This window comes from Carcharodon carcharias, chromosome 14 (assembly GCF_017639515.1).
Source record: "Carcharodon carcharias isolate sCarCar2 chromosome 14, sCarCar2.pri, whole genome shotgun sequence".
In the NCBI taxonomy this organism is placed as follows: Eukaryota; Metazoa; Chordata; class Chondrichthyes; order Lamniformes; family Lamnidae; genus Carcharodon; species Carcharodon carcharias.
The window spans coordinates 44,738,592-44,986,107 of NC_054480.1; the positions used below are offsets into that span (position 1 = coordinate 44,738,592).

Sequence of the window (247,516 nt, forward strand, 5' to 3'; positions counted from 1 at the left end):
CTCTGAGGCTGGAGACTAAGTAGCACTTATCTCCTTGTCACAGTAATTTTACAGTAATTTAAATTGCTCTGTATTGAGCCCAAAGAATTTTTAACTTTCCACTTCCTGTACAGGAATAGCCAGATAATGAGCAGATTTTTCAAGCTTTTTGAAAATAAGATTATATAGGCCGGAATTTTACAGCTGTCACGGCAGGGCTCTGTCTACTCCCAAATAAGTTCTTATCTTTCCCGGAACTCCATGTTTGAATCCCTCCAATTAGGTTTCTGCCCCTGTCATATTACCGAAACAGCCCTTGTGAAAGTCACAAATGTTGTCTGTGTGACTGTGACAAAGGTAAAATGTCCCTTCTCATCCTTCTCGACCTGTCTGCAGCTTTTGATGTGGCTGATGTTACTATCCTCCTCCAATGCTCTCTACTCTCATCCATGCATGGGATTTCCGTCAATGTTCCATATTTATCTCTTGAACGATAGGCAGAGAATCACTTGCAATGGTTTCTTTTCCTGCTCCTCCACTCTTATCTCTGGTTTCCCCCAAGAATCTCTTCTTAGCTCCCTTCTATTTCTCACCTTTATGCTGCCACTCAGTGACATCATCTGAAGGCACAGTGTTAGTTTTCACATTTACACTGATGATGCCCAACCTTACCTTACCACCACCTCTCTGGATTCCTGCACTGTTGCTAAATTGTTAGACTGCTTATATGACATCCAGTACTGGATGAGCAGAAATTTCCTTCAGTTAAATATTTGATGACAGAGCCATTGTTTCTGGTCTCCACTCCAAATTCCATTCCCTAGCTACTGACTCCATCCCTCTCCCTGACAACAGTCTGAGATTAAGCCAGCCTGTGCACAATCTTGCTCTCATATTTAACCCCAAGATGAGCTTCCAACCTTATTTTCATGCCATCGTTAGCACTGTTGATTTCCATCTTTGTAACTTTGTATGACTTTATCGCTTCTCAGCTCACCTGTTACTGAAACCCTCATTCATGCCTTTGTTACCCAAGACTTGACTGTTCCATGCAATCCTGGTTAATCGTCCACATTCTACCCTACCTAAACTTGAGGTCTTCCATAACTCTGCTGCCTCTGTCAAGCAATGTCTCAATTCTAAAATTCTCATTCTTGTTTTCAAATCCTCATTCCTCCCTTTTTTTTTGTTATCTCCTCCAGTTCCACAACCTTCCAAGATGTCTGAATTCATCCTGGCCTCTTGTTTATCCCAGATTTTAACTGATTTAACAGATTTTCCACCTTTGCTGCTAGGGCCCTAACCTCTGGAATACCCTTCCTACATCTCTCCACCTCTTTACCTTTCTTTCCGACACTCCTAAAAATCTACCTTTTTGATCAAGCTTTTGTCATCTCACCTCATATCTCCTTATGTGGCTGCGTGTCATATTTTGTTTATAAGGTTCCTGTGAAGTTCCTAGGGATGTTTTATTACATTAAAGGCGCGATATAGATAGAATTTGTTCTTTCTATTAGAAGCGGGTCTATCTACATTCTTAGAAAATTTCCAGTGCTAACGGAACATAAATTATACGTGCTTTTGGAATTGGATTCAACCAATATAACCAACCTGTTAGAGGAATGTCATCATTTTTATTGACATAGAAGCGCAACTTTTTGACTTGAGTCGTTTGCCCCACACAAAGATGGCGTTATTCAGCGCCGGTTCTACGATCAAAAATTAAACGTTGCAACTACAATAATTATCATCACTTACTGCTCTTCATCACAATCAAACACAAGTCAAAGCACACTCACGCACTAATTGTAACCATGGGAAATTTTAATAATGGTGTTGGAATTAATTCAGGATCACGCCTGGTTCTTGTTTTCCTTGTGTTATTTACATGAAACAGTGAGGTAACTTCCGAGCAATGACAGCTTGACGGGCCAGCTCGAGTCGAGAATCGAAACTCTAAGCTCGTTTCCTGTATCTTCGCTTATATGCAGCCAAGACTACGGCTGAAGGACCAGTCTACTTCACACTGCAGATCTAGCTGTAGAAAAATGTATTGTTTAATTTTAAAGGGAATGGTTCAGCCTCTGATTCCTCATGAAGTTTAAAGAGCAGACCGAGGTAAGTGACTGAACGGCACTGTTTGTGTTTGATTGAGGCTTTCCTTGCCATAAGAAAAACAGGAAGTTTACACTGTTACTGCGCTTTGTCTATCAGGTTAAGAAAAGCCTTATGACTTTTACCTGAAATGATCGTGGTGTATTTAAACCTTACATTAAAAAAATGTAGCTAGCTGAGATTGGTGTTGTATCCGGCAACATAGACAATGGATGTTTCCAGTATTGTGTGCTATTAACGTGACGATTGACACAAGTTCGTGTTTAGAAAGGTTTGGAAATCACATGAAAATCGAATCGTTCGTCATTTAGTTGTGCAAACTGAGCCGAGGGAAACTTGATCAGAAACAAAGTCATTTTCCACGAACTATTGCAAGTCACACAGCCACACTTCCGACAACCTTTCCGGCTTTACGTTAACATGTGACTAATATCAGTGACATTTTTACTTGAGGCTAATGTGACAAAAAAAAAACTCACGTAGGCGATCCATTTCCTATTTGTAGGATGGTTGATGTACAGTCTAAGATATTGAGCAAGGACTGATGACATCAGGTAACGATACACCTTACCAAAACCAGTGCAACTCGAAAATAACATTACCAGTGAGTAAAAATAGAATAATGATTAGCGGTTTGTTACTCATGGGAAATGAACTGTTCAGCTTGTTTATGGGGTTGTACACGTCAACTTAGTCAACAAGCTATCGTGGGGTAGCAACCTCCCTTTAACGTTTCTTTGCCTCGTAACAGAATGCTTATTCTGAATAATTATTTGTGTGTGTGTTGATTTATACATAAGCATAGGAACAAGAGTATATGCCATTCAGCCTTTAAACCCGTTCCGCCATTCAATTAGACCATGGCTGATCTACTTCATCTGCATCCTTCTTTGCTCTGTATTCTTTGATACCCTTAACTAAAGAAGTGCTATCAATCTTAGCCTTGAAAGTTTTAATGCAGCCAGCATCCATAATCTTTTGGGGGAGTGAGTTTCCAATACTGTCTTTATGAAGAACAGCTTCCTGATTACTATCCTGAATGCCTGGTTCCAATTTTGATTGTTCTGGATTCTACCACCAAAGAAAATGTTTTTTCTGTATCTGCCTTACTGAATCTCCTCCCAGTTAAATGCCCTGATGTGATCATCCATCAACCTTCTACGCTGAAGGGAGTATAAGCCAAATTTATGCAACCTGTCCTCATGGTTTTTTAAAATTTCTGTTTATTAAGTTTTCACAACAATCATAATGAGTAACTGCACAGAAATAGCTTACAGTACAGCAATAATTTAATACACTTACATCTGGAAGAGAAAGAGAAAGAAAAGGGAAAGGAAAAGAGAAATAGGAGGAAGAAGATGTAAAAGGAAAGGAAAAAAGATGAAGAAAAAACCCTCCCCAGCAACCCCCCCCTCCAAATAAAAAAGAAAATCAACAATAATCATAGGTCAGATATAGTTTCATCGGATATAATACCTCATTGGGATCAGTTATGTGAAAGTAGAGAGCTATAGTTCCTCAAAATAATCAAAGGTTGCCAAGCTACATAAAATCCATCAATGGAGCCTCTTATAGTGTACTTTATTTTCTCAAATTTAAGATTCTGCATTAGATCACATATCCAATTAGTAAAAGAAGGCAGGGCAGTCTGTTTCTAATTTAATAGAATAATACATCTAGCCAATAATATTGAAAAGGCGAGGGCATCAGTCTGAATTTTTGTAAGAGGGATGCCATTTGGTTCCATTCCAAACACTGCTATAATAGGAGAAGATTCAATGTTGCTACTAATAATATGTGAGCATGATGTAAATCTTTTTTTGTCCAAAACAAAGACAATTTAGGACACAGCCAGTACATATGAATTAGAGAGGCTAGGGCAGTATGGTATTTATCACAGGTTGGATCAAAATTTGAATAATCTTAGATCATTTCACTTTGGATAGATGGATACGATATAAGATTTTAAATTGTAGCAAGCATGTCCTGCACTGCGGGTGAGGAACATACATGAGAGAGTTATTTTCTGATAAATCTGAGTCAAACTCTTGCTCCCAAAGAGATTTTAAGTTAGAAAGTGAAGGGCAGTGTAGTGAAAATTTTAGAGAATACAATTTGGAAATGAACCCCCTGACAAAAGGATTTAATTCTAACCTAATATCTATCAGTGATTTAGGGGCAATAAAGGAAACTGAGCGATTTTGTTTTGCATGCAAAATCTCTAATTTGTAAATAACAAGAAAAGTGTATGTGGGCAGATCGTATTTCTGAGAGAGAGTCAAAAGAAGCAAAAATATTACCAATGTATAAGTTAGCAAGGGTTTTGGTGCCCCACGTGTGCCAGACTTGAAAGGCAGAATCTCCTAATGAAGGCAAAAATAAATGATTTGCATCAATAGGGCTGTATAAAGAGAGAGATTGTATTCCAAAGTGTGTTCTGAACTGAGTCCAAATCTTAAGCGACAGTCTAGCAATAAGGTTTGAAGAAAGGTGACTGGTTGAGAAAGAAATGGAGGAGCACAACAGAGCAGTCAAGAGATGTGGATTGACAGGAGGCTGCCTCCAATTGCACCCGCACTAAACTAGCCAAGTCTGAATGAAGCCAAAAAGAAACATTATGGATATTAGCAGACCAATAATAAAACTGAAAATTTGGCAGTGCCAAACCACCTAAATGTTTGGGTCTTTGTAGAAAAACTTTACGAATTCTGGGTGTTTTCTTATTCTAAATAAAGGAAGAAATTAAGTGGCCTATTGCAACAAAAAATGCTTGGGGATAAAAAATGGAATGCACTAAAAATAAGTATAGAAATTTTGGCAAAATTTACAGAGTTTAATTGACCATCTAAAGAAAAAGGTCAGCTTGACCAACGTGCTAAGACCTGTTTTGTACTTTCCAACAAAATGTTAAAGTTTTAGTTAGGCTTTAGCTAGTATTTTGGCATCCACATTTAAAAGGGAAATAGGCTGGTATGAACTGCAATGCAGAGGATCCTTATCCACCTTTAAAACAATAGACAAGGATGCATTGTGCAGATTAGGAGGGAGTGTTTTAGAGAGAAAGCATTCTGAAAACAGAGACAAGAATAATGGAGAAAGTTATGATAAGAATTTTTAATAAAATGCCATTGTAAATCCATCGGACCCTGGTGCCTTTTACTTTGCATGGATTTAATTGCCTTTAGTATTTCATCTTGGGAAAAAGGTACTTCTAACACATTCATAGAGTCAGGCATACGAGATGGGATGTCAATATTATCAAAAAAAAATGGTGGAATAAACCAGGATCTGAAAAGGAGTCCGAGGTATAAAGAGTGGAATAAAAAAGTTTGAATTGATCATTGGTCTCCTGATAATGGTGGTGGTTGACCCTGTTGGAGTGGTGATTTCAGTAGTAAGTTGAGAGGAAGCAGACTGATGAAGTTGGTGAGCCAGGAGCCTACCAATTCTTTCATCATGCCCATAAAATGTACCACATGATCTAAGTATAAGCTTTTCCGTTCGTCTAGTAGAAAGAAGATAAAATGCGGTCTGTGGAGCCAGACACTGCTTGTATAATACTGGGGTAGGGGCAGTAGCGTACTGCTGGTTCACTAAGAGAATTTGGTCAATCAGTTGGGACAATTTTGAGGTATTGCATTTGTTAAGTTGAGCAATATATGAAATTGTTTGTCCACGTAGGTAAGCATGTAGCAGTAGCAAAGGAAATATCTGGAGTAGTTTTAAGTTCCATAACAGTATCTATTTGCGAGGAAATGAATTTAGTAAAATCCAGGTCCACCAGAAGAAGCAAATCAAGACACCATGATGGATGAGAAACAGGTTGGTCATGGAATTGTATTGCTAAAACTAAGGGGGCATAATCAGAGATCACAAAACTATTGTATGCAGAAGATTGAATAAATGGGGGCAGCCTCTTGTCAAGGAAAAAATAGTCAATATTCGAGTAAGTGTGATGAACAGGAGAGGAAAAGGAGTATTGTCTTGCTGATGGGTATAGAAAATGCCATGATTCTACCAATCCTTGTGTATCCAGAAAAAAAACTTATGGCTGAGGCTGATTTTGATATTGGAACAGATTTTGTGGGTGAGCAATCTAAATTTGGGTTAAGAACACAGTTAAAGTCTCCTCCAAGAAGTAAGTGATACAAGTCTAAATCAGGTATAGAAAGTAAGAAATTTGAAATGAAATGTTGGGTGCATAGGATCAAAGGACAATTAAAAAGTCTGCCTTGTACTATAACATAGCGGCCATTAGGATCAACTATAAACTGAGAGTGAGCAAAGGGAATGCGTTTACGGATTAGAATTGCCATACCTTTCGCTTTGCTATGAAAATTAGAATGAAACACCTGCCCAACTCAACCCTTCCACATTCAAAAATGGTCAGATGTATGTAGGTCCTGCAGGAAGGCAATGGCCACTTTCAAATTATGTAAATGAGAGAGAACTTTATTTCTTTTAACTGGGTGATTTTGACCTTTCACGTTCCAGGTGATAAAATGGATTGGACAACCACCCTGTGAGGCCTTAATATTAGTGGACATTATGGTAATAAAAGTGTATCAAAGCATATGACCCCCATAGGTTAACCATTGCAAATAAAGGATTAAATATTTTTGAACCAGAGTTTATCCACCTAAAGGATGTTGAAAACTAACCAAATGGAAAGTATATATGTATATTTGGAAAAGAACAAGCAAAAGAGAAAATGGAAGAAACAAGGAAGAAAAAATAGAGGAAAAAAGGAAGAAGGAAAGAAAAGCTTAAATCACCTCCGCAAACGAGGTGAATGCTACCCCTCACAGCTCATGTGCTATTTATACCTATCTTACCAGTGTGTCTTGAAAAGACAACACATATTAAAGCAATATACAACCAAATATCCCTAACAAAAGTATTGTAAAGCTCACCATACGCTAAACAAGATGCAGAGTCTGTTCAGAAGCAACAGTTTTGTAATACAGTACTCAACAAGCGAGGTAGAGTACAAAGAGAGACTCAACTCTCAAAGAATTCAATTGCGGTAAAATGTAAACACCCATAGGGTTTATGTAAAACTTGCTGCGATTAGTGTAGTTTGGACATAAGATACAAAGAGATTGGTATAACCAGCAAAAGTAATTGTATAACTGAACTATCACATAGAGTTACCTAATTAAGCATTGAGTACTGTTTTGTCCTGGTTGAAGTCACGATATGACTTCCTTAAATTTTGAGTATCCTTAAATTTTGTCTTCGACTGTGATTCTCCAGGTCATCCACCTTCGTCAGCAATTTAGTATTTTGGGCTTCCAGCTGAGTCCAGCGTATCTCCAGAGTCACAATCTGTCACTCAAGCCAGTAGCTGATTCTTCAACATCTCGCAACCTTTGATTGAAGGAGATGATGGCAGCTTGTATAGTAGCTACAGAGGAATGCAGTTCCAAACAGAGTCCAGCAAATTCAGTGAGAATAGTGCTCTGTAAGTCAGCAAGTATGCTGACAGAATTAAATTCAATGTGGGAAACCACCATGTTGTTACCAGCTGTAATATCAGACACCGCAGTTGATAAAGCACCAGGCCTGGTTTCATTCAGATTGCGTTTGTCTCTGGATTCAGACATTTTAAGTATACGTTGAGCATCAGAGTACCCTAAAATGCTGACAGTCAAAAAGCTGAATCTTTTATCCGATTATCAGTAATTTTTATATGGATTAATTACAGAAATCGTGGAGCTGTCTTTGGTCATGTCTTACTCCATTCCTGTCATGTGATGGCCTCATAATTGAACCCTTTAACATATTATAATTCTAGTGAATCTGCACTGTACTCCTTCCTACCATTATATCTTTCCTGAGTCTCGGTGCTCAAAACAAAGTACAGTACTCCAGTTTGGGGTCTGATGAAAGCTTTGTAAACTGAAGCATTATATTCTCACCTTCGAATTCCAATCCCCTTGTGATAAAGGTCAGCATTCCATTAGTTGTCTTGATTACTATTTGTATGTTCCCACATGCTTTTAGAGATGCGTACAAGGAAAAGTGGAAAGAAAGGAAAAGATAGGTGGAAAGTAAGTTGTAAAGAGGACATAAGGAGTCTGCAAAGGGATATAAACAGGTTAAGTGAGTGGGAAGAGTTTGGCAGATGGAGTGTAATGTGGGAAAATGTGAACTTGTCCACTTTGGCAAGAAGCATAGAAAAGCAACATATTATTTAAATGGAGAGAGATTTCAAAACTCTGATGTACAGAGTGATCTGGGTGCCCTGGTGCATGAATCACAAAAAGTTAGTATGCAGGTACAGCAAGTGATTAGGGAAGTGAATGGGGTGTTGTCATTTATTGCAAGGGAAATGGAGTAGAAAAGTAGGGATGTTTTGCAGCAGTTGTACAGGGCATTGGTGAGACCTGTATATAGTTTTGGTCTCCTTATTTAAGAAAGGATATAAATGCATTAGATGCAGTTCGGAGAAGGTTCACTAGACTGATACCTGGCATGGGGGCTTATCTTATGGGAAAAGCTTGGACAGGCTGGGCCTGTATCCACCAGAGTTTTGAAGATTGAGAGGTGAACTTATTGAAACATATAAGATCCTGATGGGACTTGACAAGGTGGATCTGGAAGGATGTTTTCACTTGTGGGAGAGACTAGAACTAGGGGACACAGTTTAAAAATGAGAGTCTCCCATTTAAGATGGAGATGAGGAAAAATATTTTCTCTCAGAGGGTCATGAGTCTTTAAAATTCCCTTCCCCAGAGAGCCGTGGAGGCAGAGCTATTAAATATTTTTAAGGCTGAGGTAGATAGCTTCTTCATTAACAAGGGAGTCAAAAGTTATTGAGCACTGGGGGGAATGTAGACTAGAGGCTACATTCAGATCAGCCATGATCTTAGTAAATGGTGGAGCAGGCTTGAGGATCCAAATGGCCAACTCCTGCTCCTAATTTGTTTGTTCCTAATTCATACATTGACAACTAATTCAATTTGCTCGTCCACAGTGCCACCATTAAGAAAATATTCCAATTTCTTTTCCTTACAAAGTCCTCATACATCTCTACATTGAATTCTGTCAGCCATAGTTTTGCCCACTCACTTTTTTGTGGTGTCCCTATATACCTTTTTGCTCTCATCTGCATAATTTACTTACCTCCTAATTTAATATTATTTACAACTTAGATATGCAACACTCTTTCTTCACCAAAAATATTATATCTGGTAAAAGTTGAAACCCAGTACTGATCTTTGGAGAATACCACTTATCATACCTTGCCAATCAGAGAACAAACCCTCTATTCATTCTCCATGTCTGCCACTTCCAAAATCAATTACTGACCCATGGCATAAGATTACCTCCAATTTCATGCACTCTTATATTCATACAGGCAATATCCCAAGACATTCCGCTATCCACCAAAATGACCTCTTTAAATAATCCATCAAGAATAGCCAGACATGGCCTAAGCTTCACACAACCACACCAATTATCTTTAATCAACTAATATTTGTCCAAGTGCTCAACCGTGTGGTTTCTGATGATAGTTTCTAGTAATTTCCCCATAATTAATGTTAAACTAACAGGCCTGTAGGTACCACACTTCTTCCTCCCTTCTTAAATAATGGAGTGGTATTTGCAATTTTCTAACCTAAAAGCACAATTTCTAACTATAGAACCTTTGGAAGCTTATGATCAATGCTGTACGATTTTTCTCCTAATTCTTTTAATACCCTAAGATTGGAATTGTCAGCTCCTGGCAACTTACCTGTCTTAAGTCCTATTATTTTCTCCATTACCATTCTCTTACTTATATTAAATCTACTAAGTGCACCCCCTCCCCCTCATTTGATTTACTTCTGGTTCCTGTGTACCACTGGTATTTTGTCCTCTTCCTCCCATATGAACATGAATACAAATTATTAATTTAATGAGTCTGCCATTTCCTTATTGTCCATTAGTCTCATCTTAATGAGTTACATTCTTCTTTATCACTCTTTTTCTCTTATATTTATAAAAAAAACTTCTGCAATTAGCTTGTAAGATTTTTTTAGTATTCCTTTTTGCTCCTATTATTGCTTTCTTTGTATCCCTCTGTTGCTTTTGATAGATTTCCCAGTCTATTGGGTTTCCACTTTTCCTTGCATTTGTGCTGGTCTTTTTTAGTTTGATTTTGTCATATCTCTTATTTGTTGACAGTGGTTGTTTGACAATACAAGTATTGCATATATGTTTCTGTATTTTGTAGGAGAGTAGAATTTCAGGCCTTGAACACTGTCCATATAATATTCTGTGAATTGAAACACTCCTGCCCAGTCTGTTCTAACATTAAAAAGTAATTATTGTGGTACTGAGTTCTGCATATAGAACAGTACAGCACAGAAGAAGTTTGTTTTAGCTCTTTTGAAGAGCAATCTAGTTAATCCCACTTCCCAGCTCTTTCACCATATCCTGGTATTTTTTTCCCCTCTTTCAGGTATTTATCCAATTCCCTTTTGGAAGCTACTATTGAATCTGTTTCCACCACCCTATCAGACAGTGCTTTTCAAATCCTAATCACTTAGTGTGTGTAAAAAAAAAAGATTTTTCCTCATGTCAACTCTGGTTTTTGTGTCAATTACGTTCTGTCTGTGCAATCTTGTTTTTGATCCTGCAGCAATTAGAGGCTGTTTTTCTTTATTTACTATATCTAAACCCTTCATGATTTTGTAGACACCTTTATCAAACTTCCTCTTAGCCTCTCTTTTCTAAGGAGAATAACCCCACATTACTCACAAAACTTAATCTCTCATCCCTTGAACTATTCTAGTCAATCTCTTCTGTACCCTCTGCAATGCTTTCACATCCTTCCTAAAGTGTGCTGTCCAGGACTGGACTCAATACTCCAACTGGGGCCAGACTAATGTTTTATCTAGGCTTTTGTACTCTCTGTATTTATAAATTTCTGGATTGCATCTGTTATTTTAACTGCCATGTTAACCTGTCCTTCCATCTTCACCAATTTATGCACAAATATTCCCAGGTCTCTCTGTTCTTGCACCCACTTTAAAATGGTACCATTTAGCCTGCATTGTCCCTGCTCATTTGGCCTACAAAAATGTGTCACCTCACACTTCTCTAATTTTGTGTTGCGTCTGGGGAGCATTCTACCTTAGAGTAAAATACTACTGGTTGTAGCTGTGTTACTGGTAATAGGAATATTGTGAATGGAATATTACATAAGAAGTAGATATTGGGATATATCTTGACTGTGTGCACTAGTGTAAAATGAGTGATAGTAAACTGCTTGCCTTCCATCTCTCCCAAGAAGTTGAGGGAAGTATAAAGCAGGAGAGATGTATAATGGGCTGCTGACTCATTATCACATGTTTCGCACTATCGCACAGATCTGTCTTGATTAGCTTTTCATTTACCATATGGGCACTAAAAAAAGTAATAGCTTCTATGTATTATAAATATTTCATCTAATTCAGGTTACATAATTAATATATAGAATATTAGCTTAGAGGGAATGATAATAAACTGTTAACTAAATTAGATCAAATTATTTATAGATTAAATCTAGGTAGTTGTGAATGATTGCAAGATTTATAGTCAAAGATTCAGCTAATATTATAATATTATATGTGTTCCATTAAACTTTAGCTGAATTCTTGAAGTTTATTTCCAGATTGAAATTGATGTGTTATTTTGAACATTGCTTATTTCTCTGAATGTTTTTTTTTAATGGTCGTTCAACAACATGGCCTGAAGGTCTGATCACATGACTTTTCCCATGTTAGTTGGGGGTCACCACAATGTTTGTTGATCATCTTCATTTAAAAAAAATGGTGTTTTTTTTTTTACTGCCAGATGCCCTTCAGTTGCTAGTTCTCCTCATTTATCTGGTCTGGGGACTGACACCATTACACTCTGTAGCTAGGTTATTTCATGATTAACAAGTCCTGGAGTGGGATTTGAACCTAGGGCCTCCAGCTTAGAGGTAGGAGAGCTACCCACTGAGCCACTCTCAGTCAGTGCTGCACATTTGCTACATTTAAATTCTCTATAGCATGCATTATACACAATTGAAGTGACAATGTAGTTGTGAATTTGACAAGATATTTTAGTTTTATTTTTGTATGAAGTGGTTGAGTTAAATATTCACACAAGATTGATGATACAGTTGTGAGTGTAAGACCAATGTATCCAGTGTAGGGGTGTATAACTTTTGGAGCAATAGGCCAGTTCCTTGTGACACATTCATTATTGGATTATGCATGATGAAATCACTTTTGAGTAAGATTTAATTATGATGATTCAACCCTTTGTCCAACATCCATGTCAACATTGAATTTCTTCAAACCCATTTACATTCCTTTGAATTCCAGCCCCTCCTTTTCTACCTCTGTCTTTCACTCTTTGTTTCTTCACTTCAACCGAGTTCTGACTCTTTTATTTTTAATCTCTTCCTTTATTTCTGCCTCTTTGTCCTTCACTTCTACCTCCCTCATCTTTCATTTCTGCCCCCTCTTCCACACCATCTCTTTCTATTCATTTAAACTTTCTTCTTTCTCTTCTGTTTAAAAGCCTTTCTAATATCTATCTGTAAAGTGTATGTTGGATGAGGCAGGAGCTTGGGGGATTATGGGGGTTGTGGGTGAGTGAAGCAGTAGTCAGTGCACCAGGCAGGCTTTGAGGCCCTCCCTGCCAGCCTGTGTGCAGCAGCAGCTGCAAGCCATCCTGTTAAGCGGTTCCACCCTTTCCCAAAATGGTAGCCTGGCTGCAAAGGCCTTTTTCCTATTTTAAATTTAAAAAGGTTGGTGAGAGCTCTCCTCCATTTTGAAATACCCTTTACCTCACATATCTGCCATGACATCTTGCAGCTGCTTTGAAGCTGGAAGGCCTCTGTCTGGCTGACCAGCTTCGAGACCTCACCTGCCATCCTTACGTGGATGGTGAGTTCTGGGGAAAATCACATTGAGTGATTTTATTTCCCACACAAGTGTGGACTTCTGACTCTCATTTGTACCTGATGGTTGGGTTCAGAAGCCCACAGGGAACATCCTGCCCCATCTCTTTAGTGGGTGAAGGAGAGAGAGAAATAGACAAGGAAGAAAAGGAGAGGGAAGAAAAGCTAAGCTGCTCACTTTGTATAAATTAATGGTAGTTAGTCATACTCAGTTTTAGGATGTTTTTGGCTGCAGAACTATCAATCAAAATGGAATGTCCCCCAGAAACCTGCCTCATTCGCCAACTTCACAAGCCAGATATACTAAGCTGGTAAACTTGATCCTCTGTCTGTTGAAACAGAATGCATAACTAATAACAGGCAGGGTCTTAAAAAATTCTTTTTAAGCATTTTCAGTCACTGTAAAACAGCTTTTGTAAAGAATTTTGCCCTACAAAAGATCATATAATCTAGTAACGAGGTATGTAAATCAACTATTGAACAATGCTGGTTTATGTCTGAAAGCAAATAAGAACTGATGATTTTTATACTTGGTCTCAAGTTTGTCTCTTGATTTATGACACGGTGGAGTTGGCATGCCTGTGTGCAGCATTTGGTAGTGGGACCAAATGAAGAACAAGTAGCAGTTCTATAAATATCCAATAAGTTAACACTGCTGCAGAAAGTGCCAGCCCACTTTAAGCACTGTCCAAGGATCAAAGCTGAGTCTTCCAGTCCTTTATGGCTTGCTACAAGTTACTACGCATATTCCCCAGGCCATTGGATAAGCTTAGACTAGTGCGATAATGTGATCAGCGACGGGAACAGACCTTTTCTGAAATACCACAAAATATATTGTTTAAACAAAAAGATCTTTCATGTCAGCTGATGAGTAAAACATTGCTTACACCAGACACCATTGGCTGGATTTTTAGATCTTGCCAGGGCTAGAAACAGAGTTGGGTGAGTGTGGAATTTTATGCTGCTGGCTACTCGATGGTTCCTGGCTCCATCCTGGCCCTGGGCTTTTGTCCCAGAGGTGGGATTGGTGGGCGGGGAAGAGGAAGGGAAGGGGTAGCGCAACAGGAGCAGGTGACCTGAATAATACTCTTCGTCCATTTGAGAAAGAATGGAATTAGAACATTTAAAAACTACTACAAATACAAGTGTTGTTTAGAAAAGGAGTCCAAGGAAAATTAACGTGCGCCAGGAGTCAAAGAACTTCAGAGTTTGAAGAGATAAAACATTTTGAAGCTTTTTTGTTCAAAAAAACAAAAATAAACCACAATTAATACTGTATTGAAGTCTCAGGTAGACAAGACTCATCTTCCGGAGACAGTGGGGGGCATTTTAGCTGCCTAAGGCAGCCACACAGTGCCAGATTGAGGTCGGAGCAGGTGGCAGCTCTCCAGGCAGCCTTAAGTCTCTACCAGCTTGTCTGGTGCAGTGGCAGCTGAAGGCCACCGAGTAGAGGCACTTCCCCTAACACTGGTGGCCAAGGTGCAAAGGCCATTTACTAAATTTAAATTTGAAAAAGTTGGAGAGCAGCTGCCTCCATTTTGAGGTGCTTTCTATCTTACCTACCATGGCATCCTGCCGGGCCTCTGATTGGCCTACCAACTTTGAGCGCCCACCCAATGAATGACAAGCCTGCCCTTTAGTCATTAATTGGCCGCTCTGGGGAAAATCACAATGAGTGACTATTCCCCACACAATGCAGACTTCTGACCTACATTTGAGCCTGATGGTGGGATTCAGAACCCTATAGCAACAATTCTGCCCATACCCATGGACTCTAGATCCTGTATTATGGTAATAATGTTTTCTTTCATAGAGGTATTACACTTCTGATGTATACACACTGTTTAAAAAGGCGCATTGACATCAATTTTGGGTAACAATTGTTTCCCTCATATCAATACAGGAGTTCAATTGTGATTTTGAGCCTAATTGGAGGAACCATCTAAGTAGTTAATCAGGTTCAACACGCTGCTCAGATCCCAGGATAAATCAAGCTTTTTTTCATGATGAGGGGTCAGGGGTTATGTGCATACCATGTCGAAAAGGGTTCATCAGGTCAGGCAGGAGGTTTGAAGAAAATCTGAATGGAGTGAATCCAAGCTTTGATTTCAAGGGTGTTGAACTTTGACCAAGGTACCAGGTACAGCTTTTTTATGGAGCCTATTTTGATAACAATAGTTTCTAACATGATGAGAACCCTCAACTGATTCTTTCAGTGGTGCCTTTTCACTTCAGTCATAATGAACTTAGGCTCAAAACATGCAAATAGAATTTGTAAAAGTTATGTAATGATTATTTTCTTTAATGAGGGTCCTGTGTATTTCATGGGACCGAATTTACAATTATGCAGTCTCACTGGAGAAATTTACCAACTGGCCGTATATACCAAGAAATGACAGATGTGTTGTCCATAGGAACGTAAGGGCGTAAGCTCAAAAGAAATAGGAGCAGAAGTAGGCCATTCGGCCCCTCAAGCCTACTCCGCTGGTTGATCCGGCCTTAACTCCACTTTTCTGCCTGCCGCTCTCCCCATAACCCTTGTCAATCAAAGCTCTGTTTAAGTGAGCCTTGAATATATTCAATGATGCAGCCTCATTGGGGAAGCGAATTCCAAACACTAATGATGCTCTGAGAGAAGAAATTCCTTCTCATTTCTGTCTTGAATGGGAGACTTATTTTTTACCTGAAATCCCTAGTTCTAGATTCCACCATGAGAGCAAACATCCTCTCAGCATCCACCCTGTCAAGTCCCCTCAGAATCTTATATGTTTTCAATGAGATCATCTCTCATTCTTCTAAACTCCAACCTGCCCAACCTTTCTTAATAAGACAAACTCATTATCACACGAAGCAGCTTGGTGAACCTTCTCTGAACTGCTTCCTATGCAAGTATGTCCCCCTTCAAGTAAAGAGACCAAAACTGTGCAGAGGTGTGGTTTTACCAATGCTTTGTATAGTTGTAGGAAGACTTCTGCAATGTATTAGATGGGAAATCATAAACAATGTGCCCCACAGTTTCCTAAGACATATGACTGGCTGACAAGAGGCCACAGTTGTACTGTGCATTGTAAAATCAGACCTTGTGTTTGTTCTTTCAATATAAATATTAAATTCAATTAGCATCCTCCCTAAGATGGGGTAGAATTTTACGGCCCTGTTTTGGCGCAGACGGGGCTGTAAAATGTGGCGAGCCATTGTGAACGCCATTGACTCCAGCGGGAACGTAAAATCCCGCTGTTGTAAAATTCTGCCTATGGTTAAGTACCATACACAAATAATGTTTATATGAGTGATTATGTAATAAGAAGTCAAATTCATGATTTTTGTTTTTTCACACATTTCATATACGTGGTTCAGTAAGGATAACAGAACATCTGTTATTACTGTTATCTATGTATTCTAGTGGAATACTATTATAACTAATTTTATGCAGCTGTCAGTTGCAAATATCTTTTTGTTATTATTAACAGCCTTGGTCTTCCAATTTTAAAACTGTTACAATACCAATACCTGTAGAGACCAATAATCTTTTAAAAAGATGAAAAAGAAAGGAACCCCCACAAGACAACGGAGAGAAAACTGCTGGATCTTTTTCAAAATTTTACGGTAACAAACCAACTAAAATCAACTTAATTAAAACATAAATTAACAGGCGAAGCATATTTTAAATACAAAGGTAAATTTAGCTTTAAATAGTTGATACAACAAAGATGCACCTCACATAGTTACAAGCATTCACTTTACTTCCTGCACAAATGTACAGCACATGCAATCTCACAGTCTTTCCAACTTGGCCTTCATTCTGTAGGACTGCTCACTTCCCATTCAATAGTTTTGGTGCTTGAGTCGCATTCACTAGCAGCGATGTTCCATCTGAAGTCCTCGGACATGGTTATCACTGACAAGGCGCAGGTCTACAAACTTCTCTCTCTCTCTTTCTCGGGTCATGATGGCACAGAATCCCCAGAGACTCCCTTCTCCACCCCTTTAAATGGTCTGGTAGGCTCTGGCAACACCGAGACAGCAGCGAGGGATCTGTCCAATCCACAATCCCTTGCTGTTCCTGTCTCCTGCTCTCTGTTCTTTTCAACCGTATTATGCACACAGTAACACAGGTTGGGATTTTCCCCTTAGTTCACTAATCATGGTGGTGGGTGTGAAAATCGTCATTTTATCTGCTGGCCGCAATGGCAGGTTTTTGTGCCGTATTGTCCGTTTCTCACCTTATTAAATATGCATGCATGGGAAACACACTGGATTGCATGCCCATCCCACCATGAGCTCACTAGCTCACTACTTCCTCACTCTGGGCACCATATTTAAAGTGCAGCTGCGCACTGCATTACCAATGTCTGCAGCCCATGACTGCTCCTTTGAAGACAAAGCTCTGAAAGTCAAGAAGATTTAGTGACACCTCACCAGAATGCCTTTTGGACACAGTCAAGACACACCGCAATATCCTGTATCCACGCTCTGACCGTAGGAGGACCAGCAAGCTCGCCAATTCAGCTTAGGAGATGATGGCAATAGTGGTCAGTAACCATCGCATCACCCATAATTCACACACTCACAAGCCCATCACACATTCACTGATATCTCATTCACTGCCAGTTCAAGGGACATCACCACTCACTCTCTGACACACACCCTCACATCTCCATCTGGCCTCATCTCCTCTGGAGATCGCATCCTCATCACGTCCATGGCACCCTTCATCATCCACAATCCCAGGCATCCTTATCATTTGGCCTGGCGTGCGTCTTGCTCACATCTCTCCATCGGTATTTATGCAGGACAAGATCGCATACAATTGCAGGGAGAGGTCCCAAACCCTGAGGTGGAGTGCTGGAACTTAAGGTCCTTTCTCAGTTCAAAAACTGAATGATTGAGCTGGCTGGAGAGGATGTGAACCGTGCCTGTGGTGATGGAGAGGTCAGTGGCAAACACCCACATGAGAATCCTGCACCAGCTCAACCCTCAGACAACCATACTTGTCGTGCATTGTCCTGTTTTAGAGTCACCTGCCATGCACTAATTATCTCTGCTTTCTTTCATGGGAACGTCAGCCAAGTGCCAGATGGCCTCAACCAGACAGGCAATTGACTCAAGCCCCGATGACACGTCGTGAGGATCCTGAGGACACCACAGCAGAAGATCTGTCACAGCGCTCACCCACACCCTCCATCAGCGCAGAGACATACACCATGGTGGGACCTACTTCTAAAGCAGAGTCGGGATCACAATCTGGTGAGCACAGCACACAATCTGGTCCACAGCAGGTGGAGGCACAGACACCTGAAGTTTCCAGCACTTGAAGGACTGCTGGAGGCCAGGATTCTGCTGAGTCCGAGTCAGAAGATGAGCCTCTGGACTTGGTCCTTAATCAGTTGGTGGAGCTGTAGCAACAATCATGGGAACATCAGGAGAGGATGTCAGCTGCATTCCTCAGATTGTAACGGATGATGGAGGAGTCCATCTGCGTTCAATCTGAGGTGATAGCGCCGACATGCCAATACACCGTGGTCAACACTGGCAGGATGGTGGCCGCTGCGGAGACGTTGGTCCAGGACATCGGTCTTGCACTGGTGCGGGGGCTGCACTCCATCGCTCTAGCCATTGGTGGCATCCATGAGTTGCCTGTGAGAGGGGGACAGGGCACCTCACTCTTACTCCAGCTGCCTCTTCTCCTCAAGGAGTCAGTCAGGGGCCCTCAAGTACCCATAGGGAGGAGGGCCAGCAGATGGACACCCTGGGGCTATCCACCCCGGTGACTCCAGGAGTGTCCAGCTGACCCCAATCCCCTCTTCCTGTGACCCCATCACCTCCAGCTCAACAGGCTGAGGAGGGTACACCTGCCCTAGAGCAGGGCACCCAGAGCAGGCTGGGGCCCTCCAGGCTTCCAGAGGATGCCTGCCAAAGTCATCACAGACAACAGGGTATAGCAGTCAGCAGGCTGCCTCCACCTCTGCTGTGGATGCCATGGATGCACCCAGATGTAACAGTAAGGTTAGGAAAGTTAAAAAATTTAGGAGCACAGCAGTGGCATGGGTGTTCACAACATGTATAGAATGTTCACAAATGTAAATAGAATCACACCCATTTCACATTTCCTCTTGTGTGTGCCTCCTTTTTATGATGAGCTGTGTTGCTGTCATCACGTGTGATACCATGGTGCCTCCCCCCACTTATCACAGATGTTGCTATCATGGGTCTCTCATCCATGTAGTGTTCCTCCATATCATCACATTGTGTGCCTCTTTCTCAGATCATTTTTGACATCAGTGATACCTTGATGTTAATGTTAAGTGTGCTTGTGGAAGGAACCTCATTCACATGCTTTGCAGGATCATGTTTATTCTTGGCTGTAAGATTGAGGCAGAAGTGTTCTCCTATCTCATCTGCATTCTTGAAAGGTGAAGATGTAGTGTACAAAGAGAGATGTGTTTATGCATGGAGAAGGGTCATCGTTTGTGCAACTCCATGGCCTGAATTTTCATCTTGGCACGCATGAGCGTGAAATAGTGCGCGATGAAGGCGGGCGAGTACCCTGATATCATCGCGCGATATTTTGGTTGGCAGCGCATAGGAGTCCGCAGCGCACCTGCTGACAATTAAGAGGCTGTTAAGCCCATTAATAAATTAATTGAAGTGAATTTTTCCCTGCCTGTCCAACCTTACGATTGGCGGGCGAGTCAATAGGCCAAACGGCCTTTCAATTTTTTAGGAAACCTCATCCACAGGCAGGATGAGGTTTCCAATGTTAATTAAAAATAAAATAAAAGTTTTCAGAACTCATTTTCAACATATCTCTGCTCATGTGACAGAGTCTCATGAGGGGGCATGTTTTCTTTTTTTCTTAAAACTTTATTTTTAATGTGGAAAATCTTCAGCTCCCCAAAGCAGCTCTGTGCCTTAAGGGAGCTTCCTGTGAACGCACACGTGCATGCGATGACTTCCGCACTTGCCCTCCTCCCCACCCCCCTCCACCCTCCACAAGCAGCACTGAGCATTTCAGCACACGATTCTCACTAGCTGGCCGTTAATTGGCCAGCCAGTGTGAAATGGTGGTCGAGCCCTGATCGTGGGCAGCGGAACATTGCGCAGCTGCTCTTGGGCCCCCTGCCATGGCTGCCCAATGAGGAGAAAATCCTCTCCCATGTGCTCTCTGTCATCTGACAGGGTTTTCAAGCTATGAGCCCATACTCAGAGCTTATGTACGTTCCTGTCTGCCAACTGTGTTTCCAACTTTCCTAGTATACATCAGCTACGCCCACCAATAAGTGGGAGTACCTTGCCACCTCAAGCTGAAGCTCTGCCCCTCTCAGCCATATTATTGCCCTGGCATTCGAACCTACAACCTTGATCGATTCTCAACCTGTAATTGTCAGCATTGCGGCCTCAAGGCTTTCGTCATGATGTTGGGTTGCAGCGCTGTCGAACCCGTCACCTAAGCACTCGCTGAGACTTGTGATGCTAATTGCAAATGGTGCCTTTTGGTGGTCAACAGAGCCTTTGAAAATGCTCAGGCAGTACACATCATTACTTTAGACAATGTTGTGAAGGAGCAATGGGAGAGGAGCGAGGATGTACTGAAGCTGAAGTCTACACTTCATTCGCAATAACTCAGCACCTTAAGGGCCTCATGGTGTCTGAGCATTTTGGAGGTCGCAAAGGCCAAGGCTGGCCATGAGAGCACAATGTATGTCTTAAAGAGGAGGTATATTAATGTCTGGCATGCAAGCGGTTGAATGTCATCATCTTCAGGTGCTCCACATGCATGGTAAGGTGAGGATAAAAGCAGGCCAGCATCCCTAACTTGAGAGCGCCAGATGTTAATGTAATAGAGAAGAAGGGTGACACAAATGGTTGAGTTATATTTGATTAGATGCACACCCGTGGAATGTCCTCGGCTGCCTCGGCCCAAGTGCCACCTATCAGTTTTGCCATCAAGGTTACACAGAATGTGTGGTCCCGTTGCTGGAGATGGATCTCCTTGAGGAGCTTCATCAGATTGAAGGCACACAACTACAAGCTCACTGAGGACAGTGGAACAGCTCCTAGGTCTTGAATGCTGTCATTGTGGGATGCTGGAGATACGCTTGAAGAGGCAGCATTTTTTGACATTTGATGCTGGTAATCTCCCTTCATCTCAGGAAGGACACATACTCCCGATGCTTCATCATCCTTCAAAGGATCAGGACAATGTCAGCCTGATGTGTAACTATTCACTCTCCTATTGAAGTGCATGGTTGAAATGAGAGTGCTAATGTTGGCTCGTGATTGAGGGCACTTGTCTAAAAGGGTACTCACTGCAACTCATCATACTCGTCATGGAATCTGGTGGCTATGAGGGCTTCACGCGCATGCCTGCCTCATCTGTCCAGTGCAATGGCCTCTTCCCCTGAAGACTTGGCTTCCTCTAACTCAACACCGTCATCCCCTTCAATGTACTCTCATCGGAGGAGACATGCAAATCCTCCATGTCAGCATCTGGCAAGTCCTTGCCCCCTTTGCAGTATCAGGTTATACAAACTGCTTTTACGACAGTGGTAAACGATTTTTTCTGATCTCGTGATATGTTCATATCCTGCCTGACATGATGCTCACCATAGGCGGGGCCAGAAAATCCCACCCATGATCTCTGCTCTATTCTCAGAGGCCTGCTTCAGTACCAGGATCTGTTCAAAGACTGCCAAATAAAAAACAGTTCAATTCAGAGAGAACCTTGCTTGTTTCCATGTCATATGAATTCTCAGTGAGTTCTGAACTGCCAAACAGAAAACACAGGCTCACCCAACCTCACTGCCATTAGCTTTCAATTTATCTTTGCTTCGTAGCTGTTCACCCCCATTGAAATCCCGGGTCACGTGGGCATTTTGGGGAACCTAATGATGTCATAATCAGGAAACCAATTAACCCTCTTTCAGAATACTCCCTAGCCCACGTTGGACTTAAAGGGACGTCACACAAAAAGAAAATACATGCTTTCCAAAACACATAGGTTATCACAAAACAATGTGTGAGTATTTTATCCACCTTACAGTTTCTATGTAGCCTAATAGTAAAACAAATGTAGAACAAAATCTTTTCACTTTAACCTTTATCTTATCAATTTTATTCATATCACTCTGTTATATATTTATGATTGCATTTTTTACTTATTTATCAACTTATTTAACAAACTCGTGGTTAAGTTAGTAAACTCAGAGAAAGCACATTGATGTTTGAGAAATGGGTATGAAAACTGCACCCATTTTCACTCTCCAACAAAGAATAAAATTGGATGAAGTATGAACAGGGGCTGACCCAACCGCACCTCTTTCCTATTTAGTAGATTAGGTTATAATTTGACTTTTCTCATTTTGAGTTAGAGGGTTGAGTTATTGAATATAAATATAAAAGCAATATTGTTTATTGTGAGGGGAATTGAATACAAATGCAGGCAGCTCACCACCACCTCAAGGACAACTCGAGGGTGGGCAATAAATGCTGGCCCAGCCAGCAAAGCCCACATCCCATGAATGAATAAAAAAATTCAGGGCATTAGTGAGACCACACCTGGAGTACTATGCACAGTATTCGTATCCTTATTTAAGGAGGAATGTAAATGCATTGAAAGCAGTTCAGAAGAGGCCTTTTGGACTAATACCTAGAATGGGTGGTTTGTCTTATGAGGAAAGGTTGGACAGGCTAGGCTTAAATCCGCTGGAGTTCATCGCCCCTTGACATTCAATGGTATTACCATCATTGATTCCCCCACTATCAACAAACATCCTGGGGGTTATCATTGACCAGAAACTGAACTGGACTAGCCATATATATACTATGGCTACAAGAGCAGGTCAGAGGCTAGGAATCCTGCAATGAGCAACTCACCTCCTGACTCCCCAAAGCCTGTCTACCATCTACAAGACACAAGTCAGGAGTGTGACGGAACACTTGCCTGGATGAGTGCAGCTCCCACAACACTGAAGAAGCTTGACACCATCCAGGACAAATCAGCCTGCTTGATTGGCATCACATCCACAAACATTCACTCCCTCCATCACCAATGCACAGTGGCAGCAGTGTGTAGTACTGGCAAGATATACTGCAGGAATTCATCAAAGCTTCTTAGACAGCACCTTCCAAACCCATGACAATACCATCTAGATGGACAAGGGCAGTAGATAGATGGGAAAACCACCACTTGGAAGTTCCTTTCCAAGTCACTCACCACCCTGACTTGGAAATATATCGCCATTCCTTCACTGTCATTGAGGCAAAATCCTGGAACACCTTTCCTAGTAGCACTGTGGGTATACCTAAAGCACATTGACTGCAGCAATTCAAGAAAGCAGCTCATCACCACCTTCTCAAGGGCAACTAGGGATGGGCAATAAATGCTGGCCCAGCGAATGAAGCCCACATCCCGTGAATGAATAAAAAACATGCAGGGCATTGGTGAGACCACATCTGGAATACTGTGTACAGTATTGGTCTCCTTATTTAAGGAGGAATGTTAATGCGTTGAAAGCAGTTCCGAGAAGGTTTACTAGACTAATACCTAGAATGGGTGGTTTTTCTGAAAATGAAAGGTTGAATAAGCTAGGCTTGTATATGCTGGAGTTCAGAAGAATAAGAGATGACTTGAATGAAGCATATAAGAAGTGGCTTTGACAGGGTCGATGTGGAGAGGATGTTTCCTTTTGTGAGATAATCTAGAACTAGGGGTCATTCTTTAAAAATAAGGAGTTGCCCATTTAAAACAGCAATGAGAAGAATTTTTTTCTCTCAGAGGGAACTCTCTTCCTTAAGGTGGTGGGTGGGTGGAAGCAGAGTCTTTGAATATTTTTAAGAAAGAGGTAGATGGATTCTTGATAAGCAAGGGGGTGAAAGGTTACCAGGGGTAGGCAGGAATGTGGACTTGAGGTCACAATTAAATCAGCCATTAAACCGGGAGCAGGCTTGAGGGGCCGAGTGGACACATCTTGAGTGTCATGGTGCGCTGCACATGAATGCAAAATGGATGGAATGTTTTCCAGGGCTAGGAATTAAAATTTCACCTGTGATGACAATAGCCAGAATAAATGGACACTCATATTTATCTCTCAGGCTGGCTTCTCACAGGTACAGGGTGAACACATGTGGCAATCTGCGCATCACTGCAGCAGTCAGGAATTTTTGTAAACCTCAAAATTCATGCTGGTCTGTGCAGTCATGGTGTCATGGTGCATTCATACTGAGACATTTAAACGTCACAGATTTGTTCCAGGAAGCACTCTTAAGGGCTGACTCTTGGGAGATAAGGAATAATCTCTTCAAACTTTGCTCAAATCACCTGTGGGGAACCCCATCAATGAGACAAGGAGCATTACAGCAAGAGCCATGTGACCACCAGGCCAACGCATTGGAGTGCTGAGGTGTGCCTATTGTGGTTCTTCGGTACTCACCATTGAGGATTTCCAGAATAATTGCAGAGTAGAGAGGGTTGCAGGTGAAGGGAGATGAAGGGTCTCATCATTCATCTTTCAATGAGAAGATCGTGGAGGAGGAGAGCAATGAGAGTAGGACACCCATTGCCAGATCAGCTGCTTATATTGCTGACTGAGATGCCCTTATATCACAAAGGTTCACCTAATTTTGACTTGCACCTCAAAACATAACAAATTAGATTCTGCTCTCTGCTCCCACAACCAGGAATGCCCTCCCCATGCACTAAACAGCTCTTCAACCACTCATCCAACCCAATGTACACTCAACTGATGGGTCTTTTCATGCACTGACATTCTTCATGGAACAACGGAAAGGGTGAGTTAGCCCTCAGGATGCAATAATGAACAAGCCCTGGAATTGAAACTAATCAATAGATTTTATGTGGCATTATAAAAAAAAGGAAACTTAACAGGACTACATTTTGTCAGCCATGTGCATACCCTTGGTAATTTAAAATTTATTAAATTGCAGCTTCTTCCTGCTTTTACGTGGTGCATTCTGTGTGGCTACAGAAGAGGTAGAGGGTGGCTGCTCACATCCATGCCCTAATTGCTGAGATGCTCTCAGCCTATGCTGTCTGGGTTCTGAAGACCCTAGGGGTGACGCCAAAGGCAGCTCCATCAGCACCTACACAGGAGCAGACTTGATCATTGGGAAATGAGCTAGTGTGTCAGATTCTTGCTGAGAAGGGAGTGGGGGCCAATGGGTGAGAAGTGGGAGCATTTTGAGTAAAGTTCCCACTTAGAAGTCTCCTTTCATCATCATCTGCTTTGTGGAGCTGCACTACATCATTCTTACCACTGTGCTCCAGCCCAGCTTGGTGGAAATCAGTAATGCATTGTAAGGCCATGGATATGATATTTGGCATCCTCTTTAAGGCGGCAGATATCTCCTGCACAGCCATGTCATGGCCTGCATGGACTCATTTGAGAGCCATGCTTAAAGCTCCATGGAGATGACTACCACCTCCAGGGCAGAGATTCTTGCAATTCCCGTGTCACAAATCCACAAGCATGCAAGTTCGACTCTTCCATCCTCTCTGCTTTTGTGGAGAGTTTATATGGCATGTTGATCAGTACTTGGCTAAGTTGATGATGCAACTTTATCATTCTCCTTCTCAATATGTTTGTGATGGAACAGAACTTGCAGAGAATTGTGTTCTCTGATATTTTCTCTCCACAGTTGTTCCTGTCACTGATGTCTACTCAGTTGTGAGGTGTGAATCACTATGTGAAAACCCAACTACCTATCTACATGGACCCACTGAAGTGAGTGTATCTGTGCTGGTGGGGTTGTACCTCTTCTGATGATGCACCCTCAGAAGGAATGAGGCCCTCTGAAGAATCATCCACATGGATGTCCTGTGACAATTGCTGCATCTGTGAAGAGAAAAGAAAGGGATATGCTTTAGTCACAACAAAGTCAGAATCTTGGCAATCACCATATTCAGTCTTCTTGTTGATTGGTCCTTGAGAAATTAAGTCAGCATATGTGTGTCAGAGGTACTTGTAATTTTATCACCATACATCTGCTAGATCTCTGTATCCCCATCTCTCAATGGGAGTCATGCAATTGTGCCACTTAACTGCAAGGCCAGCTCCTCTGCATCTGTTAAGTGTACTATTTGTGGTGGGCCACCTTCAAACCTCTCAGTCCCCCTTGTGTTTTGCAATCTCTGCATGAGGCAAAAAAAGGACAGATCAGAGAGTGAGTGTTGGTGAGATATTCACCCAGATGGATGACTATGAGACACATGCATCACATTACACAGGATGGATAAATGGGCAGGTGGCAAAGTGCATTAAAAGTGAAGGCTGGGTGCAGCTGAAGGTTGAGCAGGCATGAGGATTGATGGTATGGAGAATGCTTGCACAAATCGTGGCTAGGAGCTTAAATCAATGGATATAGGCGAATTAGGAAGTTCACTCGCTTTTCCTGACTTGGTTAGGACAGCAAATCACTTTCTACATTGAATCCAAAACCAGGGCATGGTGTTCTTACTGCTCACCTCCTTGGCTACCTCCAACCACCCTTTCTTGGTGAGAGCTTAGGTTTCATTCTCCCATATTGATGAAAAGTCTGTTCTTCTTGCTCCTGATTGCACCAGAAGTAATTCCAGTGATGTATCATTGAATCTGGGTGCAGCCCTCACTCTATCTGTATTATCCATTATGACCACCTCCAGTTTACATTTCTGGACTGTCCCTTTAAATGATCATGTGGTTACACATCACACCTGCTGCACAGCTTGGAACCATGAAGCCCAAAAGCCAAAATTAACTGCTTCATTGAATTGCAATGGCGGATTCCATACTGCTGAGGTGACATCCGGGGTTTGGCCGGCAGTTTCACCCCTCCGACTTGAAAGCTGCCTTCAGATTAATACAGGGGGGTGTTGGATTTTCCTCTGGGCTTGGGAAAACACAACCTGCTCACTTATGCACCTTCTGAAATGCAAATCCAACCCATGTGTGACTTTGTCCGGGACTTTGTCTTTTCACGTAGGGTTTGGGTTTGCAGAACATTTTGCGAGTTTGTGAAGAGTGTGGCTGTGGAGGTGGGCTGGTTAGATTCAGTTCTCCAACACAACAGCCCAGCTTCCAACATTGTTTGAAGGCCCCATAAACCTCACCTCCTCAGCCCCCCTCCCGTGCCACCTCCATGCCCCTTCGCTCCTTCACCCAATCCACGTACTCCTTGTTTCGTCCATAACCACTCACCCAGTAAACACTATGTACAGTCCTTAGGAGTTATGAAATAGCAAAGGGAATCATTTTAAAATAATTGGAAAAATAAAAAAACTCTAATAATGTAATAAAGCCTGAATTCAAACACACTATTATTGATACTGGGAAAAAAAACCAATTCCAATTCAAAAAAAAATCCTTTAAGTGAACAACCAAGGAACTACATCAAAGGCAGATGGTCAGGAAACTACAAGACAGTTAGCTTAATATCTGTAGTAGGGAAAATGTAAGAAGCTATTATTAAAGATGTTATAGCAGGGCACTTAGATAAATTGAGGGTAATCAGACAGAGTCAACATGGTTTTGTGAGACAGAAATCATGATTAACCAATTTATTGGAGTTCTTTGAAGAAGTAACATGTGTTGTGGATAAAGGGGAACTAGTGGATGTACTGTACTTAGATTTCTAGACATTTGGTAAGGTGCCACATCAAAGGTTATTGCAGAAAATAAAAGATCATGTGTAGGGGGTAACATCGTATGTTTGTTTGTTCAAATGTATATTCTAGGCGCTCAAAAGTTTTAATCATGCTTGAATCAATAGATCACCTGCTGAGCTGTAGCCATTATCAGATTTTGAAACACAGCCAAGCTTTCATAATGGCTACAGCTGTCATAACAAACCTTCCAGCTACAATGCCTGAAACTGACAGAACATAAGTGGTGTGTGGTGAGAAAGGCAGAGGAATATTGTTTTTACAGCAAAAAAAAACTAACTTCAGCATTTCACATCCCGATTTGCACCTCTATTGGGAGAAAAAATCTGGTCCAGAGTCTCTAAGTCTGTGATTCAGACATTAATTCTTGATAATTCTTCCAGGAACCAACTGATGCTAATGATTTAAGAAGCTGAGAATTTTTAATTAACTGAGCAAAAAAGTGCTCCTAATAATTACTGTTGCAATAAATCATTCAATGAGAAACTTAATTGTTGCCTGATGCCTCTGGATACATTGCTTGGCCATTGAAATTAACCAAAAATTGATTAATATAAGGTTCTATTATCCACTGTTGTAGAAGAGAGAGATTACTAAGAAAGTACGTAACTGTAGTGCAATATAGTGAAGTAAAACCTATTTCTAATAATCTCAGTTAAAGTGAAACACTTCAGGTTTGGTTTTGTAACTTAAGATCAAAGTTGAGTGTTAATTGACTCGAGGCATAAAGCAAACTCTGACTTCTTCAGAGTGAAGCCAGAAAAGTTGTAACTCCTGGGCCTCATCTACATAATGACCCATTGAAGAAAACCTTTTCTAGGCCTGCTTTTTTGTTTAACCAGCCAGACCAGAATGTAATGAAACATTGTCATTTGAGGACCTGTTAGAACATGCCAGTTTAAATCCTTTTATTGGTCCTCTTTTGTTTTACTGCATTTTTATTACTGGTACCAACTCATATAGCTGACACATAAATATTATGTATATTATCTGTCAATATTATCAACAAATTATTGTGTGTGTAATTTCATACCAATTCAGTTATTGATAGCATATTTAAAGAGAATACTGAATACGTTAAATCTTTACAAAAGCAAAATACTGCAGTTGCTGGAAATCTGAAATAAAAACAGAGAACGCTGGAAATGCTCAGCAGATCAGGCAACATCTGTGGGGAGAGAAACAGAATTAATCTTTCATCAGAACTGATCTTCCATCTGTTTAGAACTGACCTTTCATCTGTTCTAGTGTAGGTAGATTCAAAGAAGAGAAAAAGATAAAATACTGCTAAAAACGAATGGCAGACAAGTTTGAATGTTTCAGTGTAGCCCACCAAACAAATGAAATCTATTACTGTAATAATGTTTTAAATTATTAACCTTAAAGAGATCAAAGGTTATAGAGCTGCAATTATCGCTAATTCAGTATATAAGGAATTGTGAAATATGCTACATCAACAATAAGAAATGAAAATCCCAGAGTGTAAACATGCATAGAAAAAATAAGAAATAATATGTCTAATATGTGTATATGTATATGTATATATATAGTAACTTTGTATTAATTTATGATGATGTACCCACCAACCTCCCACCCTCAGTTCTTTGATTTTAGCTTGTAATATCCTGCCTCTAATATTGTATCAGGACACACATTCTTACATCTCCTGACTGCATAGATTAATAAAATGTACAGCAAGAAGTATAGAAACTTTGATGGCTATGTTAGCATCTTTGTACTATATAAAAGCACACTACTTTGTCACTCTGTCAAATAGTATGAAAAAAAACCTCTATTCAAAACGCTTCAGTTTGTGAATGTATTCCTGTATTGAAAGAAATGTTAATATGCTTTGAATAATTTAATATATTCAGTAAGATTTAAAGAAAAGCAGAAATAGGCAATCTAATGAATCAGTATGGAGTGGTCGGTCTTGATTGATATAGAGTAGAAACAGCAATCATGGCTTCCATATTTATTGGTGGAAAGGGTTAGCAGACTCATCAGAGCTCTTAGTTTAGCTAATTGTTTTTACAGTACTAAATAACAATGATTAAAACTGCGATCAAGACAAATAAGTTGTGTTTTAGTAAAAATTGATATGGATGATGAATAGCTGGTTCTTTAAAGATAAGGACTACAAAATTCAAGATGCAGAATTCTTGTTTTTTGGGATCTATTCTTGGCAGTTTCCAGACATGTGTGCACTGATAGACATTTGGACCACAACATGACTTGGAAAATGCAGTTCTGAAGAAGTCATATTCAACGCGAAACGTTAACTGTTTCATTCTTCACAGATACTGCCAGACCTACTGGGCTGGATTTTACCATCGGCGAGTGGGGACGGGGCCTGCTTGCCGATGCGTAAAATGATGCGCGGTGACATTGGGCAGAATCCCCACGCCCCATTTAATTTTCAGGAAGGTGGGAGCGCTGCAAAATCAGCTGCGCACCCGCCAACCTGTCAATGGCCAATTGAGGCCATTGACAGAGCAATTAAAGTAATTAGTGCACCTGCCCGTCCAACCTTAAGGTTGCCGGGCAGGCCAGGAGCCCTGGCGGGAACTAGAAAAAGAAAGAAACCTCATCCATGGGTGGGATGAGGTTTCATGTAGGGTTTTAAAAATTTTAAGAACCTTTTTTGGAAATTATGAACATGTCCCAACTCATGTGACATTGTCACATGAGGGGACATGTTAGGGAAATTTTATTTTTCTATTTTGAGCCTTTTCACATTCTGAGCCGATCTCCCTGAGACTGCACTTAGCCTCAGAGAGATGAGTGCGCTTTTTCACACGCATGCGCAAAAGAGCGCACTCTCGATTTTAGGTATCAGCCCTGCCCGCACAGGGAGCGCATAGCGCTTCCCTGCGGACGTCAAGCTGGGCAGGCCTTAATTAGCTCACCCACGTAAAATGGTGCTGTGCCTCCGATTGTGGGCACCGATCGGAAGTGAGCCCACACGCGCCCGCCCATCAGCTTCTCCCCCAATGGGGGGAAAATTCAGCCCACTGAGTATTTCCAATATTTCTATCTTCATATTAGAAAAGTGGGCTTAGTTGTGTTTTGGGGTCTGTTTTTATCATGTTAGTCAGATTCATGAGCTTGAACTCTATCCCTTTGTTTGTGTACAAAGGAGTGCAAATACAAATATTTAAACACTCATGTTCTGAAACAGAAGCTGACGCGCTCTACTTGCCAACCTCAGGTACATTGCGTGCATTCCAGACTCTACTCTGGCATGAGCTTCAATCATCCAGAGAATTTTGTAACATAGCGGTTGAAAATGGTCTTCAGCAGTTGAGTGAAATGGGTGATAGTAAATCAATGGTTTACTTCTGATTTTCTTTTCCATAAATATGTAATAAATCATTGTTAGAGATTCTTTAAAATTTTAAAATGTAATCTTTTTCTTACTTTTTCTTTCTGCTTCTTTATTTCTCTCTCTTAATCCAATCTTTTTTTCCCCTCTATCTCTTTTTCCTGTAGCTAATTCGCCCTATTCCCTCCTCTGTAATTGCTCTGACTTTCTCAATCCTTAAATCTCATTTGTTAGGGCGATAGGCTGTTGATTTGAATGTCCCTGATGCCTGCTTGCCTTCTTTGTTTCATTAACAGCTCACACTTGCAGCAACAAAAGAAAAAAAATAAGCTGAAAGGTGAGCGGAAAAGTCTAACTGCATGCCATGAGGTACCTTGTGCCAACAGAATCTAGGCTATTGTTTTCCTCTGACTGTACCCAAAACTTTATACAAAAAAATCATATAATACTTTGTACAAAAAGACTTTCCAGTTGCAAATAAAAATGTGATTAGAGATATGACAAAGAGCACCAGAAGTGAGGTTGGTTGGCCAACTCACAAGTAATAGTTGTGTGTCTAATAGCTTACTTAAGTGCCTTGGCTGGTAAGGTACTGAGCCGCACTATCAGGAAGGTGCAAACTTTACATCCATGCTGAATTACTTGGTGGCTGTTAAACTGCTATTATTTATGAGAATTTCCTTGGGCTGTGCACCCTGGTATCCCTCTCTAATATTCTCTCCTGGTTCTGTCGTTTTGCTAGTGCTTTTGGGAGGGCTTTAAACTTACTCGGCCGGTGTGGGAGCCAGGAGAGAATATTAGAGAGGAATATAGAATCTTCAGGGGAGACAGGGGAGGGGATCAAAGAGGAGGAGACATTGCATTATTAGTCAGTTACTGCAGTAAGGAGAGATGATATCTTGGAGGGGGGCATCAAATGAAGCTTTGTGGGTAGAGCTTAGGAATAAAAAAGGGGCAGCCACATTGTTAGGTGTTTATTATGGACCCCCAGATAGTCAGCGGGAAATTGAGGATCAAATATGTGCACAATTTGCAGAGTTGTGTAAAAACAATAATAATACAATAAGTCATGCCTAACAAATTTGATTGAATTTTTTGAGGAGGTGACCAGGTGTGTAGATGAGGGTAATGCACTTGATGTAGTTTATATGGATTTCAGCAAAGCCTTTGACAAGGTCCCACATGGCAGACTTATAAAGAAGGCAAAGGCACATGGGATACAGGGTAATTTGATAAGGTGGATTCAAAATTGGCTTAGTTGTAGGAGGCAGAAGGTGATGACAGAGGGATGCTTTAGTGATTGGAAGTCAGTGTCCAGTGGCGTACCACAGGGATCTATGCTGGGTCCCCTATTATTTATCATTTATATAAATGACATAGATGACTATGTGGGGGTTAGGATTAGTAAGTTTGCGGATGACACAAAGATTGGCCGGGTGGTTAACAGTGAGGTTGAGTGTCGTGGACTATAGAAAGATATAGATGGGATGGTCAAATGGGCAGATAAGTGGCAGATGGAATTTAACCTTGAAAAGTGTGAGGTGATACACTTTGGAAGGAGTAATTTGACAAGGAAGTAGTCAGTGAATGGCATGACACAAGGAAGTTCTGAGGAACAAAGGGACCTTGGCATGTGTGTCCATAGATCTCTGAAGGCGGAGAGTCATGTCAGTGAGGTGGTGAAAGAGGCATATGGGACACTTGCCTTTATCAATCGAGGCATAGATTACAAAACTAGGGAGGTCATGTTGGAGTTATATAGAACCTTGATGAGGACACTGCTGTAGTACTGTGTGCAGTTCTGGTCGCCACATTATAGGAAGGATGTGATTGCACTGGAGGGGGTGCAGAGGAGATTCACCAGGATGTTGCCTGGGATGAAACATTTAAGTTATGATGAGTGGTTGGATAGACTTGGGTTGTTTTCGTTGGAGCAGGGAAGACTGAGGGAGTGACCTGATTGAGGTGTATAAGATTATGAGGGGCATGGACAGGGTGGATAGGGAGCAGCTGTTCCCCTTAGTTGAAGGGTCAGTCACAAGGGGACAAAAGTTCAAGGTGAGAGGCAGGAGGTTTAGGGGGGATGTGAGGAAAGACTTTTTTACCCAGAGGGTAGTGACGGTCTGGAATGCACAGCCTGGGAGGGTGGTGGAGGCGGGTTGCCTCACATCCTTTAAAAAGTACCTGGATGAGCGCGTCATAACATTCAAGGCTATGGGCCAAGTGCTGGTAAATGGGATTAGGTCAGTTGTTTCTCACGTACGGTGCAGACTCGATGGGTCGAAGGGCCTCTTCTGCACTGTATGATTCTGTGATTCTGTGAATACCAGGATGCACAAAATACTGGGAGAGACAGATAGCACTAGTATAGAGAATAGTAAGTTAATAGGTGGAGTCAGAGTAAGGGAGAAAGTAATGAAGTCTAAATCCGGGTTACTGTGCATGAATGTGAATGCACGGAGTATAGTAAATAAGCCTGGGGAGTTACAAGTGCAGATTGCCATGTAGAATTATGATGTTGTGGCGATAACAGAGACCTGACTCAAAGAAGGCAGGACTGGGTGTTAAATGTTCTTGGGTACAAGGTGCTCAGAAAAGATAGGAAAGCAAGAAAAGGACGAGGGGTGGAGGTATTGGTTAAGGAGAGCATTGCAGTGCTGGAGAAAGAGGATTCCAAGAGGGGTCAAGGACAGAATCAATTTGGCTAGAGCTAAGGAACAAAGATTACATTACTCGGTGTAACCTATAGACTCCCAACTAACGGGAAGGATGTGGAGGAACAAATCTGCAAGGAAATTACAGAGAGATGCAAACTTTATAGAGTAGTTATAAAAGGCTACTTTATTTATCCAAACGTAGACAGGGACAGTGATAGTGTAAAGGGCGGAGAGGGACAAGAGTTCCTAGATTGTGTTCAGGAGAATTTTCTACAGTTGTATGGGCAGAATTTTCTGCCTGCCAGGTGGGCGGGCCCAACCCAATCTCCAGCAGGCAGGGAGACGATCCCCACCAGAGAAGCGGGTCCTGCCGCCATTTTATGTGGGCGGGCCAATAAGTCCCGCCCAGCGTGGCATCTGGCGGGAAGCGCTATGTGCTTCCTGTGTGGGTGCAGGGGGATTCCCCAAATGCAAGAGTGTGCTCTTTCGCTAATGCGCACAAAAGATCGCACATCTCCCTGAGGCTAAGTGCTGCCTCAGGAAGATCGCTTACACTTTTAAGAAGATTAAAAATAGAAAAAGAAATTCCCTAACATGTCCCCCTCATGTGACAATGTCACATGAGATGGGACATGTTCATAAATTACAGTAAAGCTTTTAAAAACTTCTTAGAACCTTACATGAAACCTCATCCCGCTGGTGGATGAGGTTACATGTTTTTTCTATTGCCCGCCGGGGCTCCTAGCCTGCCCGCCAACCTTAAGGTTGGACGGGCAGGTCCTTTAATTGTTTAAATGATCCTGTCAATGGCCTCAATTAGCCATTGACAGGTTGGCGGGCGCACAGCTGATTTTGTGCCCCCACCTTCCTGAAAATTTAAGTGGTGCGGGCTGATTTCGGGAGTTCTGCCTGACATCATCCTGTGTCATTTTAAATGTTGGTGAGCGGGCCCCACCCCCTGCTCGCCGACAGCAAAATTCTGCGCTGTGTGTCCAGTCTAACAAGAAAGGATGCATTGTTGAACCTGTATGTTGGAAATGAGGTGAGCCAAGTAGATCAAGTGTCAGTGAGGGAGCATTTATGAGGCAGTGGTCATTTTATTGTACGTTTTAAGATAACAGTACAAAAACACAATGTGCAATCCAGAATAAGAATAATTAACCAGGGGACAGCGAGCTTCAATGGGGCAAGAACAGAGCTGGGGCCAGATAGACTGGAACCAAAGGTTGTCAGGAAAAACTGTAGCTGAACAATGGGCTACCTTCAAAGAAGAAATGGTTTGGGTACAGTCAAGGTGGATTCTCTCAAAAGGGAAAGGTAAAGCAAACAAATCCAGAGCTCCCTTGGATGAAAAAGGAGATAGAAATTCATATAAAGAAGAAAAATTGTGCATATGACAGGTGTAAGGTAGAAAATACAATTGAGAACCAAGCGGAATACAAAGTTCAGAGTGGGTTGAAAAAGCATATTAGAGAAGGGAAGAGGGATTATGAGGAAAGACTGACAGCCAACATAAAGGGGAATCCCAAAGTCTTCTGTAGGCACATAAATAGTAAAAGGGTGGTAAGTGGAGGAGTAGGGCTGATGAGGGATCAAAAAGGGGATTTAAACATTGAGGCAGGAGCATGGCTGAGGTGTTAAAATGAATACTTTGCATCTGTCTTTACCAAGGAACCAGATGCTACCAAGGCCATGGCGACAGAGGAGGAATCTCTGTCACTAAAAGGCTTCAAAATTGGTCAGGAGGAAGTGTTGGATAAGCTGTCGGTACTTAAAGCTGACAAGGCACCAGGGCCAGTTGAGATGCATCTAAGGATATTGAAGGAAGTAAGAGTGGAAATTGCAGGGGCACTGGCCGTAATCTTTCAGTCTTCCCTAGTCTCAGGGAAGGTGCCAGAGGATTGGAAAATTGCAAACATTACGCCCTTGTTCAAAAAAGGTTGTAAGGATAAGCCCAGCAATTACAGACCAGTCAATTTAACTTCATTGGTGGAGAAGCTTCTAGAAACAATTATGCGGGATAGATTAGTAGTCACGTAGAAAAATATGTGTCGACAAGGAAGAGCCAACATGGATTTCTTAAGGGGAAATTGTGTTTAACTAACTTGCTGGAGTTTTTTGAAGAGGTAACAGAGAGGGTTGATGAGGAAAATGGTGTTGATGTGGTGTACATGGACTTTCAAAAGTCATTCGATAAAGTGCCACACAACAGACTTGTGAGAAAAGTTATAGCAGATGGAATAAAAGGGACAGTAGCAACGTGGATCCAAAATTGGCTGAATAATAGGAAGCAGAGAGTAATGGTCAATGGATATTTTTTGGGCTGAAGGAAGATTTGTAGTGGAGTTCCCCAGGGTTCGGTATTGGGACCTTTACTTCTCCTGATAGATATTAATGATCTAGACCTTGGTGTGCAGTGGACAATTTCAAAGTTTGCAGGTGATATGAAACTTGGAAACACTGTAAATTGTGAGAAGGACAGAGCCAAAAGGACACAGACAAGTTGGTGGAGCGGGCAGGTAGGTGGCAGATGAAGTTCAATGCAGAGAAGTATGAGGTGATGCATTTTGGTAGGAAGAACATGGAGAGACAATATGAAGTAAGGGGTACAATTCTTAAGGGGTTGCAGGAGCAGAGGGACCTGAGTGTATAGATCATTGAAAGTGGCAGGACAGGTGAAGAGAGCAGTTACTAAGCTATACAGTATCTTGGGTTTTATTAATAGGGGCATAGAGTCCAAGAGCAAGAAGGCTATGCTGAACTTATATAAGACACTAGTTAGACCTCAACTGGAGTATTGTGTACGGTTCTGGGCACCACACTATAGGAAGGATGGAAATGCATTGGAGAGATTGCAGAAGAGGTTTACAAGAATGGTTCCAGGCTTGAGGAACTTTAGTTATGAAGATAGATTGAAGAGATTGGGACTGTTCTCCCTGGAGAGGAGAAGGCTAAGAGGATATTTGATAGAGGTATTCAAAATCATGAGGGGGCTACACATAGGGAGAAACTGATCCTGCTCATAAAACAATCGAAATTGAGAGGACACAGATTTAAAGTGATTTGCAAAAGAAACAAATGTGATGTGAGAAAAAACTTCTTCACACAATGAGTAATTTGAGTCTGGAATGCACTGCTTGTATGTGTGGCAGAGGCAAGTTCAGTTGAGGCATTCAAGAGGACATTAGATGATTATTTGAATAGAAACATGCGCAAGGATACTGCCTTTTGCAGGAGAATGGCACTATATCAAAATGCTCATTTGGAGAGCCGGTGCAGACATGATGGGCTAAATGGCCTCCTTCTGTGCTGTACCAATTCTGATATTCTGTGAGGCATTCATCCGTGGAGCTGCCACAGAATAGATCTACAGCCTTGTAGCCTGTGGCTGATACAGAGGCCAACAGAAGTAAGGCATTGGAGGGCATACTGGGGGAAGAGAAGGCAGCTCTTCCTCCATTGAGTGACCTCTGGACCCTTATTGCTGCTTCATCTGATCTACAGTTAACTTCCCCAGAACAGCCCTGGGAAGTTATATGAGCACAGGTGGATGGGGGAAATCCACCAGTGACCTGGGCTCCACCACCCTCTGTTATTTTTAATTTTGAATGGGATCACAGAGTAGAATCCTGCTCCGAATGTAATCATGGAGATCTACAATTCTGCTCATAGCATATCCTATTTCTAACATTTAGTAGGCTTTCAACTAAAGTTTGATACCATCAATGTCGTTTGGATTTTGTACCAATATAACTATGCTTTTTGAATTTTTACTCACATTTCTTTACAGAAATATTATAAAAATAAATTTTTGTTTTTTGTTATTATTGCAGGGCTGGTAAATACCTCTTTTATAACTCAGGGACAGAATCTTGACTACTGAACAGGCCATTGGAAACCAGACAGCACAGAATTCCTTTAATAACATAGCCTTCCTGAGGGAGAATGAAAGGAGTGGAAGATCTGTTCAAAGTGCTTGATTTACAGCTGATTTGCTCACAGTGTTTTGAGAAGAAGAATGAGAGCACCATCGTCCTTAAAAATGTGAACCACAAATGCCAGCATCACCATCTTGTTGCTAGGAAGCAACAGAACAGATATGACAGCTGGAAATTCATTCGCAGACGACCAACTTTCATTAATCCTGCACGATATGAAGTATGTTGGTTCTACAGGGAAGGCTCAGGCTGCAGGAAGCAGCAGAATCGCTGCACCTTTGCCTGGAGTGAAGAAGAAGCCTTTGTGTGGAACTATGAAAGAAACAATCACATTGAACGAAACAAACTAAAGAAGTTGGTGGCAGAAAGAGCAAACAATGGGAGACCATGTTCAGGCACAGCCAATGAAAAACAACAAAGTGTTGAGGAAGAAATTGTTAATGAATTTGAAGGACAATTTGTTGAATTATGTGCAATATGCTTCTACAGTGTACCTCAGCAGATAGCCCATCAAAACATTAATGGCTTTTGTACATTCTCAGCACACCATGGATGGAGTCCATTGTTGGTGCATATCCTTGAAAATAACAATGGTATGAAACAATGCAATGAAATTAGACCAGCCACATCCCCAGAGAAGCTGCAATACTGCAAACATGTACTTCAGGGGGCATTATGTCATCATGATTATAATTACTGCAATTTTGCCCATAGCGCAGTTGAACTGATGGTATGGAAATCAGAGCTACAGCGGGGTTTGAAGCGTCCTACCTTGCTTCAAGTATCCCAGCAACAAAACTGGAATGGACAACCAGGAACAGAAAGGCTGGAAGAAAGAAGTGTTCAGTTCTATTGTAGAGTCTGCCTGGTAATCTTTTCTTCTCAGGATAGGTTTGAGAATCATTGTACAACCGTAGAACATACTCAGATGGCCTTGGAAGATACTACAGTTGTGTGGAAGCACCGAAACCCACCTCTTAAAGTCAAAAAATATCAGTTATGTTCAAGGTAAATGAAATTTTGGATGTTTACAAAAATAATCCAGAGAGAATGAATAATAATTTTAGAGGACAATATTCATTCCATCTGGAATGTTGCTAGTAATTCATCCTCTTCAGAAAGAGCTATGTAATATTGCAAAAAGCCCTGGAATTGGAAATGATACAAAAAATGAGCCTGAAAATCCATGGGGCCTCACAACAGCGTCCCAATGAACTTTCAACAATGGATTGGCAGAATCCCTTAGGAAATGAAAGAGACCTGGCACACTAGGTCCTTGCTTTTTATAGGAGAATTGTCTGCCCCAAAATCGGAAAATGTCTTTTGGAGTCAAGGGCAGGGCACTCTGCATTCAGGGTTCCCACCTGCTTAGCTCATTTAGAACCCATGAACCTTTGGAGGCTGGTATATGGAGTGAGTCAAGGCTGACCTTTGCATAGGTGCAAGTTGGTCCCATTGATGAGGTTGAGGCTACGGAAGCAGCTCAAATCTCTGAAGAAAGGGAGCACTTTTTTCATGGTTGGAATGGTGGGTCTAAGTGACCCCTCTCCCATTGGCTGGTGAGTGTCAGATGTTCCTGCCTCATGACCTTATAAAGTCTGGCAAGATCACTTAGATTTGGATGTAACTGCATGTTGTGAAGAAGTTTGGGGCCTTGTGACATTACGTTAGTAACCACAATGTGATCAATGTGAATTGATAGCTCTAATGTCCATTTTAAAACACAGTGCTCATTCCTGGTGTACTAATATTTGCAACAACAATTTACATTTATATGATAGCTTTAAAGTACAGTCCCTTAAAGATTCCTGATTTTTTTAATGTTTTGTTTCTTATAAATCTTTGCTAACTAACAGCTACCTTCAATTCAGAGGCTGAGAAAGCACTGTCCACAAATTTCTTCCTGACCATAACATTGTTCTTTCCTCTCTACTGAGGCGGAATGCTCCATTTCCGTAAAACCATAAGACCATAAAACGTAGGTGCAGAAGTAGGCCATTCGGTCCATCAAGTCTGCTCCACCATTCAATGAGATCATGGCTGATCTAATAATCCTCAACTCCACTTTCCTGCCTTTTCCCCATAATCCTTGATTCCCTTACTGATTAAAAATCCGTCTATCTCAGCCTTGAATGTACCTAACAACCCAGCTTCTACAGCCCACTACGGTAAAGAATCCCACAGATTGACTACCCTCTGAGAGAAAAAATTCTTCCTCATCTCTGTTTTAAATGGGCACCCCTTACTCTGAGATTATGCCCTCTGGTCCTAGACTCTCCCACAAGGGGAAACAATCTCTCAGCATCTACCCTGTCAAACCCTCTAAGAATGTAAGAATGTTATATGATTCAATAAGATTGCCTCTCATTCTTCTAAATTCCAACGAGTACAGGTGCAACCTACTCAATCTCTCCTCATAAGAAAATCCCTCCAAATCCAGGATCAACCTAGTGAACCTGCTCTGGACTGCCTCCAATGCCTGTATATCTTTCTTTAGGTAAGGGGACCAAAGTTGTTCACAGTATTCTAGGTGTGGTCTAACTAGGGCCGTGCATGGTTTTAACAAGACCTCCCTATTTTTATACTCCATTCCCCTTGAAATAAAGGCCAACACTCCATTTGCCTTCCCTATTACCTGCTGAACTTGTATGTTAGCTTTTTGTGATTCATGCACAAGGACTCCCAAATCCCTCTGTGCTGCAGCTTTCTGCAGTCTTTCTCTATTTAAATAATATTCAGCTCCTCTATTCTACCAGCCAAGGTGCATAACCTCACATTTTCCCACGTTGTATTCCATCTGCCAAGTTTTTGCCCACTCACTTAACCTGTCTATATCCCTCTGTGGACTCCTTGGGCAGCATTTTCCTGTTGGTGAGTGGGGACGGGGTTGGCTTGCCAAAGCGTAAAATGACGTGCATTGATGTTGGGCATGCGTCCTGACATCACCGCGCGTCATTTAGATTCTCAGTTCGGCGGGCCTATTAAGGCCTGTTTAAAATTTATTAACTCAATTTAATGAGCTGCCCGTCCAAGCTTAAGGTTGGTGGGCAGGTGAAGAGCCCAGGCGGCCTTCACATTTTTCATGAAACCTCATCTACGGGTGGGATGAAGTTTCATGAACTGTTTTAAAATCTAATAAAAATTTATACATTTATTCTTTGACATCTCCTAGCTCATGTGATAGTGCCACATGAGGGGACATATTTTAAAAGTTTAAAAATCCTTTATTTCAAAGTTTAAGACTGAAACAAATCTCCCTGAGGCACCTCCGTGCCTCAGGGAGATCTTTGCGCTCTCTCACATGCATATATGAAAGAGCGCAGGGAATCACTCAGGGAATTCCCCCTCCCCTCCCCACCCACACAGGAAGTGCACAGCGCTTCCGGGTGCATGTCACGATAGGCGGGCTTTAATTGGCCTGCCCACGTAAAATGGCGGCACGGCCCCAATCGAGGGAACCGATCGGGTTCGTGCCCGCCCCCCCGTCCGCCCCCGCACAACCGCCCCAACAGTGGGATATTTCTGGCCCTTTTGTCACCCTCACCACTTGCTTTCCTACCTATTTTTGTGTCATCTGCAAACTTGGCAATGGTACTTTCACGTCCCTCGTCTAAGTCATTAATCCTTGAGATGCTCTAGTTCCTGAGCACATCAAGCAATGGGATTAAACACAGTTGTTGCTGACAGTAACTTTAACCTTTCTCTCTGCACTTCCAGCATTCCTTGATCAACAGGGTGAACGAGCGAGCTGTTGTTAGGCAGTGAGCAGCATGTTTCTTTATCGGTTATGACTATCAAAAAGAGACTATATTCTCATTTTCCCTTGCTGGGATTGGAAGGAAACTCACTAGTTCTCAGAATCTCAAGCTGACAGCTTCACTCAAAACCACCTGAGCAACGCAATGTGATACCAAGTTATTTTATTTGCAGGCAGTCGAAGCGTCATAGCTAACAAAACATTGCCCATGTCTGAGGAAATCTAAAACCCAGTAATTTGAATATGAAGCCAGTACTGATTTTGCTTGTGTACTCAACTAGCAATGCAAGAACAGTCTCTTCCTCCTTGGAATTTTCTCTGCCTTTGCATGATTTATAGAGTATATATGTTTGCTGCTTTATTTTAAAGGATAGACATCTGTGAATTTGGCGAGAACTGCGTATATGCTCACTCTCATGAAGAACTTGAAGAGTGGTTAATGCGGTCAGAGGTTGCTCAGGAACTGAGGAAATCAGCGAAGAAACAAGGGCTAATATCCTATCGGGACAGATTACTGGAGGAATACAGGAAGTGTGGAAATGAAGTATTGATTGTAAGATGTTTTCTTTCCTCAATGGTCACTTGTGTCTTTTGCCAGTGATATTGCCTCATCGTTATTCATTATTCAAAATATATTTAATATATGCCTATTATTGCAAATGCTTTAATATTATTTATTGATTTGCAGATGTCAGAAGAAATTGATGATATTGCTATTTCATGTGATTGTGCCTTAAGAGTAACCCATTACAGGAGAAGATCTAAACTAAAATGGAACTTCCATATACAATCACAGGTAGACAATCACTTCTTTCTCAAGTATTGTATCACGTAGATATGAGATCAAATATTCCCACACACTGTCACAACTAGACATTGAGAGATGCAACAATTTTATAGGACACATTCATTGCATAGAACTACTGTGACCCAATTTTGTTTTCATCAATTGCAATAAGTAATTAAATGTTCTGGTAAGTGAATGGGACAGCGACCACATATAATGTTCAATAATCATTCTTAATTTGTTTGTAAACATAACTGTGATAATACTTCGTAATTCATTAACAAGCCAACTTAGATCTTTACCTTTATTGTGGGGAACCATTGTTCAAAGCATTTTAAGTTTGGAAAAATGGAATGGCTGTAATTACACCAGTTTGAATTTTTCCATTTCCCACACTATTTCTAGGTTATCTAGGAATAAATTGATACCAGTTTATTACAAACAATACAATCAGCATGCGCATATTTGAAAGTGTGCATTTATGTCTATACATATATAAACTCCCAGTTAAAACTTAGATTAGAAGTGTCTCATCCAGTAGTAGGGCTTTACAATTCACCTTAGTTTAGTGTGACTATGGGCTGAATTTTCTGACTGATGGGCGGGTGGTGGAGCCCACACGTCAGCACTTAAAATGTTGCGCGCTGACATCGCACGAGCATCCCGATCTCAGTGCTTGGCATCGCGATATTTAGGTGGGCGGGTGCGCTCTGCAGTGCGACGCGTGTCCACCATTAATTAAAGGCCTTGTTAAGGCCCTTAACTCGGCAATTGAAGCCGATTTTGAGGAGCCCGTGCAAACTTTGGCTTGGCGCACGGGCCCAACGGGCAGGCGGGTAACTGATTTTTTAACAAACCTCATCCATCGGCAGGTTGAGGTTTCATGTCAGTTTTTAAAAAGTTTATTAAAGTTTTTGTGCACTTTATTAACATGTCCCATCTCGTGTGACATTGTCACATGAGGGGGACATGTTAATGATTTTTTTATTGTTCTATTTTTAAAGTTTGAAAACCTTTCAGTGATCCCCCTGAGGCACCACTTAGCCTCAGGGAGATGTGCACTCTTTCATGCGCATGTGTGAAAGATCGCACTCCCGCATTTGGGGAATCCCCCCCACCCGCACAGGAAACGCATAGCGCTTCCTGGCGGACGTCACGCTGGGCGGGCCTTAATTAGAAAGGAAAGTTTGATAGAGTGAAAATCTATGGGCAGGACTTGCCCCACAGATTTCAGGACCCTGGCACGCGGCTTAACTGGGGATCAGAAGCCTTCACTATACGGGGAATGGTCACTCATCCGCAATATTCCCCGAATTGGACAGTTAGAGGCCAGAGGGCAGGCTCGCTGCCCAATTAATGGCGGGCAGGTTCTCAAAGCTGGAGGGCCAACAGGAGGTATAGATCAGAAGCAGCAGCAGGTAAGTGAGGGAGAGGGAACCCCAAGATGGAGGCACCCTCTATCTAACTCAAATTTAAAGCAATAAAAGCCCTCAGCAGTCGGGCCACCATTGTGAGGTGGTAGGGGAACCTGTCCACATGGGGGCCTGCTGCTGCATCTGAAGCTAGGCATTTAGGAGGGCCTCTAAGTCTGCCAGGAACACTGCCCACCCTCTGTGGCCTCCTGCTGGGAGGCCGCCTCCAGCAGCTGTGTTGTTTCCTCATTCCTCCACGGAGCTGGAAGCTGGCCGGAAAATTCCAGTTGGCCTCCAATAATAGGCCTTCAGTTAGATGAATTAGCTGCTTGCTGCTTGAGGGCAGGTAGCTCTGCTGACCCCCATCCCAACTCCGGGAAAATGGGGGCAGGATAGAGCTAGGGAACCAGCAAGCTTGTCAGCGGTGCGAAATTCTGTGCCTGCCTGCTGCGTGCGCCAGCCCCCATTGGCTCCTAATAATTCAGTCCTGTATTATTAAGTTGCTCTTGTACTGATTGCTATTCTACAAATAGTAGCCCTGAAATTACTCCAGTGTTCCATCAGAAATCCAGCCGTGCTAGATTTCTCCCATTTTTGGGTGTTTCTTCCATGCCTTGTGAAGGCAGGGCCAATGTTTCCCTGTCGCAAACGATGGCAAGGGGGGACTGAGCTAGTAGCAGGAACTTCTATTTCCAATGGCAGGAATTCCCAATGCTAGGAGTTCCTGCTCCTTAACCTCAGTTGGGATTTGGCTCATCCCCACATTTCCAAGCATGTACTTCGTTGACCTACTTGGCTGCCCCAGCCCCCATCATTGTCAATGCACCCTCCATGATCTCTGACACTACCCAACCCCATTGATGCCAACTGCTACCCTTCCAACCATCAGTAACTCCCACTGTAATTGTATCCTGTCCCCCAGCACCGCGATCCCCAGTCTGTCAACTTCATGGTTGCTTAACTTCCCAATTGCATTCCTCACCCCTTTTAATCACTTAACTGAAGGCTACAGCTGGCTTTCAGTGGAATGATCTTCATTTGCTCTTTGCTTGCAAGCTGTCTGGAGAAGCCTATTAAGTGTCTGCAGCTCGCAATATGGTTCAATAATAACATGGCTGGCAGCCTAATATTTGCTGCACCTCATGCACATTCATTTAGATGCAGGGGTCACTCTGTGGGCCTGCTCCTCATATGCTCAAAAATGAGTGCATCTGAATTTGTAACAGGGACAGTGGCATTCCACAGGGACCAGTGTTGGGAAATTGCTTTTCACAATCTTTATAAAAATTGTTTGAGAAACTTTGCAAATTTGAAGATGATGTAAAGATTTCTTTTAGCATTTGGAGAAATAATGGCAGCATTCGGCTCCAAATGTGATGGAGAAATGGGCCTCCGTCTGTCAGATATCCTTTAATGTAGTGCTATGCATGGGGATTGGGCTCACACTAAGCAAACAAAAACCATTAAATATTCCCAACTAAAAGCTGTTGAGCAGGAACAAGATCTAGATGTTCCAGTGCAGAGATTTATCACATGTTACAATCCCAGCTGAGGTTACCCCTGGACAAGCCTGATCCCAGAGTGAAACCCAGCTTGACAGATCCTAACTTCTTTTTGTTTATTTAGATGCATGGAGAGTAGCTACTGAACAAGGCCGCAGGAGTCAGTTGATGAACTTATAGCAAAAGAATAAAATATTGATTCAACAAGAAAAGATGAACTATATTACAATACTTCTTCACCCGCACCTATACCTTTACAGATATATACAGATTTGTAACACAAGTTACAAAAGCTATATTATCCTTAACGTTCACAGAAAATACACAGTCCATGTAAACCAATTGGCACCCTATGGTCAGGCACACCACATTCTGAAACCAAGTGACAGATGCCACCTTAACCAGATGCTATTGATCTCTCCTCAAATCTCCCTAGACACCTGCCACACCATGAGCCAACCAGTTTCACTGAACTTTCACACAAGGGTTTCCATTCGCCACTCTCAAAGAACTCACTTTGGAATCTTCTCCCAAACCCATGCTTTATCGACCGTCAACAGTACACCACTGTTTCACATGCCCATAGCAAAGAGTTACAGACCTTCAGCCATCTCTCTGGAACTTCTGGCCTCTTGCAAGTTGTTCTCACTTTAAATCTGCTTTCTGCAGCTTTTGTCTCTTTAAGTCTGAAGCTTGGAGCCTTTCTCTCTGCCCCTCATTCTTAACTTCATTCACAGACCTTTTCTAGGTTCTTGTCTTTCCTTTGACAAGAAGGTCATCTTGTTCCACTTCCCTGGATTTTTGGGGTTTTTCTTTAGCTTGGGACTAGCTATCTGTCCCTTCCAGTTTGCTTGCCTGGCAGCTATCTTCAAAACCAGCTGAATTCCAACAGCTTCCAAAACAAATTGCTGTTTCTAGCTTTTCTGTGTGTGTGTCTGTGAGAGGCACCTGCCTCTCTGGACCTCTGTTGCTAGGCAACCGCCCAATTATTCTACTCTTGTTTGTTAACTGAAGTCGTAAAACTCCAATTAGAAATGCAAGCGCCTTTTTAAAAGTGAAACTAAAATTCCATTTGACCTTTCTTAAGACACAGATACAGAAATACAAATCAAACTTAAACTTTAAAGCTAAAATTCATTCCTAACACCCACAAATACCAAATAACTTACTTAAACTATCTCTATTTCCTAACAAATGTGCTTGTCAAGTACTCTGAAGAAGAGACATACAGACGCAAAACATTAACTCTGTTTCTCGCGCCACAGATGCTGCTAGACCTGCTGAGTTTTTCCAGCATTTTCTGTTTCTTTTTCAGATTTCTAGCATCTGCAGTATTTTGCTTTTATCAAGTGCTGTTGGTATAGCAAAAGCTAATAGAGTATTAGAATGTATTACTGCCAGGATGATCCAATGTAAAGCAAAAAACACAATACTATCCTTTTAAAAGATCTTTGTTAAGCTTCAGCTACAAAACTGTATCCAGCTTTGGTCCCCTACCTGATGGATGCAGAGGCTCTGGAAAAGACTCAAATGAAAATCATTAGTTGGACACACATCTTGAAGGCTGTTAGCTATCACACTAAGCTTAGAGAGCTGGGTGTTTTTAACTTGAGAAAAATACATTTTGGGGAGATTTGAATGAGATTTTTAAAATAATGAAGGGGTGAGACTATGTCCTTGTCAGTAGATGAACTGAGTTAGCTAGCTGAGGGAGAACCAAGAGATGAATGTCTAAATTATGAACATATAACTAGATTAAAAATTAAGAAGTTTTTCTTTTCACAGAGGGTTATGAACCTTTACAAGTTGTTAGCCCATGGAAAGTAAAAAGAATCTAATGTCTCACTCTGATTCTGAAATAATAACTAAGCCAGACGCATTTTAATGATATTCAAAATGACCTTTCATAATGCATCATGAGATTTATTATATTTCTAACATGATAACAATGGGAAGTACAATAAATTACAATGGGCTCAATTTTCAGGCCCAGCAACATTGAGACAGAAGGCAGATGGAGGCTGAAAGTTATGAGGTCGGCTGGTGTGCTGACTTTCTGATCCTGTTCCAACAGCCGCTCATTTTAGCCGATGCAGGTTCAGGGCCGGGGCCATCATCTCTTATGAGGCGGACAGGCAATTAGGCTCATAAATCAGTGGGGTTTCCAGTCAGCCTCCAGTTTCCTGATGGGATGGGGAGCAGTTTAACTGCCTGGAGGTGGGCATCTGCAGCAGGGTAGGTTGCCAGCATTTTAGACAAGTCTAAAGTCCTCCCTGCCTGGATTGGGATACAACCAAAGACTACACTGAAGAGGAGCTCCACACCCCTTCCCTCCCACAGTTGTGACCTGGCTGCTTTTTGTATTTTTTTAAATATATTTTTAAAAAAGTGTCTGAGAGTGCACTTTCTTATTGAAGCACCCTCACAGTTACTTATGTTTTACTGCAGCTGGGTGTTCCTCTGACGCTGGAGGGCCTCTGACAGGTCCTGAAGCTTTGGGAGCCTGCCCATCATCCTTAATTGAAAGGGGAACCTATCTCCATGCCCTAGTCCAAATTCTATCAAATGGCTATTTCCCAAGGGTGCAGGCTTAGGACCTGGAAACAATCCTGGCTTTTGTTTCCTGCCCCCAAGTCAAAATTCAACCCTATAGTTGGAAGAAGTTTCAGAATTAATCATCTCCCTAAATTATGAACATAAACTGAATTGCTGAAGAAATGCTGTTGCAGCTTTCTGTCTTATACTTATTGGGACAAATGCAAGAATGCCAAATTTCAAAAGGAGCAACCATATATACTGCATGAAAAAAGGGTGTTGATTGGGTGACAGGTCAATTCTGATTGGTTGAGGTGTTGCCATGGAAAATGTACCAGGGAATTATTTTCCCCCAAAGCTTTTGTTCAATTTGAAAAAAGACGCAATACCTGAACATGTTCTTTTTGTCTGCAGAGGGCAGGTCCCTGCTTATGAATATATGTGGCTTCTAGCAAGTGTAAGTGAGCTGCATTACGAGCCTGATTGATAATCTTAAATTGGTTGTTACAGCAATACTGAGGTCTATAGTCTAGATTAGAGTCAACTTGTCAACCAAGTGCTCACCTTTTTCTAATGCAGTTTAAATTGTTGCTCCTTTTGAAATTTGGCATTCTTGCATCTGTCTTGTTGAATGCAAGATGAAAAGCTTCATCAGCATGTCTTTTTTTTTTGCATTGCTCAAATTCTGTACTACGAAGTGACTATTTATAAACTGAATTCTTTAGATGACCTGTAAGAAGTTGAAGCATTAGATTATTTTACTGTAATCAAAATCAAACTTGGATCCCTTCACTGCTAAAATATGATACAACTAATGAAAAATAATATCCAATACATATTGAATTAGAACCAAGATTGTAAGTTCTTCGGAAAAGCTTTTTTTAGTAATGATACCCTTTGGACTGTCACAAACACTGTTAGTACTATTTGCATTGCAAACATAGGTGAGGCCACAGGCTAAAGTCTGAAACATTGTGAAGTTCATTTAATAAAATATCTTGATAATGCAGCACATTAATACAGGTTCATGCAAAACTAAACAGACAAGCAAAATAAAGTAGAGTAAAAGAACAAAAAGAAAAGTGTATTCTTGTGCCCACTCTGGTTAATTCAAGGTAAAGAAGGAGGAGATCATTATCATCAAAAGAGTGGAGTTTTCACTTTGAGTATTTGAATTCCTGCTCAAGCTAATTTGCATATTGTGAATGCAAAGCAATAGGGTAGTGTTTTAGAATGTAATTTGATTAATACAGTTGAAAATGGGTTTATCACAAAAAAGATGCATTTTTAATTACAGTGCTAAGCTACCACCAGTGAGTAACCCAATTTTAAATGACTGAAAATGACTTCATAATTACGGCTTCATTTGCTAGTTATATTGAGGTACAGTAGTCAGTTTCTTCATCATACTTTTAAAAAATTACATTTAAGCTCTTTATGCACACTCCACTAATAGTGTCCTAGTGCCCAAAGCACCAGCTTATTTTTTAGAACCTCTGTAAGACCTGCAAACAAGTGCAATCAGTGGAACTCCCAATGATAATTAATTCATCTGAGGGAGTGTCCAATTTTGTGAAAGGGTGGGACTTCTAGTATTTTTTTAAACCAGCACTACAGATCACAGAAACACGATTCCAACTGAACATAATTTGTGCTTGAAATTCTGTAATCTTTTTCGCTGGTCATGTCAATTTTGGCCAGATTGTGCTGGAAAAAATGGTGCAACCAAGAGGAAACTGCCCAGTATTTCTAGGTGAATAACACTTTACTTCCTACTCCATTTAGGGACAAGTCATTGGGGGGCAATTTCCATTTTAGAACAATTTGTTACTGAGTTTCCAACAGACAGTTTTGTAGGTGCATCCAGTTTTTCTCTCTGGAATTCCTTCCCTAAGTTTCTTTGTCTTTCTACCACTCTTTCCTCCTTTAAAACTGTCACTAAAACCTATCTCTTTGACTACATTGATCATCTACCTGAGTATCTCCTTATGTGGCTCGCTGTCAAATTTTATTTGGTAATGTTCCTGTGAAGCACTTTGGGACATTTTATTATGTTAAAGGTGCTATAGTTAAGGGATATGGTAGCATAGTATTTATGCTGTGAACTAGTAATCCAGCAGCCTGGACTAATGATTTGGAAATATGAGTTTAAACCCCACCTTGGCAGCTTGGGAATTTAAATTAAATAAATCTGGAATAAAAAAACTAATATCAGTAATGGTTGCCATGAAACTAAAGGAGACTCATACAACCTTTTAGGGAATGAAATCTGCCTTCTTTATCCGATGTGGCCTAAACGTGACTCCTGGCTCATAGCAATGTGGTTGACTCAGGTTGGCAGTTGACAAGAAATGGTATTTAATTCAACGGGAGGCAAGATGAAAGTTGATTGAGGGAAAATCATGCTTCCTGACAACAAATGGCAAGAACTTATTCTTACTACATTAGCATGTCATGCATGTTCATTAAAACACAACTTCACCAGATAAAATTGTACCTTTGTCATTTAAAAAAAAAATCATTCATGAGATGTGGGTGTCACTGGCTAGGCCAGCATTTATTTCCCATCCCTAATGCCCTACTTTAAAGGACATTTTAAGAGTCAACCATATTGCTGTGGGTTTGGAATCACATGTAGCCCAGACCAGGTAAAAATAGCTGATTTCCTTCCCTAAAGAACATTAATGAACCAGATGGGTTTTTACAACAATTGACAATGGTTTCTTGGTTATCATCAGACTTTTAATTCCAAACTTTTTTCGAATTCAAATTTTACCATCTGCCATGGTGAGATTCAAACTCAGGTCCCCAGAGCATTACCCTTGGTCACTAAAATACCAGCCCAGTGACAATACCACCATCTCCCCCTATGTCTACTTGAATGAGAAACACATGCCTCTAGATTCGTGACTGGTTAATGGTGGAGTGCAGCAGTGAGGTATTCTTCCTGGTGAATTTGGACTGAGTAGGATCTGCTTTTCTTGTATGGGGAGCTTTGTAAAACTAGGGGAGAGGAAGCATTGATGCATTGAGATTTTGTGGTGGCTGTGAAAAGGGAAAGGGACATGGAAGGCTGACCATGGGAAGTGGCAGCCCTACAAAGGCTCGTGGGGGACAGTGAGAGGAAGCTAGACTACATAGGGAAAGTCAATGTCTACAGACGGGAGGTCAAGCATGATTGTGGGGTTCAGGGGTTATAGAGGGCAGGTCAATGGTGAGGTCCTGCGGGTCAAGGGTAACAGAGGACATGGCAAGTATGTTAGAAGGAGGGTTGAGGATGACAGATGACAGGTCGAGGGTAACAGGGGACAGTTCCAGTGTGCTGGGGTGCTGACTGATGGTGTTGGGTAAAAGATCTAGAATGAATGATAGCTGGTAAAGGGTGATGGGGTGGGCCAAGGGTTACCTAAGGCCAGGCAAGGATGATGGAGTGATGTGCCAGACAGGCATGTGACACTTTCATTGCATCCAGATTCCAGGCTGATTGATGCTGTTGGATGGCAGGGAGTGGATGTCAGTTTGCTGTTGTTTAAACATGGCACCTGGATCTCCGACCAGTTAGGTAATGGCGGGGCCAGCAACTTCCTGCCCATACCTCCTGCAGGACTAACTGGGATCTCACCTATGTGCATATCTAATAGCCTGGCCAGAGTCCGCGGTCTCATCATCAAGCCTCGACATGAGAAGAAGATTCTGCCCTTGGTTTCTCTTTCAGCCTGACTTGCTGAGTATTTCCAGCATTTTCTCTCTTTGTCTCAAATTTCCAGCACCCACTGTATTTTGCTTTTTTTGTTACTATTATTTGGTATTCATTTGTTTATTTAGGCCAGGATTTTACCCTCGGTGATTTTGGGGCGGAATGATATCGGGAGGAATCCCGACGTCATCCCGGTCCCTTTAAATTTTTAGGAAGGCGGGCAGAGAGCGAAATCAGCTGACCACCCGCCGACCTGTCAATGGCCAATTAAAGCCATTGACAGGCTGGTTAAGATAATTAAAGACCTACCCGTCCAACCTTAAGGCTGGCGGGCAGGCCAGGAGCTCCAGCGGGCTCCAGATTATCATGAAACTTCATCCACTGGCGGGATTTCACGTCCGTTTTTAAAAAATGTAATAAATTTGATGTGTTTATTATTAACATGTCCTATCTCGTGTGACATTGTCACATGAGGGGGACATATTAATAATTTTAAAATTTTTCAATTTTTAGAGTTTACTTACCTCTCACGAATCTCCCTGAGACAACACTTTGCCTCAGGGAGCAGTGCACGAAAGAGCGCACTTTGACAGTTGAGGATTCCCTCCCCTTGGAAAAGGAAGTGCATAGCGGGCCCCGTTTCGGTGGTGGGGGTTGGCTGTCCACCCGCTGCCGAGCTGGTGGGGCCCGCACACCATCCAAGGGCAAAATTCTGCCCTTAAAGTTTCAACTTAAAAATTTCATTCATTATACATAAATTAAGATTTTTAAAAATAAACTGGAATTTATCAATCCTCCCACTCATTTTAAAGTGTGAGGATTTTCCTTTTCTGTTCCAATAAGGCATTTACCAAGCAAAGGGACAGCCTACTCCCATGCATCTGCCAGTGTTGCCTATAGTCTCGTTGCCAGGAGATAAATAGGAGTATTTCAATATAAACTTGGCGTTTCAAACCAAGGCATACCAATATAGTTTTTATCGGACACCTTCACAATTAAGTTCTACGTGGTCTATACAGAACTTTAGTCAGAATCTGGAAAACTTGTAAGTTGCCAATAAAGGCTGTGATTACTTTGAAAACATGTCATCTGCTTTGCTTTAAATTTTCTACAATATAAATATTGGGTGTTTCTTTCAAAGGTTTCGCCCCAATTTCCTGCCATCCTATCCTGAAGGTTTTGTCTCATGCTGCTGTATGGTTCCATGGGCATTGATTGTCCTCCAGTATTTTATCCAACTTGCCTTGCTTGAGGTAGCAATCTGATTATCAGTGTTGGCAGGCTGTGTAACTGAGAAAGGAATCACAGCCAAGCCAGACTCTGTTCTTACCTGATGTCTATGTGCAGGCATTTCCTAGCAGACGTTGTTGGATAGCAATCAGAAGCAGCATCATAGCTGAATTCCCCTCTATAGTCCTGAGGCACTGAGATCAGATAGAGTGCTACTCACCATATATTCGATCCGGGGCTTGCCAGACCTATGTCGTGCAGTTCTGAAATGGCCAATACACTTGAATGTGGAATTATAAGGGAACACATACTGGTTATCTTTATACAATATAAATAAGAGGTCTTGAAAATGGCATTACACTCTTGGTCTCATACTACAGATGGAAAATTCAATTTTGGCAATGGCATAAAACGGGGAACAGTGGATTGGCTGCTCATTAGACTTCCCTCTCAGTTTTCCTTTTTATTCAAATTGAAAGTCCTCCCCCTGTATTATAACAAAGAATGAGGCTCCAGCTTTGAATTCCAATGTAACCCACTAGTTGTACTGTGATCGTTCAAAATTGGACCATGAAGGGGCGTGATCACACACACACACACACACACACATGGCTAATATGGCTTTTCAATGTACAAAATGTTAATTGATTTCAATGTCTAAAGTGGACTTTATGCCACTACTGAAGCTGAACAGCTCTGTCCCTTAGGGCTGAATTTTGTGCTGGGGATGGGGTCCCAAAATCCCAACCTAAAAGTCAGTGATGAGCTGCCTGCACTTGGCTAGCTCGCCCTGCAGACATTTAACTGCTGTCGGGCCTTTAATTGGCTTAAGGTGGGACTTCCACTCCCAAGAGGAAGTCCTGCCTCAGAGAGCTGTTAGCCAATCAGATGGCCTAGGAGTGCCACCAGGAGCGGTATCCACTGCTGGGACTGCAATAGTCCCCAAGGAAGGCATTCAGTGATGGACTCTAGACTGTGAGTTGAGTCCAGGTCTTATTGGGGTCAGGCTGGCATGTTTGGACAAGGGGAGTGGGTGCAGGGTGACAAGTTGGGGGTGGGGGGGGGCACAATGCTGGGGGGGTTTATACCTTGTCAGAGGGATCTCTGATGGGGACAAGGAGCCTGACCAGGAGGCACTCCCTCCCCAGCCTGTCCACCAGATTCGCAGCTCTGGCTGGGCTCCAGGAGAGCTGCCCTGCTGCAGGTAAAATCCCAGAGTTGGCAGGAAGAGGCCTTTAAATGGCCATTAATTGGCCAAATGGGCCTCAATTGGCCCACATGCAAGTGAGGAGCTCGACACATTCCCTGTCATGGGTAAAATATCCATGGGGGTGGGGACAAGGAGGGTGGGCAGATGATGGGGATGACATTGCTGGCATGGCACCCAGTTTTATGCACCCTCCAGCCTGCCATCCCCCTCTGAGGGGAATGTAAAATTCGGGCTTTAATTTTATGATTATAGGCTTTCTTTGTTTTCAATGTTCCTCTGCCTTTTAAACATTTGTATTTTTTGCTGTAATTTATAATTATCAAGATGAAGACTTTGGAATTATGAATGTCAGTGCTGGAAACTAGAAAACTTCTATCATTCATTATTAGCATTGAATACTCCCAAGTCAAGTATAGCACAGATAAATGCAGGATAGAGTTCCCCTTTCTTTGGCCCAGCAAGATGCCTTAATCCTAACCTCAAAGCTCTAAGATACAAGTGGAGGATTTTACATTTCACAAACCAATCCTTCTTTTGATCTCTCTGAATGAGGCTGCTAACTTTAATTGAACTATGGCAGCCCTGGCTGAATGATTAGAAATATTGCTCAACAGGCTGTTTGGTTTGTACCAATATATTGGAAGATATTTTGAAGCTCTTACCTCCGAATTGAATGAAGAATATCACTGATGTTATTTTATTGTTGTGTGTGCAGAAATCATTGTTGAATGTTGCACTGCTAAAGAGAGAACCTGGTGCAACGTTCTGGCTGGAAGGAAAAGACATACCACATAATTGTTTTCATGCTGAAGGCATCAAATTCCGATTATCAAAAACTTCCTATAATGTTGGGGTCTCATTCGAAGCTATGAACTTTGGAATTTATGACCAGTGGGTTGTTTTTGATTTTGGAAGCCGACCTCTACTTGTCAGGAAGATTTACGTCAGTGAAATGAATGTTTTCCAACCACCTGTAAACCCAAGCAGTGATTTCCAATTTGCCAATCTGGAGAGGTGGCACAGTGGCAATCGGAGGATAGTGCCTTCCATGGAGAAAACCGAACATGAGCTTCTGGTGTTGCAGAAGTACAAGACACCTGCTTTAGCATTGGAATATAAAGTCAAGGACATGGCAAAAATCCCTATAACACCTGCCAATTACAGAGAAAAAATGCACCATTTCCTGTACCAAGAGGAGCAAGCTGAAGAAGATGTTGTTTCAAGGTATAGTATCTGACAAGAAAGTTGTCCAGACAGTATACAGCAAAAAGTCTTATTCAGGCCCTAAATCAGTAGAGTCAGAATGAGACAATTTGGATCTAAATAGAAGAAAATGTTAGCATTTTCCTGAAAAGGCTTCCTCTATAATGCTAATAGTGTCCAATTTATCAACCCCTAAAATACCTCCCAGGTCACAAATCTTATCTGTTAGACTTTTGCATTAATGCAAGCGCAACATTTTACCTTTGCCATTTACTTTATTGACAGTTTTATTCAGTTCATCTCTCACCATCAGAATTAGATTTATTAATTCATGATTTGTGTTTTAGCTGGTACACCTTAAGCTTTACTCCAATTGGTATAGATGTTCCCTTACACATGCCCCACATCTTTAAATACTCCTCCTCCATTCTATTTATCCTGCCAGCAAGCATCTCTAACTTACATTTGTTTAGATGGAGCCTGTCTGACCAGTATAAGCTTCCCCGTTCTAAAAGCTGTTTTGTTGTTTGAGGAACTGAAATCTTGATTGCCTAGATAACAGGCTGGTCTGCCTATAATTCCCCATGTCTCTCCTCACTAGCACATAACACAGGCACTTATTACAGTAAATGGAGTGTTTCACTTCCCAGACATAGGAAACTGCGAGTTTCAAATTTCCTCAGGAGTTCAATTGACCTCTCACTTTAACTGATGGACGACTTTTAGTAAAAGCCACTAGAAAATGGCAGGGACACAGTTGCTCTGTTTATCTACTGTTTTCCATAATTTTCTGGCCTGGCATGTAAGGGGCAGAAATGTTACTTGCTCCTAACAAGGCAATTAACCTCAGTGGGCCAAAATGAGGGATAGAGACTCTCTGAACCAGAAGAACAACTTTTTCAGGCTCATTCAGGACCCAGCGTAGTATGGTGAGTAGATAAAGCTTTGATGGGATGTTATTGGGCCCCACTGATGGGTTCAGGCTAAGTAAGCAGCCTAGACCCTCGATGCGTTAACAGATTTATTTATAAAGAAAGGTTGTGTATTGCTAAAAAAAGAGACATGCTGTTAAAACTTTTCATCTTGCGCTCATCAGGACTGTTGCAAAAATACCAAACTTCAAAAGGAACAACAATTTGTACTGTACGAAAAACAAGGTGCTGATTGGTTGACTAGTGGACTCTGATTGGTCAAGGAATTGCCATGGAGAATGCACCAGGGAACAGTTACCCCAAAGCTTTTGTTTAAATTCAGAAAAGGCAAGGCGACTCTGATTGGTCAAGATGCACTATGGGGAATCCACCAAGGAACAGTGTCCCCCAAGCTTTGTTTCATTGAAAAGGTGCAATGTCTGGACAAATTCCTTTTGCCTGCAGAGGTCTGGGCCCTGTGTATGAATATATGTAGCTTCTAGCATGTGTAATTGAGCCACATTGCGAGTCCAACTGATAATCTTAAATTGGTTGTTACTGTAATTTTTAGCACACTTGGGATTGTTCAGTAAGTGCTGCCCAATCATGGAATCACATCTAATGTTGGGCACTATGTTCTGAGCTCTGCAAGTATGGGTTGGTTGAGTATGGACAGTACTTTGCCCGTTGCAAACAGCTGAACTGACGTGCTGTTTGATACAATCCACCAGTAGTTGGGATGATGGTCCAATCAGAGTCCACTTGCTAACCACTCAGCACCCTGTTTCTCATGCAGTATAAACTATTGCTCCCTTTGAAATTTGGTATTCTTGAATCTGTCCTGATTAGTGCAAGATGAAAAAGTTTTGATGACGTCTTTTTTTTCAGCAAAATGGTTTCATTCAAAAATAGTTGTTTGGAGGCATGGCAGGAGGAGGAGAGAGAAGGGCCTGGACATCACCCCTTCTAGTGTGGCAGGTGTCAGAAGTTTCAGCTGAGCCAGAATTGCACCAATTATGCCTGCAGCAATCACTGCCCCTCCTTCTCTACTGATCATTACCCTTCCCTCTAATGATCACTAAACCCTCCCTCTCAATTGCTTGCTCCATGCACAGTGAGCCCCGCCCCAACCCATTTCTTCCCTTTGTCTCCCAGGATCTACCCGAAGCCACTGCTGTTGATGCAGTGGTCCAAAGTTGATGTCCTCTTCTCTGGTGAGCTCCCTGGAAATTCCCAGCAGGCACCTGCAGTTCATGGGCTTAGTTTAAGTGAATCCTACATTATCATTTCCTGCACCCGTTTCACACCGGCCTGTGGCATAAACCAATTTCCAGGGCATAATTTTTTTCAATGCGCATCTGTGCACATAGTTATAAGAAGATAATCAGAAAACAATAGAGTCTTGTGTGTTAAACATATTAAACCTAATTGTCAAATTTCTCCTTGATAGGCTCAGTCTACAGGTGACAATTTCTATCACAGACAAATTGGAAGATATGTTTGAAGGGTTGATCATTGCGCAACATGGAGAGCTCTTTGGTGTTTTTCCACCCCCTCTTGCTTTGACTGATACAAATGAAAGCTTCCTGTTCAAGAGAGCAGTTAGTACGGTGCTGTTAGCACCAAATCCTTCCCCAAACAATGTAGTTTATGAGGCTGCCATTCTTCATGAGGCTACCACTGAAAATCAAATTGCTCTGAAGCTGTCACCACGTTGCCACGCTGCTCTTGCTTTCCACAAAGGAAGCCATCACAGCGTAGAGATTCAATTCCAATTGGACCGGCTTCCATTTTGCTTCAAGCACCAAGCTGTGGATCTGCTTCCAAATGAGCAAATTATTTTCCCAGACATCACCATGTGTTCCATTCCTCAGTTTACCGCTCCTATTCTAACTGGAAACCAAAAGCAACGTGCTGCTGTTGCCTTTATTGCTGGAAAAACTTATGGGGAAAAATCAGCCCCCCCTCTTCTAATTTATGGTCCTTTTGGAACTGGAAAAACCTTTACCTTGGCAACAGCAGCTATGGAAATAGCAACGAAACCAAGCTGCAGATTGCTCCTATGCACTGACACTAACAGGTGAGTAGTATGTTATTCTCTGTTTGCGACAGGACAAGATGGGAATGCTTTCATTAATGAAACATTTGACAACAGCACATAACATTTCTGAATTAACACCAAGCTCAAGATTATTGGTATTTACAAAGTCTCAGCTGGTGATATTTCACACTGTGAAAGTAACAATACATCATCAAATACCTTTAATCATCGCTTTGATTAAAAACACAGCCTAAAGGTCCATACAATCTCTTTCATTTCATATTGTCCTTATTGAGATTCTGGATAAACAGCTGAGAATTAGAATACCTCGAGTTCCAATGACAGAGTCTACACCAGCTATTTTCTTTTGAGTCTCTGTATATATTCTCGATGGTGGGAGAGATAGAGAATTGCAAACTGCCCACTGTTGCTGTTTATATTTGATACTTGACATCAATATTTTTCATGTGAAAGCTCTTTTAGAACAGACACCCACTTATTGGGTCTCATTTATTAGATAAGGCAATAACCAAAATGATTAAATTGAATTAGAGTTTCCAAAACTATTTTTGTAACAGAGGTGGATATTTTCTCATTTTCAATAGGAAACTAGTGTTTGCTACAGGAATGCTTTAAACAGGCCAAGTGATATTAAAAGAAGAGACTGAGCTGAGGATCTAACAGGGTTCTATAATTAAAATAACTCTGGAATGGCCACCAAGGGGTAAATTTCCTTTGTTATTGTGCTTGACATCAAGCATCAGCAGACTTCAGCACAAAGAGAAAAATCAGGCAAGGGGAATCACATAACCATAATGGAGTCACCCCAATTTTCCATTCTTTAATTGAACTAGAATAATGGGCTGGGATTTTCCAGTCCTGCCAGCAGCAGGCATCGTTGCAGGCAGGATGGGAAAAGTTGGAGAGTGGCCAGAAGTCAATTGACTAACAGTTAGGAAGCAAAAACTAGCATATCAAGGCAATAGCTGAAAGACAGTGATAGTGCACGTGTATCTCACTTTGTAATATTTAGGGTTACAGAATAGTTCTGTAAGTATAGCTCAATTTTAAATCCTTCTGAGTCCAGCATAGATAATAAGTGATTTTTGAATGATCTCTGGTTTTGCACAGTAAGATGGTTTATATGTGGAGACTCTAATTTATTAGGGCATTGCTCACAAACAGTAAGCAAAGTATTTTTGATAGTGGGTTCTAAATATGAAAAGATACTCATTAAACATAATGGGCTGGATTTAACCCTACTGTCATAGTGGGCCCTGAAGTCATTGGGGTTCTGGCCCGGGTCTGTGGTGGTTGGCTGAACCTAATTACGTAGTGGCTGGCCAATTAGTGTGGGTGACACGGGCTTGCCACCTGATCATGTGGGCAGCCTGCATCACCTGAATGCCATGCAGGATCTGGCACCTGCAGTCAGCCCTGTATTAGTGTTGGAAATACTCTTGCAGGCTTTTTACGAAAGCGCTGCAGTTTAAATCTCCTGCATCTGAGCTCCTCTTGCTCCAGCACAAAAAGATGGCCCAAAGTCCAGGGAGAAGATACCATTGTCACACAAGGTCATTCAGTAGCACCGACAGGTTTAAGCAAGGTCTGAGATGTCACAGTCCAACTAGTGCATTGCCCCACAGTTTAGCAAAGGCTTGCTGAGTGTTATCCTGCCCTTGTGCCCCCTGCCACTGATGATGGGTGGCCTGCATAGGTTGATGTGCAGCATGGTGCTCATCATATTGCATATCCCCTCCAGCATTTGAGGATGAAGAAGGACAGGATGGATAATTCCCATGCTGCCACTATCTCTCCCTTTCTTTGATGGCAACCTACAAAATGTCCACCCCTTAAGGACTCAGATATGTTCTGCCAGTCTAAGGCATGACCCCTCTACATTTCATTGTGCACAGCCCCTTTAAATTTCAGACCCCATGCTTCTGGGTTCTAAATTTCTAACCTGAGGCTCACTCCTCAGTGTGTCAGCTCAGCGAGTCTTTACACAGGAGAAACATCTCCAAGATCAATCCAATGTGACTCAGTGTCCTTGAAGTCCAAAGGACACACACTGTGAGTCAAGAAAGTCACATGTAAGCTGCCAGCTTTCAATGGGCAGGTTACTGAAGGCACAAGAGACACATGTGAGTTTCACTAAATTGTGGGGGTGGGGGTGGGATGGTGCAGGATTAAATTGTGTCAAATTGCATTGAAATTATATGCAAGTGGGCAATTAAGCAAATCATTGAGCTTTCCGTTGCTAATGGGCAAGTTTCCCATTTTATTACCTTCCTGCTAAAGACTTAATCGCTCACAGCTTTCCCGCCGCCTGGAGCTTGACGCGCAGCCTTCTACACAATTCTCCATGCCTGCCCACATTTCGCCCAGTCCAGCGGGCTCCACAAAATCTGGCCCAATGTAATTTTAAACTGTTGTCAGCTGACATATTTTGAGTCTCTGTGTTCCTATTGGGTAAAATAATGGGAATTCATGTGGAGCAATAACATTTATTTGTAGAATGGGCTGAGGGAAAAGCCACTCAATGTCATATCACAAACAGTTGAGAACTTGTTGAGCATAAAGGGCTGGAATTGATTATCCATTTCATAAAACTCTAGTAATTTTAAACCGGTGTTCACAGCTAATTATTAAATGGAAATACAACTTTAACCGCGGAGTATGAAACCATGTGCTTCAATTGTTTTTCAGATCCTTATACCAACATAAATCATAGCAGCTGTTCTCACTGTATTTACATCAGTACATCCCATTGTGAAGTGGATATGAAAACTTTTAAAACCATTTTAATATCCCAAATAAGTTGTTTAGATCTAATTTTTGAGCTTGTTGTTGTTTGCCTTGTCATTTCAGTGCTGCAGACTTATATGTCAAGGACTATTTTCATCACCATGTCTGTTCTGGACATCATGAAGGAAGACCCCTGCGAATGAAATATGTGAAGCAAAACCCCATTCATACTGATGTCATCACAAAACAATACTGTTTAATTTACAACAATTCATTTATTGCACCTGACATAAGTACCTTGGAATCATACCGCATAGTGATCACCACTTGCATGGAGGCAAAATTGTTTTCTGAACTCAAATTGCCCCCTGGCTTTTTCACACATATCCTGATTGATGAAGCAGCTCAGATGTTGGAATGTGATGCACTGATTCCACTGGCCCTAGCCAGCAATAAAACACGAATTGTCCTTGCAGGAGATCACATGCAAGTAACACCTAAGCTTTTCTCCATTGAAAGCAGTGAGATGGCAGACTACACCTTGCTCAATCGCCTGTTCCAATATTATCAGAAGAAACGACATGACAAGGCAATTAAAAGTCGCCTAATCTTCACTGAAAACTATAGATCAGTGAAACAGATCATTGACTTTGTATCAAAGCATTTTTATGTGGGAAAGGCCGATGCCATTCAAGCAAGTGGAAACATCCTCCGTCATCCTCAGTTCTACCCTCTAATGTTTTGCCATGTTCAAGGGAGCAGCAGTTTCAACTCTTCCAAGTTATCCTGGTATAATCAGATCGAAATTTTCCAAGTTGTTGAAAAGGTGGTATCTGTCCTAAATAACTGGCCCATGGAGTGGGGAACACTGGATCCAAGCTCAATATGTGTTGTGTCTTCTGAAGCGTTTCAGGTAATACAGCTTAGAGTATATACTGAAGCCATTGAACTACTTGAAAAGGAATAAGGTTGCTTTGAAAGGAGAGTTTTAAGAATAGAATTAAGTTCCTGAAATAGCTAGGAATAGCCTATGGCTGCAATTATGCCTTTGTGGGGCCAAGAATTTTGAACAGAACCAACTTACTTGAGGATTACTGTCAGAGAGATGAATGGCAGGTGCTGTTCATTCTCCACTGACCACAAAATCTGAGCCAATGTTCCTGGCTAGGGAAATGTTGCACAGCATTATACAAAATGATTCTGAGCAAGTGAACTCAAGTAATAATGGTAAAAATGTTTCACTAGCATAAATGATTGAAGCTGAATTTTGCAAGCATCAAAGGAAGGGAGTTAATGCTGGAATTGAACTTCTCTTCACTTTTACTAGAGTGACAATAAATACTCTTGGATGAAGTATAGCATAAATTGTTGACAGACTGAAGTAATGATTAATGTATCCCCAAATGTTTCTGAGCCCTACACTGAGAAGTGGGCATCCTCTGTTTTTTCAGTGCCCAACCACAGAGGACCCTATGGCCTGATTCCCAATTTTGTGCAAATTAGTGCCAGTTCCGCACCTACTAAGGTGAGACAGTTCACTTTGAACCAAAGGAGAAGAGACTCCCAAGACCTAGAAACATAAAGCCAGTGTGAATTCAGTGTGCGATTTAGTCGTAACTACAACAATTTCTTTATCATTTGAAAAACCAACTTAATACAAACACAAGCACCATCACATAATTATGGTTATTTCGCCAGACTACATGGCCCCTTTAAACGCTGTATGTAAAAATGCTTTTCCTAAATTCTCACAGAACCCAAGAATCCCAAGAACCCAGGATCTTGACAAATATGCAAATGTTCTATCTGTTGTAGTTTAGCAGAAAGCAATTCAGAGAGGGCCTACTGTCCAAGGCAGAAATAAAGGCCAGAGCTAGATCTTTATCAGTTTTCATGTGTTCATGTTGTGTAAACGTTTCTTTGTTGTTGTCTGATGCAGCAATTTCAGGCCCCAAGTCTAACTGTGTCAAGTTCAGAGCTATTCCAAATGTGCCTGTGTTGTTTCCTTAGGATGACGACAATCAATTTGTGCAGCTCTTTGTTTGCTGAAAGCCTAAGTTTCAGTTCATTTAGTTTTGATTTACATTGCAAAACAGTCCTCTTATTGTAACGCCCTTTGAGTCACATGAAAAGATTATCCTTCAGTGAGGAAATTGCCAAGTCTTTTAACTCAGTTTTTGTACTATAGTTGGTTATTACCAGGAATGGTTTCATTTTATTTTATTTTCTATGTAGAATATATTTTTCCTGCTCAGCAAAGTGATGGATATGTTTGAGGGATGGCTCCCTCTTGCCTTTTAGTGCCCTGATCTATTGGGTGTTAGATGGGCGATGTGGTGTTAGCACCCACCTGACCATTAGTTTGCAGTTTTCATAGTGGAGTGAAGTGCTGGCCTATTAGAGCTGGAATTGGAAACACACCAGAGGAGAAGAGGAAATTTGCATGTGAGGGGCTGGAATTCACAAGAGTCATGAAAGACTCTGGAGACCTTTTAAAAAATTGTGGGCAGGACCTGGAAGCAGAAGTCCCATCCCCATTTCCAGTTAGTAAAGGAAAGGGGGTGGGGTGTGAATCACACATGCGTGAGACACAAATCTGCTGAGCCATTTGAAAATAGTTCTGAGATTAAACAGATTCAATTTTTCCTTGCTCCAAGTGCCTTAACCTGTAGTGTGGGGTCATAAGCTTGCAGAAGAGACCTCATAAAAGGTGTGTATTTCTTGTGCAGAGCTCTGCAAACTAATATTTTAAATACTGAAGCACGTCAAGTCTCCCATTTGGCTGCCCAAAACAAAGAATAATCCTGGGAGACCACACAGATCTGCCCTTCCCCTTTCACAACCCCATGTGGTTTTCCACTAACCTCTATCACAAAAAATTAATATGCAGGTAAAGCAAGTTACCGAGAAGGCTAATGGAATGCTATCCTTTATTACAAGAGGAATTGAACATAAAAGTAAGAATTTTATACTTCAGCTTTACAGGGCATTTGGTGAGACCACGTCTTGAATACTGTGTGCAGTTTTGGTCTCCTTATTTAAGGACAGCTGTAAATGCATTGGAGGCTGTTCAGAGGAGGTTTACTAGATTGATACCTGGGATGAGCGGGTTGTCTTATGAGGATAGGTTGGACAGGCTGGGCTTGTTTCCACTGCAGTGTGGAAGAGTGAGGTGACTTGATTGAAGTATATAAGATCCTGAATGGTATTGACAAGGTGAAGTCTCCATCAGAAGAAATAGTTGCTCTCTATTCATCCTACAAAATCCTTACAACATTTTAAACACTTTGATTAAACTTAACTGAAGGGAATATAAGCCAGGTTAATGCAGCTTCCTCTTATAATTTTACCCCCTAAGGCCCAGTATCATTCTGGTAAATCTGCTCTCCACTACCTCCAAGCCCAATACATCATTTCTGAGGTGTGCTGCCCAATATTGATCCATCAAGGGGCGCGGATGTCACAGGCCATTCCAACATTTGTTGTCCATCTATCAGTGCATTTGAGGAAGTTGTAAAGATCGGACATCTTGAGAAGATGCAATCATATGAATATATGAACATAATGAACATTTGAAATAGGAGCAGAGGTAGGCCATTCAAGCCTGCTCTGCCATTTAATAAGATCCTGGCTGATTTGTTTGTGTTTCAAGTTCCACATGGATTTTTCCTCTTGTGGGTGAGTCCAGAACTTGGGAACCCTGTTTTAAAATTAGGGGTTGCCCTTAAGGGACAGTGATGAGGAGAGTTTTTTTCTCTCAGAGTATTTTGTGACTTTGGAACTCTCTGCCTCAGAATGCGGTGGAGGCGGGGTCATTGAATATTTTTAAGGTTGAGGGAGGTAAATAGATTCTTGTTAGGCAAGGCAATCAAAGATTATCAGGGGTAGCTGGGAAGGTGGAACTCGAAACACAAACAGATCAGTCAGGATCTTATTGAATGGTGGAGTTGGCTCGAGCGGCTGAATGGCCTACTTCTGCTCCTATTTTGTATGTTCATATGACTGCACCTTCTGGAGATGTCTGATCATTACAACTTCCTCAAACATACCTATGGATGGACAACAATTGTTGGAATGGCTTACTCCATCCGCATCTCTTGGTGGACTAATATTGGGCAGCGATCCTCCGAATCGATATATTGGAGAGCAGATTTACCAGAACGATACCGGGTCTTAGAGGATTAAATTATGAGGGAAGGTTGCATTAACCTGGCTTATATTCCCTTCAGTTAAGTTTAAGTGAGATTAAAATATTATAAGCATTTTATAGGGTAGACAAAGAGCAACTATTTATTCTGACGGGGGACTCGAGAACAAGAGAACAAAATCTTGAAATTAGAACTAGGCTATTCAGGACCAAAATCTGAATGTACGTTTCACAAAGAGTAGTAAAAATTTGGAACTCTCACCCCCAAAAGGCTGTGGATGCTGGGACGATTAGCGTTTTCAAGACTCACATGTATAGACTTTTGTTAGCTAAGTGTATCAAAGAATATGAAGCAAGGCAAGGAAATGGAAGTGGGGTGCAATTTAGCCATGATATAATTGAATAGCAGAGCAGGTCCAAGGGGCTGAATGGACCATTCCTGTTTTGTTGCTATGTTCTCTACTTTCATTGCTGCCCAGATGTTTACTTCCACACATATCGAAGATATACTGAAAGGCATCCCTATAGCAGAGGCATAGTTGAAGCCAGCATGGATGAGGCTGCAGTATTCTGAGCAGCACACATCTGGGCTGTCCAATCCCTGTTTCTCGGATGATAGTACATATGTCAGAAGGAGCTGGAAGCCACCACAGCAGTAGATGTGGTCAAAGCAGTTGCAGGAACATTTGATGACACAGTACAAGGAGGGAGAGGGCTATTTTAATTTCAAGAGGTTCCCGGAGATATTAAATAGCCACTCTTTTTCTGCAGCTGGGGGAGAATTTAAAGGTACTGAAGTGCTGAAGGTGCAAGTACTGCTAAGTACTCAGTGGATATTGTACCCACCCAGAGCTTGCTGAATAACTGCAAATGTATTTCATCAGGAATTTTATCTGACTGAGGGACAGTATTCTTGCTTTGCTCTTGACTATGGGATAGCCTCTATTTCCTCTACCTGCTCCAATGTTGAGCCTCTCTGGATGAGACAGTTGTGTGACATGTGCAGTTAGTGATAATCCTACACACCCTGATGAGTCTGTATTTTAAGATGCTTGAAATCTGATCGCTGGTCTTGAACAATAACTTTCTGGTATTGAAGCCGAAGTACTGACCACTGAATCAATCTGACAGTGTATTGAAAGGTAACTGATTATAACGCTGAGAAATGTAAATATATGTGTAGTCAGTCTTTGAAATAGTGTAGCAAGGGAGGTTGTTGAGGCACGTAGCTCAGACCTCAAGGTCAAGTTTGACAATTACTTGGTACAGCTTCAAGGATGGAAGGAAGGCAGACAAGATGTCCCTTGCTCTCTGGGGAATGTCATTCTCTGCCGTAAAGGGTCAGGAAGAAATCACAAAAATTAATACCACTAAGTTTTGGCTCTTTTGCATTATTTCAAGATCTCTGAAGGGAGAGTGTAGGAAAATTTGTGTAGTGATTGAAGGTAAAGCCATTTTCTATTACCTATCAGGGCTCACATGATTGTTCTTGTAGACTCAGATGAATGAGCCCTAAGCACGTGTAATCTGGAGGGTGTGCATGGCTTTCCTAGTGGAGGACCTGGTTCCAGCATGTAGCTTCTGAAAAGCTCTCTGTAATAAAGTTATCTGTTTCAAGTAGAAACAGTTATTTTTGGTATGTCAACTCATTACATTTGGTGACGAGGGTAAAATAGCGCTGACGCTGCACCTTGCCTTGTGAATGTGAGTTCATCAGATCTTAAGAAAAAAAAGAAAAGTATACCCATCAGTCATCCACTCTTTGGCAGAATTGACCCTTATGATGCATCTATGGAAGACTGGAGCCAGTATGTAGAGCGCCTTGGTTTTTATCTTGTGTCGAATAAAATTATCGTGGAGGAAAAGCAGAAAGCAATCCTTTTGCGTGTATGCGGTAGCAAGACATACAATCTCATCCACAATCTGATGGCCCTGAATGTGCCTAATTCTAATCTTTTAACGAATTAGTATACCTCGTGAAGACGCATTTTCAGCCGGAGCCATCCGTAATAATGCAGAGGTTTCAGTTTAACTCCAGAGTAAGGGCCCTGGGAGCGTGCAAAGTTGAAGTAGTTGAGTGAGCACTCCGACTTCGGAGACACACTCAACGATATGGTATGGGGCTGATTAGTTTGCGGGGTTCATGATGACACCATTCAGTGCTGTTTACTCACAGAAGTCAACATCGATTTGAAGCGCGGCCATGGAGATAACGCTAGCCATGGTAAGTGCTGTGAGAGATTTGCAGGCTTTACAGAATGTGCAAATGGCACCTTGCTTCAGGCGGGGCAGGAACCTACCACCAGGCGTGACACGAAAACCAGAGTCACAGCAGTGAAGTGAACCACAGTCTCTGCTGCTTGACAAAAGAAAAGGCCCAGTGGAAGCATTTCAGCAGTGACTCTGAAGTTAAGCTGTTATAGATGTGGGGCTAACCACGTACCGGACACCTGCAGATTCAAGGAGGCAGAATGCCATTTCTGCCATGAAAAAGGTCATGTAATAAAGCAATGCAGGATGAAATGGAAACAGCCCATAAAGCAGCAGACCAAAGTGATTGAACTGAATAATATAACAGAACCTGAAGCTACCGATATAGATATCTATTCCCAGTCCAATGTCAAAGCAGTAAAAACTGAACGTATAACCGTCACAATTCAAGTGAATGGGAAGCCACTAATAATAGATTTAGATATGGGACCCTCAAACACAGTGGTGGGAGAGCACACATTTAAATACCTAAATGAAGGTACCCAGCCACTGAATCTGGAGCGAACCACGGCTCAATTGAAAACATACACTGGAGAATCCACACCGGTAAAGGGCACCGCCACAGTACCTGTGTCCTATAGGCAACAGACAGTCCAGCTTCCAGTGATCATAGTGACAGGTGAAGGACCTGGTCTTCTGGGCCGAGACTGGTAACAAAAAATTAAGCTCAACTGGTCTGAAATATTTCATTCGAGAACAGGAGGAGTTCCTGAACTGCTAAGGAAATATGACAATGTTTTTCATGGCAAATTAGGAAAATTAAAAGGCTTGCAAGCAAAAAGATATATAGATTCTCAGGTGATGCCCCATTTCTTTAAGGCCCGACCTGTGCCTTATGCCCTAAAAGAGAAGGTGGATGCAGAATTGTACTGGTTAGAAAAGCCAGACATCATCCAACCAGTTCAATTTTCGGAATGTGCAGGGCCCATAGTCCCAGTGGTGAAATCTGATCAAACTACATGCATTTATGGGGATGATAAATTGACTGTGAACAAGGCAGCTATACTAGATAAATATCCTATCCTGAGGATAGGCGACTTGTATGCAAAGCGAGCTAGAGGCAAATCCTATACCAAACTGGACATAAGCCATGCATATCAACAGTTAGAGCTGGATAGCACGTCTTTTTAAAAAAATATTTATGGCATGTGGGCTTTGCTGGCTGGCCAGCATTTATTGCACATCCCTAGTTGCCCTTGTGAAGTGGTGCTGCCTTCTTGAACTGCTGCTGTCCATGTTGTGTAGGTACACCCACAGTGCTGTTAGGAAGGGAGTTCTAGGGTTTTGACCCAGCAACAATTAAGGAACAGTGATATATTTCCAAGTTAAGATTGTGACCGACTTGGAGGGGAACTTCCAGGTGATGGTGTTCCCATGTGTCTGCTGCCCTTGTCCTTCTAGATGGTAGTGGTCATGGGTTGGAAGGTGCTGTCGAAGGAGCCTTGTTGAGTTCCTGCAGTGCACCTTGCAGATGGTACACACTGCTGCTACTGTGCATTGGTGGGTGGAGGGAGTGAATGTTTGTGGATGTGGTGCCAATCAAGTGGGCTGCTTTGTCCTGGCTGGTGTCAAACTTCTTGAGTGTTGTGGAAGCTGCACTCATCCAGGCAGAGAGTATGTAACCATCACCACGCACAAGGGTCTGTAACAATATATGCACCTACCCTTTGGAGTATCATCTGTATGTGCAATCTTTCCAATGGAGAATCTTTTGCAAGGAGTTCCCTGAGTGGTAGTATACCTAGGTGATGTTCTGATCACCTAGATTCTTAGAAGCTGGTGTATGATTAAAGAAAGAGAAATGTACATTCCAAGTGCCAGAAGTTTCTTACCTGGATCACCGAGTGGATGCCATGGGGTTGCGTCCGGTAGAAGAGAAAGTTAGCGCCATCAGAGAGGTGCCCTCTCCAACCAGTATAACTGAACACAAAGATTTTTTGGGACATGATCAATTATTATAGCCACTTCTTGCCAAACTTGTCAACAGTGTTAACACTAGTTGTTAACTAGTTGTTAAAAAAGCACCATCGTTGGTCATGGAATTCACAGTAAGAAGAAGCCTTTGTGAAAGTTAAGAAGCTTTACAGCCATCATATCTGCTAGTACATTGCAACTATCAAAATAATGAATATTAACCTGTGATGCATCTCCTTATGGTGTGGGAGCTGTGTTATCACTCAGGATGGAAGATGGTCCCGAAAAGCCAATTGGCTATATCTCCAGAACCCTCTCTCCAGCCGAGAAGGGTTATTTTCAACTTGAAAAGGAAAGTTTATCGGTGGTATTTGGAGTGAAGAAATTCCACCAGTATCTGTATGGATGACATTTCATAGTGTCAGACCATAAATCATTAATGGATTTATTCAGTGAGAATAAAGCCATTCCGCCAATAGCCTCAGCAAGAATTCAATGTTGGGCTTTGATATTATCTGCGTATGAGTATACCTTCATGCACCATCCTGGCTTGAATGTTATGAATGTGGATGCATGTAGGCATCTACTGTTACCAGATAGCATTGTATATGCTCCACTACCACAAGAACTTGTGATTGTACTGAATTTCTTGGACGCTTCACCTATGTGTGCAAAGCAAATAAGAAATTGGATGAACAGAGATCTAATTTTGTTGAAAGTCCAAGACCTTGTAATGCAAAGGTGGTTGAATTCACCAGTGTCTGAAGAGATGAGACTATTCAATGCCCAAAAAACAGAGTTAAGTTGTCAAGGTGGAATCTTGTTGTGGGGATCGAGAGTTGTCGTCCCTTCGCCAGGAAGAAAACCACTCATGACAGAGCTTCACAGTGCGTATTCAGGCATATTGAAGATGAAAATGCTTGTGCGAAGCTATGTCTGGTGGGCAGGCATTGACAGTGACATTGAAAGCATGGTCAAGCTCTGTATCCAGTGCCAGAAACAACAGAGCTTGCCTGATTCAGCTCCACTGCATCTGTGGGAGTGGCCTGGTCGACCATGGGTTAGACTACATATTGATTATGTAGGACCATTCTTAGGTACCATGTTTTTATTGATTGTAGATGCACATTCTAAATGGGTGGATGTGTATGTAGTTAGATCATCGACATCGGGTACAACTATTGAAAAGATGCACAATATTTTAATATATATGGCCTACTGGAAGTCATTGTTTTGGATAACAGAACAGGCTTTACTACTACAGAATTTCAGAGATTCATGAGTTTAAATGGAATCAAACATATTAAAACTGCACTGTTTCAGTGCTGTTTTAATATCATCCTTTAATTACCCATCAAATGGCTTAATTGAAAGAGCTGTTCAAACTTTCAAGTCTGGAATGAAGAGGTTATCCAAAGGTACTCTAAAAACTTGACTTTCCTGTTTTCTTCTCAATTATTGTATGCCTCATTCAACTACGGGTTCAACACTGTATGATTATTGTTGAAATGTTGCCTATGTACAAGGTTAAATCTGGTGTTTCCGAACTTAGTGGGGAAGGTAGTGAAGAATCAGAGTAATCAAAAATTGAATCACGATATAGCAAAGCTTGAAGATTTACTGTAGGAGATACAGGTTTTGTACGGAATTTTGGAACTGGGCCTCGTTGGGTTCCTGATACAATTGTCTCAGAAACTGGTCCCTTGTCCTTCCAGATGGAAGTGGAAGATCAAATTGTTCGAAAACATGTGGATCATCTTAGGAGTAGAGAGACATTCCAACAACCAACTATTCTGCTTGTGATTAACATCGAACCATTAATCCCTAAGGTGACAGATCAACCTAGAATAGACATACCCAATGCCTGTGTAGGGTTGCCTAACCCTGAACTGCCACTTTATAATGATGTACCTGATGCTGCAGCTCCTGATCATGTTGATTCAGTGGAAGAACCTCAAGTGGTAGAGTTACACTGCTCTAACTGAATAAGACTTAATCTTTAATAACCTGACTTGTATATGTGCATATGTTGTGGATTAAAATGTTCTTTGTAAATAGGAAATGTAAAAAAACTAAAGGGAGAGGAAATGTAGTGATTGAAGGTATAGCCTTTTCTTGCTGCCTATCAGGGGTCACGTGATTGTTCTTGTAGACTCTGACAAATGAACCCTAAGTGCAGGTAATCTGGGGAGCATAGTTTTCTAGTGGAGGACCTGGTTCAAGCATACAGTTTCTGAAGTGCTCTCTGTAATAAAGTTATCTGTTTCATATAGAAACCTGTCTGGTACGTCAAGCCATTGCAATTTGTCTTTCCAGTGCTGAGATTTTGTATGGGTGGAATCGTTCCAGATTTGCGCTAAGTGAGGTAGTGGGCGGAAAAAAGACCATTTTTCCTACCGGCCATAGTGGTGACTTTGCACACCATATCGTCCTAATCCTCCCTCGTCAATCATGCATTGCTGGGAAACATGCCGTTTCAATAGCAGGCGGGTTCTCATTCACCCACTATGCCATCACCTCGCTGCTTCATCATGCTAGGCGCCGTATTTAAAGTGCAGCCATGCACGCACCTCTCAGTGCTTCCAGACCAGGAGGGCAGCAGTGAAGACATGGCCCAAAAGCCAAGAAGAGTGCAGTCTCTCAATTCAGTGATGCACCCCGGGACACCTTCTAGACACCGTTGGAGTCTGCCGCAATATCCACTACCCCAACTCTGGCCGCAGGAGGCCCATCAGTGTGACCACTCCGCTTGGGAGGAGGTGACAGAGGTGGTCAGTACCAATGCTGCACAGAAGAGATCATTCATCCAGTGCAGAAAGATGATGAATGACCTCATCTATGCAGTCAGGGTAAGGCAACCATCTCATTAATCTAAACTCATACACTCATAATCCCACCACACGTCCGCTGGCATCTCACTCACTGCGAGCTCAAGGGTCATTGCCACTCACCCTCTCACAAGCAACCTCACATCTCTATTTGGCCTCGTCTCCTGTGGAGACTGCCTCCTCAGCCCTCACCCTCTTGAGGCCACTTGCACAGATCAACATATGTCCCCACACACACACCCTGGGATACCCCCATTCCCAGGTAATACTCTAGCCCTGAAGCCTCTTTCTTTGCCTGAGATCACTTTACCTCCTTCCCCAAGTGAGCTCTTGCCCTACAGCTGTTGAAAAGCCACCCCCGCCTTACAGCTGGTCTCATAAGTAGAGACCTGCCCGTGAGTCCTCCTAAAAGTGATGTGCAGCTGCCTGGGAAGCCTGGCACTGATGACCGCAAGTGCTGCCTGAAGCAAGGTAGGCAAACAACTCTCAAAGTCCCGAGCGAAGGTGCATGTTGCTTATGTACAGTTGTGAAACACATTGGCATGCAATCATGCCAACATGCTTGGGTGATCCAGCGCGTGGAGGTGATTCCAGCGGGCTGGCCTTATAATGATATGAAGGTTTATTACAAAGAGGTTCCCGATATCTGACAGCAGGAAACACGGCCCGCCGTTGACGGGCTGAGCGGATGATCGCAAACTGGTTTCACAACATCATGAAACCGATTTTTGGCCTTCTTGCCATATTGTCCGCTCATGCTGCCAAACGTACCCGATGCCAGCGGGCACGGATAATTCTGTCCTATATTTGAGAATACTTAAAGATTCACACACTATGGCAATCAATCCTTTATTATTTAAAATGCTAGTGACTACATTCAAATTGTTGCAGTTCATATAAAATTGATTGAGAGATTATATGTTATATGTTGTGAGGAATGTTTATTTTTGGTCCAACTGCTATCCCTCACAATATACAGAGACTTATAATACAGGCAGATGAATTCAAACCATCAAAGCCTGTTAATCTAAGTCAGACAGACTAATGAGCAAACAAATATTGCATTGCAATGTATCATTCAGGGCACAGTTTCAAACTGGTAGAGGATAAATTTAGAACTGATGTCAGGAAGTTTATTGTACAAGGTGACTAAAATCTGGCTTTTGGTATAGGGTAGGTGAAGTCATTCGAGAAACTGTTGGGTTATGTGACGTAAAATACAGGCTTAGTTTAACAAAGATAATTGGGACTCCCTCCTTACTTGTCTCTATCTTGATGTGTTGATTGACGGGGCCAGGAAACTATCTGTAAAATCGCCCCTAGTTGTATCTAAAAGATCAATAGTGAGCAGTGAGTTGCTGCTCTGTTTCCCCCCCTCCAAGTAGACATGACCTTAGTTTCACAACATATACATAGATTGCCTGAAATTGGGAACTCGCCAGTAGTAATTGAGAAGGTGAAGTTGTACCCTTCATTCTGCAAATTCAAATTTTCATTTCATAAGGACTTCAACTTTCTTTCAGCCAAAAAATAAAATTTCATTAATTTGTGCATTTAGTTTAATAATCACGTGTAAACTTATTTTATCCAGGTTCAGTGCTTGAGGCACGAACTCAGGAAATATGGACACTCATCAGTAACTGTAGAGAATGTTTTCAATATTCAAGGTAGGTGCATGTGTAGCTTGTTGAACTATAAAAGAGCTTTAAATTCATTTTTCATATAGGTACTGCATTTGAGGGTTGAGAAACCACCTCCTGTTGAGAAACCACACCACTTATACTGTGAGGCTGTTTTACCAACAGGGAAAGAAAAACAGTGTTGTTCTGAAATGAGTTGTAAGCTATTTTAACAATTATAGAAATCTGTGAGTATGCACGCACGCAGTATTTTTGTCCCTTTTTAAGTTCATTTGCGATTCAGAATGCATGTAAGTAAAACACTCACATTTAAGAAATCCCCTTTTGACGATACTTTAAGGTAAAAATTAATCACAAGGTATGATATCAGTCACTAGAAATTCAGGGGTTGGAGCCAAATTCTACACTAGTTAGAATTCTACATTTAAAATATTCTCCAACAGCACTTTCCAAACGTGTGACCTCTACCATTTAGAAGAATAATGGCATCAGGTGTATGGGAACACCACCACCTACAAATTCCCCTCCAAGCCACACAAACCATTCTGACCTGGAACTATATCACTATTCCTACACTATCCCTGGATCAAAATCCTAGAATTCCCTTCCTAAAGCACTGTGGGTGTACCTACACCACAGGGACTGTAGTGGTTCAAGAAGGTGGTCACCACCACCTTCCCAAGGGTAATTAGGGATGGACAATAAGTGCTGGCCTAGCCAGTGATGCCCACATCCTGTGAAAGTATATCAAAAAAAGTATTTTAAATTTCCAAAACTTATACATTTATTAATCAGGAAAAATGGTCAGTTGTGAGATTCTGCAGCAGAACATTACAGATGTTAGCCATGGAAACAAAAGGAAGCAGAACATTGTGGCGATATATGTGCAGAACCTACATGACCCAGATTTTGCTCTCAGCGGCAAAGGAACAGCTTTGGCCATTTCCTTTATATACAGTTGCTTAGAGACTTTTGTGGGCATGTCAGCAGAGGCCTCCAGCAATCTGATATGTGTTTCACCGTAGCAACCTCTATATGGGGTCTGTGGATAGGGCATGTAACAGTGAAGCTCTTCAGCCAATTAGATCCAAGTATCCTCACTGAACCATGCAGAGTCTAAACAAGTAAGTAAATACAGGAAATATAAATCATACTTAATTTTTAAAAATTCTTTCACAGGATGTGGGTGTCGCTGGCAAGGCCAGCGTTTGTTGCCCATCCCTAATTGCTCTTGAACTGAATAGCTTACTAGGCATCTTCAGAGGGCAGTTAAGACTCAACCGCATTGCTCTAGGTCTGGAGTCACATGTATGCCAGGCCAGGTAAGGCTGGGAGATTTCCTTCCCTAAAGGTTATTAGTGAACCAGATAGGTTTTTGTGACAACTGAAGATAATTTTATGGGCCTGAATTTCATGCTCCCCCTGCCGGCGGGTTTTTAGGTGGGGGAAGCATGAAATTGAAGGAACAGGATTCCCGCCCGCCCTGACCTATCAGCGATTGCCCGCTGGGACGGACAAGGCTTCAGATGGGGAAACTGCTCTTGCCCCAATTACGGCCCTTATGTGGCCAATTAATTGGCCACTTAAGGGCCGTTTCCGGCCCAGCCTCAATTTTTAGGCTGATGGGAGGATTTACTTGGCGTGGGGGAAGCCCAAAAAAGAACAGGCTTGGGTCTCAGGCAGGAAGGTGAGACATGGGGGGGCAGCTCCATCAGAAGCCCCCTTCCGACTGCAGGCCCCCCACCCTTAAGGTCCAGTGACCGTTGGACCTCCCACCCCCCTCTGAACTCTCCCCCCACATCACGATTACCTGCTCTGTGCCCCTCCCCAAGCCTTCCTTGCCCTCCCCGCCCTGGGACCCTTGAAACTTACCTGGGTCTTTGGTCCCAGGGCTTAGACTCAGGCATGTTGGCGCACTTCCTCTTCAGTCCATTGCAGCTCTTGTTGCTGCAGGGACTGGAGAGCTACCAGCCAATTGGATTGGTTGACAGCCCTCTAAGGCGGGACTTCCTCTCGAGTGACGGACAGAAGTCCTGGCTGCAGTCAGCTAATGCTCATTCGAGCGTGAAATGGCTCGGAGACAAATCTTTGGATGGCAGGACCCTGCCATCTGAAAAATTGAAGCCATGGTCACTGTTATTGAAACCAGCTTTATATGCCAGATTTATTAACTGAATTCAAATTCCACCAACTGCCATGGTGCAACCTATGCCCCCAGAGCATTAGGAAGGCCCTCTGGAGTACTTGTCCAGCAACATTGCCACTAAGACACCATCTACCCATATACAGGGAGCAAAATAAACATTGCAAAATGTAGATGGGTTAAGGGGGAGAGATAAAAGAGAGGCAGGATTTTTTTTAAATCTGAAAAATTATTTTTCTCCTGAGAGAATGGGCAGAATCTTATGGAGGTAATGTGGGTCTCGGCCATCAGCTGGAGAGCTGGCGAGACCCCTCATCACCTCTTTTTGAGGAGGCTCGCTGTAACTTGATTCTTGACAGAGGCCTTTGGGTGAAATTTCTGACATCTTTCTGAGTCTTACAAAGATACTTAATAGCAGTGTGTGTCAATACACTGCCAATAGCAGAAGGCGTCACTGCTTTAGAAAATAAGTATTTGAATATTTTGATTACTTACATTTACAGGAATGATAGCTTCACATGGGGTAACCTTTTTTGTTCTTTCTCTCACTAGGAAAGCAATTCAGAGTGATTATCATTTCTACGGTGCATACTTGTAAAAGCAGCATTTCTTCAAAGAGTGCTGGTTTGGAGTTTTTCAATCAATCTAGGGTTTTGAACACAGCCATGACACGTGCCCAATCTCTTGTGATAGTTGTTGGCGACGCGGTGGCTCTTTGCTCTGTTGGAAAATGCAGCAAAATTTGGAAGAAGTATATTCAGGAGTCTATTGACAATCGAGGCATTTACCCAGAGGAACTCACAATGCAACAGATTAAACAGGCCATTGTTGACACGGAGACCTGGACTTCCAAAGAGGAAGATGAAAGTGATAATGATTCCTATTATTCAGACAAAGATGTTGATCCAATACTACAAGAACTTTTAGATGAGAGCAAGAATGTGACATTAACAGTGACGGAGGAAGGATTGATTGACATTTTTGAAGGCGAGGAAACAGAATCAGAGAATAAGAATAATGAAGTTCTAGCAATACCCACCCAGCCCTTGCAGAAGAAGAAAAATGCGCAGTACACGGATTATCCTATATATGTCCTGAAGACATTGCTATTAACTCAGCCTACAAAGTACAAACGATGTGAGATAGTCATGGAAAAATTTTACAAAGGCTATGCCATCACCCTGGATGAACCTCAGTCTGTACACATTAAGATAGAAGGTCGAGTTAACTGTGGACAATCATTCCCTGGTGACCAAGTTTTAGTTGAAATTCTGCCCCCGAGCTCAGGCCTAGGTGATAATTCTGGTATATGTGGAAAGGTTGTTGGAGTGCTGAAGGCAGGTGATTTGCCAAGAATCTTTGTCTGCACAGTTGATGAATATGATTCGCATGTAATGGTTCCTGTCAACAATTGTGTTACAAAAATCTACACGCCGCCAGCAGATAAAAAATCTCGCAACAAAATCCCCATTCGCAAACGTAAAAAAGAAAAATTTGTGACAACAAGAACTATATGTCTTACCGAAGAAATAAAGAGGAATTATTTCTTTGTTGTTGAACTACTATGCTGGCGTAGCTGTTTTTACCTTCCATTGGGAATTGTAACAAAAGTACTCCCTGCAGCAGTAACAATGGATCAAGGAATGGAAATACTGAACTTGGAGTATCATGTTCATGACAGCTATCCAAAAGAAGTTATCAAAGAGATAGCAGAACACAGCCAGAAATCTAGGAAAACTTTGGGTGGAAATCGAAGGGACTGCCGGAAGTATTTCACGTTCACCGTGGATCCCTTGAATTCCAAAGATCTTGATGATGCTATTAGTGTGAGAGAGTTGGATGAAAATTATGAAATAGGGGTTCACATCACAGATGTAACGAGCTTTGTGCCAAAGGGAAGTTCCTTAGATGATGAAGCACGGAAGCGTGGAGTTACTTATTATCCACCTGACAGAGAGCCAATTCACATGCTACCGCCAAAACTCAGTCAAGAAATTTGCAGCCTGCTGCCAGGAAAAGAATGCAATGTCATCTCTCTGTTTGTTGTAGTACAAAAGCATACAGACAAAGTGGTTAAAGCAAACTTTTCACTTTCTGTTATTAAGTCAGACAGAAGACTTTCCTATGATGAAGCAGAGGATATCATCAAGAATTTTAGCGGAAGTGAATTGAGATTTGGCACTTTGGAAGATTCAATTGCTGTAGCTTTTCACTTTTCCAGAATTCACAGAAAATGTCGACTTCAAGATGATTGCTATTATGAACAGCCTGATGAAAACAGGCACCCAGGAAACAGGCAATCCCATCAGATGATTGAAGAACTCATGATAATGATGAATAGCTTTGTTGCTGAATTCTTGACTAATAAGAATGAAACAATGAGTGTGACACCATTGAGATGCCAGGGTTCTCCTGCACATCAGGACATGGCCAATCTAGAAAGTAAGCATAGAAATTTGATTTGCCTTTCCATTCATCTCTCTCATCACATTGGCATCATGCCAAATTTTCAAACTCCAACTTGTGAGGGATTCCAGATCTTGTCATCTTTGTGGAACAGCCTGATAATAGCAGCCAAGGATAATGACATTCATAAGTTGACAGATTTCATTACAACAGATGATATACACCCAAGTCTTGCACCAGTAACATTAGAACTGAGAAAACTTATGCACAAATCATTCTTTGTTTGTTCTAACTCAACACCTGGGTCGAAGCAAGGGCATTACTCTCTGCAACTTGAATCCTATACCTGGGCCACTTCACCCATTCGCCGATACCTGGACATTATTATCCAGCGTCTCCTCGTCACAGTCCTATGCAAGGAACACCTTCCATACAGCAAACAGGAAATTGTAAAATTATGTACTTATTTCAACGGAAAGAATAGGAAGGCCTCAAGTTATGAAAAAAAAGCTCAGAACCTTCACTTGGCAACACAGCTTAGAAGTCAAGTGATCCAAAAGCTGGCATTCGCTGTTGATGTTGAACCACAAACCAGGTACTTCAAGGTTATGTTCCCTTTGAACAATGACACCCTATCTGAGTTCCACCATATAAATTACAGAACTCTGCAGTTGGTGGATCAACCTGCATATGATCAGAAGAAAAAATCAATGAAATTAATTTGGAGGAAAAGAATCTACTGCTTGCAAACACCAAGAAATTCTATTCTTCCACCTGAGCCATTCTGCAACTCACATGTCTATACCATTAGTGCAAATACTTGGCAGCAATTTGTGAAAGCAGTCAAATCAGAAGAATTTCCCAAGGTGGCTGCCCTGCTCCTAGAGGAGAGCCAAGGTGCTAAATCTAGTGGCAAGCAAGGGTACTTTGGAAAGATAGAAGTAAGCAAATGCCAACATTCTTCAGTTTCACATTATGTACATGTTTCCCTGGAGGTTAAAAATGGTGATGCATTGCAGTTGCAGCTGACCACAGATATAAAGAATGGTTTCTTGGTGCCAGCTGTGCAGTTGTTGAGTATAACTCCAATGTTTGAGATTTGCATTGAACATGCAGAAAATCCCATTACATGCTTCTCAGCGTACGCTTCAAGGTCACCCCGAAAGGTCTATAATGATGCAAAGGAATACCAAATTACCTGGGGACCACTGTGTGCAATGGAATCTGCATCGACTGCTGTATGTGAGAATGAAGTTATAGTCATCTATGATGTTAAGATAACTTGGACGAAGGATGAAACACGAGGCAGGAAGCTGTATGGCTCATTTTCTATTCCCAAAGAATTTTGTAAAAATTGGCACATTGAAAGTGTCCTGACCAATTGCTATCTGTGTATCCGGTGTAGAGGCTTAAAACAGAAAGTAGAAAACAATCTGACCAAAAATGATGAGCCTCTTTATGAAAGTTTTAAGGCCCTTCACATATCAAAAAATTCCTCAGAGCTGAATATTGACCCTGATAGTTACATCTGGGTGGCACATGCTGTGACTGAAGAGTTTCAAAATGATGGTCCAAAATCCGATAGAGAAACCAACCTCAAGACAAACTTTTCTGTGCACAAAATGTCCATGGACACTATCCCAAATGAGATATTCCAGAAGGATACAATGTTTGCTGTGGAGATAATTCCCAAACTACTTCCTGATATGTAAGTACTATAGCTGGACAACTATAATTAAAGGTTTTGTGTCCAATTTTGTAGTAGCTTGTAAGACTGAAAAGTTTGGATTCCTAACCCACTAGGATTTGGCTTCAAAAGTTACGAAGTTATCATATATACCTCTGTAAACGGTGAATTTTTGAATCCAACTTTTTAGGAAAATGTTAAGGGTCAGCTTTTACACAAGTAATATTTTTGAAGGGTTTACATGTGTGCTTGATTTGGAGTTTGTGATCTGGAGCCATGTCTTTACTCTTATCTAGCTAGTCCATAATCTCAGCACCCAATTAACAGCAGTATTTTATAACACAGACGGGTATTTGACACAATGAATTTAAAGTTTCTGCTTCATACATTCCAGTATTTTTAGATTGAAGCTTTTTATAATGAATTTCCATACTGATCTTTTGTTTTTTGCTTTTGACTTTTGTTATCATTAATAGTGGTATATTTTGTTATTTGCTTGTTTATGACTACCTAAACAACAATGGCATCTGCCTCTCTACTTTTCAACTTTGTCTCGCACAGCAGGCACATTGGGCTGGATTTTCCCTTTGTGATGGAAATCAGGAGTCCTGCCGTTTCCCAACATCGTGATCCTGCCTCTGGAGTGGCTGTGCATGATCACTCTATTTTCACCCCGCAGGGTTGGGGCCACCATCTCCCGAAACAGGACTGAGGTGGAAATAAAGCGGGACGGTTGCTGAGATGTGTGGCATTGAAAGCCCACCTCTGTTCGCTGGGACCAGCCCAGTTCAGTAGATAAATGTGAAGCCCTCTAACCCTCAGTCCCACTACTCCATTCACAAGCCCATGCCCCCCTCAAACCCCATGCCCCCTCATACTCCCATACCCAGTCACCTTATATACACTATGCACAGAACTTTTCAGTCCTATCATAACGTTGGGAAGTCTTTGAGATCTCATAAAACAGATAAAGTCAAGATAAACTCATTCAAAAACTGCACAAAAAAGAAACATAATCCTATTAGAACCTCATAACAGTCAAGATAAACAACAGTCTTCAAAACTACTTCAAAAAAGCATAATTCTATCATAAAACTGTCAGAATAAACAAACTCTCAGTCCCCTTGACCGCTGTATCAACAACCCTTGCTGAGCTGAATCCATTAATGGAGTTTGTAGCTTAGCCAAGCATGCGTAATGAGATTCTTTTGAATGACTGGGCTGAATTTTACATGACCTTGTTGGGTGTGGAAAGGTGGGGGGCGGGATTGGGAGCCCACCCACCATATTTAAATGAATAATCAAGGGCCAATTAGGCTTGTTATCAAGCCAATTGACCCGGATAATATACTGTCCTCGCCATAAAACATTTGGCGTTGGAAGCTGGGTGGGAGTGAGCAGCCCGATATTTTACCTGTTTAAAGGGTGGGAAGGAAGGGTGAAGGTTGCTTTTTGGTGGTTGCACTTTGCTGACTGTGGGGTGGATCTCCTTAGGTTGAACCTCCCCTTCTTTCCTACCTGCTCCCTCCCTTAAACCCACCTCCTCCCCCACTGTCCCTCTCCCTAACCTGACCAAACCCCCCTGGCCCAAGACACAGGACTTAGCTGCTTTGGGGATCCATGGGCCTTGATCTTCTTCTTCTGCAGTCCTGATGGTACCCTCTGATGGTTTCCTGGCACTTCTGGGACTGATGAAGCTGCTGGCCAATCTGGTGGGACTTCCAATGAGTGTCGTGCATCCCACTCAGCCCTTGTTAGTCCACCCCTCAGCATTTTATGGCTGCGGGGTGAGTCAGTGTGATGCATGTCAGCTCCATGCCAACATTGTTTCCAGGGGGCTGGCATGCTGTCTGCCTCCACTGCACTTCCCTCTCCTCCCACCATATTATCTGTCAAAAGGCTCCCAACCCCAAATCCCCCATGGTTCATGGCACCACTGAGCTGGTGTGATCCACATTGCCTTCAGAAGCTGGCCTGACTCCAGCAAAATTAAGGGTTGTCTAAAATGTCCACTCCCGCAATGGTGCGGACAAGGTTGGGAGTGTTGCATGTGGACTTCTGACACGTCCTTCTAAAAATTGCTGGTGATTGGAATGGGGGGGATTTCCGATTGCAGGACCCACTCACCTTTTTCCACCAGCCCAATGCAGGTTTGCCCCAGGTCAGAACAGGAAAACCTGGCCTATTGTATCACTGTACCACCTTGTACCTTTATATTTGAATGGTACTTCAAAAGGTATGACTTCACTGTATGAAAATCTTGTATACAAATGTTTACTTCCTGGGGAGCGCTCACAATTTCTGTATCCTAACATGGTTTGGCATGTCCTAAATTTCACAGATATGGATGTTTTACTTTTGGGATATTAGTTCTTCATTGCAATTGTGGCTCATGAGACTTGGCCATCAACTCAGAACCCAGCGCAACTACAATAAGACACATGGGTGAGCTAGGAGAATACTTTAGTGGACACTTAGAGCACTCAATGTTTGAACTGCTCAAGGCTTTTGAAAAATTAGAATAGAAAGAGTTAGCAGAATTATTCTTATGTGCTTCTGCTGCAAAATTAAAGGGCAAAGGGCTTATTATTGAATTGTTTGACTGTGAGCAACAAACCACTGTATATGAGGAGGAGAACAAAGTGCAGGAGGTTAGGAGCTCTAGTGTTCTGGTTCGTCTGATGAACCCATTAAAAAGAATGATTTCAAGATGTACAGTTGTGAAGTGCTCAGTGTTTATTTGTGTAATAGTGCATGAAATGAATATGGTCAACTTGAAGTGATGCAAGCCATTTTGGTTACTTTGAAGTGATAGATATGGTGGTTGTCTGCAGGTTATTTTTGCAAGCCTCTTGGGATTCCAATGGAGTGCTGATTATACAATTGAACCCACAGACCCCACATCTATATAAGGAATGTCCTAAGCTAGATTTGGTATTGGACCTCTATATTTTCTATAGGTTTACCTCCCACTTAGGAAATCGTGTGACTTGATATGTCACTGAGGTTAGCATAATATTTTGTACTGCTGTTTCATGGCCTTGCTGGAAAAGTCCTCTTGAGAGCCACTGATTTGGTCAACGACATCAATTTACATTTATATAGTGCCTTTGATGTTATTAAACATCCCAAGGTGTTTCGCAGAAGGGTTAACAACAAAATTTTACACCCAGCAACATGAGATATTAAGACAGGTGATCAAAGTTTAGTCAAAGAGAGAGGCTTTAAGGAACATCTTATAGGAGGAGAGAGGAGGAAAGATCTAGGGAGGAAATGCCAGAGCTTGAGGCCTAGGCAGCTGAAGACTCGTTATCAATGATAGAATGATTAAAGTTGGGGATGCACAAGAGGACAAAATTGGAGGACTGCAGGTACTTTGAGGAGTTAAAGGTCAAGCATTAACTGTTGAAGTACAGCAAGGTATTGTGGTTGCATTTATTCTCTTATTGGTTGCTAATGTATCATACAGCGATAATGTAATCCCTAGTAGAATCCCAGAGAGCTAATCCCTAATTGTGTTACAGTGAACATTCATAAGATGTTCCTATTGTGTTTTCTATTGCAGTCATTGATATCTCAGTGCAGTGCCAAGCAGCCAGTGGCAGAATTCAGTTCTAATGCCTGCTACTTTTAATGGCAACATCAACATCAATAATGGCAGAAATCATAGTCTAGGACTGTGAGAGTCCAACTTCCAGCATATAACAGACAGAATTTTATGCTAGTGGGATTTTTTGGTCCTGCCGAAATCAATGGACTTTTGAATGACTCACCCCATTTTACGGCCCTGCCCCCGCTGTGATGGGGCTGCATGCTCATGCACCATTCCCTGTTTAAAAGTTGATTTTGTTGATTTGAATCCTAAAGCAATGCTGCAGGTTTAGTAGATATAATGAATTCCTACCTATCAGCTTGCCTAATTTTGTTGTTATTAGAACTCTCTTCTCACTTAGAAGAGAAAATATAGAGGTAATGAAATTCTCTTCATCAGACTCATGGTCAATGCTAGACTCACCAATCCTTATAACTTCTATTTGAATTTTCCAGACGCAAAGAAGTTGCTGTTCAGAACCTGGCCAACTGTTCGCTACTGGCTCAGAGCATAGCACTGGGTCAACACATACCTCCCAGACGTAAGAACAACTTACAAACTTTATTATATATACTAGGATATGTTCAATGGTTCTGTAAAAAGTTTAAAGACACATTTGTTTTAGAGCCATATTAACTCTTTTATAGCACTACAGACATTTCTTCACCCAAATAACCATTAGCATTGTAAGGAATAAATGCAGAATATTTCAGAAATATGCGAAGCACCTGCCTACTCCAACACACTGAAAGGATACTGTGTGTTTGTTGTAGGAGTCACAGTTTCCTGAACTTTATCCTTTAGTGTTAGTTGATATTATATGGTCACAGTGAAATTATCCTTGGGTTAATATCCTAGTGGGTTAGCTGGGATCAGCTAATGTTGACCAAGTTGGGTTTGCACAGTCACTGAGAGGTCACTGCATGCAGTGGTTTAACTAGAAAATTAGGTGCTCCTCAGTCATGAGGAGAATATTGTTGTATTGTTCATATCTCTGCCACGTTCCCTTTAGCCTTCCTGTGTAAGGGACAGATCAAGTTGTTCATTTTTAAAAATTGTATCATTTTTGGGGGTCCCAGCCACTTGCTTGGAATGCCCAGGTTGTCAGGTCAGGGTTTTTCATCTCACTGAGTGTACTAGCCTCTCGTTATATACTTCTATAGGGAGTAACTGTTCTTGTCCTAACTCTGATATTATTTGCCTTTTAAGAGGCAAGTGGAGGTTCTGCCCCTTACAAAGCAAACAGAAAACCCAAGAAATGGCAGAGACCTAGGAAACAACCGGCTCTTTGCTATTTTCTGGTCATAGCTGCTGGTTTCCTGTCACAATTGTAATGGGAGTCAGCTAGAACTCTGCTTGATTTTTGGGGCTATCATCTTGAACAATCTTCAAATATCTAGAGCAGCATTTATCATCATTAAACTATAACTTTTCTTATCATTAAATATCATGTGGAAATATGGCTGTTTTAGTGTTCTTATGGTTCTGGAGCCTAATGGAGTTGTGGTCCTTTAAATATTTTACATATTTCATTATTTATGTCATACTTGTAATTAGTTTGTGATTGATATGTATCTGCTTTTTCTGATTCACTTCATGACCATGGCCTTGAAAGTTCACTTACTGTGTGCTGAGGATTGCCCAATGGCGAACCCCTGCTCCTAAATCTGCCAAAGTACCTGGGGCCAAAAGGAGTTCACATTGGTGCACTTTGATCACACATCAAAAGTTTGGGAGATCTCTGGGAAATGCAACTTTGAGCAGGCACTGGCGGGCCACCAGCACAGAACAAAATTTTACAAAAGAGCAGATTACAAGGAGTTACTAGAAATATTTCCTAGTGGTCCTTGTTGAGACCCTGGCTTGGCCTCCCAGTTGGGCCCCGTGTTTGTCAAGCTGAGTGCCACTTTACCTGATTCAACCTGGTGTATTGGTTGCTAGGCAGGCCCCAAGCCAAATCTAAAGGGATTCTTGCTCTGGGAATGCCTTCCCCATCTTATTAAGGGGGTCTGTTTGGAGCAGATGAACTAAAAAGACCCCTGGGGAAATGTTGTGCAGAGGCCAGAACTAACCAAAATTGCAGCCTCTCCATCAGGCTCCTGAGTATATTAACACACTGGAACTGCATCTCTAGGAATTTGGTTTCAACTCATTCCATCAATCTGTTGTCACATACTTGTTAATTTAACTCAGCCAGTGCTTTGAGACTGGACTCTAAAAATTCATAAATTAATGTTTTCTGCATATATATCAAATTTCTTTGTTTGCTAATTTAAACAGTTTAACATTCCATTACATTAGCAGAATGCTAAACTGTTTAAATGAGCAGACTGGGCAATTCCTAACATTTGTGTAATTATTGAAGAAAGCAGTTTCGAGGCATGTGTTCTAAGTGGGTGAGATTTCACTTGCTATGATAAAGCTTATTTTGGGAATGAATGAGTTAACTAAATTCAGGGGCCGAATTTTGTGGGGCTGACGGGGTCTCGCCCACTGGCTGGAGAACCGGCAGGGTTCCCCTGTCAAGTTGCAGGGGGAGGCCTGATGGAATCAAGTGCCCTTTAGGCAGTTAAGTGGCCCCATTGAACCTTCCCTGCGATTGAGATCAGTGGTGGCGGAAGTCCTGCAAGCCCACCAGAGCTGACAGCTACTCATTGCTGCTAATGCCAGCAGGAGGTGTGCCTGCTGGTGACACTGCACCTACTGGAGGCCCCAGAATGTCGTGGGATTCCAGACCAAAGGTGATTGAGGGCGGGATTGAGATCGAGTAGTGGGGGTCACTGGCAAGATCAGATGGATGGCTTTCAGTCTCTGATCTCCCTCTGACTTATCTTACACATTATGCCTGACCAACTGATGCAACTGTTTCTTTTTTGGATGTGACAAGATTTTGGGAATGAACCTCCTTCTTCATGCCAATGTCTTGACAGTCCTATTTACATAGAGAAACTTCCAGAATATACTGAGAAATATTAGTAATGTATATTATTCTCTTTTGGGTGCATTTCTAGGCATTTATTATTCCCCCTCTTATATTTTTACCTTTATTAATATTTCTTCCCTCGGCATTGATTAACACAAGACATTTTTAAACAGATATTCCAGTGTCACAATCAGCTATATTGAACCAGAGCAGCTATAACATTTCTGGATTCAGAGCCCTCAATATGAGTCAAGTAATAGCGGTTCGTCAAGCTCTTGAAAGCCCTTTCTCTCTTATTCAAGGTCCACCAGGTAAGAGGAAACCAAGCACATGAATGAAAAACGTAAATATACAAATAATTTGGGAAACAAAAGTCAATTATCATTGTATATTATTGGCATTGTTTAATCACTGAGATTACTTAAAATGACTTTGAGATTGTAATGCAGAAGCAATTTGGTCTGCCCAACTATTGCTTTTTTTTGTGTTTACCCTCAACACAAATGGTAGTCCTAAGCTTATCTGCCTGTCCAGTTAGGTTATACAGATATTAATTGTGTAGACAAATTCCCAAGGATAAAATAATTGTACACTTAACATTTGAGAATAAAAGGTTGGGTAATGTAGCAAAGATGTCTGTGGATTAAGGGTGTAAAGGGAGAAGAATCAGAGGGAAAATTCAAAAAGAAAGAAATATGGAAAAACATATGTGGGGCAGGAGAGTGAAATCAGCATAGCATGTGATTGTTCGCTGTTGATGCATTAGAGGGTGACTTAATATTTACTTAGCAGTGGTATAAACTGCATTGCATTCTGCACAAACAAGATCTATCATATTATTGTAGTTTATTGTGTATTTTGAAGAAACTATTTTTTTCTCCTAAACAACAATCTTTTTGCCTTACCCAAGATAGAACTGAGGTGTATAACTGCAGTATTCTAAATGACCAGTGCTCAACCCTGAATACACACTCTTGATCTTCATTCTGTTGTGTTAAAGGTTGAACAGTGCATAATTGATCAGTCCATTGTTTATTCATGAAGTACATTCACACTAGTAATCCTATTTTGTAGGAACAGGAAAAACGATCGTTGGAGTTCACATTGTATATTGGTTCCATCAAATGAATCAAGATCATAACAGTCACAACTATCCTTCTGAAAGGAATGACCAAAATAAAAGATGTATACTTTACTGTGGACCTTCCAACAAGTCTGTCAATGTTGTTGCTGGTAATGTTTCAGTTAAACCATAACTTTCATCACTTAAATTCTCTCATGTTTATTTTCTCAGTCACTGACTCAGGTGGCTGAATTTTACAGGGACAACAGAAGTTGTGCTGCAGGGTGAAAAGTGAGAGGCAAGCCCATTTCAGCCAGTGGTTGGGGAGATATATTCCTGGAGGTGGCCAATTTAGTGGTCACCTCCAGGGTGACCGTCCAATTAAGGATGGTGGCCTGCTCCCAAGAACTGCTGGCCCAACCAGAGGACTGGCCACTCAGCAGCCTCAGCAATGCCATTGCTAGCAATGGCCATTTCTGAGGCTGCAACTGCAGGGACAACGTACCCTCGAAGAGAGGTAAGTGGAGTTGGGGGTTACCGGGACCAGATATGCAGACTCCAGCGATTGGTGGAGGGGGTGGATTCACAGTGCACAGGCAATGCTGTTGCCATGGGTGTGGTCATTGCAGCCAGGGAGTGTGGTTCCTCCCATGGGCAGCCTCCTCATGTGACAGTGACCCAACCACCATCCCCTGAAGCTGGAAAAATGCCCTCAGAGGAGGGATGGCCCTTGTTTAGCCACTTAAGTGGTCCAGTTGGGCTCTGGGAAGTTGGCTGACCTGACAACATATCTGGCACTGGGCAAAATAGCATAGCACAGGAAAATGTTGGGAAAACCCAGCATCACCCCTTGGTACCTAACCTCAGCCTGTTACCAAAGGCCTGGTAAAATTCTGGCCAGAATCTCTCATTGACTTGCACACACTCACCATTTGACTGAGACTGACTAAGACATTCAATTGTGACTTACTCGCATACATTCTGAACACATCACTGACTAAATCACTGATGCTTTTGCACGTGAGTGCATACACACAGGAACGACCAGACTACCTTAGTATTTCATGAGATCTATGTCAGAAACTACCAAAATTATATGAAAAGTAGTAATACATTGGCCCAGAACTTCTGATTTCCGGGGGTCATATCCTGGAGTTACCCCAGAAGATTCGCTGCAGAACACCCCCACCAGAAGTATCCATGCAAGGACTGCATGGGAATTGCCTGGGAAGTTTAAACTCCTGATAAGCAATTACTCTGCACTGGGAACCATCTGATACTCTTGATTTAAATCTTAGCAAAATAGTTACCTAGGAGAAGTTAGAAGGATTAAAACAACTTGTAACCCCTGGGTAACTATGATACTGAATACCCTGAACCATCCCACTGAACCCCTGACTACACTCCCGAACTACTCCCCACTACCCTCCCGACCCCCGACGACCTTCCCAACTGTCCCGCATCCCCCCGACTATCCCCCAACTACACCCCCATCCCCCGACTACCATCTCAGCCACCTGACCACCCTCCAACTATCCTCCTGACCACCCAAGAATCCCCCACCACCTAGCTACCTCCCCGACAATGCCCAGACTACCCCCAACACCCCTACTAGCCCCCCAACCCCAACCACTCTCCAACTAAGCCCCCACCCCCATGACTACCCTCCTGATCTCCCCTGCCCACCCCCCGACTAACCCCAACTCCCAACCATCCCTCCCACCCCGCACCCTCCCGACTAGCCTCTCGAGTCCCCAACCAAACCCCGAATACCTCCCACCTCCGACTACTGCCCCCACCCTGACTACCTGCATCCACCCCCCCCCACAAACGCTGACTAACCCCACCCACTAACTGCCCATCCTACCCGTACCACACTCCCCCATCCTACTCAGTTAGTTTATACATTTTTCACTGGCTTCTCAAAGTTGCACTTAAACACAGGGACCTTTAAACCTATTGACAGAAGAGACTTGGGAAGCAGATAACGCTGCACATTTCTCACCAGGCAGAATTCTGGGCGAGAAATGCGCAGCTCCCGACCTAGGTAAGTGAAAAGGAGCGGAGCGGCAATCTGACAGGGTTTGGCACTGCTCGGACGCTCTGGCTCATTACTGTCAAACACGCAGCCACCCGACTCAAAGTTAAAAGTGCTACTAACTGTGGCAAGCTGACAGTTTATACTAATTTACAGTAAATTGCGAGCAATTTGGTGGTACAAATATTGCCCAATAGGAACAGGGCTGAGATTGGGTAAACTCATTTCACAATGGGCTCACATAGAATATTCATTTGGTTGTATCATGATGAGTCAAGATGAGCAGTGTCTTGAATGTGCTTATAAAGATCTATTTTTCAGTGAGATGGACATGGTAAATACTTATACCTGTTCTTTGTAGAGTACCTGCTGAAGCTGCGACCATATTTGAAACCACTCCGTGTTTACAGTGAGCAGATGGAGATGATGGATTTTCCGTATCCTGGGAGTAACTTGGTGACCTCTAAGAAGTCTGTCAGGGAAGGAAAACCGAAACCTAACCTTAGGTAGATATTTCTCTTGCAAGTATGGTAGCACTTAATTAGAAATTGCTTTCATTGCTTGGTGGTCTTTTGCACAGTTACAGAATGGGACATTATTTATAGAGATGTGACTTATACATTATAATCCAAATTTTCATGGACATCTTTAAATTATCGAGTTAGCACATTGACCAGCCATTGACCCTGTCTCAAATCACCGGGGCAGGCCAATTACAAAGTCTGATTGAGTTGTCCACACATAGCAGTGCAACAGAGGTACCCCGATCAATGAAATACCATGTCAAAGTAGCAGTTCACCACTTTTCTTGAATTGTAATTTGTGGCGGTTCCTATATTAGGTTGGAGCCCTGATCCATTTACTTTCCACTCAAAATTGCAACCTCTCTGCCAGGATCATAGAATCATAGAATGACACAACAAAGGGGGAGGTCATTCAGCGCATCGTGTTTGTACTGGATCTTTGAAAGAGCTAACCAATGTGACCTCCTTAATTATCCCTTTACCATGTAGCTGTTCTATCTGGCTTAATTTTTCCAGTGCACTGTTCTTTAAAATTTTCTTACACACCGTGTTATTGATCGCAGAACAAGGACTGTGCAGTGCCTTTAAGGCTACTTCCAAATATTGGAACAAACCAACTCAAGCAGTTCAAATTAATCCAGGACTTGAAAACAGCATTTAAAGTTAACTCTAGTATTAACAAATGGCTCCTTCCTGATTTATGGCATCCTCAGACCTGTCTTTTCAAGCTTTGTGATTTTCTGAACTAATTCTTGCATCTAGGCTTTTCTATTAAAGGATTATTTTGTTGACTTAAGCTCTCATGCAGGTACAAAACAGGAGAAAGCATTATGAATCAAGTACATTTCATGGCAAGGAATAATCTTCGGTTGAAGTTAAAAGTGTTAATTGACTGTAGTGTATTTTTTGTTGCAGGTCAATAACGCTACATTACAAAATCCGAGAACCATCGAATCCCTTTGCCAATCAAATAACAACATATGATGCACGCATTCAAAGTGGGACAGTAATGGCAGAAACTGAAATAGAGACGTAAGTTAGAAAAAATGATATATTTTCTACGAAGATTTTTTAAATTTACTGAATAACTTCTACAGGTATCTCCTGCTTGCTTTAAAGTAACATTCTGTAAACCCTATGATATAGGATTTCAACTTTCTAGATTGAAGAGTGGAATCTTCAAGAAAGTAATCTCTGGGTCCCTCTTGGTGCCACATGCTGGATGAGAAAGATTAGCATTCTCAATGTCAGAATGAAAGAATGGTGCAGAAGGCAGGACTTTACATCCCTGGGGTCACTTTTGGGGCCAGAGAAGGCTATACAGATAGAATGGCCTTTATATAAACTGATGAGGTATCTACGTCCTTGAAGAAAGGGTAATTAAGGTAGTGGGGAAGGATTTAAGAGGGAATTTTCCCAGGCAAAGGGAGGTGGATTTGCATGGGTGCAGGGAATTAAATCCCCTGAAATTGATGTCACTAGAACATTGGCAAGACAGGCCTGGAACCTAGGCTTATTTTAAATAAAGAATGGTGAAACGAATTGCATTTAATTCTGCTATATGAATTGTTTTGCTGCAATACTTTCCATTAGTGTTTCCTTGTTTATATGTTCATGATGTGTGCCAGGAATGTCAACCAAGGTGGTGTAAGTGTTGGTCCACCAGCAGCTTGTGAATCTGGCAGTCTTTCAGATCTAAAGTAGTTTAAAATAAACAGAAAATTTTAAACTAAGTTTCAAATTAATTTACAATAAACTACTGCTATTAAAAGATGGTTAAAAGTTGTAATTTAATTACTTTTGACTAGGGAGCTGCAAGTCACTTGTCCTGCTTCAGTCAATAGGATAAGATTTGGAAAGTTCGAGACCCAGGGTGACATGTGGGTTCTGAGTTGGATGATGCTGTTTCTTCTTTATCTCTTCAGTAAAGCGCAGGTTTAATTTATCTTTTCTGTTTGCCGAAGCCTTTTGTATCATTAGACTACTAAAACAATCATTAATATATGATTTAAAAAGGGCATGTCATTTTTCTCATTTTTGGCTAAACAAGCATGCAACGAGAGTTGACGTAATGTGTGATAAAGCTTAGCATTGTCCTAATCTAAGGCCCTATCTCCATCCACGTTGTGCACCAAGAATGTGCAGCTCAGTCTGTAATTGCATTGAGCGTTTTACAAAGCATGTGCCTGACTGCTGATGTGATTTTCTACCCACTACAATGTGATTTCTTCATTATTAATTACCAGCAAGGAGAGATTTCCCAGTGGCATTGAAACACCATTTTGTAAACTGTAAGGTGCAGGCACCATTCTGACAACAGAAATTTGGATTTTGGTGCCTTAAAGATGGTACAAGTACAATCAAAAGTTTCAGATTATTACAAAAGAGATTGAGACTTTTTGGTCGGTGCTTTATCTCTTTAGTTTAGGACTTAGGTCAATTGGTGCACACTGGCTGTGGTATGCCTCCCCCCGGCAGATTCGATGAGCCGTGTAAATCTCCATTCGGTTTGGTGGGACCAGGCAGGAGGGGCCGTAAAATCCTGGTCACTTTTTTAGTGAGTTTCTCAACTGTGGGCATTGATGTTTGTTATTTGGTTCTGATGGCAGAAGTCTTTTCTTTGGCTGTAAAAGTTGCTGCTACCTAAAATTTTGAAAACAACACTTAGGAGTGAATTTCCATAAGATTCTCCCACTCTTCTGTTTTTCCAGAGTTTCCATGTGTCTACTGCTGAAGTAATGGCAGATGATCAGGAGAGCCCCATAATACTAAGCTGTAAAGTTTGTATGTTGGTCTAACTGTTGCCATAATTTCCTAGATACAAGAAATTGCTCACCAAAGCACGAGGCCATGAACTTAAATGTCATGATATCATCCTTTGCACATGTGCCACTTCTTCTGGCCCTTTACTAAAAAAATTGAATGTGCAGCAAGTATTGGTGGATGAGAGTGCCATGTGTACTGAACCAGAATTGTTAATCCCTATTGTTGCACATAAACATGCAGCTCAGGTAAGTGGATGATTTTGCTCTAAAATATCTTTAGAAATAGACTTCAAACCATCAATTTTAATTTCTCTCACTTGATTTTTTTTTAAACTAGAAGAATGAAATAGTGTGCTGATTCATGTCAGTATTGTTTCTGTGAGCCAGGACTGATCTTTCCAGATTTCTCTTCCTGAGGGGAATGCTTTTGACGAAGTAGCTAAAGTGGTAGAAAGGAAACTGTCAAAAATTTCGGTTCCTTCCTCAAAGAATGCAAATAGGTTAATTAGACATGACCTACCTTTTATAAATCCATATTGGCTCTCACCAATCGGCTTACATTCCTTCATCCACCTGCCTTTTACTCTTTTTCCCTCAGTTCCTATTAGGATATTTGAATCCCACCCATTGACACCCCGCCCACCCATGTCCCCACACCCCCCAACCCACCGCCCCTAACCCTAACGCCCCCCAACACACCATTGAAGAATCTCCTCTGGAGTTACAGAAATGATTATCTACTGCCTGTTGAATCTCATATAACAACTACATTTCTACATTTGCTTGCACCCACCTTCTGCCCTTGCTATGCAACCAGGTATCCCATGGTGCTGTGGTTTTAGTTCTAACTGCACTCCTCTGAAGTGTCAACATCTTCTCTGGTATTCAACACTGAATGCCAAACTCTCAGGAGATTGCTGCACTCCCTGCCTGCTCCTCTTAGTCTGCTTGGCAGTCATTAATGCCCTCACATCTAGAACTCTCTGCAGCTGCATGGTGACCACCTCCTCAGGGTATCTTTCTGGTGAAACCAGTTAAACCAAATCAACAAAATGAGGACAAATCAAGCACAGCCCCTAATTCAGGTCAGCTGTAAAACTAAAGACAAAATTTAAAGGAAACTTACAACTTCAAATCAAAATGTGATTAAAGGGGTCAACAAAACACCCCAGTCCCCGCGGTACCCACCGGGCACGGAACTCCTCAGTCCTCAAAATGCTCTGAGATTATGGGCTGGATTTAATCAGCCCTTCAGGCACTTAAATGGCTACTGCTAGGCCTTCCCCAGGATTCAGGACCCCAGCAGCAAAAGGCTCCCATTTAATCCCTGAGCCACCACTGAATTGTGGTGGGCTCAGGGATAATGGGAGTCAATTAGCTCATTAATGAGGCCAATTGACATTCTACTCCTGGCAGCTGGAAATCTCCTATCTGCCCCTTCCACCCTCTGACCTAATCAGGGAGGTTTTGCTGCTGCCAGAAGTCTGATACAAGGCCTCTCCCATGACTAAGCCATTGTGCTGGATTTAAAGTTCAGCTTCTGAGATCAAGCTTGAGCAGCAGTGGCACTTGCAGCATATGTAGTTTTCCAAGACACTCAAAGTTTTCTGAAGCTCCTATAGGATGTGTATCTGATGATGGCCAGCAGCTGCCCTGCCATAATAGCTGACAGTTATTTCAATTTTTTTTTAGCTTTGAGGGTCCTTAACTGTTTAGGCAGCACTAGAACCTTAATCACTAAAAAACACAATTAAAAAAAGCAGTCACTGTAGACACCAACCAACAAGCAAAATATCACAAAAACATTAACCATAAACTAAATACTGATTTGTAACTTACATGTGCTGCTCCATATTCTCTGTTGATTGATATTACCTTTTTGAGTTTTTCCCTCTGTACCTGCTGTTTTGGCTCTCCTGGTAGATGCTGCAACACTTTGGAAGGAATACTTGGAAGGAACACAGTGTTAATTTACCAGGGGTCAAGTTACAAGGAGATATTATGCAAACTAGGGTTGTATCCCCTAGATTTGAAAAGATTAAGTGGTCTCTTGATCAAAATGTTTAAGATGTTAAAGGGACCAGATAGGATAGATAGAGAAAAGCTAGCTTCACTGATGGAGAATCTATAAGGTGACATTGTCTGAAGTGAGAGCCTTGTTTTCAAGAGTGAAGTTAGAAAATACTTTTACACACAAAAGGTAACAGAAGTTTAGAACTTTCTTCAGCAAATGGCAATTGATGTGGCTTCAACTGTTAATTTTAAATCTGAGATTAATAGTTTCTGTTAAGCAAAGGTATATGGAGTTAGGCCTCAGATCAGCCATCATCTCATTGAGTGGCAGACAGGCTCATGTACCCTTGTACCGATGTTCCTATTCCTATGTATTATCCACTTCTTCTACTGTGAAGATTGATACAAAATAATTTTAAAAGCCTGTCATGTCCTTACTTTCTTGTGCAATATTACCCCTGTCTGTTTTTAAACAAATCATATGGCATTACCCTTTTCCTTCTAAAGATTAGAAGAAAAAAGGTAGTCAACTGTTTAAAAAAATTGTATTAACCTTGATATCCCTCACAAGTTTATTGAAAGGGCTCAGTGAAGTGATTTGGTCTACTGTATAGGTTCTGGACTAGGTCAGGTTAAGTTTCTACAAATTAATAGTATTTTATGCTAACATGGTATACAATTTACTTTTGTTTATTCAGAAAACACATTCAAATTTGGATGGTTGTAATTCTATGTAAATCACAGGTGAAGAAGAGGAAATAATTAAAATCTTTATTATGGGCAAACGTTCTGCTTTGCAATTAATTTGAATGACCAGGAGAATTGGTGGTACAAAGTCTAGGCCTTTCTGGTAACTGAAGATATGGAATAGATTTTCCGGCCCATGTGCCATATGTGTATTGGATCACTGTTTTGCAATGCATAAAAGAAAATCAGACAGGAAGTGTTTCACAACTGTAATGCTTGTGCAATAAGCTACTTTCACTATGGAAGAAATCAAAGTCTGCTTGAGTTTGATTTCTTTAATTTGATACTATTTGCGTATAAAACAATGCTTTTTCCTTCAGATTGTTCTTCTGGGAGACCATATGCAACTCCGTCCCATTATAAGCAATGAGTCCTGCAGGCGTCTTGGCATGGAGAAATCACTATTTGAGCGCTATGTTCAACGAGCATCGATGCTTGATGTGCAGTATCGGATGGTAAGTATGAGCTGTCCAGATGCTGGTGGTGTTGGAGATGAGAATCACTTAGTATTGAATATAATCTGTTATGATCTCCAAGGAGACCAATAACATAAAAGAACCAAACTTCACAAATGACCACAATGGAAGAAACCAATGGACATGATTTTACTTTTAAAATATTTTACTGCAACAATCAAACCAAAATCAACATAAATTAAACATGAATTAACAGGGAAATTATATTCGATTGAAACTATAAATTACATTTTAAATAGGCCATATAACAACGAAGGATCTCACAGTTTTCTCTGCTAGTCCCTTCAGCATGTATGACATCAATCTTAGCCTCGGAGTCGCACAAAACCCTGTTCTTCCCAGGTAGAGTTTCAGGTATTTTATTTATGCAGGAATTAGACCTGAAGTCCTAAGCAGCCTTACCACCTCAGGGGTCCAATGTCAAAGGGCACATCTTTCTGAATCCTTCACAGTGTTGCTTCTGGAATCAGCATTTTTGGTCTCCTTCTACAGCTGTGCCATGACTTTCTACCTTAGTTGTCTTAAACTCACACTTTCATAGCCACTGTACTGTTCTCTTCCTGCTGGAAAACTAACCACAGGCTGAAATTTGACCTCTCAGCCTGGTGTTTGTTTTTTCCTGTTTCCAAGAAGTCTGACATCATAACCAGGGATTTCAATTTACAAATCCCTCCCAAAATCTTGGAACTTGGTTTCTCTTTCAGTTAGAAACTGCCTCAAAAAGATGCAGGCTTTGAAACCATGATCAGTGCAGACAACAGCTTGCAAGCTATGGATTTCATCACAAATTAATCTTTAACTGAAAAATTGAGCAATTGTATGAAAAAAAAAGCATTGAAATATTGTGGGGTAATTTTAACATTTATCTTAAACCAGATGTTAGCAAACTGGCAACTCATTTTGCATCTTGCTTGATTTCTCTTCCAGAATGGAAAAGTTGCCCGGAGACTTAATTTCTCAATTTCTGCAGTTTTCAATTTTACCCTGTTCATCTGAGCAGGCAGCAAGGGGACATACCTGAAACAAGTGGGGCGCTTTTCAAGGTGTGGCAATTGGTTGTCAAAGGCTAGAATTAATTATGCCCACCACAGCATCCATACCACCACCCCCACCCCCACCCCACACACTCACCATCACCATCACCCCATTGTCCTGAGGAGATTGCAGTGGATCTTCTTGAATCGCTGCAGTACTTATGGTGAAGCGCTTCTGCAGTGTTGTAAGGCAGGAAATTCCAGAATTTGCCCCAGCAATGAAAAAAGGAATGATGATCTATGTTCAAATCAAATGGCATGTGACTTGGTGTGATGGTGTTCTCATTTACTGGCTGCACTTGCCCTTCTGGATGGTGGAGCTTTGGGAGGTGCTGCCGAAGCAGTCTTGGCAATTTGCTTCAGTGCATCCTGTTGAAGGTTCTCACTGCAGACATTGTGCATGAGCGCTGATGAGTAGATGTTTAGGCTATTGGATGTGAGGCCATTCTAGTTGGCTACTTTGTTCTGCATGGTATCAGTGGACCTGATTTTGACTTTGTGCAAGTGAATGGGTTTTGAGCGAGTTAAAATTTGACTTATGAAATCTGGTAGAATGATAGTACTGAGGAATAGAACCCTATGTCCACAATAGCACTGCCAGATAAAGTAAATTCCTTTCTGCATCTCCAATGCATGTTAAAATATTGGATTAATATCCTGGGGACTTTTCTCAATTATTAATTGACCTCTTGCAGCATCCCACATTGGGGGTCAAGAGTAAATACAGCATTGCTGAAAAAAGAGACTTGCTGTTAAAAATTTTCATCTTGCACTCATCAGGACAGATTCACAAGAATACCAATTGTAAAGGAAACAACAGTTTATACTGCATGAGCAGAGAGTACTGATTGATTGACAAATGGTCTCTGATTGGTCAAGGCATTACCCTGGGGAATGACTCAGGGAATGGCTGTCACCTAAGCTTTTGTTTAGTTGAAAAAGGTGCAATGCATGGGCATGCTCCCTTAGTCTGCAAAGAACAGGACCCTGTATGTGAATATATGTAGTTCCTAGCATGCATAAGTGAGGCACACTGCAAACCCAACTAGTAATCTTAAATTGATTGTCAGTGTAATTCTTAGCACAATCAGGATTGATTAGCAAGTGTTGTCCAATCACGGAATCACATCTAATATTGGACACTATGTTTTGAGTTTTGTAAACACAGGCTGGTTGTGTGCAGTTAGTACTTTGCCTGCTGCAAACAGCTGAAGGGCTGTACTGCTTGATATGATTCGCCAGTCTTTGGGATGTACGGCCTATGTACCTGGCATCACACTGGCACTGAAATTCATATACCACGCTACTCATTTAATACTCAAATTCTGAATAATTTTATACTGAATATTCTGTGCTTGGAAAATTTGCCCATGGGTATTTGCCTCAGGTAAATTTTCTTCAACTAAGAATTATAATGAAAGGTTTGGGGTGCGTACAAAACAGGTAATTGCTAGTGAGAGGAATTTTGTGAAGGGTAGTGTTTATATTGTGTGTCTGAAGAATTGCCCTTTTGATTCTGTATTTTCTGGGTGTGAACTTCTGTATAAATATGCATAGTTTTTCATTACTTGTAAAAATACCAAAATTGTAGTTTATTATTTAATTTTTAGCATCAAGAAATTTGCGAGTTTCCCTCTGAAAGGTTTTATGAAGGGAAACTGAGAACTGATCCTATGATTGCACGACGTCCTATAAGTGTCTTCTGCCACCGTGGAAAGAAGAATTGCCCAATAATCTTTGGACACGTGCTGGGAAATGAAATTAGTTTGATGGTTTCGACTGAAGAGGGAAATGAGAATTCCAGAGCAAACAAGATGGAGGCTGAAAAAACCGTGAGTTGTAAATCATAATTATATTGTAAAGAGAATCCAATAGAAAACATGGATCTGAATTCTTTGCTCATCTGGTGTGCGCGATTGATGGGCCCGGAAGCGGATGGGAAACAGGCCCCTGACCATGATTGGCCCCCCAACCGCGATTTTACGCTGGCTGGCCAATTAACGGCCAGTCAGCGTGAAACGCGTGCTGAGAAAGGCTCAGCACCTCCGGTGGGAGTGGGAAGAGGGCGGATGCCAACGTCACTGCGGATGCTGGTGAGCACTTCCACTGAGCTCCCTGAAGACAGAGAGCTGTCTCAAGGAGCTGCAGACCTCCACAGAATAAATGAAATAACAAAAATGCTGCAAAATATGTCAATGCAGCACAATCAAGCATCTGAAAGCAGACCTCATAAAAAAAGTCCCCAGATATCTCTTTTTATGTTATTTCCTCATGGCGATTTCATCCTGCCCTAGATTGAGGTTTGAGCAAAAATGTAAAGACTGCTTGTCCGATAGGTCTGTCTGCCAACCATAAAGTGGAAGGGACACGAAAAATCGCTTTCAATTGCCTCCTTAATTGGCTTAATTTCCTGTTTCATTGTTGGAGGGCATGCTTCCGGCTGCTGTGCGCACCCGCTGACCTGAAGATTTGTGCTATTTCACGGCCTTTCAGATCGGGCACGTGCCTGCCCACAAGGTGTGAAATTCTGCCTGCGGGGAGTTAAGAGGCTTAGCCTGAAAACCCACAAGAAATTTTATTTAGTTTTGTCCATTGGTTAAATATTATTCACATTCCTGTTTTCCATTTGAATTTTGTTTGTACTACAGCTATAAATACATTTTTTATTTATAATAAAATATTAATATAAGCATAAAATGACTGTTTAACATCTTTCTTTAAGATATGTAATCTGCTTTTTACTAAGGATAACTTTGTTTCACAGATTCTTAACCTATAGTTAAAGTGGTCTTAAACACTTTGTAATTCCTTTATGGTTTGACGGTGTAAGTGGCTTTGTATACTGCAAAACGACTTTTGGTTCAGAACCAACCACTGTTCTGAACAAACATCTAGTTTCACAATTTATCAACAAATTCCCAGATCTTGGGACATTGTCCCACTTGTTTTCTTAAACATTAGGCCGTCTAGCCCTCATTCCCTACATCCCTTCATTCCCCCAATCATGTCCCATGCCAATTAATGCCAACCCATGCCTCCGCACACCCCCATAGCCCCTTATAGCCCCCATGCCAAAATAGTACCAACTCATGACCTTCCACCCATCCCCATGGCCCCTTTTAGCCCCGATGCAAACTTAGTGCTGACCCATATGCCCCACCAACCATTATTTACTCTTACACCCTCCATGCTAGTGGACCCTGTTTCCAACCTGAGCAGACCTCAGGAATCATGCTGAGATGAAATAAAATGAAGTTATAAGTATCCATTACAGACTTCACTATATGAAAAAACTCTCATTCATGAAAGCCCATTCAATATATTTTGATATCTTCAAGTACTTAATCCACGTTTGTATTCCTAACCCCAAATCAAAGACAGCTAATCCTTCAATAACCATTTGGAGCTGCCAGTCAAACTGAATTTACAGCCCCTTTTGTGATTATGATAGTTGTGGAAAGCAATCAAGCATTAATAATGTTATAATGATAATACTTAGGGCTATGTCAACAAACAGCATTGAAACTGCTAGAACAGATTTTTTTTTCTACCTTCACGGACACAGGCAGGCAGTCTTTTTCATTTTTTAAAGGACTGGCCATTTAAATAATTTGACAACTTGACAATTCTACAAAACTTATCCGTCCGCCATGAGCATCTACAACTTCTGTAAAGATTTGTAATACCCATACTGTGGGATAAGGCCCTTGTTCCAGTGAAAGAGGTATCTGTCTGAACTCAGTACTGAGTTCAAATGACCTTGCTAAGTTCTGGTTTCCCATGTATGGGAGTCACACAATTTCCATCCCCCCAAACCGCCTTCCCACCCCCTCACTCCCTCCCCCACCCCCCCACCACCACCACCACCACCCCCCCCCCCCCCCCCCCCCCCCCCCTCCCCCCAGCCAAAATGGTTGCTATCAGGTATGGGAGCAGAACTTGCAGATCTGAGTCCATCCGCTATTTCGGATACTCAGCGAAAATCCAGTCCAGAGACTTTGGTGCTGGATGTTGGACTGGAAAAGTCATTAAAAACAAGATAGGAAGTGTGAAGGCACAAAGATATTTTAACACAAGGGTGAGGATATTAAAGTTGAGGTATTGGGCAAGTACAGACATGAAATTTTATGAAGAATAGGAAAGGTGCTGCAGAAGTTTGGATGAACTGAAGATTATGGGAGACCAAATTTTGAGAGCTGGGCCAAGACAGCAGTGGAATAATTGTTTCTGGCATTGATATTACATTATCCAGTGACCTAACTAGAGAAACAAGAAAATTAGTCAACAGAAAATGCATATCTTGTAATTTAGGGGTATTGTAGCCTTTGCTTTGAGGATTATCAGTTCCTGGGCAATTTACTGTCCTTGAAAAAATGCAGCTGAATAAATCCAGGATTTTGAGACTTTGGAAGTGATTGCTTTTACAAAGGCAGCAGATGTTTTATTGGTAGCATTGTATACTTTATTCAAAAAAGTATAAGACATTTGTGTACTGTTATGTTGGCTGAATTCCATTTCAGTCTATGTGTGTTAGCTGTGGCTCAGTTGGTAGCACACTGACCTCTTAAGTCATACGGTTCTGGGTTCAAGTCCTGCTCTAGGACTTGGGTACAAAAGCTAAGGCTGATGCTCCAGTGCAGTATTGAGGGAGTGAGGTACTGTCTTTCAGATGAGATGTTAAACCAAAGTCCCATCTGCCTGCCCAGGTGTTGTTAAAGAGGTGAGCCCTTTTCAGTGGTGGGGTCATGGTCCAGGGAGAGGTAGGAGGAAGTGTCTATGAGTTGATGCTCAGCCTCCGTGAGGTAGAGGTCAGTGTGCCAAAATGCTGATGCTGCCAGACCTGCTGAGTTTTTCAGGTAATTCTGTTTTTGTGTTGTTAAAGATCCCATCTCATGGTATGATTTCGAAGAGGAGCAAGGGAGATGTCCTGACCAATATTTATCCTTGATCAACATTACAAAAGACAGATTATCTGGTCATTATCGCATTGCTGTTTGTGGGGCACAAGTTAGTTACTGTGTTTTGTACATTACAGCAGTGACTATGCTTCAAAAAGTACTTCATTGTCTGTAAAACACATTGAGACACCCAGTAGTTGTGCAAAGTACTATGTAAATGCAAGCCTTTCTGTTTTTTTTTTCAGTTTTCTCTTTGCTGTTCAATGGTTCTTGTGTCTGTGAGGACACTGCTTTGCTCAGACATGTTATAAAGTTTTATCATCTAGCACTTCCCAGGATGCAGCCTTCTATTCCTTTGTTGTAATTTTCAACTCTGCTAACATCAGCACCTGTTAATTGTAACAGCTGGACCCTAAAAGTAAAAATATAATTGTTGTTCCAGGGTTGTATGCATATTGCAGGGTACCTGCACCAGCAACAGCATTTTTAATATCGTAAAAAAACCATCACAGATTTTTTTTTCTCTGCCCTGGATACATTTTTGTTGAATCCTCTGATAATGCCTAGCATTCCTAATTCCTATCCAATGTCCAAGATTGAATCCAAACAGTCACCAGATGAATGCAGAATTGCAAATCCTAACCATTTGCTGGGATGGGCTCATTGAGAACTGAAATACACATTGCCTGTTGATGAAAATACAATTCACACTCATAATATCAGGGTTTTTGGGAACAAACCTGTGAAAATTAGCTACGAGCTTTATTTATGAACAAATATGGAGAAATGTGGATATTACCATCACCTAATAGTCCTATAAAGAATTGGTCCTTATATTGAGGGTGATGTTTGCTCCTTCAGTTACCATGAGCAATACTTGCCATGATTAAAGGCACATACTTAATAATAGGGTTGGATCTGGTAAAGAGCATGTGACTTGTGTTAAGCAAATCTATGATTTGAAAGTTACATATTCATGTGTTCACTGTCTCTGTTTTTCTACCTGATGTATAGGTGAATATTGTTAAGCAGCTAACCTTTGTCAAAATCAAACCAGGGGAGATTGCGGTTTTGACACCCTACAATGCACAGGTGTTAGAGATAAACAAGCTGCTCAACGCACATGGAATAACAGGAGTAACTGTGTGTACCATCATAAAAAGTCAAGGTACTGGTATATGCAAACTACACCTCCATATAGGTGGATGGCAATTATGTTAGTCACTGTGGGGGAATTTTAACCTGCCAGGGTGGGTCTCTGTGTGTGGTAGGTTAAAAAAGATGGATGGATGCATTTTCAAATTGCATTGGCTCGAGGAGTGCTGTGCAGGAGAACACCTTTCCTGTCCTGATCAGATCACTGAACTTCTTTCAGCACTGTCTCCAGGAGCAAGGCACCATACTCCTTGGCTTACCTTGGCCACTTCCAGCCACGTCTGCTTATTCACTGGGAACAGAATTTCCCTGTGGGCCCTTACAGCCTGAAGCGTGATGTCCAGGGATGCATCTGAGAACCTTGCTGCAGCCATCTCTTGTTGAGAGCCTGTGGGAGAGAAATTAATTTGCGCTATACTGCTTTTAGCTACCCTACATGAACTATATTGAATACCTGGGGGTATGCTTTAGTGATATCCCCACATGGGCCTCTCAGGTGGTGGTGCACATTGCTGCCTGCTCTGGGGAATCAATGTAAGTCTGTCTGAGTGCTAAGCAGTGCTAGCAAACCAATTTCTTCTCCCACTTGTCAAGTGGCTGGCTCGAGATGTTTGTAGAATACCTCTATTCTGACCCTTACAGGCTTCCTTAAATGGTGCAGCTTCGACAGTTATTTTTGGTTCATCATCATGCCTGCCTACTGTAATTGATTGAGAATCCTGGAAATCAGTTACCAATGCTAAATGCTTAGTTAAAAAGCCACTGACAAATATGCAGCTCAAACTTCTAGATTCCGGACACACTGCCAGCCTTCCTGCTGCAAGTGGATCAGAAGGTTAAAATACAACCCTGTGATTTCCTCTCCATGAAGAAGGTGACATGACTGAAATATTTCTAACCTTAGTTTTTAAACTTCCTTCGTGTGCCCTGGAATACACTAGTGTGGTACATCATCAGGCTTTCATGACGCAGCATTTTTGTACACCATTTTCCATCTACAGACTTAATGATTCCCCTTTCCCTCCTGAAGCTCTTCAAGCCACTACAGCACAAATTAGATATTGTAAACCATGAGTAAACCATACAGCTGCTTGAGCCTGTTCTGCCATTCAATTAGATTCTGGCTGTTCTCTACTTAAACTTCATTTGCCCTTCTTCGACTCATATCCCTTAATACTAATCAAAACCTCAGCTGGGAAAAATTTCAATTGACCCAGCATCCATAGCCTTTGGGGGAAAGAGTTCCAGATTTCAAAGCCCCTTTTGTTGTTTTATCCAAGCCAAGAACAGTCCTGATAAGAATCTCTGTCTCCTCCCACTTCTGAACATTTTGAACAACCTTACTCCAGAGAAGTTTGAAAAGCTATGCCGTGAGTTACTGTTGGCATAGACTCTAAAATGGCCCCTAAAGCAACCTTTTACTGATGGTAGATAATCAAGTTGTCTATCAATAATAAATGGACAATGATTTAATTGACAGCACTGCCTCTGGCTACCAAGGTCACCATGTTCCTTAAGTTTTATGAGATCATTGCAGGCTGCAGCAGGTGACATCAGTGACAATTCACCCCTTGTTGTGTAAAACTGTGGCAGCAAGGTGACTGAGGCTCTCTATGCCAGAAGAAACACATACATCACTTTCCCATAGACAGCTAGAACAAAGCAGGAGGAGAGGGCACTAAACTTTGACTAGATTGTCGACTTCCCGTGCCAGAGACTGGTATTGCTTAAAAGCTTCCTGTCACCAGCCAGGAACCTTTCTCAATATCAATGGATATCACTTCCTCTATATTGAGCTTGGTTGCAACCACAAGCAGTGGTGTATCATGTAAACTTGTAACCGCTTTCCTGACATTAGTCATGATTCATTTATCCTGCACCTAACCGCTTTCCTGACATTAGTCATGATTCATTTATCCTGCACCAGTCCTCTGTGTTGCCTTTATACCAACTAGATGGTGAGGTCACAGGCTGGATACTTGGCAAGGGATAACCCCTTTGAATAAGGCTCGTGACTCCTGTCAAGGACCTGCGTACGAGCCCAGAGCATATCTACAATGATAGCCATTCCACCACCAGAAACATAATTGAGCAGAATATTGATGTGCTGTTTGTGGCTGTGCTTCCAGATTTGTGACCATTTGCTGTAGGCTGCAGAGCTTTACTATACTGAGGGACTAGCCCCTCCCACCAGGGCAGCAAGAAGTGGAAGAGAAGGAGGAAAGGCAGCACGAAGAGGAAAAGAGCTAGAGCAGCAACAAGCCCCACTTCCCCTAGCTGTCAGAGCTCTCAAGGGAGCAACTCATTCAAAAGAGCTTCAGCTGAACCACAGCTCCCATCCACAATATGATATCAGTCCTCAGTCCTTATTGCCATCATCCTCACTACTTTCCTTCAGTTCAGCATCATAGGTTTGGGCCTCAACAGGCTACATATATGAATGACTCCGCCAAATCCAGAAAACAAATCTTACTTCAAAGACTCACTTCAGATCTGAAGCTATTTGATGTAATTAAGACTCTCTCATGTCCCAAGTATCTGTCTTGTCTGCTCCTTCAAGATTTATCCTCAGTGGCTGCACCTGGGAGGTGGAAAGCTGCTGGGCTTTTAAAAAGGATACTTCAGATGACCATGGCAGGAGACCTTCAACAGCTCTGGGCCTTGGGGGCCCGGCTATAGACTGCAGCATCTTGACATGTTACAGTCTAGCCCAGCTGGCTGCTTGACACTGACAGGAGCACAAGCAGAGTGGGTGCTGAGGAGTAGGCATGCTGTCATATGAACATACAAATATACGAATTAGAAGCAGGAGTAGGCCATTCAGTCCCTCAAGCCTGCTCCACCATTCAATAAGATCATGGCTGATCTGATCCTGGCCCCAACTCCACATTCCCACCTACTCCTGATAACCTTTGACTCCCTTGATAATCCTATCTATTGTGAAAGGACAAGTTGTGCCACACCATGGCACAAAGGCCACTGTTCTGTGTCGTCTGCACTTCAGAATTCCTACAGCCTTGCTTGATAACAGAGTGCTGGAGTGACATGATGCTCTGGCAGCCCTATCAATGGTGACCCCCAAAGTCAAGATGACAACTGCCTGGTTCTCCATGGCAGCAGATTGAGCAGTTATGGAAGCTGCCAGTGCTGTTGTCAGAGGCTTCATCCTGTTGGGCTCCACGCTCATGCTTATGGAACTGACCATTCACTCCGTGTTCAACTGAATGGTCTCCATGCTCTGGATGAAGGCTCAACTCAAGTTGGAGGTGGATTTTTCCATGCTCTTAGCCATTATATGCAAGCTCACTCACAATTTACCCAGTGCACCTAGCATTTCCCAGTGTAAACCTATCAGTCTTCTTTGGCAGCTCTGGCCCTGGTCCTTGAGATGATGTTCTCAGCCATCTCTTCACACTTGCAATGGAGGTGTTGCCTCGAGGGCTTTCTGTCTGCATTTCTGCCTTTCTATTTCGTATTAATCACTTGTTGAAGCAAAGTGAGCTTATAGCTGTATGGTTTTCAGAGTACTAAATTTTGAACAAAAATATTTGAAATGCAGGGAAAATGGATATGGGAAAGTGGCAGAAAAAAAAGGAGTAGGAATTGAATAGAAAACCTGAAGTTGAGTGGCAGTTCCATCACTACTTAAGTGAAAGGATACTTCAAAAAATAACAGCGTTCATGCGGTTTGATTATTTCTGATGATATGTTGAAGTTTTGATTCAGAATGTTGGCAATAAAGCAAATCCAGCTGAACCACACATACAGTGTGATTCAGCAAGATGTACATATGAGAAGGTGATGACTGTTTTTCTCATTTTCTTATAGGAAGTGAGTGGCGTTATGTCATTGTTTCTGCGGTCCGTTCCCTTCAAAAAAGAGAAATTGATAAGCAGCCTTCAAAAGCCTGGCTGAAGAAACATCTGGGTTTCATTACTGATCCAAACCAAGTGAATGTTGCACTCACAAGAGCACAAGAAGGCCTTTGTATCTTGGGTGAGCAGAATCTCATATCGCAAAGATTGTCTTTTCTATTTTAGCCCTTTCCACCTGAAAAATCTGTTGATGGTGATGACTGAGTCTCAAACAAATGCAGGAATTCTAGCCAAATTTATTCATTATTCAGAGCAACATTTTGCCAGGAGCTTTGTGTTACCACAAACAGGTAATACAGGCCTGTTGGTAAGGAGGAAGCTGCTATAAACTGTCATTAAGACAGATTAACTGAGTGAGCACTTGAACAAATATGAGCTAATCAGAGAGAGCCATCATGGCTTTGATAAAGCAAAGTAATTTCTGACTAATCTAAATACATGTTGTGAGAAGGGGTGTAACAATGTAACTTGCTTTATGTACTGGATATCAGATTCTCTGCTTATGTCCTCATATGGCTTCTCCAATCTTCGAAAGGGCAGACAGATTAATAAGACAATTTAAGACAAAGCCATCTAGGAGTTTTTAAGTTGTTATATGTTAAAGCTAGTATGTGAAAGTTGTAGTAACTACCACCTAATTTCAAATTAACTTCAGTGTATATTAATAAATGAGAAAAACCATATCAGCCAAGGCCTGTTTTTATTTTACTTTTTCACGGGATGTGGGTGTCGCTGGCTAGGCCAGCATTCTTTTTTTTGCCCATTTCTAATTGTCCTTGAGAAGGTGGTGTTGAGCTGCTTTCTTGAAGCGCTGCAGTCCATGTGGTGTAGAAACACTCAAGAGTGCTGTTAGGAAGGGATTCCATGATTTTGATTCCTTGACAGTGAAGGATCAGCTATATATTTCCAAGTCAGGATGGTGTGTGGGTTGGAAGGCACCTTCCAGGTGGTGGTGCTCCCATGCATCTGCTGCCCTTGCCCTTCTGGGTGGTAGAGGTCATGGGTTTGGAAGATGCTTCAAAGGAGCCTTGGTGAGTTGCTGCAGTGCACCTTGCAGATGGTATGCACTGCTGTCACTGTGTGTTGGTGGTGGAAGGAATGGATGTTGAAGATGGTGGATGGGATGCCAATCATTGCGGGCTACTTTGTCCTGGGTGGTGTTGAGCTTCTTGAGTATTGTTGGAACTGCACTCATCCAGGTAAGTGCAGAGTATTCTATCACACCCCTGACTTGTGCCTTGTTGAGTGGGGAGTCAGGAGGTTAGTTACTCTCTATTGAATACCCTTTAACCTGCTCTTGTAGCCACAGTATTTATATGGCTAGTCCAGTTAAGTTTCTGGCCAATGGTAACCCCCAGGATGTTGATAGTGGGGGATTCAGTGATGCCATTGAATGTCAAGGGAAGATGGTTGGATTCTCTCTTGTTGGAGATGGTCATTATCTGGCACTTGTGTGGTGTGAATTTTACTTTCCACTTGTCAGCCCAAACCTAAATGTTGTCCAGGTTTTGCTGTATATAGGCATGGGCTGCTTCAGTATCGAGGAGTAGCGACTGGTGATGAACATTGTACCACCATCAGTGAGCATCCCACTTCTGACCTTATGACGGAGGGAAGGTCATTGATGAAGCAGCTGGGGATGGTTGGGCCTAGGACACTACCCTGAGGAACTCCTGCAGTGATGTCCTGGAGCTGCAATGATTGACCTCCAACAGCCCACAAACCCACAACCATCTTCTTTTGTGCTAAGTATGACTCAAAAACCAGTGGAGAGTTTTCCCCCTGATTCCCATTGACTCCAGTTTTGCTAATGCTCCTAGATGCCGCCCTTGGTCAAACGTTGTCTTGATGTCAAGGGTAATCACTCTCACCTCACCTCTTGATTTCAGCTCTTTTGTCCATGGGCATAATCATCCCAAATTTGCACTAAGTGCAGTAGTGGGCGGGTAAAATGACGTTTTACCTGCTGGCCGCGATAGTGAGTTTTTATGCTATATCATCCCAAACCCGCCACATTATTTATGCATTCCCAGGAAACACACTGTTTCCATGTCACACAGTCTCATTCGCCTGCCATCACCTTGCCTCTTCACCCAGCCGTGCGCACTCATCTCAGTGCTTCCAGCCCACAACTCCTGCAGGGAAGATGTCCAAAATGTCCATGAAAGGCAAAAGGACTGCAGCCCCCCCCGGTTTAATGACTCGTCACTGGAATGCCATTTGGACGCCGTGGAGGCCTGCCATGATGTCCCTGACCCCTGTTCTGGCTGCAGGACCAATAACTGCATCACCAATCCAGCATGGCAGGCGGTGGCAGTGGTGGTCAGTGCAAATGCTGCACAGAAGAGGTTGGCTATCGAATGCAGATAGAGGATGAATGATCTCATCCATGCAGCCAGGGTAAGGCAATGATCTCATCACTCTAAACTCACACACTCAAGCCCATCACACATTCACTGGTATCTCACTCACTGCCAGCTCAAAAGACATCATCACCCATTCCCACACACATACTGTCACATGTCCATCTGGCCTCATCTCCTCTGGTGACTGCCTCCTCAGTCCTCACCATCTTGAAGCTGCTTGTCTAGATCAACATGTGCCCCCAAACACATCCTGGGTTGCCCTCCTTCCTCTGTACAGCCCTCGTCCTGCAGTCTCTTCCTTTGCCTGAGGCCACTTCTCCCTCTTCCCCAAGCAAGCCCTAGCCCTGCAGCCATTGAAAAGCCACCCAGATATGGCTGATCTGGTAGGTAGAGACCTGCCCGTGAGCCCCCCTAAAAGCAATGTGGTGCTGTCTGTGAAGCCTGGTGCTGATGACTGTGAGTGCTGACCAAAGCAAGGTAGGCAAACAAACACTGAAGTGCAGCCCCCCAAGTGCACGTCGCTTATGTGCTGTGAAACACATCGGCATGTTTTCCTGCCAATGTTGGTGGACGATCTAGCAGGTGTGGGGGGTTGATTCCAGTGGGCTGGCCTAATAATGATATGCTGATGTATTACAATAAGGTTCCCAATGTCCGATGGCAGGAATCGCGACCCACCATCGATGGGCTGAGTGGACGATCGCACACTGGTTTCATGCTGTCATGAAATCGATTACACCATATTGTCCACTTACACCACTGAACATGGCCGACGCCAGCGGGCACGGATTATCCCGGCCCATATTTGGACTAAGGCTGAATCATCCGCTCCCGTTGGTGGTGGGTGTCATGGTGGGCAGGGGGTTAGGAGGTTTCAGTGGGCAATGGCGTGAAATCACAGTGGGATCATCTGATGGTGTCCATCATGGTGGACCACGAATCCCGCCGACATGAACCCTATTTGCTTCCTGCTAATTGGATGCAAAGTAAGGCCCAATTGGAATTGTATTCCCATGCCCAATTTACCATTATGCCAGCGAAAAATACGTCTGCCCAGAACACATCTGGACAAGCATGACGTGCAAAAGTCGGGACTTCCCTTCAGGTCCTTGGTCAGATTGTGGACATCCGAGGAGAAGAAGATGCTGGAACTCTACAACTACTGGGCCCTGGAGAAGCACATGCATCACATGCTGGGTGGATCCTTGTGTGCATGGCTTCACCGTAAAGCAGCCCTTGGGAGGTGGGAGGTCTCCACGCAGCTTTGACTTCGCTGAGGCCTCAGATCTATACAGACTTCACCATGGGCTGGACCTTTAGGCAGGCGAGTGGTGGGGGGTGGCGGGGGGTGGTGTTGTTTGGGGCCTGTACCTGCGCATAAAATGATGCAGGATGATGTCAGGCGAAACTCCCGACGTCACTTCAATTTTCAGGTTGGCGGGGGCACAGCCGAATCAGATGTGCGCCCGTTGACCCGTCAACAGCCAACTGAGGCTTTTGACAGAGTAATTTAGCTAATTAATGGACCTGTCCATCCAACCTTAAGGTTGGGAGCCCTGGCGGGCATTAGAAAAAACATGAAACCTCATCCACGGGCGGGATAAGGTTTCATGAGGGTTTTTACATTTTTCATAAAGGTTTGACTGAAAGTGATGGGCATGTCCCAACTCATGTGACAGTGTCACATGAGGGGACATGTCAAGGAAATTTTGTATTTGTGTCTGTAACCTTTTTAAATTTGGAGTCGATCTCCCTGAGGCAGCATTTAGTCTCAGAGAGATCAGTGTGGTCTTTCGCTCGCAAGAACCTGCTCCTGTATTTCCCCCCCGACAGGGGGAGAATTCTTCCCCATGGGCTCACGCCATCTCCTATGATCTTCATTGGTGCTTTGGGCCTGCTTTGGAACTTCACGGGCTTCACCATGGGTTGGTACGGATGAAAGGGTGGGTGGGGGCTGGGAGAGGAAGGTCTAAGTGTGAGTGGGAGAGGAAGGTGTATCGGTGGTGGGCTTGTGAGGTTGGAATGGGAGGGACAAAAGTGTTAGGGGAGAGTGAAGTTGGAAAGGGGGAATCAAAGGTGTCAGGAGGTTACGGTTAGGAGGGGGATCGAGGGTGTCCGGGAGGAGGGAGTACGGGGGAGGAGGGAGTATGGGGGGGAGGAGGGTGTAAGAAGAGAGAATGCTGCATGTGGGGAGGTAAGTGTAAGGGGCTGGAAGGCATATGGGATAGAGTTTGGAGGGGGGAAGATGTACAAGGGAGGAGGGAGTTTGGAGGGGGGATAGCGTATGGGGGAGGAGGGAGTTTGGAGAGAGGAATGTGTACGGGCGGAGGAGGGAGTAAGGGTGGGGGAAGGAGTAAGATGCAGGACGGATTAAGGGTGGAGGAAGGAGTAATGGGGGTGGGGTGGTGGAATGTCCGGTTGAACATGCAAGGGAGGGATCCTTGAAGTCAGTGGCTGCTTCCTGGGGAGTGAACTCAGGATGCGTGTAGTAGGATCACATAGTGAGTATGAGAGGAGCTAGAGGGAGCCTGTAGGATGTGAGGGTGAGGGTGCGTCAGTACCAGTGGAAGCGGAGATGAGGGTGGTTGGATGGGGAGGTGGGGACACTGAAGTAAACACAAACCCTGGGGGATGGGAAGGAGGATGTCGGGAAGATCAATGTGGGTGGGGTTGGGATTTTCAGGGAGGTAGCGAATGTGCATGTTCACCTGGACATCCTGGAATGACAGGGATTCAGGCTGTGTGGTAACGGTGGGGAGGTCGAAGGTGATACTGGGGGGTGGGGTCGACTGATTGGAGAAAGGGCTTGGATGCCTGGGGGGTGGGGGAAAGGATGGCTCAGCTTAGAGAAACTTGACTACGATCATTTTTTCAAATTGAAAGTGAGTGGAGCCTCGTGTTGGACAGGCGTAAGTGCTGCATGGGAGTGTGGTCAGTGGGTGGGCGGAGATGAAGGTCAGTTCAGATGGACAACTGAAAGGGAACCCCAGCTGGCAGCATTGAAAATGTTCGGGACGTTGAGCTGAGTGTGATGGATGAAGGCTCTGCACGGGTGGGAGGATGCTTGCATGAGGCTCCAAAAGGCCCTGTCACCCATACACACACACTTCCCCTTCCAGAATCATTCGTGATCCGGCTGCCTGCAGTTGAACTGCTAGTGGGGGGGTGGATGCAGGGGGAGGACTCACGAAGCCTGTCAATGAAGCTGAAAGACAACATTACACATTATTCAGTGAAAGTGAAAATATTTTCAGATTATAAAGTGATAAAATGTGTTCACCCATGCAATTTCTTAATTTCTTAACTTTTCTAGGCCTACCACTTCTTCTTTGTGCCACTCTGACATCTGCAGCGGGGTGGAGACAGCCTGTGTAATGGTTGGCCCTGTTACCTCTGATGATTTTGATGTGTGTCCTCTGAAGACCCAAGGCCTTGAGAGCATTGGCTTGCTTTGGCTGTCCTCCTGTGGGCCACCTGCTCCCTCTGTGGTGACAGAGGACAAGGTTGCAGGGGTAATAGGCAGTGGGAGCGGGCAGTCTCTGAGGTTCCTGGGTGGATGACCCAGCTGCTGCTCCGCCTCCCTTTGGATGCCTGAGAGCCCCGGCCTGACTCCTTGAGGGGAAGGAGCACCTGGAGGGACATTAAGGTGTCTCTTTCGCTCTCACGTTACCACTCCAGGAACTCACCCATGGTTACTGCGATGGAGTGCAGGTCTGCATGCATTTCTGTGTTCTGCTGGACCAGGGTCTCCATGGCATCTGCCATCCTTCCGATGGAGACCTCCATGCACGTACATGTGGGCACCACTTCATCAGAGAGCACACGGACGCACTCCTTTGACTCACGTGCGACTCTGTTGAGGGCTTCCAACTGCTCTGCATGATGTCCCGCTGCCTTCTGCTGACTCTTCACAATGAGTTGGATAGCCAAATCCAGAGGCTCATCATCTGACCTTGACCTCACAGATGCCTCTTCCCCAGAAGTCCTCTGGGTGCTGTGGAGCTCAGCTGCTCCTGCTGCGGACACATGTCCATGTGGTGACCACCAGATTGCAAACCTGAGCCTGCTCTAGAACTGAGTTCCACCAAGGTGTGTGTGTCTGTGCTGGTGGAGGGTGTGGGTAAGCCCTGTGATGTGTTTTCCAGGCTGCTTATTTCCAGCTCTTCAGCAGAGGAGGTATCCTCTTGCTAGAGGTGGATGGAGCTGAGGGACTGGCTGGCTGAGGGTGTCGGTCCCTAGGCATAGCTCCCTGTGAACCTAAGTATAGATAATTAGTGCATGGCTGCAGAGTCAAAAACAGAAGAGAGAGCACTCACAGTTGCGTTGAGAGAGGGATGATGTGGTGCAGGATCCTCATGTGGGTGTTCACCACCGTTGCCACAGTCATGGTCCATGTCCTCATCAGTCAAAGCAAAGTGAGTGAGGGGCCTAATGTGGGCTATTCGAACCCGGTCTGTGATCTCTCCCTGCTGTTGTGAACCAGCTTCTCCTGCATGCAAACAGATGAAGGAATGTGAGCAGGACACATGGCACTGCGTGGAATGTTCGTGTGGTGAGTGGAGCCATGGACAGGATGGGGACGCGAACTCCAGAGGGTATGAGCCTGATGGAGATGTGAGGGTGTATATGAGAATTAATGGTGTTGCATCTTGAGGTGAAATCCCTGTGGATGTGTGATAGTTTAGATTTGGGAGTTTGTGTTGAGGGCTGCTGTCACCTCTGCTTTTCAGGCCATCTGTCATCTGGAGCAGTCCTGGTCTGAAGACCTGAAGTAAGCTGCACTCTGGTGCACTTTAAATATGGTGCCCATAGTGAGGAAGCATTGAGGTCGTGATGTGGCGGGCAAATCCAAGCCCGCCCACCAGTGATCCGGCATGTTTCCCGTGAATGCATTATTAGTGAGGTGGGAAGCGCCGGGAAGGGGATGATGAGGTATGAAATTCTACAGTTGTGGCTGGCAGGTAAAACCTCTTTATTTCACGCCCACTACCGCATTTAGTACAAATCTGGAATGATTCCGCCTTAAGCCTATAATCAGGTCAGGAGCTGAGTGAAAAACAAAAAACTGCGGATGCTGGAAATCCAAAACAAAAACAGAATTACCTGGAAAAACTCAGCAGGTCTGGCAGCATCGGCAGAGAAGAAAAAAGGTGACGGAGCTGAGTGACCCTGGTAGAACCCAAACTGAGTGTCCGTGGTTGGTTTTCTTATTAAGGGGTCATTGGCCTGGGCCATATCTCCCTTACTACAGAACTTACCAACTGACCTTGAAGCCTTTCAGGGTGGGAAGTTTAGCAGTTTGACACCTGGCTCTTTTCCTGTCTGGGATGACCAGTAAAACTGCCAAATAAACCAGTTACCGTCTTCCAGCTTTTTGCGTACGAGTTTCTACTGGAAGTGTTTGACATGGAATATAAAACTTTCATCAACACTGAGTCAAAATCCTGAAATTCCCTTACTAATACTGTTCTGGAAACACCATCACCAAAAGGACCCCAACAATTTAAGATGACCCACAGCATTTCTTAGAGCAACAAGGGCTGGGTAATTCACACAGTCTTGCCAGTGTAATTCACACCCCATGCACTCTAAATAATTATTACCGTATTTACCTGTGGTGTGCCAGGCTTACAAGTTTCTAAGAACTTATGGAAAAGGAAGATGCAAAGGAACATAAAACATTTCACCCGGAAATCAGGCATTATTTATTCTTAACTAATGTATTTGTGTATAATGCAGTGGAAACTCTACACTCCTTCCTGGAGAGATTTTGTTTCAATGGAAAGTTGTCACTTTAATTGTAAAGAACCAATGCTAACACACTAGTCTGGTTTCTACCCTTCCATGGTGATGCACTGTGAAGGAGTGAGAAATAGGGAGGGTGGGAAATAGATTTCTAGATCTGACAAAATGCAAATACTTCCTGGAATACAATGCAGGCACATTTATGACACAAATCAAATAAAATTTAGCTCAGTCAACATCTGATTTCAGAAACAAAAACAGAATTACCTGGAAAAACTCAGCAGGTCTGGCAGCATTGGCGGAGAAGAAAAGAGTTGACGTTTCGAGTCCTCATGACCCTTCGACAGAACTTGAGTTCGAGTCCAAGAAAGAGTTGAAATATAAGCTGGTTTAAGGTGTGTGTGTGGGGGGCGGAGAGATAGAGAGACAGAGAGGTGGAGGGGGGTGGGGTGGGGGGGGTCGGTGTGGTTGATGCTGCCAGACCTGCTGAGTTTTTCCAGGTAATTCTGTTTTTGTTTTGGATTTCCAGCATCCGCAGTTTTTTTTGTTTTTATATCTGATTTCAGAAACCCAACAGGCCCATTCATCAGGTGCTTACTGCCATCTAAAGGCGGAACCAGATTCTGCACAATTAATGTGATTTGCAGGAAGCCTCCTGACATCTGTTTGAAGCAATGTGGTTGATGGTACAACCTGAGTCTGAGCACTGTTACACATGGGCAGTATGAAGTGCCTAAGTGGTGAGTCCTAACTTGTATCTAAATGCAAGTACACCTGTCTGGCATTTCTTCCTTGATCTTCCTCCTTCTCCTCCAGCAAGAATTGGAACCTACCTGACAATGTGGAAAATTGCCCAGATACTTGCTGTTCACAAAGAGCAGGATGAATCCAATCCAGCAAATTACTGCCCCATCAGTCTACTTTCAATCATCAGCAAAGTGATGAAAGCTGCCATCAACAATTCTGTCAAGCAGCACTTACTCAGAAATAACCTGCAAAGCGATGTTAAATTTGGGTTCCGCCAGGACCATTCGGCTCCTGACCTCATTACAGCCTTGGCCCAAACATGGACAAGTTTGACAAATGGGCCTAAGGCCACCACCTTTGGACTTGAAAAGTGCCCAGACTACCTCATATTACCTGTGGAGGGTACGGCATCTCAAAAATTTTGAGCAACAGGTGAAATTAGCGGTTTCACGCAGCTACTATGCAGTAGGAACACGATATTTTTTATTGTCAAGCCAAAAAGATGTTCTGCCTACCACACAAATGAGTAACGTGGTATATGAATTTCAGTGCCAGTGCAATGCTAGGTATGTAGGCTGTGCAGGCTGTACATCCCAATGCATGGCAGATAGTGTCAAACAGCACATCCCCTCAGTTGTTTGCAAAAGGCAGGGTACTGACAGTACTCAGTCAGCCCGTGCTTTCAAAACTCAGAACATAAAGCCTGATGAGTCCAAGACAAAAAGCTTTGATAACATGTCTTTTTTTTTTAGCAATGCACAAAATAATTGTCCTAAAATTGCCCCATGACAAGTTCCTCTCTCTGCTGCTTTGATGCAACCAGCACTGGTTTCTCTTCCTGTATCTGTGCCATGACCTCTGGAATACCCCAAGCACATATCCTTGGCCCTCCCCTCTTTTCCATTTACCTGCATCCTCTTAGGGATATCAACTGCAGACGTGGGTCAATTATGCTGAAGAATCCCAGCTCTACCTCTCCACCATCTATATTGATCCCTCCATTGCCTCTTAGGTGTCAGACTACTTGTCTGACACCCAGCATCTGCTGGGCCACAATTTCCTACAATTAAACACTGTGAAGACCAAAGCTTCATTTTCTTTCCCCACCACAAATTCTGAGTCATTGCCACTGATTCCCTCCACCTCTACAGCACAGTGTCAGGCCGAATAGACTGAAGCTTAGTATCTTATTTGACCCTTAAGTGAGCATTCTACCACACATCCTCACATCACAAGGAAAGCAATTTTCACCTTCATAACATCACCCATGTTACAAAGGACATGGATTAATGCTTTCATTACTACTACACTGTAATTGGATTGTTCGGAAACATCAGTTGTCCAGAATTTTTTTGAGCAGATCCAAGCAACTCATGGACTTGTCACATGACTGTTCAGGCGCTGCAACAAATCAAAGAGGCAAGTGCTCAGTAAAGATTATTGGCATTTAGATAAGTAGAGCAACTTTTACTGATTTATAATGCTTTATCACTGTTTTATATTTTAGGTAAATATATATATATATCTGTGGCATTTTCCAGTTCACACATTTTTGGCTAGGCATTCTGATGTCATTGTACAATTGAGAAAATTCTGAAACCCAGAACTTGGTCCCATGCATTCAGATTATAGTGTACCACGTGACTCAACAATTTAAATCAACATTTATCTTATCTTTTCCTGTTATTCTAGGAAATGAGCACTTACTGTGCTGCAGTGATCCCTGGAAGGATCTGCTGACATATTACAGGAGGAGGAATGCTTTGGTGAATGCTGAAGACATTACTGTGAGGAGATAGTTGGGATGTTGCAGCCCAACGACTGATAGGAAACTCAGGATTTTCCAAACTTGCTATTTTGCTTTAATATGTTTGAAAACCATGCAAATTAGCCTTTTGATTTCAGGTCTAAACTTCTAACAGACATTGATTTCACTTCATCTGATTCCTGTACCACTATTGAAAGTAATTCTTTGTTTAAACATATCATTTGTGCAAATCATTGATGAAAATGTGAAGGAGTCAAAGATGGATTTACTGAATTATAACAATTCATGATGCATTGCACTTGGTCTCTTAAAAAATGTACTGCATATTAATTCTATATACCCAATTCAAAATGCAAGAATTTTATAGCTTAGGTGCTAGTTTATAAACAACACAAAGGAATAAGGTTTAAAATTGTAAATAAAACATACATTGTGAATCTGAATTTTTAACTTCAGAAGCTCTTCCAGCATTTTCTGCTTAGATTTTAATATAATAACTAATGTTTGAACTAATTAATTACATTCCAAGCTTTTTGTGGTCTTTAGGACTGCCCAAATTTTAAATGTTTATGGACCAAAAATCATGGCAGTGTTATACTTGCCAATAGATAGTTGAAAGGGAAATATATTGTAATTATGTCTATTTTGAAAGGGGAAACCACGTTTCATTTTAAGCTTTAAGTAACCCTTTTAACTAAAAACCACCTAAAGTAAATGAAATTGATCAGCTTTCTCATCTTCTTTCACATTTTACTTTCACTCTACCATTTAACCAAATGTGTTTTCAGGTAACTCTATCTGGCTCCACCCCATTCAAATCTGGCAATAGCATGTTTATTAAATATGAAATAATTAATGCTGATAAGATAAGATTAAGGTACTATCAGGGATAGGTAATAAAACTGTGGGTATGCTAGAAATCTCCTGTTCATTAGGAGTCAATCTGGTGACATAACAGATCAATAATGACCTTCTATCACCCAGAGCTGTTTAAACAGTGATGTAACAACAGGGATTCTTATTATCACAAAAACTACCATGAATTGACTTGGCAGCAGATACCATAGCTCCTGCAGTTACAGTGATATATTTTGTAAAGCCTAGTATTCCTTTTTCCCAGAGTAAATTAATAACTTTTGGATTTCTTTACCATTTAATGTGCCTGTAATATTTTTGCCATTTTATTTTCCCCATTTGTTGACACTTATGACCTCCTACCACATTTGAAAAGGCCAAGACAGATTGATCAATGGACATTTCTCATTTCTCTGTGTAGAACTGGCAAGTACAGTAAAACTCTCTCAGTGATAACCTCCAGTGGGGGGAGGGGTGGGGGGGAAACATATTCCTTTATCCTGATGTTCTAATTCAATACTCTTGAACATCCGGGAATAAACTGGAGCTTGAGCAATTCATTTGTCAATATTCCCATTAATGGACTTCTGTTATAGAACAAGTGTTCTGTTGATTAGAGAAACTAAATCAGTTTTCTATCAATCTCCAGGGAGAATCTCTACTTTCATAACACATTCCATGGCCGGAATTTGATGGCCCCATTGTGGATGTAAAATGTGGCGAGCCATTCTAAACTTCATTGATTTTGGCGGGAATGTAAAATCCCGCTGCCGTAAAATTCCACCCCACCTATTTGAATCTATGATCACAGAGAAGTGGACACTATGATATTCAGGAAAAGGGTAAGAAGTAAGAGCAGGAGTCGGCCATATGGCCCCTCAATCTAGCCCTGCCATTTATTAGGATCATGGCTGAATTTCAACATCAACTCCACCTTCCCACCCAATCCTCATATCCCTTGATCGCATTAGAGTCCTCAGCCTTTAAAATACTCAATGATTGAACATCCACAGCCCTCTGGGGTGGAGAATTCCAAAGTTTCACAATCCTCTAAGTGTGAAGAAATTTCACCTCATGCCAACACTAAGGATAAAAGAGTGTAAGTCTTCAGTACTACAGCTGGGATGTCAGAGCCCATTGCCTTTGCTTTATCTAGTGCCTTCAGCCATTTCTTAATATCACATGGAGTGAACTGAATTGGCTGAAGGCTGGCACCTGTGATCCTGGGGAGCTTAGGAGGAGGCCAAGATGGATTATCCACTTTTGTACTGATGTGATGACCCCTTATCCTGAGACTATGTTCTATAGTTTTGACTCTTCAGCCAGGGGCAACAGCCTCCCTGCAATGACCCAGCCAAGCCATCTCTGGTTATTATGTGTTCCAATGATATCACTTCTCATTCTTCTAAACTCCAGAGGCCGTAGGCTCATTTTCCTCAATCTCTCCTCATCCCAGAAATCAAACTAGTGAATTTTGGTTGTACTGCATCTAAGGCAAGTTGTGATTTTACTAAAGCAAGGTACAACTGCAGCAAGACTCCTATTTGTCTTCCTAATTATTTCCTGTACCTGAAAATTAACTTTCTGTGTTCTGTGTACCAGGACAAACAAATCCCTCTGAACACCATAATTTAATAGTTACTCACCATTTAGAAAATATTCTATTTTTCTATTTTTCTGTCAAAGTGAATAAACTCACATTTATCTTCATTATTCTCCATCAGCCAGCTTCTTGCCCATTCATTTAACCTGTCAAATCCCTTTGCAGATGCCTGGAGGGGAGTTTTCACTTTTTGACCCTTGGGGAGTGGGGAGCTCAGTAGCACACAAGAAACCTGGATGTCAGGGTTTCCCCACACTCTCAGGAATTTTAACTCCACAGCATGGAAGTCAGCTTGCTTGACAGGCTTGGCTTCCAGTTGGGTGTGGGATACTAGAGAGGAGGCTGGAGGACCAGGTAGGTCTGAAACCTGATCCTGGGTTGTGGAGGGGGTCCGATCCCGAGAAGAAGTATCGGAGGCCGCTGGTTTAAGTAGGGGAAATTGGAGACCTTTGGAAGGGCTTTGGGGAAATTAACAGATTATCAGAGGGCATGGGCGTGGGGCAGAGCGGAGCCAGGTCCTCACCAGGGAAATTTGGGGGGATGTTCTGAGGCCTGAGTTTGGGAGCAAGATTTGAGGCCACCAGCAGGGAATCTGGAGGAGATCAGAAATGTCAGGGAAGGTGTCCAATTGCAAGGGGTTGGTGAGATGCTTGCAATGGATCCAGCAGATAAGTGGAAAGGTACTTACTTCTTGGATCCAACAATCCTCATCTCCATGTAACTGGCCAGAATTCAATTTAAAATAGTATATAGTATAAAATAAATACGGGGCACACAGCCCCATTATGGTATTTACCTCATCAACCCAATTCCTAGAAGCGAGTTGGCTTCTCATTCAGCCTCTGTTAAGACTGGAAGTGGTCAGGTTGGGGCCGGGTTATGGTCCAGATTAAGATTTCTAACACTTTAACCTCTCAGATGACTCAAATACACTCATTTCTTTGGTTATATTTCCTTTCTTGTGTCGTCCTCACAGCTTACTTTCTTAGCTAGCTCACTATCATCAGCAAGCTCGGATTGATTATACTCTTGCCTGTTCATCTAAGTGATTAATATGGATTGTAAATAGCTGAGATCCCAGCACTGATCCTTGTGGCACTCCACGAACAATAACCTGCCAACCTGAAAATGACCCTTTCATCCTACTCTGTGTTTCCTATCCTTTCACCAATCATTCAATTAATGCTATTAAATAATTCATTAACCACAGCCATGACCCTTTATCTGATGTGGCAACCTTTTGTCTGGTTCCTTGTCTTTCAAAAATCCAAATATAGTACATGCACTGGTTCCTCTTTACCTTGTTACATCTGCAAAAAAACTCAAGAGATTTGTTAAACAGAATTTCCCTTTCACTCTGCCTAATATTATGATCCTGCCTAAGTAGAACCTTAACTTAGAAAAATGACTATAAAAACTGTAAGTAGAATGTTGCATTATAAATAGAGGTTTTATAATTACCTGTGATTTTAAGATGTACATTATTATTATGAATGTCCTTCCTGTATTGTGTCTGGAAGTGGCACCAAGCATCTGAACATGCAATTTTTATTTTTATGAAATAAATTTACTTTCTACTTAATGAAGTGATTTTTTTAAAGAAATGAATATTTTTATATATTTGCTGCTAGAAAAATTTTGCTTTGCAGTATTGCTATTATTATGTTTCTGAAATGCTTTATTCAATACATTTCCTCACTTATAGTGAGGAGTTTTCCACTCCCCCTCACCGGCCATTCATTTTTACTGATCATTCTGCAATTGGATAAAAGGGCTGATCTACGCCATAAAATTATCAGTAATGAACTCAAGTGTCATTCTAGAATTAGACTATAGATTGCTTAGAATGCCTCATGACCACAAGGTGTTCTGGGAAGATGCCCAGCTGAGAACTGACTGAGCAAGCAGATTTGAGTCACAGACAGCTCTAAGGACTCAATCTTAGAACATTCTAGTTGAGAGTATTGTTCTCCACTATCAGAGCTGCTGGGCAACTTTAATCTTATATACTTCCTGATGTGTACCTTAATTCCCTGTAAGCATAAAATACCTAGAAATTGTTTTCAAACTTAACAGTCAAAAGCTTAATGCATTTGGACAACCTTTCTCTATCTCCCATGTAATTAGACATTAACCTCCTTTTTTGAATGTGTAGAATAAGTAGGTGATTTTTATTACTTGTGTTTTTCTGACTTTGTAATTTTGAATCCCTATCACTGGATCCAGCCTGGTGAAGCAGTAGATTCTCCACAGCTTAGTTAATGCTGCATTGTGAATGGGGTCAATTTGCTATTGCAGAAACTATCTTCCTGACTAGATAATGGAAAACTGGACTGTTAGAATGGAAGAATTAGAAAAGGTTATTTATCTCCACCTGGGCTATTTCATCATCCAAGTCCTGATTCAGAATACAGGCTGACCGTTTTTACTTCCTAATTTTATCCTTACAGAACCCAGAGTTAAAATCGGGCCCATGTAAATTTCTTTGCTTAATCAGCATTTGATGTAATTCTCTTTTCAATGCTTCAACTGAGCCAGCACCAGTGCACTAGGGTGAAGTGTTAGCTTGAAGATAGTCCTTAATTTGAATTTAATCTATACTTATGTCTTTTCTGATCTTTTATACAACGCCTCTCCATAACCACACTAATTCTGTCAGTAAAATTTGGATCATTTTATCACTTCTCTTTTTCTGAAGTGCCTTATTTTGAAGCAAGCCTGAGAATGAGCAAACAAGCTCACTGAAGGTCATATTTCCATTACCGGATAGCTTCTGCAGCCTTTCCACATTTTGGAGGTATTGATTGAGTGACAGCTCTGTGTGCTGTCTCTGTTCTACATCATTCCACTCTGGAGCACTGAAACACCTGCTTTTATTTTAAGCGCATGATTAGCAATCTGTAAATCAAAGCACAGCAGTTAAATGCTTTTATAATAAACTGAGACCAAAAAATTATTTTTTTTGCCCTTGTATCTGTGGTAATTTAATGTTTTTTTTAAAACCAAAAGACTATCTACAATTGACTTAAGTTTTATGGATTGATGTGATTTGGAGGTGGTGTCTTTGTATTTTTCTGAGTGTATTTGTTAAGTATTAGTAATAAATTGTTGCTATTGATCTTATGTTGGTATATGTTTTTGTATGGAGTCAAAAAAGCTGCGCATATACTGGTGCATTATGTATACTTGCCTGACCACATGTAAGACTTTAGTAATCTTGTGCAGATTGCATTGTAATGAACAGAATTTTTGAACTTATCACTGTTTTATAGGGCTCTCCTCTATTATATTGAAGTTTTAATAATAATAGAATCAGAAGTAGTTTTTGCAGTGTTTTACCCTTAGCGCATTCTTGGTATAAAAAATGTCAATTTCGAGGGTTTGAATTTTTTTTACATTTAATAAAGAATAAGCATAAAGAAAGATATATTCTGATGCATATGCTTTTAAACATTGCACCACTAGCCTTAACCATTCACATTTCCTTCAGCTTTCCTGATATAAATTTACCTCGGGCCTTATCTGCACAATTCTCTTGCTTCGCATACTAAAACAAATGGTTGAAATGGATTTATTAAATATTTAGAATAGCCATATTAAAAGTGATATCAATCAGCTATCTAACTGGGATACCTTTAAAAACCCTTGTTTTTGGTAACATTAATCCGTGGGTGGCCAAACTAAATGGCTTGCTACAATGCTGTTAGATTGGTTGAAAGCATTTTTTTAAGCCATCTATTAATTGAACTCATCTAAGAGGTTTTCACTGTGATCGTTTTTTTTTGGTTGTTCTTTCACATAATTTTCTGGCTGTCCAGATCTGAGGCAGGAGGCAGTTCATAGGGCAGTTTTATGTGAAATTCTCCTGGTGATTAGAACCCCAAAAATTTAAGGCTGGATTCTACTATGTGATCCCACCTGAAATCAGGTGGCATTGTGGCTGACAGTGATGGAAATCTCTCGCAGGTAGGCCTTTTCTGCCTGTCCTCAATTTTTTTCTGTTCCCGTTCATTCCTGCTGAGACTGGCTGCTCCTTTCCCTTCCACACTATGCAAAGGATAGCAGGGCCTGTGTTCCTAGCAGGTTTCCTTCCCGTACACCATGCACCCTTGCTTCCAAGGTCTGAAATGTTTATAGCCCTGTGATTTCCCATGGAAGGAGATGACCCTTTCCCTCCAGCCTGGCTCTAAAGGTTTGCCTGTGCAGGTGTCGGTCTCAGCCAGGGCTGCAGCTCTCACTGTCTTCTGAGCACTTCTGCCTACTTGAATCAGTTCCTGCTTTTTAAAGCGTTGTAGTGGCAACCTCCCTAGCAGGAACCCTGCTGACAGCCCACCATGTATTGGAGATTACCCCAAACTGAGGGGAGCACAGGTCAGGATTCAAAGTGGTTTTGTGAAAGTGGGCAGAGATCCCAACTACTAGAACTGCACTGATAGAAAGAAAATCCATGCTGTGTTTCTTTAAATTATTATGTGTTAAAGGTAACATGCTTGAATTGTATGAATGCTACAGAGAAGAGCGATGATTCCTGAGCTTACTGATATGTTTGCCCAGATTTTATTTAGGGCAATCATAGCCACAGATTCTTCCACATCAAAGAGTTTGCATGTATAAATGTCAGGCCTTTATCCAGCCATTGCTGCTGTTCTTCATCATAAACGTGATTACAAAAATGCTTTGAGCTTCTTAAATAATAGAATCATAGCATGGTTACAACACCAAGGAGGCCATTCGGCCTGTCGTGGCCATGCTGGCTCTCTGTAAGGTCTAGTCCACTAATCTTACTCGCTGGCCTCTTCACCGTAACCCTGAAAATGTTTTCTTTCTCCTATGCCTCCATGGTGGGTTTCTGCTCTGGTGTCATCAGCCATGTATTCAGTCCCCCAGGAGCCATCCTCGGAAGCTGTTCAGCGGCCTGAAGAGTTGAGGCACCTGAGACTGCCTCAGTATGAAGGCATCATGGCAGCCACCCAGGAACCTTGCTCACACTTGCAGGATTTGTTTGTGGTAGTCACATATCAGTTGCATGTTATAGGAATCCCTTCTTATTTATAAATATACCTGCCTGGTCTGACAGTGCCTTGCTGGCCACATGGGTATTGTCTATCACACCCTGCACCTGACAGAATCCTGCCACAGAGGCAAAGCCGAGAACCCTAAGCCTGATTGGCAGCATCTGGTTTGAATCTTAAGTAACCTGATGCCCTTGCATACAAGGCATCGGTCATCTGTGTGATCCAGTTACGTACGGCCGATTGTGAGATCCTGCAGATGTCAGCAGCCGCCCCAGAATGATCTGGATGTGAAGAAATACAGTGTGACTGTCACCTTGACCATTAAGGCCAATGGATGTCTATCCCTCCCTTCCTTCTACAGAGAGCTACTTACCACCTGAGCTCAATTAAAATTGCTGTCTCTAAAAGGGTATATAAATCTGCGACCACCTGTTGCAATAATCACAGCCTTTGGAGTCACTGCTGCTCCTAAAGGTACATGAAGCTGGCCCTTTGCCTATTTACTCAGTAGTGAGGGTACTGCATTCATCTATCTCCTGGCCTTTAGTCAAACCCTCGGCGTTAACCAGCTGCATTTGGGTGCCTTTCTTGCTGTAGCTGCTGTTCCTCCTCCAGGTGCTGTCTCCAAACCTATGGCTGCTTAGTCATCTCTTGCTGTTGTTCCTCAGAGGACCACCCAACCTCAGGATATGTGTAACCCATGTCCCTCAGTAGCCTCCAATCCACAAGGGTTTGGAGCTGGATTATGGAGCAGGAACATTCAATAATTGCTTTCTTCCCTACAATGTCAGCCAGTGGCAGCAGTTTCTATGAGCAACTGCTGTAATGACAAGCCTCTGTAATTGGCTGCCCCTTGTAATACATTTTTATTCCTTTATATTCCTGGGAGCATCTTGCCTCAATGACTTTCTGTTGTGTACTCACCTCCTGTGAACTGACATGTTGCTGGTGGTGTGTGGGTTCCATGTGCTGCTGACGAGTTTCCATTGGCCTGGGAAAACTGCAGATAATCAACAATAACACCCTGGCTTCCTGCCACTGCTGGGCAGAATGCTTCTGAGAAAAATGGGAGGGGGTAGAAACATATTGGGTAATCCACACACCAACTTATTTAATTATTTTTCTGTACCTTGCTCCGCCGCAACCATGCTTCCAAATCTGCCTCCACTTTGTTTCTCCCATCTGACCACAATTACTGAAATTCCTTCTTCCTACTGCAGCAATTGTATCTATGTTATTAATATTGCGACCCCTCCTTTCCCAATTTTCCTGTCCTTTCTAAAGATCCTATAGCCTGCAATATTTTGCTCTCAATTGAGCTCAGGTAGGACTCTATAATAGCTGTACATTGTACTTGTAAGCTAAATTTGTGCTTCCAGCTCAGTTGTTTTACTTTTTATGCTACATGTATTTGTGTACAAAATTCTTATCTGACTAACAGTCCCCACCCTGCCCTGAAGAGACAAAAAATACATGGCTCCAAGGAAAGGGCAGATGAGTGGGACCAGCTGAGTTGCTCTTTCAGAGAGCTGGACACAATGAGTCAAATGGCCTCCTTTTGTGCTGTAGCCAATATATAATTCTATATTCTGCTGGTCTTTTCCTTACAATTTTTGACTTACTGTGTAACTGGCCTGCATTATTTTTAGGACATGTTCATTGGCGATTCAGTCTACTTTCAGAAGCTGTTCACAAGCCATTTGCACAAAGGAGGAGATACTTTTAAAATATCTAACAAGCAGCTTTAAAAATCAAAGTATACCTTTGTCTATTTCCTCAATAGTTTTAGTTAGTCAAACATGGTTTGGCCCGTACAAATCAATTACTCTGATTTAACCTCTACTATTGCATTCGAGTGATTTTGATCCTAGAATTGGTTAGAGGCTTCTTCTCAAAATAATGTAAATGAGTAGTAAAGTCTGTTATTTCTCACTGCACTTCAAAAACAATGAAATAGTTTGGGACATTTTGACAATTTGATAATACAGTATAAAAATACAATTACATCAAAACACTTAATACAAAGAATTTATTATGTGAGGCCAACTGACCGAAATTTTCCTTCTATGCTTTCACTTTACGCCAATGATTGAAAATATGCCTCAGAATGTAAATTTATCATATGGGCATTTGTGCTGTGCAACAATGCATATTGATCCTTCAACAAATAACTATGATACAGCTAATCAAATTGTTTGGAAATTATTTTTAAACTTATTATTGAAAATATATAATTTCCAATTAAAGCAAGATTGGTTCCTAATGGAGCCTGTGGTTTAAATAGTTTCAACTCTATTTGTAATCTATATAATAAATTCAGATTTAAATAGCTACTTCCTAGTTGGCAGAGGCAATGATGGATATATTATCAGAGATGCTAAGCAAAATTATCACACTATAGGCCCAGATTTTGTGGTAATAATGATGGCAAAAATGTCAATGTTCACTGCCATTGCTCCTCTGAAACTGACAGTAATTTCTGGGACTCCACATGTGCAGTTGAAGGCAGAAATCCAGAAATTGCTGTCAGTGATTTGATGTTTCTCCAGAGGGTGCGCTGTTGAAGTCCCTCAATTGCAATTAAGTAGAAATCACTGAATTGATGAAAACTTACCCTTTTATGCGATTAGTCTCATGGTAAAAACATTTGAAAATGTTAGATCATGTTGAATGAAGTGTAACTGCATGGGCATAATTTTTCGCTGAGTGACGGGCGTGTGCCCGACCCGCTCAAGCATAAAATAGCACGTGATGTTGTCGGGTGAGCAAGCCAATGTCACTGTGCACTCGTGTGATATTTTAGTTGTTAGGCAGAAGCAGGAGCTGGAGCCACGCCTGCCATTAATTAAGAAACCAGTTAAGGCCATTGAAAAGGCAATTGATGCCAATTTTACGTTGCCCGTGCGATTTCGCACTCATTGCATGACAAAATGGGCAGGCGGCCAGCCGACAATTTACAACGCCTCATCCATGGGCAGGATAAAAAGGGTCAGCAGCAATGCCAGTGTGACTAGTGAGGACTTTGGTAGATTGTTTGCTGTTGGTGACCTATTGGTACTTGGCAGCTTCATCTCTGTTTGGGGCTTCATTCTTAGCATTTTCAGGCTTCATTTCAGGTCTTGTTGGTGTCTCCAAGGCCCCTGGAGGATTCAGACTGTGTGGACCCTTCCAGGTGTCAGACAGCCTTCTGTTACCCTGGTAATGGGGATTGTGGTCTCTGCTGGAGATACCTCCTCTGAGGAGGAAGAGAGGGGCAGAAGGGAGCGGAGGCCAGGTGTCCCAGTGCAGCTTCCAGGGGATGGACCTGTGGGAGGAGAGGCTCAGGCACAAGGGGTGTAGGGCCAGCAGGATGTCCAAGGCAGAAGGGACCGCAAAAGACGCCACTATCCTGCTGCCAGAGTTTACAGGCAGCGACGCAGCTACCTCAATATGTTTGAGGTACAATGCCGAAGGAGGCTCCGACTGTCAAGGGAGACAGTGACCTCCATTTGTCAGATAATTGGGCCTGAGATCAGCTCCGATTGTCTGGGTGGACACTCCATGCCAGTGGCGCTGAAGGTCAGAGTGGCCCTCAATTTCTATATATTCGGCTCTTTCCAGGGGTCAGTTGGCGATCTTTGTGGAATCTCCCAATCAGCTGCCCATAGTTGTGTCAAGCTGATGACTGAAGCTCTGTTCAGGCGTGCATTGACTTTCATTCATTACCATATGAACGAGGCCAGCCAGGCAGATTGAGCCAGAGGCTTTGCAGCAATTGCTGGATTCCCCAATGTGTCCAGGGTGCAATCGACTACACACATGTGGCCATCAAGGCGCCAGCCAGTCAGCCGGGTGGTTTCATTAACAGGAAGGGCTTCCACTCCATGAATGTGCAGATTGTATGTGATCACAGGATGCAGATTGTGCAAGCCTGCGCAAGGTACCCAGGCAGCTCCCACGATGCCTACATCCTCAGACACTCCCAGGTGCTGAGGCTCTTCAGTGCTCCAGCTGACTGGATGGATGGCTGCTGGGTGACAAGGGCTATCCATTGAAAATGTAGCTCATGACGCCTCTCTCCACCGAAGAACAGAGGCAGAGCAGGGGTCTAACAGGAGCCATGCCTCCACAAGGGTAGTGATAGAGAGAACCATAGGTCTTCTGAAGATTCACTTCTGATGCCTGGACCTTTCAGGGAGAGCACTACAATACCCCTGTAGTAATTGTGGTTTTATTTAGTGTGTAATGTATCTTTAAGAATAATACTTGTTAGGCAAGATCATATGATCTAATTACCAATAGGAGAGTAGCATGGGCCACCTCAGCAGTCAGTTTAGAGATAGAGTTAGAGTTGAAAACAACATGTAGTTGCCACTGAGTATATTATAAATAAGTATAATGTTTCCACCCAAGAAGTGTCTGCAGATCAACTCTATCATTAATAGCACAACTTGGCCACCCTACAACAACCCCCCCCAGAGCAGTATCACTGATAGTTGCTGTATGCAGCGCCCTCCACAATCCGGCACCAGTAAGGAAGGGACTGGAGGAAGAGGATCTTGACGCAGCTCCCCAGGCCACAGAGGATGAATCCAGTAGTGAGTCCGAAGAGGAGCACAGTGAGGAGAATGCTGAAAGTGTGGAGGCAGACCTCGGTAATCTCCAGGGAGGCAGGGACACCAGGGATGCCTTGATCCAATGGTCCTTCAGCTAGGCTACCAAATAAATGCTACCATGCCAGGGTTGCCACCTCCATCCCGGATGCCTGTTATGGGTTGACTACTCCTGAAAAGACAGAGGAGCATGGATTAGTCCACTTTCTACCTGCAGCGCCATTGCAGCCTGACCAACCCCGCCTGAGAAACACCTTGCAGGGTGCATCTGAGTCATGGCCTTTGAACTTCAAGGCACTCAGTCAAAGCAGCGAGGGCTCAGCCACTTAGCCAGCTCCAACTTCATTGACCCATTTCTGATTCTGAGAATAGAAACAAAATTGCTGAAGATGTCATTGAAATTGGTGTCCAGCTATCTCCTCCAGATCCTGCTCTTGATGGTCTAATTGCACTTCTGCGCCAACAGATCCGAACAACTAACTGGTTACAGAGAAACACACCTGAACAGTTTGCTCAAGAGAATCCAGAAGTTTATGAAGTTTTCTGTAAACTTGCAGAGAAATAATCTGCTCCTGTAATTTCAGAGAATGCATTAATTGGAATGCATGAGTGATTACTTTCAAATTTGTAAAATGCTTGTAGGAAATTTCACATGACCCTCCCACACTTACTGATGGGTTGGCAGACATCTTCAGTGTTGTCAACTGGAAATGATGGCTTCCAGTGTGGCTGCTGAGGCCAGAAGGGAGGGAAGGTCATGTGGGCACTTGGACTCCCGGTTTTCTGTTGAGTGCCTCGTGGTCCTCCTGGAGGAGATAGTTGCCAGGAGAGACACCCTTGTTCATAGGGATGGAAGGAGGAGGCCACCTCACCTTATCAAAGGAGCTTAGGAAGAAGTGGCAGCGCTGGTTAGCAGCCGTGATACTGTGTGGCGCACCTGGGTCCAGTGCCACAAGAGGTTTAACAACCTGCTGCGCCCAGGAAGAATGAGTACTGTGTTGACATGGATCAGTGTGTTGAAGTGTTAAAGTCTGGCTGTCTCCCCCCACCCCCCACCCCACCTCTCCTCCACTGCCATGGAGCTCAGGGGTGCTAGAGTCTGTGTACAACTTATAAATAACAGCAGTGTTATACAGCACCACTGAAGACGTCTTCTTCATTGACAGCCTTCCAGGGGTTGCCTGGGCTGATTTTAAACCAGCCGCCAGGTCGCCATTGGCCTCGGCGGCCGACAATCCTCCTGCCCCTGCTCGGCCCTTCCCGACCAGTGAGGAGCCGCGTTTCACGCTGGGTGAGCCTTAATTGGCCCATCAGCATGAAACCATGTTCGGGGACCAATCACAAGCGGCGGCCCATTTCCCGGTTGCTCCTGGACGCAACAACTGCGCCTGCCCGAACTCAAAATTTTGCCGCATGTTTAGTGGTGTACTAAATTCATGATTACCGCTGAACACTTTCCCTGAAAAATTTAATTTTATATTTGTGGAATGTCGAATTTCTTCATTATGATAGAATAAATTCACATTTGGAAATGATATTTTAGAAAAATGTTTATGGATATTCATCCCATGAGTAAGTCAAAATCATTTCTTTTGCTCTCTGTAAAATTTTACTAACAGTGAAAAATTCAGTGCATTGGTTGAAGAGCCCTGTTGTTGCTTGCCCTGCTCACATACCATAGATCCCTTGTGGATGTCGTGCTGGATCAGATGCCTGATAAAAATTTGTGGGCCGCTGTCAGCAAAGTGAACAGTGGGTGTCACCTTCACTGCTGACCTCAAAATTCAGGCCAACGTGCTTTTGTTGTAGTGCCCTGACACCGCAACCCCCTACCAACCTCCAAAGGAGCAACAGTGATCTACGTCTAGGTATCTGAAGAGGATATCTATGTAATCAAAATTGCAAGATCTATGTAATCAAAATTTCAGAAGACTGCAATGAATAATTCTTAATGAGGTAGAATGGCCCATATTTTTTTTGAGCAGGCTGAATATTCCAACAAGAAAACTGCCCCAAAATAGTTTTTTTTAAAGGGATATTGACAAACCTAAACTTAGCTATGAAAGCTTTGTTGTATAAATAAATGTTCCAATGATGCAATTTTCATTGAAAATAATTAAATTGCCCCAGGAATAAAATATATTATTAACATGATTTCACGACATGTCATATGAGGCACATCTGAAAAATGATCACAATGTTTTCTCCCCTACAGGGCAGTTTATAATGCTTATGATATAATATGCAAATATATGTTCACATTACCGAGTACATTTCTCTCTTTTTACGTTTATAATGTATTGCAAAAAAAATCATTACAGCATATTTAACTTCAGTTGCTACATAAACTCAGCATGAAAATCTTTCATCAGATGGTTCAGAACTGGCCATTCTTGGGTGTTACAAGAACTTAACTGTGGTGTCTGTACCATTGTGAGTCAATTGTTGTGAACTGGGTTTAAGTGTGTGATAACATTTTATACCCATCTTAAAAAATACAAGGGACAAACTAAAACATGCCAGATTTACTTTGCATGTTAGCCACAGAAACTGCTTACTTTATTGTGTTAAACTAAGCATGAAAAATTAATTCTAACATCAAGGTATTATCACAGGAGGGAAACAAAAACAAGTTGCTATTCACAGTCCAGAGAACATTTTTTATTGAATTCACATAAACTATGACAATAGAGAACAGAATTAATTGACTTAATTGCTGTTTAGACAGCCTATTGTAAACTTAATAGCAAAAATATTTGTGCATTCAAAACAATACATTTATAGTTTCAATACTTCATCTATCTTGGCAGTGCACTTTCTCACATCCAGACTCAAATCACTTTGGCTCTTTTATAAGTCTGAACCCTCTTCAGAGTAATCATTCACATCGCCATCATCTGATCTGACCGAAACCCGGAAATGGCGCCGCGAGAAACCACCATATCTTTTTTGGTTATCCCATTTATATCTTGGTCTACCAATTCTTCTCATGAAACCTCCATATCTCTTTTGCAGTTCCACATCTTGATTTTCTTCATCACGCAGCTCTGCACTTCTCTTGTATCCAAAGCCTTTCATGAATCCTCCATAGCGCTTTAGTTCTTGGGTAGAGGGGATATCATTTTTTTCCAGCAGATTTTCCATTGCAGCTGCTAGTTCTTGTGAATTTTTCTCTATTTCAGTGGCACCCCTTTCACCAAACTTTTGCAGAAATCCTCCATACTTAAGATTTTGTCCCTTATAACTATTTTGTTGGGCTAATTGTTTGGCATTAATTCTGCTCTTGTCAATCTTCTTCATGAAGCCCCCATACCGCTTAACAAGGCTCTTGTGCTGTTTTCCAAGGAATGCTTCTGCGCTCTCATCTTCCTTTTCATCCAGGCTGGAGTCAGCAAGAGCTTCATCCACAATGCCAAAAAGGTCAAGCCTGTATGAATGAAGTGTCTTGTCACATTTTTCCCACTCATTGGTAGACAGCACCACCCCTTCACACTCTAAAGTGCAGGTCTGAAAGATAGCAGTCAGAAGACAGTGTTTTCAATGTTAAATTCAACCTTTATTTAACACAAATAACTCACAACTATTGATATTGCCTAAAAATAGTTAGTCCTTCATCCACTCAAAATAGTTTCAAAAGGGCACTGACCTTATTAGAGCCAAAAATCATGAATATGTTATTAATAGCAATCATGGTTTATGCCTTTACATGAGGTGGTTCACAAAATGAGTATCCCATTAGTGAATAGTGAACCAAGGACACCTGTTTGACCTGGCAACATCACTACATGTAATAGATAGCTGATGTGTGGAAAGTAGGGAAAGATAAAGGAATCCAGAAGTTACTGTTAGAAATAACATGCTGCTGCATAGGACCCTATTGTTGCAGTCTTCAATGATAAACTTAGCACTGAAATCACTGTAATGGCATAAACCTAGAGTAATTTTCCAATAGTCTTGCACTGAAAAGCAGGTGAAAAAGTTAGGGTTTGTATATTAAAGAGTAAGGGAGCTTTTTTTTAACAGTACAAAGTGAAAATTACTGTTTAGTTACCTCTCTGGCCCTGAAAAAGTAATTTTATAAGTGCCCCTTAGAAGAAAATATATCTCCCCATTGATGCTACCTGACCTCTTGGGTGTTTCTAATAATTTCTATTTCGATTTTGGACTTGCAGCATCTACAGTATTTTTAATTTTATAATAATATATGTTCTCCATTTATATATAAAAAAAACACTGCTTTACAAATGAAAATTCTTTTCAAAGACTAAACAGGAGCAGGAACATTATGGGGATGTATGCGCATTGACTTTGAAGGACAGTTCCTTGGTTGCATATTCAGGAGGGAATTTAGTTTCACGCACCCCCAGTCAAGTAATAGAGACTACAAATCCGGAAGGCAACTCGAGCAGCAGATTGTACTTTGCTGCACAGGCAGGAATCATCCCACAGGGTGTCCTCATCTTGGTCCCATCATCATAACAGATATCAAACAGATAAAAGGATTTAAGGGTCGTTAATCTTAAAAATCTCTCCATTAATGTCGGTCTCCATGCATTCAAGGCGTTCCAAGATATTACAAAGCGCCCCCGATCGACCACTTGCTATTAATTGTTAGTAGCTTTTGCATATTATTCACCCATACACCTTGGAAAACCCCCCAAAGAGCTTGTTATTTTTAAATCTGCAATTGCTGCATTTAACGTTTTGTACTTTTCTTGTCTTAACTTAGCATATTTAATTACCCAGCCCCATCCGCTGGCTATGTTCTCGTTCAGAGATACTCGTTTTGTTCTATTCTGCATGTTCCAGTAGCGAACGAGTTAATAGATGCCATGCATTGGACCGCTATTGTTGCCTTACAATTACATCGTTTACAATTTATGGTTGCCTGGTCCATGATACACGGCTAAATTCTACAGTGTGTGCATTGAATTATTCTGACCTGGAATTGAGCATATATGTTCATGTCCTTGTCCTGGTATTGCAAACACAGTTATTTATGAATATATTTATTGTGTATGTTGTTATGCTGTGTATTCTGTCCTTTGAAGATCGATATTGGTGCATATCGTTCCCATGACCGTTCCGAATATCTGAATCCAGATAGAAAACTTACAAATTTGTTTGACAAACTGTAGCACATAAATGAAAACTGATTTCTTTTTATTTAATCAATACTATCGCGCAAGTTAATTTAGGATAAATATATGGCTGCCAGTTATTTGTGTCCTTTAAGCTGTCGTCATTCGGTTCTGTAACCAGTTGATTTATGTAGATAACTATAGTTTGCATTGCGGTAAAACCGCATGTCGTTAATCTATTTCTTTTTAGATTTTGTCGATGTAGATGAGCATAAACGACGCCTGAAACTTTTGATTTCGGAACTGTATTATCGTTTGTGGGTTATCTTACCAGTGGTTTGATTGAGCTGTCCAGTACTGAATTGCAGGTCGAGCACCGATCGGCACAGTTCGCGTGGACCGTGTGCAGTGAACTTAGGGACAACAGCAAGACAAACACACTCCACTCCATCACTAGCCTCTGAAACATAAAGTGGAATATTCTCTACAATGTTGCTTTCAATTCACCTGGAGTAAAATGAAAATATCGAGGTTTCAAATCTTAACTTTTAGACAAGGATTTAGTTGAACTTGGAGAAAAAAAAGTTACTGTATATGCAACAAATCCGGACGGGAACATACTTAAGGTCACAAATGGTGACATTCGTTCAGAATCTCTTCGAAGACGCTCCACCCGCCTCTCATTCGGGTCCTGAAGAAACCAACTATATTTTCCAACATTTTCTGCTTTTATTTTCAACTTCAATCATTCTGATTTTTGTTTTAGTCTCTATTACTTGAATAGTTTTCAACAATGGGAGCAGAAACAGTCTCTAAGGTTAGAAACATGTACAACGGATTTTCAAACGCTTCAATATTATCGCCGCATTTTCTAAGTGGCTATCACCAGACATGAGAATGACCAAAACAGATCCGGCTCGCCTATATAGGTATTTAAATACAGAGATCTGTGCTGTGTGGCAGAATACATCCCTACAGTATTTACACCTTCAGTAACATACTTGCATACATTTCAACACATGCGAGGCGGTCACACGACATTTCATCTGTTCAAAAAATACTATCCATTGTATGGTTACATCCTTTACATAATCTGAGGTTTTTCGAAAGAAAAAACTTTGGTGTTAATATGACTTTACAGATGAAAACAATGTTAATTAAAATGAAGAAGCAAAAGTACATTTGAAAGAGAAAGTAGAGCACTCAACATAATTCAACGATTAGACAAGTGAATAATGATAGCTGATAAAAGTTATCTCAATAATTACGGTCACATCAGAGGGTGGATGTTTCTGATATCCAAGAAATCCTTGACATGAACTTCTGCCAAGTAGCAATTTCTTGGAGAGGCAGGAACGGTCGTGATCTTTCTCTTCCAGTTACAGGTAAATCTGATTCTAAGCAAATGGTTGTTACTTAAAGCAGATCGCACACAACGTTCCACTGTGCCCTCATATGGATCCGTCCACACCTTTGAGAATAAACCCAGATGATCTTTAGAGACTGATAATTTTCTAATACATTAGAGCAGAGCTGAATTATTCATATAAAGTGGAAACTGGATTAAATGGTCAACAGAGAAAGGTTAGCTATCAAAACGGTTAACTTTGTACAGACTTGCCTTTTAACTTGCATTCTTCTGTTCAAAGGTACAACGATCCCTACAAGCATAAATCATTGATGAGCACATACTTTCAAGTTACCTTGATATTCCTTGAGAACAAAATTAAGTCAGGATCGTTGTAGGCTTCAGATAAAAAGTGCTGACTCCCTTTGTGAAATGCGCTTATAAATGGCCCCTGTCCACACAGACTTCCCCAGCTTCGTGAAGTCGTGCTGAGAGCCAGGGTTTTCCAACCTGCAGCCTCCAGCGCTCGCTATTTATTTACCGCCGGCGTCCGGGTGACATTTGCGACGTTGAATGTACGTCTTTTTTGAACCAATGACTACACTGATTGGCTTAATTATGGAGCAGCAATTTCCTCAAATGCTACCAACATATTTTATAGCATATCCGTCGTACTCCTCCCGCGCGATGTTACAAAGGCAAGGGCAATTCGGGTTTTAAAAATAACCAGCGTTAAATTAAATCCTAATTTGGTTTACGCTACTTTGACTGTTGAGATTTTCTTATTTTAGGAAATGTACTTTTTATGCTGGAACCCGAACATTCGCTGCCTTACTGGTAACAGTCTCCGCACGCCTTCATCTGGTTCAATATAATTATACATTGGACGAAAGTGTAAAACCGCTGAACTCTCCTTTCTGGACGGTATATGTGAGCAATTGCAATTTCTTGGTCAACGATTCTCCAACTGGAACTTTAAGAGATTTTAATTCTGATTGGAAATTAATGGATTAATAGATTTCATTGAAATTGTTTCCTAACTTGTTTCTGTCTATTCCAGGTAAACAATAAAACGGGCGACACAAAGAAAAAAAAATACTGTAATGCGCTTAACTGTTGGTAACAACAAAATAATACATTTTGGCTCCAAAAAATCCATCCAACTGGATGGGCGCCTGTAAGCTTTCTATTCTATATTAAAGTAAAAACACTAAAGATAAATTAATCTTTCTGGATTAAAATAATGGGTTAACACATTGCCGACAAACACACAGGTAACCAAAGAGATCGTATCATAAGCCTGTTGAAATATGAGTTTCTGTGTGTGTATACACACATATAAATATACATTAATACATTTTAACCTTTTGGTAAGGTTTAATTTCCTCGTTCAATATTGAACTGATTTTACCATTTCTCCTTTTATCTCACAAAAGCACCCTGGTGCAGCCATACACTCTTTCAGACGTGTATCGATTACATTAGTCCGTGCTTGTGTTTATTTTCACAGAGTATGTGCACCATCAGTGAGAAAGTGATAAGGAACATTTATCCGGCTCACTTGGTACAGACATCTGCATCTTGCAAAGCCAAGTTGTGTTGGATGCCAGTTAAAACAATAAACGACAAGGCAAAGCTAGAGTAATGAGAGTAATCGGTTTCCAATCACGATCTTAGTGACTGCTGACGCAAATAATGGTTCAACATTGCAAGACCACGGAATTAGGGCAATGACGGAACCATCATAATAAATGCATTCATAACAATTAAAATTGCGGTGCTTGAATTCGTTTTGGTCATGGTCACTTAATGCATTACAAGATCATTCAAAAGAATGTGTAGATTCAACTCTAGGGAGTACATGCAGAAAGGTGGAAGGGGATTATAAATTAATTATATTTCCCAGGGACATTGAAGCTGGTGCCACTTATGTATTTATCACTGGGATGGCAAGACTAGATTTAATTCTCCTCAATTTATGTGCTGTCATGCTATATGTATAATATGCATTATTCATGCAAATTAAATTGAATTATTTACCCATATTCAGGCAAGTTTCTAGTCTAGTATCTTGAAATATGCATCAAACTAAATATAAGTGCACCACAGAATAATAGAATGTTGCAGCTCCAATGGGGAATTGAGTGTGAGATAGTATTTTCTACGTAAGAGCCATTTGGCTGCTTGATCTAATCACACACTTGCTCATTGCCCATAGTTTTTGATACTCATCTTTTCCAATAATAACTGGTTTCATGTAAGAAAAGGCCTAACGTGCTTTAAAAAAGCCTGTAAAATTGATTCCAAGTCATTAAAGGAGAGATTAGGAGGGTGAGCAAATTTTTGATCAAAAAAATGAATTTTTAAAAAGGTTTCTAAAGTCAGTGAGAGAAATGGAGATATAGTGTTACTAAGGAAACAGTTTCAAATAGTAGGGCTAAGGCAGCTGAAGGCTTGATCAATAACCCCGTTCACCAATGATATAGTAAAGTAGGGTAGGAGAATGCATTAAAGGATGTGGGAGGCAATAGAAGGATTTGGAGACTTGGTTGAGGAGTTTAAATTCATTACTATGAGGAAAATAGGGACCCATTGCAGGCTAGTACTGGCATGATGGGTGAACAGGCCATAATATGGGACTGGCTGCATTTTGGACAAGCTGAAGTATTTAAATGACAATCTAATTTTCTTATCTGGTCTTGGGTCATGTAGCTGACAGAATGCTTCATCATTAAAAATTACTTTTTGTAGTGATATTGTTAAGTATTACCTTGAATAATTGTTTTTGTCAAAGTCATCAGCACAAACCTATTAACAATTTAGCACTAATTGTTACAAATTGACTGTCTCACTCAGAGGTTACAAAACTGGTGTGAGAAATGGAAATATCACACATGGGCAATTGAGATATTTAGCTAATGCAAGATATGGTAGAGTAGGCAGTGTTTTAAAGTTGGGAGAACTTGGACCCTGATGTTGAACATCCATTCTACAAATGAACATCTTGTCTTTGATAAGCACAATGACCAAAGGGAAAAGAAGTCTACATGCCTGTCCTATGGTATCTTTCAAGGACAAAGGGAGAAAAAGGTGCAAAGTCTAGGACCACCAGCTTCTGAAAATGGCATTCAAATCAGTGGAGATGTGAACACTGTAGTTTTCTATATTTACAAGGCAGCAGGACTATTACAAAGTGATATTCTATGAGTCAAAGTGAAGGATGTAATAAATTAGCATTACTACAGAATTGGTGGTTGGGTGCTTGAATGAGATGTGAGTGAATAAAGCATTGGGGCCAGACAAGGAAATATCAGGAAAGTGAGCTGGGGTCATCATAGATAAACCTCTCAAGATATTAAGCCATTGTTTACTGCTGCCAAGGAAACAAATGCAATATTAATTTGCTTTTGGTGGTGTTGACAGAAGGATGTTGGCCAAGATTCCTTTCTTTAGGTAAGTTAATGTCATTTTTCCTGTTTATTCATGTTTTTATCAAACTTCAAATGGAGGAACAATAATGGTAGAAAACCATAATATTTTTTTCTTTTATTTTTACATTATTCTGAATCTTATTTCCAAACTGAAACATATATTTTGTTCTTGAAGTTCAAAGGATGTGAGCATTGCTGGCAAGGCCAGTATTTGCTGCCCATTCCTAATTCCCCTGGGGAAGGTGGTGGTAAGCATCCTTCTTGAACTGCTGCAGTCCATATGGTGTAAGTATACCTTAAGTGATGTTAGGAATGGTGTTCCAAGTTTTTGACTCAGTGTAATTGAAGGAATGGTGATGTAATATCATGTCAGGATTGTGTGTGACTTGGAGGGGAGCTTGCAGGTTCTGGCATTCCCCTGTATCTGCTACTCTTGTTCTTGTAGGTAGAAGATGTTGTAGATTTGGAACGTTAAAGGAGATGTGTTGAGTTGCCTCAGTGCGACTTGTATATGATCCACACTGCTGTAACTAGGTGCCAGTGGTGGAGGAAGTGAATGTTTAAGGTGGTGGATGGAGTGCTGACCAAGCAAACTGCTTTGTCCTGGATGGCGTTGAACTTCTTGAGTGTTTTTGGAGCTGCACTCATCCAGGTAAATGGAGAGTATCCCATCAAACTCCTGACTTATGCCTTATAGACAGACTTTGAACAATCAGAAGGTGAATTCCTTGCTGCAGAACTTGCCTCTGACCCGCTCTTGTAGCCACAGTATATCTATAGCTAGCCCAGTTAAGTTTCTGGTCATGATGATGTTGGTGATGGGCTATTCAGTAATGGTAATGCCATTGAATGTCAAGAAGAGATAGTTAGATTCTCTCTTGTTGGAGATGGTCATTACCTGGCACTGTGTGGTGTGAATGTTACTTGCCACTTATTATTCTAAGCCTGAATGTTGTCCAGGTCTTGCTGCACATGGAACTGTCTGCTTCAGTATCTGATGAATGGCAAATGGTACTGAACATTATGCAGTCATCATTGAACATCCCCACTTCTGACTTTATGATAGACATAGGGTCAATGATGAAGATGGTTGGGCCTAGGACACTACCCAGAGGAACTCCTTTAGCAATGCCCTGGAACTAAGATGATTGGCCTCTAACAACCACAAGCATCTTTCTTTGTGCTAGGTATGACTCCAACCAGTAGAGAGTTTTCCCCCTGATTTCCATTGACTTCAGTTTTGATAGGGCTTTTTGATGACACACTTGGCCAAATGTTGTCTTGTTGTCAAGGGCAGTCACTCTTATCGCACCTCTGGAATCCAACATTTTTGTCCATACTTGGTCTAAAGCTGCGTGACCTGGCAGAACCCAAACTTAACATCATTGAGCAAGTTATTGCTGAGTATGTCACTTGATAACACTGTCAATGACACTTTCCATCACCTTGCTGAAGATTGAGAGTAGACTAATGGGGCAGTAATTGGCTGGACTGGTTTTATCCTGCTTTTTGTGGACAGGACATACCTGGGCAAATTTTCACATGGTTGGGCTGTAGCTGTACTGAAACAGCTTGGCTAAGGGGCACAGCTAGTTCTGCAACACAAGTCTTCAGTACTATTGCTGGGATGTTATCAGAGGTCATAGCCTTTGCAGTATCCAGTGTTTTTGGCCATTTCTTGATATCAGTCAGAGTGAATCTAATTGGGTCAAAACTAACATCTGTGAAGCTGGGACCTTTCAGGAGGAGGCTGAGATGGATTATCTATTTGGCATTCTATTTGAAAATAGTTGCAAGTGTTTCAGCCATGTCTTTTGTACTAACATGGTGTGTTTCACCATCATTCTTACAGGGCTCAACAGGTTAGATGCAGGAAGAATGTTTCCCCTGGCTGGGGGATCTGGAACCAAGGGCCACAGTCTCAGAATAAAGGGCATTCCATTTAGGACTGAGATGGGGAAGAATTTTTTCATTCAGAGGGTGGTCAATCTTTGGAATTCCCTTCCCTTGTGGGCTGTGGAGGCTCAGTCACTGTTCATGTCTGATGTCGATAGATTTTTACATATTAAAAACATCAAGGGATATGGGGATAGTGCATGAAAATTAGAAGATCAGCCATCATCTCATTGAATGGCAGAGCGGCTTTGAAGGGATGAACGGCCTGCTTCTACTCCTATTTCTTATGTTCTTATTAAGGATGGGGAAGTTTGTGAAGCCTCCTCCTCCAGTTACTTGTTTAATTGTGCACCACCATTCGTGATTGGATATGGTATGACTACAGAGCTTTGATCTGATCTGTTAGTTGCAGAATTGCCCTGCGCCATCTGTGGCATGCTGTTTCTGCTGTGTAGCATGTATGAAGCCCTGTGTTGTAACATTGTGAAGTTGGACCTCATTTTTGGGTATGTCTGGTGCTGCTGCTGGCATGCTCTTCTGCGCTCCTCATTGAGCCAGGGTTTATCCTCTGGCTTGATGGTAATGATAGAGTGAGGAATATACCAGGCCATGAGATTACAAAATGTGGCTGAATCCAATTCTGCTGCTGCAGATGGCCCACAGCATCTCTTGGCTGTTCAGTTTTGAGCTGCTTGATGTGTTTTGAATCTGTGCCACTTAGCAGATTGAAATCACCGCATAACACAATGAAGGGTGTCCTCAGACGGAAGATGGGACTTTTTCCTCCACAAGGACTGCATGGTCTTTACTGCTACCAATACTATAATACACAGAGGGATCTGTGACAGATAGATTGGTGAGGGCGATGTCAAATAGGTTTTTCCCTCTGGTTGATTCTCTCGCCACCTGCTCATACCCTGTCTGGCAGACATTTGCTTTAGGATGCAGTCAGCTCAGTCATTCCCCCAACCAGGTTACACCGAATGACCTGGCTATTCTCAGTGAAAGGGTAATTCTTCCTCCCTAAAATATGTCTTTCTAAGGGTGGCTTAAGATTTGCTAAAGGCCAATTATGATAGAATTTTGGAATCATGCACAGGGGGAAATAGAAATGAGAATTATGTTCTTAACTTGAATTTGATTATGCAAAGAAACCATAAGGTTTCACTGCTTCATAGATAGTAGAAGACGCATTCCTGCATCATGGATACACAAACAAAGATGTCCAATGGTAGCTCAAGGAAACCAGGGCCCTAAAGTGCCAAGGATTACAAATAGCAGCAGGCTATTACTCCAGGAAATGAGTGTGCTGCACTAAAGGCATTTACCTGACTGTGGTGGGAAAGACACTCTCATATTTTTTGTTCCGCTCCATATTAGGACAGCATTATTTGCCATGTCATTGCATTCATTAATTATATTGCGTGAAGGTGTCCTTTATTTTATTGTTAATTTTAACAACTGAGTTAAAAGTATCTTCTATGCATGTAAACCACCTTCATGTTAAGGCGAGATAACATTTTTGTCTTAGCTTGGTGCCACATTCCAAGTTGTGGAACATCTTCTGATTCTCTTCCTAGGGCCTCATAGTGAGTGAATCTGAGTTGACTCTTTTAAGAGTTTGTGGTCCATCTGTCACTACAGAAGTGGTGTTTAGGCCACAATCAGATCAACCATGATCTTATTGAATGGTGGAGCAGGCTCAAGGGGCTGAATGGCCTACTTCTGCTCCTATTTCTTATGTTATGTTCTTATGTTCTTCATGCTGGATAGAGGTCATACTTGCCATTTATACTGATTTATTGTCAATTTAGCTGGTTGAAAATGGTAAAAAGGGCTTTATTACAGGTGTGTTAAGGATGTTTTTCTTTTGCCCCCACAAGCAGATTAAGGTTGCACAGAATCTTCATTGGTAAAATCATGTTCAACTGCCACATGAAATAATTATGTGAATTAATGGGATTTAATCTTTCATCAGGAAAAGGGTAAACACTCCTTATGGAGAATCTAATCCATTCACCTGGCCTATCAGGAGGTATGGGATTCAATTGTGCCACATGATCTTTTCTCATTTGAAGTTTTTTTTTAATATGCTTGTGAACTCTAATTCTTGCTGTTAAGTTTCCTAACCAAACTTTCCAAGGAAGTTTATTCCACTGAGCTAATCTAAAATTGCAAAAAAGGAGGGAAAGATTTTTTTTGCAACTTCAAATCCTGGACATGTGGAGGTGGATGTTGTTTAAGATGGAAGCTTTTGCAGTCTACCACACAATTCCCCCCCTTTGCTAATTGTGATATGTGGAACAAAAATAGAAAATGTCAGAGAAAGATAACAGGCCAGTTAGCAACTCCAGAGAACCAACAATTGACGTATCTGGTTTTGTTTCAGATTACCAGTGCTTGTAGTGTTTTGCTTTTTATTTATGACATCCCTACCCAAATATTTTAACATCAATTTTGCATTCAAGTATACTTAATGCTCTTAATTTTAATTTGACATCAAAAGCTCTAATTTGGAATGAATTTGACATCAAATTTGGTTGTGCGCTCAAAGCTATTCAGTGCACTCAAAGCTAAATCCAGCACACTCAAACCTCTATCCACCATGCTCAAAGCAATCCAGTATGTTTTGGAAAGGTGGCGGAGGAGGGGAGGGGAAAAGAGGACTGGGGAAAGGAAGGGTGGGGAGAAAGGAGAGGAGGGGGAAAGGAGGGGAGGGTGGACAGGAGGGGAGGAGAACAGGGAAGAGGCGGAAAGAAGGAGGAAGGAGAAAAAGGGACAGGAAAAGAGGGAGGGGAATAAGAGGGGGTTGGGGAGGGGAATAAGGGGTGTGGTGGAAGGGAGGGGAGAGGGAGAGAGAGGTTGGGTGTGGATGTGGGGAGTGTGACCCTACATACCGCACACACAATCAGCTGGGACTTAGGAACATTTTGGCTGTGTATATAATCACATTTTGTTGCGGTCACTGCAGGATGGCAATTGATGAGAGTGATGTCAGTTGATAACTATCATTTGACATTGCAAGTATGGTTCTAAGTGAAAATGATAGCTAATTGGTCAGTTCTGAGTAAAAATGAAATAGAATGATAGCCAGATGATTGCTTCTGTGTGCAAGTGATATCAAATGATGACAAAATGATTGCATTTGAGAACAATTGATGTCAAACAATGGCAAAATGATTGCAATTGAGTGCAGTTGATGTCAAATGAACGTTGTTGAAAGAAAATGATGTCAAATGATCTGAAAAATTTGGGGTAGGGATGTTTTATGCATGTGACTATCTGAAAACTACCCTTGAGTAGCAATCATTTTTTAATAACTCTATTATTTCTTTCAAACACAAACTACAGAATTGCAATAATAAATGGAGCATTTTGCCCAGTCACTTATTGTAATATAGAGCTGACTTTTCTACTGTTGCCATGTTAAAGTTTACCAAGTTGTGTTTTCTACATTGCTCCCTAATTTATCATTTTATTCTAATGTCATGGACACTTTTAAAGATGTTTCCCCAAAGTCACCTGTGAGCAATGTATTTGTATTTGTGTGTGTTTTTTCTTACCTGTGGCATGAGAAATTCAATTTAAAATAACCCAATAGCAAAACCTTTGTACTTAAAAAAGATAGTTTATTGTGCTCTATTGCTCTGGAAGTTACTTAAGAAAAGATAAAGCTACTAACACATGCACACACAAAACTTAGTTACAAAGGAAGATAAAAGGAAACCTAAAAAAATGTATCAGTTTAGTCCATATTCAGCACAGGCCTGATATTTTTGAATTCAAGATGCTGTGTTGTCCGAAGTGAATGTTTTGAAGTAGTAGAGTTGTCTCTGCAGCTGCAATAGCTTCCACTGTTGAATTTCTAGAGGCTGCTTTAATATGTAGCTTAGTATATAGAATCAGAAAGGGGGGAGAGAGGAGTTTCTTTAGTTCTCTTTCAAGTTAATACAGTCTGGCCCTTTTTTTAGCCTGGTTGATTACAGAAATTCGATGGTTATGTTTTTTTGGTCCCTCCCGCCCTGTGTTGAAGCTCTTGTCTGCTTCTCTGAAGATGTTTTTGTCTCTCAACCTCCTGCCCTTTATAATGCTTTTTTCAGGAGCTAAGGTGGCTGTTGTTATCATGTGACCTGCACAAAATGCCAAGTTATATCCCAAATAAGGCATCAACACTTCAAACAGCCCTTTCCCACCCGTGGTTCTTAAGTTTTGCCCCGTGTCAAGGCAAAATTTACATTCTTACAATGTGGCAACAATAAAACTTTGTCATCTCCTGGACAAGGCCACAGTGAACCATAATTAAATTGAAGATTGTCTTTTGTCCTCCGGGAAGAGGATACCTAGTCTGAAATACAAAATTCTGTCTGGTAGCTTGGAACCATTTTGAAACAGTCTTTGAACTCAGTCCAAGGTTTTTATTTTTTTAAAATGTAACCTTTAAAACAGCTTTTCTAAAATTTTGTAATATATAACTGCAACATAACACTAGACTAGCTTAGCAATGGTCTATTCCTTTGCATGCCCTGTTGCAAGTAATTTTGCAGTTATTAATCTGTTTGATAAAGCTCATGTGGGAGGGAATACTTCATTTAATCACAATGACAAAGTAACTTCAACTGCCTTTTACTTGACCAAATTCAACCTCTGAAATGTTGTGAATTTAGTGTGATATATGCACCTTTCAATATAATTATATCCACTTATAAAGTGATCATTATTCACACAAGATTGCCACTTATAAATTATCTAGCCAGACTTGCATGGACAGAAAAAGAGAAAAATAACTCTTAATTATGGAAATATGAAATAAAATGCTGGGAATATACTGCAGGGCTGCAAGGATAATGAGATAGAAAAAATAGTTTAATGCTTGGGTACAGATTCCATGTCAGGTAAATTTTATGTGGAAGTATTTATTAAATACATTCACAGGCTGTGCTTTATCCTTGATTAGCTACCAGTTACTCATTTCCTTTAGTTTTGGGTTAACATATGCATTCTTTAAAAATGCCATTAATTTAATATCTGACATCTCCTTTTGCACTCTACAACAATTTGTTTTGTTTATTTTGCAATATAATTTCCTAAAAAAATTTAAGGAGTTTTTTTGTTTCTCACTGGTATTCCACAGAGATCCTCTGGTTCTAAAGAAATTGTTTAATATTTTATTTGTGCTGAGACCTGGGGGAGGATTTGTATGCCCGCCCACTGAAAGATCGCAAGAGTGGATGGTGATGTTGGGACGTTGGGATGCTCGCCTGACATCATCATGCACTATTTCACCCCCATTAGGGTCGGGCACGCGCCCGCTTGCAGATCAAAAAATTCCACTCCTGATTACTGGAACAATTTCAGCTTTAACTTCTGTGTGAGTTTCATCAGTTCTCAAAGGAGGCACGAGGTGGAGCATCATTCAACGTCTGTGGTTTATCTAGTTTGCCTTTCGAGGCAAAGATGCCCCTGTCCATTATCTGGGGTGTTTGGTAGACTTCTGGTAAGTACATAGGTGACTGCTAAGACTGATCTGTGCCCAGAAGGCTCTGTCGCAAATAGGACAGGATGCAGCAGACAATTGAGTTTCGGATGGGTTGCTGACCTGTGATTTCCTCTCCTTGCATTTTCTCTCTGTCTCTGATATGTGCTTCTTTCAAAGGAGGCCGCACTGCTTTTATTTGGTTGCGCCAGGTACAGTTACCCTGGGCGAGCTTCTCTCAGGACTTGACATTGATATTAGAACTTTTGGGTGAAGCCTTCAGAGTGTTCTTGTAGCGCTTCCTTTGACTGCATTGAGAGTGCACCGCAGACTCAAGCTCTCCATAAAAGATTCGCTTTAGTAAGTGAGTGTCAAGCATTCTGGCTACATGACCAACTCAACTGAGGTGTGACTGGCTCAATGTAGTGTGGATGCTTGGCGTGCCAGCTTGGATGAGCACCTCAGTGTCTGGTATTTCGTCCTGCCATCTGATCTTCGGAAGCTTCTGAAGACAGCTGAAGTGAAAGTTGCTGAACTTTACCCAAATGCTGGTATACAGCCCAAGTCTCGCATGTGTAGAGCAAAGTGGGCAGGACTATTTATCTTGATTTAACAGTGGGGAGCAGAAATATTGTCTGGACTATCTGCTCCATAGCTGGGCACCTCCTGCAAGCCAATCATGGAATAAAATCAGTATACCAGAACTGTTGCAATTGACCATCCTGGCTTCCCTGTCTACAGTTCTAAAGAGAGTGGAGGATATTAAAGAGGGAAAACATGAGATACCTTCAAGAGCATTTCTACAGTTTAAAAATGATGAATTGAGCTTTGGAAGTGAAGTACTTCATGAAAGTTTATGACAAGAAAACCTTTCAAAGCAATTATATTACAAAGCACAATTACTAATGTATGCTTTTCCAGGACATGTGAATGGATACATATTTCAATCCTTTTGTCATGTTTAGGACTAAAGACATATCCAGGGCTACAACACACAACCTGCAAACTGGTACTTGCAGTTTGTTTCGTAAGCATGCAATTAACATGTAGTGTGAATTATACTCATGTCATGTTCTAGTATATTATAAACTTCCAGTCAATACTTTTAAATTTGACACAATCAGACTATTGCTATGGCCACTGCAAATCATGTGACCTTGGTATTTTGACCTCTGGGCAGTCCTGACACTCAAGCAAATATCTAATTAAATATGGACATTCACAGCCATCTGTGGAATTCACACATCTCTTTGCTTTAAGATGGATCATTAAACAAAGAATTATAGAATTCCAGCTGGCCTTTCTCTCTGTTTCACCATGACAAAAGGAAAAAATGACACTCAAAGTGTATAAGATGAATGCGAATGGATCTCATTGAGCTGCTATTGTATTATGATGATATCCCACATCCAAAATCTCAATGATGAATCTCAAGCTGTCAAACGACAACACAGGATGATTGGAACCAATGTACGCATCACTGTTTTGAAAACTTGTGGAAGTCACATGATGAGGGAATTATTTTGGTTGTCTGCTTTTAAATCAGCAGAAGCTGCTTGCAGACAGAGAGAATTCCACCAAAAACCATGGACCAAGCAAACCATCCAAGCAGCCAAGGTAATAAACAGCAATACCTTGAAAGTTAGAGATCATAACCAAGAAGAATTTCCCCCAACCTACTCCAACTTTGAGTTCACCTGAAAATCAACCTCCTGTAAATTCAACTATAGGAAACCTCACAGTTTACAGAGAATCCTTTGTTTTACAAGACCTTTACCTCAACTGCAAAGCATCACTTTCATCTAAGAATCTACAGACCTGCCATGAAAGAAACTGAAACAATTATAAGTTGTAATATTGTTTTGTATTCATCTGTACCTAATCTTTGTGTGTGTGAGATGAGTGAGTGAGACATTGCGTTCAAAAATGCAGGGTAAGTATGTGATAATAAACAACATTCTTTATTTTAAAACTCACAAAAACCTTGCTTCTGGAATTATTTAACTGAGGCACTCACTTTGATGGTAAGAAAACACACACTCCTTACGTATAAGCATATGATCATGGGCAGAAAAAAAAAACACGTAAGTCCTGTCCATGGCACTCAATAGACTTCCTTACAGTCAATGGTGATAACATAACCAATTTCTATACGCATCCATTTGTAGTAACATTAATATGTTTTGCCCTGTCTGATCTCCCCTCATAGGGAACACCAAACTTACCTTCTTCTATTTTTCTACAGATTACATTCCGTCTCTTTCCTTGGCTCCTAATATCTTTTGACCTTCCATAAGTGACCTACTTGGTTTCCTTTCAGTCCTTTCAGAACTTCACTCATCAGTCTTCTGTTGTATTCCACACAGGAAATGACCTTTCAGTCCTTTTGATAGGATCACATCACTGCCTTGAGGAGTGGGACCAAGGAGCAGAGCTTGTCATTTTTTGCTTCATCATTATTTTGTGACTGTCTCTGAAGTTTTAGATCTGTGTCAAGTTGAACTAATGATCAATCACCACTAAATCTTGAATTGACAGTCACTATGGTCCTTTTATTTTGCTGATCTCTGCTATACTGCCTGTTGCAACATAATCAAATGTTGTTTTGGAGAGCTGCTCACCTCCTGACTATGAATCATTCCTTTTGTCTTGTTTCTAATTCATTTTGCTGTTTTTTGTAAAATCTGTGTAAATTCTCTGGTTCCCAAAGTTTTGTAAACTTCAGTGAAGAGGGTGTTTTCTTTCTTGTGCATTTTTGACTGGAGGTAAATCTTCTGGTTAGGACTTATACAAAGTATGCCTTTTCTTGTGCTATCATCTCTATTTTACTGATGCTGAACAATCCCGTCTCCCACCCCGCTATCCCCTGCCCACTTTTATATCTAAGGATAATTGAACCCTTGGTTCAAGTTACACATTGGGCTGAATCTTCGGCTCGGTGAGGCCCGCTCGCCGAGGCGTAAAATGACGTGGGGTGACATCAGGTGTGCGTCCCAACATCACCATGTGTCATTTAGATTTTCAGTTTGGCGGGCACACAGCTGAGTCAGCTGCGCGTCTGCCGAACTGTCAAAGGCCTATTAAGGCTATTAATTAACTAATTACACCTTTTGAAAAAGCTGCCCGTCCAACCTTAAGGTTGACAGGCAGGCGAAGATCTCAGGCGGCCATCGCATTTTTCATTGAAGCTCATCCACGAGTGCTCTGTGCCTCAGGGAGATTCCTGCGCTCTTTCACGTGCGCTCAGACCTCGACCCAGGAAACCGACCCTCCATCCCCCCCACCCCACTACCACCAACACAGGGAGCGCTTAGGGCTTCCGGGCGTGCGTCATGCTGGGTGGGCTTTAATTGGCCCACCCACATAAAATGGGGGCCCTGACCCGATCAGGGGTGCCGATCGGGTCCACGGCCACCCACACTCACCCCCGCACAACCCCCCCTTCCGACGGGGGGGGGGGGAAATTCTACCCAAGATTACATAGAATACGCAGTACAAAAACAATTCATTCAGCCCAACCAGTCTAAGCCACTTTTTATGCTCCATTTGAGGCTCATACATTGTTCATCCAATTCTATCAGCAAAACTCTCTTTCCCCTTCTCCCTCATATGCTTATCTAGACAGCTGCCTGTGGAAGTAAATTCCACATTCTCACCACCCTCTGGGTAAAGAGGTTTTTTCTGAGCTCCCTATTTGATTTCTTGGTGACTTTTCTATATTGATGGCCTTTACTTTTGATCTACTTCTCAAGTGGAAACACTCTCTCTGTGTATACTTTATCATAAATCTTTCATAATTTTAAAAATATCTATTGGATCAGCTTTCATTCATTTGACCCATGGCTGTTCATCCTTTCCTGATTGGTATAACCATGCAGTTCTGGGGCAGAATCTTCTGCCTGTCGGGCGGGCGGTGCTTAGGCGGGTGCAGACCCGATCACTGTCTGCGATCGGGTCTGTGCTGCCATTTTACACGGGTGGGCCAATTAAGGCTGGCCCGGTGCGAATCATGGCTCCTGAGGACAGCTGGTGTGGGCGGCTGGGCGGTGGAACAGCAATGACCATTGTGTCCAATGGCGACCCCAGCGGCCTGTTTTAAAAAGCTGCTGCAGCCTTTCAAAGGCTGTGAATCATGGGCCAGTGGAAGGGCTTCCCAGAGACGCTGCTGGTGAGCAGGCCTGGCAGGAGGATAGGGCAGGGGGACATTGTACCCCTCATTTTTCTGACAAATGCCTTGCTACCCTCCTCAAGGAGGTGGCAGCATGGCGGGAGGTCTTGGTACCACAGGATGGGAAGAGGAGGAGGTGCCCCCAAGATGGCCAAACGTGCCTGAGAGGAGGTGGCGGAGGTGATGAGCTCCCGCAACGTGGTGTGGCACACCTGTTGCACTCAGGAAGGGTGAGTACCATTTTGGCATTGGTCACTTAACCCAGCAGTTAGGCTTTCCCCCCTGGTGCCTTCCCCCACCCCAAGTCTGACTGTAGCAACTGCATTGAATCATTGACAGCATGTGTCCTTCGCTGGATGGACCAGCAGATATTGCCCACACTGAGGTCACCCTGAGAGGGTGGTGAAGAGATGGGTTCTGCCCCCGCAGCATGTGTTACACTGAGACCCACATGACTGTTTTGGGGGCAACCTGGAGAAGCTGCACCTAGGCACAGTGCTGGAGCTCCAGGACATGTCAAAGTCAGGGTGATGACATGCTGGGAGGGGAGCTTCAAGGTGGTGTGGCACTGATCGATCTGCTGTCCTCTATGCTCTACGTGCTTGCGTCTCCTTGCTATGGAAGGTTAGATCGTGTGATGCCGAATGTAATGTAGGCAGCATTTGGCCAAGGGGGTGGCGGGGGGACAGGCCTGGCATCTTTGTGTTTGTGTTTGGCAGCAGTGGGGTGAGGAGGCACTGGAGCCCTGCATTGTCCCACTCTGGTTGGGGTGGACCATCCGCGAAGAGAGTCCAGGTACAAGTAATATTAATCAATGCTCTTCTCTCCTTTTCAGGAGAAGAATGTTGCCGAACAGTTGAGGACTGGCGGAGGACTGGCACAGTTGGCGATTCTCAGCTGCTTCGAACAAGACGCTCTAGATTTGGAGAGGCACCATGCTCCCAGGTCCACCGGTGTCGGTGAGGCTGGGGTGCCATGGGCAGGTATGTATGCCCAGCAGTGAGGTCAACATTGTTCTCCTAATAGCCATGGCAGTGCTGAATTTTCAGTGATTGAAGTTTGCAACATGGCTTGACCATTGCTTATGAAAGTATGAGCGCATTTCCTATTTTTGCAGGAGCAGGACTGGAGTCAGTTCGAGGTTTATGCATGAAAGGTTTACTGAAGCAGCTGGCCAGTTAAATCACCAGCTGCCTCTACTGCAATGGGACTTTGTAGGACAGGAGTGTGAAAACCGCACGTGCAGATTAGAACGGCCAAGAGGAGATATCCTTGGTGGATTCATTTGGATAGCCAGGATACCCCTTTGGAGAAGTAAAGTATCTGTCATGAAACTATAATATTTTTCATATTATTATTTTAAGCTTACAGGTGTGAGTGTGAATGGTTCAATCTGTGTGACTGATTTAATTGAATTAGAGTCAGATAGACTGTAAGTTTGAAATTATGAAAAGAGTTAGGTGTAAAGCAGACTTTTGAAATGGAGATGGACAAGCTAGGATCAGGGTTTCACAGATAAAGCGTGAATGAAATTTACATTTTTAGATAAGTGAAGGGGTTGTTTGATTTTCAAAAGGATGGTAGGGTGTTTACAGCTAACAATGTAAATAGGGCAAGGTGTTTATTTTTTCCAAAAGGAAAGAAGCCATATTGACAACATGAAAGATTTTTATATTATGGGAAAAGTAAATTTCCAAAGACATATAGAAGAATGGGATTTTGCACATTAAAGAGAGAAAAACATATATAAAGTAGAATGGAAGGCTATGTGGGGGTGGCCATGTAACATCTTGAAAGGTACACTGTGTAAAGCAGACTTAGGAGAAAAGCCTGTAGCCACTTTTGCAGGTCTGCTGAGTCCAGTAACTAAAGTTGTGTTAAAAAGCCTTTGGAATTCCACTGTTGAGTAAGTGCTTGTGGTAACTTTGCTGGACTGATTATTCAAATTTAAAATCTATATTGGACTGTTGCCTTAAAGGGAGTGTGAAGTTAGGAGACAGGTTAATTAGGAATTTTGGGATTTGTTATAATATCAAGCAACTGTAGTTTTATGCACGTGTTTGAATTATTTTCTTTTTTTAATAAATGCTTTAATTTTTAAAATCTCTAACGTTGTTGGTGGACTCACTACTTCTGAATTCAGTGCATAAATCTTCTCATAGGCCAGCATCTTCCGTTTGGCGAGTGGGGGCGGGGCTCGCTCACCAACGTGTAAAATGTCGTGGGGTGACGTCGGGCTCATGTCCCGACATCACCCCACGTCATTTACATTTTCAGATTGATGGGTGCACATCTGAGTTGGAAAAAAATGATTGAACTCATTAATGGCCCTACCCATCCAACCTTAAGTTTGGCGGGCAGGCTGGGAGCCCAGGCGGGCTTGTGAAAGAACATGAAACCTCATCCACCGATGGGATGAGGTTTCATGAATGATTTAAAAAATGCAGAATATTTTACAATAAGAGTTATGGACATGTCCCAACTCATGTGACAGTGTCACACGAGGGGACATGGCAGGGAAATTTTTTTCTAATCTTTATTCAAAGCTTTAAATCAGAGCCGATCTCCCTGAGGCAGCATGCGTGCGAAAGAGTGCACTCCCAGCTCAGGGAATCCCCTCCACCCGCACAGGGAAGTGCTTCCTGGCGGATGTCATGCTGGGCGGGCCTTAATTGGCCCACCCACGTAAAATAGCTTCGTACCCCTGATTGGGGATGCCAATCGGAAGCCCGCCCACCCACGCCTGCTCCTGCAATTCACCCCCAACTGGGGGGAAATTGTTGCCCATAATAAATACAAATTACAAAGCTGCTGTGATAGTGTGGCCATGTTTTCTTTGTGGATTTGGTCCACCTGGCACATATCACCTGCCACCCCCTTGGACATGGCCCTGGGACACGTTTAGGATGGGTAAGGCACCAGTTGGGAGAGCTAAGTCATCCTTTGGGATTGTAAGAGTAAACAGGATTGTGTGTAAGAAGTGCATAAACTAACTGGAACTGTCAAAGAACTCTTAAGCTGTCAAGCTGTCAAGGAACTGTCAAAGCTATGAAAGCTGTCAAGAAACTGTCAAAACTGTCAAGGAAATGTCTAGGTGATACTAGGTGGGTTGGCATTGAAGAGGTAAGGGCAAAGGTTGGTGGGTGGGGAGGATGGGTTGGCATGAATTAGCATAGGGGCTTTAAAGGACTATGAGGATATGGGGGCAAGGGGTTATGAGGGTCCTTGGGCATGGATAGAGGGGCATGGGTTGGCATAGGGAGTATGAGGGGCCATGGGTGTGGGTAAAGGACCAGGGGTTGGCATGAGGATATGAAGGACCATGGGAAATGGGTGGGGCACTTCAGTTTGCATAGAGGATATGAAGGGCACTTTGGTTTGCGTATAGCATATAAGGGAATTGGTAGAGGAGCATGGGGGCATGAAGGGCCATGGGGTGGGTGGGCATGAGGTGTCACAAGTTGGTGTGGATGGGGCATGGAGAGTGTGTGGGGGGTAAGTGGGTGAGGGCTGGAGTGCTGTTTCTTGTTTTGATTTTTAAAAAGTGACTGGAATGAAGTGCCAGAGCATAGAGGCAGGCCTTCCGCCCAGAGTGCCTCTGCACCCGGCAATATCTGAACTCGTTCTTGGGATGGTAGGCCCGACTCCTAATCCAGCCCACCCCCCAGGAATGAAAATCAGATCTGCGGGTGGCCATTTTTAAAGGTCAGGTTTGCAGAGCTGGGAGCTCTCTTGTCTCTGCGCACCCGGCCTGGAAGTGAAAATCTGGGCTATAATATCTCCCACATATATAAATTGAAATTCATTTGCCATTTTGCAAGTTTATTAATGCCTTCTTGTAATCTGTTGCAGTCCTCCTCAGTATTGACCATCTCCTGCAGTTCGGTGTTGTCTACAAGTTTAGATATTGCAGTTTTGATTCCAAATTCTAAATTTTTAATATAAATTGTGAACAACATTGGTCCTAGAATTGACCCTTGTGGGACCCCAGTTCCCACCATCTGCCATTCTGAATAGCAATGCTTTGTCCATACTCATGTGATAACTTATTGAAGAACTTTTGCAAATCTAGATATATTGAAAGCATTACATCATCCTTGCCTACCCTCTCTGAAATCTCTTCAAAGAATCCAATGAGGCTTGTCAAGCAAGACTTCCTTTTTTGAAATCCATGCTAACTATTCATTATCACATTTTTAGCTTTTCAATGTTTTTCTATTTTTATTCAGAAAAAAGGGATTTCATTATTTTTCTTACTACCAATGTTAAGGTGGCTGGTCTACCATTTCCTGGCCATATTCTATCTTCTTTCTTAAATATAGACATAGCATTAGCTTTCCATCATTCCTCTGACATTACACCTTTTTCTAATGAATCATTAAATACATGTGATAATGGACTGTAGCGATTCGAAAGGACAGCTCACCCATCACCTTCTCAAGGGCTATTAGTGATGGGCAATAAATGCTGGCCGAGCCGGGGACACCTGCATCCCATGAACAAATTTTTAAAAATGCCTCTAATATCTCTTCCCTCAATTTTTCTTGTTTGCAATCAGGCTGGGTGAGGGATCTATCCCCTTTGAGTTTGATAAGTTTATTTAATATTTTTCCTCTTTTTTTTATTTTGAATATGATCTCTAATTTCTAACCTCATCTTTCAATGTCATGTCCACCTGATTCATCTCCTTGGTAAAATACTGAAGCAAACTAATAATTCAATCCTTCTGCCATTTTCTTATCACTGCCTGCGATTTTATCCTGAATGTCCCTTAGTAGCGCTGTTCCCACCCCAACTTTCCTTTCTTATTTAATTTCCTCTATAATAGTTTACTATTTTGTTTCATGTGCCTTGGTAATTTATTTTTATAGTTTCTCTTTGCCTTCCTTTTTGTAATTTTGAGGGTGGAGTTTTTAATTACCTGACCCACTAGGATTGGATTAGTCAGAAAGTGTGTTGAACCAGCAGATGTGGAATCTCCCACATGTTCTGGAGTTTTAGCTCAGCATGTCAGTGACATCACCAAACTGTTCCCTTCCTAGAGGACAGCCTGACAGTATGGGCTGCCAGTCAGTAAGGAAGCAAGTGGGAGAAGAATGCAGCAGCAGGTAAATCTGTGTTTGGGAAGTGGATTGATTGTGGGTGGTGGGAGTTTGGGGAAGGGATGTGGGGTTAATTGCAGGGTTGTCAAATAGGGAGGTGGGGTGGAGGAGTAGAACTGATCATAGGAGGCGAATTGGGGGAGGGGTGTCGGGTGCTGATCTTGGTGGGAGACTTGGGGTTCTGAAGGTGTAGAGATGTTTGGGAGATATCGCAGGCCACAGGGGGATTTGGAGGCTGATGATAGGGAGGCAGGAGGAGCAGATGCCTTGGGGAGGGGGCGATTTTGCAGGTCTTGGGGTGGCCTGGGGTTTTATCAGAGTACTGTGAGGGGATCAGAGATCTTGGAAGGTGGGAGATCAGAGGCCTTATGGGGGTCAGATGCCTCCTTGGCAGGGGACAGGATGGGAGAAAGTGGAGTTTAGAGGTGGAGTGATTTGGAAGCTTTGTGGTGGGGTGAGTAGTTATTCACCTTGTGGTGGGATAGGAGGCCTCGGGGGAAACGTCATCCGTTAGGTGCCCAATCACAGAAACTCCTCACGCAGGCACCTAGATGTAAAGCACTTACTCCTGAAATGGCCAAATCCTCTCCTCAATGAAGCTTCTGAGTTTTCTGATGTTTGGGAAACCCAGCCGACAGCAGTTAAAGTCAAAAACCTGAATGACAATAAACTCACAGTCTCATTATCACAACATGCCTTCCAGGAGCACATTGGTCACTTGCCCACCTTCCAGTTTCAGTCAAAGCCAGAGATGGGTGGGTTTGGGTCAGATGACTGATTTCTCAGACTTTAACCCCCACCTGACCTAAACCTGCCAATGATTTTAGGTTAAGGTCCCCCCACCCCCCAGTCTCTTCACACTCTCCCTTTTCATGCTGTATCCTGCTGTCCATGTATTTAGTGCTTGTCCCTTTCCTTAACCTACATTTCTCTTTATGCATTTCATCCATGATGTCTCAGCAGTGTATGGTTTGTTTTAAATTTTCAGTAGAGTATATTCTTCCTGAGCTCTGTTGAACACATTTTAAATGTTTCCCATTGCTGTTCTACATCATTGTTTGCCGATATTGTCCATTTTATTTCCCCAAGTTCTGCTTTCAGCCCTCAAAATCAGCTTTTTCCCAATCTATTATCCTGCTTTTAGTTATACTTATGTCTTTCTTGGTTATTATCCTAAACTGTATTATATCATGGTCACGATTGCTAGATGCTCCCCTAATTTTAAATAGCTTGTATACTCTGGTACATTTTCCATTGCTAGATTCATTAAAAAAAGACCCTCCCTTGTAATAATGTAATAAAGGTGAAAAATTTTTTTAAGGATATGTCCCCTCATGTGAAACTGTCACATGAGCTGGGACATGTCCATTAATTTTTATTTAATTAATGAACCCTTCATGAAACTTATTCTGCCCGTGGATGAGGTTTCATGAAAAATGTGAAGGCTTCCTGGGCTCATCACATGCCAGCCAACCTTAAGGTTGGACCACAAAACTTCTTAACAGCTTTAATGACTTTGTTAATGGCCTTAATAGGCCTTTGACGGTTAGGCAGGCGTGTCGCTGATGTGGCTGCACTCCTGCTGAACTGACAATCTAAATGACGCGCCGTGACGTCGGGACGCCTGCCCAATGTCACCGCGCATCATTTTACGCATTAATGTGTGGGCCCCTCCCCTGCTCACAGATGGGAATATTCCTCCCAAAGTCTCTTTTTTCACAGTTGAATACTATTTTTGGCATGAATTCAACTTCAGAGAAAAATAACTAACTGGCCATTCAATCCCCATCTCATCCTCCTGCAATAAAACTGCACCAACACCTATGTTGCTGGCATCAACAGCCAGTTTAAATGGCTTAGCATAACTTGGTGCTGCTAAAACCAGTGTGGTAGTCAGTGCAGCTTTCAAGCTGTCAAAGGCAAGTTGACACTCCTTTGTCCGCTCAGATATCTTGCCTTTCTTTAACAAGTTTGTCAGCAGGGCCACAACAATGCTGAAATTCAGAACGTATTTCCAATAGAATCCACTCGTGCCTATATACTGCAAAATTTCTCGTTTTGCCATAAGCAATGGAAAGTCCAAAATAGTCCTTATTTTTGCTTCGCTATGTGATACTTGGCCTTATCCCACAGTGTGGCCCAAATAAGTACTTTTGCTTTGGCAAATTCACTTTTTTACCAAGTTTATGACCAAATTGGGTCCTTGTAACCGATCAAACAATTCGTTCAAGTGTTATAAATGTTCCTCCCAGGTTTGGTTGATCACAACCAAATCATCAATATATACCACACAAGGACCTTGTTGGTTAACCTTGGAAAAGTTGCTGGTGCATTTTTCATTCTGCAAGGCTTGACTTTCCATTGATAGGGCAGAATTTTCTGCCTGCTGGTCGGGCGGGCCTGACCCAATCTCCAGTGGGCGGGGAGCCGATCCCTGCCAGAGAAGCGTGCTCCACTGCCATTTTATGTGGGCGGGCCAATAAAGGCCCGCCCAGCGTAACGTCCGGCGGGAAGCACTGTGCGCTTCCTGTGCGGGTGGGGTTGGTGGGGGGGAATTCCCCAAAAGCGAGAGTGCGCTCTTTCTCGCATGCACCCGAAAGAGCGCACATCACCCTGAGGCTAGGTGCTGCCTCAGGGAGTTCACTAACACTTTTAAAAATATTTTTTAAAAAAATCCTTAACATGTGCCCCTCATGTGACAATCTCACATGAGATGGGACATGTTCATAATTTACATAATGGGCAGAATCTTCTGGCTGGCGTGCAGGGGGTGGAGCCTGCATGCCAGCACTTAAAATGTCACGTGCTGACGTCGCATGAGCATTCCGACGTCAGTGCATGGCATCACAATATTTCAGGATACGCGCCCGCCATTAATTAAAGGCCTCGTTAAGGCGCTTAACTTGCCAATTATTGACGATTTTGAGGGGCCGGTGCGAACTTCGGCTTGGCGCAAGGGCCCAATGGGCAGGCGGGTAGGTGATTTCTTTTACAAACCTCATCCAGTGGTGGAATAAAGTTTTTTGTTTATTTCATTAACATGTGTGACATTTTCACATGAGGGCAACATGTTAATGAATTTTTTATTGTTCTATTTTTTGTATTTGCCAGCCTTTCAGCGATCTCCCTGAGGCAGCCCTTTGCCTCAGGGCGATGTGTGCTCTTTCGCACGCATGTGCAAAAGAGCTCACTCTGACAGTTGGGGAATCCCCATCCCCCCCGCAGTGTAAGTGCATAGCGCTTCCTGTCGGGTGTCACGCTGAGCGGACCTTAATTGGTCTGCCCACTTAAAATGGCAGTGGGGCCCGTTTCGGCGGTGGCGATCAGCTGCCTGCCCACCGCCGAGCCGGTGGGGCCCGCCTGCCCATCAAGGGCAAAATTCTGCACAATAAGTTCATTAAACTTTTTTAAACCCTACATGAAATCTCATCCCACCAGTGGATGAGGTTTCATATTTTTTCTATTGCCCGCCGGGGCTCCTGGCCTGCCCGCTAATCTTAAGGTTGGACGGGCAGGTCCTTTAATTGTATAGTTGATCCAGTCAATGGCCTCAATTGGCCATTGATAGGTCGGCAGGCGCACTGTTGATTTTGCCGCGTGCTCGCCCTCCTGAAAATTTAAATGGGTCAGGATTTCCGCCCAATGTCATCCCACGTCATTTTATGTGTCGGTGAGAGGGCCCTGCCCCCTGCTCGCCTACGGCAAAGTTCTGTCCATAAAGTCCATTTGAGGTTACAAAAGCTAATATTTCTTTGGTTGTATCTGTTAATGGAACTTGCTAATATCCCTTCTATAAATCAATTTTTGTATAAAACATTGCCTGTCCAATCTTCTCAATACAGTTTTCTCATCGTGGAATTGGATATGAATCTGCCTTTGTTTCCACATTTACTTTACGATAATAATCACTGTGGCCCAATCAGTTTTGACACCATTACAATAGGTGATCTCCAGCTCCTATGACTAGTTTCAATAATGTCATTTTACATCATGAACTTGATCTCTTACCTCACTTTGGGCTAACTTCTCTGGATTTAATCTGTAAGGATGTTGCTTTATGGGTAATGCATCCTCTACATTAACATCACATATGGCCAAAGATGTTTTTGCAAATCACTTCATGAGTTTGTAATAGCCTTCATAAGTCACCTTGACAGTTTTCTAAAAGATAGCTTAATACTACATCTAAGTTTTTAAATACCTCCAAATTATCCACTGGAGGGTCGACTTTACAGTTTTCAATTTCTGATTCATTCTCAGAGTGTTCTGGCAGTTTTATTTCACTCCCTACTTCTTTTACCACTGTAAATACACTCCTATCCTGACTGTCTTCCCTGTCATAACATTGCTTTAACATATTAACGTGACACACTATTTTCCTCTTGTCTGAAATACTCACTATATAATTTACATCACTGAGTTTCTTCTTGATTTGCTAAGGTCCAGTGAACCTTGCTTTTAATTGTTCACCAGAAACAAGTAATAATGTTAATACCCCGTCTCCAGCGACAAAATTTTGAACTTTGGCATTTTTATCTGCTCTAGCTTTCATTATTTGTTGAGTGATTTTCAAATGGGTCTTTGACCAACTCACATTTGGTTAATATTTCCCGGAAATTTGACACATAAGCCAAAGGTGCAGTTTCTGAACTTTGGTTTATGAATTTTTCCTTAATTAATTCAAGGAGTCTTTTGACCACATTCCCATATATCAGTTCTAAAGGGCTGAATCCTATTGACTCATTAGGGACATCCCTAATGGCAAACAGTAAAAATGAAATTCCTTTATCCCAATCATTCCTGATGTTAAGCTTTAAACATGGCCTTTAAAGATTGATGCCATCTTTCTAATTCTTGTGACCGTGGATGATAAACTGAAGATTTAAATTGTTTTATTCCTAATTGGAATTAATTCCTAATTAATCTTTTAATTGGCCCACCAGCATGAAATCGTGGTTGGGCCCCAATTGCAGGTGTCAGTCGGCTTCCCGGCCACTCCCACTTGCCCCCACCGAGCCGCCTGACGAGGACAAAATCCTAGCCATTATTTCTTTGAATATTTGTGACATAAAATTTGAATCTTGATCTGATTGTATTTCCTGAGGTAACCTATATCTCGTCAAAAATTGAACTAACTTTTCCACTATCACTTTTGCCATAATTTTCCCCAAAGGCAATGCCTCAGGAAATCTTGTCGAAACATTATAATTGTTAAAAGATATTGGTTCCCACTTCTGGATTTAGGTAGGGGTCCTACACAGTATATTAAGACCCTGCTAAATGGTTCTTCAAAAGCTGGTATTGGAATTAAATGTGCAGGTTTATTGTCGATTAGGGTTTCTTCACTACCTGACATATATGACATGCCTGGTAGAATTTAAACACGTCTTCATGCAATTCTGGCCAATAAAAATGTTTCATTATTTTAGCCTGTGCTTTCCTAATACCTAATTGACCGCCATTGGCATTTCGTGAGCCACTTGTAAAATTTTGTTATGCTGCTCAGATGGAACTGCCACCTGATGAACTACTGCCCATTCCTCATCTGCTACTATTTGTGGTGGTCACCATTTCCTCATTAGCACTTTGTCTTTTAAATAATAATGTGCAAGTATTGGTTCTCATTTAGTCTCTGAGTAGGCTGTTTGATATAACTCTCTCAGCTCAGGATCAGCTTATTGTATTCCTACTAAGGAAGATGGGCTAAACATGTCAGCCTAATTTTCTTTGCCTTCCTCCTTTTTGCTCAGGTTTTCAAAAATAGTGCCAGATAACTGAATTTCTACTCCATCTCCCTTTTTCATAGATTGTTCCTCTTCCTGTCTAATTTTATGGGCTGGGGATTTGGTCACTACATAGTCAAGAAACAATGCAGGATGTTCCTCCTGTAGTGTCTCAGTTTCTTTTACCTGCACTAGTTGTTCCAACACCCTCAGTGAGGCTAATATTTTTAAGTAAATCAGGTCATTCCCCAAAATAAAATCAATTCCTGATATAGGAATTTTATGCACTACTTCAACAGTAATCTCTCCATTTACTATATCACTCTTTAATCCAACCCTATATAATGGAACTAGTTTATAACACCAGTGGATACCTCCAATTAATATTTTTTTTCTTCATTAACCCCTCTAGAAAACAAACTGTATCATCTTCCAGCATCAGTGACTGACTTGCTCCAGTGTCTCTCAATATCTTTATTAGTTTACAGCTTTGTTTAGAAGAATAAGGGAACACCTCTCCTCTGTGCACAAAATCTTTAAACCCTTCTGTAGTTTATTTTTCCAAATTTACATGACTAGTCTGAGGAATTATCTCTACCTCTTTGGTAGATTCTGAGCCTTCACTTTGTACTTGTGCAATGGATACTATTTTGTCACTTGTCTTCTTCCCTAGATTAGTTTTTCCTAAAGATTCTATAGTCATCCCTATTACTGCAATAGTTCTCCCAATTAATTTCCAGCAATTAGCTTTCGTATGTCCAGTTTTATTGCAATGGAAGCATACTATTTTCTTTTCATCACTTTTAGGTTCTAGCCTATCTCCTTTATTATGTTGACATCCTTCTGTCTTTTACCTAGAACTAGTACCTTTTCCATCACAAGGTTTTCTATCCCTCCAATTTCCATGTTGATTCCTATATGACTATTTCCCCCACATGTAACTGCCCATGTGAGACATCATTGATATCAGCCAAAACTGCTGCATCCCAGCACTTGATGCTCATCATATAAGTCTTAATGATTACTAGAATGCTATTTCAGAATCTTCCATAATCATAATTTCCCTCACGTTAATAAAAGTCTGTTCCAACTTTAATGAGTGAAACCATTGATCCCACAGCATTTCTTTTTCTCTAGCAAATTCTACAAATGTTTGATTAGGCTTTTTCCTTATGGTCCTAAACTTTAATTGATAAGCTCAGGGATACGCACATGAGTATTGCATATTGCCCTTTTAACTGCTGCATTGTCTGCAGTTTGTTCTTCTAACAGACTAGTGTACACACTCATAGCTGTACCTGTCAGGACACTTTGTAACATTAAGGTCCCAACATTGTTTTGTCACTTCAACTTCACAGCGATCTTTTCATAAGGGGTGAAATATTTTTCAACTCCATCCTCTCTAAATTTAGGCACCAGGTGAAGACTCTTTGTTATATCAAAACTCAATTCTTCATTCAAGTTATTAGCTGCTCTTTTGCTCTGTATCTTAAGTTTTTCTCTAGCCAGTTCATGCTGTCTGACTTCTTTCTCTCTTTGAAACTCCTTTTCCCTTTCCTTATCAATTTCCTCCCTTGCTAACCTCTCTGGAGTTCAAGTTCAAGCTTTTTAAATTTCTTTTTCCATCTCAAGTTGCCTCATTTTCTTTTTCTATTTCAAGTTGCTTCATTTGCAAGTGAACGCTAGCTAACTCCCACTGTGAGACACCAATTTCAGGTTTCTCTTCTGTTAAGTTTAAATGTTGGTTAATTACTTCAATCATATTATCCTTACAAAATCGTGCTTTTATTTCTACATTCAATTGCTTTGCTAGCTTTCTTAGTGTAGCCTTAGTCAAGGATTTCAAATAATCTACTGTTACATTTTTTAAAATTCATTTACGGGGTGTGGGCTTTGCTGGCTGGGCCAGCATTTATTGCCCACCCCTAATTGCCCTTGAGAAGGTGGTGGTGAGCTGCCTTCTTGAACCGATGCAGTCCCTGTGGAGTAGGTACTCCCACAGTGCTGTTAGGGAGGGACTTCCAGGATTTTGATCTAGCAACAGTGAAGGAATGGCAATATATTTCCAAGTCAGGATGGTGAGTGGCTTGGAGGGGAACTTGCAAGTGGTGGTGTTCCCATGTATTAGCTGCCCTTGTCCTTCTAGAGGATTGCGGTCGTGGGTTTGGAAGGTGCTGCTGAAGGAGCCTGCAGTGCTTCTTGCAGATGGTACACACTGCTGCTACGGTGTATCAGTGGTGGAGGGAATGAATGTTTGTGGAAGGGGTGCCAATCAAGCGGGCTGATTTATCCTGGATGGTGTCAAGCTTCTTGAGTCTTGCTGGAGCTGCACTCATCCAGGCAAGTGGAGAGTATTCCATCATATCCCTGACTTGTGCCTTGTAGATGGTGGAGACAGCCTTTGGGAAGTCAGGAGGTGAGTTACTTGTCACACGATTCCTAGCCTCTGACCTGCTCTTGTAGCCACAGTATTTATATGGCTACTCCCAGAAAAGTCTTAGCAACAGTCAATGCCATCTTTGAGTTCCAACCAATGTAATATACTTCACAGCAAACTCTGTTCCTATGCCCAGTACCTCCATGTACTTGTTTCTTTAAGGATGCACAGATCCCATTAAATTCAAGGGTTTTCGATCCACAAAAGCCTCCGATTTGTTGTGATCCTAGCTGATATTAAGGCCAGACAAGTCAGATCCTGGAGTGAAACCTAGCTTGATAGGCCCTAACTTCTTTTTGTTTTACAAACTGAAGGAAAGTTACTGAGCAAATTCACAGGAGTCTGCTGATGAACTTCTAACACAAGGAATAAAATATTTATTAAACAAGAAAAATGAACTATTTTACACCAGACAAAAAGGTTGGGAAGATCTCACTGCAAACACAAGAAGATGACTCAAATTCACACTATTTCTTTAGCCCAACAATATCTTTACAAACACATAAACCAGTGTAGAGTTACCACCAACTTGACACAAAGGCTTCTTATTTGGGACTGGTCCAGTTGTAAATGGCTTTCTTCTGATAAATTCCTGGACCTTCACTTGATGTTTTTCACCCAACTCGCATACCTCCCCAAGATACTCAAAAACCGCACTCTAACCTGACCATTGTCTTCAACTGCAGAGCAAACAAATGAGCTCCTTAAACTTGGTCTTTTAGTAGCATTTCTGCTAAACTGATTACTGAGTCCTATAACTGATCATTCAGTTAACTGCTGTCCCAACAGTCTTGTGGTTTTACTTCTCAGAGAGCTTAAAATTCCTGTCCTGTCTGAGGATTAAAACTACAAGGCTGTTGGGACAGCAGGTCATACATTGAACTCTCTCTCTCTCAATTCCTGTCTTTTTTTTTGTCTGCCTGTATCCCTGGATCAATGTTGCTAAGCAACAGTAAAGTTTTTTTTCAGATTTGTGTTTTTCACCCGCCAGTCACTAAACTTTTAACTCCCTTTAACACATTTCTTTAACTTCAGGGATGGTAAAACCTCATTAAAAATGTATATATACAAACAAACCCAAAAGACCGGACCTTTTAGTCAGGAGTCTACCCAGATTCCCAGGCACCGTGACTCACAAACAACCTAAATGAAACTGAAACCATTTTACTTTTCTTAACAGATATATATATATATATACACATATCTATATATTTTTTTCAACATAAAAATTATACACTGTTCATAACAACTTTAAGTCTTTATTAACTACTAGAACTATTTACATATACAGTAAAGAATATAAGCCAGAGGCTGCCTCCACGCTCAGGTCTTTACATGTCTCTGCTCAACAGCACACCGACTTTTGGGCCTGGGCCATGTGCATTCTTACATCACTTTGTAGGCGGTACTGTACTCAGTCCCAGACTAACCCTGTAACCCTGTATGTGCCAGACCCTTATACTACACCCCATCCCCCAAGTCTACATTCAATGTATTTGGAGTTACATTAGTTTACTTCATGTCTTATATTGTTATCAGTCCCATACATTTGCATTGTTGTTACTACATTATCATGATGACTACATTATTACTATTACTATATTATCTCCACCACCTCATCTCCCCTCTTCAGATCCTTGAATTTAAAGTTTCAGCAGCTCTGGAGACCTTATAAACCTTCCATATGTCGTTTACAGTTCTGTTGAAGGAGTGGTAGGCTCTGTTGTTGCTGGTTCTTTATGTTTGCTTGGAGGTTGGGCTGGCAACTGGGTATCTTCATTGACAGCCCTCCGCTGTACAGTGGGAGCAGCCAGTCTAGAGATAGGGCAGACCCTTCTCCCATTTTGCCTGATCGTGCCCTCTGCAGTGCCAGCCTGGTAGAAATGAGGTTGGTCCTTGTTCCTTCTAATGACAGTGCCTTCTCTCTTGAGGTCTTGATCCAGACCTTGTCACCTTTCTGTAGTTATAGCAAATGTCTGGTGTGGTGCCTTCGGTTGTAGGCGGAAGATTGGTTCTGTCTGTATGACTATCTTTTGCTTGGATGTCCAGGTAATCCTTGGTTACCAACCCTGGCATTAAATTTTTTCAGCAGGATTGGAAGTTGTGTGTGGAGTTTTCTGCCTGTCAGATGTTTGGATGGGGACAAGCCGCATTGTAAAGGGGTGGACCTGTATGAGAACAGTGCCGTGGGGAAGTCCTCATTTTTTTCAGGAGGGCTTTCAGCTTTGCTATTTGACTGTGGACATTTTGTGGAGCTGGTGAGGTGGTGGAAGCCAGATGTGGCGGCAAAGTGTGTAAAGTATTTATTGAAAAATTGTGGGCCATTATAGGACATGATCTCGCCCAGAATGCCATGGCTCACAAACATCTCTTTTTGTGCCTTTATGACTGCCTCTGTGGTAGTCATATATAATTATTTCACCTCCACCCATCTGGAGAAGTAGTTCACCATTATAAAGAACAATTTGCATTTGTAGACAAACAGGTCGATGCCCAGCCTCTCCCATGCCCTGGTGGGAATTGAATGGGGATGAGGGGCTCTTTTTGGTCCTACCTGTGCAGCGCACACACCTGGCAATTTGTAATGGTGCCTTAGATTGCCTTGGAGATGCCTTGCCACCAGACAGATGCTCTACACTTAGTGATGCCCAAGTAGCCTTGATGTATATTTTGAAGGACCTCTGGCTGCAGGGAGACTGGAATGACCAGTCGTTTATCATAGACCAGGAGATCATCTATAACTGTAAAGTGCTTTTGTTGCTCCAACCAAGTTTTTGTGGTACCTCCGTTGGGTCTCTGTTGAGGGCATCCTTGTTGGCAGTATCTGTGGATGGTGGGCACACTCTGCATTTTGCAGTTGCTCCTGGTGGAACAATTGGAATTTACTTGTGCTCACTGGCAGGTATCGTCTTGATGAGGAGTAGGATTCCAGTTCATCAATGAAGTTGAAATCTTGTTTTTGTCAGGAGGCCCGTTATGGCCCTTGAAAGTGTGTCTGCTGTTGTTTGATTTTTGTCTTGGACATATACTGTCTCGTCAGTGAACCTATGAGGTGCAGGCGAAATGTCTGGATCCTGGGAGGCATCTTTGCTAGCTCATTCTTGTCGAATAAGGAGACTAATGATTTATGGTCCATTTTGATTGGGACCCTGAGGCCAATGATGTAGTCAGGAAATTTCTTGCGTGCCCATGTGACTGTAAGGGCTTCCTTTTCAATGATGGTGTATCTCATCACTGTGTTCGACAGCCCTCTGGAAGTGCAGTACACTGGTCGATGACTTCCATCCAAATAGACATTTGATAGTACAAAACTTGAGTATTGCTGAAAAAAGAGGCTTTTCATCTTGCACTCATCAGGACAATCACAAGAATGTCAATATAAGGGGCAAACAACAATATATACTGTATGTGAAGATAGTGCTGATTGGTTGGCAAGTGGACTCTGATTGGTAGAGGCATTGCTGTGGAGAATGCACCAGTGATGGTGACTGACGGTTAACTGCCAAGCATTGTTCGAAATTTGAACCAGACAGCTTGACCCTGATTGGTCAAGTCATTACCCTGAGGAATAAGTCAGCGAATGGCTGTAACTTATTTTGTTTAAGCTGAAACAGGCACAATGTGTGTACTTGTTCTTTTTGTCTGCAAAGAACAGGGCCCTGTGTATTAATATATGTAGCTTCCAGTACATCCAAATGAGCTATACTGAGAGCCTGACTGACAATCTTAAATTGTCGGTGTAATCCTTAGCACATTGAGGATTATTTAGCAAATGTTGTCCAATCGCAGGATCAGATCTAATGTTGGACACTTTTGAGCTTTGCAAGCATGGGCTGGTTGGGCACAGTCGATGTTTGCCAGGCAGGGTCATAAAATATGGTGAGCCATTCAAAAGTCCATTGACTTTGGCGGGACTGGAAAATCTCGCTGGCATTATGGTTTGACATCCTGGGCAGAATTTTATAGCCTGTCCCTAAAATGCTTCAGGGCTGAGAAACATCAATTATGAGGAAAATTTAGACAAAGTGAGACTCTTTTCAATAGAAGTAAATAGGTTAAGAAGGGACTTGGTGGAAGTGCTGAAAATTATGAAAAGTTTTAATTGGATAAATTGGGAAAAACTACTTCTCTTTGTTAGTGAGTAGTAACCAGAGGGAATACATTTGTCACTATAAGTATGAAAGGAGAGAAACAAGCTGTGCATTCATTAGATTGTGGATAGGGTCATCCTAAAACTGAATTCAGCTCCCAATTTATTATAACTTTTTGATTGGGTGTTCTTCAGGCAATTTAATGTTAACGTTTGTTTTAGACTGTTTTGGGGATGGTTACATTTTTTATTTCCCTGATGCTTGTTTTGCTTCGGCATTCTTTCTATTAAATTCTTGTTCTGACACACAAGAATAATATAATTACATCATGCTACTGTTGCTAAGTAACTCCTCTCCGTATAAACAATGTCCATGTCATATGTGATCACTGGATTCTAAATTAGAACAAACAGATGTGATTTAATTAAAATGAAAGATAGTCTGCGTTATGATGTTGGCTTGTTTCCAATTTGTGATGAATTGCTTTTATAGCGCAAACAAATCCATGCAGAATAGCTCTCATGAACACAAATAGATTATTTTCAAATATAAGTAACAATGATCTGAAAATTGATTCAGTGGCTGAAAAGTTGTGTCATTTGCCTCCTCTCTCTGTAATTGCAACCCAGAAACCATTTTACAACATACCTAATGGATGTTCCTCTTGTAAAATGATGCCATGGATCCAGCTTAACCGCATAGGGCCAGGTTTCCTGAGCTCCATGCAGTTGTGCACTAAAATTGCCAAGTGTACTCGCTCTCAATAATATTGATTTCTGTAATCCTGACAGGCAGAATGGCTTCATTTGACAGAGAAAGCCATGAACCCCAACAGACCCCTCAAACTCATGTGCTTATCTAGCTTTCATTTGACTGCATCTATGCTGTTTATCTCCATTAGCCCCCTGATGCACTGAACACAGAAGAGCAGTAGGAGACAGGGATCTCCACCTCTTACAGCTGGAGGGCTGTGGACCGTGAATTTTCAAGAAAAAAATGCTTTCCGTGCGCTAAAGATGATTCTGGCCTTTAGGTGAAGTGCCTAGAAATTTTTGAAACATGGTATTATTTATAGTGGAGTCCAGATCCCACAAGGTTGGGGTATTGAAAACATAAGCCTTCCTCTGAAGAGTGCTTTAATATTTGCTGAAGTCTTTGATCCAATGAAGTTCTACAATTGTGGGTTGCCAGTTAGTTAATTAAATATTGTAACATTCTGGTACCAAGTGGAATAAATTATTTTCATCCACAAATACAAAGCACCTGGAGTAAGGGGAAAGGGCCTTTGTTTATGTTCAGGACATGTATCTTTTAATCTCCACTGTATACAACCTGTTGATAGTTGTTGTGGTAGAAATATGTTCTAACGTTATTCAATCTTTTGTTAATGGGGACCATAAATTTGCATAGTATTAGATGAATTGTAACATAACATGCAGCTTTAACATATAAAAGAAACAAACCAAGCAGAACCTGGATTGGCCACATGTATATAACATTATGTGGATTATAATAGTGAATGACTGAATTTCACCTTGATATGGCTTCAGTTGATCACTTGCTCCACCTCCTGCTAATGCAGGAATCCTCTACAAAAAAAAACTGTCTTCAAACTGACTTGCAGTTAATTAACTGTTTTCTAAACTAGGCAATATCCTTCACTGAAACCTTTTCAGAAGTAATTATAGTGATTAAGGTCAATGTAACATAAACTACAAACCAATTGCAACTTAGCAGTATTTTGTATGAATTTAGATGGAGTAGCAGAATGGGGTATGCCAGGCTAACAAGGACAAGAGGTTGAGGGGTATAACTATTGGGGCCACTCTCAACATTCGCAGAAATTTAAACTCACCCTATCCAGCAAGAGCAGCACAGACTCACAGTTAAAATTGACCCTTAAAGCTTACCATCTATTTCTGTTCAGTTGACACTCACTGATCCACTAACTGGGTGCACTCTTTAAGTGGCCCAAGTACCCTCCAGAAGCAGGCGTGAGCCTGAATAATAAATATAAATTGGGATCCCAAAGTGTCATTAGGACTCCCATGGCATTTGAACTGAAAGGGGCATTTGTTGCGGCAGTTCCACTCAATGACTCCTGCTCTGCAGGAAGAGGCCTTGTGAGGTGTAAAGTGTTAGACATACATAATGGGTCCAAGAGGAGCATGAAGAAAGTGCGGGTTCCTGATTCCATCGATGTGTGCCCCCACATCCCCTTCCCATCTCTCCCTGCATGACTTACCTGTATGCTAGCAGCTGGCCTCTTTGGACTGTCCGGTCTGTCAACAGCTGCCTCTTTCTATCTATTCTAAGCAGATAGTTGGTCAGTAGGGTGTAAATGATGATGGGATGTTAAAATAGTTAAAACAGAAGTTAAAATAGCTGGGGGCAGCTGGTGCACCAGTAAAATCCTCCAATCCCACTCCTTTTATTAATGATCATTAAGGTAGTTTCTGTTTAATACTATCGCTATTTTGTTAAAAAAATTAAAGTTCTAATGTAAGTACAACAATTAATCCCATCATTAACTAGTGGTTGATTGCATCTGAAAGTGTTGCTGAAAAGAAAAAAAATGAAAGGAAAAATTTGTGATTCCTGTGCAGGAATTATCATCATGCAAAGTTAATATTCATTTCATGTAATATCTTGCATCAATGTGAACACCAGGGGGCACCAATGAATGATTCAGAGACTGATTCAATCACTATAGAAACTGATATGCAGAAACTGTAAAGAATGACCGAAGCACTTTTGCAATTGTGTAGAACTTTGTTTAGCTAATTATCTCCCTGCTTATTATGCATGGCTAAAACATCTTTGCCTTCTACCCTTTCTAACTCCCTGGTTTGTTCTTTCTTTCTCTGTCTCTGCCTGGCTATCATATACATCATTTTTGCCAACATTTCTATCTCTCGTTATCTGAATCTTCTTCAGTCCTTCTGTTTGAACCTTGCTGGTAGTCTAAGTTGCCAGATGATCTCTTTATAGGTAAGATCTATATGGTGTGGTTGTGATTGTGTTAGAGTGGCAAATATTTTCCAATGTTATTTTTCCTAATTTAATTCCTGAGTAGTTTCTGTACCAGTCATGTTGCTGAGTTTGCTACTAAGTGAGCCATTGGGAAGCTTGTATTTTTTTGTGGAAGAGTAATGTCCTGAGACATGGAGTTAAAGGCTTGCGCTCACCTATTTGACTGACACTATCAAAAGCGCTGACATCTTTGGCCATTGAAGTACTGGCCATTATTCAGAAGCTCAATGTTTTTTCTCTGCCTATGGCATTTTATATCAAAACATAAGACACTATCTCAAATGGTCATAGTCATTAATCACATTTTTTCTTCCTCTTAACTTGGTACTGCCTTCAGATAACAATATCTGATGTAATATCACTCTTAGTTTGTCAACAACCTCTTAGTTTGTTATAACCCTCATAAAATATGTTGCTGTAATGTCATTATGGAAGCAGAACATTGAACAATATCCAAGGCAACTCCTGACATACTATATCTCTTATACTTTGATGATTGTAGTAACTTAAAAAACAGAGAAACTCTGAACAATGTAAGGGCATCCTGTACATTAATTAGCTTTTGACATATTTTACAAAGTAATGCTTTTTGAAAACATTCCTCAAAGAAATGAGTGAAATCATTCCTGAATTGTGCCTTACTCATTGTTTATCTGATAATCAAGGGTCTAGCTTTCTTACTCAGTACACTCAAGGAATTGTGATTCATTAACAATGTCAGCTGTGTTTAGCTTTAAAGTTCAATGAATTCAGCTCCCAATGAACAGTGAGAAATGAGAGTTACGATAATTTCCTTTGTGCCTGGTGGAAACACATACTGATAAGCACTTTTCATGATATCAGATGCACATGTGCACTCTTGTGCGATGTTGGCCTTTACAAGGAACTTCACAACAACTTTTACCGCAAATTTCATTCTCACAATTAACCCTACCAATATCACAGATGAATTATCCTATTTCACAAAGAAAACAATGATCCAGATATTTACTGGGACTTTCAAGTACAGGGAAGGAGTTCTGGTCAACCTGGAAGTGCAAGTTTCTCCTAGTTTGTCCTTTAAGGATAAGTGCCATCACTGAAAGGTACATCACCAGCATAGCATCTTGTTGAAAATTTATCCTGTGGAATTCATTCCCAGCTTCATTACGAAGTACTTGGCTACAGGGATCACATGATTAAATATTGTTCCTTGTTTTGACTCCACAACGTGCATGATTTTTAAAAACAGATTCCTGAATGGAAGCCAGTCTGATAGACAAGCATAGCAACCTGGTGAGTGGAGCAAAGGCTGCAGCTCAGATACAGATAAATTGGAGCCTTTGGGGTAGAGATCGCAGGGGTGGAGGCATGGTGTGGGCACAGTGTGGCTTGTGGAGTTGAGGGGGAGGGTGGTGGTGGCAGGATCAGAGACTGATCTGGGGGAAGAGCTGGGAAGATCAATGCTTGGAGGAGGAAGGCCCTATCTCAGTGGTTGTGCTATGTGCGAGGGTGGGGTGTGGGGAAAGCAGGTTATCTTGGGTGATGCGAGAAAGCACTCTTACTTCTCCTGCCCCACAGTCACTGCTGGAAAGGCCTTTACCTTTTCCAAGCAGCAATCCTTATCTCCCTTTAACTGTTGGGTTTCCCAAAGCCCGGGAAACCCGGCTCACTTGGGTCAAATTTAAAATAAGGATACGATATGAACCACACTGACTCATTAATTGAGTAATCCACCGCCTGGGCCTCACCCTCCGCACCCCCCCCACCCCCCCCAACCCCCGCAACCCCCCACCCCCCGCCCCTACCCATCCCCCCAGCCCAGATCCCCATCATGCCTCCATTAAGATCAGAAATGTGTAGGTTTGAGGCACATTGGGTTTGAGTTTGATTGAAAAAATTTTTACATCTCACCCAACCCAATGTCACCCATTTTTAAAAGATTTCCTGTAATAACCCTGTTCCTAAGGTATTTATAATATCTGTGTTCTCATAACTTCCTTTTATGATGACAATGAGCAATGTTGCTGCAACTGAACTGATTATGGTTTTTTCTTGCCATAATCTCAAATCATCATAACCTTAATGTTCGTTAACTGAAAATAACATTTCAGGTTTTTAGTCAATGATTTTTATTTAACTACCTGGATACCTTGTAGTGCATGGGATGGTGGTTTAGAATACCTATGCTTGAAAATCAGTGATAGTAGAAGCTATTTGGTAAAATGAAAATCAATAGCAGAAATGGAGAAAATATGTCAGAACATCAATGAGGCAACCAATAATATTGTTATAGATACATTGGTATAGTTTTCATTTTTACGAAATGAAAATTAGATGTGACTGAATTATTAATTTCTGAGAGACGGAAGTAAAATTTAAATTTGTTTAACAATACTAGCATGACAATGAATATATTCTGAATTTTTTAAAAGCATGAATCTATGTTTATTTATACTTAATAGGCACTAATTTCGATAGTCTTTAGCTATGTAACCATGGAAACCGATAAGGAGATTTAACCTTAAACCCCCTAGGTTCTAACAAAAGTGAAATAACAGAATCTCATTAAATTTGTGTCTATGTGTCAATAAAACATGAGAATAACATTTAATTCCTAAATATGTTTTCAGATTTCAAGATGCATTCAGAAATAATGTCTGAAAGCAATTCAATAACAGAAATATCCAACACAATTCCAAACTGAGTGTAAAAAGCAATGACAATTCGAGCCACAGAACATTTTATTTACTATTCTCTAAATAACATGACAAATTGTAAAATTGTTTTAATTCAGTCACAAAAAGAAATATGTTCTGACAAGACATTGCTGACATACAACATTCAAATGAATAGAAAAGAAATAAATATTTCTGTTAACATGGGTAGAACCTTTAAGGACAAGTGCCATCACTGAAAAGTACGTCACCAGCATAGCATCTTGTTGAAAATTTATCCTGTGGAATTCATTCCTAGCTTCATTACGAAGTACTTGGCTACAGGGATCACATGAATAAATATTGTTCCTTGTTTTGAATAAGAATTTGCAAGAGTTATCCCTTATATTTTCTGTCCTTGCTTGAGTCTACTCATGTAACATTCTATATCCCTGAGAATGGCTTTCGAAGAACCTGCTTTGGTTCATAGTCCTGTGAAATTGGTCACTGAAGTATGCTGTGGCAACTGAGTCTCCATCCAATAATCCTGTGTTGTAAAACGTTGGGAACTCTGCCTGTGTGGGATTGTGTGTGTCGGCATTCTGCGCCACTCTGCACTGGTAGTATAACACACTGTGCCACCCCACTAGATAAGGTTTTGGATTTTGGAAAAACATATAGGGAGCTCTGAAAACAAGTTTTCTGTAAAAACACTGCAATGGTGTCAGGCAGTATAATTACCTTTTAGTGCCACATATTTGGTTTAGTAAACCAGGCAGATTTTCTAATAATTTCCAAGTTTCCATCAAGAATTTTTTTTTATTAATTCACCGGATGTTGGCCCTGCTGGCTGGGCCAACATTTAATGTCCATCCCTAGTTGCCCTTGAGAAGGTGGTGGTCATCTGCCTTCTTGAACTGCTGCAGAAGGTACACCCACAGTGCTGTTAGCGAGAGAGTTCCAATATGTTGACCCAGCAACAGTGAAGGAACAACGATATATTTCCAAGTCAGGATGGTGAGTGACTTGGAGAGGAACTTCCAGGTGGTAGTGTTCCCATGCACCTGCTGCCCTTGTCCTTCTAGATGGTAGTGGTCGTGGGTTTGGAAGGTGCTGTCAAAGGAGCCTTGATGAATTCCTGCAGTGCATCTTGTAGATGGTACACACTGCTGCTACTGTGTGTCAGTGGTGGAGGGAGTAAATGTTTGTGGATGTGGTACCAATCAAGTGGGCTGCTTTGTCCTGGACAGTGTCAAGTTTCTTGAGTGTTGTGGGAGCTGCACTCATCCAGGCAAGTGGGGAGTGTTCCATCACACTCCTGGCTTGTGCCTTGTAGATGGTGGACAGGCTTTGGGGAGTCAGAAGGTGAGTTACTTGTTACATGATTCCAAGCCTCTGACCTGCTCTTGTCGCCACAGTATTTATAAGGCTAGTTCATTTCAGTTTCTGGTCAATGATAACCCCCAGGAAGTTGATAGTGGGAGATTCAGTGATGGTAATGCCTTTGAACATGAAGGGGCGATGGCTGGATTTTCTTTTGTTGGAGATGGTCATTCCCAGACACTTGTGTGGCACGAATGTTACTTGGCTCTTGTGAGGCCAAGCCTTGATATTCTCTAGGTCTTGCTGCACTTGGACATGGACTGATTCAGTATCTGAGGAGTTGCGAATGGTGTTGAACATTGTGCAATCATCAGTGAACATCTCCACTTCTGACCTTATGATGGAAGGAAGGTCATTGATGAAGCAGCTGAAGATGGCTGGGCCGAGGTCACTACGCTGAGAAATCCTGCAGTGATGTCCTGGAGCTGAGATAACTGACCTCCAACAGCCACAACCATCTTCCTTTGTGCTAGGTTTGACTCCAACCAGCAGAGAGTTTTCCCCCGATTCCCATTGACTCCAGTTTTGCTGGGACTCCTTGATGCCACACTCAGTCAAATGCGGCCTTGAGGTCAAGGCAGCCACTCTCACTTTACCTTGGGAGTTCAGCTCTTCTGTCTACGTTTGAACCAAGGCTGTAATGAGGTCAGGAGCTGAACCTGGCGGAACCCAAACTGAGTGTCAGTGAACAGATTATTACTAATCAAGTGCTGCTTGATCGCACTGTTGATGATCCCTTCCATTACTTCATTGTTGATGGAGACTAGACTGATGGGGCGGTAATTGGCCGGGTTGGATTTGTCCTGTTTTTTGTGTACAGGACATACCTGGGCAGTTTGTCACATAACTGGGTAGATGACAGTGTTGTAGCTGTGCTGGAACAGCTTTGCTAGGGGCGCAGCAAGTTCTGGAGCACAAGCCTTCAGTACTATTGCCGGAATATTGTCAGGGCCCATAGCCTTTGTAGTATCCATGCCTTTGGCTATTTCTTGATATCACGTGGAGTGAATTGAACTGGCTGAAAACTGGCATCTCTGATGCTGGGGGCCTCCGGAGGAGGCCAAGTTGGATCATCTACTCAGCACTTCTGGCTGAAATTGTAGCAAATGATTCAGCCTTATCTTTTGCACTGATGTGTTGGGCTCCTCCATCATTGAGGATGGGGATATTTGTGCAGCCTCCTCCTCCAGTGAGTTGCTTAGTTGCCCACCACCATTCACGACTGGATGTGGCAGGACTGCAGAGCTTAGATCTGATCCTTTGGTTGTGGGATCGCTTAGCTCTGTCTATCACTTACTGCTTTGCTGTTTGACACGCAAGTAGTCCTGTGTTATAACTTCAGCAGGTTGACACCTCATTTTTAGTTATGCCTGGTGCTGCTCTTGGCATGCCCTCCTGCACTCTTCATTGAACCAGAGTTGATCCCCTGGCTTGACGGTAATTGTAGAGTGGGGGATAGGCCGGGCCATGTGGTTACAGATTGTGTTCGAGTACAATTCTGCTGCTGCTGCTGATGGCCCACAGTGCCTCATGGATGCCCAGTCTTGAGTTGCTAGATTTGTTCAAAATCTATCCCATTTAGCATGTTGGTAGTGCCACACAACACGATGGGGGATATCCTCAATGTGAAGGCGGGACTTCGTCTCCACAACAACTGTGCGGTGGTCACTCCTACTGATACTGTCATGGGCAGATGCATCTGCAGGTTGAGGAGGATGAGGTCAAGTATGTTTTCCCCTCTTGTTGGTCCTCTTACCACCTGCTGCAGACCCAGTCTAGCAGCTATGTCCTTTAGGACTCAGCCAGCTCAGTCAATAGTGGTGCCACTGAGCCACTCTTGGTGACGGACATTGAAGTCCCCCACCAGAGTACATTCTGCACCCTTGATTTATCACTTTAATATTGCATCACCAGGTTAGGATATGTTCTCTTAAAATCAAAGCATGATGAGGAAAGGCTCCATCTACCCTTCTAATCCACTTATTCACCAATAACCTGCTCAATAACTCTCAGTTTGGGTTTGGACTGGACCACTCAGCTCCTAACCTCATTACAGCCTTGGTCCAAGCATGAACAAAAGAGCTAAACTCAAGAGGTGAAGTGAAGCTGATTGCTGTTGACATCAGAGCAGTACTTAACCGAGCGTGGCATTAAGGAGCCCTAGCAAAACTGAAGTTAATGTGAATCATGGGCAAAACTCTCAACTGGTTGGAGCCATACTAGCACAAAGGAAGATGGTTGTGGTTGTTGGAAGTCAATCATCTCAGGACATCACCGCATGTGTTCCTCAGGGTAGTGTCCTCGGCCCAACCATCTTCAGCTGCTTCATCATCGATCTTCCCTCCTTCAACTGTGAGAATATCCATTGATGATTGCACAACGTTCAGCACCATTTGCAATTCATCAGGCAAGGAAGCAGTCCATGTCAAAGGCCTGAGCAACATCCAGGCTTGGGCTGGAATTTTCTAGTACCACTTGCAGTAGGAAGCTTGGCTAGTTGGGGTAGTTAGTTTGGCAGGAGGACAAAAATCAGTTTTCTGACAGTGGAATGAAGTTCTTCAATTAAGTTCTTGGGACTTTAAAGGCTGGTTGAGTATCCCAATGCATAATGTTGGGAAGCCCTTTTGTATATATCTATTATTAACATGTCATGCATGCTCTGTAAAAGGTCAGCTCACCAGAATTAAATTCACTCTCTAAATTAGGTTCCCCGCCAGTTAGAAATTAGAACGTTCACATTTACGACTGCATATAAGTGACATGGACCTGGTGAGTTTGACTTTTTCCAGGACTTTGCAGTGAGTAGCCGCTGCATTTGCCTTTTTGGGGATTGCTCGAAAATGTCAGTGTCTTGACTGAGATCAGGTGCTGATAGGCCAAGCTGCATGAAGGCTAGATGGGGAGGCAGACTATGTGGGGAAGGGTGGAGCAGAGGCTGGATAGGAGAGGGAGGGCAGGGTGGGAGGCTGTCCAAGGGAAGGAAGACTGACTGTCGCGGACATGTTAGAAGGGTTTCTGGAGAAAGAAGCCTGACTGTCCGTGGCATATTAGAAGAGTGTACGAGGAAGGAAGCGAGATTGGCTTGGGCAGGTTTAGAAGGGTAAGCATGTCATGCATGTCTTGGTCCTGTTGCAGGGTGTTGGAAGGCCTCTCTGGGCAGTGAGTGTCATAGAGAGATGTGCCCAACGGGTGTGGTCTGTGAGTTCAAGAATTTGGTCTTGGAGTGTTACAAAGGTATAATAATATTCATAATGTTTTTCTGGTTTGTTGTAAAGTAGGTTTATGAGGGTGAGTATCATTGGTTCTGTCTGTGTGACTTAATTACATTTGGAGTCAGGTAGACTGCAAGCCTGGAATTATCAAAAGAAGCTAGGTATAGAAATTTGCTTGAAATGCTAATGAGTAAACATTGATGCTGGCTTAGCATGTAAGGTGTCAAGGTAATTTGCATTTTTAGATCAGTGAAGGGACTGTTTGGATTTCTGCTTACAACCAGACAGATAAACAAGGTGAAGGAGTGTGTTTATTTTTTCCCAAAGGTTACTGACAATATTGGCAATGTGAAAGTTTTTATATTATAGTAACTGAAGTTGGAGAAAGCAATTTGGAATTCCACTGTCAAGTGGATACTGTGTTAACTTGCTGGTTTTGTTTTAAATTCAAAATAATTTTGGACTGTTGCTTTAAAGGGGATGTGTAACTGGGAGTCAGGTTAATTAGGAATTTTAGAAGTTGTTATATTATTCAGTAATTGTAGTCTTATGTATGCACTTGAAATCTTTTATTTTGTTAATACATATTTTAATTTAATTTTTTAAATCTCTTAAGGTCTTAGTGCATTCATTACTTCTGAATTCAGTACACACATCTTCTTGTAATAATTGCAAATAGCAAAACTGTTGTGATAGCGTGGCCAAGTTTCCCTGGTGGATTTGATCCACTTGGTACACATCATCTGCCATATATTTCAACTCTTTCTTGGACTCGAACTCAAGTTCTGTCGAAGGGTCATGAGGACTCGAAACGTCAACTCTTTTCTTCTCCGCCGATGCTGCCAGACCTGCTGAGTTTTTCCAGGTAATTCTGTTTTTGCTTCCGACTAGGGACTTTACAGCCTTCCGGACTGAATATTGAATTCAACAACTTTAGGTCGTGAGCTCCCTACCCCATCCCCACCCCCTTTCTGTTTCCCCCTTGCTTTTTTTTTCCAATAAATTATAAAGATTTTCCTTTTCCCACCTATTTCCATTATAAAAAAAAAACCCCACTAGAGCTATACCTTGAGTGCCCTACCATCCATTCTTAATTAGCACATTCGTTTAGAAAATATCACCAACTTTAACTTTAACACCTATGTGTTCTATTGTACTATTGTCGTTGACATCTTTTGATGATCTGCTTCTATCACTGCTTGTTTGTCCCTACAACCACACCCCCCCCTTCCACCTCTCTGTCTCTCTATCTCTCCGCCCCCCACACACACACCTTAAACCAGCTTATATTTCAACTCTTTCTTGGACTCGAACTCAAGTTCTGTCGAAGGGTCATGAGGACTCGAAACGTCAACTCTTTTCTTCTCCGCCGATGCTGCCAGACCTGCTGAGTTTTTCCAGGTAATTCTGTTTTTGTTATGTCATAACAGGGGTTTTGTTGTAATGGTATTGGTTACAGAATGTAACAGTTAAGGAAGTCTTCATAGTCTTCTGTATGTTAACAACAAGCTTTTATTAACTACTTGCAGCTATGTACATATATATAGTAAATGGTATAGGCATGGGCCTACCTCTATTTCTAGGTCTTAACATGTCTCTGGCCAACACCACACTGAGGCTAGTGCTGGGTCATGTGTCTTCTTACATCACTGTATGGGTGATACTGTACTCAGTCCCATGTTAACACTGTGCGTACCAGGCCCTCATACTCCAGGTTTGATGGAGGTTACTAGGACTCAGAGGGCACAGTCACAGTTATAGGAGGAAGTTGGATCAGGTAGGTGGAAATGCTAGGCTCATGGGAGTGTAATGGATGGTCTTGTGGTGGTGGGAGTGGAGTGGGTGGTTGCAAAAAGTCATGGTACAGTGGGCCTCGAGAATGGGAGCGGTCAGGGTCAGGAGGGGCATGGGCAAGTCAACAGAAATGGGAATGGGGGGAGAGCAGGTATGTCCACAAAAATGATAATTGAGTCCAGGGTAATGGGGGTGGAGTGGGGGGGTTGGGGGGTGGGGGCTGCTGAATGGTTACAGGAGGGAGAGGAATGGCAAGGCACTGATTGTGGAGGAGAATGTGAGGATCTTGGTGAGTAACAGGGTAGGGTAGCAGGTGCTTGACGTGTTGGCAAACCTCACACACACCATGTTGAATCTCTCAAGGTTGTTGCGCTGTTCATAAAACCTCTCAAACATTCAATATGGGAGGGAACTCAAGCCCCATGCTTGGCATCTGTCTAGACACAGCATCCCACCCTATTCCTTCCAGGTGAAGGACACCTTGGAGGACCATAGGCGAGTGCTCCTCCTGATAACACATGACAGTGCATTTTGTATCGACCGGGGTGATAATAGTCATGTGCAAGAACCCTCCTTCAGGGTGGGAGGAGTAATGCCTTGTTTTTGGATCTGAGTGAAGAGGCACCCTATTAATTATCAGTCCTCTCCATGTAGAACTAGGTTCAGCTGAGTTCTGCTCTTAAGGTTCCAACACCTAATTAACCAGCATTGCTCCATGACAAATGGGTCGCATTCCAGTGAGAACTCATCAAGGTCTGGATCTGCCATTCATCATGTGCAATTTGCCATCTGCTGCTGTCAGAAGCAGGGATAGAGGGAGGTGGATGTCTCCAAGGGACATGGGTGGTGGGAGGCAGCAAACTCCTGACTCCAAACCTCCATCCTCCCGGGTGAATGATCATGGCAGGCAAGAGCTCATTTTGTAAGTCTTTCTATGATGCCAAAGCAATGGTCTCTCTGTAGAGTCTTGAAGGTAATGTAGGAAAGCTGAATAGTGTCTGAGGGAGGGTTCTTACACATGACTGGTATCACCCCAGTTGATACACAATGCACTGACATGTATTATCAGGAGGAACACTCATCTGTGGTCCTCCAGGATGTCCTTCATCTGGAAAGGATAGGATGAGATGTCGTGTCTAGACAGATTCCAAACACGGGGTTCAACACTGGCTTCATGGCTCAGAGATGGAGGCGAATCTACAAAGAATATGCTGACTAGCTGGACCACTGCCACACATTCACAGATCCACTGAGACCTAAATATTGCAGGCTCCAAGCAACCCCGTCTTTCTACTAGCTCTCATTCAGATGAGGAGGAACTGGCGCAGGTTATCCCAGGGCCAGGAGAAGTAACAGCCTGAGCAACAAGGGGCAGCGGGACCTTAAGAAGGTCAGGATGCTGACGATCAGCGGTCAGTGTGATGGCAGCACTGGCCCAATCTCAGGTATATTGCAGATGTTACAGCTACATGAGCAAAAGACAAGGCCAGAGGTGACTTAGGATGTCGCGGAATATTGTTGCTCACATCTACCAGCATCTCCATGAGGACCTGTGGCCACAAAGACTTTGGAGGCAATCGCATACCGGCAGCATTAAAGGTTACCGCCGCCTTAAACATCTTTGCCAGTGGCTCTTCCCAATGGCCCATTGGGGACCTGTGCAGAATCTCCCAGTCAGTGGCACACAAGTGCATTTGAATGGTGACAGATGCCTTGTTCAGGAAAGCACACCAATCTGTCCAATTCCATCTGGATTGCCAGATCATTGGATTCTGCAGCAATCACAGGATTCCTGCAAGAGCAAGGGACTGTTGACTGCACACATGTGGCCTCGAGAGCTCCCTGGCATCAGCCAGTCATATTCATCAACAGGAAAAATTCCCACTCTTTGAATATACAGCTGATATATGATCAAAAAAGATAAATCCTGCATGTTTGTACTTATTTCCCAGGGAGCTCTCACTAATTCCTAGGTGCTGCAGGTGTCTTGAAGGACCTGGGCGATTGCAGGGCTGGTTCTTTGGGGATAAGGGATATCCCTAGAAGATCTTTCTGATGGCACTAGTTCACCATCTGCAGACTGCTGCTGAGGAGTGGTACACTGCCAAATATCCATCCATAAGGTCCACGATTGAGCAGACAATAGGCCTCCTAAAGATGAGGTTCAGATGTTTGGACCACTCAGGTGGGGCATTTAATACTTAGCACAGAGTGTGTCCCAGATTATCATTGTCTGCTGCAGCCTGCACAACCTCATGCTACAAAGGATGTCTTGGCAGAGAGAGACATGGAGGACCAAAATGTCTTCTCCAACTATGAAGATGGTGTAGGGGATGGTGCTGATGAGAGCTGGGATGTCACGGTAGCCAATGACAGAAGCCATTATAAGGGTACGACATGGCAGACAGGCCCGAGACAATCTGATAGTTAACAGATTCCAGGCGGAGCAAGTCGCCGAGACATTTCCTTTACTATTTGGTTTTCTATTATCTGCTGGCTGGCAGTGTCCAGCTACTTTTTGGTAACAGGCATTATACTTCGCTCTCATGTACCTTGATTTATGAAAGTTGAATTAAATTGACCTACTTAACATCTGCCATCCTTTGCATTCACGAAATGTGCTGATATACAGAGCCCTCGTGCCATACGTACACATTAGAACTTGCAAAACATTCCATTCGCTCATGACTTTGGGAACCTGTAAGTGGAAATTAGATTTTTCCCATGCTCTCATAAAGTCCGTATGCATGGCAACTTGAAAGCAACATGAAATTTCACCTTGGCAGGGATGCACTCAGGTCACCCTCACACCAACTTCAATTGGGGAGCAGAGCTTACAGAAAGCTCTTTCAGGTGGAACCAGATATATGAGTCCTCAGGGAGGAGCAGAATTAAAACACCATTGGGCCCTCAAGATCCCTCCTCCATGCAGATTGATCAAGGTATTTCATGTTCCGAGTCCTCAATTGCTGCTCACCCACAGTAATCCCATATCCCTTGACATCTTAATCCTGAAAAATTTTGAGGTTGCTTTGGAGTGCAATCAATGAAGGTGCCTTAGCTGCACAATGGGATGTTGAGTGGCAGCCACTCTGGACCCTCCAATTGCAGAGACTCCTACAAATCTCAATCCTAGATGACCTTAGTATTAGTGCAAAACTATAATCCATCATTCTGGACACCCCAGTCAAGTTAAACAGCTTTCCTGCATAGACCCTGTAGAGCCCTGTAAGAGCTCTTGCTGCTTTACATGGATAGCCTCACAGTCCTTGGCACGGACCAGCACACAGGCCCATTCTATTCTCCCTCACCTCATGGACTAATATCCCAGTCCTTTATTGAAGTCCGGTGCATTTTGGTTGCAATCGCTTTACACAAGGTCCATTGCAACCCTTGATAAAAGGATGAACAGGCCAAGCAAATCTCCATGTGAGGTTTCACAAAGACTTCAGTCAACTACACACATACCTCTTTAATTCTACACTCAATCTCCCTTGCTGTCAAGGCTAACTTGCCCATTGCCTCCTTACTTGCAGCCATCACCTGCCCGACCCGCTCAAGCATGAAATGACGTGTGGTGACGTTGGCCAAGTATCCTGATGTGAACGCGCACATCTGCGATAGTTCAGTCAGTGGGCATGTGCAGGAATTGGCAGCGCCCCCGCTGACAATTAGAAGACCTATTAAGGCCATTAAAGAATTAACTAACTTAAATTTTTCAAAAGGCCAAGCGGCTTTTGCACTTTTAGTAAACCTCATTCACGGGCTGGATGAGGTTTCAAGCAGCAAATAAAAATAAAATAAAATAAAAAATTTTACACCTCATTCATAAGATGTCCCTACTCATGTGACAGAGTCATATGAGGGGACATGTTTTTTAACATTTAAAAAATCTTTATTTTTGTTTTTCAGAACTCTTCATCTCCCTGAGGCAGCTCTGTGCCTCAGGAAGCTTTTCTAGCACATGCGTGAGTTTCCCTGCTCACCCTCCCCCCCCTCCCCCAGCCCCCCCGACTCAGGGCAGCACTGAGCGCTGCAGCTCATCTTTCACACTGGGCGGGCCTTAATTGGCCTGTCAGTGTGAAATCGTGGTCCGGCCCTAACTGTAGGCTGCGCTCGACTTCCCAACTCCCCCACACGCCCCATGACAAAGGCAAAATTCTGCCCATAGGGAAAACTCTGTTTTCTATTGTTAAGACAATGTAGAGCTTCCTCTCAGCCCTGAAACTGCATCTATAGTGTTCCTTGCCATTCATTTAGCCTGTTGACCTCACCTTCCGTACTCTTTGCATCCATTCACATCTTGACGTGTCCTGGGATGAAGCCCCCAGGGTCCCTTGCTGGCACTCCTCTTCCCTGAGTGTGTGTGATGGCACTTCCCTGACTCCTCAAGGAGAAGGGTATTTGGAGGGAGGTTGAGGTGCCCCATCCCCCTTTTGCCTAGCTACTGCAGCACTGATCCACGGCTAGAATGATGGTGTGCACATCTGATCGTATATCTGGCAGCCACTGTGAGTTCTGCTGGACCTTGGTCTCCAAGACAGCCACCACCCTTGCCATGGAGGCAGCTAAGCTCTCACATATTGAAGCCATGACAGCAGACAGAATGTGGTTGGACACCGCCCGCCTTTGGCTTAGTCTGCACATGGCCTCTGGCATCTCTACCTGCCGTTCCCCTACTTGTCTCTGTTTCTACAACTGTATTCTTACGGCTAGAGGCTTATCATCTGCATGGGGCTGACGAGGGACCTCCACTTCCTCCGCCAGCTGTGGACTAGTGATGTCCTCACCGGATTGTGACTCCAAGACTAGTCTAGAACATGCACCAACTGAGGCACATTCAGTGCACACGTCCCATCTACTGCTGAGTCCTTCAACACAAACTCCTGTCTGATATCCCTGTGCACTCGCATGCTGTCACTGTCTGATGTTCTTATGAGCGTTGCGTTGCAGTGACTAGACTGTGCCACCAACCCTGGCAAAGTGCATATCAGATCGTTCATCCTTTTCTGACACTGCTGGGTTGTTCTCCTGTAGGTCCCAAGGGAGCTAACCTCTGCTGTGACCTCTGTCCAGGCTGCCATGGTCAGATGGAAGAGCCTCCTGTTCCTGTCCCTGGGAAACAGCACTTCCCATCTTTCCTCAACAGTCTGGTGGAGAGCCTGCAGGGAGGCATCGCTAAACCATGGGGCCACACTTTGTCTTCTGTAGGAAATTCTGGTTGATGCAGAATCTTGCACGACAGCCAGACTGATGCTTCTGGCCTGCAGACGGAGAGCGGCTGTCTGGATGCCCTTTAGATATGGCGTCAAGGCCTTTAACCCCATGAAGTAATAGTGGGTATGGCGATTTCCTGCCTATCCTGCTGCAGAATTTGCCTATGCATATATAATGCACTGAACAACGCAGCCAGCTATCCCCCCACCCCTCCCCCTCTTCTCACCCCACCTCCCCTCCCCCAGTGGAAATCACTCTAACTTCTGCTCCTGCCACCAAACCTAAAATCCAGAATGAAAGATTCCATCCATGGGCTCATGTGTGACACAAATATTATTTACCAAACAAGTGCCAGACAAGAAAGAGTCTAATCACCTCCCTTTGACATTCAATGGCATTACCATTGCCAAATTGTTGACCATCAACACCACTGAACTGATCTGGCCACATAAAAACTGTAGCTATAAGAACGGATCAAAGTCTGGGTATTCTGTGACGAGTAATCCATCTCCTTATTTTCAAGTCTGTCCACCATCTACAAGGCAGAAGTCAGGAGTGTGATGGAATATTCTCCACTTGCCTGAATGAGTGCAGCTCCAACTTCACTTAAGAAGCTTGACACCATGCAGGATAAAGCAGTCTGCTTGATCAAAACCTGGTCCATTCCCACAAATATTCACCCGCTCCACCACTGGTGCATCATGGCTGCAATATGTGCTATTTACTATATGTACTGGAGCAATTTGCCAAGCCTCCTTCAACAGCACTTTGCAAACATGTGACCTTGACTATCTAGAAATCCAAGGGCAGCAGATGTATTGGAACATTACCAACTGCCCGTTCCTCTCCAAGTCACCCACCATTCTGACTTGAAAATATATTGCTAATTCTTGAATATCACTGGGTTAAATTCCTGGAACTCCCTCACAAACAGTAAAAGGGAACCTTTACCACACAGATTACAGTGATTCAAGGAGGCGGCTCACCACCACTTTCCCAAGGGAATTTAGGGATGGACATTAAATGCTGGCCTCTTCATTGACAGCCACATTCCATGAATAAGAAAAAAGTGTATTAAACTCCTTTTTTATAAAGTTGTTACATTACTTAACAAATAGAATTTTAAAACCCAAAAATGCACTTACCAGATTTATGGCATAGCATACAGCTCTATGGACTTCATCTTTCCTTTTGAATTAATTTGGGAATGCTGGAAGCCAGGTGTTTAGACTCTTACACACTTTGTGAACCTGCCCTGAGATTCAAACATACTAGGCAGCAGGCTGAAATGCGAAAAGGAATGTGACTGGCAATATGATAGTCTCAGGCCCATACTCCACTGGGTGCCTAGGTTATCAAAGCTTTTGCTGCCACCAGAAAAATTATAAATTCCCTGTTATTGTGCAGCTGTTCCCCTTGCCACTGCAACTATGTAGATTAAGCAACTGTGGGACATTTGCTTCAATTGGGAAAGCACCAAGTAGCTGGACTTTTCTCCTGGCGGCCAAAATAACTATAATTTTCAATTCCACAACTCTACAGCATACTGCATTGCCTGGTGAGGGATAGGCTAACAAGATGGGTGATGGGGATAAACCACCACTCAAACACAAGTCATTGTAATGAGTGACATTCTATATTTTGGAAGATGTAACAAAAAGATCAAAATATTCCTGTTGTATTTTTCTCTTCAAATGTCAACATTTACAAGGGTGGCAAAATAACGTCTGCCAGTTCACCTTCCAAGCAGCAGTATTAATAATGTAAAGTGTATTTATAGTGAAATGTATGTTTGTAAGAAAATGAAAAAAGTAACACCTTAAGAATTCTTTACATTTTGTGTCTATTTTTCAATTGTTTTCCTTTTTGTAAAGGCAAGTTTTAAGACCTTGAAGGCAGGCTTGAAATTGTACAATTTACACAATACCGATGATTCATTTTGTGTGGAATGTTAGCAAAAGATACAGCTGATCAGAGAGTGGAAATGAGTCAGGAGTACAACAGAGATATAGGTCCATTATTAAATTGATTTAACAGTACGTAAATAACCTTGAACATGGTGTTCTGATTCTTGTTCTAGCACGTGACTTGTTTTAAGAGGGAATGCTTACCATGAACACTGGAATTGTCATAGCAACGGTTTTGATCATAACAATAAAAGCTAGTATTCTTGTAACTATTTTGGCTAGTTCCAATCAAAGAAAGAAAAATTTCAAAATGTGATTTTTTTTTCTTTCACTTAGTCCTATGATTGTCACCTGAATACTGAGATTAGAAATGGACTACTCTTTCAGAGATAATATTGATCCCCAGGACCTCATCTTCTGATCTTCATTTGTGAACAAGATGGTGAGCATTTGCGGAGTATTTATTTGTTGTATCAAACCCAATTTGGCCCTCGTTCACTGTCCAAGCATAGGCAGTGCTAAAAGGAGTAGTTAAATAATGATGAGTAATAACTCGGGAAAATTGGAGCATTCCCATTGCTGACCTGACCTGAGGTTGTCTAATTTAGCACAGATTAGGGACCCGACATCTCATTAAGTCTTCTTGGTCTGGTTCACTATCACACACATTGCATGCTGAATTGTTTACATAAAAGTATTGATATTTTAACAGTGGTAAATTGTAAAGGGATGTTTAGCTTTTCAAGCCATAGTCTATATTTTAAATTTTTGCACACTTGCAGCTATTTCTTAACAGCCAGAAACTGCACACAAATATGCTTCCTTTCAACCTACCATTCTATATTTGCAAGGAGCCTTTTACTATATAATGTCAGTTTGGGATGACCGAGTGAGGCAATGGGTTAGCACTATAGTCTGCCAACTGTAGCCCTTTCTCTGATTGAAATCTTTCTCTGCTCCTCTTTTTTACATTAACTTAACTGCGACCTGTCTCTGACCCCCTGCCTCTTTACCCTGGTTGAGACTCCTTTTTTGGGATCTCTCTCTATCCCTTCTCCCTTTGGGGCCTCTCCCTGTCCCCCCTCCCAGTTTCCTGCCGGGATACTTGGCTGCAATGGTGTCCCACTCCCAGTCACATGACCCAAGGTTTTGTGCCATTTTTGCTTTCTGCGCAGATGTGCTGGGTCCATCCTTGTCCAAAAGAAGCTTAAATGCTCAATTGCACATGCATAGCCTGCTGCTGGTCCGCGCATGCGGGGAAACTGCGATGTCTATTGAGGCTTGGAGTTCCCGACCTCTGGACGTGGAGGTAAGTTGGCTTTCATAACAAAACACAATAGCCAATTTGCACACAGCAAGCTCTGAAAAATGATAATGACTAGGTAATAAAAACAGAAAATGCTGGAAAAACTCAGCAGGTCTGGCAGCATCTGTGGAGAGAGAAACAGAGTTAACTTTTCAAATCGTATGATTCTTCATCAGTTTTTGTCTTATAGATTGAGGGATAAGCATTGGCCAGGACACTGGGATAACTCTTCTGCTCTTCATCGGAATAGTGCTATAGTATCTATTATGTCTACCTGAGAGGGCAGACATAGCTTGGGTTTAATGCCTTATCCAAAGGATGACACTACTGACATGCATTACTTCCTCAGTACTGCATTGGTGTGTCAGCCTAGATTGTTGTGCTTAAGTCCTGGAGGGGATTTAGAACCCACACCCTCCTGGCTCAGGAACAAGAATGCTACCAACTGAGCCAGAGCTGACACAAAGGACTCAAACAGCAAGGGATGCAAGCTAAAACACCGAGTGGGCTGGAAGAAGGACAGCCAGGTGGAACTTTGGTGTCCAATAACTAATAAACTAGGGATGGTATTTGAAGTAATTTGTATAAATGGGTTCAAGATGCAATGGAATGTATTTCTAAAGAGGGGTCGGGGGAAATGCTGAGAAGATATGAAACTTGTGTGACCTATAAAAGTTAGTTGGACCCAATAGCTTATTCTGTTTCTTTGATAAAAATCTATGCTCTAATTACTGCACAAAAATGATCAAACATAGCAAGACAAGATACGAAAGCAAGGAAAATAATTCTGAGTGCGACAATACTCTACCAACCAAATGTCAACCTGGTGTGCTTTGAAAAAATTGTAATTTCTTCAGATTAAATGGATTAAACATTTTTGGTTAGGAGATTTTTGAAAGAAACAACTTCTCAAAAGTAACTCAGTGGAAACACACTATTTAAGGCAGTGCCTCTTTCACATAACTGCCCCTGACCCTGGACAAGAACTAAATATAATTGAATGACAAATATTGTTCAGCAAATTGTTCAAGGTGGTGGTTAAAAAACAGCTGTGGTCACTGCATCTAATCACTATGGTCATCATTTTTAACCACATGTAGAGGCTGTCACTTTAAGGAACCTTTAGTAATTAAAAATGCTTAACTGGCAGCAGATGTTTGTCTTGATGCCTCTTGCTTGTGTCAGCTTTTAAATCCTAAAAAGCCGCACTGATTTCAGAATCATATGCTCAATATTAATCCAAATGTATTTCATTCCATTCTTTTATATTTTAAATGATACACTAAATTAAAAGATAGAATAGAAAACAGATATTATTTACTGGAGAATGGTTACTTAGCAGATTATTTATGTTTTTTTGATACATTTTTTTGATTTTTTTAAAAGTGAAATGCAGGCCCAATTATTAGAGCATCCAATACATTTTCAAGTAGCATAATGCATGTCAGATATTTTTAAATATCTTGATTAGAAGATTTTAAAAACAACTTCTTGAGCTCTAGCCTAGGAATTAACAGTGAATATGTTCCATATGAAATAATAGACTCTCTGTTAGTCCACTGGAGGGAGCACAGATTAGTATTAAAATTGAGCAAAGTCTGGGTAAAGCAGGGACACTCGTCAGCATAAATATGAAATCATACTGTCAGTTCATGTTTGTCATTTCATGCTTTATTAGGATAAATTGTATTGATGTCAAAATACCCCATCTGGAGTATTCTAAATACTCTGTTTTAGCTATGTAAGTGGCTCTCAAACTCTGAAGTACGGCTTCCTTTTGAGGTAGAAGCTGGTCCTACAAGAATCCCAACCATGGACCTGCTCAACAATTTTCATCCTGCAAACTGTTCATTTGTTATTGATTTCTAATCCACTGTGCCAATCGGTCATCCTAATCTGACAATATATAATGAAAGCGCCAGATTTATTGTCACTTATTGCTCAGATTCATTCAAGTGGTGGGGTATTCTTGCTGCTCATCATCATTGTTGCTATGACAATAGAAAAGAACCATGCACATGTGCCCAGCTAATTTAAAATGTAAAACAAAAACAGAATTACCTGGAAAAACTCAGCAGGTCTGGCAGCATCGGCGGAGAAGAAAAGAGTTGACGTTTCGAGTCCTCATGACCCTTCGACAGAACTTGAGTTCGAGTCCAAGAAAGAGTTGAAATATAAGCTGGTTTAAGGTGTGTGTGTGGGGGGCGGAGAGATAGAGAGACAGAGAGGTGGAGGTGGGGGTTGTGGTTGTAGGGACAAACAAGCAGTGATAGAAGCAGATCATCAAAAGATGTCAATGACAATAGTACAATAGAACACATAGGTGTTAAAGTTGGTGATATTTTCTAAATGAATGTGCTAATTAAGAATGGATGGTAGGGCACTCAAGGTATAGCTCTAGTGGGGGTTTTTTTTTTTATAATGGAAATAGGTGGGAAAAGGAAAATCTTTATAATTTATTGGAAAAAAAAAGCAAGGGGGAAACAGAAAGGGGGTGGGGATGGGGGAGGGAGCTCACGACCTAAAGTTGTTGAATTCAATATTCAGTCCGGAAGGCTGTAAAGTCCCTAGTCGGAAGATGAGGTGTTGTTCCTCCAGTTTACGTTGGGCTTCACTGGAACAATGCAGCAAGCCAAGGACAGACATGTGGGCAAGAGAGCAGGGTGGAGTGTTAAAATGGCAAGCGACAGGGAGGTTTGGGTCATTCTTGCGGACAGACCGCAGGTGTTCTGCAAAGCGGTCGCCCAGTTTATGTTTGGTCTCTCCAATGTAGAGGAGACCACATTGGGAGCAACGAATGCAGTAGACTAAGTTGGGGGAAATGCAAGTGAAATGCTGCTTCACTTGAAAGGAGTGTTTGGGTCCTTGGACGGTGAGGAGAGAGGAAGTGAAGGGGTAGGTGTTGCATCTTTTGCGTGGGTATGGGGTGGTGCCATAGGAGGGGGTTGAGGAGTAGGGGGTGATGGAGGACTGGACCAGGGTGTCCCGGAGGGAGCGATCCCTACGGAATGCCGATAAGGGGGGTGAAGTGAAGATGTGTTTGGTGGTGGCATCATGCTGGAGTTGGTGGAAATGGCGGAGGATGATCCTTTGAATGCGGAGGCTGGTGGGGTGATAAGTGAGGACAAGGGGGACCCTATCATGTTTCTGGGAGGGAGGAGAAGGCGTGAGGGCGGATGCGCGGGAGATGGGCCGGACACAGTTGAGGGCCCTGTCAACGACCGTGGGTGGAAAACCTCGGTTAAGGAAGAAGGAGGACATGTTAGAGGAACTGTTTTTGAATGTAGCATCATCGGAACAGATGCGACGGAGGCGAAGGAACTGAGAGAATGGGATGGAGTCCTTACAGGAAGGGGGATGTGAGGAGCTGTAGTCGAGATAGCTGTGGGAGTCGGTGGGTTTGTAATGGATATTGGTGGACAGTCTATCACCAGAGATTGAGACAGAGAGGTCAAGGAAGGGAAGGGAAGTGTCAGAGATGGACCATGTGAAAATGATGGAGGGGTGGAGATTGGAAGCAAAATTAATAAATTTTTCCAAGTCCCGACGAGAGCATGAAGTGGCACCGAAGTAATCATCGATGTACCGGAGAAAGAGTTGTGGGAGGGGGCCGGAGTAGGACTGCAACAAGGAATGTTCCACATACCCCATAAAGAGACAGGCATAGCTGGGGCCCATGCGGGTACCCATAGCCACACCTTTTATTTGGAGGAAGTGAGAGGAGTTGAAGGAGAAATTGTTCAGCGTGAGAACAAGTTCAGCCAGACGGAGGAGAGTAGTGGTGGATGGGGATTGTTCGGGCCTCTGTTCGAGGAAGAAGCTAAGGGCCCTCAGACCATCCTGGTGGGGGATGGAGGTGTAGAGGGATTGGACGTCCATGGTGAAGAGGAAGCGGTTGGGGCCAGGGAACTGGAAATTGTTGATGTGACGTAAGGTGTCAGAGGAATCACGGATGTAGGTGGGAAGGGACTGGACAAGGGGAGAGAGAAGGGAGTCAAGATAACGAGAAATGAGTTCTGTGGGGCAGGAGCAAGCTGAGACGATCGGTCTACCGGGGCAGTTCTGTTTGTGGATTTTGGGTAGCAGATAGAAGCGGGCCGTCCGAGGTTGGGCGACTATCAGGTTGGAAGCTGTGGGAGGGAGATCACCAGAGGAGATGAGGTCAGTGACAGTCCTGGAAACAATGGCTTGATGTTCAGTGGTGGGGCCATGGTCCAGGGAGAGGTAGGAGGAAGTGTCTGCGAGTTGACGCTCAGCCTCCGCGAGGTAGAGGTCAGTGCGCCAGACAACAACAGCACCACCCTTGTCAGCGGGTTTGATGACAATGTCAGGGTTGGACCTGAGAGAATGGAGTGCAGTAAGTTCAGAGAGAGACAGGTTAGAATGGGTGAGAGGAGCAGAGAAATTGAGACGACTAATGTCGCGCCGACAGTTCTCAATGAAAAGATCGAGAGAAGGTAAGAATCCAGAGGGAGGGGTCCAGGTGGAGGGAGAATATTGGAGATGGGTAAAAGGATCCGTTGAACTGGGAGAGGACTCCTGCCCAAAGAAGTGAGCCCGGAGACGAAGACGGCGGAAGAAGAGTTCAGTATCATGCCGAGCCCGAAATTCATTGAGGTGAGGGCGTAAGGGTATGAAACTAAGTCCTTTGCTGAGCACTGAACGTTCAGCATTGGAGAGGGGAAGGTCAGGGGGGTATAGTGAATACACGGCTGGGGTTGGGATTGGAAGAAAGGGTGGGGACGGAGGGACAGGCAGGGGTGGGGGGTCCTAGATGGGTGTTGGTGTCGATGAGTTGTTGGAGCTTGCGTTCCTTAGCACTTGAGAGAAAGAGAAAAAGTTTCTTGTTGAGGTCTCGGATGAGCCGAAGGATAAAATTAAACTGGGGGCACGCGCAGCTTTGAAAATGTACTCTGACTCTTCAATAGGATAGAACTTCTGTTTATTCCAATGTAAAGATGTCAGAAATAAATAACCTAATAAATAAAGGGCTAGGTTTCATGTACACAGTAGCTGGCCTATTAATAGCCTGGAGGCATAGGGCCTGTCCAATGCTGTCACTGGGGCAGGCCACAATTTGCCCTTCTCGGCATCACCTGATATGGAGGCAGGTGCTAGCAACATTTTTAAATGTCTGTCGGTCCTGTATTCATTCATTCTTTCTGGCTCTTATGCTGTTGCTGCTGCTGCTGCTCTGGCACCTGGTCCTCCCTTCTTCTGTGATGCTCCTCCTCTGCATGGGGTCCTGGAAGACTGCCATGGGAGTCCGACTTCAGTCATTATCTTTTCTTGCTTTTAAAAAGTCCTTTTTAAACAATTCAATATGTGTTTGATCAGCCAATGAAATTATAGATTGATATCACTCATGCACGTCCCATCATCATTACAATGTACTAATCACTTTTATTTGAATAACTTCCTGCCGTCAGTCTTAAATTCGTATTTTGTTAGTTGAAACCTGTGACCTCTCTTACTACTCTTAAAGCAAGTTCTAAATGTAATTTTTTTTTCACAGAGTTTACAATTTGTTATACCTCTATCCAGGTTACCTCTGAGCTCAGGTGTGTGTTGGGGGGGTGGGTTTGGGTGGGGGGAGAGAAGTGGAGGGGGGGTGGTGTGGTTGTAGGGACAAACAAGCAGTGTTTGTCCCTACAACCACACCACCCCTCTCCACTTCTCTCCCCCCACCCAAACCCCCGCCCCCCCCCGCCACACACACACCTTAAACCAGCTTATATTTCACCCCTTCCTTGGATTCACCTAGTTCTGTTGAAGGGTCATGAGGACTCGAAACGTCAACTCTTTTCTTCTCCGCCGATGCTGCCAGACCTGCTGAGTTTTTCCAGGTAATTCTGTTTTTGTTTTGGATTTCCAGCATCCGCAGTTTTTCTGTTTTTACCTTTGAGGTTGAAGAAAACAAGTTTCCCCAATATTTGCTTATAACTTAGATCTCTAGGGTGGGATCCTCCATACCTGCTGGCAATGGGCACGCTCAGTGACATGAACAGACAATATGGCGAGAAAGCCAAAAATCGGTTTCATGATGTTGTGAAACCAGTTTGCGAGAATCCGCTCCGCATGCCAATAGTGATCCGCGTTTCCTGCCATCGGACATTGGAAACCTCATTGTAATACATCTGCATATCATTATAAGCCCAGCCGACCGGAATCATGCCCCTCGCTCCCTCTGCTGGGTCGTCCACTCACGTCAACGTGTTTCACAACAACATATAAAAGGCATGCATCTGGCGGTCTCCACTGTGAGAGGAACTCAGAAGTGAGTACACCTGTGGGGCTTCAAGCTTGAGGTACTTTGGGGAAGGGGGGTGGTGCAAGGGCTGCCCTGCGGTTGAGGCATGTTGGGGGGTGGGCAAGGGTTGCCCTGCAGTTGAGGTGTGTTGGGGGGTAGGCAAGGGCTACCCTGCGGTTGAGGTGTGTTGGGGGGTGGGCAAGGGCTACCTTGTGGTTGAAGGTAGCACACAAGCACATGTGAGCTGGGGAGTTTGGGTGAGGGAAGCGGCCAAGCTTAAGGGGAACCTTGTATGAAGTGACATTCCTCTGCAGCTGAGACAGTTCAGGTGCAGCCACATTGACATTTGGGCCTCTAGCTTATCTGCCCGCTCAAGCAATGCAGAGGCATCAAAGTGCCACCAAGTGCTCCAGAGCTTTTCATCCCTCCCCCCGGCAGAGACTGCAAAGTCATAAGCATCTTAGTGGATTGCAGAACAGTCAGACGACTGGGCACGTTGTACAATCCCTTTGCTAAAGATGGCCATGGAGCAGTCACTGGTGGAGGTGCTCACAGCCCCTTGCAATGTCATCATCCCGGTTTGGACCAGTCTCCCCCATGGTTCAAGCCAATAGCACAGCCTTGCAGTGTGGGTTAGGAGAATGCCTGCGCCTGAGCTGAGGATACAGCATGGGTCCAAAGGGCAAAGCTGCTGCCACTCGTTCAGGTAGAGTGGGGTGGAGTTGGGTGGTGTTTCGGGCAGCCATGCAGCGCACTAAACTCTGGACATCCAAGTGGTGGCCAGCACTCTCCGGGATGCATTATGGGTCCTTCAGATTTAACCAAGACAGGTTCTTAGTATACCCATGCTAACCCAAGCATCTTTCTCTTCCATCCTGCAGGATAAGTACATCAGGATCATGGAGTGTGGTGACCAATCTGTATGCCTCATGGCGTACAGAGAGCGAAGAGAGACTGAGAAGACTGAGGTAACTGGATGCGCAGAGGGAGGAGCAGCACCCTCTGGAAGATGGGGCGGTTGGGGCTCCCGCACATGCCGCTGAAGAACCATCGCTTGTTGGTGCCTAGCTAGACCCAGCATCTATAGATGATGCCTTTCATTCCTGCAGATAACTGAGAACTAGTGTTGCCGAAGACTGCGCATGTCTAGGGAACTGCTCAGTCACATCTGCCACCTGCTGCAGGATTTGGTGCCACAGGGACATGGAGGACATCCACTGCCAGTGGCATTGAAAGTGAAAGCGGCACACAATGTGTATGCCAGTGGCTCCTTTCAAAGCTCCACAAGTGACCTCTGTGGGATTTCACAATCTGCCACCCAGAAATGCATCCATGAAGTCATGGATGCCATCTTCACGAGGGCACAAAAGTTTGTGCACTTCGCCCGGGAACAGGACAGCCAGGATGCAAGAGCGATTGGATTTGCCCAGATCTTGGGTTTACCACAGGTGCAGGGTGCCATCGACTGTACTCACATGGCGCTCAGATCTCTGTTGCAACAGGTGATTAACTATGTCATTTGCAAGCACTTCCATTCGCTGAATGCAGGTCTGTGTATGGTTTCCAGGGAGTGTCCACAACTCCTACCTTCTCAGTCAGTCACAGATCCCTGATGGCTTTCAGGGTCCACATAAGCTGCAAGGATGGGTCCTCGGGGACAAGGGCTACCTGCAGAGGCCGTGGCTGATGACACCCGTGCGGCGGCCTCAGACTGCAGCAGTATGAAGGTATAACGAGGCTCATGCAGCAGCTCACAACTTGGTTAAACAGACCAATAATGAAAATGAGGATCCGATGCCTGGACCAGTCTGGTGAAGCCCTGCAATATAGCCCACAGAGGGTGTCATGCATCATCGTCACCTGCTGCGCCCTTTACAACCTGGCGTTGCAACGGGGAGAGGAGCTGGCAGAAGAAGAGCTGGAGGTCTCCTTACATGAGGAGGACACCCACAGGGATGAGAGTGAGGAGGTGACGATGATGGGAATGAGGCCTTCGCACTGGCCAAATGAGGCAGGCACACTAGGGAGGCCTTGATAGCTACTATATTTGTGGAGAATGATGACAACATGCAGCGGGGAGACTCCACAAATCCTCACATAGCATCTGTGAATGTTTGACTCCAGTATGGCTTATGGCAGACACATACACTCTGTGATAATGCTCCTGTCATGAAGACGCAGCAGAGGCCCTAATAGTCGTTTGATTGTAGGAGGATGATGACGACATGCAGTGAGGACACTCCATAGATTTTCACATAGCCTCTGAGAATGTCTGACTCCTGTCCGGCTGAGGGTAGCTCGCTTGCACTCTGTGATCAGGGTCGTATCATAGAGACGCAACCACGAAACTTTAAAAGCATCTGATCCTTTGTCCACCTTCAGTACCTGAGCCCTTCAGGTACACAGCGTCACTGGTCACAAATGCTGAAGAGATGGGGGCCAGCCCCACCTTAACAGTGCTGAGAGCACATAGAAAGCACCTGCCCACGACATTCTGGCAGCAATGACAGGCAGGTTAAAGTGCAGTCATTAGTAATGCGACCAGGGATTGTGAGGCCGGACCATCACTTCGGTCTGAAGGTTACACAAAGCACAGGGAAGAGATCTTGGACTGAGACACCGGCCTTTATCTTGTGCAGAAAGGTTTCACATCTGAGTGACATGAACACTGCTCATCAGAACAAGGTGCCATAGGCAGGTTGCACAATCCGAAACTCTCACCCCTGTGCACTGCGCTCTTACCTTCATCTGGTGCCTCTGCCTCTCCACGCCAGGTTGCTCGGGAGGCTTGCCAGCTCTTGAGCTCTAGGGCATCCTACTTGAACCTGTTGAACAGCAGAACGTTAGGATGGCATCTGCTTCTTTGTGCCCTCTCTCATCTTCTGAAAGGACAGAGGAGCATTGATTAGTCCACTCTCTACCACCAGCACCATTGCAGCCTGGAACACCTCACAGTGTACATCTGAGTCATGGCCCTCCAGCCACAAGGCACTCAGTCAAAGCAACCAGGGCTCACCCCCTTGGTTGGCTCCAGCGTCAATGACAGTTGGCACTCAGGCTCTAGCACTCCTGAGGTCCATGGGGACGGGCACACCTTAACATACTGACCCATGCCAACATGGTACTCACTCTTCCTGAGCGCAGCAGGTCATTGAACCGCTTCCGGCACTGCCCCAATATGCGCCACACCATGTAATGGCTGCTCACCAGTGCTGCCACGTCCTCCCATGCCATTTTTGTGAGGTGCGGTGGCTTCCTCCTCCCATTTCTGGGGAGAAAGATGTCCCTCCTGGTAGCCATCTCCTCCAGCAGGACAGTGAGGCACTCATCTTAAAAGCGGGGGGTAACACTGGGAGCACCCACCCAACCTGGCCTCCCGCCTAGTGTTTCCAGCTGAACTTGATTCCATCGAGACAATCAGAACAGACGTCCTTCCATGGCAGTCTTCCAGAGGCTGCCTGGGTCCTTTCTAAATTGGCCACCGGGTCACCATAGGCACCCATGCCACTTGGCCCTTCCCGACCAATGAGGAGCTGTGTTTCATGCTGGGTGGGCCTTAATTGGACCACCAGTGTGAAATCACAGATGGGGGCCGATTGTGCGCGGTGGGCTGTATCTTGGCCGCTCCAAGGCCCGCCCACCGCCCCTGCCCAATGATCTCAAAATTCTGCCCAAAGTGTAGAATCTCATCCATATCTAGATACTTTGATTATTAAGACGTTTCAAACTGTGGGTTAATTTAACTATCCTCCTTTGTACTGTTTCTAAGGCTTCACATCATCCACAGGTGAGTCCTAAACTGGACACAGTATTCTAACAGCATATTAGTTAACCCCCATTGGCTAGTTCAACTATGGAGAGGAACATCAGATGCAGTCATGGGAATTTTAAGGGCGGCCATATTGCCCCCCAGCCCCATCAACCCCGAAGGAAAGCTGGTCTTGAGCTAACGGACTTTAGAAAAGGATGCCCGCAGTGATAAAATGCTAGGCTGGCCTTAACAAGCTACCCATCAGGGAAAGGAAGTTCCATCCTAGATGGCTGCCACCAACCTGATTGGATGGCAGCTAAGTAGTCCCAGCAGTGCCAGAAGCAAGTAATGGTCATTGCTGGGACTACAAGGCAGACCCGGCAAGGAAACAATATGGATATTGGAATAAGGTAGTCTGGCGATTTTGGTTGGAAAGGATCGGGACTCTAAGGAAGGGGGTGGTGTGGGGCGGGTCAGGTTTTGGAAACCAGGCAGGGAGGAAGAAATTGGGGGTGCCATCTTGCAGGGTGTGCCCTGATGGGCACAGGGCACCCCCCAAAGGAGGCATCCCCCTTCCTACACAGCCTTTAGCCCAAGGCCATGAAAGAGCCGGCTGGCCTCCTTCATTCCGCCCTTGCCTGCCCACTGTATTATGGCCTTAAAGGCTTAAGGACTGATGCCTTACCTGTCTCTATTATGGGGCACAGCTCAGGGATGGGTGGGAAGGTGGTAGGCCCGCCACACATTCTATTTTATGTGGCTCCCTGCTGGCATATTTGTAGGTGGGGAGCTGTAAAACTTCCCCATGGAAACTGAACAATGCACCAAGTGGAAGTAAACCATTAGACATTTTAATTTGTGCTGGTGATAACGTAAGTAACAATTGACTGGAAATTTTTGAGTCCCTGCTGTGACAGAGCATGGTTTATGCTGGGGGTGGCGATGGTGTAGTGGTATTGCTGCTGGACTAGTAACTGAGAGACCTAGGGTAATGTTCTGGAGACCCAGGTTTGAATCCTGCCACAGTGGTAATTGAATTTAATAAAAATCCAGAATTAAAAATCTGGTGATGCCATTGTAAAAAAAACAAATTGGTTCACTATTGTCCTTTATGGAAGGAAATCTGTCATCCTTACCTGTAATCTGTCCTACATGTGACCCCAGACCCAGAAAACTACAACTATCTGTTGGTTGGAGTCATACCTAGCACAAGGAAGATGGTTGTGGTCAGTCATTTCAGTCCAGGGCATCATTGCAGGAGTCCCTCAGGGTAGTGCCCCTGGCCCACTCATCTTCAGCTGCTTCATCAATGACCTTCCTTCCATCAGAAGTAGGGATGTTTGCTGATGATTGCAGAATATTCAGCACCATTTGTGACTCCTCAGACACTGAAGCAGCCCATGCACAATACCCAGGTTTGGGCTGACAAGTGGCAAGTGACACTTGCGCCAGTCAATGACCATCTCCAACAAGAAATAATCTAACCATCACCCCTTGATGTTCAAGGGCATTACCATCACTGAATCCCCCACTATCAACATCCTGGAGCTTACCATTGACTAGAAACTGGACTAGCCATATAAATACTGTGTCTACAAAAGCAGGTCAAAGGCTAGGAATCCTATGATGAGTAACTCACCTCCTGACTTCCCAAAGCCTGTCCACCAAGTACAAGGCACAAGTCAGGAGTGTAATGGAATACTCCCCACTTGCCTGGATGAGTGCAACTCCCACAACACTCAAGAAGCTTGAAACCATCCAGGTTAAAGCAGCCCACTTGATTGACACCACACCCACAAACATTCACACCCTCCACCACTGACACACAGTAGCAGTAGTGTATATCATCTACAAGATGCACTGCAGGAATTCACGAAGGCTCCTTAGATAGCACTTTCCAAACCCATGACCACTACCATCTAAAAAGAACAACAGTAGTAAACACATGGGAACACCATCACCTGGAGGTTCTTCTCCAAGTCACTCACCATCCTGACTTGGAAATATATCATTGTTCCTTCACTGTCGCTGGGTCAAAATCCTAGAACTTCTTCCCTAATAGCACTGTGGGCGTACCTACACCACATGGATTGCAGCGATTCCAGAAGGCAGCTCACAACTACCTTCTCAAGGGACAGGTAATGAATGCTGGCCCACATCCTGTGAATGAATATAAAAAAAATCAAAGGAGGCTGACCCAGGGATTAGCGAACTTAATTCATGCTGGCTGGAAAAGGGCAGATGTCTCAGGAACAGGGGCCAGATGTGCCAGAGAAGTCTGGAAAAATCAGGAGGAGAAAGGGGCAGAGATACAACTTCCATTTTTAAGGGCACCATGCAATTCAGAGGCTGAGCAGACTCTTGGGGGAATCTTTGAAGTGGCTCAAGCTATAGAAAGAAACAGGAGAAGAAATTAGAGAAAGAAGGAATACAAAAGTTGGAGTAACAAGGAAGAAATCATCACCTGCAGTAGCCCAGGCCATGTGGAAACAGGTAAATTGCTGTGAGTTGTACCTCCATAAACCACAAGGACTTCCTTCCAATGTCAAAAGAAATTTAATTACCTTACTGTGCCAAAGATAAAAATGTTTTCAGGTAAATAACAAGGCAAATAAATTAATTACAGACGTGCCCAGGAGTATACTCAAGTATTGTCCCTTATAGTATTGCATGAAACAATGTTCATTGTCTCAGCAGCAGTCACTTGGCCGTACTCATTTAATTATTCCAAATCCTTACTCGTTACCATTTCCCCAATGTGGACTGCTTGTGACTACACAATCTGGAGACTCACGAGAGAAGGAAGCCCACAATGCTTGGATTAATGGAACATTAATCCTCTGGAGGAGAAAGCAATAGCAATAATTGGCTTCAGATGTAGCCTGGTAATCAGGGACAATGATCTGTAAGCTTCTTTGAATTCAATGGGTTCTCGAGAATGTACACTTTTTCTTATTTTAAATCTCTATATATTTTTCAATCTCTTCACCAGCTACAACTTTCCTCATAAGATATCCACAAAGTGGCTGATTATGATAGAATACTGCTCATGCACTCCAAAGTTAACAGTATGGTTTATCCTCCAGAGGTTGGAAATTTGGAAACGGGAAAGAAGATTGCTGAAAAGCACCACCTTGCTTTATCTTTATCCTTGACAGCACTGAGGACAACCCATCATTAATCTGCTCCTATGGACTCCACATTTCAGATTACAGGCCCTCAGGTTATACGCAGAGGTATTACTGTAAGGCAGACAAAAGTTTGCATGGTCTCAAGGGGAGTTACAGAACCAAATTATATTTTTGTGAAAGTTGCAATGTACCATTGGAATAGTTGATGTAAGGGTTACTTGGTATTTTGTTCTCTGGGGAATGGATAATGTGCTGATTTTAAAACTCGGCATTATGGCTGGGTCTGAGGACCAAGGGATTTTATTTACCCCATAGAGAGGTTGGTGACAGGAGACGGTGAGGATCCAGCACTGCACCATCCATCAAACAACCATGCTGTGAGTGATGTGTCCTGTTTCACAGGCCACTGCCATGCACTAATTATCTCTCCTTTCTTTCACAGGCACATCTGAAGCAGCTGAGGGGCCCATGAGCCAGGTCCTTGACTCCAGCCCTGAGGACACCACAGTAAGTCACTCTTCTCATCACCCTCACTCATACGGTCACAAACCCATCACACATCCACAGGGATCTCACTCACTGTCAGTTCAAGGGACATCACCACTCACTCTCACATACACACGTTCATCTGCCCCACAGATCCTATCCTCATCCCATCCATGGCACCACTTACCATCCACACATGCCAGGCATCCTTTCATTTGGCCTGGCAGGAGCCCTGTTTACACACTATCCATCTGTCTTCACGTAGGACAAGCTGGCACACAGCAAGGGGGAGCAGTCCCAGACTGGTGGATGAATTCCTGACCTCAAGGTCCTGACAGACTTTGAAAATAGAGCAATTCAGCTGGCTGTTGAGGATGTCGAACGTCCTTGTGCTGACAGTGAGGTTGGTAGTGCTCAAGCAAGTGAGGATCCAGCACTGCAAGATCTATCAGACAACCATACTGTGAGTGATGTGTCCTCTTTCACAGGCCACTACCATGCACTAATTATCTCCCCTTTCTTTCGCAGGCACATCTGGGAAGCAGCTGAGGGTTCCATGAGCCAGGTCCTCGACTCCAGTCCTAAGGGCACCACAGAAGAGGAATCCACAGACACCGATATTGAAGACCCATCACAACGCTCACCAACACGCTCCACCAGTGCGGAGAGATAAACCTCGATGGGACCTAGTTCTAGAGTAACCATGGGGTACAATCTGGTGAGCACATCGCACTGTCTGATCCATAGCAGTTAGAGACCAGGACATCCCAGGGTGCTGTCACTCAGAGGACTGCTGGAGGCCAGGAATTTGCGGAGTCCTAGTCATATGAGGAGCCTCTGGACTCGGTCATGCCTCAGTTGCTGGAGCTGCAAAGGCAAGCTCGGGAACATCAGGAATGGATGTCCGCTGCACTCCTCAGATTGCAAGACACGATGGAAGATTCCATCCACCTTCAGACCGAGGTGACAGTGCTGGTATGCCAATGCAACGAGGTCAACATTGGTAGGGTGCCGGCCACTGTGGGGACATTGGTCCAGCACATTGGTCCTGCACTGCTGCAGGAGCTGCAGTCCATCACTGAGGCACCTGCTGGCATCCATCAGTGTCAATGCAAGGGGTGGTGGGGCATCTTGAGCTCACTCCAGCTGCCTCTTCCTCTCATGGAGTCAGTCATGGGCCTTTAGGCACCTATAGGGGAGAGGATCAGCAGTGGCACACCTGGGGCCATCCACCCCGGTGACTCCAGGAGTCACTGGCCAATCCCAATCCCCTCTTACTGTCACCTCAGCAACTCCAGGCCGAGGAGGGTGCCACTGCTACACAGCAGCATCCCAAAAGCAGGCTGGGCCCCCTCCAGGGCTCAATCCTCCAGAGGGCGGCCACCAAGGCCATCACAGACAACAGGGGCATTGAAGTCAACAGACACACTCCACCTCCACTGTGGATGTTGGGGGTGCACCAAGACGGTAGGGGTAGAAAGGACAAGAAGATGTAACTCTTTCGAGTACAAACATGTTTCCATCTGTTTCAGATGAAGTTACATTGTTTCATAGCTTGCCATTGTGAGATTTGAACTCTTGATAATCTTTTAAATGAAAACCAAATCAACAAAATTGGGATAAATCAGGCACAGCCCCTAATTCAGGTCAGCTGTAAAACCAAGAACAAAGTTTAAAGGAAACTTACAAACTTTAAATCAAAATGTGATTAAAGGGGTCAACAAAACACCCCAGTCCCTGCGGTGCCCACCGAGCACGGAAGGCCTCGAGAGTGCCAGCAGACACCGCATGCTCCCTCTCCAGGGACATCCTGTTAATGGCCAACTTGGTCAGGCCCAGGAGCAGGTTCTCGAGGAGGTCCTCCTCCTTCCCGACCCCCTTCCGCACCGGGTGCCCATAGATCAGGAGCGTGGGGCTGAAGTGCAAACAAAACATCAATAAAAGGTTTTTCAAGTAACTAAAAAGGGAGTGCAGCCTACAACACCCTATGTATACATGGTCCACGGAATCCACAAGACCGCAAAAAGGGCACGTGTCCTGAGAGTCCGTGAACCTATGCATCCTCTTATTATAGGGGACTGCTGCATGCAACACCCTCCAACCCAGGTTCCCAATAGAAAGGGGGAGGACACCTCTGTAGAGGGCCTCCCATCGGGGGCCTCCGCCGCCGGACGGCAACAAGGCACGCCAGGGCATGTCCGGTCGACGGACAAGGGCGAGAAAATGGAAGGTGTGCAGCAGCAGTCCATACAAAAAGCCCCTCTTTGCCGTGCAAAAATGCACGGAAGGCATGTCCCCGAGGCGGCTCATATTGCGGGGCACCAGCACCCGAGGGTGGGTTCGGGGCTTGGGGCCAATGTGGAATTCTGTCCGAACAGGGGAACGCTCAGACGGAAGACCACCGCGCACCTGGGCCACCTCAAGACCCAAAATAACGTTGGGTCCGAGCACGACTGTTCTCAGGTCTTGGATGGCATCGGCTGCGACCTGGACACTCACAGACGTGCGTCGCGCCAACTCCTGCGGGAGCATCCAGCCCAGTCCTCCGCCACCCAGCACGTCCCCGATCCTGGTCACCCCTGCGGCCACAGCCCTTCTCTCCGCCAACCATTGAAAAGGACGGAGGGGCGGATTCCTGAGCAGCGGCTCTCTGATGATGGCCGCTACTCCTGACGGGGGAGAGCTGCGTCGCGAGGCGACCACTTTCCAGACTTTGATCAGGTCCTGGTAAAAGACGGGCAACGCCTGCAAGGAGCCACCGAGGCCCAGCTGTTCTATAAACAGGAGCTGCACGTCATAATTCAGGCCGTGCACCTGACGGAAGAAATACGTCATCAGGGCACACCATCTAGGAGGAGGCTCGACGTAGAGTTATCGCTGCAGGGTCTGAAGGCGGAAAGTCGCCACCTGTGTGCGTAGGCACACTAGCGCCTGACCGCCCTCCCTAAGCGGGAGACTCAGAACCTCGGCAGCGACCCAGTGCAATCTTTTGTCCCAGAAGAAGTCGACTAACAATCTCTGGATTCTTGTGACAAAGTCCGGGGGAGGGGTCAAAGTGACCAGCCGATACCACAACATGGCGGCGATCAGCTGGTTTATGACCAGAACTCGACCTCGGTAAGATAGCACTCAGAGCAGTCCTGTCCAGCGCCGCAGGCGAGCGGTGACTTTCGTCTCCAGTTCCTGCCAGTTTGCCGGCCAGGATTCCTCAGCGGGGCAGAGATGGACCCCCAGGTAGAGGAGGCTGGTCCTGCTCCAGGTGAAAGGCCTGAGCTCCTCGGGTAGGGGATCCATCTGCCACTGACCGACCAGGAGTCCAGAACACTTACCCCAGTTGATCCTGGCAGAAGAAGCGGCAGAGTAGACCTCCTGGCACTCGCGCATCCTCCGCAGGTCAGCCGGGTCACTAAACATAAGGAGCACGTCATTGGCGTAAGCCGAAAGGACCACCCCGATGCCCGGCCCGCGCAGAACCAATCCCGACAACCTCCTCCGCAAGAGGCGCAGGAAAGGCTCCACGCAAATAGAATACAACTGGCCAGACAGGGGGCAGCCCTGACGTACCCCTCTTCCAAAGCGAAGTCAGGGACCCGTTAACCTTCACTAGACACTCCGCGGCAGTGTACAGAAGTCGGATCCGGGCGACAAAATGCGTCCCGAACCCGAACGCTCGCAGAGTTCCGAGTAAGTATCCGTGATCCACCCTGTCGAACGCCTTCTCCTGATCGAGAGACAGGAAGGCACTCGACAGACCAGCCCTCTGGGAATGGTGGATGATGTCCCAGACCAGATGGATGTTATCATAAATGGTTCAGTCCGGAACGGTGTAGGACTGGTCAGGGTGGATCATATGGTCCAGCACGGTGCCGAGCCGAGAAGACATGGCTCGGGCGAAGATTTTGTAGTCCGTGCTGAGGAGGGAGACCGGGTGCCAGTTTTTAAGAAGGCGGAGATTCCCCTTCTTCGGCAGCAGGGCAATCACGGCCCTGCGCCACGAAAGGGGCATCTCCCCGGTAGCAATGCTCTCCCCCAGGACCTCCGCGAAGTCGCTCCCCAAGACGTCCCAGAACGCCCTGAAGAACTCCACGGTCAGCCCGTCTAGTCCCGGGGATTTGCCCCTAGAAAGACCGTCGAGTGCGCCGGTCGGCTCCCCCAGACCTATAGGGGAGTCAAGCTTTCCGGCGCACTCCGGGCTGACCTGCGGCAGGTCCTCCCACAAAACTCTGCAAGCGTCCTCGCTGGACAGATCCGGAGCGAACAGGGCAGTGTAGTAATCTTGGGCGATGGCCCTGATGCCCTCCGGGTCCGAGACAAGGGATCCGTCGTCGGCCAGCAGCGTAAAGAGCTGCTGACGGACCCCGTGCCTTTTTTCCAGCGAGTTGAAGAAGGGGGAGCCACGGTCCATCTCCTTGAGGAACCAGATCCGCGACCTCACGAACTCGCCCCAAGACCCGACCAGTTGCAGGTCCCGCAGCGCGCCCTTCTTCTCATCGTACACCGACCGCAGGGCTGGGTCCGCATCGGGCTGACGGAGATGTGCCTCCAGGTCGAGCACCTACTACTCCAAATCCTCGACCCTGGATTTGCGTCTCTTTGTCGACCCCTTCGCGTACTCTTGACAGAAAACTTGGATGTGGGTCTTGCCCATGTCCCACCATAGCCTCAAGGAGGGGAAGCCTCCCTGCTTCCTTCTCCAGCCGGCCCAGAAACGACGGAACGAGTTCAGGAACCGCTGGTCCACCAACAACAGGTTGTTAAAATGCCAGTACGCGGACTCCGTCCGAGCGCAGAACGAAGTGAGCTCCGCCCACACCAGACGGTGGTCCGTGCACGGAACCTGCTGTATAGAAGCAGCCGGAACGCAGGACACGTACGCCTTCGAAACGTAAAGGCGGTCGAGTCTGGACGCTCCGACTCCAGGTGACACAAAGGTGAACACGCTGGATTCAGGATGGAGATTTCGCCAGACATCCACTAAGTCGAAGGACCTGACCAGGTCCCGCAACTTACTCACACCTCGCGTGCAGTGCTGGGTACCGTGACGGTCCGAACCCCGAGGGTGCAAATGAAATCCCCCCCGAGGACGATGCACTCGCCAGCGTCGATGGAGCCGAGATGAGTGGACACTTCTTCAAAGAAGCTCGCTTGCTGCTGCGTGCCCAGGGGAGCGTACATATTCACAAAGTGAAGCATCGCCCCCCCCCAGACGCACAGTCAGGTGCAGCAACCGGCCTGGCACCGACTCCTTGACCCCCAAGATCTCCGGCTGAAAATGCGGGGCCAACAAGATAGCCACCCCGCCCGAATTGGAGGCTAGGTGACTCATGTAGACCCCCCCTCGCCACTCCAGGAGCCACGTGGCTTCGTCTCCCGGAACGGTATGGGTTTCTTGCAGGAAGCACAATGCATACTTCCCGTCCCTGAGGACCGAGAAGTTCTGGAACCTGCGCTGTGCGCCCCTGCTGCCGCGCATGTTGAGGCTGGCTATAGTCGTCTTCATTGTCAAAGGTACATCAAACCTTCACCTTAAGTCATTAAAAAGAAGAAGAGGACTTTTTAGTCCTTCCTCTCCTTCAGGAGCCCAGCGAGAAATGTTTGGACCCTCCGCCGCGCGTTCCTATCCAACTCGGGAGACTTGAGAGCCTCGCGAGTGGACCAGAACACCAGTGGAAAAGAATGCCACCGGTCCAAGGCCAACTGAACCCTGTCTCGGCGACCGCGATGACCCGCCAAAAAGTCCTGGAGTTCCCTTGGGGGGATGAGGGGGGAGTCAGTGGAGGGCACCAGGGGATCCACCGCCTCGCTTGAGAGCGACTCAGCATAACCTCCAGCGCTCACCACGGACACCCCGTCCTCCTCCAGGTCGGCGCCTCCAGCTTCCGACCCCTCCACCTCATTGAGTACGGGGGCTGATTCAGAGCTGCCAGCTGGCCCCACCTGTACCTCGATCCCACCCCCAGGATCAAGGCCAGAGGGGTCCTCTCTGGTCTCCTCTAAAGGTTTTGGGCCAGAGGGCAGCGGCAGTTCTGATGCCCGCTCTCCTCCCGGCACCGGGTCGTCCAGGGAGCTCAGGACAAGCTCCTGACCTAAAACTAGGACGCCCGGTGCTAAGGTTTGGGAGGGAGCGGGAAGGCCCTCCTTTTCGCCGCCACCCAATGACCCGTTAACATTTGTTAAATTTTGAAAGCTACAGTCCCCCGATGAGCCAGAAGGTACCTCGGGGGTATCGAGGGTCTCTGAGTCGGGCACCACCTCAAGGGAGGTGCCTTCAGTAACCCCCGAGGGGCCCTGTTCAGGGGACTGCTGCAGGTTGACAGGGGTAACAGTGGTGGGAGTCGGTGCAGGGGTTTTGAGTTCCCCCAGAGGACAGGGCGAGATTTTACTTGGTGGAGACGCCACCACCTCTTCATCGGGGGAAGGGACACACCCAACTTCTTCAGTTTGGGCATCACCCACCTCCTCCTCCGAAGCGTGACGTCTCTTCCAGGTCAGGCTGGGGGCTAGGGAGACCTCCATTTCCGAGGCCCCCTCCTCCTTGTCCAGCCCTCCCGGACACTCCACCCTCTGGGTTTTGGGTGTTAGATTCCCCGGCTCGGGGTCCCGCGTCTTTTCCCCGCCGGCCCCGGGAGCACGCGCAGGGACGACGCCGGGCCCAGCACTCAGCGCCTTAGCGCCCACGGGCCCGGGAGCACACGCGGACACGACGCCGGGGCCGGATGATGTTTTTTCCCCCGAGCCGGTGCTTGCAGGTGTTTGGGGGTTTTGGGGCGTTTCAGGGGCCGCCTCCAGGTTGCGGGTCTTCCTCCGCGCCTTCTTACGGTGTGGCGGCTCTCCCCCCGCCTCACCGGCAGCCGAGATGGCAGTGGCCGCCGGCGTCGCCTCCCCTTGCGGGGAGGGAGATGGAGTGGTGGCGGGGGGAGGACGGGCAGTGCCAACCACGGCCGCTTGGGTGGGGCTCGTGGCCTTGGAGGCGGGGCAGTTCTTCCTCACGTGCCCCGCCTCCTTACAAGCATGGCACCGCACGCCCTCCATGGTCCAGAAGACCCGATAGGCGGTCCCCTCAAAATTGATAGTGAAGGCCCCCTCCAGGCACTCCTCCTGGGCCAAGCGGACAAATGCCTGGCGCCGGAAGGAGTACACATGGCGGAGGGCCGAGTCTTTGAGGCCGAGCGGGATTGGCGCAACCCCTGACCTGACCCCCAATTTATTAAGGTGGGGGAGGAGGAGCTCACTGGATAGAATAGGTGGGACGTTCGAAATAATAATTCTCTGGGCGGTGGCCTCAAGGGGATCCACCGCCAGAAAAGTCCCGCCCACAGTGAGTCCTTTTTGCAGGGCGAGGTCCACCGCCCGCTCGGACCTCAAGAAGAAGATGGCCTTCCCATACATTTTAGAGGCCGCGACAATGGCTGAGGGGCCGACGACCCCAGCCATAGCCTTTACGCAGGCCTCTATTGTCATTTCAGGGTGAGCATAGCTCTTTACCCCAAGGGCCCTGGTGAGGAGGCGGAATGGTGACAGGGCAGCAGGAGCAGCTGGAGCTGCAGAAGCAGCCACCCCCGCATAGGTTTTCTTTTTTTGAGGCCCTGCCACCGGTGACAAATCCGCCTCCACATTAGCCCTCGAGGGCCCGGCCACAGGCGATGGTGAATTGGCCTTTGGGCCAGAGCCACGCCCACCCTGGGAAGGATTGGCCATTTTGTTTGAGGAAAGGGGGTGGGGGAGAGAGGTAGAAACAACCTCCCCTCCTTTAGGCAGGAGAGGAGAGGAGGGAGAGGAGTAAAAGACAGGGAGGCACAGGAGGGAAAGAGGTAAATGTCCAGGTGGGTGTCCTCGATGGTGGATGGACGGTGGGTGGGGGCCTGATGTTCTTCAGGCAGGGGGAGGCGATGTCTTCACCAGCTACTGCTGGCCTTACCGGGGAAAAGGGCTGGGTTGGGGGAGTGGCGGCAGAAAGATGGTTTCAGCACACACACTCACCCTCCCTCTCTTCCTTCCCCAAACCCTCTGGCAGTCTTCTTGCCTCCCCCTACAAAACACAGTCCTTTATTGCCCCCACCTTACACAAACAATAACGTTGGACACCCACCTAGGATGTTGTTTTTAGACACAGTCCTGGCCTTCCTGTCCTGTAACAACAGAAGCTGTTCTTCTTCTCTCCCTCTCTCTCCCTTTACTCCACACGGGCAGGTCCAGGAGCAGCAGCAGCAAACACCCTCGAGTGCAGGTCCAGCAGCAACAAACACCCTCGAGTGCAGGAGCAGCAGCAGCAAACAGCCTCGAGTGCAGGTCCAGCAGCAGCAGCAAACAGCCTCCAGTGCAGGTCCAGCAGCAGCAGCAAACAGCCTCCAGTGCAGGTCCAGCAGCAGCAGCAAACACCCTCGAGTGCAGGTCCAGCAGCAGCAGCAAACACCCTCGAGTGCAGGTCCAGCAGCAGCAGCAAACACCCTCGAGTGCAGGTCCAGCAGCAGCAGCAAACACCCTCGAGTGCAGGTCCAGCAGCAGCAGCAAACACCCTCGAGTGCAGGTCCAGCAGCAGCAGCAAACACCCTCGAGTGCAGGTCCAGCAGCAGCAGCAAACACCCTCGAGTGCAGGTCCAGCAGCAGCAACAAACACCCTCGAGTGCAGGAGCAGCAGCAGCAGCAAACACCCTCGAGTGCAGGTCCAGCAGCAGCAGCAAACACCCTCGAGTGCAGGTCCAGCAGCAGCAAACACCCTCGAGTGCAGGTCCAGCAGCAGCAAACACCCTCGAGTGCAGGTCCAGCAGCAGCAAACACCCTCGAGTGCAGGTCCAGCAGCAGCAGTCAGCAGAAGCAACAACCCCAAAGGCAGCAGCAGAAACAGTTGAAACACTGACGAGCAGCAACACCAACACCACACACCTTCTCTCCTCAGTATCAGGAAACCAACTGAATCCACAATTACCTCCACGAGATCGTTAAGAAAATGAACTCTTGATAATCTTTTAAATGAAAACCAAATCAACAAAATTGGGATAAATCAGGCACAGCCTCTAATTCAGGTCAGCCGTAAAACCAAGAACAAACTTTAAAGGAAACTTACAAACTTTAAATCAAAATGTGATTAAAGGGGTCAACAAAACACCCCAGTCCCCGCGGTGCCCACCGAGCACTGAAGGCCTCGAGAGTGCCAGCTGACACCGCGTGCTCCTTCTCCAGGGACATCCGGCAGCGAACGTAGCCGCGGAAGAGGGACAAACAATCGGGCGGGACTCCCCCGTCGATCGCCCGCTGCCTGGACCTGTTAATGGCCAACTTGGCCAGGCCCAGGAGCAGGTTCACGAGGAGGTCCTCCTCCTTCCCGACCCCCTTCCGCACCGGGTGCCCATAGATCAGGAGCGTGGGGCTGAAGTGCAAACAAAACATCAATAAAAGGTTTTTCAAATAACTAAAAAGGGAGTGCAGCCTACAACACCCTATGTATACATGGTCCACGGACTCCACAAGACCGCAAAAAGGGCACGTGCCCTGAGAGTCCGTGAACCTATGCATCCTCTTATTATAAGGGACTGCTGCATGCAACACCCTCCAACCCAGGTCCCCGATAGAAAGGGGGAGGACACCTCCGTAGAGGGCCTCCCATCGGGGGCCTCCGCCGCCGGACGGCAACAAGGCACGCCAGGGCGTGTCCGGTCGACGGACAAGGGCGAGAAAATGGAAGGTGTGCAGCAGCAGTCCGTACAAAAAGCCCCTCTTTGCCGTGCCAAAAGGCACAGAGGGCATGTCCCCGAGGCGGCTCATATTGCGGGGCACCAGCACCCGAGGGAGGGTTCGGGGCTTGGGGCCAATGTGGAATTCTGTCCGAACAGGGGAACGCTCAGACGGAAGACCACCGCACACCTGGGCCGCCTCAAGACCCAGAATAACGTCGGGTCCGAGCACGACCGTTCTCAGGTCTCGGATGTCATCGGCTGCGACCTGGACACTCACAGACGCGCGTCGCGCCAACTCCTGCGGGAGCATCCAGCCCAGTCCTCCGCCACCCAGCACGTCCCCGATCCTGGTCACCCCTGCGGCCACAGCCCTCCTCTCTGCCAACCACTGAAAAGGACGGAGGGGCGGATTCCTGAGCAGCGGCTCTCTGACGACAGCCGCTACTCCTGACGGGGGAGAGCTGCGTCGCGAGGCGACCACTTTCCAGACTTTGATCAGGTCCTGGTAAAAGACGGGCAATGCCTGCAAGGAGCCACCGAGGCCCAGCTGTTCTATAAACAGGAGCTGCACGTCATAATTCAGGCCGTGCACCTGACGGAAGAAATACTTCATCAGGGCACACCATCTAGGAGGAGGCTCGACGTAGAGGTATCGCTGCAGGGTCTGAAGGCGGAAAGTCGCCACCTGTGTGCGTAGGCACACTAGCGCCTGACCACCCTCCCTAAGCGGGAGACTCAGAACCTCGGCAGCGACCCAGTGCAATCTTTTGTCCCAGAAGAAGTCGACTAACAATCTCTGGATTCTTGTGACAATGTCCGGGGGAGGGGTCAAAGTGACCAGCCGATACCACAACATGGCGGCGATCAGCTGGTTTATGACCAGAACTCGACCTCGGTAAGATAGCACTCGGAGCAGTCCTGTCCAGCGCCGCAGGCGAGCGGTGACTTTCGTCTCCAGTTCCTGCCAGTTTGCGGCCAGGATTCCTCAGCGGGGCAGAGATGGACCCCCAGGTAGAGGAGGCTGGTCCTGCTCCAGGTGAAAGGCCTGAACTCCTCGGGTAGGGGATCCATCTGCCACTGACCGACCAGGAGTCCAGAACATTTACCCCAGTTGATCCTGGCAGAAGAAGCGGCAGAGTAGACCTCCTGGCACTCGCGCATCCTCCGCAGGTCAGCCGGGTCACTAAACATAAGGAGCACGTCATCGGCGTAAGCCGAAAGGACCACCCCGATGCCCGGCCCGCGCAGAACCAATCCCGACAACCTCCTCCGCAAGAGGCGCAGGAAAGGCTCCACGCAAATAGAATACAACTGGCCAGACAGGGGGCAGCCCTGACGTACCCCTCTCCCAAAGCGAAGGGGCACCGTCAGGGACCCGTTAACCTTCACTAGACACTCCGCGGCGGTGTACAGAAGTCGGATCCGGGCGACAAAATGCGTCCCGAACCCGAAAGCTCGCAGAGTTCCGAGTAAGTATTCGTGATCCACCCTGTCGAACGCCTTCTCCTGATCGAGAGACAGGAAGGCGCTCGACAGACCAGCCCTCTGGGAATGGTGGATGATGTCCCGGACCAGATGGATGTTATCATAAATGGTTCGGTCCGGGACGGTGTAGGACTGGTCAGGGTGGATCATGTGGTCCAGCACGGTGCCGAGCCGAGAAGACATGGCTCGGGCGAAGATTTTGTAGTCCGTGCTGAGGAGGGAGACCGGGCGCCAGTTTTTAAGAAGGCGGAGATCCCCCTTCTTTGGCAGCAGGGCAATCACGGCCCTGCGCCACGAAAGGGGCATCTCCCCGGTAGCAATGCTCTCCCCCAGGACCCCCGCGAAGTCGCTCCCCAAGACGTCCCAGAACGCCCTGAAGAACTCCACGGTCAGCCCGTCTAGTCCCGGGGATTTGCCCCTAGAAAGACCGTCGAGTGCGCCGGTCAGCTCCCCCAGACTTATAGGGGAGTCGAGCTTTCCGGCGCACTCCGGGCCGACCTGCGGCAGGTCCTCCCACGAAACTCTGCAAGCTTCCTCACTGGACGGATCCGGAGAGAACAGGGCAGTGTAGTAATCTCGGGCAATGGCCCTGATGCCCTCCGGATCCGAGACAAGGGATCCGTCGTCGGCCAGCAGCGTAAAGAGCTGCTTACGGACCCCGTGCCTTTTTTCAAGTGAGTAGAAGAAGGGAGAGCCACGGTCCATCTCCTTAAGGAAACAGATCCGCGACCTCACGAACGCGCCCCGAGACCCGACCAGTTGCAGGTCCCGCAGCGCGCCCTTCTTCTCATCGTACACCGACCGCAGGGCCGGGTCCGCTTCGGGCTGACGGAGACGTGCCTCCAGGTTGAGCACCTCCTTCTCCAACTCCTCGACCCTGGATTTGCGTCTCTTTGTCGACCCCTTCGCGTACTCTTGACAGAAAACTCGGACATGAGTCTTGCCCACGTCCCACCATAGCCTCAAGGAGGGGAAGCCTCCCCGCTTCCTTCTCCAGCCGGCCCAGAAGCAACGGAACGAGTCCAGGAACCGCTGGTCTTCCAACAACAGATTATTAAAATGCCAGTACGCGGACCCCGTCCGAGCGCAGAACGAAGTGAGCTCTGCCCACACCAGACGGTGGTCTGTGCACGGAACCTGCTGTATAGAAGCAGCCGGAACGCAGGACACGAACGCCTTCGAAACGTAAAGGCGGTCGAGTCTGGACGCTCCGACTCCAGGTGACACAAAGGTGAACACGCTGGAGTCAGGATGGAGATTTCGCCAGACGTCCACTAAGTCGAAGGACCTGACCAGGTCCCGCAACTTACTCACACCTCGCGTGCAGTGCGGGGTACCGTGACGTTCCCGGACCCCGAGGGTGCAATTGAAATCCCCCCCGAGGACGATGCACTCGCCAGCGTCGATGGAGCCGAGATGAGTGGACACTTCTTCAAAGAAGCTCGCTTGCTGCTGCATGCCCAGGGGAGCGTACACATTCACAAAGTGAAGCACCGCCCCCCCCCAGACGCACAGTCAGGTGCAGCAACCGGCCTGGCACCGGCTCCTTGACCCCCAAGATCTCCGGCTGAAAATGCGGGGCCAACAAGATAGCCACCCCGCCAGAATTGGAGGCTAGGTGACTCATGTAGACCCCCCCTCGCCACTCCAGGAGCCACGTGGCTTCGTCTCCCGGAACGGTATGGGTTTCTTGCAGGAAGCACAACGCGTACTTCCCATCCCTGAGGACCGAGAAGTTCTGGAACCTGCGCTGTGCGGCCCTGCTGCCGCGGATGTTGAGGCTGGCTATAGTCGTCTTCATTGTCAAAGGTACATCAAACCTTCACCTTAAGTCATTAAAAAGAAGAAGAGGACTTTTTAGTCCTTCCTCTCCTTCAGGAGCCCAGCGAGAAACGTTTGGACCCTCCGCCGCGCGTTCCTATCCAACTCAGGAGACTTGAGAGCCTCGCGAGTGGACCAGAACACCAGCGGAAAAGAATGCCACCGGTCCAAGGCCAACTGAACCCTGTCTCGGCGACCGCGATGACTCGCCAAAAAGTCCCGGAGTTCCCTTGGGGGGATGAGGGGGGAGTCAGTGGAGGGCACCAGGGGATCCACCGCCTCGCTTGAGAGCGACTCAGCGTAATCTCCAGCGCTCACCACGGACACCCCATCCTCCTCCAGGTCGTCGCCTCCAGCTTCCGACCCCTCCCCCGCATTGAGTACGGGGGCTGATTCGGAGCTGCCAGCTGGCCCCACCTGTACCTCGATCCCACCCCCAGGATCAAGGCCAGAGGGGTCCTCTCTGGTCTCCTCTAAACGTTTTGGGTCAGAGGGCAGCGGCAGTTCTGATGCCCGCTCTCCTCCCGGCACCGGGTCGTCCAGGGAGCTCAGGACAAGCTCCTGACCCAAAACTAGGACGCCCGGTGCTAAGGTTTGGGAGGGAGCGGGAAGGCCCTCCTTTTTGCCGCCACCCAATGACCCGTTGACATTTTTTAAATTTTGAAAGTTACAGTCCCCCGATGAGCCAGAAGGTACCTCGGGGGTATCGAGGGTCTCTGAGTCGGGCACCACCTCAAGGGAGGTGCCTTCAGTGACCCCCGAGGGGCCCTGTTCAGGGGACTGCAGCAGGTTGACAGGGGTAACAGTGGTGGGAGTCGGTGCAGGGGTTTTGAGTTCCCCCAGAGGACAGGGTGAGATTTTACTTGGATGAGACGCCACCACCTCTTCATCGGGGGAAGGGACACACCCAACTTCTTCAGTTTGGGCGTCACCCACCTCCTCCTCCGAAGCGTGACGTCTCTTCCGGGTCTGGCTGGGGGCTAGGGAGACCTCCATTTCCGAGGCCCCCTCCTCCTTGTCCAGCCCTCCCGGACACTCCACCCTCTGGGTTTTGGGTGTTAGATACCCCGGCTCGGGGTCCCGCGTCTTTTCCCCGCCGGCCCCGGGAGCACGCGCAGAAACGACGCCGGGCCCAGCACTCGGCGCCTTAGCACCCACGGGCCCGGGAGCACACGCGGACACGACGCCGGGGCCGGATGTTGTCTTTTCCCCCGAGCCGGTGCTTGCAGGTGTTTGGGGGTTTTGGGGCGTTTCAGGGGCCGCCTCCAGGTTGCGGGTCTTCCTCCGCGCCTTCTTATGGCGCGGGGGCTCTCCCCCCGCCTCACCGGCAACCGAGATGGCAGTGGCCGCCGGCGTCGCTTCCCCTTGCAGGGAGGGAGATGGAGTGGTGGCAGGGGGAGGAGGGGCGGTGCCAGCCGTGGCCGCTTTGGTGGGGCTCGTGGCCTTGGAGGCGGGGCAGTTCTTCCTCACGTGCCCCGCCTCCTTACAAGCATGGCACCGCACGCCCTCCACGGTCCAGAAGACCCGATAGGCGGTCCCCTCAAAATTGATAACGAAGGCCCCCTCCAGGCACTCCTCCCGGGCCAAACGGACAAATACCTGGCGCCGGAAGGAGTACACATGGCGGAGGGCCGAGTCTTTGAGGCCGAGCGGGATTGGTGCAACCCCCGACCTGACCTCCCCCAATTTATTAAGGTGGGGGAGGAGGAGCTCACTGGATAGAATAGGCGGGACGTTCGAAATAATAATTCTCTGGGCGGTGGCCTCAAGGGGGTCCACCGCCAGAAAAGTCCCGCCCACAGTGAGTCCTTTTTGCAGGGCGAGGTGCACCGCCCGCTCGGACCTCAAGAAGAATATGGCCTTCCCATACATTTTAGAGGCCGCGACAATGGCTGAGGGGCCGACGACCCCAGCCATAGCCTTTACGCAGGCCTCTATTGTCATTTCAGGGTGAGCATAGCTCTTTACCCCAAGGGCCCTGGTCAGGAGGCGGAATGGGGACAGGGCAGCGGGAGCAGCTGGAGCCGCAGAAGCAACCACCCCCGCATAAGTTTTCTTTTTTTGAGGCCCTGCCACTGGTGACAAAACCGCCTCCACATTAGCCCTCGAGGGCCCGGCCACAGGCGATGGTGAATTGGCCTTAGGGCCAGAGCCACGCCCACCCTGGGAAGGATTGGCCATTTTGTTTGAGGAAAGGGTGTAGGGGAGAGAGGTAGAAACAACCTCCCCTCCTTTAGGCAGGAGAGGAGAGGAGGGAGAGGAGTAAAAGACAGGGAGGCACAGGAGGGAAAGAGGTAAATGTCCAGGTGGGTGTCCTCGATGGTGGATGGACGGTGAGTGGGGGCCTGATGTTCTTCAGGCAGGGGGAGGCGATGTCTTCACCAGCTATTGCTGGCCTTACTGGGAAAAGGGCTGGGTTGGGGGGAGGGGTGGCAGAAAGATGGTTTCAGCACACACACACACCCTCCCTCTCTTCCTTCCCCAACTCCTCTGGCAGTCTTCTTGCCTCCCCCTACAAAACACAGTCCTTAATTGCCCCCACCTTAAACAAAAATACACAGTTCAGACACCCACCAAGGATGTTGTTTTTCAACTCAGTCCTGGCCTCCTGGCCTTCCTGTCCTGTAGCAACAGCAGCAACTGTTCTCTTTTCTCCCTCTCTCTCCTTTGTCACCACAGGGGCAAGGCAGCAGCAGCAGCACTGGAGGAGCAGCAGCAGCACACAGCAGAAGCAACAACCCCAAAGGCAGCAGCAGAAACAGTTGAAACACTGAGGAGCAGCAACACCAACACCACACACCTTCTCTCCTCAGTATCAGGAAACCAACTGAATCCACAATTACCTCCACGAGATCGTTAAGAAAATGAACTCTTGATAATCTTTTAAATGAAAACCAAATCAACAAAATTGGGAAAAATCAGGCACAGCCCCTAATTCAGGTCAGCTGTAAAACCAAGAACAAAGTTTTAAAGGAAACTTACAAACTTTAAATCAAAATGTGATTAAAGGGGTCAACAAAACACCCCAGTCCCCGCGGTGCCCACCGTGCACGGAAGGCCTCGAGAGTGCCAGCAGACACCGCGTGCTCCTTCTCCAGGGACATCCGGCAGCGAACGTAGCCACGGAAGAGGGACAAACAATCGGGCGGGACTCCCCCGTCGATCGCCCGCTGCCTGGACCTGTTAATGGCCAACTTGGCCAGGCCCAGGAGCAGGTTCACGAGGAGGTCCTCCTCCTTCCCGACCCCCTTCCGCACCGGGTGCCCATAGATCAGGAGCGTGGGGCTGAAGTGCAAACAAAACATCAATAAAAGGTTTTTCAAATAACTAAAAAGGGAGTGCAGCCTACAACACCCTATGTATACATGGTCCACGGACTCCACAAGACCGCAAAAAGGGCACGTGTCCTGAGAGTCCGCGAACCAATGCATCCTCTTATTATAAGGGACTGCTGCATGCAACACCCTCCAACCCAGGTCTCCGAGAGAAAGGGGGAGGACACCTCCGTAGAGGGCCTCCCATCGGGGGCCTCCGCCGCCGGACGGCAACAAGGCACGCCAGGGCGTGTCCGGTCGACGGACAAGGGCGAGAAAATGGAAGGTGTGCAGCAGCAGTCCGTACAAAAAGCTCCTCTTTGCCGTGCCAAAAGGCACAGAGGGCATGTCCCCGAGGCGGCTCATATTGCGGGGCACCAGCACCCGAGGGAGGGTTCGGGGCTTGGGGCCAATGTGGAATTCCGTCCGAACAGGGGAACGCTCAGACGGAAGACCACCGCGCACCTGGGCCGCCTCAAGACCCAAAATAACGTCGGGTCCGAGCACGACCGTTCTCAGGTCTTGGATGGCATCGGCTGCGACCTGGACACTCACAGACGCGCGTCGCGCCAACTCCTGCGGGAGCATCCAGCCCAGTCCTCCGCCACCCAGCACGTCCCCGATTCTGGTCACCCCTGCGGACACAGCCCTCCTCTCCGCCAACCACTGAAAAGGACGGAGGGGCGGATTCCTGAGCAGCGGCTCTCTGACGATAGCCGCTACTCCTGACGGGGGAGAGCTGCGTCGCGAGGCGACCACTTTCCAGACTTTGATCAGGTCCTGGTAAAAGACGGGCAATGCCTGCAAGGAGCCACCGAGGCCCAGCTGTTCTATAAACAGGAGCTGCACGTCATAATTCAGGCCGTGCACCTGACGGAGGAAATACGTCTTCAGGGCACACCATCTAGGAGGAGGCTCGACGTAGAGGTATCGCTGCAGGGTCTGAAGGCGGAAAGTCGCCACCTGTGTGCGTAGGCACACTAGCGCCTGACCACCCTCCCTAAGCGGGAGACTCAGAACCTCGGCAGCGACCCAGTGCAATCTTTTGTCCCAGAAGAAGTCGACTAACAATCTCTGGATTCTTGTGACAATGTCCGGGGGAGGGGTCAAAGTGACCAGCCGATACCACAACATGGCGGCGATCAGCTGGTTTATGACCAGAACTCGACCTCGGTAAGATAGCACTCGGAGCAGTCCTGTCCAGCGCCGCAGGCGAGCGGTGACTTTCGTCTCCAGTTCCTGCCAGTTTGCCGGCCAGGATTCCTCAGCGGGGCAGAGATGGACCCCCAGGTAGAGGAGGCTGGTCCTGCTCCAGGTGAAAGGCCTGAGCTCCTCGGGTAGGGGATCCATTTGCCACTGACCGACCAGGAGTCCAGAACATTTACCCCAGTTGATCCTGGCAGAAGAAGCGGCAGAGTAGACCTCCTGGCACTCGCGCATCCTCCGCAGGTCAGCCGGGTCACTAAACATAAGGAGCACGTCATCGGCGTAAGCCGAAAGGACCACCCCGATGCCCGGCCCGCGCAGAACCAATCCCGACAACCTCCTCCGCAAGAGGCGCAGGAAAGGCTCCACGCAAATAGAATACAACTGGCCAGACAGGGGGCAGCCCTGACGTACCCCTCTCCCAAAGCGAAGGGGCGCCGTCAGGGACCCGTTAACCTTCACTAGACACTCCGCGGCGGTGTACAGAAGTCGGATCCGGGCGACAAAATGCGTCCCGAACCCGAAAGCTCGCAGAGTTCCGAGTAAGTATTCGTGATCCACCCTGTCGAACGCCTTCTCCTGATCGAGAGACAGGAAGGCGCTCGACAGACCAGCCCTCTGGGAATGGTGGATGATGTCCCGGACCAGATGGATGTTATCATAAATGGTTCGGTCCGGGACGGTGTAGGACTGGTCAGGGTGGATCATGTGGTCCAGCACGGTGCCGAGCCGAGAAGACATGGCTCGGGCGAAGATTTTGTAGTCCGTGCTGAGGAGGGAGACCGGGCGCCAGTTTTTAAGAAGGCGGAGATCCCCCTTCTTCGGCAGCAGGGCAATCACGGCCCTGCGCCACGAAAGGGGCATCTCCCCGGTAGCAATGCTCTCCCCCAGGACCCGCGCGAAGTCGCTCCCCAAGACGTCCCAGAACGCCCTGAAGAACTCCACGGTCAGCCCGTCTAGTCCCGGGGTTTTGCCCCTAGAAAGACCGTCGAGTGCGCCGGTCAGCTCCCCCGGACTTATAGGGGAGTCGAGCTTTCCGGCGCACTCCGGGCCGACCTGCGGCAGGTCCTCACACAAAACTCTGCAAGCTTCCTCACTGGACGGATCCGGAGAGAACAGGGCAGTGTAGTAATCTCGGGCAATGGCCCTGATGCCCTCCGGATCCGAGACAAGGGATCCGTCGTCGGCCAACAGCGTAAAGAGCTGCTTACGGACCCCGTGCCTTTTTTCCAGTGAGCCTTTTTTCTAGGGAGAGCCACGGTCCATCTCCTTAAGGAAACAGATCCGCGACCTCACGAACGCGCCCCGAGACCCGACCAGTTGCAGGTCCCGCAGCGCGCCCTTCCTCTCATCGTACACCGACCGCAGGGCCGGGTCCGCGTCGGGCTGACGGAGACGTGCCTCCAGGTCGAGCACCTCCTTCTCCAACTCCTCGACCCTGGATTTGCGTCTCTTTGTCGACCCCTTCGCGTACTCTTGACAGAAAACTCGGACGTGAGTCTTGCCCACGTCCCACCATAGCCTCAAGGAGGGGAAGCCTCCCCGCTTCCTTCTCCAGCCGGCCCAGAAGCGACGGAACGAGTCCAGGAACCGCTGGTCTTCCAACAACAGATTATTAAAATGCCAGTACGCAGACCCCGTCCGAGCGCAGAACGAAGTGAGCTCCACCCACACCAGACGGTGGTCCGTGCACGGAACCTGCTGTATAGAAGCAGCCGGAACGCAGGACACGTACGCCTTCGAAACGTAAAGGCGGTCGAGTCTGGACGCTCCGACTCCAGGTGACACAAAGGTGAACACGCTGGAGTCAGGATGGAGATTTCGCCAGACGTCCACTAAGTCGAAGGACCTGACCAGGTCCCGCAACTTACTCACACCTCGCGTGCAGTGCGGGGTACCGTGACGGTCCCGGACCCCGAGGGTGCAATTGAAATCCCCCCCGAGGACGATGCACTCGCCAGCGTCGATGGAGCCAAGATGAGTGGAACTTCTTCAAAGAAGCTCGCTTGCTGCTGCGTGCCCAGGGGAGCGTACACATTCACAAAGTGAAGCACCGCCCCCCCCAGACGCACAGTCAGGTGCAGCAACCGGCCTGGCACCGGCTCCTTGACCCCCAAGATCTCCGGCTGAAAATGCGGGGCCAACAAGATAGCCACCCCGCCAGAATTGGAGGCTAGGTGACTCATGTAGACCCCCCCTCGCCACTCCAGGAGCCACGTGGCTTCGTCTCCCGGAACGGTATGGGTTTCTTGCAGGAAGCACAACGCATACTTCCCGTCCCTGAGGACCGAGAAGTTCTGGAACCTGCGCTGTGCGGCCCTGCTGCCGCGGATGTTGAGGCTGGCTATAGTGGTCTTCATTGTCAAAGGTACATCAAACCTTCACCTTAAGTCATTAAAAAGAAGAAGAGGACTTTTTTTAGTCCTTCCTCTCCTTCAGGAGCCCAGCGAGAAACGTTTGGACCCTCCGCCGCGCGTTCCTATCCAACTCGGGAGACTTGAGAGCCTCGCGAGTGGACCAGAACACCAGCGGAAACGAATGCCACCGGTCCAAGGCCAACTGAACCCTGTCTCGGCGACCGCGGTGCCCCGACAAAAAGTCCCGGAGTTCCCTTGGGGGGATGAGGGGGGAGTCAGTAGAGGGCACCAGGGGATCCACCGCCTCGCTTGAGAGCGACTCCGCGTAATCCCCAACGCTCACCACCGACACCTCGTCCTCCTCCGGGTCGTTGCCTCCAGCTTCCGACCCCTCCCCCACATTGAGTACAGGGGCTGAGTCGGAGCTGCCAGCTGGCTCTATCTGTGCCTCGATCCCACCCCCAGGATCAAGGCCAGAGGAGTCCTCTCTGGTCTCCTCTAAACTTTTTGGGCCAGAGGGCAGCAGCAGTTCTGATGCCCGCTCTCCTCCCGGCACCGGGTCGTCCGGGGAGCTCAGGACAAGCTCCTGACCTAAACATAGGACGCCCGGTGTCAAGGTTTGGGAGGGAGCGGGAAGGCCCTCCTTTTCGCCGCCACCCAATGACGCATTTATATTTTTTAAATTTTCAAAGTTGCAGTCCCCCGACGAGCCAGAAGGTACCTCAGGGGTGTTAAGTGCACTGGAGATGGACACCACCTCAAGGGAGGTGCCCTCAGTGACCCCCGAGGGGTCCTGTTCAGGGGACTGCAGCAGACTGGTAGGGGGAACAGTGGTAGGGGTAGGAGTTTCGGGTTCCCCTAGAGGGCAGGGCGAGGTTTTACTGGGTGGAGACGCCACCACCTCTTCATCAGGGGAAGGGACACGCCCAACTTCTTCAGTTTGGGCGTCGCCCACTTCCTCCTCCGAAGCGTGACGTCTCTTCCGGGTCAGGCTGGGGGCTAGGGAGACCTCCATTTCCGAGGCCCCCTCCTCCTTGTCCAGCCCTCCCGGACACTCCACCCTCTGGGTTGTTGATGTTTGTTTCCCCGGCTCGGGGTCCCGCGTCTTTTCCCCGCCGGCCCCGGGAGCACGCGCAGGGACGACGCCGGGCCCAGCACTTGGCGCCTTAGCGCCCACGGACCCGGGAGCACACGTGGACATGACGCCAGGGCCGGATGATGTTTTTTCCCCCGAGCCGGTTTTTCCATGTGTTTGGGGGGTTTGGGGCGTTTCAGGGGCCGCCTCCAAATTTCGGGTCTTCCTCCGCGCCTTCTTACGGCGCGGGGGCTCTCCCCCCGCCTCACCGGCAGCCGAGATGGCAGCTGCTGCCGGGGTCGCTTCCCCTTGCGGGGAGGGAGATGGAGTGGTGGCGGGGGGAGGAGGGGCGGTGCCAGCCGCGGCCGCTTGGGTGGGGCTCGTGGCCTTGGAGGCGGGGCAGTTCTTTCTTACGTGCCCCACCTCCTTACAGGCATGGCACCGCACACCCTCCGCGGTCCAGAAGACCCGATAGGCGGTCCCCTCAAAATTAACTGAGAAGGCCCCCTCCAGGCACTCCTCCCGGGCCAAGCGGACGAAAACTTGGCGCCGGAAGGAGTACACGTGGCAGAGGGCCGAGTCTTTGAGGCCGAGCGGGATTGGTGCAACCCCTGACCTGACCTCCCCCAGCTTATTAAGGTGGGGGAGGAGGAGCCCACATGGTATAAAGGGCGGGACATTTGAAATAACAATCTTCTGGGCGGTGGCCTCAAGGGGATCCACCGCCAGAAAAGTCCCGCCCACAGTGAGCCCCTTCTGCAGGGCGAGTTGCACCGCCCGCTCGGACCTCAAGAAAAAGATGGCCCTCCCATACATCTTTGAGGCCGCGACAATGGCTGAGGGGCCGACAACCCCAGCCATAGCCTTAACGCAGGCCTCAATAGTCATCTCAGGGTGAGCGTAGCATTTTACCCCGAGGGCCCTGGTGAGGAGACGGAATGGCGACAGGGCAGCGGGAGCAGCAGGAGCTGCAGAAGCAACCACCCCCGCATAAGTCTTTTTTGTAGGCCCTGCCACCGGTGACAAAGCCGCCTCCACATTAGCCCTCGAGGGCCCGGCCACAGGAGATGTTGAACTGGCTTTAAGGCCAGAGCCACGCCCACCCTGGGAAGGATTGGCCATTTTTTTTTTTAAATTATATATATTTTTTAATATATATATATTTTTTAAATATACAATGTTCCTCCCTAGGGAGGGAGGTAGTAATAACCTCCCCCTTTTGTACAGGAGAGGAGAGGAGGGAGAGGAGTGAAGGACAGGGAGGCACAGGAGGGAAAAGGGAAGAGTCCAGGTGGGTGTCTCCAGTGAAAGGTGGATGTTGGGTGGGGTGTGATGATCTTCTTGCAGGGGGAGGCGATGTCTTCACCAGCCACCGCTGGCCTTACTGGGAAAGGGCTGGGTGGGGCGGGGGGGGTAGCAGAATGGTGGTTTTAACCACACACCCCCCTCTCTTCCTTCCCCAAACCTTCCTGCAGTCTTCTTTCCTCCCCCTACAAAACACAGTCCTTTATTGCCCCCACCTTACACAAACAATAATGTTGGACACCCACCTAGGATGTTGTTTTTAGACACAGTCCTGGCCTCCTGGCCTTCCTGTCCTGTAGCAACAGAAGTTGTTCTTCTTCTCTCCCTCTCTCTCCTTTTGCTCCACACGGGCAGGTCCAGCAGCAGCAGCAAACACCCTCAAGTGCAGGTCCAGCAGCAGCAGCAAACACCCTCAAGTGCAGGTCCAGCAGCAGCACACAGCAGAAGCAACAACCCCAAAGGCAGCAGCAGAAACAGTTGAAACACTGAGGAGCAGCAACACCAACACCACACACCTTCTCTCCTCAGTATCAGGAAACCAACTGAATCCACAATTACCTCCACGAGATCGTTAAGAAAATGAACTCTTGATAATCTTTTAAATGAAAACCAAATCAACAAAATTGGGATAAATCAGGCACAGCCCCTAATTCAGGTCAGCTGTAAAACCAAGAACAAAGTTTAAAGGAAACTTACAAACTTTAAATCAAAATGTGATTAAAGGGGTCAACAAAACACCCCAGTCCCCGCGGTGCCCACCGAGCACGGAAGGCCTCGAGAGTGCCAGCAGACACCGCGTGCTCCTTCTCCAGGGACATCCGGCAGCGAACGTAGCCGCGGAAGAGGGACAAACAATCGGGCGGGACTCCCCCGTCGATCGCCCGCTGCCTGGACCTGTTAATGGCCAACTTGGCCAGGCCCAGGAGCAGGTTCACGAGGAGGTCCTCCTCCTTCCCGACCCCCTTCCGCACCGGGTGCCCATAGATCAGGAGCGTGGGGCTGAAGTGCAAACAAAACATCAATAAAAGGTTTTTCAAATAACTAAAAAGGGAGTGCAGCCTACAACACCCTATGTATACATGGTCCACGGACTCCACAAGACCGCAAAAAGGGCATGTGTCCTGAGAGTCCGTGAACCTATGCATCCTCTTATTATAAGGGACTGCTGCATGCAACACCCTCCAACCCAGGTCCCCGATAGAAAGGGGGAGGACACCTCCATAGAGGGCCTCCCATCGAGGGCCTCCGCCGCCGGACGGCAACAAGGCACGCCAGGGCGTGTCCGGTCGACGGACAAGGGCGAGAAAATGGAAGGTGTGCAGCAGTAGTCCATACAAAAAGCCCCTCTTTGCTGTGCCAAAAGGCACAGAGGGCATGTCCCCGAGGCGGCTCATATTGCGGGGCACCAGCACCCGAGGGAGGGTTCGGGGCTTGGGGCCAATGTGGAATTCCGTCCGAACAGGGGAACGCTCAGACGGAAGACCACCACGCACCTGGGCCACCTCAAGACCCAAAATAACGTCGGGTCCGAGCACGACCGTTCTCAGGTCTTGGATGGCATCGGCTGCGACCTGGACACTCACAGACGCGCGTCGCGCCAACTCCTGCGGGAGCATCCAGCCCAGTCCTCCGCCACCCAGCACGTCCCCGATCCTGGTCACCCCTGCGGCCACAGCCCTCCTCTCCGCCAACCACTGAAAAGGACGGAGGGGCGGATTCCTGAGCAGCGGCTCTCTGACGATAGCCGCTACTCCTGACGGGGGAGAGCTGCGTCGCGAGGCGACCACTTTCCAGACTTTGATCAGGTCCTGGTAAAAGACGGGCAACGCCTGCAAGGAGCCACCGAGGCCCAGCTGTTCTATAAACAGGAGCTGCACGTCATAATTCAGGCCGTGCACCTGACGGAAGAAATACGTCATCAGGGCACACCATCTAGGAGGAGGCTCAACGTAGAGGTATTGCTGCAGGGTCTGAAGGCGGAAAGTCGCCACCTGTGTGCGTAGGCACACTAGCGCCTGACCACCCTCCCTAAGCGGGAGACTCAGAACCTTGGCAGCGACCCAGTGCAATCTTTTGTCCCAGAAGAAGTCGACTAACAATCTCTGGATTCTTGTGACAAAGTCCGGGGGAGGGGTCAAAGTGACCAGCCGATACCACAACATGGCGGCGATCAGCTGGTTTATGACCAGAACTCGACCCCGGTAAGATAGCACTCGGAGCAGTCCTGTCCAGCGCCGCAGGCGAGCGGTGACTTTCGTCTCCAGTTCCTGCCAGTTTGCCGGCCAGGATTCCTCAGCGGGGCAGAGATGGACACCCAGGTAGAGGAGGCTGGTCCTGCTCCAGGTGAAAGGCCTGAGCTCCTCGGGTAGGGGATCCATCTGCCACTGACCGACCAGGAGTCCAGAACACTTACCCCAGTTGATCCTGGCAGAAGAAGCGGCAGAGTAGACCTCCTGGCACTCGCGCATCCTCCGCAGGTCAGCCGGGTCACTAAACATAAGGAGCACGTCATCGGCGTAAGCCGAAAGGACCACCCCGATGCCCGGCCCGCGCAGAACCAATCCCGACAACCTCCTCCGCAAGAGGCGCAGGAAAGGCTCCACGCAAATAGAATACAACTGGCCAGACAGGGGGCAGCCCTGACGTACCCCTCTCCCAAAGCGAAGGGGCGCCGTCAGGGACCCGTTAACCTTCACTAGACACTCCGCGGCAGTGTACAGAAGTCGGATCCGGGCGACAAAATGCGTCCCGAACCCGAAAGCTCGCAGAGTTCCGAGTAAGTATTCGTGATCCACCCTGTCGAACGCCTTCTCCTGATCGAGAGACAGGAAGGCGCTCGACAGACCAGCCCTCTGGGAATGGTGGATGATGTCCCGGACCAGATGGATGTTATCATAAATGGTTCGGTCCGGGACGGTGTAGGACTGGTCAGGGTGGATCATGTGGTCCAGCACGGTGCCGAGCCGAGAAGACATGGCTCGGGCGAAGATTTTGTAGTCCGTGCTGAGGAGGGAGACCGGGCGCCAGTTTTTAAGAAGGCGGAGATCCCCCTTCTTCGGTAGCAGGGCAATCACGGCCCTGCGCCACGAAAGGGGCATCTCCCCGGTAGCAATGCTCTCCCCCAGGACCCCCGCGAAGTCGCTCCCCAAGACGTCCCAGAACGCCCTGAAGAACTCCACGGTCAGCCCGTCTAGTCCCGGGGTTTTGCCCCTAGAAAGACCGTCGAGTGCGCCGGTCAGCTCCCCCAGACTTATAGGGGAGTCGAGCTTTCCGGCGCACTCCGGGCCGACCTGCGGCAGGTCCTCCCACAAAACTCTGCAAGCTTCCTCACTGGACATATCCGGAGAGAAAAGGGCAGTGTAGTAATCTCGGGCAATGGCCCTGATGCCCTCCGGATCCGAGACAAGTGATCCGTCGTCGGCCAGCAGCGTAAAGAGCTGCTTACGGACCCCGTGCCTTTTTTCCAGTGAGTAGAAGAAGGGAGAGCCACGGTCCATCTCCTTAAGGAAACAGATCCGCGACCTCACGAACGCGCCCCGAGACCCGACCAGTTGCAGGTCCCGCAGCGCGCCCTTCTTCTCATCGTACACCGACCGCAGGGCCGGGTCCGCGTCGGGCTGACGGAGACGTGCCTCCAGGTCGAGCACCTCCTTCTCCAACTCCTCAACCCTGGATTTGCGTCTCTTTGTCGACCCCTTCGCGTACTCTTGACAGAAAACACGGACGTGAGTCTTGCCCACGTCCCACCATAGCCTCAAGGAGGGGAAGCCTCCCCGCTTCCTTCTCCAGCCGGCCCAGAAGCGACGGAACGAGTCCAGGAACCGCTGGTCTTCCAACAACAGGTTATTAAAATGCCAGTACGCGGACCCCGTCCGAGCGCAGAACGAAGTGAGCTCCGCCCACACCAGACGGTGGTCCGTGCACGGAACCTGCTGTATAGAAGCAGCCGGAACGCAGGACACGTACGCCTTCGAAAAGTAAAGGCGGTCGAGTCTGGACGCTCCGACTCCAGGTGACACAAAGGTGAACACGCTGGAGTCAGGATGGAGATTTCGCCAGACGTCCACTAAGTCGAAGGACCTGACCAGGTCCCGCAACTTACTCACACCTCGCGTGCAGTGCGGGGTACCGTGACGGTCCCGGACCCCGAGGGTGCAATTGAAATCCCCCCCGAGGACGATGCACTCGCCAGCGTCGATGGAGCCGAGATGAGTGGACACTTCTTCAAAGAAGCTCGCTTGCTGCTGCGTGCCCAGGGGAGCGTACACATTCACAAAGTGAAGCACCGCCCCCCCCAGACGCACAGTCAGGTGCAGCAACCGGCCTGGCACTGGCTCCTTGACCCCCAAGATCTCCGGCTGAAAATGCGGGGCCAACAAGATAGCCACCCCGCCAGAATTGGAGGCTAGGTGACTCATGTAGACCCCCCCTCGCCACTCCAGGAGCCACGTGGCTTCGTCTCCCGGAACGGTATGGGTTTCTTGCAGGAAGCACAACGCATACTTCCCGTCCCTGAGGACCGAGAAGTTCTGGAACCTGCGCTGTGCGGCCCTGCTGCCGCGGATGTTGAGGCTGGCTATAGTCGTCTTCATTGTCAAAGGTACATCAAATCTTCACCTTAAGTCATTAAAAAGAAGAAGAGGACTTTTTAGTCCTTCCTCTCCTTCAGGAGCCCAGCGAGAAACGTTTGGACCCTCCGCCGCGCGTTCCTATCCAACTCAGGAGACTTGAGAGCCTCGCGAGTGGACCAGAACACCAGCGGAAAAGAATGCCACCGGTCCAAGGCCAACTGAACCCTGTCTCGGCGACCGCGATGACTCGCCAAAAAGTCCCGGAGTTCCCTTGGGGGGATGAGGGGGGAGTCAGTGGAGGGCACCAGGGGATCCACCGCCTCGCTTGAGAGCGACTCAGCGTAATCTCCAGCGCTCACCACGGACACCCCGTCCTCCTCCAGGTCGTCGCCTCCAGCTTCCGACCCCTCCCCCGCATTGAGTACGGGGGCTGATTCGGAGCTGCCAGCTGGCCCCACCTGTACCTCGATCCCACCCCCAGGATCAAGGCCAGAGGGGTCCTCTCTGGTCTCCTCTAAACGTTTTGGGTCAGAGGGCAGCGGCAGTTCTGATGCCCGCTCTCCTCCCGGCACCGGGTCGTCCGGGGAGCTCAGGACAAGCTCCTGACCTAAAACTAGGACGCCCGGTGCTAAGGTTTGGGAGGGAGCGGGAAGGCCTTCCTTTTCGCCGCCACCCAATGACCCGTTGACATTTTTTAAGTTTTGAAAGTTGCAGTCCCCCGATGAGCCAGAAGGTACCTCGGGGGTATCGAGGGTCTCTGAGTCGGGCACCACCTCAAGGGAGGTGCCTTCAGTGACCCCCGAGGGGCCCTGTTCAGGGGACTGCAGCAGGTTGACAGGGGTAATAGTGGTGGGAGTCGGTGCAGGGGTTTTGAGTTCCCCCAGAGGACAGGGCGAGATTTTACTTGGTGGAGACGCCACCACCTCTTCATCGGGGGAAGGGACACACCCAACTTCTTCAGTTTGGGCATCACCCACCTCCTCCTCCGAAGCGTGACGTCTCTTCCGGGTCAGGCTGGGGGCTAGGGAGACCTCCATTTCCGAGGCCCCCTCCTCCTTGTCCAGCCCTCCCGGACACTCCACCCTCTGGGTTTTGGGTGTTAGATACCCCGGCTCGGGGTCCCGCGTCCCTTCCCCGCCGGCCCCGGGAGCACGCGCAGGGACGACGCCGGGCCCAGCACTCGGCGCCTTAGCACCCACGGGCCCGGGAGCACACGCGGACACGACGCCGGGGCCGGATGTTGTCTTTTCCCCCGAGCCGGTGCTTGCAGGTGTTTGGGGGGTTTGGGGCGTTTCAGGGGCCGCCTCCAAATTTCGGGTCTTCCTCCGCGCCTTCTTACGGCGCGGGGGCTCTCCCCCCGCCTCACCGGCAGCCGAGATGGCAGCTGCTGCCGGGGTCGCTTCCCCTTGCGGGGAGGGAGATGGAGTGGTGGCGGGGGGAGGAGGGGCGGTGCCAGCCGCGGCCGCTTGGGTGGGGCTCGTGGCCTTGGAGGCGGGGCAGTTCTTTCTTACGTGCCCCACCTCCTTACAGGCATGGCACCGCACACCCTCCGCGGTCCAGAAGACCCGATAGGCGGTCCCCTCAAAATTAACTGAGAAGGCCCCCTCCAGGCACTCCTCCCGGGCCAAGCGGACGAAAACTTGGCGCCGGAAGGAGTACACGTGGCGGAGGGCCGAGTCTTTGAGGCCGAGCGGGACTGGTGCAACCCCTGACCTGACCTCCCCCAGCTTATTAAGGTGGGGGAGGAGGAGCCCACATGGTATAAAGGGCGGGACATTTGAAATAACAATCTTCTGGGCGGTGGCCTCAAGGGGATCCACCGCCAGAAAAGTCCCGCCCACAGTGAGCCCCTTCTGCAGGGCGAGTTGCACCGCCCGCTCGGACCTCAAGAAAAAGATGGACCTCCCATACATCTTTGAGGCCGCGACAATGGCTGAGGGGCCGACAACCCCAGCCATAGCCTTAACGCAGGCCTCAATAGTCATCTCAGGGTGAGCGTAGCATTTTACCCCGAGGGCCCTGGTGAGGAGACGGAATGGCGACAGGGCAGCGGGAGCAGCAGGAGCTGCAGAAGCAACCACCCCCGCATAAGTCTTTTTTGTAGGCCCTGCCACCGGTGACAAAGCCGCCTCCACATTAGCCCTCGAGGGCCCGGCTACAGGAGATGTTGAATTGGCTTTAAGGCCAGAGCCACGCCCACCCTGGGAAGGATTGGCCATTTTTTTTTTTAAATTATATATATTTTTTAATATATATATTTTTTTTTTATTAAATATACAATGTTCCTCCCTAGGGAGGGAGGTAGTAATAACCTCCCCCTTTTGTACAGGAGAGGAGAGGAGGGAGAGGAGTGAAGGACAGGGAGGCACAGGAGGGAAAAGGGAAGAGTCCAGGTGGGTGTCTCCAGTGAAAGGTGGATGTTGGGTGGGGTGTGATGATCTTCTTGCAGGGGGAGGCGATGTCTTCACCAGCCACCGCTGGCCTTACTGGGAAAGGGCTGGGTGGGGCGGGGGGGGTAGCAGAATGGTGGTTTTAACCACACACCCCCCTCTCTTCCTTCCCCAAACCTTCCTGCAGTCTTCTTTCCTCCCCCTACAAAACACAGTCCTTTATTGCCCCCACCTTACACAAACAATAATGTTGGACACCCACCTAGGATGTTGTTTTAAGACACAGTCCTGGCCTCCTGGCCTCCCTCTCTCTCCTTTTGCTCCACACGGGCAGGTCCAGCAGCAGCAGCAAACACCTTCAAGTGCAGGTCCAGCAGCAGCAGCAAACACCCTCAAGTGCAGGGGCAGCAGCAGCAGCAAACACCCTCGAGTGCAGGTCCAGCAGCAGCAACAAACACCCTCGAGTGCAGGAGCAGCAGCAGCAGTCAGCAGAAGCAACAACCCCAAAGGCAGCAGCAGAAACAGTTGAAACACTGACGAGCAGCAACACCAACACCACACACCTTCTCTCCTCAGTATCAGGAAACCAACTGAATCCACAATTACCTCCACGAGATCGTTAAGAAAATGAACTCTTGATAATCTTTTAAATGAAAACCAAATCAACAAAATTGGGATAAATCAGGCACAGCCTCTAATTCAGGTCAGCCGTAAAACCAAGAACAAACTTTAAAGGAAACTTACAAACTTTAAATCAAAATGTGATTAAAGGGGTCAACAAAACACCCCAGTCCCCGCGGTGCCCACCGAGCACTGAAGGCCTCGAGAGTGCCAGCTGACACCGCGTGCTCCTTCTCCAGGGACATCCGGCAGCGAACGTAGCCGCGGAAGAGGGACAAACAATCGGGCGGGACTCCCCCGTCGATCGCCCGCTGCCTGGACCTGTTAATGGCCAACTTGGCCAGGCCCAGGAGCAGGTTCACGAGGAGGTCCTCCTCCTTCCCGACCCCCTTCCGCACCGGGTGCCCATAGATCAGGAGCGTGGGGCTGAAGTGCAAACAAAACATCAATAAAAGGTTTTTCAAATAACTAAAAAGGGAGTGCAGCCTACAACACCCTATGTATACATGGTCCACGGACTCCACAAGACCGCAAAAAGGGCACGTGTCCTGAGAGTCCGTGAACCTATGCATCCTCTTATTATAAGGGACTGCTGCATGCAACACCCTCCAACCCAGGTCCCCGATTGAAAGGGGGAGGACACCTCCGTAGAGGGCCTCCCATCGGGGGCCTCCGCCGCCGGACGGCAACAAGGCACGCCAGGGCGTGTCCGGTCGACGGACAAGGGCGAGAAAATGGAAGGTGTGCAGCAGCAGTCCGTACAAAAAGCCCCTCTTTGCCGTGCCAAAAGGCACAGAGGGCATGTCCCCGAGGCGGCTCATATTGCGGGGCACCAGCACCCGAGGGAGGGTTCGGGGCTTGGGGCCAATGTGGAATTCTGTCCGAACAGGGGAACGCTCAGACGGAAGACCACCGCACACCTGGGCCGCCTCAAGACCCAGAATAACGTCGGGTCCGAGCACGACCGTTCTCAGGTCTCGGATGTCATCGGCTGCGACCTGGACACTCACAGACGCGCGTCGCGCCAACTCCTGCGGGAGCATCCAGCCCAGTCCTCCGCCACCCAGCACGTCCCCGATCCTGGTCACCCCTGCGGCCACAGCCCTCCTCTCTGCCAACCACTGAAAAGGACGGAGGGGCGGATTCCTGAGCAGCGGCTCTCTGACGATAGCCGCTACTCCTGACGGGGGAGAGCTGCGTCGCGAGGCGACCACTTTCCAGACTTTGATCAGGTCCTGGTAAAAGACGGGCAATGCCTGCAAGGAGCCACCGAGGCCCAGCTGTTCTATAAACAGGAGCTGCACGTCATAATTCAGGCCGTGCACCTGACGGAAGAAATACTTCATCAGGGCACACCATCTAGGAGGAGGCTCGACGTAGAGGTATCGCTGCAGGGTCTGAAGGCGGAAAGTCGCCACCTGTGTGCGTAGGCACACTAGCGCCTGACCACCCTCCCTAAGCGGGAGACTCAGAACCTCGGCAGCGACCCAGTGCAATCTTTTGTCCCAGAAGAAGTCGACTAACAATCTCTGGATTCTTGTGACAATGTCCGGGGGAGGGGTCAAAGTGACCAGCCGATACCACAACATGGCGGCGATCAGCTGGTTTATGACCAGAACTCGACCTCGGTAAGATAGCACTCGGAGCAGTCCTGTCCAGCGCCGCAGGCGAGCGGTGACTTTCGTCTCCAGTTCCTGCCAGTTTGCCGGCCAGGATTCCTCAGCGGGGCAGAGATGGACCCCCAGGTAGAGGAGGCTGGTCCTGCTCCAGGTGAAAGGCCTGAACTCCTCGGGTAGGGGATCCATCTGCCACTGACCGACCAGGAGTCCAGAACATTTACCCCAGTTGATCCTGGCAGAAGAAGCGGCAGAGTAGACCTCCTGGCACTCGCGCATCCTCCGCAGGTCAGCCGGGTCACTAAACATAAGGAGCACGTCATCGGCGTAAGCCGAAAGGACCACCCCGATGCCCGGCCCGCGCAGAACCAATCCCGACAACCTCCTCCGCAAGAGGCGCAGGAAAGGCTCCACGCAAATAGAATACAACTGGCCAGACAGGGGGCAGCCCTGACGTACCCCTCTCCCAAAGCGAAGGGGCACCGTCAGGGACCCGTTAACCTTCACTAGACACTCCGCGGCGGTGTACAGAAGTCGGATCCGGGCGACAAAATGCGTCCCGAACCCGAAAGCTCGCAGAGTTCCGAGTAAGTATTCGTGATCCACCCTGTCGAACGCCTTCTCCTGATCGAGAGACAGGAAGGCGCTCGACAGACCAGCCCTCTGGGAATGGTGGATGATGTCCCGGACCAGATGGATGTTATCATAAATGGTTCGGTCCGGGACGGTGTAGGACTGGTCAGGGTGGATCATGTGGTCCAGCACGGTGCCGAGCCGAGAAGACATGGCTCGGGCGAAGATTTTGTAGTCCGTGCTGAGGAGGGAGACCGGGCGCCAGTTTTTAAGAAGGCGGAGATCCCCCTTCTTTGGCAGCAGGGCAATCACGGCCCTGCGCCACGAAAGGGGCATCTCCCCGGTAGCAATGCTCTCCCCCAGGACCCCCGCGAAGTCGCTCCCCAAGACGTCCCAGAACGCCCTGAAGAACTCCACGGTCAGCCCGTCTAGTCCCGGGGATTTGCCCCTAGAAAGACCGTCGAGTGCGCCGGTCAGCTCCCCCAGACTTATAGGGGAGTCGAGCTTTCCGGCGCACTCCGGGCCGACCTGCGGCAGGTCCTCCCACGAAACTCTGCAAGCTTCCTCACTGGACGGATCCGGAGAGAACAGGGCAGTGTAGTAATCTCGGGCAATGGCCCTGATGCCCTCCGGATCCGAGACAAGGGATCCGTCGTCGGCCAGCAGCGTAAAGAGCTGCTTACGGACCCCGTGCCTTTTTTCAAGTGAGTAGAAGAAGGGAGAGCCACGGTCCATCTCCTTAAGGAAACAGATCCGCGACCTCACGAACGCGCCCCGAGACCCGACCAGTTGCAGGTCCCGCAGCGCGCCCTTCTTCTCATCGTACACCGACCGCAGGGCCGGGTCCGCTTCGGGCTGACGGAGACGTGCCTCCAGGTCGAGCACCTCCTTCTCCAACTCCTCGACCCTGGATTTGCGTCTCTTTGTCGACCCCTTCGCGTACTCTTGACAGAAAACTCGGACGTGAGTCTTGCCCACGTCCCACCATAGCCTCAAGGAGGGGAAGCCTCCCCGCTTCCTTCTCCAGCCGGCCCAGAAGCAACGGAACGAGTCCAGGAACCGCTGGTCTTCCAACAACAGATTATTAAAATGCCAGTACGCGGACCCCGTCCGAGCGCAGAACGAAGTGAGCTCAGCCCACACCAGACGGTGGTCTGTGCACGGAACCTGCTGTATAGAAGCAGCCGGAACGCAGGACACGAACGCCTTCGAAACGTAAAGGCGGTCGAGTCTGGACGCTCCGACTCCAGGTGACACAAAGGTGAACACGCTGGAGTCAGGATGGAGATTTCGCCAGACGTCCACTAAGTCGAAGGACCTGACCAGGTCCCGCAACTTACTCACACCTCGCGTGCAGTGCGGGGTACCGTGACGTTCCCGGACCCCGAGGGTGCAATTGAAATCCCCCCCGAGGACGATGCACTCGCCAGCGTCGATGGAGCCGAGATGAGTGGACACTTCTTCAAAGAAGCTCGCTTGCTGCTGCATGCCCAGGGGAGCGTACACATTCACAAAGTGAAGCACCGCCCCCCCCCAGACGCACAGTCAGGTGCAGCAACCGGCCTGGCACCGGCTCCTTGACCCCCAAGATCTCCGGCTGAAAATGCGGGGCCAACAAGATAGCCACCCCGCCAGAATTGGAGGCTAGGTGACTCATGTAGACCCCCCCTCGCCACTCCAGGAGCCACGTGGCTTCGTCTCCCGGAACGGTATGGGTTTCTTGCAGGAAGCACAACGCATACTTCCCGTCCCTGAGGACCGAGAAGTTCTGGAACCGGCGCTGTGCGTCCCTGCTGCCGTGGATTTTGAGGCTGGCTATAGTCATCTTCATTGTCAAAGGTACATCAAACCTTCACCTTAAGTCATTAAAAAGTAGAAGAGGACTTTTTAGTCCTTCCTCTCCTTCAGGAGCCCAGCGAGAAACGTTTGGACCCTCCGCCGCGCGTTCCTATCCAACTCAGGAGACTTGAGAGCCTCGCGAGTGGACCAGAACACCAGCGGAAACGAATGCCACCGGTCCAAGGCCAACTGAACCCTGTCTCGGCGACCGCGATGCCCCGACAAAAAGTCCCGGAGTTCCCTTGGGGGGATGAGGGGGGAGTCAGTGGAGGGCACCAGGGGATCCACCGCCTCGCTTGAGAGCGACTCCGCGTAATCCCCAGCGCTCACCACCGACACCCCGTCCTCCTCCGGGTCGTTGCCTCCAGCTTCCGACCCCTCCCCCACATTGAGTACGGGGGCTGAGTCGGAGCTGCCAGCTGGCTCTATCTGTGCCTCGATCCCACCCCCAGGATCAAGGCCAGAGGAGTCCTCTCTGGTCTCCTCTAAACTTTTTGGGCCAGAGGGCAGCAGCAGTTCTGATGCCCGCTCTCCTCCCGGCACCGGGTCGTCCGGGGAGCTCAGGACAAGCTCCTGACCTAAACATAGGACGCCCGGTGTCAAGGTTTGGGAGGGAGCGGGAAGGCCCTCCTTTTCGCCGCCACCCAATGACGCATTTATATTTTTTAAATTTTCAAAGTTGCAGTCCCCCGACGAGCCAGAAGGTACCTCAGGGGTGTTAAGTGCACTGGAGATGGACACCACCTCAAGGGAGGTGCCCTCAGTGACCCCCGAGGGGTCCTGTTCAGGGGACTGCAGCAGACTGGTAGGGGGAACAGTGGTAGGGGTAGGAGTTTCGGGTTCCCCTAGAGGGCAGGGCGAGGTTTTACTGGGTGGAGACGCCACCACCTCTTCATCAGGGGAAGGGACACGCCCAACTTCTTCAGTTTGGGCGTCGCCCACTTCCTCCTCCGAAGCGTGACGTCTCTTCCGGGTCAGGCTGGGGGCTAGGGAGACCTCCATTTCCGAGGCCCCCTCCTCCTTGTCCAGCCCTCCCGGACACTCCACCCTCTGGGTTTTGGGTGTTTGATACCCCGGCTCGGGGTCCCGCGTCCCTTCCCCGCCGGCCCCGGGAGCACGCGCAGGAACGACGCCGGGCCCAGCACTCGGCGCCTTAGCACCCACGGGCCCGGGAGCACACGCGGACACGACGCCGGGGCCGGATGTTGTCTTTTCCCCCGAGCCGGTGCTTGCAGGTGTTTGGGGGTTTTGGGGCGTTTCAGGGGCCGCCTCCAAGGTTGCGGGTCTTCCTCCGCGCCTTCTTATGGCGCGGGGGCTCTCCCCCCGCCTCACCGGCAACCGAGATGGCAGTGCCGCCGGCGGTCGCTTCCCCTTGCAGGGAGGGAGATGGAGTGGTGGCAGGGGGGAGGAGGGGCGGTGCCAGCCGTGGCCGCTTTGGTGGGGCTCGTGGCCTTGGAGGCGGGGCAGTTCTTCCTCACGTGCCCCGCCTCCTTACAAGCATGGCACCGCACGCCCTCCACGGTCCAGAAGACCCGATAGGCGGTCCCCTCAAAATTGATAACGAAGGCCCCCTCCAGGCACTCCTCCCGGGCCAAACGGACAAATACCTGGCGCCGGAAGGAGTACACATGGCGGAGGGCCGAGTCTTTGAGGCCGAGCGGGATTGGTGCAACCCCCGACCTGACCTCCCCCAATTATTAAGGTGGGGGAGGAGGAGCTCACTGGATAGAAAAGGCGGGACGTTCGAAATAATAATTCTCTGGGCGGTGGCCTCAAGTGGTCCACCGCCAGAAAAGTCCCGCCCACAGTGAGTCCTTTTTGCAGGGCGAGGTGCACCGCCCGCTCGGACCTCAAGAAGAATATGGCCCTTCCCATACATTTTAGAGGCCGCGACAATGGCTGAGGGGCCGACAACCCCAGCCAAAGCCTTTACGCAGGCCCCATTCGTCATCTCAGGGTGAGCATAGCTCTTTACCCCGAGGGCCCTGGTGAGGAGACGGAATGGCGACAGGGCAGCGGGAGCAGCAGGAGCTGCAGAAGCAACCACCCCCGTATAAGTCTTTTTTGAGGCCCTGCCACCGGTGACAAAGCCGCCTCCACATTAGCCCTCGAGGGCCCGGCCACAGGAGATGTTGAACTGGCTTTAAGGCCAGAGCCACGCCCACCCTGGAAGGATTGGCCATTTTTTTTTTAAATTATATATATTTTTTAATATATATATATTTTTTAAATATACAATGTTCCTCCCTAGGGAGGGAGGTAGTAATAACCTCCCCCTTTTGTACAGGAGAGGAGAGGAGGGAGAGGAGTGAAGGACAGGGAGGCACAGGAGGGAAAAGGGAAGAGTCCAGGTGGGTGTCTCCAGTGAAAGGTGGATGTTGGGTGGGGTGTGATGATCTTCTTGCAGGGGGAGGCGATGTCTTCACCAGCCACCGCTGGCCTTACTGGGAAAGGGCTGGGTGGGGCGGGGGGGGTAGCAGAATGGTGGTTTTAACCACACACCCCCCTCTCTTCCTTCCCCAAACCTTCCTGCAGTCTTCTTTCCTCCCCCTACAAAACACAGTCCTTTATTGCCCCCACCTTACACAAACAATAATGTTGGACACCCACCTAGGATGTTGTTTTTAGACACAGTCCTGGCCTCCTGGCCTTCCTGTCCTGTAGCAACAGAAGTTGTTCTTCTTCTCTCCCTCTCTCTCCTTTTGCTCCACACGGGCAGGTCCAGCAGCAGCAGCAAACACCCTCAAGTGCAGGTCCAGCAGCAGCAGCAAACACCCTCAAGTGCAGGTCCAGCAGCAGCACACAGCAGAAGCAACAACCCCAAAGGCAGCAGCAGAAACAGTTGAAACACTGAGGAGCAGCAACACCAACACCACACACCTTCTCTCCTCAGTATCAGGAAACCAACTGAATCCACAATTACCTCCACGAGATCGTTAAGAAAATGAACTCTTGATAATCTTTTAAATGAAAACCAAATCAACAAAATTGGGATAAATCAGGCACAGCCCCTAATTCAGGTCAGCTGTAAAACCAAGAACAAAGTTTAAAGGAAACTTACAAACTTTAAATCAAAATGTGATTAAAGGGGTCAACAAAACACCCCAGTCCCCGCGGTGCCCACCGAGCACGGAAGGCCTCGAGAGTGCCAGCAGACACCGCGTGCTCCTTCTCCAGGGACATCCGGCAGCGAACGTAGCCGCGGAAGAGGGACAAACAATCGGGCGGGACTCCCCCGTCGATCGCCCGCTGCCTGGACCTGTTAATGGCCAACTTGGCCAGGCCCAGGAGCAGGTTCACGAGGAGGTCCTCCTCCTTCCCGACCCCCTTCCGCACCGGGTGCCCATAGATCAGGAGCGTGGGGCTGAAGTGCAAACAAAACATCAATAAAAGGTTTTTCAAATAACTAAAAAGGGAGTGCAGCCTACAACACCCTATGTATACATGGTCCACGGACTCCACAAGACCGCAAAAAGGGCATGTGTCCTGAGAGTCCGTGAACCTATGCATCCTCTTATTATAAGGGACTGCTGCATGCAACACCCTCCAACCCAGGTCCCCGATAGAAAGGGGGAGGACACCTCCATAGAGGGCCTCCCATCGAGGGCCTCCGCCGCCGGACGGCAACAAGGCACGCCAGGGCGTGTCCGGTCGACGGACAAGGGCGAGAAAATGGAAGGTGTGCAGCAGTAGTCCATACAAAAAGCCCCTCTTTGCTGTGCCAAAAGGCACAGAGGGCATGTCCCCGAGGCGGCTCATATTGCGGGGCACCAGCACCCGAGGGAGGGTTCGGGGCTTGGGGCCAATGTGGAATTCCGTCCGAACAGGGGAACGCTCAGACGGAAGACCACCACGCACCTGGGCCACCTCAAGACCCAAAATAACGTCGGGTCCGAGCACGACCGTTCTCAGGTCTTGGATGGCATCGGCTGCGACCTGGACACTCACAGACGCGCGTCGCGCCAACTCCTGCGGGAGCATCCAGCCCAGTCCTCCGCCACCCAGCACGTCCCCGATCCTGGTCACCCCTGCGGCCACAGCCCTCCTCTCCGCCAACCACTGAAAAGGACGGAGGGGCGGATTCCTGAGCAGCGGCTCTCTGACGATAGCCGCTACTCCTGACGGGGGAGAGCTGCGTCGCGAGGCGACCACTTTCCAGACTTTGATCAGGTCCTGGTAAAAGACGGGCAACGCCTGCAAGGAGCCACCGAGGCCCAGCTGTTCTATAAACAGGAGCTGCACGTCATAATTCAGGCCGTGCACCTGACGGAAGAAATACGTCATCAGGGCACACCATCTAGGAGGAGGCTCAACGTAGAGGTATCGCTGCAGGGTCTGAAGGCGGAAAGTCGCCACCTGTGTGCGTAGGCACACTAGCGCCTGACCACCCTCCCTAAGCGGGAGACTCAGAACCTTGGCAGCGACCCAGTGCAATCTTTTGTCCCAGAAGAAGTCGACTAACAATCTCTGGATTCTTGTGACAAAGTCCGGGGGAGGGGTCAAAGTGACCAGCCGATACCACAACATGGCGGCGATCAGCTGGTTTATGACCAGAACTCGACCCCGGTAAGATAGCACTCGGAGCAGTCCTGTCCAGCGCCGCAGGCGAGCGGTGACTTTCGTCTCCAGTTCCTGCCAGTTTGCCGGCCAGGATTCCTCAGCGGGGCAGAGATGGACACCCAGGTAGAGGAGGCTGGTCCTGCTCCAGGTGAAAGGCCTGAGCTCCTCGGGTAGGGGATCCATCTGCCACTGACCGACCAGGAGTCCAGAACACTTACCCCAGTTGATCCTGGCAGAAGAAGCGGCAGAGTAGACCTCCTGGCACTCGCGCATCCTCCGCAGGTCAGCCGGGTCACTAAACATAAGGAGCACGTCATCGGCGTAAGCCGAAAGGACCACCCCGATGCCCGGCCCGCGCAGAACCAATCCCGACAACCTCCTCCGCAAGAGGCGCAGGAAAGGCTCCACGCAAATAGAATACAACTGGCCAGACAGGGGGCAGCCCTGACGTACCCCTCTCCCAAAGCGAAGGGGCGCCGTCAGGGACCCGTTAACCTTCACTAGACACTCCGCGGCAGTGTACAGAAGTCGGATCCGGGCGACAAAATGCGTCCCGAACCCGAAAGCTCGCAGAGTTCCGAGTAAGTATTCGTGATCCACCCTGTCGAACGCCTTCTCCTGATCGAGAGACAGGAAGGCGCTCGACAGACCAGCCCTCTGGGAATGGTGGATGATGTCCCGGACCAGATGGATGTTATCATAAATGGTTCGGTCCGGGACGGTGTAGGACTGGTCAGGGTGGATCATGTGGTCCAGCACGGTGCCGAGCCGAGAAGACATGGCTCGGGCGAAGATTTTGTAGTCCGTGCTGAGGAGGGAGACCGGGCGCCAGTTTTTAAGAAGGCGGAGATCCCCCTTCTTCGGTAGCAGGGCAATCACGGCCCTGCGCCACGAAAGGGGCATCTCCCCGGTAGCAATGCTCTCCCCCAGGACCCCCGCGAAGTCGCTCCCCAAGACGTCCCAGAACGCCCTGAAGAACTCCACGGTCAGCCCGTCTAGTCCCGGGGTTTTGCCCCTAGAAAGACCGTCGAGTGCGCCGGTCAGCTCCCCCAGACTTATAGGGGAGTCGAGCTTTCCGGCGCACTCCGGGCCGACCTGCGGCAGGTCCTCCCACAAAACTCTGCAAGCTTCCTCACTGGACGGATCCGGAGAGAACAGGGCAGTGTAGTAATCTCGGGCAATGGCCCTGATGCCCTCCGGATCCGAGACAAGTGATCCGTCGTCGGCCAGCAGCGTAAAGAGCTGCTTACGGACCCCGTGCCTTTTTTCCAGTGAGTAGAAGAAGGGAGAGCCACGGTCCATCTCCTTAAGGAAACAGATCCGCGAACTCACGAACGCGCCCCGAGACCCGACCAGTTGCAGGTCCCGCAGCGCGCCCTTCTTCTCATCGTACACCGACCGCAGGGCCGGGTCCGCGTCGGGCTGACGGAGACGTGCCTCCAGGTCGAGCACCTCCTTCTCCAACTCCTCGACCCTGGATTTGCGTCTCTTTGTCGACCCCTTCGCGTACTCTTGACAGAAAACTCGGACGTGAGTCTTGCCCACGTCCCACCATAGCCTCAAGGAGGGGAAGCCTCCCCGCTTCCTTCTCCAGCCGGCCCAGAAGCGACGGAACGAGTCCAGGAACCGCTGGTCTTCCAACAACTGGTTATTAAAATGCCAGTACGCGGACCCCGTCCGAGCGCAGAACGAAGTGAGCTCCGCCCACACCAGACGGTGGTCTGTGCACGGAGCCTGCTGTATAGAAGCAGCCGGAACGCAGGACACGTACGCCTTCGAAACGTAAAGGCGGTCGAGTCTGGACGCTCCGACTCCAGGTGACACAAAGGTGAACACGCTGGAGTCAGGATGGAGATTTCGCCAGACGTCCACTAAGTCGAAGGACCTGACCAGGTCCCGCAACTTACTCACACCTCGCGTGCAGTGCGGGGTACCGTGACGGTCCCGGACCCCGAGGGTGCAATTGAAATCCCCCCCGAGGACGATGCACTCGCCAGCGTCGATGGAGCCGAGATGAGTGGACACTTCTTCAAAGAAGCTCGCTTGCTGCTGCATGCCCAGGGGAGCGTACACATTCACAAAGTGAAGCACCGCCCCCCCCAGACGCACAGTCAGGTGCAGCAGCCGGCCTGGCACTGGCTCCTTGACCCCCAAGATCTCCGGCTGAAAATGCGGGGCCAACAAGATAGCCACCCCGCCAGAATTGGAGGCTAGGTGACTCATGTAGACCCCCCCTCGCCACTCCAGGAGACACGTGGCTTCGTCTCCCGGAACGGTATGGGTTTCTTGCAGGAAGCACAACGCGTACTTCCCATCCCTGAGGACCGAGAAGTTCTGGAACCTGCGCTGTGCGGCCCTGCTGCCGCGGATGTTGAGGCTGGCTATAGTCGTCTTCATTGTCAAAGGTACATCAAACCTTCACCTTAAGTCATTAAAAAGAAGAAGAGGACTTTTTAGTCCTTCCTCTCCTTCAGGAGCCCAGCGAGAAACGTTTGGACCCTCCGCCGCGCGTTCCTATCGAACTCAGGAGACTTGAGAGCCTCGCGAGTGGACCAGAACACTAGCGGAAAAGAATGCCACCGGTCCAAGGCCAACTGAACCCTGTCTCGGCGACCGCGATGACTCGCCAAAAAGTCCCGGAGTTCCCTTGGGGTGATGAGGGGGGAGTCAGTGGAGGGCACCAGGGGATCCACCGCCTCGCTTGAGAGCGACTCAGCGTAATCTCCAGCGCTCACCACGGACACCCCGTCCTCCTCCAGGTCATCGCCTCCAGCTTCCGACCCCTCCCCCGCATTGAGTACGGGGGCTGATTCGGAGCTGCCAGCTGGCCCCACCTGTACCTCGATCCCACCCCCAGGATCAAGGCCAGAGGGGTCCTCTCTGGTCTCCTCTAAACGTTTTGGGTCAGAGGGCAGCGGCAGTTCTGATGCCCGCTCTCCTCCCGGCACCGGGTCGTCCGGGGAGCTCAGGACAAGCTCCTGACCTAAAACTAGGACGCCCGGTGCTAAGGTTTGGGAGGGAGCGGGAAGGCCTTCCTTTTCGCCGCCACCCAATGACCCGTTGACATTTTTTAAATTTTGAAAGTTGCAGTCCCCCGATGAGCCAGAAGGTACCTCGGGGGTATCGAGGGTCTCTGAGTCGGGCACCACCTCAAGGGAGGTGCCTTCAGTGATCCCCGAGGGGCCCTGTTCAGGGGACTGCAGCAGGTTGACATGGGTAATAGTGGTGGGAGTCGGTGCAGGGGTTTTGAGTTCCCACAGAGGACAGGGCGAGATTTTACTTGGTGGAGACGCCACCACCTCTTCATCGGGGGAAGGGACACACCCAACTTCTTCAGTTTGGGCATCACCCACCTCCTCCTCCGAAGCGTGCAAATGAACTCTTGATCTGGGGGTTACAAGCCCAGTACCATAACCACTTAGCTATTTAGGCCAAGCTTAAGATGTAACTCTTTTGAGTACAAACTCATTTCCATCTGTTTCAGATGAAGTTACATTATTTCATAGTTTGCCATTGTGAGATTTGAACTCTTGTTCTTGGGGTTATAAACCCAGTACCATAACCACTTCGCTATTTAGGCCATGCAACAAGAAGATGTAACTCTTTCGAGTACAAACCCGTTTCCATCTGTTTCAGATGAAGTTACGTTGTTTCATAGTTTGCCATTGTGAGATTTGAACTCTTGATTGATATTTTGATGATGTAACAGATGTTGTGTAACTCTTTTGAGCACAAACACATTTCCATCTGTTTTTCAGATGAAGTTACATTGTTTCATAGTTTGCCAGTGTGAGATTTGAACTCTTGATAATCTTTTAAATGAAAACCAAATCAACAAAATTGGGATAAATCAGGCACAGCCCCTAATTCAGGTCAGCTGTAAAACCAAGAACAAAGTTTAAAGGAAACTTACAAACTTTAAATCAAAATGTGATTAAAGGGGTCAACAAAACACCCCAGTCCCCGCGGTGCCCACCGAGCACGGAAGGCCTCGAGAGTGCCAGCAGACACCGCGTGCTCCTTCTCCAGGGACATCCGGCAGCGAACGTAGCCGCGGAAGAGGGACAAACAATCGGGCGGGACTCCCCCGTCGATCGCCCGCTGCCTGGACCTGTTAATGGCCAACTTGGCCAGGCCCAGGAGCAGGTTCACGAGGAGGTCCTCCTCCTTCCCGACCCCCTTCCGCACCGGGTGCCCATAGATCAGGAGCGTGGGGCTGAAGTGCAAACAAAACATCAATAAAAGGTTTTTCAAATAACTAAAAAGGGAGTGCAGCCTACAACACCCTATGTATACATGGTCCACGGACTCCACAAGACCGCAAAAAGGGCATGTGTCCTGAGAGTCCGTGAACCTATGCATCCTCTTATTATAAGGGACTGCTGCATGCAACACCCTCCAACCCAGGTCCCCGATAGAAAGGGGGAGGACACCTCCGTAGAGGGCCTCCCATCGAGGGCCTCCGCCGCCAGACGGCAACAAGGCACGCCAAGGCGTGTCCGGGCGACGGACAAGGGCGAGAAAATGGAAGGTGTGCAGCAGCAGTCCATACAAAAAGCCCCTCTTTGCTGTGCCAAAAGGCACAGAGGGCATGTCCCCGAGGCGGCTCATATTGCGGGGCACCAGCACCCGAGGGAGGGTTCGGGGCTTGGGGCCAATGTGGAATTCCGTCCGAACAGGGGAACGCTCAGACGGAAGACCACCGCGCACCTGGGCCACCTCAAGACCCAAAATAACGTCGGGTCCGAGCACGACCGTTCTCAGGTCTTGGATGGCATCGGCTGCGACCTGGACACTCACAGACGCGCGTCGCGCCAACTCCTGCGGGAGCATCCAGCCCAGTCCTCCGCCACCCAGCACGTCCCCGATCCTGGTCACCCCTGCGGCCACAGCCCTCCTCTCCGCCAACCACTGAAAAGGACGGAGGGGCGGATTCCTGAGCAGCGGCTCTCTGACGATAGCCGCTACTCCTGACGGGGGAGAGCTGCGTCGCGAGGCGACCACTTTCCAGACTTTGATCAGGTCCTGGTAAAAGACGGGCAACGCCTGCAAGGAGCCACCGAGGCCCAGCTGTTCTATAAACAGGAGCTGCACGTCATAATTCAGGCCGTGCACCTGACGGAAGAAATACGTCATCAGGGCACACCATCTAGGAGGAGGCTCAACGTAGAGGAATCGCTGCAGGGTCTGAAGGCGGAAAGTCGCCACCTGTGTGCGTAGGCACACTAGCGCCTGACCACCCTCCCTAAGCGGGAGACTCAGAACCTCGGCAGCGACCCAGTGCAATCTTTTGTCCCAGAAGAAGTCGACTAACAATCTCTGGATTCTTGTGACAAAGTCCGGGGGAGGGGTCAAAGTGACCAGCCGATACCACAACATGCCGGCGATCAGCTGGTTTATGACCAGAACTCGACCCCGGTAAGATAGCACTCGGAGCAGTCCTGTCCAGCGCCGCAGGCGAGCGGTGACTTTCGTCTCCAGTTCCTGCCAGTTTGCCGGCCAGGATTCCTCAGCGGGGCAGAGATGGACACCCAGGTAGAGGAGGCTGGTCCTGCTCCAGGTGAAAGGCCTGAGCTCCTCGGGTAGGGGATCCATCTGCCACTGACCGACCAGGAGTCCAGAACACTTACCCCAGTTGATCCTGGCAGAAGAAGCGGCAGAGTAGACCTCCTGGCACTCGCGCATCCTCCGCAGGTCAGCCGGGTCACTAAACATAAGGAGCACGTCATCGGCGTAAGCCGAAAGGACCACCCCGATGCCCGGCCCGCGCAGAACCAATCCCGACAACCTCCTCCGCAAGAGGCGCAGGAAAGGCTCCACGCAAATAGAATACAACTGGCCAGACAGGGGGCAGCCCTGACGTACCCCTCTCCCAAAGCGAAGGGGCGCCGTCAGGGACCCGTTAACCTTCACTAGACACTCCGCGGCAGTGTACAGAAGTCGGATCCGGGCGACAAAATGCGTCCCGAACCCGAAAGCTCGCAGAGTTCCGAGTAAGTATTCGTGATCCACCCTGTCGAACGCCTTCTCCTGATCGAGAGACAGGAAGGCGCTCGACAGACCAGCCCTCTGGGAATGGTGGATGATGTCCCGGACCAGATGAATGTTATCATAAATGGTTCGGTCCGGGACGGTGTAGGACTGGTCAGGGTGGATCATGTGGTCCAGCACGGTGCCGAGCCGAGAAGACATGGCTCGGGCGAAGATTTTGTAGTCCGTGCTAAGGAGGGAGACCGGGCGCCAGTTTTTAAGAAGGCGGAGATCCCCCTTCTTCGGTAGCAGGGCAATCACGGCCCTGCGCCACGAAAGGGGCATCTCCCCGGTAGCAATGCTCTCCCCCAGGACCCCCGCGAAGTCGCTCCCCAAGACGTCCCAGAACGCCCTGAAGAACTCCACGGTCAGCCCGTCTAGTCCCGGGGTTTTGCCCCTAGAAAGACCGTCGAGTGCGCCGGTCAGCTCCCCCAGACTTATAGGGGAGTCGAGCTTTCCGGCGCACTCCGGGCCGACCTGCGGCAGGTCCTCCCACAAAACTCTGCAAGCTTCCTCACTGGACGGATCCGGAGAGAACAGGGCAGTGTAGTAATCTCGGGCAATGGCCCTGATGCCCTCCGGATCCGAGACAAGTGATCCGTCGTCGGCCAGCAGCGTAAAGAGCTGCTTACGGACCCCGTGCCTTTTTTCCAGTGAGTAGAAGAAGGGAGAGCCACGGTCCATCTCCTTAAGGAAACAGATCCGCGAACTCACGAACGCGCCCCGAGACCCGACCAGTTGCAGGTCCCGCAGCGCGCCCTTC

The 247,516-nt window shown here is 45.5% G+C and overlaps 2 protein-coding genes across 4 annotated transcripts; one reads left to right on the forward strand and one right to left on the reverse strand.

Annotated features, from left to right (window-relative positions):
- The first annotated feature begins 1,926 nt into the window (after nucleotides 1–1,926).
- On the forward strand, nucleotides 1,927–119,379 carry helz2a (helicase with zinc finger 2a). 3 transcript variants are annotated; one of them, XM_041205197.1, is made up of 21 exons: nucleotides 1,929–2,097; nucleotides 2,600–2,698; nucleotides 37,493–38,605; nucleotides 41,724–41,907; nucleotides 42,043–42,150; nucleotides 54,443–54,951; nucleotides 57,292–57,921; nucleotides 60,754–61,543; nucleotides 73,382–73,457; nucleotides 76,126–79,687; nucleotides 83,714–83,799; nucleotides 86,355–86,492; nucleotides 87,256–87,414; nucleotides 89,644–89,788; nucleotides 90,722–90,838; nucleotides 92,625–92,817; nucleotides 95,652–95,786; nucleotides 98,452–98,673; nucleotides 102,754–102,907; nucleotides 106,723–106,890; nucleotides 117,320–119,379. In XM_041205197.1, exons 3-21 carry the CDS (start codon nucleotides 37,605–37,607, stop codon nucleotides 117,424–117,426), a joined length of 8,484 nt encoding a protein of 2,827 aa, XP_041061131.1. In that variant the 5' UTR covers nucleotides 1,929–2,097; nucleotides 2,600–2,698; nucleotides 37,493–37,604; the 3' UTR covers nucleotides 117,427–119,379. The 3 variants fall into 3 exon arrangements, with proteins under 3 accessions (XP_041061132.1, XP_041061131.1, XP_041061130.1); XM_041205196.1 differs by lacking the exon at nucleotides 2,600–2,698; XM_041205198.1 differs by lacking the exons at nucleotides 2,600–2,698; nucleotides 106,723–106,890; nucleotides 117,320–119,379 and adding an exon at nucleotides 101,724–101,816 and having other exon boundaries at nucleotides 1,927–2,097; nucleotides 102,754–102,891.
- A 12,931-nt stretch (nucleotides 119,380–132,310) lies between these two features.
- On the reverse strand, nucleotides 132,311–134,992 carry pdyn (prodynorphin). Its single transcript, XM_041205234.1, has 2 exons — nucleotides 134,873–134,992; nucleotides 132,311–132,967 (listed from the first exon to the last, which is right to left on the reverse strand). Exons 1-2 carry the CDS (start codon nucleotides 134,990–134,992, stop codon nucleotides 132,311–132,313), a joined length of 777 nt encoding a protein of 258 aa, XP_041061168.1.
- Between the last annotated feature and the right edge of the window lie 112,524 nt (nucleotides 134,993–247,516).

What these genes read in the sequence shown, in the direction of transcription:
- helz2a (XM_041205197.1), top strand. Translation starts at nt 37,605, where the DNA reads ATGAAAGGAGTGGAAGATCTGTTCAAAGTGCTTGATTTACAGCTGATT. An exon ending in ACTTCCATATACAATCACAG is followed by an intron (nt 42,151 to 54,442) that starts GTAGACAATCAC and finishes TTGTGTGTGCAG; the next exon opens with AAATCATTGTTGAATGTTGC. An exon ending in TGTCTTCTGAAGCGTTTCAG is followed by an intron (nt 61,544 to 73,381) that starts GTAATACAGCTT and finishes TATTTTATCCAG; the next exon opens with GTTCAGTGCTTGAGGCACGA.
- pdyn (XM_041205234.1), bottom strand. Translation starts at nt 134,992, where the DNA reads ATGGAGTGGAGTGTGTTTGTCTTGCTGTTGTCCCTAAGTTCACTGCAC. An exon ending in ACAGCTCAATCAAACCACTG is followed by an intron (nt 132,968 to 134,872) that starts GTAAGATAACCC and finishes GCTATCTTTCAG; the next exon opens with ACCTGCACTTTAGAGTGTGA.